General features: G+C 40.3%; 4 protein-coding genes and 1 long non-coding RNA gene across 23 annotated transcripts in view; 3 read left to right on the forward strand and 2 right to left on the reverse strand.

The window, feature by feature from the left end:
* Window positions 1-4,229: 4,229 nt before the first annotated feature.
* LOC150059622 (uncharacterized) lies at window positions 4,230-13,548 on the reverse strand. 3 transcript variants are annotated; one of them, XR_016536468.1, is made up of 4 exons: window positions 13,338-13,548; window positions 9,148-9,271; window positions 5,266-5,407; window positions 4,230-4,635 (listed from the first exon to the last, which is right to left on the reverse strand). It is a non-coding gene; the product is annotated as an uncharacterized LOC150059622 (long non-coding RNA). The 3 variants fall into 3 exon arrangements; XR_016536467.1 differs by having other exon boundaries at window positions 9,148-9,275; XR_016536466.1 differs by lacking the exons at window positions 9,148-9,271; window positions 13,338-13,548 and adding an exon at window positions 6,012-6,058.
* Window positions 5,286-143,947, forward strand: Map7 (microtubule associated protein 7). Of its 7 annotated transcripts, none has more exons than XM_090338065.1 (18): window positions 5,286-5,425; window positions 92,353-92,448; window positions 94,336-94,413; window positions 105,062-105,225; window positions 107,272-107,389; window positions 109,559-109,669; window positions 116,282-116,395; window positions 122,066-122,214; window positions 124,523-124,632; window positions 124,902-125,179; window positions 126,762-126,993; window positions 128,512-128,662; window positions 128,813-128,914; window positions 129,685-129,735; window positions 129,921-129,978; window positions 132,984-133,086; window positions 140,398-140,621; window positions 142,427-143,947. In XM_090338065.1, exons 1-18 carry the CDS (start codon window positions 5,359-5,361, stop codon window positions 142,435-142,437), a joined length of 2,217 nt encoding a protein of 738 aa, XP_090194191.1. In that variant the 5' UTR covers window positions 5,286-5,358; the 3' UTR covers window positions 142,438-143,947. The 7 variants fall into 7 exon arrangements, with proteins under 7 accessions (XP_090194191.1, XP_090194189.1, XP_090194190.1 ...); XM_090338063.1 differs by lacking the exon at window positions 5,286-5,425 and adding an exon at window positions 25,043-25,336; XM_090338064.1 differs by lacking the exon at window positions 5,286-5,425 and adding an exon at window positions 25,044-25,336 and having other exon boundaries at window positions 122,090-122,214.
* Window positions 143,948-169,762: 25,815 nt separating this feature from the next.
* Window positions 169,763-203,145, forward strand: Bclaf1 (BCL2 associated transcription factor 1). 6 transcript variants are annotated; one of them, XR_016536469.1, is made up of 14 exons: window positions 169,777-169,935; window positions 174,849-174,938; window positions 180,375-180,488; window positions 181,880-182,785; window positions 184,643-185,308; window positions 185,446-185,615; window positions 187,754-187,859; window positions 189,446-189,530; window positions 191,769-191,944; window positions 193,038-193,218; window positions 194,137-194,283; window positions 200,447-200,659; window positions 200,777-200,865; window positions 202,806-203,145. XR_016536469.1 is itself a non-coding variant. In XM_090338068.1 (13 exons), exons 3-13 carry the CDS (start codon window positions 180,385-180,387, stop codon window positions 200,780-200,782), a joined length of 2,760 nt encoding a protein of 919 aa, XP_090194194.1. In that variant the 5' UTR covers window positions 169,777-169,935; window positions 174,849-174,938; window positions 180,375-180,384; the 3' UTR covers window positions 200,783-201,114. The 6 variants fall into 6 exon arrangements, 4 of the variants coding, with proteins under 4 accessions (XP_090194197.1, XP_090194196.1, XP_090194194.1 ...); XM_090338068.1 differs by lacking the exon at window positions 202,806-203,145 and having other exon boundaries at window positions 200,777-201,114; XM_090338069.1 differs by lacking the exon at window positions 202,806-203,145 and having other exon boundaries at window positions 181,886-182,785; window positions 200,777-201,114.
* Window positions 203,146-210,029: 6,884 nt separating this feature from the next.
* Mtfr2 (mitochondrial fission regulator 2) lies at window positions 210,030-221,170 on the forward strand. 2 transcript variants are annotated; one of them, XM_090337643.1, is made up of 8 exons: window positions 210,030-210,231; window positions 210,680-210,783; window positions 211,703-211,807; window positions 213,422-213,534; window positions 215,741-215,976; window positions 217,001-217,337; window positions 218,237-218,411; window positions 220,523-221,170. In XM_090337643.1, exons 2-8 carry the CDS (start codon window positions 210,721-210,723, stop codon window positions 220,532-220,534), a joined length of 1,041 nt encoding a protein of 346 aa, XP_090193769.1. In that variant the 5' UTR covers window positions 210,030-210,231; window positions 210,680-210,720; the 3' UTR covers window positions 220,535-221,170. The 2 variants fall into 2 exon arrangements, with proteins under 2 accessions (XP_090193769.1, XP_090193770.1); XM_090337644.1 differs by lacking the exon at window positions 210,030-210,231 and adding an exon at window positions 210,336-210,503.
* Window positions 221,171-242,454: 21,284 nt separating this feature from the next.
* The window catches only part of Pde7b (phosphodiesterase 7B), a 294,549-nt gene continuing 248,645 nt past the window's right edge, over window positions 242,455-288,358 (reverse strand). For 4 of the 5 annotated variants that reach the window (XM_090338073.1, XM_090338072.1, XM_090338074.1 and 1 more), the window contains 10 exons: window positions 272,445-272,596; window positions 270,185-270,248; window positions 267,270-267,365; window positions 266,206-266,306; window positions 264,519-264,650; window positions 255,134-255,225; window positions 252,183-252,327; window positions 249,015-249,111; window positions 246,415-246,495; window positions 242,455-242,714 (listed from right to left, as the gene is read on the reverse strand). In XM_090338073.1, coding sequence (XP_090194199.1) covers window positions 242,485-242,714; window positions 246,415-246,495; window positions 249,015-249,111; window positions 252,183-252,327; window positions 255,134-255,225; window positions 264,519-264,650; window positions 266,206-266,306; window positions 267,270-267,365; window positions 270,185-270,248; window positions 272,445-272,596 — 1,190 coding nt within the window. In that variant the 3' untranslated portion in view covers window positions 242,455-242,484. The remainder of the gene's footprint in view (window positions 242,715-246,414; window positions 246,496-249,014; window positions 249,112-252,182; window positions 252,328-255,133; window positions 255,226-264,518; window positions 264,651-266,205; window positions 266,307-267,269; window positions 267,366-270,184; window positions 270,249-272,444; window positions 272,597-288,358) is intronic. The other variant, XM_090338075.1, reaches the window with a different exon arrangement.

The following is a 288,358-nucleotide window of genomic DNA, read 5'->3' on the forward strand; positions in this document are numbered from 1 at the left end:
GCCATGAGCCACCAGCACCCAGCTTCTTAAGGACTCTTCAGAAAGACTTTCAAATAATAATCCTAGCGAGAATTCTAATGTGGAGGATTCTTTTTCATCTTTAACTCTTTTACACAGATTTTTTTTTAAACCAGCAGCTATTCTATTTCAGCCAAAAGTTTATCTCACACAAAACTAATGGAACATTTCATGTGATTGTGTACGACCACTGGACCGAAACCAAAATGTGACCATACCTTCTTAGGATTATATGTGTTTGTAAGAACTTGAGTAGAAGTATATAATTCAATCATTGTATAAAGTTGATTTTTTTTTAAGCGAGCAGAACCTAAGAGCAATGTACTATCTATACTAATTGTAATAGTGACTAGATTTTGTAACCTAAGTTTTTGGTCTTTAGTGCATTTGTTTGAGTGGTTTGTGTACTAAACTGCACCAGTTGCCTCTGCCTAGATCATAAAAACGTTAGCTTGTTCTAAAGCTATCTACTGTATCATATTTACTCTATAATAAAGGAAAATAATGATAATGAAGTGTCAGTATACCATTTTAATATATTACAAAGAATTCTTACTTTGTCATAATGATATAAACGATGATTTAAATTTCTAGTCATTTCTTCAGAAGAATAACTGATACCCAAATTGTTTCTCTGGAATATTTGAGAGGTTAAAAAAAAACATGGGAAAAAATAAGGATAAAGGAAAGTCAGTATGTTTTCTCAAAGCTCCAAGTTATCTGGAAGACTATTATGTATCTTAAGAAGTCCACAGAGAACATCTTGATAGAGAAAACTGTATTTTCTGCCTCATCTAGTTCTCATTGGGGGATATTCTTTGATTTTTGAGTTATTACATTTTTTATGCGTCTACCCTTGTTAACAGGTTGAAGTCAGAAGTTCTAGATAGATAGATGAAATAAACACATTTACAGAAGGAGGATAGAAATAACCTACAACTGTTCATGTGTCTTGACTTGACTCAGGTAAAACCATCTTTGATAAAAGAGGAATCAACTTTGTTCCTTTGTGAAAAATCAAGGAGCCATATATTTGGTATTGCGCTAGAGCATCCCAGATATTATCAGGAATATTTTCACTTGACACTTGCAAACACAGCTATTTCTATTTTTAAAATAAATATCGACCTTGGGTCTGGCTTAGTAGTAAAGTGCTTACCTAGCATGCATGAAGACCTGGATTTGATTTATAGAAAAAGCTGGAAGTGGTGCTGTGTCTCAAGCTCTAGTCTTGAGAAAGCCCAAGGACAGTGCTTAAGCCCTGAGTTCAAGCCCAGGACTGGCAAAGAAAAAAGTATACACACACACACACACACACACACACACACACACACACACGCACACATCTTGGAGCATACTGGTGTCCTATAAACTATGTGGACATTTTGAAGGAAGAGAAGTGTATACCCAGTGATAAGTCATCTGACTCTGCTTCCCATTTTACCAAGACACAGCTCATCTTACCAGCTCTAATGCTTAAGGACTTCTTTTAGACTATATGTATATGTATATGTACACTACCCATTTTCAGCAAGCTTTCTGGTCCTGCCTTGGTGTCTTCCTGCTCCATTTCTGTGGGGGGATAGTCTCTATGCCTACAGAGTCATACTCTGTTCCCAAGTCACCATCCTTAGGCTTCTGTCAACATTTTGTTTCTTGAGGACATAGAAGATAGTTTCATGTAGATTAAGGTTCATGAAAGGTTTGTTCTGGGAAGGCTTTTAGCATCAACTTAGGTCAAGCACTCTTAACCTGGCTTCCTGGAAAAATGACCTGCATGCTTGTCAAAGAAGTTGGTGCCACCCAGGCCACGGATGGCATTCAAGTGGTAGAGCAAATGCCCAGTATTTAAGAGGCCTTGGTTTCGATCTCCAGCACCACAAAAAAGTAAAAGAGACTGATACCCCATTTCAGAAAAAAAAAGTTTTTATTGGTCTAGGATAGGACCTAACACAATCCAACCCCACCTCCCAATCCAATTTCATTTCCTATGAAACTCCCTTTCCACAGGGGTAATAAAGAGATTGTTATGGTCACTGGCTGTTAGAGTATGGACATTGTAAGCATAAGCATCGAATTTTCCTTTGGCCTGTCCAAATCCAAGAACCTGAGAAGAAACTGCAATGCTTTCCTTAAGAGGCTTAAGAATATTCTATGACATCCAAACCCTCAGCTTAATTTTAGTTATGTTCTAAAATCCTCTCTTGAATACTTTCTTAAACATGACATTTGAAATACGTAAAAATCAATGTTAATAAATCTAAAAAAAAGAATATTCCCCCTAAGATGGACCTATTATAACTGATACTGTTAATATGAAAAAGTACACAAATTCAAGTAGTCAATAATAGATTCAAGTTCAAAGTTCTGGCAGAAAAAAAGCATGTATTACATACGTATTGAATAGTACATACTTACTGGATAGTGGTATATGAGCAAGACACAGTTCTTGTCCCTCAAGTTCATTATCAATAAGGAAATAAAGACAAAGTGGTGTTGTAAGTGCATGCTGTGCTTTCCAACCATATGCCAGAGGGGTTTTAGAAAAATTTTCCCAGAACCAAGACGGGTAGGGGGTATGGGGGGGAGGGAAATGGGTACCAAGACATGTGAAAGGGTATCAATGTATGTGAATTAATGCACCTTCTATCTGGCAAATATCATGTAACCCTTTTACTAATTACAATAAAATAAAAAAAATAAAAATAAAAAAATTTCCCAGAGAAGGGAAGGTCCAGAATGGAGCCTGGGAAGAGAGTTTGGAATAAGAGTGAGCATGCAGAGTAGGAAGCCAGAGAGTGGTATGGATGAACCGAAAATATCTGGGGCCTCTGCCCAGTGAGGACAAGGGAGAGGAAAGTATAAATTTTGAGCCCATGTGGTAAAGAAAAGAATTCCACAGTAGGGAATTTGGGGAAGAGAGCTATTTATTGCAATCTATTGAATCCATGAAAGGGTATCATTGAATTGCACACAAACCATAGCAAATGGTCTGGAGGAAGTGAGGACTAAAGGGACTGGATTTGAGGCTCACCCACATGGAATTAGTAAATGAAGGTGAAATGAAGGCGAAATCCTAAGTATCAAGGGAGAAAAAAAGGACTGGCCAGAGAATGACAAAAACCTGGCCAGCAGTGGGTGAACCAATGGAAGATGATGGAAGATCACAACAGGGCCATCTAGAAAAATGATATATTGTAAAATAACAAGTAACTTGGAGACAATTTGTAGATAGGCAAAAGAAATGCTATGAGTCCCAACTCATAGACATACAGCAATAGATTTGAGATGATACATAGTCAAGGGAAGAATCTGTCTGAATCAGAGTCCTGAGATTTTCAGGGTCTGTGGACACAGACATTTACTGAGGTTTACGAGATGGCCAGTAAGGGAGAGGTTTCCCCACTGGGTGAGACTTGACTCTTTTGAGGTGGATGTAGGAGTCTGAGGCAGATGGCTTCTGTGTACCAAGTACAACTTGAAATGTAACGAGATGGTGTTTGACATTTAGCAGATGTCATCCATTTCTGCATCATTGTTAGCAGCCCACCCTACTGCAGACAGTGCATTAGGTTTAGAACAGATAATCTGCCCAGGGCCTAAGTGTGGAATCTTGGTGTTGTTCCTTATTGTATTTTTTGTTTAATTTGGGACAGACTGAGACGTAATGGGAATATGGATAAGCATCCCCTAACACCAGTGAAACAAAACAAATACAAACATCAATTAAGTCCTGACCTTTATTTTCTTGGAAAACAAGCAAATACACAACCCTCACTGTTCATTTCATAGCTAATCAATCAGAAGATTGAAAACAAATCACTTTCCTTTTTCCAGGAGACCCTGGCAAATACTTCAACTCCGAATTCTGCTCAGAGAATGTGACAGGCACCAAATCTTGCAGGGCACCAACGTTGGTTACTCCAGAAACTGAGATCTGAGGTTCTCAGTTCAAAGCAAGTCTAGGCACATAAATCCAAAAGATTCATCTCCAATTAGCCAACAGAAAAGCCAGAAATGGGGCTATGGCTCAAGTGATAGAACACTGGCCTTGAGCAAAAACCTTAGGACCTGATTTCAAGCCCCAGTACTGGTGCACACGTACACACACACACACACACACACACACACACACACACCCCAAAGTTTGATTTTATGTATATATGGTTTTACATATGTTTTATATATATATGATTAAATTTATGTCTGTGTGTTGGGTATTTTATTTTTATTGGTTGCAAATCTAATAAGCCTTATGGATTCGGAATATCCCACGGGTGAAGGATAGTGAGAAATCGCCCAGGGTTCTGACACTCTTGGGTGTCCAACACTTCCTGCTGCGGTGGTAGAAAGCAGGATCGCGTTGTGTTCGACAGGCCAAGGGAGGGGGGGAGGGAGAAGAGGGGAGGGAGAAGAGGGGAGGGAGGACGGGGGAGGGGCGGGGGGCGGGGAGGGGAGGGCATTCAGTGCAATCGGGCAGAACTGGTCGCTGCAGGAGTTCTGGTTCCTTATGTTTCCATTTCATGTAGGGTTACTTTTCTTTTTCTTCAGCATCTCGGTGCTTATCATTTGCAGGGCTGTGAGGACAGAGTATTCGCTGCTCCTCTGCCAATGTATCTTAAAAGAGAAAAACATTAAAACAAAAGGCTGCTTCTTTCCCCCTCTCGCTCCTGCTGGCTTAGCGAGCAAGCCAGCCACCACAAGGTAGTGGACTGGAGGGAAACCGAGAAGACGGAGGGCCACACCAGCCGGCGAGGCTCCACGCACCTGCGGCCCGGCGGCGGGCGCGGGCCGAGGCCGGAGCGGCCGGACCCCAGCGTGGAGCCGGGCTGCGGACCCGGGCTCCCCACCCGGGAGGGCCCTCGGCGGCCGTCGCCGCCAACTCCACTTCCCGAAGCCCAAACTGACCGGGTTCCAGCAGCGCGTCTCGTTGTTCAGCACCCGGGCTGCGGCTACTCCGACTTCCCCGCCGGCCAGGCAGCGCCACCAAGGCCTCGAGGACGCCCGCGGAAGACCTCCGGCCGCGGCTGGGCAGCGGCGGCGGGCAGCCTGCGGGCCGGGCAGCCGGGCTCCGGGGACGACTTCCGCAGCCCACATTCGGCCGCATCGGTTCGAGCGGCTGCGACGCCGCACCTGCCCGCCAGGGGGCGCTGCGGGCCGGAGCCGCCGCCGCCGCCGCCGCTGCCGCCGCAGCCGCGGGCCGGCACTCGCTGCCCCCGCCCTCCGCCCGCCCCTGACGGCGCTCACCTGTGTGGCCGCGGGCCGGGGAGGCGGGGGCCGGCGGGAGCGCAGACGGGAAAGAGGGCGGAGCGGCTTCTCCGGGCGCGTCATCGGAGCACCATGGCGGAGCTGGGAGCTGGCGGCCACGGCCACTGGGGCGGCGACGGTGCTGCGCAAAGCGAAACAGGTGACTGCGCGGCCGAGCCGGAGAGGGGGGGCTCGGGGGTCGGGGCGGGGGGACGGGGGTCGGTCGGGAGGACGGCGCCGGCGACCCACGCCCCGGCTGCGGCCCGCCGGGAACGGCCGGCCCGCCGCGCGCGCGGTCCCCGCCCTCGGGCGCCGGGCTGCGGCCCGGGCTCCCGGCACCGGGTCACCCGACTTCCCGCAACAGGTGGACGCGCGCCCGAGGCGCGCGGGGAGGACGGGGTCTCGCGGCCGCCCGCCGGGCTCCAACTTCGTTGCGAGCAGACCTCGGATCCCTCCCTACCCCCGGAGCAAGTACCGCCGCGGGGAAGCCCTCTGTCCGAGCGGCCGACGGGCCCGGGGCGCCGCTTGTGGGCGGCTCAGGTGCCTCGGCCCTCGGCGGCCCCGCGCCCGGGTGAGCGCCGGCCCGGCCCTCCGGGGAGAAAAGCAGCGCCGGGGCGCGAGCTCCGCGGCCGGCACCTGGGAGCGCCCCATCCCCGCTGTGCCGGGTTCGCAGCCTGGGTTTGGGCCCCGGGGTCCAGGCGCTCCCTCCCCCACCGGCTCGGCGCTCGGTCGGCCCCCGCCCGTACCCAGCTCTCCGTGGTATCCACCTCTTCCTGGTGACCATCTTGCAGATGCCTCCCCCCCCCCCGCTATATATTTATTATTTATTTCTTCTATTCCCGGCTGGTTGGCAGTTTCTGTCCCTTCCCACACTCAGGACGGGGGCGGTGAAAGCAGTTTCTTCTTGCGAAGAAAATGTAAATCGCACACTCTCGGGGTGCAAGCTGTGCATGCATCTTTCTATAGGCTCACAGCTAAAGACAGTTGTTTTCTAGACGGGCCATCCCCCCTCCCCCTCCCTTGATGTGTTTATTTTTTTAACAGTACAGTATTTGTCAATTTTGCACTTGCATTTTTTAATAACAAAAGGAAACCCCTTTGATTTACTACTAAGCAAAATTTCTAGTAGAATTTAAAACAAACCTATTTAAATGCATCAGGTGCAAACTTACAGTTGAATTTATTTTTGCAGTTACACTGCTATGCGAACATAAAACAATAACATGCTGAGAAACGATTTTACAAATTAGCTTTCCTCCAGAAAAGCAGAAAACAAAATCAAAATAGTTGCATAATCTTAAACACCACGTAATTTCCAAAGGTGGATTTGGATTATTCGTTACAGAATAAAAGTTATACCTGATTTATTGTCTCACTTGCACTTGCAATTTTTTTTTTTAAAAGAAGTCTTCATGGTTTACAGCCTTCAGCCAAAATACCCAAGGTAAAGACTGACAAGGTATTTTTCCAGTCATGCTACTTCCTGTAAGGTGGCTGGTTGATTTTGTCTTAAGGTGCCTGAAAGTTCAGTGGATGATTATTTTGGTTTGGGTGGAGAATAGGTGATGCCTGAGTAATTAATTGCCTTGGTGAACTTGATGGGCTAGGTGCTAGAATCAGGCTCCCAAGAGAGGGCAGCAGGAAGGCCTCCTGCTCTCGTCAGGTCAGTGCTTCTGGAACAAAATTGTTGTAGTGACTTAATCAGCATCAGTTCCTGCTTCATCAAAAGTCAAGTTTTAGAATTTGCATTGGATCAACTTGTTTAGATGTAAGCCAACTTGTGTAGTATTGTATTACATACCATAGTAGAGCCTGAATACAGTAGCAGAGATAATCTGTTCAGTGCCTCAGAATATACTGAGACTGTCGAATATACTGAGTTAAGGAATGAACTGGCTTTGTTTATACAATTCATATACACATCAACCATGTGCCCATGATTTTTTCTTTTTCTTTTTTCTTTTTTTTTTTGCCAGTTCTACAATTCTACTCAAGGTCCAGGTCCTGTCTCTGATCTTATTTTGCTCAAGGATAATGCTCTACCACTTGAGCCAAAGTCCCACTTCTGAGTTTTTGGTGATTATTTGGAGATAAAATATGTCAAGGACTTTCCTGCCTGGGTTGGCTTTGAACCACAGTACTCAGATCTCTGCTTCCTGAGTATCTAGGATTACTGGCATGAGCCATAGGCTTTTGGCTAGCTGCCATCTCTTTATAGAGCAGTTCTTCCACAGTTCTGACTAGAAATTTCAAGTATCAAAGGATACATTTTTGTATGTGGTCTGAGACATAAATGGTCTTTTGAGTGCTTGCATTTGATAATGTAAGAACCTAATTCTGGTTCTACGTTTTTGTTTTTGGCCAGTCCTGGAGTTTGTACTCAGGGCCTAGGCATTGTCCTTGGATATTTTTTGCTCAAGACTAGCGCTCTGCCACTTGAGCCACAGTGCCACTTCTGGCTTTTTCTGTATTTGTGGTACTGAGGAACCGAACCCAGGGCTTCATACCTTCTAGGCAGGCACTGTACCATTAGGCCACACTCTTAACCCCTGGTTCTATATTTTTTGCTGTTTTTTTCAGACCTGGGTTACCATTTGTGTTTTTATTGCTCAGAAGCACCAGTATCACTGACTGTCCAAGAAAAAAATGTAAACTTTTTTTTTCTTTCTAAAATCTAGGCAGTGGAATGACTTTAAAATATAGCCTATATCAGAATACATTAAGTTTAGGTTTGTTCTTGTATAATTTCAATTGTGTACATCCACATATGCCAATCATTATGTTTTTTTAATGATTACTAGCTCAATTTGTATTGAAGGGGATTGGCTCAGAGACCTCTGTTGTTTATTACTGCCAAGAAGTGAGTTGCCATCTTATTTTATTTTACTTTATTTCTTTAGGATTTCATTGTTATGAACTGTTGTTGTCCCCACCCTGTTTGTGTGAGTCCTGGGACTTGAACTCAAGTCCTTGTACATTTACTTGATATTTTTGTTCAGAGACCTTGAGCTATACCTCCAGTTCTGGCTTTTGATGATTAATTAGAGATAAGAGTCTCACAGAGGCTCAGACTAGATTTGAACCACCTTCCTTAGAGGTTAGCCTCCTGAGTTGCTAGGATTATAGGCACGGGCCATCAAAACCTGACTGCTGTTGTCTATTTTATGACTTAAGTTTTTATATCCATGTTGAAAGACTAATTTTAAGATCTGGGATCTCAGGTTATATAGAAGTAATACCTATAATGTGTCCAGAAACTACATTCCTATGTGTACATATGTCAGAGGTAGATTGAAATTTGGTGACATACTGCCTCTATGTCTAACATTTGAAACACATGTTTTCTATGGATTTATTTTTATTGTCTTACTGTGATACTTCTTGTGATGAGTACTTTTTTTGAGGATGAACAATTTTGTCAATATGCTCGCATTTTTTGTTTTTTGTTAATAATTTAAAGGTAAATGTACAAAAAAAATGAAATAAAAAACCCAACAAAATATAACAAAAACAACAACAACAACAAAAAACCATTGCTTTGGAAGCAAATTTTTTATTTGACCACTAGAGGATGTCAAGTTCTTTTGCAGCATTTTTTGTTGTTGTTGTTGTTTTTATAAATTTTCCTCTTGTTTTGTTTTTTTGAATAGTCAGATAGATGGATGATCATAAAATCATCTTGGGCCAAACATTAATAATGAAATTATTTAATTTCATGTTTATATTCAAGAACTGTGGAGTGTGACTGTACAGCACTAATTTCTCAAATTAATAGCCTCTTAAGAAAACTATCACAAGAAAATGCAAAGCTGCTTTTGATTCATTCACGATAATCGCAAACCTGTAAGACAAGGCCCCATCTCCAGTTTGTGTTAAGCTCACCCCTTTTGAAATGCAGATCAAGGATGTTGGAGTTGTTTCATTCTAGTGGCTGGATGGCTTTCCCGCTGTCTTACTTTTACATCCTGTTCAACAGTGGGGAAGCATGGTCTTTAGGCTGGGCAGCCTTGCTGGAAGAAAGCATGCATTTCTGTGTTAACATTAGTTAGGTCTGTGTGTGAAACGCTAATTTACATGGGCAAGGTGGCTACAGGAGCTGAGATCATTGAAAACTGTTCAAAGGAGTTATCTTCAAGGACTCTGGTCTCACTGTGCTGGTGTGTACACTGAAGTTTGGAGAGCATACTTGTTCAGGTAGCTCTGATGGATGGGATGTGGGCAAGGGAGGGGCCCTGTGAGCACTGGCTCCAGGATGAGGGCAGGGGCAGCGCACATCCTCAGGTGGTTTCCACAACCTGTGCAGTGGACCTAGAGTTCAGCCTTGGGAACTAGAGGCCAAGGAAGGCTGTGGGAAAACGTCCTAGTTTTAGGATTGAACTGAGAGCCTCTTGCATACTAGGCAAATGCTCTACCATTGGTCGTACCTCTAGCTCACTACTATGAATTTCAATTAAAGAGTAATATACTCTAGACAATAAGAATTAGGTACATTAGAAACTCTAAAAAAAAGAAATTAAAAATATTTAAAAATGCTTCCTTCTTATTAATGTTCCTACAGAAATAAGTGTGAGAGAAAAAATATTGAGAAAAGCCAAGGATGCTTAGCACATCTAACCAAAGAGCACAATGGGCAAGCATAGCAGGGAAGATTCTGGGAGTGCATTTGCCATATGTCAACTGTACTTTGTCAGCAAGAAGCTAGTAAAGTCCATAGAAATTAGAGGATTGAGATCTGAAGTATCTTAAAATTTCTTCTTCTGTGACCTTTTCTTTTTAATCTACCAAACCCTTTTGGGGTTGGCTTTCTGATAAATAAAGCCATTGTACTATATGGTAACTTTCTGATCACACAAACTGTAGTCCTGAAGGTAGAAAAGAAGCCATTGTTTTCAGTAAATTTAAATTTTAAGATGAAATTCTAGAAAGAATCTTTTTCGTTACTATCTTCCACTCCCAACCCAAGGCCTGCAGGATGATAATAGTTAGGCATAACATGGATTCCAAGCAGTATGGCAATTCCTCAAAAGACTAAACACAGAGCTCCCCTATGACTCAGCAGTCCACTCCTTGGCATTTACCCACATGTTCAGAGACAGGGGCATACTAGAGCTACTAGCACAACCATGTTTATTGCAGCATTATTTACCATAGCTAAGATATGGAACCAACCCAGATGCCCCTTAGTAGACGAATGGATCAAGAAGATGTGGTATTTATACACAGTGGAATTCCACACTGCCATCAGAAAGAATATCACCCCATTTGTAAGGAAATGGAAAGACTTGGAAAAAATCATATGAAGTAAAGTAAATCAGACCCAAAGGAACATAGGCTCCATAGTCTCCCTCATTTAGTACACATCTAGTTCTCTCCTAATAGAGGATTACAGTAGCTCAGAAGCTATGTACATATGGTCATATAGTATAAGACTAAACAAAATGAACTCTAGGATATGGAAACAAGAGGTGATTGTTGTTCTCAATGTACTATGTGAAGTTATTTCTTTTCTCTTTTTTTCCCCTTATGGTTAATCTCATGTGGTTATTGTATTTGACTTTGTTACCTGCTATATTGTTTATAAGTTTATTTACTTATTTGAAATAGGGAAAGAAAGGGAGGAAAACAAGATGATTGGGAGGGGGTTGGGGAAGGTAAAGAGGGACAAAAACCATGAGAAGAGGTATCAATGTTCAAGAAGTAATGCACCCACTACCTGACGAATGTAATTGTAACGCCTCTATACATTACAACAATTTAAAAAAATAAAAAATAAGGGCCGGGAGTTTGGCCTAGTGGTAGAGTGCTTGCCTAGCATGCACGAAGACCTGGGTTCGATTCCTTGGTACCACATACTTAGAAAAAGCCGGAAGTGGTGCTGAGGCTCAAGTGGTAGAGCTCTAGCCTTGAGAAAAATCCAAGTACAGTGCTCAGGCCCTGAGCTTAAGCCCAGGACTGGCAAAAAATAAAAAAAAAATAAATAAAAAATAAAAAAGATGGATTCCAGTGGCAGGAAGCTTGGCTGCTTCTCAAGATTTTAATCAAAGCCTCTGGTTCTCAAAAACTCCTGACCTGAGCCTTTCCTGTGAAAGGCAACAGTCAAGACCTGGTTGCTTGCTTCCTACCTTTCAGATGGATTGACTTCTGTTTATGGTAGGTACACAGTTAAACTCAGCCCTTGTGGGTTTATTTAAATATAACGCAACTCCTCAGGTATAAGGTTATGTTGTTGAAATCATTATTGAGTTCATGTGCTAGAGTGTCATTAGTTCGGGTCATTGGTTCTCAATCTTGGCAAGAAGTTAAAATCACTTGGGACTCTTTTCAAATCTTGCCATGCCTGGGTGTGCCCTAGACAATTATTGGAGAATCTGGAAGATGAGAGCCAGATGGCAGTGGATTTTGAACTCCCCAAGTGGTATCTATGTGCAGTGAGGGTTGAGAACAAGTTTCCATCTGTTTCTTGTGTTGTGCTCTTCCATTTGATCATCTTGGTAGGTTTAATTTGGAGCTGTCAAATGTAACTTGTTCAAAGAAACTGTGTAGAGCATCATAACTGCTCTAGTCTTATATGGTAGACTTGAAGTTAGCTTTTTCTTTGCCCTAAGTCTTCTTTGGAGGGAATACTAGTATGATACCTGTAGGAGCGCATTTTCATTACCAAATATAAGCACCCTTCAAAGAGCATTTTTGTGCACTTCTGTCTGGCGTGACATTTATATGTAAATGGTAGATCAAGAGCTTTCCATTTTTCTATTTTGCATAAGAAGCACATTGTTGTTCTCTTCTTCCTCCCCTCCCTCCTCCCACCTCAACCTCTCACAAGTATTTTGTAGAAAATTACATACTCTTTCCAGAGAACTTCCTGGTGACCCATGAGCTCTAATCATCACTCCTTGTTTCTTCTGGGCCTATAAATAGTTGACAGTCTGACCTCCTGGATACTGGGTCCCTCCTTCCAGTGAGTGATAGGATGCAAATGCCAGGGAAACTGATCTCTCTTCTCCTCTTCTCTTCTCCCTCATCCTTCCCCTCTCCAGCTGTGTTGGCTGTGTTGCAGAGTGGTATCAGTGGAAGTGAGGAGGATAAATGAACATGAATATGATTGCAATACGTTATACATGTATAAAAATAGAACAAGGAAGCCAATTGAACTTTTTTGGCTTTTGTGCTCAGACTGGGGCTTGAACTTGGACTTACTCTTGCTTAGATTTTTTGGTTTCGTCCTGCCACTTTTACTTCTTGTTGGAGATAGTTTGTCTGAAATTGTTTTGAGAAGAGAGGAAAAGGAGATAAGGGAGATAGATAAAGGGGGTAAAATTGATATATGAAAATGTCACAATGGGCCCCTCCCCCTTTTTAGAACTAATGTGTGCTAATAAAAAAATCTTAGAGAAAAGATATACTTCAGCCGAGAGTGTGGCCCAGTGGTAGTTTGCTTGCCAGCATGCACGGAAGCCCTGGGTTCGATTCCTTGGTACCACGTATACAGAAAAGGCAAGAAGTGGTACCATGGCTCAAGTGGTAGAGTGTTAGCCTTGAGAAAGCTCACGGACAGTGCCCAGGCCCTGAGTTCAAGCCCCAGGATGGCACAAAACAACAACAATAAAAACCTAGATAACTAGCATGGCTCTTTGTTAAGATTTTTTTTAAATAAAAGGATATACTGCACTGGCCCAGTGTCTCACTCCTGTGATCCTAAGGACTTAGAAGGCTAAGAACTGAGGATCTCAGTTTGAAGTCAGCTGATGCAGGGAAGTCCATGAGACTCTTACCTTCAACTAACGACAAAGAACTGGAAATGGACCTGTGGTTGAAGTGGTAGAGCTCTAGCTTTGAGCACAAAAGCTTGGGGTCAATGTCCAGGCCCTAAGCTCTACCCAAAAGATAGGTACCAAAAAAAAAAAGATTATCCCAAAACAGAGCATGTGTGAAGCCATAAGGTCGTGCATCAAAATTAAGTGATGAAAAATACTTATTTTACTACCCAGTGAGAAACACTGGGACCTGGCTGCTTAGGTCCCAGTTGCACCTTCACTACTTAACTATGTGTGCAATCTTGGCTATTCTCTTACCTTAATAAAGACAATATGGCACTGTTCTCTCAGGGTGGATAGGACGTAGAACAATCTCGGGACAACAGAAGTAGAATGCTTGTTCTAATGCCCAGGGATTGATACTGCATCAGTGTGCAAAATGCTGGCAAGCTGAGTTTCTTCCTTTAAACATTTTATTCAGGATGATGAGACACTCGTAATGACAGCGTCAGAACGTACTGTTGAGTCAGACCTAATTGTAGCTCTGTGACCTCACTGTCCTATGCCAGGCCAGGTATGAAAGGTATCATCAAAGCACACTGATGGAATTCCTCACCATCTGTTGCACAAAATGTTCCAGTAGAAGATTGCTCCATGCTGGCTTATGAGAGGCCTCGGTGATGTAGTCATTGCAGTAGCATCCTTTCTAACCTTTCTTGGCTTGTTTTCCTTTTATCATTATGACATGTAAACTTTTATTATTGTATTATAGCTCTTCATTCTAAGTTCTTCCTTAAAAAGTTACTACTAGTGAATAACTCTGGTTCACACCATGGAGACCGATTTCCATTCCTTTTAAACTGTGAGGATGAGCTCTCTGACTGTTTTGACTGTCAGCCACCACGGTGGTATGACTGTCCATGAGGAGGACAGAGCAGCTTGCCTGCCACTCAGCTCTTCTGAGAAGCAAGAGGCAGGCAGGGTTTCTGTAAACAAAGTGCATACATGAAATGTTAAATTATCAGTAGGCTAGCTTATTTAAATTGTCAGTTGTAAAAGAAACTTTATGTGTGTGTGTGTGTGTGTGTGTGTGTGTGTGTGTGTGTGTACACGTACTGATCATGAGGCTTAAAGTCTGGTCCTGAGCACTTTCCCTGAACTTTATTAAACAAAGTTAACACTATCACTTGAGCCACAGTTCCACTTCAGGCTTTTTGGTGATGACTTGGAGATCAGAGTCTTAAAGATTTTCCTGAGACTGTGATCTCTGATGGGCTGCTTTCAAACCACGATCCTCAGAATCTACCTCCTGTATCTCTAAGGTGACAGGAGTGAGCTACAACAGTCCAGCTAAAAGAAACTTTCTTAATTTGCAAAAGCCTATCCTGGGTGTGATAAATGGGCTTGTGTGCAAATGACACATTTCTCCCTAAGAAGAGTTTCCTCAACAAATTCAGATTTTAAACCTTTAAAAGAATTAATAACTTAGCAAATCTCAAAAGATGTCACTTCCTGAAATGGATTTAATTCTCTGAGTGATATCCTCGGGTTGTCCTTTCTCAGTATGTGTGTGTGTATGCGCGTATGCGCATGTTTGTGCATGCATGCGTGTGCACTCATGTGCATGTACTGGTGCTTGAACTCAGGGCCTTGTGCTTTTGCTTGGCTTTTGCTGCTGAAAGCTCGTGCTCTACCACCTGAGCCACACCTCCACTTCTGGCTTTTTGCTGGCTAGTTGGAGATGAGTCTCTTAGATTTGTTTGCTTATAGTGGTTTTGAACTAAGATCCTTAGATCTCAGCCTCCTCAGTGACTCAGGTGTGAGTCACTAGTGTCCAGTAATTACTGTGGCAATTGACTATGTTATGTGCTACTTTTAAAATATTAAATCATTTATCATTCCAACAACCACGTTATTGATACTTTATTATGTGCTACTATATTTATGTAATGCTAAGAATAAATTCAGAAATTTCTAATAGTGGCTTGTTACTTCCCAGCCTTCTTGTGAAGATACTTTCTTTGTGTGTGTACATATATATGTGTGTGTGTGTGTGCTGTGTGTATATGTGTATATCCATACATACAGATGTATGATATACATGTACATACATAATAAATATGTACATGTACATATGTGTATACATGTATATGTATATGGGTATATATGTTATCCATATGCTCTGTAATGATATAAGCCAAACATTATAAGAAACCAAAATAAGTGTAGAAGATATAGCTAGACCATTGAAAGAAAGTATTCATGGAATAGGTAGGTTTTGGAGCTATTTTTAGTCCAGTTAGGAGATCTAGGAGATTGAGCTGACTTTGGACAGCAAAACCACATAATCTTATAATCCAGTGAAGCCTCACAAGAGAGAAACACTGGTTTGGCATTTCAGATTCAATCTTTGGCAGATTTGAGATGTCATTTTAGTTTATTTACAAATTGACCAGACCCATCATTTATCTGTTGTTCACTGCAAAGAGCTTAGAGGGAGAGAATGTGGTCTCAGCCATCCACCATGGGCAACACAGAAGGTAAACCTTTTATGTAATCAGAATCCCCCCCCCCCCCTGTCTGTCTGTAAAGGTCTCCCAGGATTCATTAATGGCAGTAACAATAGAAAGTAAGTCTTCAAAAAAAAGGTTCTGAAAAAAAGAAAGGATATGTGTGAAATATCAAAAGAGGCAAAAGGCTTGTTCCTGCAAATGGCTCTGAAACAGGAGGGACTGTGGAGTTCAGACAGCTGCATACGGGGCATTCCAAGCCTATTGTTAAGTAGGCATTGAGGGGTTTTTGCTTTCCAGAGTACTTTCATATTTTCTATTCCAGACATCCTGTCAGGAAGCATGCTCATAGAACAGGTTTTAGTGTTGTAATTATTTTGAAAGCAAACAGTGTTTGATTATATAAACCTCTGTCTTCTTGTTTAGAAATAAGGCCACTTTCCAGTCAGTTAGGTGAAGTCTATGAGTGCTAGAGGAACTTGGAAGCATCTTTTTCAGGCTTATGGAACAAGTGTCTTCCAGACCACTGTGGAAACAGGAACCAGAAGAAAAAAAAATGTCAGTCAAAAGGTTTGACTCACACACTGTGACACAGAGTGTGTTTGGAATATTAGAATGCACATAGAGGACAAAGAATTTATTTCATTTAGCAACCAGAGCACGGCCATGTTGCTTCATGATTAAAGGCTGTAATGGTTCATTTAGGATGTTTTAGTCAGATTGCTCAAAGTTTAGCATCACAGGCATGAAAATGAAAGGGTTTAGAGGTAAAGGGGGGATACACTAAGTGCTGACCAACCAGTTTCTTCTTCTTTTGAGATATTATTTCTTCCTACATAGAATCCTTATGGCGATAGGTCAGCAAAGTCTAGGAGAAGATGGGTTTATGGAAGAAGAAAACAACAAATCCAGAAAACCTCCCTGGGTTACTGATCCTGTCTGTTTCTTAAAAATCATTGCTTTATATTTCTCTTTTTATAAGACAAAGCAATTACTGATATATTAAGGGATCTTTCTTCACTTTATGGATGCAAAAATTCTAGGCTTACTGTTCACTCTTAAATATGCTTGTAACTTGTCTATATAATTTAGCTCGAGGCTTTTGGTGTTCTGATTAGTTGCTGACAATTATAGTTACTGACAATTCTCAGTGTGTTTTTCACTACATGAAAATGGACCAACTCAAACTCAGTAGTTGTGATTATATAATTTGGCCTCTGTAGGGGGCATGTCTGGATGGATAAATTGATTTTAGAAGGTAGAAAATCATGTGTGTTTTTCCTTTTGTCAGGGTTGATTCTAGATAGCAAATAAACCACTGCCTCAAACCTTCATATACTCTTTATTTTTTTGGTAAAATCATATTATCTCCAGCCTTGCCTGTACCCATCCACAAAATTATATACCTTGGTTTCTTCTCATTGAGACAGTAGGATTGCTTCATGACAATATGGAAGGATTTTTAAATTTTAATTTCCTATCAGTACTCTCTGTACCATTTATTGTTGAGATTAACAGACTGCTTAGCTCTCATAATGATGAAAAGGATTCGTTTGTTTGATAGTCCTTTTATGCTTACTAGTATTAAACTCTGTAAGAGATCATTACTAAAAATGAAGGAGGGTAATTTAATATAGTATATGTCCTAACCTCAATTACATGCATATTATTTTTAAAGCATTATAAGGTTGGAAAATCATGTAAGTAAATAGTATCCATCCTACGCAATAAAGATTATAATATATTGACACGCGAACTTTTGGCTTTCAATCTTTACATCTTGATGGGACTATGGGATAGGATGTTCTCTAACATGAAGGCTCTGGGGCAGAAAGTGAGGTTTCCAGGGAAAGGAACTCTGCCTCAGGACTACAACAGTGAAATCCTGCTTAAGAAGCTGGATATGGTGAAAGCAAAAAAGAAGGAATAAAAGAATAAAAAATAAACTCCTGAAATGTTCAGCCTATTGACTTGCCCTACAGATTTTAGACTTGTCAGTCTTTACAAAGAAATGTGTTATCACATAAAACCTCTTGCTGGGTGCTGGTGGCTTATGCCTGTAATTCTAGATACTCAGGAAGCTAAGGTCTGAGGGTTCAAAGCCAGCCAGGGCAGGAAAGTCCATGAGACTCTCACCACCACTACTCCCACCCCCACAAAAAAAAAAAAGCCAGAATTGGAGCTGTAGCTCAAGTGGTAGAGCACTAGCCTTGAGCAGATAAAGCTTAGGGAGAGTGCCTAGGCACTGACCAGGGGGACCTGACTAGACCACCCCCCCCAAAAAAAAATGAAGAAAATCTATGTGTCCCTTTCTGTTTCTCTGTGCACTCCTCTTTCCTTGTAGTCTGAGCCCTAATTGACACACTCGCCCTCAGAAAAATCAAGTTCCTTACGTTCATGCACATCACTTAAATTATTTCCTAGGGAAGAATTTTTTATTTAAATTTTACCCGAGTTTTATGATGAAGAGTGAACATATTAAACTTTCTTCAACAAAAATCTCTTCACAGTAATGAGTTTTGTTTTAAGAATTTTGGTAGGAAGAATCAGGAAGAGTGCAGAACAACAAAACCCAGAATGAAAGCGGATCTTGGTCCATTCTGAAATGAATGTTGAGTACATGGCTATTGGCTCATCTGATTCTTGGCTCTGTCTAAAGACAGGATGATCTTGGCCTTCAGGATGTTCACAAAGTAATTAACTGAAACCGCTTTGATGTTAATTTCTTTTTTATGTGTAAACTTTTTACAACTAATCTCTCAAATCACATCGCGGCAGTCATCTACTCATAGTAAGTTGTCCCATTGAAGGAAATCCATAAATAATCTTGTGTTTTCTCAGTAGGTTCATTAAAATATTGGTAGTTGAAGGAGGGAAATCTCCCAAGCTTCAGGGGCAGAGATCAAGAGGACTGTCACTTCCTTCTAGCCAGAAGATATTGGAAAGTTCCATTGCTCCTATTACATGCCAAAGCCTCGGGAACCTTCAGTGAATGGAGTAAAACAATACAACTGTGGGAGGTTCATTTTTACATGTAGGTTATGCAGAGCATCAGTGAGAGAAGAGGAAGAACTTATCTTTGTTTTGAATTTCTTTTCCCCTTGGATTTGTTTCCTCTGCAGATAGAACTCAATTACCATTTCCATCAAATCATGGGATCACAGGGTCAGAAGAGGCTGAAGCGATCTTAAAATCCAGCCTGTGAATAGTGCACTAATCTAAGATCATCATTTTGGACCTCATACTGTCTGTTCATCAGTGTGTTTGTGTGTGTGTCTGTGTGTGTGTGTGTGTATGTATGTGTATGCAAACACACGTGCACACACGCATGGAATTTGAACTCTGGGGCCTGGATGCTGTCCCTTAGTTTTTTCCCTACAGGTTAACACTCTACAACTCAAGCCACCACTCTACTTCTGGCTTTTTGATGGTTACTTGAAACTTGAGTCTCAGACTTTCTTGCAAGCGCTGGCTTCAGAACTGTAATCCTCAAATGCTACTGCCCTGCTGGTGGGAATGTAAACTAGTACAACCACCCTGGAAGGCAGTGTGGAGTTTCCTCTAAAAGCTAAAAATAGACCAGCCATACTACTCTTAGACATCTTAACCCAGGATATAGTAAGGACACCTGCACAAACATGTTCATCGCTGTACTATTCACAATAGCCAAGTGATGGAAAAATCTGGATGCCCCATTACAGATGAATGGATACAAAAAATGGAGTTCTACATATCCACCAGACAAGATAAAATAATGGCATTCACTGGGAAGTGAATGGTTCTAGAGCAAATCATGTTGAGTGAGATAAGCCAAGATCAAAGGAACAAAAGGCACATGGTCTCCTTGATATGTGGATACTAGATCCAAACAGTACAAGAGGGATGACTCAGTACTCAGGTATTCAAGGTCATTGACATGAGCTTGGAGATATAACTATATAGACATATAAATCTACAGTGGGATATATATTCTATAGACATATTAATATATAGATCAATATATCTGACATACAAACTCAACTTTAATTTTGTTCTTAAATTTATGTGCAGGTAATTGCATATACAGATTCTATTCTTGAATAATTGTTTGTTAAACTTGACAGTTGAAATATGATGTAAAAAATCAGTGATAATAAACGTTTTAATTAAAAAAAAACGGTAATCCTCAAATCTCAGCCTCCTGAATAGCTAGGATTACAGACACGAGCCATCTGTACCTGTCTCCACTTTGTTTTATTACATATGTAAAGACCATGTATAAATTTTTAATAAGAACGTTAGCCACCTTCCATTTCCAGTGCCCCATTCACCTTCCAGCCCATTGCAGGACATTTGTGTCCAGGCTCAACCTCCTGAAATACATCTATACATTGCTTGTTAGAAAACAAACATGACTGATTCTCTTAAGTTTCTGCCATTTGTCCCCATGATCACCATCTGAGATCGCTTTTCCTGCCTAGGACTAAGTCGTTATGTAACTAGCTTCTCTGTCTCAAGTATCTCCTCCTCCTTTCCAATCTGTTCTGGCCTGTCTGGATTGCACCCTTCAGTGGCTCCCATTGCCTTGGTTTGATGGAAGACCATCAGTTTCCCTGCTACCCTGCTACCCCTTCTCTGATGTCATCTCCCAAAGACCTTATCTGGCATCCTTTGGCAGGATTTTACCACTTTTAAAGCAAGGCAAGAACACACGCATGCTTGCTTGCTTGCTTGCTTGCTTTCTTTCTTTCTTTCTTTCTTTCTTTCTTTCATTCTTTCTCTCTTTCTCTCTTTCTCTCTTTCTTTCTTCTATTTGCTAGTCCTGGGGCTTGAACTCAGGGTCTGGGTACTGTCTTTGGGCTTTCTCAAGGGTAGTGCTCTCTCTACCTCTTGAGCCACAGCACCACTTCTGGCTTTTTCTGTGTATGTAGTACTGAGGAATCAGGCTTTGTGCATGCTAGGTGAGCACTCTTACCACTAGGCCACACTCCTGGCCCTTAATTTATTTTTATTATGGTGTATCTCAACAATAAAACTAAGCCCTTAACTGCTCATAAACCCTTGATGAGTTAGATAACTTATAGAAGCACAGTTTAGGCTGCTGTGTGACTCCTCTTGAGCCCAACAACTGATTTGTCTCAGTTGGAGTCTGTAAAATGAATTTCTAGCCCCCCCAAAAAAATCATCGCTCCAAGAAAATCTTTTAGACACATTTTGATTTCATATGAAGGAATAAAGAAGTCGTCATGCATATTAATAAGGCATTGTCAATGGGAATCATCAACAAGAGGGCTGAAAAGCATTCTAACATGTGCTACCAGGTTAAAGTGCAATGTGACTGTCCTTCCTTCCTTCCCTCCCTTTTTTGTGCTGATACTGGGGTTAAACTCAGGGCTTGGGCACTATCCCTTTTTCCACAAGACTGGCATTCTGCCACTTGAACCATACCTCCACTTTCAGCTTTTTGCTGGTTTATTAGAGATAAGAGTCTCATGTACTTTTCTGCTCAGGCTGGCTTTGAACCACAGTCCTCAGATCTCCACACCTTGAATAGCTAGGATTACAGGCATTTGGATGCCACCTCCCAGCTTCAGTGTGGCATTTCATAAAGCCCACAACTTACATACCTAGTGAAACTTAACATTTAGGAAAAGGTTTTTTGAATGCGTGTGTCCACACCTGACTGGCATATAAGCAAACCCCTGGAGTTCATCACTGGTTCATGGCAGAGCAGACATGGGAAAATGTACTCTGTTGGCCCTGTGAAATGCTTGATGTGCAGTGAAGATTTATAGGACAGTTATAAAAGGCTCTGCAGGGACCTGGTACTTCTTGGCTGTTGGGCTTGGCCCCTACTCAAGTTTTGCTTATATGCCTGTTAATAAAAGGTGGTCACATAAAGAAGATGAAAGCACACCTGCCTTTTCATTTTCCTTTCAAAGGGTCAGTGAAGTTTTCTTTGTGCTTCTTGGGTGCTGTGCTTAATGCTGTAAGATGGCAATCAGTTGTGTGCTGATTGCCACAGCAGCCATCAGTAAGTGGCTTCCTTCTAGGAAACTGAGGGAGTCCTTTAACTTCAAGAATGGAAATGGCTAAAAACCAGCTGGGACCCTTTGTTCCTCAGGAGTAGTGTGATTCCACATCAGCCTGTGCTGGCTTTGTCATTTTTCAGATCATAGGAGGTTTTTAAGTTGTAATAGCATATGAATTTCCTTTTCTTATTGTTGTTTTGCTTCCTTGGAACAGGGTCTTGCAATACAACCCCATATAGACCCAAACTCAAGATTCTGCCTCAGCGTCCCATGTGCTAAGACTATAAGCATGCACTGCCATACTGGCTTAAAATGTGATTTTCTAAATCTTCTGCTAATAAGTAAACTGCAGCTTATGTAGAGGAGACAAGTCAAATGTTTAAAAGATTAAAGTGCAGTAGTTTTAAAGAATTAATCACCTTCTCTAATGTGGAAATGAATTGACTGCTTCTGGATACTTCCGAGAAAAAAAGAAAAAGAAAAAAAGAAAAAGAAAGTAACTTACACATGTATAGAACTTGTAATTTACCAATGAGAGTCATTCAGTTCAGCAGTAATAATTTCTGTTTTCAACTACAGTCCTTGAACAGTGCACATCAAGCCCTCTCCCTTCTCAGTGTGCTTTTTGCAAAGCTCACAGGCTGTTAGAGAGGAAAATTGTAGGTGTGTATCTCACTGGCTAGGCAGATTTCTTAGACTCAGTCATGGGCTTTGCGATTTTGCAGTTTCATGGCCACAAAATGAAAGAAAGCATAAATGTAAACAGAAGTCTAAATGAGCATGGGTGTGTACCTATATGTGTTTATACCTATTTTGTATATGGCATTGTGAAAACCAGGCCCAAGTTGTCAGCTTACTTCTGAATGTAGCAAGTCTGACTACTTTGTGTTGCCTCCCTCAAGGTTGGAGCTAGACAGGGCCAGCCAGCCAGTGTGGGAGGACAAAAAGACATATAAATTCTTTGTGGAGTAAGGAGCTGAGGACAGCACTTGGCTCAAGGCCTGTTAAACTATTATTCACACTAGGTAACTGGTACCATTTTTACATTTGACCCTGAATACAGTTTACTATTACATTATAAACGTTTTTCTTCAGCATAAAACCAGTCTAGTACTAAGATCAGCCCTTTTGTACCAGTATCTTGGTTTGCTCCAGGTTTATATATCATTTATTAGTTTAAAAACTTGAAACAATTACAAAATTGTACTGCCTGTTGGAGGTCTACATGCCCATTTCACATGGGGACTGAGTTAAGATTTTCTGGCTTCAGGTGACATGCAAGGACAGTTATGCTACATCTGAGTGACGGTAGTTGTTAGTGCTAGGGGAGAGTTCAGGAACTCAGAGTGGTATTTGGGGGATATTAGGACTCAAGGTCTATTCCTGTATTTGCCTTTGTGTTGAATCAAAGTTTTAAAGGAGAAAGAGCTGGAGGAAGACAGTGAGTTCCACCAGAGATCACGCCACAATATTTTTGAAATTGTGTAAGAGTAAATTTCTATGTCCATGAAAGATTGAGCATTTAAAACAAGTCTCAAATGTACTTAGATCTTAACTGAGGAGAAAAATGTATACTTTGTGCGTAGGGAAAGAAGCCATTATTGACACTGTTCGATGTTGGGTTGTTTGCTTCACTGTGACTGGCCACAGCTGTGACTGTGACACAGCGAGCTGATGTCAGAGTCAGGATTCATAAGACAACAAAAGCATCTTCAGAGCAAGTCACTGAGCTGAGTCTTGACTCCATGACCTAGCCAGTGGCTGTTTGAGTTTAACCTCTGCACCTGCTCTCTGTTGTCAGGTGATGTCAGCTTTTGAGCTGCAGTGGCTAACAGTGGGAAGATTTACAGTGAGACTGGCCTGGGTTTGACAAAGGAGAGCATGTTTGGGGCAAGGAGTAATTAATTAGTCTGGTTACTCTGGCCTGGGCCTCAGGCTCATGCTGCCTCTTGGGTTGTTGTCCAGTGGAAGTAATTTTTGGTCTCCTTTGGTTAGGTCCTCATTTCTGCCAGTAAAAAAAATGGCTTGTTGTCTTAAAAAGAATATGAACAACAGCAACAAAAATCCATCTTGATGATTTTTGTACATTAATACAAATCAAAGATCCTCTAGGGTAGGGAGAAGAATGCCATCCTTGTTGTTGGAATACATTTTACTGACATGATTAGGAAAGGAAAACTATGAATAAGTAATGAAAACTACTCCTGGTATGGAAGGACTTAGCTCTGGTCGTCTGTGAGGTCTTCGGTTCTGTGGTCTCCCTTTCCTCGAACCTGGATTCCCCTAGACACCTATACAACACAAGGTCTGCAATGAGACCATTTCCTTTGACTTTTGGAGGAGATGTAATTTTGATTAAAAGACAAAAGAACCTATCCTTTTCCTTAGTTTGACACTTGGTATTTTTTAATGCCATTTATGATATGCACAAATTATAAACAGCAGACTTTTAAAGGAAGAAATATTTCAGAAAAAAAAAACAGTGATTACATGATTATATCTTTTGGAGAAAACAGACCAATGAAGAACTGAAACTGGGTCAAGTGTTGAGAATTGCTCTCCACCACTGGAGTCGAGGCACTGTGGAGTTGGGAGAGTGTGTGGATGTAATCAAGGAGACTTCCTCCTTTAAGGGATTTTCATCTCTCATTTCTGACCTTCATCTGGATTTGCAGAGAGTGCTCTGCATAGCCATCTCCAGTGAGAACGGTGTGTCTCTCTCTCCTTGTTTGTCTGTGTTCATTCACTGTCAGGACTGGGTTGTTTTCAGGAGAGGTGCTGCCAGAGCTGTACATATACTGGTTCTAGGTGTAAGAATGTTAGGAGAGTGAGCAGGTTGTGGAAGGATGGGAAGGTACCAGCCTTGCCTCCATCCATCCAGTGGCTTGTAAACCTTGTTAGGATAAACTGGTTATCCTTAAAGAAGGAACAGCCTCTCGCCTTGCCTTGCACCCCTCTGCCCTCCCTAAGGAGTCTCTTCTGCTTCTGATAGCCAAACTCTTCTCTCCTCCCTTCCTGCCACTCTGCTGCTGAGAGGAAGAGGGAGCTGCCCAGTGGCCTTCACTGTAACCAACCCTCTGCTGGAGTGAGTTCCTAGGACAGAGCATCCTGTGGGCAGCGGGCAGCGGGCAGCAGGAGGTGGAGCCACTCCCAGCCCTCCTTGATTAGGGTATGTGAGGGTTGTCAGGGTAACTGTTCACAGCAGACAGCAGTGGGTCGACTTCCCCCCTTTTCTTCTGTGTCCTGAATATTTACTGAGCAGTAGCAGAAGATTGGGGAAAGTGTGCTGCTGCAGGAAGGAGAAGCTGGGCTCTGAACAGGTCAGGCAGTGGCGGAAGGCATTGCAATCTGCATGCATTTAATAAGGCTCTTCTGGAGTGTGTGTGTGCATGTGGGTGCAGGCACTCACCAGCGCATGTGCCTGCGGGGGAGGAGTAAGTGGGAGGGGGCTGCTGCTAGGTGAGGGGGAGCCGCAGGGCCGGACTTCAGTTGCCAAGTGGCTCTGGTAGTATCTGTCAGCTGTTCGCACACTGTTTACCCATAGGAGATCTATTACAAGTGCTCCAATGAGCCAGCAGCTTAAGAACTAGCAGCTTCCTGGGAGCTGCAATTACATAAGCATATATTTTTAATATAATAACTACAAAAACAAGTAGCAGCGGTATGCCTGGATCAGCTACAGCTATCCGACAAGAGAGACTGAAGAAGACCAATGCAAGGCCAATTCCCCTTGGGTTATTCACCATTAATGAGGAAGATGAACAGCAAAAGAATGGAAATTCCAGAAGACCAAAAGGTATGCATTTAGTCTTACCCTTTGGTCAGAGCCAGCTCTAGCCTTGTTTTCCCACACTGCCTAGAGCACCACACTGTGTGGCAATGGTAGTGCCTGCCCTCTGGATTGAGTGTGACCGCCTAGCACAACCTGCTGCTGGTGGTGTCACACCCTCTGGGGCTGGGGATGCGTGAATGGAGATTCGCATTTGCTGATCTGATAGGTTTCAGGTCAGCTACCTTTTTGAGCCAAATTGCTTTCTTGACCTTAGAGGTTATACACTTTTTACACATTCACTGGGCCTGATTCCAGGGACCGTGTCTTCATCAAATGGAGGAAATTTGAGTTTTAAGGTTTTATGGGAATGTCACCTGCCCACCTTCTCATCCTTAGCTGTGTCAGATAATTTGAATTAACTTTAAGAAAATGAGTTTGTCCTGGACAGGAGTGGGTTAGAGAAGGGGACAGGAACACAATCTTTTGATGGGCAGAGGGAGAGGATGCCTCTAGACTTTGTATATTGGAATACTGAGAGGGAGGGGGAGGAAGAGGAGTCTTGAAGGCCACATCTAGGGCAGAGCTGGGAGCTGGGAGGGTTGCTGTTGTTGGTTTTGTTTTGTTTTTGTTTTTGTTTAACTCTGGCAATAACTCCACTACTGAGTACTTGTCTAAGCTGATGAATTGCACCCGGTACAGAAAACAGAAGTCTGAGTCTTGCGTTGTTCTCTGCTAACAGTGAAATGTAGCAGCAGCTGGCCGGGCACCGCTCCGTCCCTAGCATCTTCTCATACTCATTCTCCCAGGGCGGTTGTTATCAGTCAGCAGTGGCAATCGCGTGCATTTTTGAAGAAGGGCTTTCAAGCTTCCATGCTAAGTTTTCCAGCATCCTTGTTCTTCCAGCCCTCTCCCCAAAAATATATATGAGCAGATGGTTTTGGCAGTTTTTAATGTGCTGATTAAATTTTAGCTTGTATTTAAATGATCAGTTATTTGATAGGGACATATCAAATTTTCTTTAACATGGCACCCAGCCCTGGCATGAGGAAGTAGCAGCTTAATGATAGAATGGATGTTTATTTTTAAATACAGCTTTTCTTTGACCTGGATCTTGACTGCATCTTGGTTTGCTTTGATTATATGTAATTGAAATGGTTTACTTTAAATCTAAAAATACATTTTTAACTTCATTTTTAAAACACAAGGAGCTTCTTGCAAGTGAGACTCTTACTACTGTAGCTGACCTTTATTTACTGTCAGAGACGGCTTCTGAGGACCATTGATTCTACCAAAGGAAGATGTATTTACCCATGAATTAGATAATTCCACCCGACTGTTGCTCCTGATGAAGACTCTGTACATTAAATTGTTAGTAGCAAATCACTCAGCCTCTGAGGAGCTGGTAACTTTAAAAAAATCTGATTTGTTGAGGTGGCCCCATAGGGTGTTTTAGAAACCGCCTTGATTTGTGGCTCTCTTTCCTGGGTGTTCTTAGTGATCATTTATGATAGCCATGTAATTTCTTCTTAGAGTTTGTTGAATCCTGTTTCCCCTTTTTTACTTGGTTTTGTTTCCTGTGGCCTGGTTAGTATTTTATTGGAAAGAAAGGAGGAAAAAAGGGAAACAAGGTGCCTCTAAAATTCTGTGTTTGGCTCCTCATCAATGAAGAGACTTTAGTCAAGGAGTCTTTGACCCCCTATCATTGTCCTTTTTTTCCTAGCCTACATCAAAACAAACAAAACAAATCTAAGAAACAAAAAAGATGGGGGAGAGGGAATCTGTGCTACTAAGGATATCTACAGTTCCTGAATGTCCCCATGTCTCTAATTTATCATATGTTCAACTAAGTCAGCAGATAGACAACCCTGGGTATCTCTAATTACGCTGTAATAAAGCTACTTTGGCTTTGATTCTGAATTTTTCATCAAGACTCTCTGAGCAATGGAAATAGCCTATTTCTAGTCCAGCTCTGTTGATTAGGAAGAAGACAGTAATGTAGATCTACACTGTCCATTATAATTATCCTTCAGCCACGTGTGGCCACCCAGCCCTTGAGATGTAACAAGTATAACTGAAGGTGTGATTTTAAAAAATTTAGCTGATTTCAACTTAAACTGTCATATGGCAACCTTCTTAGAAAATAGTTCTAGTTTGTAGGACTGATCTGAATTTGTGTCCTCGCTGCTGCCTGGTGAGTGTGGTTACTAAGGAAAGCATCCTGAAAAACATAGCCTGCCTTTATGGACTTTTTTCTGTTTTCCTCTGCTCTGAATATTACCCCTTACCAGTCATTGTTTGCCTCTATGGTCTTTTGCAACATTTAATGGGCTCCCATTTCCAAAGCATCCTAGCTCGATGACATACTCTTTTTCATATGATTATTAAGTTTGTTTTCTTTTCTACCCACTCCATGGCCTGATCAACTAACCATGTCAAAGCCTGGTGTCTAAACCATGGTTGCCTTTTTAGTATCTTTTCTGTCATTACCCTCTAAAGTCTTTTGTTACTGTCCAAAACGAATAAGCTGAGTGCTTCAGCGAAGGAGTGACTGTCACCATAAACTCAATAGGAATGGGCATGCTAGTTGCCATTTGGAATCCAGATAGTCTTCAGAGTTAATGTGAGACAGGAATTTGGCAAGCTAGCAAACCAGATCCATTCTTTAAGGAATGTTTCCCTATCCCCCTCCCCAAAGTGGTCAATCCAGCAAATGCTTTACACACCTTACAGTTATTAACATGTAGCCTTTAAATAATAATAGAGAGGGAGCTAGTCTTGTGCTGTCTCTGACAATTGCCCCTCTGCAGTGCTGACCTTGGGCCTGCCTGGATACAACTGTTAAGGACTGTTAAGCTAAATGCCCTACGATAGTTTTCAAGACAAACCTGGCTTAGGATTTTGCTGAGCATAATGTGCATATAGCAAAGTAGCGTAGCAAGATTTCAGTGGCAGATTCGTTTGTTAGGGCATTGTGAGAGATGCAAAGATGATTGACAGGTTTTTTGTTCTCAGAAGTATTAACTAGTGGGGGAAGACCAGTATGTACAAATAATACACTGAAGTGAAGGGAAAGAGGGAGAGAGGATGGAAGTGGCAACAATGTCAACTATGTGCCAGTGAGTTAGCTGTTAGCTTCTAGTTATCACGATAGAAAAGGATTAAAGAATATAGGCTCACATCCCGCCCCATCAAACATCTGGCTAGGTTGGAAGTTCACACAGGACCCAAGGTAGAAACCTAGAATGATGGATGGGGAAGCTGCTTTAAACAGATCTAGAAGCTAGACATCCATATTGCTTTTGTACACACGTTCACTTCTGGCGGCTCCATGTTTATGAGAGACTGTGTTCATAACAGAGTACATTTTATAACTTCTTCTTACAGTGGCCTCTACATCCATTAGTGAACCATCTGGAGTAATTGTCTTCATTGATTTTCTTCTCCTGCTTTATATGAATGCATCTATGTATTTGCCTGTTTATATGTACGTGCATGTATATATAAATATATATACACATATACATGCATGCACATATTGCAGTGTGTATGGATGTATAAAGCCTGCCTGATAACCAGTACTAAGTTTACTTAGTAAACTTTACTTGACAGTAAATGACTTGATTTTGTAAAAATGCATTGCCCTCAGAAGATGATAGAAGATCCCTTACAGGATGGATCATGGCCTTCCTGCTTTCAGTCTTCTACTTTCCATCATCCAGATGGCATGCCACCAGACCCCTTCTCATAGGAAGATCTATACCTCACCAGTCTTTAGGCAGTTGTAAAGATTGCCTTGCTTTGGAAGAAGTCTCAGCTGACCATCGTCAAGCCATATTTGGTCTAAAGGTATGTTTATTTGCCTTTTGCAGGTTTCTCTTTTTAATAAACCAACATTTAGAAAAACATTTTTTTGTCATGTCACAGATTTTAGCTGTCCTTGCAAAACAGGAGGACATGCCCAACCCTGTCATTTGCTTCTTAGCATCTGCAGTTAGCTGTGCAGGAGCTGAGCCACAGCTGTCACTGCAGTGGGGTCACACAGACATTGGCCTGTGTCAACAGCTGTCCACATTACTGTGGTCATTTGCTGCTATAACCCTTGACCCAAAAAGTAAGTTCCGGCTCCTTGGGACTGGTCCTGGTCCCTTCTCTCTCCTTCCTTCCTTCCTTCTTTCTTTTTTCTTTCCTTTTCTTTTTTTTCTTTTTTTCTTTTTCTTTTTTTTTCTTTTTTTTGTTGGTTGTGGGGCTGACTGCTGTCCCTGAACTCTTCAGCTCAAGGCTAGCACTCTACCACTTGAGCCACAGCACCACTTCCAGTTTTCTGGTAGTTAATTGGAAATAAGAGTCTCACAGGCTGGCTTTGAACCATATCCTCAGATCTCGGCTTCCTGAATAGCTAGGTTTACAGGTGTGAGCCACCGGCACCCAGCCTCCTCTCTCTTCATTCTTGTTTGTGCTATTTTTTGACTTCTGTATAACCCCAGCACTAAAATGTTTACTTTTCCCTGATACTACTCTCCCTTAACATTCTTCCTTGACCTTCCACCCTCCTCATGTTTTCCTTGCCTGGATAACTGACTCGTTGTTTACAGTCACCTTCGGTGTCTTCCACACTCCTGGAGTCTCACCTCTAGGGAACCTACTTCTGTGCCCAGTCTCCCTTTCCTGGCAATCCCTCATGGCACTCCTTAGTGCCCCGAGTCCTATTCGGTACCAGCCTTAAAAGTAATATTGTCTGTACAGAGCTAGCCCTTTTCTAGACTAGAATTCCAAGGGCCTTACCCGCTGTTCCTTGAGCCAAATGTCTGTCTGTCTTCCTGTTCTGACCTGTCCTGTCTTGTCTTTTCCTTATTTTTTTTTTTCTGCTGGTATAGGGGCTTGAACTCAGAGCCTGGGCCCTGTCCCTGAGCTGTTTTGCTCAACCTAGTACTCTGCCATTACTATTTTTATTTACCATGCACTCAGACTTGCCCACTATAACTTGCCCTCGACAATACATCAATAAAAAATTCCAGTTTGAATGCTCAAATACTCCTTGAACCATTAAGAAAAAGTACAAAAAGTTGAGCTAGGAGCTGGTAGCCCACACCAATAATCCTGGTTACTCAAGAGAATGAGATATTAGGAACTTTGGTTTAAAACTTTTTTTAATCTTTACTTGTAGAAGAGGCTTTTACTTCAGCACGTCCGTTCATAATAATCAATGTCACCCCTTCCATCCTTCTTCCCTTACTCTCCGAACCCTTCCCATACCCTGAAGTCTCCTGGTTCCATTTTCTCATAGGTACATTGAGAAGTATGACTATTCTCAGCCACCCTTCCTCTCTCCATTCATCTGTGTTCACTGTCCTTGACTCTCCCTCTCCCCCAGCAAAACATGCTTCACCATCCTGATACTCATTTTGTCTAGCATAGACAAGATAATTGCTTAGAAGTGTGAGCGGTAGAGGGTCGGGGGGGAAGTATCTGGTATGTTAATCATATTCCTTTCTGTCCACTCTACTTTATTTATTGACTAGTATCTCCGGGATTCTAGTCCATTGTGTTGATTTGTGTCATACTATCAATCATTTTGCTTTGGTTGGTAGAAAAATGAAAGGGGGGCTGGGAGTTTGGCGTAGTGGCAGAGTGCTTGCCTACCATGCACGAAGACCTAGGTTCAATTTCTTAGTACTACATACATAGAAAAACGCTGGAAGTGGTGCTGTGGCTCAAGTGGTAGAACACTGGCCTTGAGGAAAAACCCAAGAACAGTGCTCAGGCCCTGAGTTCAGTCACCAGGACTGGCCAAAAAAAAAAAAAAAAAAAAAATGTATTTATAAGGCGATAACTGTTGAGTTACTTTGTACTTATCTAAGTCAGTATTGCTTTCTGTTCCTTTTAACCATTCATAAATGAAATTGTAATGCAATACAGGTTCTTTGAATCAGGGCACCAGAATCAGGGCAGACTCTCTCCCACCTTGTGCTGTCAAGATATGTTTATGGAGGCTATAGTGACTATTCTTCTTTTGGCCTATAAAGTCAGCATTTTCTGCCAGTTAAGATTTCCAAGTGAAATACAATTTACCCATGTGTATTGCTATTGGAGAGGTGATGATCTAGCCACTGTGACACGGCTTTATAAGTCATGAGTCTTTGTTTTTGAAGAGGAGTCTTATGACCAGAAGCGAGACTGTCACTGTGGAGTCATTAGCATACATTTCCCTGCCTCTTTCTCCCTTTGTCTTCTGAATCTGCGCCATTGTCTGTGCCCACTGTCCTTAAAAGAGTGTTACTTCAGGACTAGGCAGAAGGAATTAGCAGGAAAACTTAACAGCTAATGAGGCAAAAGTATATTCTAAATAATAATAACATTAATGGTAATGTCAAGGACCCCATTATACTAGGTGTGATTATGCACACCTGTAATCCCAGATAGAACTTGAGAGGTGGACGTAAGACAGTGTAATCCCAGATAGAATTTGAGAGGTGGACATAACACAGTGTAATCCCAGATAGAATTTGAGAGGTGGGGGCCTGGAATTTAGCCTAGTAGTAGAGTGCTTGCCTAGCATGCATGAAGACCCGGGTTCAATTCCTCAGTACCACATACATAGCAAAATGCCAGAAATGGTGCTGTGGCTCAAGTGGTAGAACTCCAGCCTTGAGAAAGCACAAGGACAGTGCCCAGGCACTGAGTTCAAGGCCCAGGACTGGCAAAAAAAAAAAAAAGAATTTGAGAGGTGTACATGAGGCGATCAAGGGTAAAGGCTAACCTGGGCAAAAAAAAAAAAAAAAAAATTGCAAGATTTTCTGTCCAAAAAAAAAAAAGAGAAAAGATTATGCAAGGTGGGGAACAGGCATAATCAGAATAAGAAAAAGCTGGGACAGAGGTGGTTCACACCTGTATTCCTAGCTACTCAGGAGGCTGAGATCTGAGGATTAAGGTTCAAAGCCAGCCCAGGCACAAAAGGACCTGAGACTCTTATCTCCAGTTAACCGCTAGAAAACGAGAAGTAGGGCTTTGCTCAAAGGTAGGGTCCTTGAACTGAAGAGCTCAGGGACAATGCCCAGGCCAAGGGGTAAGGTGGTAACCTTGAGATCAAGAGCTCAGAGATAGCCCCCAGGCCTAGTTCAAGCCCATGACCCCCCCACCCCCCAAAAAAAGAATAAGAATATTAAAAATCGGGTTGAGTGTGTTCCTGTCAACTTTTCCTCTGAGTTAGGGTGGCTGTTTCATGTAGCTAACGTTTAGGTTCCTCAACTATATACCAACCTCTGTCTCTGGTGGGGTAAAGGTGAAATCAACAGATCCACTCAGTACCACTTCAGTGCCCTTCCCAGCCCCTTTCTTACCCTGTGAAACTAGCAAGGACAAGCCCGCAAGTATTGGTGAGGACTAGTACTTAGCACACTCTGGGAAATAGATGGCATTCACTGAATGATAGTTGTAATAGCGGTTCTTTGTATTCACAGGGATCGTATTTTCTGTGCACTCTGACATGTTCTGTGAGTGGCCAGGCTGTCTGTCCCAGCATCGTCTCCAGTCTTATTTGAGAGGTGATTCCACGAACCCAGTTTGCTGTCTAGACCTTAACTTACTTGTGAATGGAAAATCCTAGAAGGGCTAACCTCTTTTCTGAAGCCTTTGTAGGCATTTCCCTCAGAAAGACCTTGTGTGACTGGATCCTTGTTCTGTATTTATTCACGTGGATCAAAAATACTAGATGTCAGGCAGGTTACTCATGCAGTAGTCTGTAATTTTGTTGGTTTTAATGAAGGAAATAAAGTACCATTATGTTACATCACCTCATTTGTTATTTCAAGTATGATTAAGGGAGTGTACCTTTTGTTCCTTGGGATTAATGGAAAATTTCTGGTCTGCCTTGATCAGGGAACAATAGTAATAATCCTTTGCCATCTTGGAATATAATTCAAGATTTTTTTTTCTTGATTTGCAGCCCCACCACTGTGGATGAAGCGTGTGCGTGTCCATGTGTCTCCCCACATTGAATATCATGAAGATATTCTAGGCTCATGGCCGTATTCTCCCAGTGAGTTCAGTTATGGGTGCTTGAGCTGAGTTAGTATCTTTGTTTCAGTATTGATTTCTCTGTAGCAGTCCTTTTTTTTTTTTAAACTGATCAGGTCAATAAGTGCTGGGAGCACAGGAAGGTAGAAGTACCAAATTTGATGTCATGCACTTCTGTCCTCAATCCTGTGCCTCCACATTTGTGTTTGAAGCAATAGATACTGTCTGGCTCTCAGATTCAACTGTTGCTTCTCCTTCCATTGGCTGTACCTTATCCATTCCTGCTTGTCCTTCTGTTTAAATATCCTTTCCTTAAGGATGTTCCCAGGCCAGGTATCAGGTTCTAGGCTCTCAGAGAGTTGTGAACTTGTCTTCACTTGCTCCAGCTGAATTGTAAGTTTTAATATGCTTGTATGCAGAGTGTTTAATGTCCAGTGAGACCACACTTGGAGAGGGCACTGAAATGGGTCTGTTAGGTTCACGCTGAGCCACACCTAATACAGAAGCTGGTGTATAGTTGCTGGTCCCTAAATGTCTGCAAGAAGTATCTCAACTTAGAAGGAAAGTTGACAGGAACACATTCAACTGTTTTCTGTGCTGGTATTCAGGTTTGAATTCAGGGCCTGGAGGCTGCCCCTTAGCTTTTCTGATTAAGTCTAGTGTTCTACCACTTGAGCCATAGTACCACTTCTGGTTTTCTAGTGGTTCATTGGAAATAAGTGTCTCATGGACCTTTGTGCCAGGCTGGCTTTGAACTGTGATCCTCAGATCTCAGCCTCCTGCATAGTTAGGATTACAGGCATGAGCCACCAGCAATAGTGAGATGTTTTACTAAAAAAATGGAGGTCAAAACTTGATGATTGACATGCATACTTGTTTTGTTTCATTTGGCTTGGTGGATGTTTATTCATGTTCCAATCATGTGGAAACGGAAGATAAAGCTCTCTAGGAGCTGTTGCTGACATTTGGTGAACAGGCAATTCTCAGCTTCAGAAACACAAGTCTGCTTTCTCCTCCAGATGTAAGTGAGAAATAACATACTAGCCTCATTGGCTAGACAGGAGGTGGTAGTACAGCCAGGAGATATTCTAGGGCTGAGGACTTTGTTCTGAATCTAACAAAGGCCTGGGGATATCAGAATGACCATGGATTGCCCTGCACAGTGATTGGATGATGACTTTCGTATTAAAGACTTTGTCCACCAGCTTTCATGCAGGGATGATTTGTTTTTAGCTACTGCATTATAACCTGGAAAATCTACAGTGACTTATTTGGATCAAATTCCAGTGCTAGATCATTCCAGAAGCACCTTCTATTCTCCTCTTTCCTCAGACTTCTGGAGTTCAGTATAAAATGCTGATTTGGAGTCTGTGGTGTGTACTCATTACTGCTACGTTGGAAGTATATAGACCATCTTGTTGTTGTTATTGTTGTTTTGGTCCATCATGGGGCTTGAACTCAGTGGGCCTGGGTGTTATCCCTGAGCTCTTCTGTTGAAGGCTAGCACTCTATCACTTTGAGCCACAGCGCCTCTTCCAGTTTTTCAATAATTAATTGGCTATGAGTCTCACAGATTTTCCTGCTCAGGCTGGTTTTGAACTGCAATCCTCAGATCTCAGCCTCCTGAGTAGTTAGGATTACAGGTGTGAGCCACTGACACCCGGCTCTGTTGTTTTTTAAAACGTTGAAATTCTGATTGTATTTGGATTTTATTTTCTTGTTTTTGTTTTGTCTTGTTCTTTGATGGGGATTTAATTGTGGTTGTTGGCAATACTGGGCTTTGAACTCTGAGAAGTAAATACTCTACCATTTCAGCTACAACATGCCCTAGCATTTCATGATTATAAAAACATATGGTTCAGGAAGTGGTGCTGTGGCTCAAGTGATAGAGCTCTAGCCTCGAGCTGAAGAGCTCAGGGACTGAGCTCAGGCCCAGAGTTCAAATCCCATAACCGACCAACCAACCAAAAACAGGGATGCATTATGTAAGAAATCCTCAGTGATTTAAACTCCCCTGATCTCTGAGACTGGTAGCACCTCTCCCATTCTCAGATGTCCCTCTGTGAAACAGGAAACATCTTGGAAAGAAACCTGGAGCTTCTGCTTTAGCATTCCCTCTGCCTCCCCACCCAGGGCAGTGCATCTCATTAAGCCTCCCTCAGAAGTTTCTTTTTATACTTCTCTTTTATAATAACCATCAGGTTTTTTTTTCTTTTTTTAAGACCCAGAAAAACAGGTTCTTTGTGGGTAGACCTTTCAGTCAACATTGTAAATATATAAAGTGGCAATCGAGACCTTAGGATTCAAAACCTCAGCACTATGAGTTTATCCTGAGCTTGCTTCAGGAGTTGTAGTAGTTTCTTTTTATGGCTTGCTTTACTACTCTTGATCCTTCCATGACTCTGCAACAATAGTTTTTTTTTTTTTCTCCAGTTTGTATGTGTTGTCATTCATGATCCTATAGCCTCCTCCTACCTATGAAGGAGTTTTGATATTATGTCATTAACAGTATGAATTATGACTAGTTAGTGTCCAAATTGGACGCTAACACTTCTAATTATCAGCCATTGTTACACATTTTTCTCATAATCCAAGTAATTGCAAAATCATCTTGACATTCATAAGTTTCAGTGAATGCACATCTACTTTGAAGCTATATGGCTTTCATGTCAACTTCCTTTAGCCTGCCAGCACTATAGGTCCATGTTGGGACGTGTTTCCACCCCACCTATAACATGGCAAACTCAGCAATTCCCTAAGACACCCACCTGCACTCTCAGCAAGTTTGGACTTGCTGCCTGCTGCCTCCCCTGTGAAGCATGAACTAGACATGCCATGTATGGGAGCTCCTGCTCTTTCCACCACTAAAGCTTCAGGCCATCAGAACCTTTCATCTTCCACACAACCCCCTAGGCTTCCAGTCCCTGAGGTCTCAGAGTCCAGCATGTTCTTCTAGCTCACTGGTCTTTTCTCAGCCAGGATTCTTTGACCTTCCATCCCAGCTCTGAGGATATCCACCTAACTCCATGAAGCTTTTTAGAGTGCTTGGTTTGTCTCTTCCATTTTACGTCTCTCCTCAGCAGCTGGCTCCTTGCTGCTTTTGGCCAGTTGTTTTAGTGAAATCCCATGGCAGACGTGCCCATCCTGTTTCATCTACTCTGCCTTCCTCTCACTTTCCTACATTATCTGCCAGGCTGCTGTACAGATGTATTAAATTAGCTTCCAGTCCATTATTCCTCTCTTGAGTAGGAAAGAATAGGGAGGGACATAGCTTTATTATTCTAATTAAAATTCTATTACTGAGAAAAGGTGGAAAAGAATGATGAAGATCTAAAGTCTAAGCACTAAAAGATAATTACAGTTAGTTATATGGCCAGCAACATACGTGTGTGTGTGTGTGTGTGTGTGCGCGCGTGCGCACGCGCGCACGTGCACACATGCGTGCAAATGTATCTGCATGTTCCATACCTAGTCTGAAGATTTCCTGTAGATTACTGCAACTATAAATGCAAGTTCATTCAACCACTAATGCTCATCTTTTTACTTCAGAGAACAGCATTATAGACCCTGCTATTTCAGGTGATGCATTCAGAGAGCATAGCTTTAGCTAGGGAAGTTGTGTTTTCTAGAATTCCTTTCTTCTACCAGCATGTCTTAAATAATCATGGCAGAGAAGGTCCATGAAATCATTCCCAGAAATCTAGATTTGATTTCTGCCCACTTAGGCATACTTTTATAGTTCTAGATAGTAGGAAATTTCTTGGCTGATTACTGTGGCCATTGGATTCTATTTTTGTTGTTCTTGTTGTCGTTGTTGATGGCCTGTTTTATTTTCAAAATTTACTGTGTTTTTTTTTTGTTGTTGTTTCTGTGTAAATGATAAAGCAAAAAAATAAGAGAACTGCCCTTCCTTGGTGTTGCTAGTTCATCCTGAATGTATCAGTGGTGTTGAACACCTCCATTTTTGCCCTCAGGGTCCTGAGAGGTCCAGTCCACCAGTCTCAAGAAATTGACTGAAAAAAGAACTGGTGTCCTCCTATGATGCAGGATGATTAGGGTGGCAGACCAATTGGTGTCAGATCCAGGGCACTTGATTTCATAAGTGAGCAGGTAGAGACAATTAACTCTCCCTGAAACAATGACTCAGAACTTCTGTGATGTCATTGTCACCCTTGAGAACCAAACTTTCTGACTGGTAAAATAGACAAATCATGTTCTAGTGCCCTACAGGTATCTCTGGAATTTAAAATTGGGATGTGTGCCATGGTGAATTGGGGCTACATACATCTAGGAGATGTGTCATGGTCTCTATAAGGTGGCTCAATTTAGGAATTAAAGTTTGAACTTCTGAGTCAGTTTTGCCACCCAAATACATGCTTTAGGTTATGTCCTTTAATTCTTTCTCTCCTTCCTTTCTTCCTTCCTTTCTTTTTCTTTCTTTCTTTCTTTTCTTTCTCTTGCCAGTCTTGGGACTTGACCTCAGGGTCTGGGCACTGTCCCTGGGCTTTTTAGTGCTCTACCTCTTGGCTTTTTCTGTGTGTATGTGGTATCAAGGAATCAAATCCAGGGGTTTGTGCTTGCTACACAAGCACTCTACCACTAGGTCAGGCTCCTGGCTCTTGTCTTTAATATTTCTGTGTCTTGCTCGCTTTATCATAACAGTAAGACAAAGACTGTTTTCAGTGCTGCTTCTGCTTCCTCCTCCTCCTCCCCCTCCTCCTTCTCCCCTTCCCCTCCCCCTCCCCCTCCCCTCCCCCTCCCCCCTCCCCTCCCCCTCCCTCTTCCCCTCCCCCTCCCCTCCCCCTCCTCCTCCTTCTCCTCTTCTTCTTCGTCTTCGTAGTCTTCTTCTCCTTCTTCTCCTGCTCCTTCTCCTTTTTTTGTGGGTCATGGGGCTTGAACTCTGCCTGGGCACTGTCCCTGAGCTCTTCAGCACAAGGCTACCACCCTACCCTTGAGCCAAGTCCCACTTCCCATTTTCTAGATGTTAATTGGAGATAAAGGTCTCAGGTCCTTTTGTGCCTGGGCTGGCTTTGAACTTTGATCCTCAGATCTCAACCTCCTGAGTAGCTAGTATTTACAGGTGCGAGCCACCGTGCCCGGCTTCTTCTTTTGGGTCAGTGCTGGGGTTTGAACTCTGATCCTTGGGCTTGCTAAGCAGGAATTCCTACTGTTGAGCTGTGCCTACAGCCCTGATTTTTTGCTTGCAGTTTTTGAGGTAGGCTCTCTCCTCCTGTCTAGGCATGTACTAGTGTCTAGCTCATTTTGGAGGAGTAGCTCAGACTTTGTTTTTTCTACTCAAGCTAGACTTGAACTCTGATCCCAACAATCTCAGCCAGCCTGGACTATAGGCATGAGCCACTGATGCCTGGATTTATTAATTTTTATTAAACAATTACTTTGGTTTTGTTTTATCTGCGTAATTTATAAAAAGTTTTCTGAGGGCCGGAAGTTTGGCCTAGTGGTAGAGTGCTTGCCTAGCATGCACGAAGATCCAAGTTCGATTCCTTGGTACCAGATACATAGAAAAAAGCTGGAAGTGGTGATAAGGCTCAAGTGGTAGAGCTCTAGCCTTGAGAAAGTCCAAGGACAGTGCTCCGGCCCTGAGTTCAAGCCCAGGACTGGCCAAACAAAAGTTATCTGAGGGGGAAAAGGTGTTAAATCTATACTTAATAGGCAATAGCCTAATGATAGTTTTTCACAATGGACCACATTTTAAATAGCTTTCGTTTTCTGGCTTACTAATTATAAAACTAGTATATAAAAATATTAGATTTTATTTTCTGAAGTTAAGTTTATTTTCTTCTTTATACTTCTGATGACTTGAAATAATGCCCAGTGATTGTATGACTATATTTTCACTGGAACTCAGTCTCCTTGACAGTTATTTTTATAACAGCACTACAAGCCAAACAGTCTGTTTAATGTCAGACACAAAAGACAAGGACACTAAAGTATGTTTGAAATTGTAAAGTAAAACTGAGTTCTTAAGACTATGAAATCCACTGCTTTATGGGTTTGATGATCCCTCATTTTTACCATACACACTGGTTTAAGCTTATATAACTGTGGTCCCTTCTTTGAAATACTTAGGAAACAGAAGTGTTTTAGGTTTTGGAGTTTTTCAGACCTGGGAATCTTTATATAGACCATTGATTATCATCCCATATTTGAAAATCAAAAATCAGAAATACTCTGAAATGTAAAACCTTTTGAATGCTGTGCATTTCAGATTTCTGGGGAAGGGGTGTTCAAACTCCTTTTTCCAGAGAGTTCATAATGTACTAAAAATCATTAGTTTGAGATAAACCATAAATACCTATATTGATAAATACCTATATTGTTCATGATCTAAACAATTTAAACATAGCTACTTTATATCAGAAAATATTATAATGATGGGAAATGCAAATGATACCTAATTGCTATTGTCACCCTTCCTAATTGTCCTTCTATGGTCTTTTCTTTCTGTTCATCCTTTTCCCCACTTATTGTCCCAGGTAGATAATTTCTTTCCCTTCAATATATGCATATAACTATAAATAATAATATACTATTTGTGGTTAAATGGATATAAATTATGTCACATTAACATATCAGTGTATAACATACTTCATTCCACATACTTGGCTTAACTGCTGCCAGGATTCTGCAGTGTAACTTCCTGCACATTTCTTGTGCCTCCCCAGCTGTTGAAGGGAGAGGCTGAATCCAGTTTATTTTGGCTTTTGCTTTATTGTTGCTAAAAGTCTTAATGAAGTGATCTTCCATCGACTTAACATTAGGCATATGTGTAAATTTGTCGGTGTGTGTTTCTGGAATATGTCTGTTGGTCAGGTAACAAATTACTTTCAAGAATAGTTTTATCAGTGGACATCTCAAATGAAAGGTATCGTTTCCTCATGTCCTCGTTTAGACTCAGTTTAGTAAGGTATTTTGACTTTTGTGACTTGGATGGAATTTGATTTTTGTTTTTGTTTTGTTGTTTTCTAGAGCTGAGGACAGAGCTTTCCAGGCAAGTGCCCTTCCACTTGTGGAATTTGGTTTAAATGGACAAAATCAGACATGGGCAACTGAACACTTTTAATTAACAGAAATGAAAGCATGGAGGAGATACTTTCCCCTTACAGGAAGGCATCAGTAATCCAGATTTCAAGTTAATTGTGTTTGTTAGGTACATTTTTTTAAAAAAGAGGATAAGAGACACAGGATACCACAACTGTGCAGACCTGTAGTGAGGGCAGTTTTCATTCCATAGCCTTCTATGGTTACTTCATTTAGAGGCAGGTCTCATCTTAAACAGCTCCTCTTGTTCATGAACCTGGGCCATTTCATTTTTCTTACCTTTCCAAGTGCTTTTCTCCTTGTATTCACTCAGTATTATGACCACCAGGTGAACCAAGAAGTAAAAAGCTTCTGTAAAAAAGCTTAACAAATGATTGTTGTCCTTAATGTACTATGTTGTCTCTCATCTCCTTTGCTGTCCCTTGGTTATCTCATATTGTTATAGTATCTCACTTTGTTTATCTGATATATTGAATTTATTTGTATTTGGTTATTTGAAATTTGATAGGGAAGGGGGGAAAACCAAGACGGGTGGGGGGTGTGGGGGGGAGGGTAATGGGTACCAAGACATGTGAAAGGGTATCAATGTATGTGAATTAATGCACCTTCTATCTGGCAAATATCATGTAACCCTTTTACTAATTACAATAAAAAAAATCAAAAAAAAAAAAAAAGCTTAGGACATGGAGCTGGTAGTTTGTCCTAGTGGTAGAGTGCTTGCCTAGCATGCATGAAGACTGGGTTCAATTCCTCAGTACCACATACATAGAAAGAAAAAAAAAAGCTGGAAGTGATGCTAAGGCTCAAGTGGCTCAAGTGGTAGAGCTCTAGCTTTGAGAAAGCCCAAAGGCAGTGCTCAGGCCCTGAATTCAAGCCCCAGGACTGTCAAAAAAAAAATACCTTAGGACAGCGTGTTAGTTGTTTTGTCTTGTTTTAGATAAAAGAAGGGTGGAGCTAGGCAGCGTTTGGAGATTTCTGAGGAGTACACGTGTTGAAAATAGTGCTTAAACTCAGATTTTGAAATCATTTCTAGATTTCCAGTATTCATATAATCCTTGGGCCTGATTAGCATTTGTGAAGTATAAACTCTACAAATGAAAGACATTTATTATGAATAGTTGCAAGGTTCAGCCAGGCTGAGAGTTGTCCCACTATAGAGGCTATTCTGATTAGCAAGAGGAAGCATGGATGGGGATGTAGAGACCACTAGTTTGCAACCCTTTCAGCACAGTCACATGCCACATGTTGGATGGAAGATGCTCTGCTTTTCTTGGAAAAAGTTGCTTTGCTGGCGGAAAAGTTATTCTCTGTTTTCTGCACCAATCATAAAAATCAACCTGAATTTCTTAGGGGAATGCTCTATGTAGCATAATCAAAACTAAGAATAATAGTATGGTGCTTAAAATTTAGAATTTCCTTCGGTGTACTAACTCCTTGATTGTGGACCTCTCTAGCTCCTCCTCAATTTGGATCAAAACTGTCTACCCATGGTGCTCTCCACACACCATCCCTCGATATGCTGTAAAGCCACCGTGTTTCCCAAATGGGATTCCACAGATTATTCCTTCTGTAGAATGTTACGGGTCTACCAATAAAACAGCTTTTCTGGATCAGTTCCATTCTTTACTATATGATTTGTAGGGGCAAGCATGTGATTATGAATCACCAATAATGGAATCCAAACTCAATTTATTCAATTTTTTGGACCAGTGAATCTTTTGTGTGGAGTATCTATGTGTGTAAACCTCTGTGGGAAATTCTGCTGGGAATGTAGTTCTCTGGTTCAAAGCCAGCTCAGGCAGGAAAGTCCATGGGACTTGTATTTGCTGAAAGTGGCACTGTGGCTCAAAGTGAAAGAGCCAATAGAACATAAGCCTTGAACAAAAGAGCTCAGAGACAATGCCCAGACGTGGAATTTAAGCCTAGAAGCATGTGTGCATGCATAAATACAAATAAATAAGTAGAAGATATTCAGTGTTTTGATTCCACTTTGGAAATAATCTCCTTATTTTTTTTCACCAATGTAGACACAGAAGCTGATTCTTTTGGGGGGAGGGTTATAAAATACAAAATATGGCCAAGTGCTTGTGGCTCATGCCTATAATCCTAGCTACTCAGAAGGCTGGATCTGAGGATGGTGATTTGAAGCTAGCCTAGGCAGGAAAGCTCATGAGAGGCTTATTGCCTATTAAACACCAAAAAGACAGAAGTGGAGCTGTGGTTCAAGTAGTGGAGCACTTTCCTTGAGCAAAGATAGTCAGGGATAAGTTCTTAAGTGCTGAGTTCAAGCCCCAGGACTAGCACAAAACAAAAGTATTTTTTTTGGGGGGGGGAGTGGGTCATGGGGCTTGAACTCTGGGCCTGGGCTCTGTCTCTGAGCTCTTCAGCTCAAGGCTACCTCCCTACCCCTTGAGCCACAGAGTCACTTCCAGTTTTCTGGTGGTTAATTGGAGATAAAAGTCTCAGGTCCTTTAGTGCCTGGGCTGGCTTTGAACCTTGATAATCAGATCTCAGTCTCCTGAGTAGCTAGGATTACAAGCGTGAGCCACTGTGCTCATCTTAGAAATATTTTTGTTTAATCTTTAGAAAGAATAAGTTCTTTTTAGTTATAGAAAACATTAAAAAGAACGCACACACAGAGGAATGCTATGGAAGCCTGGTGATGCTCTGGTGGTTGGTTACATTACTAAGTGTGATCACTAGCTAGCTCCTAAAGGATTTGAAGGGGGAGAAGCAGACTTGTGATTCGTAGGTTTACGAAAAGCAGATGCTTTCAAATCTGCTTTAAGAATCAATCACACACTGTAGTCTTTTTAACTTTGCCTTTAAGAAAGTGAACTCATCTACAGGATAGCACAATCAGAATATTTCCTGGCATTGCTAGATAACAGGAAATAAAGAATCTTTGGGGAGCACTGAGTATGTAGCTGAGTAGAAGGGTTAATTCTGGGCATGTGTGAGGCTTTGGGTTTAAGTCCCAGTACCACTACCACCACCATCACAATAACAAAATATAATGAAACATGAAAACATGTTAGGTAAAGATTTCAAAATAGAGCATTGACTTTCCAACTTACTGGGAAGAAAAAAAATCACTGCAAGAAAATATGAGCTGAGCTGAACATCTTTTCTCTGACTGTCCAACATGCTTCAGACCAGAAGCATTTCAGATTTGTATAGATTTTGGAATGTTCACAGAAATATCATCTAGTAAGAAGTCTTGAAGATGAGAAGAAACACAAAATATATATATATATATATATTTCTAGACACATCTTTACATTTCAGTCTACCCTTTATAACATCAAGGGCAAGATGGTAGCTAAGTTCTCAATATGCAAAACCATGAAAAGCTCTTTTAATCTGCATCATCTTCCAGAAATCCTCTTGTGATTTTGTGTGTGTGTGTGTGTGTGTGTGTGTGTGTGTGTGTGTGTGTGTGTGTGTTTGCTAATCCTGGGCCTTAAATTCAGGCTCTCATCCTCTTTCCCAGCTATTTTGCACAAGGCTTAGAAGTTTGGTTACCTGAAGATAAAAATTTTGTGAACTTTTTACCTGGGCTGGACTCAAACAGTGATCCTCAGGTCTCAGCCTCCTGAGTAGCTAGGACTATAGGCGTGAGCCACCAGGGCCCAGCTCATCTTGTACTCTGTGTGTGTGTGTGTGTGTGTGTGTGTGTGTGTGTGTGTGTGTGTGTGTGTGTGTGTGTGTGTGTGTGTGTGTGTGTGTGTGCATGCATGCGCATGCGCACTGATTTGTTTGTTGAGGTGGGTTTCCCTATGTAGCTCAGGCTGGATCCTTCTGCCTCAGTCTCTAACTGCTGAGATTCCAGATGTATACTATCGCACTAGGTTTTGTTTTGTTTTGGACCATTCCTCCTTTGAAAGGAAAATACTATCCCTAACATTACTAAAGATTTAGTTGTGTTGATTGATTTAGTTTTAACATCAGTGAAAAGATTTTTACTAACCTCAAGGTGACTCTTAGGCAGAAGCGAGACAAAGCTTTCTTAAGTATACAGATGCCCTTAAATCTTAGAGACTGAAAAATGCCAATATCAGCAGAGTTCCTTAAAGAAGGAAGTGCTCAGGAAAAGTCCATTTGAGCAAACAATGCAGAATGAGCCACTGCTTTCCTGCCTGCCAGGGCAAGCCATGGCATGTGGAATTTTATCAGAATCATTGTTTAATATGTACTGCCTATGTCGATTGGGCTATATGCCACATACTTTTAATCTTTGTAATATACTAACATGACAGTGGAGAAAAACATATTAGCATTTCTATGAAATATAGCTTAATTGAGACTCACAAAGGTTGAGTAACTTGCTTAGTCTCAGGAAGTGTTGGAATCTGAAAATGAATTCAAGCTTGTATCATTTTGGAGCCAGAACTCTTAAATCTACTGTTGGCATGTTGCAGTGTTGTCCTGTGTTGCAGGTTTCTTTGTTGGCTTATTAGTTTTCTTTCCTTTGGATCTTTGTGTTACGGTCACATCTCTTGCACTTCTGTTAAACTCTTAACAATATCCTGTTAGAGTTTTTGAAGCAGTGCTCCTTTACAAAGACAGCCTGCTATGAATTGGACACTGTTTATTCACCAGAGGTGTATGAACTAGAAGTGCTGGTCTTGAGTGGGTTCACTTTATTGAACGCAGGTGGCTAACTAGCTGCCTGGGTCACCTGCCTTCTTGCTTATACATATTTGCTTCTTCTGCATTAGCTCAGATTCCTTTCTGGTTTTCTGTCATTTTGCAAATATGCCTGGGAGGTGTTAACCAGAATGCCAACCCTGTGCTGTTTAGATCATCCAGCTATCTGGATAATGAGCCAGACAACCACTTTGCTTTAGGAAGGACCCAGCCTCAGGTAATTTGTTAAAGCAACACAAAACAGACTGATGCATACTCTGTGCCTCCAGATTGGCAATTTGGCTTTAGGTTACCATGTAAAATATAGCTTATCTTTGGAGCATTTTTTTCATTTTTCATTTTATTTTGAACTCCAGCCCATTTTTACCTTGCTAGACTTGTAGACCCTGAGAACTAAATTCAGCTTGAGTACAACACACTTTGCTGCTGCTGACATCTCTCTTCATAGGAAAGAAAACCAAAGCCCAGAGTAGACCCATTATTTTCCATGTATAACAGAAATTATCCTACCTACAACAAGTCCTTGGAGGAAAAAAATCCCCAAAGAAAGAGAGCAGGTTCTTCCTCTAGACCAGAAGAGCCATGCCCCGCATAGGCTGCCGTATTCTGGCTGGCAGCTCTTTGATATTTATCCATTTCCGAGTCAAGGCAACTTGTGGCTGTTCTGACATCCTCAAAGAAGGAAATGTCAGTGGTGCATTAGAGGTACAGTGACCTGGCAGCCACATATGACTTCTCTGTTTTTGTGTTCCAGAGCTGGAAATGTACAATTCGGCCTCATTTGGTACACACACCACTTTTACATTTTAAAGGGGGTTGTAGAAAAGAAAAGAAAAATGTATGACATGTGGCCCAAAGCGTAAGACCCTTACTTTTTGGTCCTTACAGACAAGACATGTTGCCCCAGGGTGTAGGTCTTCTTCTCTGTGTTTATATATGGCTGGTTGTGTGAATGAGGGCTGTGGAATTGTAGAGCACCAGGCTGTGTCTGGCTCTGTGTAATCTAAGGCAAGGTATATAACTTCTGAGCTTACATCCCTCAAACCCTGTAAGATCATGATAATAATGGTATTTATCTCACTTAGCACATGATTGAGTCCTCTCACAGAGGACACATGCAAAGCCATATATTAATTAGGACAAGTAAACAATGGCCAAGATTGCACAGAGCATGTTGAAGGGACTTCTTTTTCCTTGAAGAAAGGAGGTAAAGAACTCATGGAGCCATTCCCAGAGAGGAGGCTGAGCTAAGAAAATCTCAGAGAAATGTAGCCACTATTCTGACTGATGACTTCATGTAGTTTTCCATCACACAGGGGTCTTTTCTATTTTGGAGCTACCAGCCATGAATACCTGCAAATGTCCTGTTACTTAAGTCAGCTTAGTGGGGTGTGCTGGTGCTGCAAACTATAGGTGTTGCGCATTTGCTCCTCCTGGCAGCCTGTAATACAGTGCTGCTCTGCTCTGCTCTGCATCACATCCTTTTATTTCCTCTCCATCCTATATCCAAAGTCCTTTATCCTATCGTTGGCAGGATTGGCTTCTCCTGGAGCGTCTAGCCTTGGCTTATCTGTGTCTCCCCTTGTCTTCCTGTGGTCTTCTCTCTGCATGCTTAGGTCACAGTGTGAGATTTGCATCTGTGTTACCTTAGTTTTACCTCGGTTCCTTCATTGGAGCCCTGTTTCCAAATAGAGGCAACTTCTGAGATATTAAGAGATAGAACCTTAACTTGGGAATGTAGGGGCACACAATTCAGCCTATATAATGTGCTGATGTGTATTCTGTGTGGATTAAAAACTCCTTCAAAGAGTTTGTTTAGGACTGTCAGAACCAAGGCCACTCTGCTCGGTGTCCACTAATAAAACTCTGCCGCATGTCCTCACAGCAGGTAGGTGCTCTGTCTGGTTGCTGCTATTACCTGGATGGAGCGGTTATTCAAAGGGGCTAAATTTGGAACTTTATCTGAATTGTAAGTTCCCTGGGTAATTAGCAGTATATGTTAAAGGTTCATTTTTTTCTTGTTAAACTCTTTATTTATTACATCTTTTATTCTATATTTTTTTTGTCCGTCTTAGGGCTGGGCACTGTTCCTAAGCTTGATTGCTCAAGGCTAGCGCTCTACCACTTTCAGTTTTCTAGTGGTTAATTGGAGATGAGTATCATGGATTTCCCTGCCCAGGTGAGTAGCTAGGATTATAGGCCTGAGCCTCCAGGAGGTGTGATATGTGAGCCAGGCCAGAGGATTGCTTCCCACATCTGGGAGCCCCTACCTCCCTAGTGGTGACTGGTCACAGCTGCCTGGGCTACTGTGTACTGGCAGTATTGTCAAGGTGATGTGTCATGTCCAAGGGAATGGACAGAAGTGTGGGGAGAAATTCAGACATGAAATCCAGCTTGTCAGCCTACCACTGTTTTTGGATTCTAAGTACAACCACATCAGCTAACTATTGCTGCATAAATCACTACAAAACGAAAAGTTACAACATAGCAGTGTCTCATTCTTAATGGCCCTTACCTAGTTTCTCCTGGGCTCTCTTGTACAACATTTGGGTGTTGGTCAGGGATGTCTGTGATTCAGCAGACAGTTCATAGTAGCTGTCAACACAAGTGTGCCCCCACTAGAGACCTCAGGGGCGTTCCAGGAGAAGTGAAGTGAAGCAGACCCTTTATACCCAGCCTGAGAGTTGTACTAGGTTACTTAGGGCTGGTAGAACACAGGGTCAGAGCATGTCATCAGGCCAGTCCTGATTAAAGGAACCAGTGAAATAAGAGACCCCACTCCTGGAATGGCAAAGTCTGCTTGCCCTAGGGAGGCTGAGGTTCACCTGGGGCTGGGACTCTAACCCTAAAGTTCCCTAACTCCAGTGCATCATTCTTCTGACGATTTGCATGCAATACTGCTGGGGAGGCATTTTTGGTTGGTAAGCCAAGGTGTGTTCTGTTTTCCTCACAATATATGTTAGTGAGTTTATTTGTATGTAGTATTGTGCACCATGTACTAAATGCATATTTATCTTTTTACACTTTGCAAAGTGTATATGAAAATAGCATAATGAACTGCATTAACATTGTAAAAAGAAAAATGGGAGGGAGACTGAGAAAGTGTTAGAAGGCATGATCATGAATATATATATATGTGTGTGTATATATGTGTGTGTGTATAATACACATTTATGGAAATAGTACAGTGAAGCCATTTTGGACAAATGATATATGATAATAAAAATCAAAACACTGAAAAGATAAAACAGAAATCAAGGGATTTATGATCCTTAAAACTATAATGTAATCTGAAAATGTTATTTTCCAGCCAAATCTATAAAGGCCTATTGATTCCTCCATATACTTCTCCTTTTTCTTACTAGAGATATAGGGACTTCTTAAAATCCCAGTGGAAAAAAATCTCCAAAAAAGATTGATGTGTCTCTTCAGAGATAAATTTTTTCTACTGAGACTACATGCTGTTGGCTCATGCCTATCATCCTAGCTACTCAGGAGGCTGATATCTGAGGATCACGGTTCAAAGCCATTCCTGGCAAGAAAGCCCATGAGATTCTTTTTTTTTCATATTTTTATTGTAATTAATAGAAGGGTTACATTATATTCACCAGATAGAAGGTGCATTACTTCACTAACATTGACATCCTTTCTCATGTTTTGGCCCCCATTTCCCTTCCCCCACCCCCACTCCTCATTTTGTTTTCCCCCTTCTCTATCCTCTTTCAAATTAACAAATAAGCATATATACAATCTAGCAGCTAACAAGGTAAAATACTGTAACAATATGAGATAACCAAGGGAAAGCAAAAAAGATGAGATAATATAGTACATTAAGGACAACAGTCTCTCATTATATGGCTTTTGTTTCTATATCCTGGAGGTCCTTTCATTTAGCATCATACTGTACGGCCTTATGCATCTAGGTTTTGTTCTATTGTAAATCTCTGCTAGGAGAGCCCACGGTTTCTACTAATTATGACAAATAAGGGAAACCATTGAGCCTATGTTCCTTTGAGTCTGGCTTACTTCACTTAATATGATTTTTTCTAAGTCTTTCCATTTTCTTACGAATGGGGCGATGTCCTTTCTGACAGCAGCATAGAATTCCATTGTGTATAAATACCACATTTTGTTGATCCACTCATCAACTGAGGGGCATCTGGGTTGGTTCCATATCATCGCTATGGTAAACAGTGCTGCGATGAATATTGTTGTGCTAGTGGATTTAGTATATCCTTGTTTCTGGATGAGTAGCCCAAGAGATTCTTATCTCCAGTTAACTACCAAAAAAAAAATGCAAAAATGGGGCTTGGCTCAAGTGGTAGTGCACTAGACTTAAGCAAAAAAAGCTCAGGGACAGGGCCGAATCCCTGAGTGTGTACACACACACACACACACACACACACACACACACACACCTAATTTTTATGTATATTCTCATTTGTCATAAAAATAAACCTATCTACTTAAATGTAGGCTCTGGAGGTTCAAGTGCAAGAGGGAGCTTGGGTAGCTGCAGCCAAACTGGTCACACATAGTTGCTAGTTTATGCATTTTTCTGAGACTGTTGAGAGCTCTTGGATTTTATGGAGAATCTAGAATTTAGAAACTGCTTTCCTGGAGTGAGTTAGGCACTGGTACCATTATTCTCTCCTAGGAAGAAATTGAAGTTATTTTTTTTTTTTTGGCGTGTTACTGTTCTGCCATCTTTCAGAGGATAGACCTAGGAAATAAATATCTATATGGAATCTTGAATTTATATTAGTTGCTCCTATTATATTCCAATCTTACAGTTTTTCTTTACCTTTCCCCATTCTGTTTTTGTTCTTTTTCCTAGAGGAATCTTAGCTTCCAACAATATGTGTATATTTGTTCTTTTTTATTTTACTTTCTTAAAATTTTACTTTATTTTATTGTAAAAGTTAATTTTTGATAGGGTAAGACCTTCACAGCCTGAGAGTTTCAAGGAGGGTCCGAGGGGCTGGATAGGTATAGAGGATGAGCAGCAGTAGTGAATATAAAGAAGAGGGTTGATGTCTGCATACCAGGCAGGGAATTTGGTAGGCACTGGCTTTGGGTTTTAAGTAGATAGATGCTGCTGAATGTGAAGTTTTCGGCAATATAGCTGTGTAAGATGAGATCCTTTCTGTCCTTGGTCTCTGCTCTGGCAGATGTAAGATGATGGCCTTCTATCTGTGGTTGGCAGTCTGTGTATGTGTTCCCAAGTAGATGTTCGGTCCATTGATCAGCTCCACGGGACCTGAGGCTGTGTGAAGTTGCTATCTCAAGTTTTGATGCCCTGGACAATGTACCAGAACAACAACCTTTGGTTGCCAGATTGCCTCTAGAAGGGCCAGAACTGTTTTTGTTTTTGATAGTTTTTCCTGCTGAGGTGAGTAAGCCTCTTTCCTCGTTGATGGCTGCATGAACGTGAGCTGCGTGGCAAAGGTGTATCTACTGTCTTACCTCCTCCTGTGCAAAGCTGCACCATTGGTGAAAAGTACTGCCTCTGGTCCATCCAGGGGAACATCAGTCAAATCAGGGTGCATCGGCTGAGTCAAATCCACCACATCTAAACACTTATGTAAAGGCATGCTGGGATCATCATCTGGCAGGTGGCTCGCCGAATTTATTGCCTGGATACCTGGGAATGGCCAGTGTTCTTGTGTGCTGTGGACTAGAGCCTTGACTTCATGGGTTGCAGTGATTGAAAGCTCCTGTCCCATAGTCAGTTTATCTGCCTTCTTTCCCAGCCTGGCTTGAAGACGTTCTAGCACCAGTGGGCCATTCTGAGACCACAGTGTCAAGCCTTTTTGACATATAGGCCACTGGCCTGCTCCAAGACCCAAAGTCTCCTTTGCCACCCCTGAAAGGCTTAGTAATATCAGGCAAAGCCAAGGCAGGGGCAGAAATGAGCACCTGTTTTACTTTCTCTTGCTACTGGTATTCATTTTGAGCACTTTTAAGATCTTTGTCTCAAGTGTGAATGTATGTGAATATATGTGTGTGAACATATTTGAGATTAAAAAAAACTGTCAGCATGATGTGACAGTAGGTGAAGTCTCAGGATTGTTGCATTGTTTTAAAGAAGAACTAATTAACTGGCTTTGATGAAGGATTCTGTAATTTGCGTTTGCTTGTTGAAGGGTTATTAGATTTTTGCATTTTTCTGTGTGACTTTCCTTGTACACATAGAAAAGTTCTTACTTTCTACTACCTCATGAAATTATCTGTGCCAGATGATGAGGAAACATGTAACTGGTAATGGAATTCGATGTTTCCTCTTCACTGGCTGTCTGCAAGTCAGAAATGTTTGTGAATCTCTAAGTGTAATTGATCATTCTCCAAGTTTGGTGCCATGAGCTTCCTGTTCTCCTTCTTAATAAAGGTCTTGCTTGTTGCCTGGGCAACTGTCACTGGATTTTCACAACTATTTTATGAGACATAGATGTGAAGTCTTCAAATTAGAAAACATTATTTCTTTTAGTTTAATAGGTGACATTTTGCCCAAAGGTATCATTTATTGAATTATAAATCATGTTATTCTGAAACAGATGTGGAACTCATAGTTTGGGGTAAATATGACCATTTCTTTTATCAGTTTCTCTTGTTATCTATAGCTCTCTTGAGAGTCTTTAAAATTATCTACTGTCTTCTGTTTCATGATTTCAATTTTTACCTCTCCAGATGAATTCATCCTTCCTACTGTGAATTTACCCATTGTGAATTACTGTGTGTACACACGTGCACATGTGCTGGTTGGTAATGGGTGCTGTCCCTTAGATTTTTTTCTCAAGACTTGCACACTACCACTTGAGCCACAGCTCTATTTGCAGCTTCTTGATGATTAATTGGAGATAAGTGTCCTCACTGGCTTTTCTGCTTGCTCTGGCTTTGAACCTCAGTCCTCAGATCTCAGCCTTCTGAGTAACAGGCATGGGCTACAGGCATACAGCATTGTGAAGTCTTACAGTATTCACAGCGGAAGATGCTCAAGGTCTGCTGAGATGCCTTCACACACATGATCTGTAAGCATTTGGTGACATAAGAATTCCCCAGACTATTGAGTTGCCAAATGGGTTAAATAGAGTGGTAATGGTAGGTAAGATTGGACAAGAAAAAGAAGTTATCATTAGGACAGGATCGTCAGGATTTGCTGGTTAATAGAAAGTTAAGGAAGAATAGAATAGGTTTCTTTTCTGCTTGAAAATGAATGAGTTGATTTTCAGAGTGTAATTCCTTTTTTTTTTTTTTTGACCTCTTCAGCTCAAGGCTACCACTCTACCCTTGAGCCAAGCCCCACTTCCCATTTTCTAGAGGTTAATTGGAGATAAAGAGTCTCAGGTTCTTTTGGGTCTGGGCTGGCTTTGAACCTTGATCCTCAGATCTCAGCCTCCTTAGTGGCTAGGATTACAGGCGTGAGCCACCGTGTCATCTATGAAACTCTTTATCCCTTAGAAGTGGGGCTGTGGCTTAAGTGGAAGAGCCTTGAGCAGAAAGCTCAAATTCCTACTTATATCCTCTGTTTCCTAAAATACATTATTATGTCTTGAGCATGTGCAGATTTAATTCCGAATTTCCTAGATGGGCTCGGAGTGTGGCTCAAGTGGTGGAGCATCTGTCTGGCAAGCACCAGGTCCCAAGTTCAAACTCCAGTAAAAAGAACTTAGAATGGCAAAGAGTACAAGCCAAAAATGTGTTGCTTGCCTACAAGAGATCATTTTTTCTCTTCATAAGATAATTCGCGGGGCCAGGAGTTTGGCCTAGTGGTAAAAGTGCTTGCCTAGCATGCATGAAGACCCGGGTTCGATTCCTCGGTACCACATATAGAAAAAAAGCCGGAAGTGGTGCTGAGGCTCAAGTGGTAGAGCTCTAGCCTTGAGAAAGTCCAAGGACAGTGCTCAGGCCCTGAGCTCAAGCCCCGGACTGGCAAAAAAAAAGATAATTCGCATGTAGAACTACATTATTTTCCTCTGCTTATGTTTAATGTTTGTTTTTTAGAAAAAAGAGAGAGAGAGAAATCTCTCTCAATAGACTGCCAAAATGGTGTCAGCACTACCTCCAAACTTCAAAAAATGAACAGGAATGTGAGAGAAGTTAATACTTAGCATATGGTTCCCCCCACCTCAAAAAAAATGGAGAAAGCTTACACAGAAATTATCCAGAAGCTGCTTAAACTTTTACAAGTGATAGTGAAGATGAAAATATAGAAATTTGCTTTTTTGTGTGAAGTGCTATAGTTAACTGAATATGAATTCATATTGTGAAAACAAAGTAATAGTGCCCTTTACACACAGAGGCTTGGGTTTTACTTTTATTTTTTTTTTTTTAGAGGGAAGTGAGGGTGACTTTTCCCAGAGCACATCTGTCTCTTAATAGATTCTAAGCCATGTCTATTAGCATTATGCAGTGAATACCACCTCCCTAGTCTAGCTCATTGTATTCTTTCTGTGGTCACTAACAACTAGAGCACAAAACATTATGAACAGAAATACTCCAGGAGTCTCTTCCTGGTTACTTCCTAAATATTTTAAAATATCTGCTCTTGTTTGTTCTTTTTTCATGCTCATATGTGGCACTCTACTATTTGAGCCATGTCTCTAATCCAGTATTGCTGGTCAGTCAGAGATGGAGTCTTGTGGACTTTGCTGCCAGGATGGTTTCAGACCGCACTCCTCCAGATCTCAATCTTCTAAGCAGCTAGGTTAAGTCAGCTATTATCCTACCATCTGTATATAACTACGTTAACATTTTTATATATTACTCTGGTTTTTATAAACTGTCTGTGTGTTTACAAAGTCAGCATGTCATTACGTATATGGTTTATTTGTTGTTAATATTTAGCGTCAGAAGCATTTTTGAGACATTCTTCTGAAATAGAATGCTACACCCTTTTATTTGAAATTTCTGTGTTTCCCAGAAACACAGCAATGGCAATTTATTGCTCCAATTTGCATTCCTTTGATTACTGGTTTAACATTTTTATATGCTAGCAATCATATAAACAAGCATTTTTTTGTTTTGCACAAATCACATTTTTTTCCTGACATTTTCTGGTATGTTTTCTTTTTATTCTCCAGTGCTGAGGGCCAGGAGCATGGGAGTCAGTTGCTACACCCCCAAGTCCTTCTCCCACTTTCTAGATGAGGAATACTTACCTTTTCCTGACCACATGTGGTAGTATTGAGCATTTGTCATTTTAACATGCTTATGGGGTTGTTTGTGTGTTTGATTTGGTTATTTTTTCTTGAATTTAGGTCAAATCTACAGTGTGGTCAGATCCACAGTACAATGGTTCCAAATACCCAGTTGACCTACCTATAATCCGGAGACCTTTAGGTGAACCCTAAAGCCTGATCTCTGGGCACTATCACCGTCTGCAGGCTGGGGCAGGATTAAGGCAGCTCACATTCATGCACCTAACTAGGTCAGGCTGCAGTGGCTCTCCCAGGCAGTGGGGCTGTTTTTGTCAGTGTTTTGGGTTTGTTTGTTTGTTTTTGCCTATGGAAATTAGAATTGAGAAAAGCTACAGATACTGTCCATATGCTGGCTATTAGTAAAATTATGTATAGAAGATTTCGCCCCCCCCCCAAAAAAAAGCAGAGTAGATTCACTCACATTAGTTAGGGGTATAAAGAGCTGTGCAGGAACTTCCAGCCATCAGAGCCAACAGTCTGCAGGTAGTCTTGGGCTCCTACATGTCAGCCTTCTGTCCTGCTCCAGGGCTTGCCAAGACAGGAGCCATCTTTCTCATGCACAAGGCAGCTACACGTGCCTCCATGTGTAGCTCCTCTCTCTTTCCCCTGTGCACACCTCTTTATTCTGATTAACATCTGATTTTACATTCTTGCTTTCTTCCGTTGATTTTTTTTTTCTGTTAAGATTAGTAAATTGAGCAGATAGTTGCTTCAGTTTTGCAAAACATCCAAGATTTAGTGTGGATATTTCAATAGTTCGTTTGGGTATAGTAGGACAGGCTGTGGGTGGTCTGTCAAGCCCTAATTAGACCATTAGATGTACTTGGTGTTTATTGAGGTTTAGGATGGCGTGGGGAGGGAGGGGGCGGATGTCCACCTGCACCAGACATGTGGAGCCTTTCTAATGGTGTTTGCTATCTATTTTTGCCATGTTTGAAGATGCATTATGGATTTATATTCAAAGCATAAAAAAACTTAAGTGAAATTGATTATTAAGCCTTCAAATTTAGTTACCTTCTTCCAAGGCAATCTGGTGACCTTCTAAATTTGATTTCCCCTACGGTCTCAGTCAGGATGTTTATGTCAGTACATTTGCTGCATAAAGGGGATTTACTAATACATTTGCTTATTTTATGGACGATGTCATGTGGAAAGTGTATCATTAAGAGGGTGTTTTACAGAGTCCTGGAACAATATAACTTATGAACATGTAGTCATGACATTTGCAAAGTGTACACCCCTACTGATTCCAGGTTGGTAAATGCTAAAGAAAATGAGTTGAATCATGTAAATTTGGGAGACTTCATTAAGTAGTTTGCTTTAAGGATTTCTCAGAATAGTGCCTATGGTTCTATGTATTGTCACTCTCTAAAAAAGGAAACACAATTCATGCAATTTTCAAAACACCCTTCTCAGAGAACACTTGGTAACTGATAAGCCATAGCATCAAAAGATACTGTGATAGTAGTTCAAGAGTGGCTTATCTTCTAGTGTAAGCATTTCTAGCACTATTGGGGTGTTTGCTTCAGACGTTTATAAATTAGAAAAGTAATAATAGTGGATCATACAAAATAGGAAACATCAAATTATGAATTTTTTAAGTCAGTGATGTAAGATGTTCAAGAGTTTCTTCTACATATAGTTCCTCGCAATAATCTAGTTATTTTATTCTCTAGTTCTGAGGAGACTACCAAAATGATTGCCAGTTTGATTTAAAGAACTTAACAAATATCCCTTTTGAAGCTAGGTCAAGTTTCTCATCTTAATTTCTGATCTAACACTGGACTCCTGCTGTTGGGCTTTCCCATTAATCCTCCCTATCAGTGAAATTTCACTGTAATTAACTTGTAAGAATTGACAGCAAAGGCAGTGAGTGTCCATAATATTTGGTCTGCTTTCTAAAATGCCTTATAGAATTCACAACAAAGTACTTGGAGGTACAGTATTTGGGCAGAGGTTCTTTGCATTTAAAGAAGCAATTGACTTTTTATTTGTGTTTAGTTTTTTCTTGAAGTGGACATGGAACCCATGCTGGGCTTGTGTCCTACAACTGACCTTCCTCCCCAGCCTTAATAAGCAATTGATTCTTCCAATGGTTTCAGCCTCAATAATCCAATCTAGGCAACTTGATTTTGCTGAAATATTTAGTAATAACTTCTGTTTCCAGCATAAACTTTTGAAAAGATGTCAGTACAGTTATTCCTGAGTTAGCATGAGTCTCACACGTGACACAAGAAGGCTGGTGTGAGCTGATCACCCACCCATGTAAATAACAATAGAAAAGATTGGGAAGCCTTGATGGTAAGCTCACAGTAAAGCTGTCAATTTAGAAAACAAAGGTACATTTTGATAATTTTACAAAACAGCATAGTTTTGACCACTATGGTGAATGAAGTTCAAATGTGACAGAAGTTAATTTCTGCAACTTGAAAGATTCTAGCTCAATGCACATGTGGACTCTTCCACTAGTATATTATTCCTCCTTCCATTAAGAAAGGAAGCTAGCTGGGTATAGTGTAACTTTACAGATCAGCCTGGACTATCTAGTGATACTATGTCAAAATAAAAACAACAACAACACAACAGTTTACACAGCTTGCTTTTAATTATTTTGTTCCAGGTTTTTTGTCCCATTATCTTCTAATAGCTCTACATAGGGGTTTCAATTTAACATACCCATAGATATGTAGATCCTCCTTTTAGCTGAAGGTTCTCTTAAATACACAGCACTTACAGCTATTGCCGCTGTCCAAGGTACTACAAGGTTGAACAGGCAACAAAATCTTTTCCCAGCATCTTCAAGATTGTTTCCTCTGGAGACTGTCTAAAGGAAATAAAAAGCAAGTAAGATAACTATTCAGTAATACTAACATGGAAAACAATTAGTAGCAGTTACTAGCTGAATGAACAGGGTGTTTTGAGTTGCGCATACTAGATCTGTGTATTTTCATATGAATCTGTTTTACCTTTGTATAAGTAAATTGTAAGTGAAATCTGTTTCTCAGCATTTGCCTGGTAAAATAGCAACAGCCACATTGATAGTATTTTATTAGATAAACACTAAATTCTATCAAACACAAAGTATTTAATCTGCATAATTTTATTTATAGTCATAAAATCTGGTTTATAAGATTTTTATGTGAAATATTTGAAATCCTGCAATAAAATAATTTAAATTTATAATAAGGATTATTATAAATAAGAATTATAATAAAAATTCCTTTTTCAAACTTACGGCTTGGATAATCCATGTGCATTTGGTTTTCTAATAGAGGAACTAGGTCTTCATCCTTTGTTATTACATACATTGTTTCCCCATACTTTATCTTTCCCAAGGAATACAAAAGAGTGAAGAATTATGCAATTCTCTATGGAGTAAAGCTTCGTTGCAAACAAGAGGAGGATTGAGAGGGGTAGAGGCATTTCTCAAAGGCTACAAATTTGAATTAGAGGATGAATGAGTAGAGTATGGTACTGCATACCTGCAGTCCCAGATGCTCTGAAGGTGGAGACAGAAAGGCTGAGGGGTTCCAGGCCAGCATAGGCAAAGGTATTGGTGAGATCCTATTTCCAGAACCAAAGGGCTAGGGGCACACGTCAAGAGTCAGCCCTGGGTCCAGTCCTGGGTCCTATTAAAAATAAAAAGTTTGGTGTGCTGGGCACTGGTGGTGGCTCATATCTGTAATTCTAGCTACTTGGGAGGCTGAGCTCTGAGGATCGCAGTTCAAAGCCAGCATCATGGAAGTCCATGAAACTCTTACCTCCAACTAACCACCAGAAAACCAGAAGTGGTGCTGTGGCTCAATGTGGTAGAGCAATAACCTTGAGCTGAAGAGCTCAGGGACAGTGCCTGGGCCCAGAGTTCAAGTCCCACAGTCAACCCCCCCCCCAAAAAAAAAAAAGTTTGGAGCGATCTAATGTACAGAAAGAATCCATGGGTAATACTGTACTGTATATTTTATAATTGAAATTTGCTTATAGAGTAGACTTTTAAGTGAGCTTTACACACAGAATAATAGCAAAATGAGGGTATGAAAAGGGTAATTAACATGATTGTGGTGATCATTTCGCAGTTTATACACAGAGCACATCATTATGTTGTATATCTTAAATTTGGCCCAGGAGTTTGGCCTGGTGGTAGAGTGCTTGCCTAGCATACACCAAGACCCAGGTTCGATTCCTTGGTACTACATACATAGAAAATAAGCTAGAAGTGGTGCTGTGGCTCAAGTGGTAGGGGTATAGCCTTGAGAAAGCCCAAGGACAGTGCTCAGGCCCTGAATTCAAGGCCTAGGACTGGCAAAAAAAAAAGTTAAATATATGTAATTATATTTGTCAATTATATGTTAGTAAAGTTAGGGATGAAGATAAACAAGTACTACCACCTATATGATAATCCCATAGAAACTTTTGCTGTTTAGTGACAGGGAAATTCAGAAAAGGGAAATGAATTGCAAGGTGACATTGTGTACTCGGTGAAACATTTCCATGTTTCCATATACTTTGACTGCAGAGCAGTTGAGGGCCAACTCTGGGGACAGTACATAGGCAGTGGGTAAGAAGTGAATGGACATGGGAAAGAGAAGTATGTAGATTTCTCAGTTCTCCCCAAACTACAGAGTAATCAAGTCACAACTCCCAGTATAAAACGTTTACTACATTTATGATTTTTAGCAATTATCCTGTCATGTTGACCTCATTTTCATTTCCTCTTAGTTTATAAGGCATATCTGTATTTTTATTGTTATTATAAAGGTGATGTGCAGAGAGGTTACAGTTACATAAGTCAGGTAATGAGTACATTTCTTGTGGGACAATGTCACCCCTTCCCTTGCTCTCTCCCAGTGTTTCCTTACTATCCCTACCCACAGGTTATATAGCTAATTCTCAACATAGGTTGATGTATTTTTTAAATCTCTGTTTAGAAGATAGTTGTCAGCCTGGTACTGGAGGTCAAAATCTGAGGATTACAATTTGAAACCGGCCCAGGCAGGAAAGTTTATGAGACTCTTGTCTCCAATTACCCACTGAAAAGCCGGAAGTGCAACACTGGCTGTAATAGTAAAGTTCAAACTCCAGGACCAGAACTAACTAAATACATACATAAATAATTTTAAAATAAGATATTTGCCATTTCCTTAAATTGTATCAATTTGACCTTTTATCAGTCAGTATCTGGCATCGATGCAATTTTGCTGTATCTTAAAAAAATAAAACAAGACTCTGCCTCAAAATTTTTTTTCCTCTCATGTATATTATAGTTCTGTTTGAGGTTAGAAGATTCGTGTTAAAACTAATTGTGAAGGCCATTATCTCTGCTGTTAGATAACATTTCACATTAAAATTCTTTTGTGAAAAATAGTTTGTTTCATGAATCTAATGTTTAATTTATTGAATAGCGTTCAGGGAATAGGAAAATGGATGGGGAAAATTTCATCTTTATTTGCACTAACTTCAAATTGTAATTTAATATTTCCTTCACTTAAAACTGAGGTAACAAATCACACTGTCTTAGTGTAGTGCCTTTCAAATCTGTCAGTAGAAATCACAACTATTTTCACAACAAATTGTAGATAATACAGATTTCTTGAAGATCTTTTGCTTGCTTTTGATGTCATCACTGTGTTGAAGTTTATATAGTGATTTTGCCTATGGGTAGATCGTATTTAATGATTCAATTATAAGTATATTAAGTTAAGAAAATTGAAAAAAAATAAAACAGATAATGGAGTGATAAGCCAAGGACTTAGAATATAAGAATGATGTGTGTAGTCAAGATTGTACTTCCTTCCAAGGTAGTTTCTGAGCAGTGCATGTTCAGGATGAGTCACAGTTGATCACAGCCATGCTCCTTGCTTGGGGCACAGTCATGTTTTGGAGTCACTTTGGAGTCAGATATAAAACCCTTCATTCTCTCTCTTCTCTTGTTAGCATTCAGCTGTTAGCTGTTAGGATTTTTTTTTTTCCCCTAGATGAATGCACCACCATTTAGTTTTGAATCTGTTGTTTCCCGGGAAGAGTGGTGCTCTGTCTCCATACAATGTCCTTGCCTATTTTCCCTTTCTTCTCTCTTTGTGGCACCAGTCCTTTCCCATCAGCAGGCTGATGGCCTGAAAGCTTCCAGGGTGCTCAGAAGTGAGAGGTCACCTCCTTCCTTAGAGGACACATGCTATAAGAGAACATAGTGAGGATTAAGGTACACTGCTGTCAGTCATCCTGGACCCCTGGGGATACCTAAGTCTTCAAGTCCCTATACAAGTTGTCTGTTTGCAATAACCTACTCACAGCCTCCCTGAATCTATAGCATATCTAGAATTCTCATAATATATAATATAATGTAAATATTGTATTAATAGTGTTGACTAGGGAATGAATGATGGCAAGAAAAAACGTCTTTAAGTGCTCAATACAGACACAATTTTTCCCCATATATTTCCAGTCAGGGAGTTGGCTAAGTCTGGGCTATGAAACCAGCAGATGCATAGATTGATAGGACCAATGTCAACTAGTTTTTGCACTTATGTCTCTTGAGTCATCTCTTCTGTAGAGTTGGCATAGAACAGGGTTATCGTGAGATTAGATCAGTCATATGTGCAAAGGTCCTTAGAATAATACTTGACACACAAAAATAGTATCAAAGTTTGAGCAACTAGCCACGACAAAGAATTAGATCCAGTCTAATAGGTCAGCAGGATCAAGGTTGAGAATTCCCCACCAGAGAGATGACCTGTATCTGTTCAGGCTACTTTTGTCGATGTGAGTAAGGGGAATGGTGACAATAACATCTGGGAAGTCCGTCCTTAGTGGTGATGGGTTAAGATAGACTGAAACTAGCACTTCACTCTCTGCTTCTGAGTTAGCTGGACTAGCTACGTGGGAGGCAGAGATAGCAGATCACAGTTCATTGTCAGCCTGCACAAAACATTAGTGAGACTCACAAACACAGGCCTAGGATTGTGGCTCATGCTTATAATCTCAGCTACCTGAGAGCTGGAGGTAAGAAGATCTCACAAGCATAATTATCTGAAAAGCAAATTGAAAACAAAAGGAGTAGGTATACGGGTTAAGTGGATTCATGGCTTAAGAACACTTGTCTGGAAAGTCAGAGGTTCTGAATTGAATCTTTAGTTCTGTCACAAATAGCAATAAAATAAAATAAATAAGATTAGTTTCCAGTCTAGTGTGCCTTTAAGCTTTATCCATTTTAGAAATCCAAATTGCCCATTTAATCTTTACCAGGACATTCAAGCTAATCAGAGAGACTTGGAAAATGTTATCTGTTTTGTTTTTTTTTCCCCCAAGAACAATTGTTTATTTTATGTTTCAAGTTGGGCTTATCCAACTTATTAGCTTATCCAAACTCATTAGGTAAATTGGTTTCAATCAACATTTTCTAGCTCCTATGCCAGAAAGGTCAGGCAAGCCCCTTTACAGATAAAACTAGGGGAAAATTGTGATATAAACATTGAATTCAAAGGTCACTATGAAGTTTATCATTGACTGAAAGCAGGTAATTTCTGAGACTTCGTATGTAATGAATGCAGAAGTAATTTCTAAGTCTTCTCTATTTATATTCTTTGGTTCTTTCTACCCTGTTAAAAGACCTGTAGAATTTTCCAGAGTAGCTAAAGCAAGTCTGGCCCAGGCTTCTGAACAAAGCACATAACTTCACTTTGTGTGGCCTCAGTGACCCCGCGTCAGTCTTCAGCCGCACAGGGAAAGAACAGAGGTCTCTGCCTGACTGATTCTCAATGGCTGCCTTTTCCTTTCGCAGATTCCTCCTCTGCTGGGGGAACAGAATCAGCCACAACCTTGGAGGCTTTACGCTGTCATTGTTAATGAATCAGAGAACCAAAGGCAGCAGAGTCTGGAGAGATAGTAAATGCTGCTCAGTTGATTTTGGGAAACCAGGTTTATGTTTAGTGTGTTTCATGCACATCCTTTTGGGGGCTTGTTGGAGTGAATCCCTGAGATTAGGGTGTTTGGTATGCATTTCTTCACCAGGCGAGGCCTCCCTGCTGCTGCCCATACCCCTTTGAGCTTCATTGGCTCTATTGAACAGAGCCATTCTCAGCTTTTACTTTGGTTCAGTGAGCAGGGTTACTGTTTAAACACAGTGACTGCAGAGTTGTAGGTCTGGTTGCCCTTTTGCTTTCCTTGCTTTCCTCCCAAGTGTTCCTCAGTTGTGAGATAATCGTAGTCTGATTAACTGGGCTTCTCAGATCCTTTGGTCTTTCCTGGCTGAGGGACTCAAAGCAAGTAGAGAGAGACATGCAGATATGTGGCAGCGTATTCAAGAAAGAAGGGTTTATGGATGGGAGACTCTAAGATGAACCGTAAGTTCCCTGGCTCAAAATGTACTTTGAAAACCTTAGTAAGGCTGTCTAGGAACCATGTGATCTTTCAACCTGTTTCAACAAATTAACTCAATCGGTGTAAGAACAAAGAAGGAAATCTTTCAATTTTCTTGTTTAAAAATATTTAAAGAATAAAGTTATTGGCTTTTAATATTCTTACCCAAAAAAAGGAGTGGAAATTTTCATTAAAGAACTTTTTTTAAGTTAGGGAATTATTTTTCAGTCTTTGTGGCCAGAAGCCAAGTAATAGCTTTTGTGAAAATGAAAAGCAAAGATGATCAATCTCCATTTTTCCAAGTTCCTAATTTTTTGAGTGGCAGAAACAAAATGGAAATTATAACTCCTAAAGTCTCTTTAAGAAACTGCTAGGTCTACATAGAGAAAACTGCACATATACATGTGCTGCTGTTTAGAGAAAAATTGAATGTAATTTATTGATGATTTCTTACTATTTCTGTCTTGATCACAGCAAGAGGGCTTTTGTAAAATGGTTGGCTTTTCTTTTTTTTATGTTTTTTTATGGTTGGCTTTTCTATTTATACATATAAATTTGCAAATTAAGAAGCATTCATATTTCTCTTGCTTGACTTTATTTTAGCTTTTTTATGAGAACTGAGTATGTTTCCCATTTGTCTTTCCTCATCAAAAAGTGCCTTCATATACCTACCACATAAACAGTGAAATCACAGACAGGCTTTTCTGCGAAAACTGCAAACACTGGAATCTTGCATTCAGGAGAGTTTGTTTTTTTTTTTTAATCACTATATTGTCTTCTGTACAAGTTTCTTTGTATACACAATTTTTATACAGCTTAAGGTATTAGAACATAACTCTACTACATTACTTGCTTTTTAAAATACACATTTCTTTATTTTATAGGTTTTTTATTATAAAACATCTGCTGTAGGAAAGAAATGAGAATTTTCTATAGCTATTATTATGCAATAACTATTAAGACATAGGTAACTGGTGTGATTAAATGGTTTTAAAAAAGTTTTGTGGGTCAGGAACTGATAGCTCACACCTGTAATCCTAGCTACTCAGGAGGCTAAGATCTGAGGATCACAATTCAGAGCCAGCCCGGGTACAAAAGTCTGTAAGACTCTTCAGTTAACACCAAAACAGAAGTGGCACTGTGGTAGAGCTCTAGCCTTGAACTTAAGGGCTCAGGAACAGCACCCAGGCTCAGAGTTCAACCCCATGTCTGACAGAAGAAAAAAAAAAAAGTTTTGTGGCTATGAAATAATAAGAATCTGAGCAACATCATTAATAACACCTTTGGGAGCTAGGAGCCAGTAGCTCATATCTGTAATTCTAACTATTCAGGAAGCTGAGATCAGAGGGTTGAAATTTAGACTCAAAAACATTTGGGGATTGAGCTCAGTTTGTCTGTTGGATTCAACATTTACTAATTTTGTGATATCAGAAAAATTATATTCTTTGTCAATATTGTTATACAATGAGATACTCTCAATTCATCAGAGTTGTATATATATTAAAGTTGCTTATGATTTGTTCAGTTAGCTGACTTTAAAATTCTTTTTGTCCTTAAGTAATCAATTTTATGGAGACATCATTTTTTCCTTTCTGAAAGGCAGCTGTCCTCTGTCCATCTGGGAGCTCTGTGTGTCCTCTGTCCACAGAGGACGAGTGTGACACATAGGCATGGGGCTGAGCCAGTGTTCACCATGAGCTTCTCTGCACCTGAGCACATCTGTTCCCACACTGGAATAGAAGCACTAGAAGAGTCAGGAATTCTGTAGGCTTCATTCACTGCTGTCTCCTGGGCACCTAAGTGATGCATGACTGCCAGTGGGAATCTGATCTACCCATCCACTCTGCCAATTAACAACTCTGTTTCTAGTGTTCAAAAGGACAGAGAAGTAGAACAGGCCATACTTAAAGTTTTTTCTATAAAACCCCAAAAATGAATAAGAAAAAAAAAATTTGATCCTAGGCGTTTCTTCCCATCCCCAAAGTCTCACTGACATTACACTGACTAATTTGTTTTTCGGTAGCTGGCAACCATGACTGGTGCATTTCAAGTTTTCGAAGAATACAAAGTCAGCAGGAAATTTTCATGTCTTGTTATGATAAATGATAAACCATGCTCCAAAGAGAAGAAAAAACCCAAAAACTTTCTTCAGGAAAAGCAATTACATTATGTAGTATAGAAAGACAATGTCACGATACAATACTGGATTGAATAGTTTTAACTATTCCATAGCAAAGCAAGTAGTAACCCACGTGAGCAGGAACTGGCAAGGGTGGGTCAAGACCAGAAATTAAGCCGGTCATGGTGGCTCATACCTGTAATCCTAGCTACTCTGGAGGCTGAGATCTGAGGATCAAAGTTCAAAGCCAGCCTTGGCACAAAAGAACCTGAAACTCTAGGTTCTAGGTAACCTCTAGAAAATGGGAAGTGGGGCTTGGCTCAAGGGTAGGGCAGTAGCCTTGAGCTGAAGAGCTCAGGGAAAGCTCCTAGGTTGAGTTCAAGCCCCAAGAGCCAAACACACACAAAAAAGAACAAGTTAAATTTTGCTTTCTAGGAAATTCATGTTGCCCAGAAATCTTCTAATCCAGCCAGAGCTGTGTAAGCTTAAATATAAAAATCTGTGTATACGTTGTAAGAGTTTAGAAGCAGGGTGGGTAGGAAACTGGAGTCAAATGGGATAACTGAGCTAGGTGGTATATGGTGACTCACGCCTGTAATCCTAGCTATTCAGCTATTAGGAGGCTGAGAGCTGAGGATCAAGGTTCAAAGCCAGCCCAGACACAAAAGGACCTGAGACTCTTATCTCCAATTAACCTCTAGAAAACAGAAGTGGGGCTTGGATCAAGGGTAGGATGGTAGCCTTGAGCTGAAGAGCTCAGGAACAACGCCCAAGCAGAGTTCAAGCCCCATGACCCACAAAAAAAAAAAAAAAAAAGGTAACTGTTAAAAGTAACTAACTTCTGAGACTCAACACTTTCTAAGATGCAAATAAGATAGTAAAAAGTTGGGGCTGAGAGTTTGGCCTAGTGGTAGCATGCTTAGCGTGCATGAAGACCCAGGTTCAATTTCTCAGTACCACATACAGAGAAAAAGCCGGAAATGGTGCTGCAGCTCAAGTGGTATAGCTGTAGCCTTGAGGAAGCCCAAGGATAGCGCTCAGGCCCTGAGTTCAAGTCCCAGAACCAGAAAAAAAAAAGGATAGTAAAAAGTCATCTGTTGTTTCTTGGAGTGTTTTTATTGAAAAACTGTTCTTTGCATATTCTCTGAAAGTTTAACACTTTCTCTGAATTCTCTGAAAGTTTAGTCCTGAATTGCAAGCATTTGTACAGCATTCATTTTTCTTACCAGAACTTCAATATGAGTACATAAATTTTAATTGACCTATAAACCAAAAATTTTTTTTTTTAATCTGGGCATCAGTGGCTTATGCCTGTTGTAATCCTGCTAGGTACAAAGACTGAGGTTCTCATAGTCAGCCAACGCAGAAAAGTCCTGCATACTCCCATTTCCTCTTAAGGAGCAAAAGGTCAGGCTGGAGTGGTAGAACACCAGCAAGAACATGAAGACTTGAGTTCAAGCCCTAGTACTGAGGAGTGGAGGGGTTAATACATAGTAAAGAATACAGGCATGGGCCAGGTCCTGATAGATAATTCTATCCTATAATCCTAGCTATTCAGGAGTCTGAGATCTGAATTTAAATTCTAGTAACAGCACATATATGCGTGGACATGCAAGCATGTGCACATGCACACATACGCACGCACACATAAATTGAAAAAAAAATACACACCTGAGCAATTAGTTTGTGACTACTTGGCATGTATAGGAACTTCTATTCTTTTCAAGACTAAGATAGGTAATTTGTTCAAAATATATTAACTTGTTCACTGAAGTCCCAAATTCCTCTTAATGGTAATGAGGATAACCTAAAACTATTTAAATAAAGTTCGTGTTTCTAGTTAAATGACTTGATCTATAGTATACGTCAAAATATCCACAGTAATTCTTAAAAGATACTATCGCTCTTTGTTAGAAATTGCTTTCCTTCAAAGCCTATTCTATTAAAAAATAGTAATAATGCCAGAAACCTTTTCTGTATTATATAAGACAGGGTATTTGTTTTTGTGGTTTGTTACAAGATCTTGTTAATGTCTTCAGCCTACTGTACATTCAAATTCTCGGTTCTCTTCCAACCTCAACCTCCTAAGTACTGGAATTACAGGCGTGAACCACCACACCCAGCTTCGTAAATGTTGGTAATATCTTATCACAGCCAGAATAAAATGATGTGGCCTAAAGAGCAAGTAACAAGTGACGAATGGCCAAGAAGTTAAAAGTTAATATTTAAGCTTTCTACTTAACTGGGTCTAATATCAACAATGCAAAGGTTTCATGTTTTCCTGAAACAACACTTACAAAGTCAAAGATTAACATTTTTATATAACAGCTGAAGACTTCGTAGGGCTGCGGGGATATGTTTAGCATGTTGGAAGTTCTGTGCTAGATACCTAGTACCAAAAAGAAAAAAACTTCTAATTTTGAGCATTTGAATTTTATAGTTTGTTTTTCTGATAATCAAAATATACAAATATGTGGGTATTGAAGTATGATGTTTCAGTCATGGTCCAAATAAAAATAAAGCTGGGGATATGATTCAAGTAGGAAAGTGCCAGACAAACTCAAAAGTGAAGCAACAGTGCAAGCCCCGCAGTTTAAGTTCCAGTACTAGCACAAAAACAAATGAAATCAAATCAATAAAACTAATGTATCTTTCAGGAACTTCAGTTGGATTTAACTTAGGTGATATTACCAGTAGCTAAGAAAAGTGTTCATATACATATATTTTATTTATCTGTAAAATCATTCTTAATTATGAAACATGATTTTGGGGGATTTTGGTTAGGTTCATAAACTTCTATATAGATTGTTCTTAAGTTAGGTTTTGTTGTTTTATTCTGGTTTGTTTTTCTTGTCCTGGGGCTTGAAATGTGGACCTGGGCACTGTTCCTGAGCTTTTGCTTTTGTGCTCAAGATAACGCTTTACTTGAGCCATAGCTCAACTTCCAGCCTTTTGTGGTTAATTGGAAACAAGGGTGGCGTAGATTTTTTTTTCCAGTCATGGGGCTTGAACTCTGGGCCTGGGTGCTGCCTCTGAGCTCTTCAGCTCAGGGCTGTGGCTCTACCCCTTGAGCCACAGTGCCATTTCTGGGGTTAATTGGAGATAAGAGTCTCATGGACTTTTGGGCCTGGGCTAGCTTTGAACTGCAATCCACTACTCATCCTCCTGAGTAGCTAGGATTATAGGTGTGAGCCACTGGCACCTGGCCATTAGCTATTTAAAAGTAGACAAATAGGAATTAATTTTAAGCCAGGCACTTGTGCTAAAGTAGCGCTCAATGATATCAATTCTATACAATGTTTTAGGCATTCCATGTAAGTTATCCTATATGTAACATCAGAGACCCATAGACTTATTGAGAACAAAAGTTCAAGCACAGTCTGAGCAAAGGTCCTGCTGCTCCAAGGGCAACATTCTTTCTTCCTTTACTGGGTGGTCTGGAAAAATGGGTGGGTGATTACATGGAGGTAGGGCAATCTTTTGGTTCACAGTCATTCCAGTGGACATATTTATTAGATGAGGCTCATGTAACAGGTAGGTGTTCACACATATCCACATTCACATTATTAGAGGGCTTCAAAGGATTTCAGTCAAGAACTGAAATCCTGGTACCATGGGGCCAATATGTCAAGTTCGTTATCCCTGGCGCCGTGAATACCCGCTGGGTAAGGGCTCTGCTCTGCTGGAAATCATCCGGCTATCAGGATGTGGTACCAGTTCAGATGACTGAATGAATTTTATCAGCAGTTTTATCAGGCATTTTATTGGACGGTTCTCGAGGGTAGCCCTGACAACCTTAACAGCCATGGATCCTGGACTGTCTTCCTGTATGGAACCTTTGGTAAAAACTACACCCATAATTTCTCTACCCTAAGGCAGCCTTCATGGTTTTCTCATGTATTCCCTTTCAGGATCAATGTACATAATTGTAATCTACTCATTTTAACTAAGGATTATATTAAGAGCAGTTGTGCATAATGCTGTCTTTAAGTACTTTTTATTTTTTTTTCTGGTAGGAAATGATCCATGAACAGACTGTTCCCACTGACCGTTGTTACTTTTGAGTTATTTAAATATAGCCCTTTTTTCTGGGTTTTGGGTTATTTTCTCAACACAGCATCTCAGAAATGGGATCTTGTGTGTGTTTCAGCAGCACATACACCAAAAATCAGAAGTGGGGCTGTAGGCTCAGTAATTCTGAGCTTTTCAATGGCAATAAATAAATATTGCTAAATTCCTAAGGACATTTACATCAGGCCACCCCTCTTAGGTCTTACATGTCCAGTGCAGCCTTGCTAACTCCACGCGCAGTGCAGCAGATGTGTAGAGCCTGTTCATGTGGTACAATTGAAAGTTGGTACCTGTGAACTGCAGCTGCTCACCCTCTCACTCAGCCTTGGCAACCACCATTCTACTCTGCGTTTTATGAATTTGGAAGTGGAATTTGGAATGATTTTGTTAGTGAATTTTATAAATTTGGAAATGGAATTGAGTATGTGTGCTTCTATGACTCATATCTTTCCCATAGTATATTGTAACCCAGTTAGCCATGTTGCCATGTATGACAGAATTCCTTTTCTTCAACCACTCACTGTGTCAACATCTTGGATGTTGGAAATAATATTGTTGATATTCTCTCTGGTGACTTGATTTCAGTTGTTTTGTGGTTTTGTTTTGCTTTGTTCTTTTTCTGAGCTAATTCTAGGACTTGAACTCAGGGACTAGTCACTGTCCTTGAGCTTTTGCTCAAGGCTAACTTCTACCCCCTACCACTTGAGACATATTCTCACTTCAGGCTTTTTGGTAGTTTACTGGAGATAAGAGTCTTTCCTGTCCAGGATGACTTTGAACCTCAATCCTCAGATCTCAGCCTCCTGAGTAATTAGGTTTATAGGCCACCAGTGTGGACAAGCACATAGAAGTAGGAATTCTGTATAACATTTTTTTTTACTGAACATATGGCTTTGGGGTGATACATTTTGCCCATGAAAATCTATCTCTGAGTCAGATATAACCACACTATAAAATTTAAAATAATTTATATATATATATATATATATATATATATATATATATTACTACTACTACTACTACTGTAGATCAGGGGATTGAGCCAAGGCCCATGCACTTGAGCTATGTCCTCACCCTGTACAGGAAATGCTATCCTCTGAAACACTTTAGTTTTTATACTTTGATAGAAAATCTGCCTCATACATAGAATTGATCCATTATGTGCTGATACAACGGAATAGTAACAGCTATAAGAGTTTCTTTGGCCGGGAGTTTGGCCTAGTGGTTAAAGTGCTTGCCTAGCATGCATGAAGACCAGGGTTCAATTCCTCGGTACCACATACATAGAAAAAAGCCGGAAGTGGTGCTGAGGCTCAAGTGGTAGAGCTCTAGCCTTGAGAAAGTCCAAGGACAGTGCTCAGGCCCTGAGCTCAAGCCCAGGACTGGCAAAAAAAAAAAAAAGAGTTTCTATATATGCTTCATCTAATGTGAACCAGGCACTGTGCTGCTTTATGTATAGTATCATACTTAATTCTAATTGTATGAATGAAGATAAGCTCAGTTCAGAGAAAATAACTTGCCTAGTCATAGTTGTTACCTGAGAGAAACATGTGGTAATATGCCTTGACCAGTTCTTCAAATCCACATGCCTAATCCCTACTTATTGTATCACCAGGTTCCAGCCAGAAGGCATATGATTTCTGATCCACATAAAAAGTCAAATCTAGGGGCCGGGAGTTTGGCCTAGTGGTTAAAGTGCTTGCCTAGCATGCATGAAGACCCGGGTTCGATTCCTCGGTACCACATACATAGAAAAAAGCTGGAAGTGGTGCTGAGGCTCAAGTGGTAGAGCTGTAGCCTTGAGAAAGTCCAAGGACAGTGCTCAGGCCCTGAGCTCAAGCCCAGGACTGGCAAAAAAAAAAAAAAAAAAAAAAGTCAAATCTACTATAAATGTTTCAGATTGCCTCCATGTTATTTTATGAGTCATTGTGTTACCATATGTTATAAAAATAATGCAAATTAATAAACCATCCCAAGTCAAAAAAAAAAAAAGAAGTAGGAATTCTGGTTCATAGTTCTTTTCTAGTGCTTGTGTGTGTGTGTGTGTGTGTGTGTGTGTGTGTATGTTTATTTTTGAGGAAGCCTTTTGTAACTAGGAAGCCTATTTTTTGTAACTGCTACACCAATGGCATTTACATTCTCTTCAACAGTGTATAAGGGCTCCAGTTTCTCCTTGTCTTTGTCAACATTTGTTATCTTATTTTGTTATTGGTAAAAGCATTCCAATAGGTGACGTTTCACTGTGGTTTTTTAAAATTTATATTTCTCTGATAAATAGTAATACTGAGTTTTGTTTCATATGCAATAAGATCTTCTTATTTGTGGGTTCCACATCTAAGGATCAAAAAAAATGTTCTGTTTCTGTTATATCTCTATTCAATGTGTACAGACATTGTCATTTTCCCCTGAAGTGTATAGTATTATTTGTGTGGCATTACGCTATGTTAAGTATTGTAATTCTCTGGAAAATGACTTAGTTGTCATTCAGAGATGACTTAAAGTAAGGATTGTGCAGCTTATTATGGACTTCAGCATCCCTAGATTTAGGCATTCTTTTTTTAAATTCTTTTTTTATTGTCACAATGATATATATGAGTTATGGTAACGTTGTCAGATAATGAACATTGATACTCCTTCCCATGCTTTTCTTCCACTTTCCCTCCTCCCACTGTCTCCTAGATTTAGGCATTCTATAGGGTGCTAGAACGTAATTCCCTATAAATACTGAGAGACCACTGTGTCTATTATGTCTCTGACAAATAAAGGTAGTATTTGTCTGCTATAGTGAGGGCTGTCTGCAGTGGTTCAGTCCTGTGACAAGTTTCTACTGGGCCCCAGGCCATATGCAATATCCTTGGAAACCCACATGGAGAAGCCATGTCCCCACAGAGCTTAGGTTCAATGTGCCTGCAGAATATATCCTGTGGACACACCAAGGTGTATAGCTTTCATCCTCTGGGGTGATGGGCTGACTAGTTCTAGGCCAGACTGGGCTACACTGGGAAGATGAAATCCCAGGAATGTAACCTAAGGCAGCTCTGGGCAGCGAGTCTTCTCTACCCTCTAGACCATATGTATACATGTATTCATTTATTCATTCTGAGGGTGTAACCAAAATGTCTTATCTGCAACCTTTTCCATTTTCTTCTATTTTTCTTATGAATATAGTACTTGCTACCCTTTGGCTCTGTAAATCTCTCTAGCTTGGCCATATCCCTAGTATTCTGTCCCTAATTGGCTTTTCTACCTTTGTGTGGTCAGAGTAAGAGGTTTCAAAATCATTTTGCTTTGCTTCTCCTTTAATGGTAAGGTTGCGCCTTAAGGGTTTGTTCTTACAATCCACTATATTAGTTAAAAATAGCCACACTAGGCTGAGAACTGAGGATCACAGTTCCAAACCAGCCCTACCAGAAATGCCTGAGAGACTCATCTCTAATAACTCACCTAAAAAAAAAAAATGCTAGTGCGGTGGCTCACACCTGGACCAGCCTGGGCACTAAAGTCCCTGCAACTCTTATCTCCAATTAACCACAGAAAACCAGAAGTGGCACTGTGATTCAAGGCGTAGGGTAGTAGCCTTGAGCTGAAGGGCTAAGGGACAATGCCCAGGCCCAGAGTTCAACTCCATGACCAACCAAAAAAAAAAAAAAAAAAAGCCAGAGGTGAAGCTGTGGCTCAAGTGAAAGAGCACTAACCTTGAGTACAATAGCTCAGGGACAGTTCCTAAGCCCTGAGTTGAAAGCCTAGGAATGGCACCCCCCCCCAAAAAAATAGCCACATGGTCTGAGCTTGGTGGTATAGCCTGTTTTCCTGTATTCCAAGCCATGCAGTAGGCAAAGATGGGAGAATTATGGTTAGAAACCAGCTTTAAAAAAGTTAACAGAAAATGGATGAATCTAGAGCGAATCATGTTGAGTGAGACAAGTCAAGACCTAAGGAACAAAAGGCGCATGGTATCCTTAATATGTGGCTATTAAATCCAAAGAGTACAAGAGCGAGGACTTAATAACTGCATATCCAAAGCTATGGACATGGTAATGGAAATATAAACATAACTATACAGACATAAAAACCTATGACTCTATAGACATAATGTTTTATTTCTTAAATTAATATGTTTCTTTGACATACAAACCCTTAGTCTAATTTTGATTAAGTTCTAAATACTAAGTACCAGTGATTGTAAATAGAGAGTCCCTTCTTGAACACTTGTTTGTTAAACTTGTCATTTAAAATATGATGTAAAAATCAACATTAATGAATTCTTAAAAAAAATTAACAGAGATCTACTAGCATGGCTCTCAACAAAAACTAATAGCATGGTTCAATGATATCAAACCAGCTGAAGTCCCTGAGTTCAGACTCCGGGTACTGCAAGGAAACAAACAGATCAAATGATCTGGGCGTGTTGCCATAATACCTTTATCTCAGCACATGGGAAGGGAGGCAGGAAGACTGCCATTTAAGAACAGCCTAGACAAAAGTGTAAGACCCTAACTACAAGATAAATTTTAAAAGTAGACATTGCAAGCACAAGGTCCAAAAATCAAACCTCAGTGAAGAGAAGACAGAGAGAGACAGAGAAATTAGTCACACAGCAGCCTGAATGCTTTGCTGTTTGATATTTCTTCCATCTGACAGATGTCCCAATTCCTTACTTAGCTTCTGCCTTCCAGAAAGCCCGAGAGCATGGGAAGAGTCTGCCTAGTTCTTTGAGGTTGCTTAACAAGGGTGGCCAAGAACTGTAGTCCCAGATACCTTGTTCTCTGGCCTGGCTGTTCCAGGCCAGTATTCTGATCACAACTGTCACCAGTCATATACCCTCTCACATCTGATAACAGTGTTGTTTCAGACAAGATTTCTGCCTAGCCAGCTTTGCAGACATCCCGCCCCATGCCTACTACTATGAAACAGGACATAGGATGGGGCTAATCCAAGCTGGATCCGTTACAACGCATGTCATATTCCCTTCCATATTCCTCCTCATAGGCATGTTATCCATTATTCCTGGATTCCAAAGCAGCTCCAAAGTTAATGGCTTGGAGCAAAGAAAAATATAAAATGAGAGCCATTATGCCAAGCTTTTTTCCCCACTTTTAGTTAACCTGTGAGCCCAAGTAAGGACTGGGTGCTTTTCAACAAGCAGTTTTAGGGCCAAGTATGAAGCCTAACGGTAGAGTGCTCATCTTGCACACACGAAACCCTGAGTTCAATTCCTTGGTACCACCCACAAAGAAAAATCCAGAAGTGGCACTGTGGCTCAAGTGGTACAGCGCTAGCCTTGAGCAAAAAGTGTCCTAGGACAGTGCCCAGGCCCTGAGTTCAAGCCCCAAGACTGGCAATAAATAAATAAATAATAAAAAGTTTTACGCTCACCTATTTTATTTTGTGCATGGTGTGATTGGTAAACACTGATTCCTTTAAATTCCAATTTTAGACACAGCCTGATCTCCACAGCCAGTCACCCCTCACTAGGTTCTGCCACGTCTCACATTCCCCCTCCCTGCACCTTCCTCCAATGCTTGAAGGACAGACCTTGTCCTAACCAAACATGTTTGCCTCCAGATATCTCTCCTAGGGGCAGATTTAATATCTAAAATAGTTACATGCAGTCCTTTGAATGAAAAGTAAATGAAGAAAGGTCTTTTGAGTTGCAAATAGATTTTGTGGATGGCCTCACATTTTCATGATTGTTTAAATCAAAATTAATATTTACAGGCTGGGCTTAATGGATCAAATCATAGTTGGATCTGCTTAGGAGGCAGTGGCTAAGTGGTTGTTTATTAGACTTGAAGCTGGGGAAACTCATGGGACGTTTTGAAACAGGTGATTTGGGAATCTCAGGACTACAGAGTCTCAGCATAGAGTCTCAGGACTCTGTATGCCTGTGAAGACCAGGGAGTGACCAGGATTTCAGTGTCAACATATTAAAGGGCAGAGGCTGACTCTTAAATGTGAAGATGAGAGGCTGGGAATTTGGCCTAGTGGTAGCATGCTTGTTTACTATGCACAAAGACCCAGGCTCAATTCCTTGGTACCACATACCTAGAAAAGCCAGAGTGGTGCCTGTGGCTCAAGTGGTGGAACACTAGCCTTGAGGAAACCCCAAGAACAGTGCTCAGGCCCTGAATTCAAGTCCCAGGACTGGCAAAAAGAGTAATCATAACACAAATAACAACACAGCAACACACATCAGCAAAGAAAGACTGATTTCTTTTAATAAACATTGTTTTAAAAACTGATAATTCCAGGTGTCTAAATTAATTGTAATTACAATTTTTTTTCTCTTTTTGGTGGCTGATGGGAGAGTTTCATTATTCCAACACATATTCTAATAGCAAGAAAAGCTCTTCACAGATTGTGGAAGGTAATTAAATAGCCTAACATCTCCTAGAGTCCTTAAACCTACACACTGAATGTTCCCTGGATTTTTCAGAAGGATAGGATGACAAGTTTAATTCAAAGAATTTAAAGGCTTTCTCCTCCAGCTAATTACTTGGTAGAATCTTAAGCTGTGCATTTGAAAACTCTGCAATAGCTTGGATTTATTATAAATTAATGACATAGGATGTTCATTAATTATTAAGTATTGTTGAAATATGCTGAATGTTTTACACAGGTTCAATCAATAGCTGTCATCAGAAAGCTTTGAAATTGTACCTCTGAGAAAAATATGAAAGTTTTTTGTTTGTTTGTTTTTAATCTCTGCATTTCTAGTTTCTTGTTAGTTTTGCAGTAAATGGGGAAGAAAAATTTCCCTCTGTCCTTCCTGGGTTTTTAGTTAGATGGACCACCTTAGCAAGAGACATATTACAAGTGAAAACAAATGGTTTAAATGGCTTTATTAATACATGTATCTCATATATACAGAGGAATTTCCTGGAAAAAAAATGAGTGAATCTCTTGGGCTAGGAACATAACCTAGTGGTACTCACCCAGCATGCATGAAGCTCTGGGTTCAATTCCTTGGTACCACATACACAGAAAAAGCTGGAAATAGCACTGTGGCTCAAGTGGCAGAGCACTAGCCTTGAGCAAAAGAAAAAAAAAAGTGTCTAAGGGAAGTGCCCAGGCCCTGCGTTCAAGCCCCAGGACTGGCAAAAAAAAAAAAAAAAAAAGTTAATCTCAATAGTAAACTCAATAATGGCTTAGATACCTTACTGAAACAAAGAAAAAAAGGGTAGGAAGATATAGTCAGCAAAGATGAATAAATAAATAGATGTGAGGTCAGAAAGGCCATGCTCCATCACCAAGAACTTACAGAGATCTTAGCCATGTTGTTCTTTCTTCCTGGCACAGAGGAGTCACCCTTATAAGAGGGAAATTTCCTTGACAGCTTCAAGTTTCTCTCACTTAAGATGAACTTTCCCTATTTCTAGACCTTCTCCAGTGCTTCCTGATTCTAAAAATAATCAGTGCAGTGGAATCTTTATGCCAAAGAGGCAAATCTAGATGGTATATTTGGTCTCCCACGATTGTATATTGGGGTAACATGTTCTCAACTTTAGCATTACTAACCTTCAAAAAAGAAAACTAAAAGGGAATTATTATACTACTCAGTGATTTGTCTTCCCAGAAAACAAAAGGCAACAACCACCACCAGCAGGCCTCTGGCCTGCTGTCATCTCAGTTACTTGGAAGGAAGAAGTAGGAGTGTCATACTCAGGGAAAAACATATAAACAAAATTTAAAAAGTAAAATGAGGGCTGGGAGTTTGGCCTAGTGGTAGAGTGCTTGCCTAGCATGCACAAAGACCTGGGTTCCATTCTTCGGTACCACATACATAGAAAAGGCCAGAAATGGTTCTGTGGCTCAAGTGCTAGAATGCTAGCCTTGAGAAAGCCCAGGGGCAATGTTCAGGCCCTGAATTCAAGGCCCAAGACTGGCAAAAAAATAATAATAAAGGCAAAATGAAGAGCTGGGAATTTGGCTAAGTGGTAGAGTGCTTACCTAGCATGTATGAGGCCCTGGGTTTGATTCCTTAACACCACATAAACAGACAAAGCTGGAGGTGATGCTGTGGCTCAAGCAGTACAGAGCTAGCCTTGAGCACAGGGGGGCTCAGGGACAGTACCCCAGGCCCTGAGTTCAAGCACCCCTGGACTGGGAAAGAGAGGGAGAGAGAGAGAGAGAGAGAGAGAGAGAGAGAGAGAGAGAGAGAGAGAGAGAGAGAGAGAGAGAGAGAGAGAGAGAGAGAGAGACAGAGAGAGACAGAGAGAGAGAGAGAGACAGAGAGAGACAGAGAGAGAGAGAGAGAGAGAGAGAGAGAGAGAGGAGAACGATTGGTAGGTTGGATGACTCATGTGATAGAATACCTCCTAGCAAGTGGAAGGCCCTGAGTTCAAACCCCTGGAATGGCATAAAAGAATAAAACAAAACTCCAATATTACAGTTTCAGATATATAAGCATAAATTACATATCATAATTTAAATATCACAACATATTTTATTCCACTGAATAAAAGGAAATCCTCTGAACAAAGAATCTGAAGTCTTTCATGTTAAGTTTTAAAAACAAAAACAAATGTATGATATTGTGCCTGGTTCTAAAAGTGTTAACATGCATGAGAAGCATTTGAAGAAGAAAAAAGATGAATAGTACAGGGAAGAAAGTTCATCCTGTGAGGGAATCACAGTGGCTCCAAGCTGTTCACACTGTTACCACCAGTGGGAAGCAGTGCCAGATGCCCCACTGGTTTCTCAGAAAAGGAGAAAAGGCAGTTACTCGGAAGAAATACATTACTCCCAGTACTAACAGGAAAAGTGATTTCTGTGTTCAAGTGATGATCTCAGCAACATCCAGACAAACACAGCAGCCCATTTTGTGGGAACGAGTCATACTTTTTGTTGTTTTTGATTGTAGGGCTTGAACTCAGGTCTGGGTGCAGTTACTGAGTTTCTCTAATCAAGTCTAGTGCTCTACCACTCTGAACCACAGCTCTACTTCCAGTTTTAGAGATGAATTTCATGGCCTTTCCTGTCCAGGCTAGCTTCAAACTGTGATCTTCAGATCTCAAATGCCTGAGAGCTAGGATACAAGTGTGAGCCACCAGCACCTGGCAGGTTCATACTTCTTAAAGCAAAGCCAGGGGCTGGGAGTTTGGCCTAGTGGTAAAGTGCTTGATGACCAGGGTTCGATTACTTGGTACCACATATATAGAAAAAGCTGGAAGTGCTGCTGTGGCTCAAGTAGTACAACTCTGCCTTGAGAAAGCCCAAGGACAGTGTTAGGCCCTGAGTTCAAGCCCCAGGACTGGCAAAAAAAAAAAAAGCAAAGCCAACAGAGATTCTTAGTGTTACCATTAAACACAGGTTGATCAGGCTAGACCTTCTTTTCAAACATAATTCAATTACTGGCTGTTCATGAATGTCCAGCATTCAGCTTAACAGATAGCTTCATGTAAGGGAAGAGCTGTTTTATACCTAGAAAGACTCTGTGTGTGTGTGTTTCTATTGTGATAGTATAAATGCTGAAAATATTCTTATATCTTGATGATTATGTATGCAGTGTAGAAATGAACATTAAAACATTATAGCCAGATATAGTGGCTCCAACCTGTAATCCTAGCTTCTTTGGAGTTAGAGATCCCAAATTGAGGCCAGTCCAGGCACAAAAGAAGTTTTCTATCCTCTGTCAGAACCAATGGCTAGGCCTGGTCTTACACTCTTTTTATCCTAGCCATTGGGGCACACTGACTGGGTGCAATGGCATGTGCCTGTCATCCCTAATAACATGGGGAAGCTTAAGTGTGAGGACCACAGCCCAGACCACCTGCTAATAAACGGAGACCACCCTGAAAATAGCCTACAGATAATAGGGCTTGAGACATGACTCAAATAGGAGAGCACCTGCCTAGCAATCACAAGGCTTTGAGTTCATCCTAAATAGCAACAGTAAAAACCATTGCTAATCACGAGTGGACCAAGTGTTACATACCTTGTGGGAGGTTGAGGTTGGCTTGAGCCCAAGTTAAAAACCAGCCACAACAATATAGTAAGACTTTGGTAGGGAGCAGAGGAAGGAGAGAGATGGGTGGATTGTACATTCAAATATATACTCCACAAACTTAACTTTCTAGACTGGGTTTCTAATATGCTGAAAACAGTTGATACCTTAAAAGCAGGTCTTACTCAAAGACAATCTACTTCATTGTCCATGTCTTTAATAGAGGAATCAATTATAGAATAAATAGAAGAATTGGCTTCTGTCTATCTTCTCTGATACATCTTCTGAAAACTGAGCTTTTACTAGCTATGCGTAGTGGTGAATTCAAGATTGTGGACTCCTGGGCAAGTGTCTGATTTACATGCTGTCCACGAAAGGCAGAACCACAGACATCGACCAACATGGGGAAGACTTGATGCGTTCACATGAAAACTGAGAGACCTAACAGAAATGTTGTCTACACATTTCACCTCCTAACTGTGGAGTGCCACATGGTAGATTTTGTTGCTGTTTGGTGTTGTTTTATGCCAGTGCCGGGGCCTGAACTCAGGTCCTGAGCTCTGTATCTTAGCTTTTTTTGCTCAAAGCTAGTGCTCTATCATTTGAATCACAGCTCCACTTCCAGCTTTTTAGGGTAGTTCATTGGAGATAAGAGTCTCTTTTGGGGGGCTGTGAGTGTGACTTAGTGGCACAGTGCTTGCCTGGCTTGCAAGAAGCCCTGTGTTCAAGTCCACTGTACCACATATACAGAAAAAGCCAGAAGTGATGCTGTGGCTCAAGTGGTAGAGTACTAGCCTTGAGAAAGCTCAAGGACAGTGCCTGGGCCCTGAACTAGGCTTTGAACTAGGATCCTCAGATCTCAGCTTTCAGAGTAGCTAGGATTACAAGACTAACTACCAGAGCCTAACTCTGTGCCTTTTTTATTGGTTGAAACAGAGTTTTGTTAACATTTTGCCTTGGTTAACCTCCTGATCTCCAGCTTCCAAGTAGTTAGGTTTGTGGGCATGAATCACTGGAGCCAACTCAGTACACTTCTAAAGCTTAGATGTTATGACGAGTTGTAGTGTATGGTTACCCTGCTTTATGGTGTCACTTGAGAATGCTTTCCGTGATATTTGGAGTTGTGGGGTTCTTTGGTTAACTTTTCCTTGGGCAACTTTTCTTATCGAGCCTTGGGCAACTTTTCTTATCGAGCTCAGCTGTCATATATTAGAATTATCTGTCTCTAGTAGATCTTGTTAGGCAAAGGCTGGGTGAGCATTTGGAAACAGCATTATACTAAACTGGACATCCTGATTAGAATCTGGAACATTTAAAAAATATATTTATAAGAGCTGGGTGCCAGTGTTCACACCTGTAACCCTAGCTTCTCAGGATGCTGAAATCTGAGGATTGTGATTTGAAGCCAACCCAGGCAAGAAAATTCATGAGATTCTTATCTCCAATTGACCACCAAAAAGCCAGAAGTAGAGCTGTGGCTCAATGATGGAGTGCTAGTTTTGAACAAAGAAGCATAGAGACAGCATCCAGGCCCTGAGTTCAAGCCCCAAAAAATCAGTACCCCCCCACACAATCTAAATCAAAGTATCAAATTTTATGATCAACATTTTGAACATTGGAGTAACTGTTCTTGCTCCTAGGTCTTATAATCAGCTTGACCTTTTTGGCAAAGACAGGTTTTATAAAATGAGCTGGGTTTGGGTTTTTTTTTCCCCTAATGAAGTGAGAAGTGATAAACATTTAAAGTCGGTTTATACAATATGGGGAGTGGGTGGTGGGTGGGGGGAGGATAATGGGTACCAAGACATGTGAAAGGGTATCAATGTATGTGAATTAATGCACCTTCTATCTGGCAAATATCATGTAACCCTTTTATTAACTACAATAAAAATATATTTAAAAAAATAAAGTCGGTGGGGCTGGGAGTTTGGCCTAGTGGTTAAAGTGCTTGCCTAGCATGCATGAAGAACCGGGTTCGATTCCTCGGTACCACATACATAGAAAAAAGTCAGAAGTGGTGCTGAGGCTCAAGTGGTAGAGCTCTAGCCTTGAGAAAGTCCAAGGACAGTGCTCAGGCCCTGAGCTCAAGCCCAGGACTGGCAAAAAAAAAAAATAAATAAAGTCGGTTTATAATAATTTCCAAACCAATAGAAATTTCAATGTATGGCCAGCTGATTTTAATTGTGGGCACCTATGAAATGACTGTGAATTCTTTGTCCCTAAATTTTAGATGAAATAGCATTCTTATATGTATGCTCCTAGCTCAGAGGCCCTAAATTGCTGTAAGTCAAGATCAGTATTGGTATTTTTATAACCTTGCCATAGATAGTGTCTATATTGATTCTTTTAAATGGCAGTGGGTCTGAGGGACCTGCTAATGATGTTGGCTCTGCTCCAGAGGAGGAATTATGCAACACAGTAATTTTTCAGCTGGCTAAATCTGTAGGGACAAAGCTGTTCATTTCTGGGCATCTCTGCAGACTGATCCAAGGGCTTAGGGACAGAGGCAGGGAGCCCTGCCCTCTGCGTGCCGAGACTGTCTCTCTAATGCAGACCTCACCTGATTGGGTTCTAGACCCTCACCAGTCCAATGTCCAAGGCAGTCAAAGGGAGCTAATGTGGTGCCCATGCTGAGGAGCCTCAGTGTGGTGGGAAATAGGAACCCCTTCATCACTGACCACACAGCTGGGTCAGCAGAGGAAAGAAACTGAACATGAGTAACATGCCTGCTTTGATAATGCTTTGTACAATTGAACAAATCACTGTGAAACATTTTGCTTCGTAATAGAGCTGTCGGTTAATAGAGCTATTATACAAGCAAAATTTTGGGTACCCAAAGCAATGCTAAAAGTTCACCTGTGTACAGTATAGCACAGGTTGGGTTGTTGATAAGAAATTTGCCTCGAAAGTGGAGGTGATGCATAAAATGCCATTGTATTTATTCCTAACCCCCCATGCCATGGAGGCTTGCCTTCATGTCACTGATGCACAGTAGCTAACGCTGATTTGTTATTTTAGAGGGTAGACTCTAGTCTCTAGTTCACAGCCCTAAATAATCTCTTTCCATTTGGTCACCCTAATTTGACCACTCTGAAGGTCATGCATTACTTTAATGTAATCTTTTCTTCTTTAAGATTGTTTAAGGGACCAGGAGTGTGGCCCAGTGGTAGAGTGCTTGCCTAGCATGTATGCAGCCTTGGATTCAATTCCTCAGTACCACATATACAGAAAAAGCCAGAAGTACTGCTGTGGCTCAAGTGGTAGAGCTCTAGCTTTGAGAAAAGAAGTTCAGGACAGGGCCCAGGCCCTGTGTTCAAGCCCTAAGACTGGCAAAAAAAAAAAGATATTTCAAGACTGTCTAGTAACTTACAGAAAGAGAAAGTAAATTTTCTGTGTGTGTGAAAAATAACAAGCCTGGCATTCACTGTTCCTCAGCTCTCATGATCTTCAGACAAGGCTTTGGGAGCAGTCACCACTTCATCCACTGTGTTTTCAGGTGATTTTTAAGTCATCTTTGGACACATGAAGTAGTGCTTGATGTTTGTTGATGTATTTGTGGGACTGGGCCAAACCAAGGGCAAGCACTGTACCACTGACTACATCCTTCCCTGTGCTTCTTTTTTCTTTGAACGGGTAGTGATGGTAAGGGCCTCACACTTGCTAAGCAGGCACTCTACTGCTGAGCCATGGCTTCTGCCCTTTCTTGCATTGGTTATTTTGAAGTGGGGGTCTCCATTTTTCCCTGAGCCTTCCCTTAGGACCACAGTCTGCCTGTTTATGCTTCTGGTCATATCTGGAATGACAGACATATACCAAAGCTCTTGCCTTGTCCTAGCTCTTTGTACTTCAGAATGGTAATCTTGATTATTTAATAGGGTCCATTTCTTTTTTCAGAACACAAATCATATACTCTTGAAAGTCACTAGTTTGAGTTCCATGAAGTCACCTATACAGAGCACACCAGATGGGAGTCAGCGCTGTGTCATTGAAGGTATCAAAGGTCACCTTCACCGCGTGACTGCTACTCCCCAGTATGAGAGGAAGGAGCACTGACCGGCACCTCCTGGCAGAGCAACCTCATGATTCTGGTTTGGAATGAGCACAAAAGTGGCCCACACGTGTTCTTCCACTCTTATGCTTCTCCATTTTGTTTTCTAGGCGGAGAAGGGGCCAGGGAAGCATCCAGTTCCAGGCACCCAGATGCTTTCCCATTTTGCCCTACAAAACTGGGCTGGAAAGAAATAGTAAATAAATTTCCAGAAAACACACCTAGCTTTACAGTATCTAAGAGCAGGTTCTTGGGTAAAGTCCTTAATGGTGTGACCATTCATTCAGAAAAGGTTGATGGGCTGCAGAGAAAAATGTGTGAGCTAGAAAGCAAAACTACACAAGAAATGACATGTCTTAGATAATGTCCTTTATTCAAGGCCTTCACAAGTAAGCTCAACACATATAAAGGGCCAGAGCTGTAGGTCAGTGCATCAGAAGCAGCAGCAGAGAATGGAGACTCACTTGGTAACTAGAGAGGAGTAACAGCCTTGCTATGATGCAGGCAAAGGAATGGATTCCATGAGTTTCTAGGAGTGAAATGTTGCATCAGGCATGTTTTTTTTTTCCCCATTTTTGTCTTGTCTCTCACAGTACTATTAGAATTTAGAACTTTTGGAAATGAAGTTTGAAAACTACATAAGATGGAATGAAATGGAATGCTGAGCAGTATCAGGCAGACTAGAGTTATAGTGATGTAAAGAAAGCCATGTTGGTAAAAATAGCTAGAAAAGACATCATGAGGAGCTTTGAGCTGAACTGTATAAGTGGATGGGATTTTGTATGTTATTATAATAGTGAATATTTATCATTACATAGTTATGAAAGTCAAGAGAATAATATTCACCAACTGTGAACAATGTGAGCTATGGGCCTCAGGGTTGAGGATGTGTCAGTACAGGTGCATTAAGTTCAAAGGAATGGACCACTCAGGCTGGGATTTTAACGGTGGGAAAGAATGGAGCTTTCTGTGCTTCCTGGCCAGTTGTGCTATGAACCTAAAACTGCTCTAAGGCAGGTGTGAAATAAAATTATAGGTGCATAACTGGAGGTTTTGAAGGCTGGTGTTTCAGTGGTGGGAAGATGATTGAAGATGTTGAAGTGACTGCAGTGTGGCAAGAATGGGTTAGCCCATCATTTTGGAATTTCAAGTTTAGAAGTTTCCTGGAGTGAATTGGGGTACACTTTGCCTTACAGGACTTAGCACTCATTCGTATGTAAGAAATTTAAACACTTTTTTTTACACAAAAGGAATGACTGACTACTGATATTTTGCAGCAAGTTCTGCTGATTAAGCTCAATCAACTAATATTCATAGGATTCATCCACATATTTTTGAAAAACTGATATTTAAAACAGAGCCCACTGTTTACTTGGAATTATTTCTTACTACCAGTTTGTTTTCCATTTTGATCACTTCATTTTACATTTAATTATAAATACTTGTCTATATTGTGGCCTACAGTAATGGATTTATGAAATCCTGGCATTAGCCATTTTGGTTTTTCTGCAAGTAAATCATTATTCCAGTGAAATAAAAACTACCTCTTTCACTTGCTCAGCTTTAATTAAGCAGCATGTAATAGACCTGAGTTCTAATTATTTTTTTCTTTTCGAAGTTACTTGAATAGTTTCTTCTAATTACACAGTGAGTTGAATGTGGTCTAACTTTATAAACTCTAGCAAGCCATTGAAACACAGATGGGTGGAAACTAGGGTCTGACTTACCATTTCTCAGGATAACTGGGGAAATTTAACATGGTTAGACTTTCCTCCTCTCTTCTGTACTTTGTCCTGTAATTTGCTTGGTCATAAATGTGTTTCCTGTTACAGGGCAGGGATATTCATATCACAGTTAAGCATTGTGATGGATTTAAGTTGCTAAGAGAAATCCACCAGCAGACCTGAAAAAGCTTACTTTTTGTGATCTGGTTTATATTAATACAAGTGGAAGATAACCACATTTTCTGTTTCATTTATTGGATTGGCATCTGGCTGGAGGAGTGCTTTTGTTTTATTTGATGAAAGCCTTTTCAGTTGATGTACTGCATATTCCCCATCCCTAAATGTGCCCAAAGGAGTTTGTTAGCACGACACAAAGAGATGTGTTGAATAGGAAACAAAATACCCAGATAGATAACTGCCCATAGCTCTTATGAAATACATAGAACATGTGCTTTTCTGAAATCTGCATTTTTTTCACATTCAGCTAAGGAAGATGATTCCTGAACTTTTTTTCTGTTGTTTTATTTTAAACATATAATCAAAACATTTAACAAATTGCTTCAGTGGAGTTTGGGCATTGTGAGTTTGTCCAGTTGAAAGGTTGTCATATAACCCTTCTGATGCTGCCACTATACTGCCCTGTCCACATGCTTTCCACACACAGTACAGGCCACTATCTTGTTTGGATGATGCCACTGCGCTTCTGAAGTGACATCTGTCAGACTTTCTATATGTGCGTGTAAATGCCCTCACTAGATTTTCCATCTTCTCTGACACAGTGTCCTAGGAAACCTTTTCTCATACAAAGTGGATGTGACCTTGGTCTGAGAACCTGTGGTCACTTTTTCTTTCCAGCCTTAGCAGATACAATAAAAGCTGCAGCTGGGGATCCAGCCCAGGGGAGAAGATACTTGTCTGGCATGTGCATATCTGGGGCTGGTCTTATTCTCAATCTCTGGCTTGGATTTTTACTTTTTCCATTATGAACAGAATGCACGTTTAGGAACTATTTGCCATTTCTGAATGTTCTAAAACCCACACTCAGTCTTTTATGACATCTACCATAATCACCAAGTCATAACATCTTTTTCTCTATGGATGCATGAAGTGCAAAGAAGTCAATCTTAATTGTATCAGCAGTGTTGGAAAATCTGTGTATCACTTGATTGTGCATGATTACTAAGTGCTGTGTAATCACTTGTGACTTTGTGACAGAAATATGTAATAGAGAGTTGCTGTTACACCTATACTAGTATATACTCAAGAGGCTGAGATCTAAAGATTGAGCTTCAAAGTCATCCTGGGCAGGAAAGCCTGTGAGATTCTTATGTCCAATTAACTACTAAAAAACTAGACATAATGATGTGGTTCAACTGGTAGAACACCATCCAGTTTTTCCAGTGAAAAACCTAAAGAATAGTGCCCAGGCCCTGAGTAGTTGTCCGTCTGTCTCTCTGTCTCTGTCTCTGTCTCTGCCTCTGCCTCTGCCTCTCTCTCTGTCTTTATGTCTCTGTCTCTCTGTCTCTCCCTCTCTCTCTCTCTGCCCCTCTCTGCCCCTCTCTGCCCCTCTCTGCCTCTCTCTCTCTCTCTCTCTCTCTCTCTCTCTCTCTCTCTCTCTCTCTCTCTCTCTCTCTTACACACACACACACACACACACACACACACACACACACACACACACACACACACACACACACACACACAATCAGAACCAGAGAGAGAAAAAGAGAGGGAGAAAGATGAAATGTAAAATGTAGGTAGGTGTTCCATCACTCCACATAGTGGCCTTTTTTCTGGTGTGAAGGGCAAGTGAGAGTCACAACATACTACCTGTAAGATTGCCAAGTAGACAGGCAGCTTCCCTGTCCTGTGATAGTCCATAGAGAATCAGTTATACCACTCAACTTCTGTCTTTCTTCTTCTAACCTTCCTGAAGAATGACCCAAACCACACCAACCTGTTTCCTGCCTGGACACATTTCCTTCTCTGAACTACTGCCCCTCCTTCCTGCTGTTTGTGGTGGAGTTTGATTTCCTTAGACTGGCTTACAGGATCTGCATTAGAAGAGACCCTGCAGATCAACAGGGTTCTTGCCAGGCTGTGCCAGGTTGACCTTGGGAACTCCAGGGGTGACCATGTGACTCTCCCCTTTCATGCTGCTCATTTACTCAACTCTGCAGTTTCACCATATTCACATTCCTCTGCGTTCCTTTTTTCCCCTTAATGATCACAGTTTTGGGTGAATGAGTAAGTGAACCAATCTGATCATCATTCAGAGAGCAGAGTTCCTAGAGGCATGTTGGGCTCTCGTTTTCTTTTGTCATTTTCTCAGTGATATCTTTTCAAGTTCCTTTCTAGCAGGGCAGTTAGCTTCATTGTTCATGCATGCAGAACCTATTGAAGAGTTCACAGAGAGAAGTTTTTGTCAGTGGCTTTCTAGCACTTCTGCTTTTCTTTCTAACCCTTTTCTGCCTACCCAGACCTCTGCTTACCCCTCCTGTTTTTTGTGTTGGTACTTTTGTTCATATGTGCCCCAGCAAAGAATGTTGACCTCAGCCTTCACTTTCCTAGATCTTTCTGATTTTGCAAACTCTCTGCGCAGTCACCTTGTCCCTCTCTGCGCCCTTCTCCCTTCCTGAGACCCTGTCGCAATCGTTCATTTGTGGTAATTTGTTTTTCAAAAGTGGAGGGACATGATGTTGCTATTTCTGGTGTTTACACATTGTCTTCTAGGCATCTTGAATGTAAATTTTGTGCCTCTAGTCTCAGTTCTGGCCTGGGGTGAGGAAATATTTGCTGGAAAAATGCCTTAACATGTCTGAGCCTGGGAATATGGTAGTTCCATTCAACATGACAAATAGACTGACATCAGGGGTCAGTTGATATTCTGTGGACATTGAATTTCAGATGTTGACAGAGTTCCAATGATCACAAAGATACATCGGCATGCAGGCCCTAGAGTTGGAAGACTGGAGCACAGCTAGGCTCCAGTTTCAATCTAGCTTGAACGTAGGTGTCTGACACAGAAATAGGACTTCAGGCCCTAAGAGCAGGTTAACCTTCCAAAGACAAGGGGTAACTGAGGTAGTCATAAGCTTGGAAACAAGATGTACCTAGAATTATCTGGCAAAGGAAAAAGTAAAGAGGAGATACAATATAAATGGGGCATTCCATGCTCACATTCCTAAACTTTTTGAGCATGGGCATAATGTCACAGGTAGGGAAGTTCTTATCTGACCTCCTGTGATAGCATGCACACTGAAAATAACATATAAAATTACCTTTAGTGTATGTGTATGTGAAATTTGAGTGAATTTCATCTTTAGACTTAAGGTTCATCCCCAAGAAACTTAATTACGTATATGCAAATATTCCAAAGTATTGAGTTACCTCAGATCTGAAACACTTATGGTCCTGAGCATTTTGGATAAGGAAATTGTGACCTGTGGTTTTATTTCCAGTTGTGAGCACAAGGACATGTGCTGAGCAGGGTGCTGTCTTAAACGCAAATAGGAAACAGATTGAGGTAATGTGGGAAATTTAATCCAGGTTTATTAGATGCTAAATAACTTGATAAGCTTTGATTATTACTACATAAGGTTATAGTTAAGAGGAAATTAAAGGAGAAATTTTTCATTATGTGGAATAACCAGAAAAAAGGCATTAGGAATTATGAAACTTTTATTTCCTATTTGAATGCAAATTTTACTAATAAAATTGGATAAAATGGTGCTCATAATCTAAGTGTTATAATACTCTGGTCAGGTATATTTGAATAAACAAATGTAATAAATAGTTGACTATATAAAAGAAATACAAAGGACCACAGTGTCTGGCCTGCTATATAAATTTTCTTAGATAAGCTTAGATAAATTGAAACTATAGAATGCAACATATAAATATCTGTTACTATAAAAAAGTGACTGCACATGATACAACCTTTGGGTTTGTTCTAGGTGACTTTCCTAAAGCCGTATACGTATGTATATATATCCAACAGAACAATCATCAGAGAGCTCTTGCTTACATAGAGCAGGAAATTGAGTTTGCACCATTTGCTGCTTCCCAGTCCACATTCCATATCTTGTCAAAAACCATAACTGAATGTATCGCCTCCACATATCTGTTAGTGAGAGTTAGTGAGCAGGTCATCTGCTGGACCTGTTGTTTTAACCAGATGAAAGAAATCTCTCCCATACACCCCTGTGCTCCAAGGTAGAAAGGAAAAGTCCTTCATGGAAACCTTGCACCCAGCACCACAGACAGTGGAGCATGCAGAGTGCCATTACTGGAACTGCACACTTTTTTTTTTTTAATAAAGGCTCCCAGTGCCCACTGTCTCTCATTAGTGTTTCCAAATGCATCTAAGAGAGACAGTCTCAGCCCACAAACCAGTTTGGCTCTTCCTTCCTCTCCTCTTTACTCGCTCTCATGTGACACTAATGGAATCAAGCTTTTAAGCCAGCAGGAAGATCAATAAAGATTTCATAAGGTTAGCAAAGACTTATTGAACATCATGGTCAGACATATGTGGTACTCAGTTTTCTTTTTTACAGAAAATGAAAAAGAGATTCAAATAAGTCAAAAAGTCACTGAGTCATTTAAAATAGTAGCTTAGTGATAAATTTTAAAATGGTAAATGCAGTTCCATCTGCTGGAAATCTAAGGATGAGGGGCTGGGAGTTGGGCCTACTGGTAAGGTGCTTGCCTAACATGCACAAAGACCTGAGTTCAATTCCTCAGTACCACACATAGTAAAAACTGGAAGTGGTGTTGTGGCTCAATTGGCAGAGCTTTAGCCTTGAGAAAGCACAAGGACAGTGCTCAGGCCCTGAATTCAAGCCTCAGGACTAGCAAAAAAAATCTAAGGATGAATAAATTCTTGTTTTCATTGTGTCTCTTTGTTGTTCAATGTTTGGGGTGTTTGGTTTTTTTTTTAATTTTTTATTTTGTGTGCTGCTGACCACAACCCAGTAGACAAACACTGTATCCTTGAGCCAAATCTCTAGTCCCACTGAGGTCTTTTTGTGGGGTGAGCATCGCTGTGGAGTTTGGCAAATGTGGGATGGAACTACCATACCTTTCCCTTCCCTCCTGGGTCAGTTCAAGGCCTGTTCTGGTCTACAAGTATTCATCTTTTTTAAAAAAAATTTAATTTTTTCAAGGTGATGTACAGGGTTACGTTTACATATATGTATGGTAGTAAGAGTATTTCTTGTCAAATATTGTCACCCCCTCCCATACTTTTCTCCCATTTTTTCTCCCCTCTAACCCCTCCGCAAATTGTAATGTTAATTTCCAACATATTGTCTCATGAGTGTCACTATTGCATTGGTTCACCCTTTGTCCTTTGTCTCACCATTTTGTTGTTCCCCTTCCCTTCCCTAATTCAAATAAAGATATACATAATACACCCGTACCAAAATCAAATACAGTAACAGAGGATAAACCATTGGGGAATCATATTCATCTTGATCTCTCCCCTTCCTTCTGCACAAGTATGTGCACATGTGTGACCCTGTTCCAATGGAAAATTGCTGGATAAAATTTCCAAAACTGGCTAAATCCTCCTAGAAACCACAGATTGGCACCTTTGCTGTAATTCCCTGACTATATTTAGCCTTCACACATGCTAGGCTGGCACTCTACCACTAAAACATATCCTCAGCCTTCTCTGCTGGGTCTCTACATATGAATTTATTTCTGGCAGTACTAGGGATTGGACTTGAGGCCTCATACTTGCTAGACAGGTACTTTACCACTGGAGTCACTCCATTAGCTTTTTTTTTTTTGGCCAGTCCTGGAGCTTGAACTCAGAGCCTGAGCGCTGACCTTGGGTTTTCTCAAGGCTAGAGCTCTATCACTTGAGCCAAGGTACCACTTCTGGCTTTTTTCTATGTATGGGGTACCAAGGAATCAAACCTGGGTCTTTGTGCATGCTAGGCAAGCACTCTACCACTAGGCTAAACTCCTGGTCCCCCATAAGCCTTTATGTATTTGTTATTTTCAAAGCAGGTCTCATTCTATTCCTGAGCCAATCTGGACTACAGACCTCCTAGCTGTCTTTCCGTGTATCACTGAGATGACAGGCACCTGATACTGTGTTCAACCATTGCGCTTCACCCATAGCTAGGGTGACAGGTACAAACCACTGTATGTAGCCATCTTGGTCAAAGTGGAATCTCACAAACTTGTTTCTTCCTCTTGTATGGCCTCAAGCCACAATCACAGTCTTTGTCTTCAAAATAGCTAGGATTCAGCTTTGAGTCACTGTGCCCGTTTATAAATTCAGTTTTAAGCTACATCTTCTTTTTGAGGGAGGGGCGGTTCATGGGGCTTGAACTAGGCCTGAGCATTGTCCCTGAGATCTTCAGCTCAAGGCTACAACCCTACCCTTGAGCCAAGCCCCACTTCCCATTTTCTAGAGGTTAATTGGAGATAAGTATCTCACTGTCTTTAGTGCCCAGGCTGGCTTTGAACCTTGATCCTCAGATCTCATCCTCAGTAGCTAAGATTACAGGCATGAGCCACTGCGCCCGACTAAGCTACATCTATTTTTAAATAGTGTGTCTGAAGCATAATTACTGTTGTACTGTTTCAAGTTAAAAGCTTTGAACATATGTATCCCTGTTAGTAAGGGACAGAGGAAGAAATCATTAGCCTATAAGATGTCGGTGGGTGAGGAGGAGAGGATAGTGATGGACAAAGCTGTTAAATAGGTCAGGGGAACTCTGATGTCACAGTTAAACAGAAATTGAAAGGACATGAGGAAGAGGGCATGTTGGCATCTGGAAGAAGAGTACACTCAGTATAACTACAGAATAGTCATTAACAGGCCAAGTAATACAAACCACAGACCAGACCACCACTCCTTTCTAGTCCATGGTAAAGGCCTTGGGTTTTCCTTGAGCTAGGTGAGGTTCTGGGAAGTTTTGAGCAGAGGGAGGGCATGACATGTCATAATGGGACCATTGCTGATGTGAGAGTAGAACCAGTAGCCCAGGACCAGGTAGACTAGTTGAGATGCTGTTACAGATACACGTAAATGAGATGATCAGAAAACAAGCAGTCAGATGATGGAGCTAAACAAATTTATTGATGAACTGAGTATAGGAATGAAGAAAGAAAAAGCAAGTTTGGAGACTGATTGGCTGACAGAGCAGAGGAGCCAAACTAAAGGGACACTGCAGATGGGGCAGCAGGAAGATAGGAAAAACATCAAGGACTCAGGTTTTGACATGATTGCTTAAGACATCCTTTAAAAAAAATCCTTTGAAAAATATGCTAAATCAGATCACATATGTAAAAAAAATTTCTGGACATGGATAGCTTTGATCTTTCTTATAACTGAAGAAATACCTGTAATATCTGTCTTGCATTGCTTTCCTAAAAGACATTTCCCTTCATCTCTAATGATCTTTAGGGTGCTGGAGTGTGACCAGGTCATAGAACCTTGTAAGGCCCTGGGTCCAATTCCAAGCATCACAAAAAGCAAATGATAATACTCCATTCAACTTTGGCCAGAGATTTTTTTCAAAATCCTAGTGTATTATATCTCCTGGTTTCCTGCTTGGTTATATATATTCTTTGGGCCTTGCAATTTTTATTGCATGAGCTTGTGAGAACTAAGAACCTTGTGTGTGAACTTAGACAAGACACTTCAACGCGCCATGCCTGCAGGCTTGGTGGCTAATGGGTCCTACTTACCCTGTCCATAGGACAGGACAGGGTTGTGTTTGCATTTCCTGAATCTGGCCTTACATCACCGGATACAGAAGCTTATAATAAATATTGAGTGAGTGAACGTTTCTGAAGAAATTTGGAGAAACTAAATATGTCTTTTCTCTTTTTCTCATAGCATCTGACAGCTATAAAGCACAAGAGAAGAAATCCCTCAGCCGCCCATCCTCTACAGTTTCAGGACCAAATAACAACCACTCCGGAAATAAACAAGGTATGATGCATTGCATGGGCGTTGGGCATAAGAAGAGTATTTCAAAAGTTTAAGAGGCATAAAGTAGATTTTAGGGGAATTTGGTTCCAGTCCTACCATCAAAATACACACTGACTGATATGATCTTTAAGTCACAACCACAGGACAGGGCCTTAGTTTTCTCCCTTTAAAATAGAGAGCAGACACTTGGTCTGCTTCTTTCAGAATTGTACTGATGGTGAGTAACAGCAAGTTTGTGGATACTTGGTTTCCAGCAAGCAGCTTAGGCAATCATTTTACTCTTCTGTGTGAAACATTCATATTATACAAATTTTGTACCTGGATGACCAGTATTACTATATATTGCTTTTGTAACTTAAAAAAGACTTAAATCTTTACACATAACAAAGCTCATATAGCACTGGTTTTGTTCTCTGTTCTTTGCAATGATTGCATACCTACCTCCACAGTAATTCATTTAATAGCTCTGATTCATCATTGGTTCCAGTCAGCAATACAAAGAAATAGTCTGTGCACATAATACAGTTAAATAGACAGTGCAGTATCTTATGTGCAGTTCATGGCAGGAATCTGCATAAAATACCATGATGGGGGACCATCAAAGGAAAGAAAAGCAAAGTGGAAGAAAAGGCTAGAAGGAAAGACCTTGTGAGGTTCTGCATGACAGCATGAGAACAGTGGCACTGAAGAACAATTTGGTGGGGCCGGGAGTTCAGCCTAGTGGTAGAGTGCTTGCCTAGCATGCATGAAGACCCAGGTTCAATTCCTCAGTACCACATAAATAGAAAAAGCCAGAAGTGGTGCTGTAGCTCGAGTGGTAGAGTTCTAGCCTTGAAAAATCCCAAAGACAGTACCCAGGCTCTGAGTTCAAGCCCCAGAACTGGCAAAAAAAAAAAAAAAGCACAGTTTGGTGGCCACACCTGCTACATTCTAGCCCTGGGGAGGCTGAATGAGGAGGACTGAAAAACACGGCCAGTCTAGGCTACAGAGGAAGGCCTGTTACAAAAACAACCCAAAACAGTGGAAATAACTGAGTTTGTTCTCATAGAACACGTTCTCTGTTCTACTTAGTTTTATACTTTGTTTTCCACTTGGACAAATCTATTGAGTAGATAAATCTGGCTTGCTATTTAGAAGAAAGGGACGGTAATAAATGTTGAAAGTTCAAAGCCAACATTGGCAGAAAAGTCCATAAGATTCTAAACTACTCAGAAAAGGCTGGAAGTGGTGCTGTGGCTCAAGTGGTAAAGCACTAGCCTTGAGCACAAATAGGCTCAGGGACAGCTCCCAGGCCCAGAGTTCAAGCCCCAGAACCAACAACAACTACAACAGAAGAGTCTCATGGCCTTTCCTGCCTGAGCAGGCTTCAAATGGTGATCTTCAGATCTCAGCCTCTTGAATAGCAAAGATTATAGGCATGAGTCACCAGCACCCAGCTACCTTACAAACTTTATACAAATGTGCCTTGTGGTTTTTATTAATACAAATGATTTTCAGTTTTTATAACTAAGGTTTTCAGAAGTGGAATTTGTTATTTAAGGAATTCACCTTGGTAGGATTACATACATTGTTAAAGATGGGGCGGGGGACTCTGTCACATCTTGAGATAGGGTCCTGTGAACTTTTTTCCTGGGATGACTTCATATCACTATTGTCCCAATCTCTGCCTCCCAAGGATTATAGGCCTGAGCCACTGCTACATATTGTAGCTATATATTATATCTGTATTGTGGGAAAAAAAACCAATCTTGTGAATTGTCATATAATCAAGTATACCACTATAATTATAAGGCATAGTAGTAGTAATAAAGTCATCGTTTTATTAGATTAAAAGATGTTTATCAAAGTATTTTTAATCACTTTTCCTCTCATATTCTCTTATTTCAGAACCTCCACCTGTGCTACGTGTCGATGACCGCCAGCGGCTGGCCCGAGAGCGGCGCGAGGAACGGGAGAAACAGCTAGGTACCCAGGCCCTGCCCAGCAGGCTTGTTTGATTGTGGAGGAACCCTCTTGTTGAAATGTTATTTTTTTCTCCTATAGAATGAAGGCCATCTGCCATTGACAGACATTTCTGTCACATCCGTGTTCTCCCAAGGACATGGTGGACTTTAGGAGAGCTGTGAAGGAGAGCCCTCACACAGGGCTAAGATGCACAGCAGCAAGCATGGCCCCAGGATTAGATCTTTTTTTCATATATTTTTTATTGTAGTTAATAGAAAGATTACATTATATTCACCAGATAGAAGGCGCATTACTTCACATACATTGAAAAACCCTTTCTCATGTCTTGGTCCCCATTTTCTTCCCCCCCACCCCGGCCCCTCTAGATCATTATTTTTACATGTTAGTTCGTGGCATTAGTGTTCCATGTGGCAGTGGAGAGAATGTGTATTTCAGTGGAATGATGCTGGAACTTGCATTTTTGTGTGTGTGTGTGTTCCAGTTCATGGTCTTGAACTCAGGTCCACTTACTCAGCTGGTGCTCTACCACTTGAACTATACCTCAGGTCCAATATTTTGCTGGTTTAAGTGGAGATGGAGTTTTGTTGACTTTTTTTTTCTGCCCAGACTGGCTTCCTTTTCTCCATATCTCAGCCTCCTGAATAGCTAGGATTAAAGGTGTGAGCCGCTGGCTGCTATATGCTTTGAAAATCAGAGAAAAATGAAAGAACAGTAACATGGTTCTTTTTTTATATGAGAAGTTCTGAGTACCGTCTAGCTGTGTACTGGTACCTATGTTGAAAGGATGCTGTGGTTGAACTAATAGGCAGGTTTTCCTGTGTGTGCTGTCAGGAAAAGCAGAGACTCACTGCTGTGGTATCTGACTTCTGGCTTGCTTATGGAGGTCCTTGTGAAAGGTCACTAGCTCTGACGTTTATTAACCTATGGACTCGTACAAAACTGAGCCACAGATGTGGTTCACTGGGAAGCAGAGACCAGGTACAGAGGTAGAGTGCTCGGTATCTTCTAGAACACAGGCATTCAGGCCAACTCTTCCTGGATGCTTATTTGGGATTTTGTTTTTGATGTTTGCTTTTGTGCAGGTACTGGGACTTGAACTCAGGTCCTCACAGTCTTACTTGGCTTTTTTGTCCAAGGCTGGCACTCTCCCAGTTGAGCCACACTTCCACTTCTGCCTTTTTTTCTGATTAGTTGAAGATGAGAATCTTTTGGCTGAGAATTCTTGACTGGTCTTGAACCATGATCTTCACTTCTTCATCTGCTGAGTATCTAGGCGTAAGCTACCAGTACCTAGCTTAATGTCTGTTTATGCAAAGTTGCTGAAACCTGATCTTTCCTTTGTGTATCCAGAAAAGAATATGCTTGGTCAGTGTGACCAGAGATTGTGAATATTTTCAAACTCACCCTTAATTAGGTTGCCAAAACACTATAGCAAATGGTTGATAGTTTTCTAGAGTTGTGAGCTATAAGAGCGACTGTTTCCATTTGAGGTCCCAGCCCCTTTAGCCTGTCCCTTTCGTATTCCTGCTAGAGACTTCATTGTCATCCTTTTCAGCAAACTATTTTTTTCCCTTTACAACAACCACATGAAGTCATTTGTTTTGCTGCCAGGTACTTCTTAGACACATATTTCAGTAACTTGCTGGAAATTCACAGCCTCTGCTGCTTTCCTAAGCTGGTGTATCTGCATATCCACAAGGGGCCTCATGTTCCCTGTCCCTGGAGGCTAGCAGGTATCTAGAGAACAGGCTGGCTCTGCTATCAGGGCCATTTTTCCTCCTATAACCTGTGCCCAATGTCTCTAGTAAGGAATGGGAGGGGGAAGGCCAGGTTGAGCAAGCCTGAAACAAGGGAGGGAAAGCAGACCTGTGGACACCAGAAGAGACTTAACTGGAACAAAAATAAGAAAGGGATGCTGTTCTGGGGTGGCTGTTGCAGTCTGTCTTCAGATTCCCTCCCACCACCTATCCCGCCATTCTGATTGGATTGTCACACCAGTAGGCACCTCCCTAGAGCTGCAAGGTGAATTTCAGGGTTTGTGTAGATTTATGTTTGCTGGAAAAGAAGACCTTCAGGAGTCCCAGCGACATGATCTAAATCTCTCTGAACTCTTGGATATTTATATTTAACTCCTACCTTTCCATTTGAATTTCTTCATGTTTATCAAATCAAGCATCAATAGAATTTTTTTTTTTTTTGCCAGTCCTGGGCTTAGGCTCAGGGCCTGAGCACTGTCCTTGGACTTTCTCAAGGCTAGAGCTCTACCATTTGAGCCTCAGCACCACTTCCAGCTGTTTTTCTATGTATGTGGTACCGAGGAATCGAACCCGGGTCTTCGTGCATGCTAGGCAAGCACTCTACCACTAGGCCAAACTCCCGGCCCCTCAATAGAATTTTTTATGGATGGTGAAAATCTTCTGGTTAGACAAAAATGACTATATTTCATATGATTGAAAGTTCCTAAGACTTATAGCTAATTCTCCGCTAAAAGGGTTTTTTTTGTTGTAGTTTTTTCATTTTTTTTGCCAGTTCTGGGCTTGAGCTCAGGGCCTGAGCACTGTTCTTGGACTTTCTCAAGGCTAGAGCTCTACCACTTGAGCCTCAGCACCACTCCTGGCTTTTTTCTATGTCTGTGGTACCAAGGAATTGAACCCAGGTCTTTGTGCGTGCTAGACAAGCATTCTACCACTAGGCCAAACTCATGGCCCTCTCCGGTAAAAGTTTTACAAGCATTTTTGTTGGTGGTGGTGGTGGTGGTGGTTGGTGAGTGTGTGTCTGGGCACTGTCCCTTGTATTTTTGTTGGTGGTGGTGTTGTTTTGCCTCAGGATGACTTGCTTGATCCACAGCTCCACTTTGAGTTTTTTTGATGGTTAATTGGAGAGACTCAACATACTTTTCTGCCCAGGCTGGCTGTGAACTGTGATACTCAGATATCAGTTGCCTGAATGGGAAGGATTACAGGCATGAGCCACCAACGTCCAGCTTTTTTCTTATGGTGGTATGTCATATTTTGATCCATATTGATGATATTGAACATGTGCTCATTAACATATATTCCAAAACTTGATTTGCCAGATACTGATTTAAAAAAAAAAATGAATGAACTTCAGGCCCTACCCTTCCCAGGAAAAGCAGAGACGCCAACCTCAGTTACCATACCGTGCTGTTTGCCTCCAACAGGAGGGCCTGAGGAATGACCAGAGCCAGCCTGGCCTATGGCTAGTGCCTTTGACCTTGAGGAATCATCTAGAAGATACGTGAGGTCAGGGCTTAGAGCAATGGTAAAAGGACAGAAGGAAACAACACTTACTAGAAGACCTAACTTGTTCTTCAGATTGTTTTCACAGCTTCTTTTTTTTTAATGGAGAGCTGATATATAATGGGTACAGTACTTTTCTTCATTCTTACCTTGCCATATTAAAGGTCTTAATTCTGCTCTTATATCTTGTTTTGATATCTGAATCCTAAGTTTTGTTTGCTTGTTTTGAGCCAGGGTCTTGCTATGTCTCAGGTTAACCTTATATTCACTGTAGCCCAGGCTGGCTTTGAATTTGCCATCATTCTACCTCTGCCTCCAGAGTGCTGGGATCTTAGGCATGTACTACCATGCACAGTCTCAAAGATTTTTCTTTGAATTTCATTTTCTTTTCAAATTTTTGCACAGTATCCTTTGGTACTACTTTTATGCATTGAAGCCACGATAATAGAAACTAATTCTTATGTGAGGCAGCCTTCATAAATACATAAACATGCCTCCAGAATGCATACATGTACATACATTTGTAAGCACGTCCTGAGAAATTTACCATCTGATTGAAGTTATACCTGGGAATGCATGAGGGTACTTTCTAAAGTCTCTTGGGTAAAGGTGGGCATCACAGGATCCAGCTGACAACTAACTACACATATACTGCTTGCTTCAGAAGCTGTGATCAGTCAGGGGTTGTTAGCTCACACCTGTAATCCTAGCTACTCAAGAGACTGAGAATTGAAGTCAAGGTTTGAAGGTAGCCCAGGCAGGAAAGTCCTTGAGACTATTTCTTTAACCACCAAAATACTGAAGCAGTGAATTAAATTGTTAATCTTGAGTGAACAAGGTACGGCACAGCACCTAAGCCCTGGGTTCAAGCCCTAGTACAGACACACACACACGCACACGCTGTGTTACAAACAAGTAGTTGAGTGCCCTTACTAAATAGAAAATATTTTGAATATGTATAGATGGAAAACAAAGAAAAAGATTATGTCAGCAGTTACTAACCTTTCAATCTTTAAAGCTTTCCAGATATAAAACACTAGAAATTAGTCCTCAAATTCTTGGAAGGCAAGTTTACTGGGGCTGAAAATTTGGTCTAGTGGTAGAGTGCTTGACTAGCATGCATGAAGACCAGGGTTCAATTCCTTGGTACCACATACATAGAAAAGTTGGAAATGGTGCTGTGTCTCTAGTAGTAAAGCACTAGCCTTGGGGAAAGCCCAAGGACAGTGCTTAGGCCCTGAGTTCAAGCCCCAGGACTGACAAAAAAAGTGAATGGCTACTGACACTAATTATGTACTGTTAGATATGGGTTGAAATTAATGTGGAGAGCATTAAGGTTTGGAGTGGGTTGTTTTTCTTTACTTTCTCAAGGTTTAAAAGCAAACTGGAAGAGACAGGGTAAAAGTCTGATTGTCTTGTTTTGAGCTTGGTGTGTGGGCACTATTTTGCAAGTGAACAGAATCTATTAATAACTTTCTGTATGCTAACCTCTGCATTGTGCTCTAATGCCTTGATGGTAGGATTATGTCCGTGGCCTGCCTTTCTATATTATCCTCCAGTTTTTCACATAAAATGAGTCATAATAAATCTTTTGCTTATGAGACTGCTTTGCTCTGATGGTTGGCTGGATAGATGTTCAGATGTTCTTAGAAAACTGTATCTTTCTGCCTTAAAATCTTTATAAGTGTTTCTTCACCCCATTCTGTTCCATCTGATTCTACTCAGGCCATTTCTCCAAACTCCCCTCTCTGGACTTCAACATATCCATCCATCCATCTGTCATTCTCCCCCTCCCTTCCTCTCCCTTACCTTCTCCTCCTTTTCCTTTTTTCTTTCTCTATCTCTCCTTTCTCCTTTCTGCTTTAATTTTATTTATCCCTATTTAGGAAAGGCTCATATACTCCAATAAGTTTGATTCCTTCCTTCCTTCCTTCCTTCCTTCCTTCCTTCCTTCCTTCCTTCCTTCCTTTCTTTCTTCCTCTCTCTCCCTCTCTCCCTCTCTCCCTCTCTCCCTCTCTCCCTCTCCCTCTCTCCCTCTCTCCCTCTCTCCCTCTCTCCCTCTCTCCCTCTCTCCCTCTCTCTCTCTCTCTCTCTCTCTCTCTCTCTCTCTCTCTCTCTCTCTCTCTCTCTCTCCTCTCTCCTCTCTCCTCTCTCCTCTCTCCTCTCTCCTCTCTCCTCTCTCCTCTCTCCTCTCTCCTCTCTCCTCTCTCTCTTCTTGCCAGTCCTAGGCTTGAGCTCAGAGCCTGAGGAATGTCCTTGGGCATTCACGAAGACCCAGATTTGATTCCTGTGTATCACATACATAGAAAAAAGCTAGAAGTGGTGTTGAGGCTCATATGGTAGCGCTCTAGCCTTGAGAAAGTCCAAGGACAGTGCTCAGGCTCTTAGCTCACGCCCAGGACTAGCACAAAAAAAATTATTTAATAAAGTAAATAAAGACTATGGCTGTGCCAGTTACCAGTGGCTCACTCTTGTTTTCTTAGCTATACAAGAGGTTAAGATCTGTGGATTGCAGTTCAGAACCATCCTGGGCAGAAAAGGCTGTGAGACACTTATCTCTAACTAACCACCAAAAAGCTGGAAGTGGAGAACATAGCACAAGTGGTAGAGTATGAAAGAAAATGGTCTTACTCTCTAACCCAGAGTGGCTTTGAACTTGCGATTCTCCTACTTCAATATCCCAAGTGCTAGAATTATAAGCATTCACTCCACCATCTGCCCTTAAATTCTTTTTTTTTGCCCTTAAATTCTTATTCTTAACCATCTTCTCACATAAGCAAGACAGAGATATTTGTAGAAGAGTTGTACCTTAAATCTTCTTACCGTTCATGTTTTATAAAGCAAATACTCTTGAACTATTTTGACAAGAAAGAATAAAAGAGTACTTAAGAAATGTTTAGTAAGACAGTCTTTTGTAGGGAGATCAAAGATACATCCTCTTGGAAATGACATGGAGTAAGTTTAAAGTCTTGCATCTAATTTTTGCTTGTGTGTTGGCACACTGCTGACACCAAGGAAACATTGAATTAAATTATTTAGTCTCTTTCAGAGACCAGTATCCTCCCTGCCCTGCCCGGTAGATAAAATCCAGGGCCTCAAACTTGCTAGGCAAGTGCTCTCCCACTGAGCTACACTCCTTATCCTTGAAACCAAAATCTTCCTTTTTTCTTTATATTTCCTTAGATCCCAATTTATTTTTTTAATTTTATTTTTTATTACTAAGGTAATGTATAGAGTGGTTACAGTTACATTCACCAGATGGGTGCATTATTTCTCACACATTGATACTCCTTATGTTTCTGTCCCCATTTCCCTCCCCTTCCTCCAATCATCTTGTTTTCCCCCTTTCCCTTTCCTATTTCAAATAAACAAACGTATATATAATGTACCAGGTAACAAAGTCAGTTACAGTAACAATATGAGATTAACCAAAGGGCAACAAAAGAGAAGAGAAACAACATAGTACATTAAGAACAACAATCATTCAAGATAAAGCTCTTGGGGCTGGGAGTTTGGCCTAGTGGTAGAGTGCTTGCCTAGCATGCACGAAGGCCCAGGTTCGATTCCTCGGTACCATATACATAGAAACAAAAAGCCAGAAGTAGTGCTAAGGCTCAAGTGGTAGAGCTCTAGCCTTGAGAAAAGTCCAAGGACAGTGCTCAGGCCCTGAGCTCAAGCCCAGGACTGGCAAAAAAAAAAAAAGATAAAGCTCTTGTTTCCATATCCTGGAGGTCCTTTCATTTAGTCTCATCTTATATGACCTTATGTATCTTGGTTTTGCACTATTGTAATCCTCTGCTAGGAGAGTCCTAGATGTGTACTAATTATTACGACTGAGGGAAACCATAGAACCTATGTTCCTTTGGGTCTGGCTTACTTCACTTTTTTTCCAAGTCTTTCCATTCTTGAGACTGAAATCTTACTTGACAAGATTTGCATTTCTAACAGGGACTTTCTGGGCTTTTCTGTATTCTGTTTAATCATTAAAGATTGTCACCGAATATAGGATTGATAAGTTCTCAAAGAAAAATTCAAATTTATAAATCTTTAATTCATTTGTATTGGCTTTTATAGTTAAGTTCAAAGTTGTAAAAGACATCTATTACAGTGTAGTATTTTTGAAAGAGTAAGTTAATATATTGCCAGTTGCTGGTGGTTCACACCTGTAATCAATTATAGCTACTCAGGAGGCTGAGATCTGAGGATCACAGTTCAAAACCAGCCTGGGAAGGAGAGTTATGAGACTTTTATCTTCAATTAATCACCAGAAGAGTAAGATAATATAGAAAGGATCTTAACCTTTGAACAAACTTGTTAACTTGTACTTGAAGGGTTGATAGTTATTTTTATTTTTTGCTAGATATCTTCATTTTGTTATAGCTTTTTTCTTTTGTTTATTTGTTTGTTTTTTCTGTCTTTGATTCTTCCCTCCCTTCCTTCCTTTTTTTCCTTCCTTCCTTCCTTCATCATAGGGATCAAACCCAAGCCTGGCTTGCTAAACAAGTACTCTACCACTCAAGCTTTGCCCTCAGCCTTTTTGTTTTTCTTTTTTTCTTTTGAGATAAGGTCTTGCTACCTTTTGTTCATGCTGGCCTCCAACTCACAATCTTCCTGCTTCTGTCTCCCAAATGGCTGGAATCAGGGGCATGAGTCACCCTACCCTGCTTGTTTTCTTACTCTACTTCTTCCCCCTCTCTTCCTGACCTCAATATGTTGTTGACTCAGGGACAACAGTATTACTATGGTGATCAAGAGATAAATTATCATTTCAGCTTGGTTTAGAAAGTCTGTCTCAAAATTACTGACAGACAAGTTAGTATTAATGAATAAACAACAATGATAGAACACTGGTTAGAGATGATCCCTGATCTCATATTTCACATTGTAGTCATTTATTTAGACAAAGGATTATCCATCAGAAGGAATGGAGAAAGGGAGAGAGGGAGGGAGGGAGTGCTGTGTGCTCACCCATGTGTACACCCATAGGAAATAGTCTTTCTCATCCAAATGTCAAGTAAAGGAACTTTGACAACTCTGTCATCAGTCCTGATTGGCATCCAGGTCTGCTGAAATTGGTACTTAATGAAGATATATATGAAAGCTTCCAACACTTCTAAGTAGACAAGTCCAGGATCCAAATGGCCTTTGTGAGAGGAACATGACATTAGCACATACCAGAGTACTGTATCATAAGACAGGCCTGCTACAGAAAGGATAGGTGCTTGTTGCCCAATGGATTAGGTAAGGAGAACATTAAATGGATCAAAAGACCAAAGAGACATTCTTATGCCCCATACCCTCCTAAATTGGCCTTGCCTTTAAGGGTGAAAATGTAAAGATCTTAAGACCTAAAAAGTAAAGGGTCTTGTGGACAAATAGAAATGCACCTAAGAGTGACACTGGCAGCTAGTACCTTCACCTTTTCCCTCATCTTGGGGAGAGACTCCAGTCTCTGCCTTTTAGCAGAATGGTGCATTGTTCACCTCCAGAGTCAGACAGCCAAGCCTGAAGTCTAGCTCACCCAGTCTAGTTCATCCACTTGTGAGATGCCAGGCAGGTTGCTTCATTTCTGTGTCTCAGACTTCTCATAATAAGTTTAATGGCAGTGTCTGCCCTGCAGCATGGCTGTGAAGATAAAGCCTGTAAATCACTCAGTGTCAGCAATACAATATAAAGGAAGAGCCAGAATGATGATGATGATGATGATGATGATGATGATGACGACAAAGATGAGGATGGCCAGTCATGTGACTGAAACTAGAGAGACCTGAGAATGAATGACAGGCAGAAGGCTATGCATGCTTCCTGGGAGGGGCTCAGAGATACAGCCATGTGAGGAGAAAGGCAAATTCTCTAAGAAGTGTAGGGGATTAGGGTTGAGGTGGTCGCCAAAAGAGTCCAAGGGTGGCCATTAATCTATGTAGCAAAACTGCCTTGCTTGAGCAGGAGCTAAACACAGGTGAGAATTCCAGAATTGATCTGATTTGCTTCCTTTTCTCAAAAGTCATTCCCACAAAGGAAATTCTTGGTCTACCCCTGTACTAAGGAGGGATTTGGTTTTCCCAATTTATCAGCTGCTGTCTCAGCACCTCTGTCCCATTATCCATCCTTTCTGTACTGGGAAGCAGGCAAAGCAGGGGGGCCCCTCCCCTCAGGAGACAGTGTTTTGGTTATCCTGAAGTGCCACCTTTGCCAGACATTTGTCCATTGTGTAATTTCCTTCACCACCAGCTGACAAGGCTTTGGATTATCACCAATGTTCAGTGTAAGTCACCTTGCTTAAAAATCATTCAGCCCTAGACTTTTTTTTGTGTGTGATACTAGAATGGAACTCAGGGCCTGATGTGCACAAGACAAGTGCTGTACCACTGAGCTATATCCCCAGTTCCCTCCAACAAACATTCCCAGTTCCTGTATTCAAACTTGCATTAGCCATCTACCAAAGCAGACATGAGCGCAGGGCAGCTACCATCTGCTGAGTGGATCCAGTGACACAGGTCATGCTGCTCAGAGGAAGTGACACTTGATGGATGACTTAGAGGGTGAAAGTTCACCAGTGGGAGGAGCTGTTTTGGACAAAGGTGGCAGGTATAAAGCTCAGGATCATAAGGCCTATCTAAGGAGTTCAACAGGGAACATGGGGGAACTAATAAGTCTTTCCAGATTTGTTGTTTGAGGAAGCTATGTCTGAGAACAGTAAGTGGGATGGATTTGAAGAGGCAAAAGGCCGGACATCAGAGGCCGGAAGAGTATGAGCCCTTAAAGTAACAGCAGCAACATCAGAGAGGCCCCTGCTGGGTCTGAGAGATCCTAAAAGGACCCCACTTGGATGTGTAAAGTCAGTTAGAGTATCAGTGAGAAGAAAATATGGGAGACCTTGAGTTTCCAATTCCATACTATTTGCTCTCCTGGAGCTAGTATGAGAAGACCAAAGACAGCAGGTTCTGTGCTGGGCAGCAGGATATGTGAGGGCTCTCGGTGAATATTCAGGTACAAATTGGAGATAGGCGCAAGTGAACCTACGTGCAGTAAGGTGTCCTCTCTGGCAGTGTAAGCTTTGCAGTCCAAGCTGAGGTAAAATCTCAACTCTACAAATAGATGGCACTATTGATTGTTAGGATGTCCTTATCAGTATTGGATTTGAGACCCAGAGTGTGGTATTATGCCAAACTAGAAAATCATATGAATTCCCAAAGGATGGTAGGATTCAGTGTACCTTCTTCTACCTTATTGTTGACCTATGAAGTTGTCCTAAAAATTAACAGTACTATAATTGCTTTCCTCCTGTTTTAGAACCTGTGTTTGTTAAATGGGGACCACTGGCCCAGGCCTGGCAATTAAGGTTTTAAACCCCAATGTGTTGCCTTCTTTTTTACTTTTCTATAAAGCTGCACGAGAAATCCTCTGGCTAGAGAAGGAAGAGCGGGCCAGGCAGTACTATGAAAAGCACCTGGAGGAGCGGAAGAGGAGGCTGGAGGAACAGCGGCTGAAGGAGGAGCGGAGGAGGGCGGCAGTAGAGGAAAAGCGAAGGCAGAGGCTAGAGGAGGACAAGGTAAGAAGGAGGCCCCTCTGTTCCCCTGCACCAAGGGGAATGCTGTGATTGCCACCTCCTGGTAACCTTGGTCTCAGCCAACCCAGATGCTGGGGGAGCTGGTGTGAGGTGGAGGGACGATGGGCTGTTCAGTATTGCCTCGGAGCTTCACACTCTGCTGCAAGCCTGTAACTGATGAGTGTTCAGTTCAACTGGGCTGAGCATTAAGCCTGCTCTAAGTACAGGGCCCTTCCATTCATAAATGTTTTCACAAACATGCCTTGTTTAACACTTCCTCAGGAATTATTTTCTTTTTACAGTTCTCCTTATTAATCTTGAAGTTCTATTGTACTGTTCTTGTGCGTTCTGTTAGTTATTAGCACTTTATTCTCATGTCTTGGCCAGTAAATGAAACAAACTAGCATTCGTACTTCCTCAAGAAATGTTACTTTCTTAAGGCAGCTGGGCACTGGTGGCTCATGCCTGTAATCCTAGCTACTCAATAGGCTGAGATGTAAGGGTTGTGGTTTGAAGCCATCTGGAGCTGGAAAGTTCATGAGACTTACCTCAAATTAACCACCAGAAAACCAGAAATAGAGCTGTGGCTCGGAGTGGTAGAGCGCTAGCCTTGAGCAGAAAAGCACAGCATCCAGGCCCTGTTCAAGCTCTCTCACCAACAAAAAATAAATAAATACATAAAAACTTCCTTAAGGAAGTATTATGTATCAATTTTGCATATGGAAATTAGACCAAAGTCGTACAGATCTTTATTGCAAGGATCAAGAACTATAGGTCCTCAGGTTGTGAATTCCTTTTTTTTTTTTTTTCTTAAGTGGGTCATGGGCTTAATCTTGGCCTGGGTGCTGTCCCTGAGCTCTTCAGCTCGAGACTACCGCCCTACTCTTGAGCCAAGCCCCACTTCCCATTTTATAGAAGTTAATTGGAGATAAGAGTCTCAGGTCCTTTTGTGCCTAGGCTGGCTGAACCTTGATCCTCAGATCTCAGCCTCCTGAGTAGCTAGGATTACAGGTGTGAGCCACCACATCCAGCTGTGAATTCCATTTTTAAAGAACAATACTACAAGGACTGCAAATTGTGGTTCAATGGTAGACTCCTTGCTTAGTATGCATGGGCCCTAAATTCAATCCCTGATATCTCAAGAAAAGGGAAAATGAGCTAAGTACATATTCCTGTCTTACCACCACTTGGGAGATTGAGACAGAAAGATCATTAATTAGTTGCCTGAGCTACCTCATATATCTGTCTCAAAAATAAAGAAGTAAATGAATTAAATTAGATCATAGAGCATGCACTGAGTATCCGATTCGGAGTAGAGCTGCACTACCACACTTGTCTGTGCTGACTGAGTCATAGCACCTAAGATTGGGTCATTTACTTGAGTGTCTGAGGTACACCAAGTGCTTTATGAACCAGGAGCTGTGGTTTCAGTTTCCTTTAGGAAGGATATTATTCCCACCTTAAGATAAAGCATACCAGGTTTAGAAGTTTGGCCTAGTGGTAGAGTGCTTGCCTAGCAGGCAGGTTCAATTCCTCAGTACATTTATAGAAAAGCTAGAAGTGGTGCCGTGGCTCAAGTTGGTAGAGTTCTAGCCTTGAGGAAAACGCAAGGACAGTGGTCAGGCCCTGAGTTCAAGCCCCAGGACTAGCAAAAAAAAAAAAAAAGGCATAACAGTATAGCCATGTGCCAGTGGCTCATACCTGTAATCCTAGAAACTCAGGAAGGTGAGATCTGGGGAGCACAGGTGGAAGCCGGCACAGGTGGAAGCCGGCCCAGGCAGGAAAGTCCATGAACTCCAAAAACCAGAAGTGGAGATGTGGCCCAAAAAGTAGACCTCCAGTCTTGGGCAGAAAGGCTAAGGGACATCATTCAGGCCTTAAGTTCAAGCTTTAGTACTGCCCTCTTCTTCTCTCACCCCTCTAAAAAATAAAGCACACCAGTTAGGAAATAACAGAACGGTGCTTGAGTAGAGTGGGCTCTGCCTTAACTTGTAGGAGGTTCAAACACCCAGACTGAATGTAACCACTGACTCCGTGGTTTCATTCCAGGAGCGCCATGAAGCTGTGGTACGACGTACGATGGAAAGGAGCCAGAAACCAAGGCAGAAGTATAACCGGTGGTCATGGGGGGGCCCTCTGCACGGGAGCCCCAGCATCCGCAGCACAGGTAACCATTCAGGCACCCCTTCCAGGTGTCTAATTTTTGTAAGAGTACATTTGCTTCCCCCTCCCCCAAATCTGTGTTGGCAAAATGAACGTCCTGCTAAACTCTGAACTCCAATAATTAACTGGTGTTCCCATTGGAAGAGGGGTTGGGATAAGTTAAGGCCCTCTCCTTTCCCTTAGCTCATTTTATGTTGCAAAACTCCTTAGAAAAACCTATGCAGTATTTCTATACTATGCAGTATTTCGGGGCTGTGAAAGAGTTAACCAATTTTTTTTATTTTTATTATTCCTCCCCAGGAGAGTCATAGTATAGGACCAAAATCAATGCCACAAGTATGTATATTCTGTTGCTAAAGCAAACACTAATAGTCTTATTAAAGTGTGCAGGCAGCTTAGGCTAGAGGTGGTCACAGCTGTCAAAGCTTGCTCTTCCTTCCTGAATGGATATAAAAATCATACTGAAATTTGAATTCAGTAAAAGTCTTTATTTTTGTACTGTAAATTCAATTAGAATTTTACATAGCATGCCAGTTCTTTTTCATTTGTATGAATCTTAACTTTTATTATTTCCTTTGAAAAAAATCATGTCTTACATTCTGTCCTCAGGTGGTTTTGTTGAGTCATCATTCACCTTTCTCGATTTAGCAGGCTTGGACCACCATTTGACAACTCTGGGTGGTACTAAAAAATATGGAACAAACATTCCTGTGATTGCTGACTGTCTGCCTTGTAGTTAGCACCTCAGACCGAGGGCCAGTTCATCCATAGTGGGACCATCACACCTTAGCCATAATGCATGTTTACTGTCTTCATACTGCATAGATCTAGATCTGAGATTCGCACAGTCTAATAATAAGTCTGATAATGCACACAGATGACTTAAAGGTGTCGAAATAATTAATTAAATATGGTATGTTTGCTTCCCCTTTAAATGATAACTTTGAATAAAATCTTCAAAAATACCTTTTAGGCCAGGCCCTGTGGAACACACATGTGATCCTAGCTACTCAAGAGGCTGAGATCTGGCGGATTACAGTTCAAAATCAGCCCAGGCAAAAGAGTTTGTGAAACTTAATCTCCAAAATAAGCAGCAAACTATATATGGAATTAATGTACATCTAATTTAGTTCCTCCCATTTTCATCAATACTATGTAGATATTCTTAACTTTTAGGTAACAATGTTTGTTTGTTCATTTGTGATATCCTTCCATTCCTAACATTCTATATGTCCTAACAATCTGTACATTTCCTATCATTCTTTTCTTTTAGAAGTTTAATGAGTCTCACCATAACTTACTTTTCTATCACAATGAACCAAATCTAAAAGCACATTTCTACCCTAAGCTCTTCATCCCCACTCTCAAGATATCTCATGACACACATCATCAAGCCTGAGATCATAAAGATCGCTTGTTTGTGATGGTTCATTTTTGCAGTAGTTTTGCATGCACACACACACACACACACACACACACACACACACACACACACACACACACATGCAACAAAGAAAAGAAAATGTGAGGATGGCTTTTGTTGACCTTCACTGAGACCTGTGCCTCACATCACATCATTACATTCCTTTCTCTCTAAATCTTTTTGTTAGGAATGCCCCCCAGAATCCCCCAGTTATGTGTAACGTAAGTCATAGACAGGTGTTTGGTGTTTCGTTTTGTTTTTTTAGTTGAAGTGTTTTAAACTAATTTTAAAAGCTCAATTGAAATTAGAAATGTTTCTTTTTGTAATGAGCATGGTAAGAATTTGGTCCCACTGTACAAAAATGGGTATATTTACCAACAATTTTACCATCCATTGTTTTTGCCTAAAAAAGTTTAGAAGGCATTCATCATTATAAGGTCTTCTCTCTGCTTCTAGTTGTCATTTCAGTAACCCTTCCCTGACCTTCCTTTTTTCTTCATCTAATTCAATTGTAGTAATATCCTGTATGTCAAGCTAGGGATATGAGTGAATATTTATTCAATAAGAAAAATGAATTGCATTTCTCACCTTTAAGTTATCTTTAATGTGTCCATTTAGAAAACTGTGCTGTAACAAAAGATCTAGACATAGAGCTGAAAATGTTCAATCCTAGTCTCCCTCCATCTCCGACCTAGGAAATTGCAATCCTGCATGCTGGCTGTCAATTAGCATTATCTCCATTTATCGTAGATCCAGACAGGCGGTCAGTTTCCACCATGAATCTTTCGAAACATGTTGATCCAGTCATTAGCAAGCGGCTCTCATCCTCCTCTGCGACTTTGCTAAATTCACCAGATAGAGGTACAGTGAAAAAGGAAATCCAAAAAAAAAGTGTTCTGTTATTTTCAATGTTCTTTTTAAAAAAAACTTTTCTGGATGTTTACAGATGAAAATAAGCCTCTGAAGTTGCTTTCCCTGCATTTCTTAAATAGGAAGAAAAAACTTGCAAGTAAAAAAGCACTAAACATCTGAGCGACATTTGCCTTGTGACAAGACTGTTCCCCATTTTAGACTGTGGCTGAATGTTGTGTTTAGCCGTGATGAAAGCGTGCTTCTGTGGACTCGGTAGTAACCGTGTACAGCTCCCGAAACTACCCACTATCCACAAAATGAACATTGCTTCCTCCAACCACATTGCCTCTGACTTTTCACCTGTACCCAAGAAATTCCAGGCTCTGATTTTCTGAAGAAAACTTTCAGTGATGCATGATGCTAGATTTCATTTTGCCAATTTATTTCTCATTTAACCCAACAGTTCTTAGTGCATCTTCTCCTATGTGTGATTGGATTTTCACTCCTGAAGGATCCAACTGACCTTCAAGAATTCCATTATCATTTTAGCCTCCTGAAAAGTTTCATAATCATAGTCTGCAATTAAACCTCTTTTCTGAGTTTTAAGTTTTATGCACCCTATGGATTTACAGTACATGAATGTTGAAGTATTTATAAAGCAAAGGTTTTATTTTACACAGACCACAGAAGAAGCAATCAAGCTTTTAAGATAAACTACTTATTTTACATTACTCAGAGGAGTTTAAAACCAAAGAATTATTTAATGAAAAAGCACATATGCTTTTAAAATAACAGATTGTGCTTATTTTAAGGATTTCATCTTAAAAGTAGACTATTTCAGTGTTTATAATCTTTATAAGGAATATAATGTGTGCATGTTCTGTGTGTGTCTTTATAAATTTTGTATTGTATAAAAGTTATTATGAGGGGCCGGGAGTTTGGCCTAGTGGTTAAAGTGCTTGCCTAGCATGCATGAAGACCCGGGTTCAATTCCTCGGTACCACATACATAGAAAAAAAAAGCCAGAAGTGGTGCTGAGGCTCAAGTGGTAGAGCTCTAGCCTTGAGAAAGTCCAAGAACAGTGCTCAGGCCCTGAGCTCAAGCCCGGGAGGGAAAAAGAAAAGTTTTCATAAATTTTGTTTCAGGCTATGTGCTGGTGACTCATGCCTATAATCCTCAGAAAGTTGAGATTTGAGGATTATATTTAAAAGCCAGTCCTGGCAGGAAAGGCCATGAAACTCTTATCTCCAGTTCAGTAAGAGAAAACTGGAAGTGAGGCTGTGAATCAAAGTAGTAGAATGCTATCCCTGAGCAGAAGAGCTCAAGGACAGCACCCAGGCCCTGAGTTCAAGCCCCACAACTGATAAAAAAAACTGTTTCATTAATACGTTATACTTTTAATTCTCTTCCTTTGTTATAAAATAAATGCTATATTTCCAGTTATTATGGACTTGGTCACAGTATTTTAATTTCATACCTTTGTGACCTGAAGCAAACCACAATTCGGATTTTGCAGGTCTCTTTTTGCTATGTATGTTGTACTGTGAGCTGAACCTGAGACCTCACCCTCATGCCTAGCTTTTTTGCTTTTCCGGCACTCCAGCACTTGAGTCACACCTCCACTTCCACCTTTTTGCTGACTACTTGGAGATAAAAGTCATGGACTTTTTTACCCAGCTAACTTTGAACCGCGACCCTCAGATCTTAACCTCCTGAATAACCAGGATTATAGGCATGAACCATCACCACCCAGCCAGATTCTTTTAAACTTTTAAGTTAAAACTGTCTTGCTGCAGTGGCTCACACCTGCAATTCTAGCTACTCAGGAGGCTGAGATCTGAGGATCACAGTGCAAAGCCAGCCTGGGCACTAAATAATGTGAGACCCTTTAACTAACCATTAGAAAATGGGAAGTGGCTCAAGGGATATGATGGTAGCCTTGAGCTGACGAGCTCAGGAACAACACCGAGGCCCAGTATTCAAGCCCCATGACCACCACCAACAACAAAAAACAAGTCTTGCTTACCACCTCTTAAAATTCCATAGCTAAAACGAGGATGAAAGTAGGGAGATAGATAATGAATTGACAGTGTCAATTTATGCTCCCATGCCTCCCTGTGTATATGTATGTATATATATATTGGGGATGCTGCATGATAACATCTAAGTGGGTATCTTGAGGTGCTTTGATCTGTTGGATGGATAATCCATTCCAGCTAACAAGGACCCTCTGAGTCTTCGGAGTGGAACCAAAACTACGCTCACCACCTCCTCAGCACTTAGTTGCTAGTCTGAACCTGAAGTTCTTACCTGCAAGGTTGACTTCTTTAGTCTGACTCACTGGAAGAATGCAGTGAGCATTGGAGAGGGCACAAGTAGAGGTAGATAAGCAATTAGTGGACACCCAGTAAACAATCCATAACTGAGCTGGGAAACTTCCCTGTCCTCATGAATTACACCTGGTAAATGGAACACCTACCTAGACAAACAGCACAAGAAAGCATACACACACATGAGAAGCTCTATTTTCCAAAAGATACTGTGAGTGTTCCCGCTCTCATAGACTACATCAGACTAGAAGGAACTCCCATTAGGCACATTATGAATGCAATTGCATCCTAATCAATGTCACCCTGATTATTTATTTGTCTTTTTTTTTAACTCTCAGGGTAGTAAGATGCTTTAGGCCGTTGGAAACAGTAGAAATTGTTCTGAATTTGAATGTCTCCAATTTAAAAATGCTTATGCTAATTGTTTATAAAGCCTAATTGTGCCTATTGTATAAAACCTAATTGTGCACTTGTATTTTACCAAACTAATGAGTTAGAAGTCTTTGTAGAGAAGTGGGTTTGTACCTCATTACTAAATAGTTGGAGTTTTCCCAATCTTGTGGCAGTGGTCTTAAATTTTAGCTGATAGTAAACTGAGGCTGGGATGCCATCAGGGCTGACAAGCAGCAAGAGTGCAGTTACCAAATGCACTAAAATAGTGGCATGGAAGAAAGCAGGACCTGACGTTTCTAGGTGATTTTATTTTCTAGAATGGCCCTAGAGAGATAAGACAGACAAAAACCATGATAATGAACCCTGGCTAACATGAAGCATAGGATTGTTAGTTTGTCTTTTATATGTTCCTATTTTCTAAATGTTCTGGAATAAGTGTGTTTATCATGCAATAATAAAATATACTCATAGGCATAAACAAAAAAAGCACTAAAACAGCCTCCTCCCTCTCATGTGCTTGCCTCAGTCTTTCAGAGTTGATGGAAGCCAGTTGTAGGTCTGTGTCTATTTCCTTTTAATATTTAATATTTTGATGATTGTACTTGAATATAGTGTTACATGAACTGATGAAATTATTTGATTAAAGGAAAGCTCTGATTGTTAAGTATTTTTTTTTTGCCAGTCCTGGGCTTGAGCTCAGGGCCTGATCATTGTCCTTGGACTTTCTCAAGGCTAGAGCTCTACCGCTTGAGCCACGGCACCACTTCCAGCTTTTTTTTTTCTATGTATGTGGTACCGAGGAATTGAACCCGGATCTTCGTGCACGCTAGGCAAGCACTCTACCACTAGGCCAAACTCCAGCCCCCTATTAAGTATTTTTAATTGCTACAACTAAGATTGTTGCCTTCGCAAATTTTATATTGAAAATTGGGCCGGGTGCGTGGTCTAGTTGTACAGTGCTGCCTAAATGCATTAAACCCTAGGTTCAATTCCTCGCTTTTACATACCCAGAAAAAGCCACCAGTAGTGCTCTGGCTCAAGGGGTAGAGCTCTAGCCCTGAGAAAGCCCAAGCACAGTGCCTAGGCCCTGACTTCAAGCCCCATAACTGGCACAAAAAAGTGTATACATATATATTTTTTTAATTTTATGTCTCAAACTCAAGATCTTCCTGCCTCAGCCTCCCACATGCTGGACTTTATAAGCATATGCCCAGCTATCTCATTGTCATATTTTTAATCAGTTGTAGGGCTTGAACTCAGGGCCTAGGTGCTGTCCCTGAGCCTCTTTGTGTTCAAGGCTAGTGTCCTGCCACTTGAGCCACAGCGCCACATCTGGTTTTTGAGTGATTAATTGGAGATGTGTCTCATGGGGACTTTTCTGTATATCATTATCTTTAGACTTCCTAATTAGCTTTTTCCTAACACAGGACAGTCTTCATTTTAAAGTGAAGTTATCTTCTCTTCACTTAATTTTGGTTAACATATTTCCCCCTAAAATCTCAGATATCAGAGGACAAAGTAGCAGACTTTGAGATACATTCTCTGTTTAACCTGAGTAGTGCTTCAAGTCTTATTTGAATTAGTTGCCAACTTAAAAACTATGGAAGCTTTCTTATACTATGTTTCTTCTAATGAAACAAATTAGGCTCTGGCACTCCTTCCATGAAACTGAATAGTGACTTCATTTTTTCTGTAGGAATGTGATAATGAAGATGCTTGTTTCTTTAGCTAGGTGCACTTACTTATATTTAGCTGCATGGCCTGCAACCTTTGATTTGTCTCTTCTGACCTGGTGGTCTGTCTTTCACAGAAGTGAAAACAATTCCACACAGTCCCACTGTAGTTAGTATCTCCTGTTTAAGTTTTATATCTCTTCAAGTCAAGATCCTCTAAGTTAAAAGAAATTTTTTTGAGCTAACTCTCCTTTAATAACCTGTTCTAAATAGTTTTCTAGTGAAAGATAGTGCAGACATGTTTCTCTTAGCAGTATATTTCATTCACAGTCTTAGGATTTGCTTTTTGTGCAAGTTGAGTTTGTAATAATCTTCATTTGAAACAGAATTCTGTGGTTGGTGCTTATGAACTCAGAAATAGAGTAATTGAAATTACTAGAGAAAAGCAAAAAGACTGATCTTTTTGATTCTCTGTCATCTCTATGGTTCTAAGCCACAGTCTAAGCCTACAGAAACGGAAGCATCTTTCTTTCCTTTTTTGCCTATTGAGCATGCAGTTCTGTTGATTTCCACTTACTCTTTGTCACATTTCCGATTGATTTTATTCTGTGACTTTAGGTTGTTGCTATAGTCTGCTGTTTATACTTATATTGTCCTACTAGTATATAATCATACCTTCCATGGTACATTATACTGACTTTACCTGTCACAGTAGTTTTTTCAACAGATCTTTTTTACCATGTCTTAATGCCAGTTAATATTTAGTTTAAACCAAGAGACTTTCTCTTAATAAACAAAAAAAATCTAATAATTTGTTAACTCTTAAATTCACCAAAGCTTTGAGTAAGATAACCATTTGTAAAATAAAATCAAATAATCTATTAACTAAAACTAACTTTCTAGAATTTAAGTGTTATTCTTTTAGAAGGTAACTATGATATTGGTACAAGAACACTTGCTATGGAGGCAATAAGACAGAAGTGACTTTTAACTACTTCAAAGGCTTTCTTAAGTGACTTGGGAGTATTCCAAGGAAGAGATATGTGATTGCTTTCCTGTAGTGATAATAGGTGTAGTATAAGCTTCTTGGCTGGCATTTTTTTAAATACCTTCTCTGTATACAGTATCATTGAAAATTATTGATGTATGCAAAGTAACTAATTTATAATTGGCATACATTTTCTAACTATGGCCCTGCGAAGCCCCGATACAATTTGGAGCTATATATAATTGCCTTATTTATTTATTTATTTTTACCAGTTCTGGAGCTTGAACTCAGGGCCTGTACACTGTCCTTGGACACTTTTTTTTTTTTTTTGGCTCAAGGATAGCACCACTTTAGCTACAGCATCACTTGAGACTTTTTTTCTGTGTATGTGGTACCGAGGAATTGGACCCGGGGCTTCGTGCATGCTAGGCGAGCACTATCACTAGACTATGCTCTCGGCCCTATAATTGCCTTATTTTAAATAAGTTTTCTAGAGTCTTTATGTATCTACTAGCAATCGTCATGATTATGTTGTACATTGGATTTTTGTATTTCTATTTCCTTTTTTTTTTTCTTGCTTCCACTTTAGCTTTGATCCTTAGCCAAAATTTTTTATTTTGTTGCCTAATAGGGACCTACCTGAAAGAACCTGCTTTGCTGTATGGAAAGGTCAAAAAAAAAATCTCATAAACAACTTTGCATGAATCTTATTTTATTATAACAAACAAGTTGACCAAAGAGCAATTGGTGAAAATCTAACATAGCTTAGTAGGGACCTTTTCTATCTCTTCTGTAAATGTAGCTTATCATTACCTGCCAGCACGTCCATTGAGATTCATAATTCAAGGTACTTAGGAAACCATTTGGCTGCCATACATGCCAGGAATCCATTACCTATCCCAGTGCCCATCCAATAGGTACATCTTTGGGTTTTCTGTACATGACAAGTCTATAGATGAAACAATAGTTCTGCTTTAAGACCTGTTGACTGTGAAAGAAGAGTGACTGGAAAAATCCATGACTAAAAACTCAACATCTTGAGGAAAAGCAGTGTCTGTGGGGTAGCTGCTTTCCTTGGGCAGGGATCTTATTTCCCTGACTCACAGCCAGCTTCTCTCCTTGGAAAGCCTGATCTCTCTTGAAGGCCCAGCATATGGAAGCAGTAGCTATGATGTTCTGTGCTCTCTGGACCCTGGCAAGAATACTCCTAACATATTGCTTATGTGGTGACATTTAGCTCGCCGCCTGCAGCTCAGCCCCTGGGAAAGCAGCGTTGTTAACAGACTCCTGACGCCTACACATTCATACCTGGCCAGAAGTAAAAGCACAGCTGCCTTGTCTGGAGATGCAGGTAAAGCCATCCAGGTGCCACTTTCCTGAGGGAAAGTTCTCCTTCTGAAGCCCATCTGTGCTGTCCATGTTCATCAGACTTTCCTGACGTGTGCTTTCCTCTGCTCAGGTGGAAATGTCTGCTGGTGTGGGTTTCATGTGCCTGGCATTGTTTACTCTTTACATCCGCTGTGCATTTTATCTGGACACCAGACGCCAGGCAGATAGGTTGTAGCCCCTCCCTGTGACCAGTTGACGTCAGGTGCCGCTGGTCTGTTTATGAACTTACCAGAAAAAAACAAACAGTATTCATTTACCTACTTTTCTGTCTACTCCTAATATCTCAGATAATCAAAACTAGATATAATTTAATATTTAATTTATATCTATGAGATATATAAGATCAACACGTTAAGAATTTCTTAATGTGGCTGGGTTTAACAGCCCCAGCCTTTCATGTGTACCTTAGGAGTCATGGGAAAACTAATTAAAATAAAAGCTAATTACTTACTTGCTATAATCATTGAAAATATCTAGGCTGAATGTGGTGGCACACTACATACCTTCGAATCCTAACTATTTGGGAGCCAGAAGTCAGAGGATGTTAGTCCAAGGCTGATCTAAGCAAAAGCACAAGATTCTAGCTTAAAAAACAACAACAAAAAACTCCAGAAGACTTAGGATAATAACACTCAAGTAATAGAAAGTTTGCTTAGCAAGCACAAAACTTACCACCAAAACAAAAAAGCCAGGCGCTGTGGCTCATGCCTATAATCCTAGCTACTCAGGAGATCTGAGGATCAAGGTTCAAAGCCAGCCTGGGCACAAAAGCTCTTGAAACTCTTGTCTCCAGTTAACGTCTAGAAAATAGGAAGTAAGGCTTGGCTTAAGGGTGGGGTGGTAGCCTTGAACTGAGGAGCTCTGGGACAACATCCAGAACCAGGGGTAGGGGGGTAGAGCTCAGGGCCAGGGCCCAGGTCGAGCTTAAGCCCTGTGAGAAAAATAAGAAAAACCTTACCTAGTCCTGCCTATTGCATTATTGTTAAAACCTCTTAAAAATGTAAAACATGCCTGCATAAGTAAAATAGTTTAGTGAAAAGTTAATGTAGCATTTATATGTAGTTGGTCAAAGATAGATTGATATGGTTTTTTAATAACACACCTCTCCTGGTGAAGTCACTTACATTTTCCCATATCTCTTTGGGCACAGTCAGCGTTGCATAGCCTCTTTAAAAAGTTCCCTTTAAAAATGTTTTGCCTCCGCAAGTCTCTTCATGTTGATTAGTCTGCTTAAAGAGTAACCCTTGGTGCCTTAAAGTGTCTTTCATCTATAGTGCCCAGTAAGCCAGTGAGTATCCACTGTACTTCTTACAGGCCTTGGTGAATCAGTGAGGGCTACAAGTGTGGGCATTCTCACCACCTTCTGGACATTAAAAGTAAGGGCAATAAGTGACTCAGCAGAGCCTCTTAGAAAGTTAGTGAACTAGGTCTTAACCATGGTTCCCCCCGACCCCTCCACTAGCATTAACACCTCAGCTGAGATTTTTTTTTTCTGGAGGAAAAAGCATCACATTTCAAAGGAATTATTGCTTATGCCTATGGATTTCATACTTTGATGCAAGTCACAAAAGATTTTCATCACCATTGAAAAGCCTTGTGGGCTTCCCTTCCACCATTTCATAGACTTTCCACAGTTGTCAGCTGCCATGCGTCTGACACTCCATATCGGATGTTGTGTTGTGCTGAAATATGACCTCAGAGCTAGAAAATTGTCTTTCTTTACTGTTTCTGTCATCACTAACTGTCAATTCTTTCACTCTTCTCTAGTTTCCCAATACCATTTCCTCATTTCCCACCCATTTTACTTGTCTGTTTCCCTCCTGCCTTCTTGGTGGCTTTGCTTAGTCAAAATGCTTCTTATTTGCAATTTGGTTCTTCTTTACTTTGCAACTATTCCATTCTCATTTGCACAAACTGGTACATTTCTGCGATTTATTTCAGTGCTAAACAGGACAGAGCCCTTATATGTTTGAGTTGTGTCAATCCATTCCTAAGTTCATTGTTACGGTTGCATTAACATCACTCCTATTTAATAAAACAAAACTTGTGGTTTTCCAAACTTTTAATTTAGGATTGTATATATAAAATGTCTCCCACTTGCCTTTTCAAGGACACTTTTTATGGATTTTTTTAATGTACTCTCTTTGATTGTTCTTTTCTTTCCATTTTCTTTCTATCTTTTGACTTCATCTAATTCCCAGTTACCAATGGCAAAATGAGGGCCTGTGTCCCTAGCCATGGTCACAGTAGTAGATTTAAGGTCACTGCCCTAAGGTCTACACTATTCAATGATTGCAGATCCCTTGAGCAAACAGTAAAGTCCTTAAGAATTAGAAATCCTAGCCCCACATCTCTCATTCTCATCCATTGCTGTGGGTTACTTTTCCAGGCCCACTTTTTCTAGTACATATGATTTTTATTTTTCTTTTTCTTTTTTTTTTTTGCCTGTCCTGGGGCTGAAACTCAGGTCCTTGGGCTTTCTCTTTGGTTGTGTTGTGTGTGTTTTTTTTAATATCTTGATTGATTGATTGATTGATTGATTGATTGCCAGTCCTGGGGCTTGAGCTCAGGGCCTGAGCACTTTCCTTGGTCTTCCTCAAGGCTAGCACTCTACCACTTGAGCCACAGCACCACTTCAAGCTTTTTCTATGTATGTGGTACTGAGGAATCGAATCCCGCTCTTTATGCATCCTAGGCAAGCACTCTACCACTGGGCCAAATTCCCGGCCCTCGTCCTTAGGCTTTTTCAAGGCTAGGGCTCTACCACTTGAGCCACAGCACCAATTCCGGCTTTTTTTTTAATCAAATCCAGTTTCTTCGTGCATGCTAGGCAAGCACTCTATCATTAAGCCAAACTTCTGGCCAGGACATAGGATTTTTCAAAGTACATATGATTCTTACAGATAGGGAATAAGAAAATTAGCACTTTTAAAAAACTTAGTAATGGTAGTCTTATATTCATGATCTATTAGGTAGTGTTTCTGTCTAACCACTTGAGCTTGAGCCCCTTCTTAGATTAGCTAAATCAATATACACTGACTACAAAAAGTAGTGGAAGACTTTCTCAAAGACATTTGTATGTTTACATGTAATTAACATATTTAAATTAGAAAAGATACTTTGGATAAGAAATAAGTATATAGCTCTCACTTGTTTCTTCAGAAAGGCAAGATTATGCAAATAATTGATTTGAAGATCTCTGGTATTGCGGCTATTGTGCAGGACAATAGTGAATTCTATGGAATTCAAAGTGTTTATTTTAGCCAGTAGGTATTCCTTGAACAATTAAATCTCAGTGTTTTTTGTATAAAGTACAGTAAGTAGTTTAGGATATCTGAACTTGTGTTTATGTCTCCTCAACACTACAGTGAAGAATAAACCGGAAGGCATACTGAATCTCATCATCACATTTCTGATGGGCTCAGCAAATATTTCATAGAATTATTTCCTAAAAAAAATATTTCTTACTGGTATGGATAGTGCATACCTATATCTCAGAACATGGAAGGCCATGCAAAGTCAAGTTCATCTAGTGCTATATAGCAAGATTCTGTGTCAAAAAGTCCAAAGGAATGAAAGGGAGGGAGAAATTGTTACAAGGATGAAAGAAAGAAAAAGAAGAAAGAAGGAAAAAAATACTTTTATCATAATTCCAGCCTTCATTACTTTTTCACTGTTAGCTCTCAGGCAGAGCTATTTTCTAGGCTTTTTTGGTCCTTTAGCAAGGTTAATAGCTTCTGGCTGAGCCTGGGGCATTGTAGGTCTCCCTTTCTGCTCATGAATCTTAGGCAGGATGTCATTTCTAGATTGCATTTGATTGACGTGGAAGAGTTTTGCATTAATGTGTTCTTCCCTTGTCTGGTCACTTAAAGTTTATTTCAGATAGTTTCTTCTGTGATCACAAGAAGCATAATGGCAAAAGGTTCTTCTTCTTAGGCAATACAAGTCATCCTTCCCAGTAAGGTCAAAAAGAAAGCTTTCTATCAGTTCACAAGTAATGCACACATGTTCTTTTTAAACAGGAATGAGGAAATTGTACTTTTAGTTTATCCTAAAAAAAAATAGAATTCTGTTCTCACATGTATGATGAGGAAATATCTCTTTGTTGCCTTAACCATTCAGGGCTAACCAGAAAACACTTAAGTATTTGAAGAGAGATATTAATAAAGATGCAATCTAGAGCTGGGATGTAACTCAGGGGTAAGGTGCTTGCCTAGCATAAAAGAGGCTCCAAATTCTATCCCCAGCACAGCAAGAATTAAAAACAACAACAAAAATCTGACAGATTTTCTATTGGTTAAACCAATATAGCAAGTATTTTGTAAATGTCTAATCTCAAGTTAGGATTACCCAAAACGTGTCTTAGGAATTTTGAGGTTTTAATATGTCTTTTAAATAGTTTGCCAGTTCTGGGATTTAAACTCAGGGCTTCATGCTTGTTCAGCCTGCTTGTTCAGCTGGCTCTTCGCCTTTGAGCCATGTCTCCAGCTCAGTTTTTGTTTAGTTTTTTGATTTGTTTAGTTATTTTGGAGATGTAATCTTACAAACTTTCCTGCCTGACCAACTTGGAGCCACAGTCTCCCATATATCTCTGGTTTGAGTAGCTAGAATTTAACTGAGCCACAGTGCCTGGCTGAGTTTTTAATTTATTAATACAATTATATTCACTTGACATATAGTCTCTTTAAAGAGTTACTACAATGGGTAGAGTATAATAAAGTCATTTATAACCTGGTCTGAACATACACTGTTGTCCTCAGAAGTCATGTATAATTATCTCTTTTACTGGAAAATAAGGTTGCTATATGAGATCTGAAAATGTCCATTGGAGCCTTAACACAAATAGTCATAAATCCATTGTTGCTTAGAATGATTAAGGTCAGGAACTATGTAGCTTTTCAAAAAACTATTCTATCTTGAATAAAACTGTAAAAGCTATTAATTATCCAACCTGATTGGGTTTTTCCTTTTATTTTTAGCAATTCTAACATTATTTCTGTTCTTTTCACCATTTTATAAAATGACATCCCATCTCTCTATCTGTTCTACTGCTGCTTCTTACTCTCAAATGCTGTGGCTCTTGGAAAACTGATACACTGTCTATGCCTTTAAATAGATCAAACGTTTATAGAATTCTTTTCTGGAAATGATTACTTATCCACATAACAAGTCTTAACACCATTTTTTAAACCTCAGTTGCTTTCTTTGTGCCTTACTGACTGTTGAACTTGGCTCTTTGAAGTGTAATGGTACATTGCTTGCATGCTCCCCGTCTTTCCACTTTTTAGTTCATCTAAAAGTTTGATTTTTTTTCCCCTAGTATAAGAAGTGTCTCTGTGCTCTAACGCTTCACCAGAACCATCTGTGTTCAGGAGTAAGCAGCCCACCTGCTCCTGCAGTTTTGGGATTACTTCTGTAATAGGAAGCAGTGCTTCCCACTTTTTGACATATCCTAAATTCACAGGATGTGAGGAGAGTTGATTTTGATGGTTCTGGGCACCTTTAGATAATAACATCTTCTCCCTACTTTTCTCTCTATCTCTGCTTCGCTCCTTCTCCTGAACCTGCTTCTGGCTTTCTTCACCTACTCCTCTGGCACTTTTGTGTGTAAAACCAATCACCTGCATCCTAGTTATCCCCATTTGTCCTCGTTCAGCATCCTCCAGCCCCATCATCACGCCCTACAAAGCTGCACAATCTAGAACCCCAGTGGAACGACCAAAACTCTTTGTGACTCCACCTGAGGGGTCTGCGCGCAGGAGGACCATCCACGGCACTGTGGTGAGTAGTGGGAACAGAGAGCCACGGGCTCTGCTCTGTTGTTTCCATCCAGAGCAGACTCTGCCTCCAGGTGTGCTGTGGGTTTTATGCAGGGCGGCCATGACACACACACCCAGCTGTTGCTTGTGGGTAGTGAATGTGGGCATCAAGATCTAAACTCTTGGCATCTCCAACAAAGAAGTGAATGAAGACTCGCACACAAAGGTGACAAAGCAAAGAGTTTGACAGAGAGAAAGGGCGGGCTCTAGGTATATAGCTCAAGAGCTAGATTAGAGTAACTCCTCCTGCTCCCTATGGAGAAAATGGGAGTTAAAGACAGAAAATGGCAGTGGATACAGGCTGCCTTTATTCTTTCTGAGCTGGATGAACACTTGGGGTCATGTCTAGCAACCCACAACCTTTAGGCAATGGTTCTAGGGAGCCAGGGTAGATGTTGTATTCCAAAATACAGGGAAGTCTCTGGGTCTAGCCAGAACACAAGGACAAGAGATGAGCTTCCTTTTCTCAAATAAGCTTCTCTTCTTACTGACTTCTATCCCCCCCCCCACCTTTTTTTGCAAGTGTTGGGGCTTGAACTCAGGGCACTGTCCTTGGACATTTTTTGCTAGCGCTCTGCCACTTGAACCACAGCACCGCTTCCAGCTTTTTCTGAGTATATGGTACTAATGACTTGAACCCAGGGCTTCAGGCATGCTAGCTGAGCACTCTACCACTAGGTTGTGCTCCCAGCCCTGACTATTACCCTTTGCAGAAGGTTACCAGATTTTTACTTTCAAAGGAGAGGTCAGTTTTAGATAGCTAGTCCCTTTTAGATATCCTAGACATTGTAACTTAACATTTAAATGGAGGAAAGCTTAACTGCTTTGTTATTTACTTCTTAGTTCCAACTTGATTCTGGTCCTTGTAAATGTATTAAAAATAGGGGTCGGGAGTTTGGCCTAGTGGTAGAATGCTTGCCTAGCATGCACGAAGTCCCAGGGTCAATTCCATGGTACCACATACATAGAAAAAAGCCAGAAGTGGTGCTGAGGCTCAAGTGATAGAGCTCTAGCCTTGAGAAAGTCCAAGGACAGGGCTCAGGCCCTGAGCTCAAACCCAGGACTGGCACAGAAATAAAATAAAATAAAATAAAGCCAGGTGCGGTGGCTCACACCTGTAATCCTAGCTACTCAGGAGGCTGAGATCTGAGGATCAAGGTTCAAAGCCAGCCTGGGCACAAAAGGACTTGAGACTCTTATGTCCAATTAACTTCTAGAAAATGGGAAGTGGGGCTTGGCTCAAGGGTAGTGCGGTAGCCTTGAGCTGAAGAGCTCAGGGACAGTGCCCAGGTCGAGTTCAAGCCCCATGACCCTCAAAAATAATAATAATAATAACAACAACAACAACAATAATAATAGAACTTCCCTATCTCCTCACTTATCTCTCCTGCTGTACATCCATCACAAACCTGGCTAGTTGGCCAGCTGAGTGGTCCTGTCCTCCTACTTCTTCTCCACTTGAGAGGTTTTGCTTTCTCTATAAATATGAACTTGGAAACAGAAACTGCTCTTTGCCTTTCTTAAGTGACTGTCCTGAACTGGCCTGTTGGGAATGCCAGACAAATAAGTGCAATGCCAGAATACTTTCCTTTTTGCAAATAAGAAACCAAATGGCCTTTGCAGGGGAAATGGGCATGGGCTGCTGCTCGGATCCTTTATCCCGGCCTGATGAGAGACTGAAATATCTCCAGGGTCCCTCACTGAAAATCAAGATAAGGGACTTCTGACTTGCTAACTAGCTAATCTTTGCAAAACCTAGATCCTAAGATATAATGGAAATGGTATTTTCAAAACATTCATTGTTTGCTAAGAAACCAACTCTTACAAGAGCATCAGACCTTATTATAAACAGAAGCTTTACAAGTGAGGATGTAATTTGCGCTTGTTATTACTGGCAAGGTAAGTGAGCTACTATGAGGTAATTTGTATGTCTCCAGTAGTCTTTGCACCCTTGTCCTGAACCGTGAATTCGGTATGGTTGAAGGATATAGACATTGTTCTGTGGTCTTAAAGGACTCATCAATCCAGTAGATCTTCTTGTTTCTCTCTATATATTTACATCCAGGAGCCAGATCACTGGCAGAATTCCTGGGTGGCCTTCAGGAGAGAGTTGATGCTTGTTTAGCCTCACATTTCATACCTGGTAAAGAACTGTGAAAAGAAACTATAATTCTTCACATTCAATCTGACTTTCCTTGAAAAGCAGGAAGAAGTTACATTGTGGTTGTGTCACACACAGAGAAATCTAACTGCTGAGTTTCTCTAAATAGGGCCACAAAAGAGAAAGAGAAAACATGCCCTTCCACCTGACCCCTGGCATCCGAAGGACTATCTCTCCATCTAATCCCAAAGTGAGGTCACCAGCACCCTCTCGCCTCTGGTAAGTGAGATTCACATGCTCACTAAGCTGCAGCTTAACCTGTCATCAAAGCCAACTCTTCTCTCCATAGTTGCCTTTGCCCTGGGAAGAACAGCCTTACTTAACAAAGAAAAAGAGAACATTGGAATGGGATCCATTTTAAAAGTGGCATCCATTTCCTAGCTCACTGTCTGCACTGCTTTTCTAGACTATCTAGAAATCTAGTATCTGAGGTTCCGAGAAATTCATTCTCACATACCCAGTCTCCCTATTGTTCCTTTGCTACGCAGGCTGCCATCCAAGTCCTTGCCTCACTTGCCTGGTACACCCCGACCCATGTCCTCCCTGCCTCCTGGCTCAGTGAAAGCTGCTGCTGCCCGGCCCCCATCCCCTGGAAACATTCGCCCTGTCAAGAGAGAAGCCAGAGCAGAACCTGAGAAGAAAGACCCAGAGAAGGAGCCACAGAAAGTTGCCAACGAGCCCTCACTAAAGGGCAGAACATCCTTACAGAAGGTGGAGGAGGCCCCCATTGAAGAAGGGACACCTGTGGAAGCAGAAGCTGGCCCTGGTAAGAGTGGCCCAGTGTATGCCGGGGCACTGGCTGATGCTGCACGCTCTGCCTTTCTTTCCCTCATACACTGCTTTAGTTAGCTTTGCTTTTTTTGACTTAGATTTGACTGAGGCTTGTTTTAGGTCCATTTCTCTTTCTTTTTTTTTTCTTTTTTTTTTTGCCAGTTCTGGGCTTGAACTCAGGGCCTGAGCCCTGTCCTTGTGGCCACAGCACCACTTCTGACTTTTTCTGTGCATGTGGTACCAAGGAATCAAACCCAGGTCTCTGTGCTTGCTAGGTGAGCACTCCACCAGAAGGCCAAACTCCAAGCCCAGGTCTTTCTTTTTCTTAAGTACAATTTTCTTATATATAATAAGAGCCACTAGGTGCAGGTGGCTCCTGCCTATAATTCTAGCTACTCAGGAGGCTGAGATCTGAGGACCAAAGTTCAAAGCCAGCTTGACCAGAGTCTCTAAAATTCTTTATCTCCAATTAATCAGCAGAACAATGGAAGTGGAGGTATGGCTCAAGTGGTAAAGCACGAGACTTGAGGGAAAAGAAACAAGTGAAAACTCTGGGCCCTGAGTCGAGGCCATAGTAATAGCACAGAAAGAGAAAGAAGGAAGAGAGGGAAGGGGGGGCGGGAGAGGGAGAGAGGGGGGAGAGCTAAATTGGTGAAAGAAAGCAAGGAAGGAAAGAAAAAGGAAAGAAAGAAGGAAAACAAGAGCACCTATACCCATCTCAACATCTGTTGTTGGAAGTGACACAGATCTACGTCATTTGAGTTGGTTGAGTCCAGTGTTCACAAAATGACTAGTGTTTAGCACATACAAGCAAATCTTGTGTTACCTTAGTTGCCTGTCCAGTAACAAGCAGCCCAAGATGAAGCAGCTTATAACAAAACATTGACTGTATCACACAAATTCTTAGTTTGGGGTTGGGAGCTTTCTGACCAGATGATTGTGGCTTGGGCCATGGAAAGGCTTGCCTGCTCTAGTAACCAATAGTCACTAAAGCACAGAAAATCTGTTTCACTCCTGGGGCTTGAACTCAGAGCCTGGCCACTGTCTCTTAACTCTATCACTCAAGGCTGGTGTTTTACCAGCCTCCAGTTCTGGCTTTTTGCAGTTAATTGGCAATAAGAGTCTCCTGGACTTTCCAGCCAGTGCTAGCTGCATATTATAATCTTCAGCTGCCAGCCTCCTAAGTAACTAAGATTACAAACATGAGCTACTGGTGCTGGAAGTTTTTAAACTATAGTAAAAGACATATGGAAGATCTTATTTTCCTTTTGCTCATGGTATAACTTCCCACAGAATCTTACACATTTGACAGACATTGTTAACTGATTTCAGTCACTATAAAACCCAGGCGTAATGACAGAGTGAGCTTTGTTGGATGTCTCACTTGTCTTTTTTTTTGTTGTTATCTGTTGCTTGGTTACAGATAGAATACAGTAAAACCGTGAGAACACATAGTGATACCCGTCTCCTTTCCTTTGATAATGATGGATTCCAGGCCCAGGCCCTGGGGAGTGATAAATGTTTTATTCTTTGTCTTTTGTGTCCAGTTGATTTTCTCCTTCTACCTGTTTGTACAGCAGCTCCATCCGTGGCCCCAGCTCCAGCCCCAGAGCCAGCTCCAATCCCTGCTCCAGCTGCAGCCCCAGCACCATCCTCCACTGTGACTACTGCCCCTGCTACTCCTAAAACCTCCGCAGGCACCACAGACCCAGAAGAGGCCACCAGACTGCTGGCTGAGAAGAGGCGGCTGGCCCGAGAACAAAGAGACAAGGAGGAGAGGGAGAAAAGGGAGAAGGAAGAACTGGAAAGGTAAAGGACTGGAACCAGAGTGTTATACAAAGTCTTCTGGGTGAGAGAGGGGGAGATGGAGTTGACACAAGCAGATGCTTCAGAATGAGCTGGCATTCCACTGACCCCAAAACATCTTTAAGAATATGTTTCCTTATTGGCAATATAACATGAATGAACGATTTGAAGAAGTTTGCAGTAGCTTTGGAAAATTATGTTCTTTTGGCTGGTTCTTTCTAATCTATGGAAGTTGGAAGGTGCACATATGTATTCAATCCATACCTAGTTTTACAAGTAGAGGTGCAGTTGTGTGATTCTCCAAGCATATCTCCAATTCCAGCCTTCCTCAATGACCTTGTCATTAAAGTTATTTTTTGTTTGTTTAGCTGGGCTCCAAGGGCTCACGCCTGTAGTCCTAGCTATTTAGGAGGCTGAGATCTGAAGGTCACAGTGGAAAGAAAGCCTGGGCAGGAAAATCTGTGGAACTCTTAATTAAACCACCAGAAAGCCAGAAGTGGCATTGTGGCTCAAGGTGGTAGAGTGCTAGCCTTGTTCAGAGAAAAGCTCAGTGCCAGCTCCCAGGCCTCCTCTTCTGGGGTTGGCTATGTGAGCAGTTTACATGATCCAGGTTTGCCTTCCAACTGGTATAGTATGACTGGGACAGTTTGCTTCACTGGTTACTCTCTGGGGCTAATAAGACTAAGTCAATATACTGCTCTGGAAACAAACAGGACTACCCTGAGGGGAAGGAGCCCAGGCCTAGTCTGGGTATGCCCTGTCCGTAGTCCCATGAGGGAGCTTACATGGCCCATCCTTTCCTGATAGGGGACAGAACATTAGGATTTGTTGTTTGTTTGTTTGTTTTTAAGATAAGACCTCAAACCAACTTTGCCCCAGTCAGCCCAAAACTGAATCTTCCTGTCTCTGCCTCCTGAGTAACTGAGACTACATGCAGATACCACTCCACCTGTCTATGGCCTTATTATTTATTAACAAGGATTCCCCTTGTTGGTGTAGAGGCTTTAAACGATTGTTACTAAAATGTCATAGAAGGTGAGCACCGGTGGCGCAGGCCTGCAATAAGAAGTGACATAATTTTAATTCTACAAGTCTCAGCCTTAATTCATAGCAGGTGATGTGGGGCTGTCATCCTAGCCGATCAGGAAGCTGACTGTCAATATCAGGATATTGACTTGGAGCCAGCCCAGGCAAACTTTTATCTTTGATTAACCAGCAAAACGCTGAAAGCATACGTGTGTTTCACGTAGTAGAATACCTGCCTACAAGTCTCACCCTTTCTAGACAGTTCAATTGCATAGCCCTTGAAAGAGCATGCTTTTTCCAAAACCTATTAGTGTTTACACCTAGCTTCTGTTTAGCGTTGGTACCAGGGAGGTTGGAGAAGGAGGAGGAAGAGTGCAGGTGCATTCACATCTTGTTCCTCAGCCCTGGACAGCGGATCTGAGAAGACTTTTCTTTGCACAACCTATCCAAAGACTCAAGCCTAGATTTACCTCCCCCATCTCTGTGTCTTCCCAGACAAAAGAGAGAGGAACTGGCTCAAAGGTTGGCAGAAGAACGGAGTCGCCGTGAGGAGGAATCCCGCAGGCTGGAGGCTGAGCAGGCGAAGGAGCAGGAGGAGCAGGCGCGAAGGCAGGCAGAGGAGGAGCGAGAGCGTGTCCAGAGACAGGTATGGTTCCCTTGCTGCAGGTGGGGTCTCCTCCCAGAGAACCCCCAGTGTCACAGTTAGAAGCATCTTGAGTGCACCCCAAGTGTCCCCAGAGAGGTAGGGCCAGCCCATGGATAAGAAGCAGACCCAAATGTGACTTGGTGGTTGCAGAAGGAAGAAGAAGCTCGCCTGCGTGAGGAAGCGGAGAGAGTCCGGCAAGAACGAGAGAAGCATTTCCAGAGAGAAGAACAGGAACGCCTGGAGAGAAAGAAGGTAGCTGTCTTCTGTAGACTCAGGGACTGCATGCCGTCTGTGTGTATGTGAGCTTGGGCCTGGCCACTATCCCTGAGGGCTTCTTCTTGCTCAAGGCTAGTGCTCTACCACTTGAGCCACAGCTCCAATTCCAGCTTTTTAGTAATTTATTGGAGATAAGAGAGTCTCATAGACTTTCCTGCCTGGGCTGGCTTCGAATTGTGCTCTTCAGATTTCAGCCCCCTAAGTAGCTAGGACTATAGGCATGAGCCACTGGCACCTGTCATGGGACTAGCATCTTGCTGGCTGGCGTGAACAACTTTGCTCTGTTTGGGTTTTTTGCTCATTTATTTTGATTTTTGAACTCAAGGTCTTGTACTTGCTCTATGGGGAACTCTACCAATTAACTATAGTTATTGTGATAACTATAATTATTAGCATAGTTATTATTATTATAATTATTATTATTACAATTTGCCAGTCCTGGGGCTTGTACTCAGGGCCTGAGCACGGTCTTTGGGCTTTCTCAAGGCTAGAGCTCTACTACTTGAGCCACAACACCACTTTTGGCTTTTTGCTGTATATGTGGTACAAATAATCAAACCCGGATCTTCGCGCATGCTGGGCAAGCACTCCACCACTAGGCCAAACTTCCAGCACTAGCTCACCCTTATTTAATAAGAGCAGGGGGAATTATAGTTTCCTCCAAGAAATAGATATGCGTTCATAATCTGTCACTTATTTAATTGCTGCAATGTACAGTCTGGATTTCTTTCTCCTTTTCCTTGCAGCGGCTTGAAGAGATTATGAAAAGAACCAGAAAGACAGAAGCTACAGACAAGGTATTGACATGAGCCATTTCCTAACTAGTTTTAATGGCTCTCAGGCTTTTCCTTTGATTTGATATGTCCTGTTATATGTTGCTTTGTGGTGCCAGGGATCATACCCACGACCTTTCACATGCTAAACAAGCCTTCTGCTGCTGGTAACTTTATGCTGTAAACCTTTTTCTTCTTCTTTTTGGTAGAAAACCATCAATCAGCAAAATGGTGACATAGCCAAGGGAGTGCTCGCTGGAGGAACAGGTATTTGAATTCAGTTTAGTTATATGTAGCACTTTTTAGATTTGACCCTGGAATTCATGGGCTGATGGGAAGGAATGCACTCAGAGACTCGTGGAGCCTGGTGTCTGTCATCTAGCCCCCACTATTCCTCTCACGTGAGGGCTTCGTTTTAACTCAGGGCCAGGGTACTGTCGGAGCTTTTTTTGCTCAAGGCTAGCAGCCTACTGCTTTGAGCCACCTGAATAGCTCCAGTTTTCTGGTAGTTCATTGGAGATAAGAGTCTTGTGGACTTTCTACCCGGGCTGGCTTCTTCTTGCCTGTGATCCTTAGATCTCAACCTCTTGAGCAGCTAGGATGACAGGCATGAGCCACCACCGTCTAACTTGAGGGCTTTATGTTTACACTTCGGGGATAATATTGGAGATAGAACTCAGAGACTCATACCTTCTAGGCTGATACTCTACATCTTGAATGTACTCCACAGTCGCTTTTTGTGCTTCGGTCCTGAATTAATGCTGGTCAACCTGGACTGCAGCTTGACTATGCTTCCCTATGCTGCTGGCATGGCAGCATTTGGCAACACTACATCCAGCAGAGATGGAGTCTCATGCTGGGATCTTCTATGCCTGGCTAAGTTTGTACATTTTGACAGCTTGTATTTGTGGTATTTCTCAGAAAAAAGGCGGGGGGATGTGTATACATTCCTTCTAACTTCAGAATAGAGGTAAAAATGTAAATTAATTGCAATTTCACAGTTAATCGTCTACTATAAACTGAGTTTACAGGAGATAGATACTGTATATATGCAGTTTATAACATTTGAACAGCATTGTAGACTGACGTGGGTGGTTTATGATGATTTTTAGTGAAATGTGGTTTAAACAAAAATGAAATCAAGGGCCAGGAGTTAGGCCTAGTGGTAGAGTGCTTGCCTAGCATGCATGGAGACCTGGGTTCCATTTCTCACTACCACACACATAGAAAAAAAAAAATGCTAGAAGTGGTACTGTGGCTCAACTGGTAGAGGTCTAGCCTTGGGAAAGCCCAAGGACAGTGCTCAGGCCCTGAGTTCATGCCCCAAGACTGGCGAAAGGAAGAAAGGAAGAAAGGAAGGAAGAAAGAAAGAAAGAAAGAAAGAAAGAAAGAAAGAAAGAAAGAAAGAAAGAAAGAAAGAAAAAAAACCAACCTTCTCTTTAGGCTCCCACACAGTCATTAATGATTAAATGCCCCTTTTGGGTGAAGTCTATCTCTCATACATTTTCTTGTTTAGTTTCTACTACAGCCTTTTGGGACAGAGACTGCTTTTTCAAGTCAGCAAGTGTTTTTCAAGTTTTTCTGAGCACAGAGGATTCTATGTGAACAAGACTGCTGGGTCTTCCTCCAGGGCTGCTCTGGGTCAATGACAGGCCAGGCCATCTACTTCTAATCCTCCTTCATGACCCCACAGGGTTTGATGGTTGGGATCAGAGGTGGACGCTAAATAGCTCCTCAGTCTCCTCTTTTCCTCATCTACAATATCAATAGGAAAAAGAAAGTTCCAGGGCTGGAAATGTGGCTTAATGTAGCATGCATGAGGCCCTGGATTCAATTCCTCAGTACCACATAAACAGAAAAAGCTGGACGTGGCACTGTGGCTCAAGTGGTAGAGTGCTAGCCTTGAGCAAAAGAAGCTCAGGGACAGTGCCAAGCCCTGAATTCAAGCCCCAGGACTGGCAGATGGGGGGGTGGGGGGAGTAAGGGGAAAAGGGAGGAAGGGCAGGGCTCCCGGGATACCACGATCTCCTGTAATTCTAATTACACTAGAGGCTAAGATCTAGAGGATCACAAGTTGATGCAAACCTGGGCAAAAAAGTCAGATTTTCTTACCTTCAAGATAACCAACAAGCTGGGTGTGGTGGCTCATATCTGTAATCCTAGCTACTTAGGAGGCTGAGATCTGAGGATCAAGGTTCAAAGCCAGCCTGGGCACCAAAGGACCTGAGACTCTTCTCCAATTAACCACTAGAAAATGGGAAGTGGTGCTGTGGCTCCAGGGGTAGGATGGTAGCCTTGAGCTGAAGAACTCAGGGACAACGTCCAGGCCCAGAGTTCAAGTCCCACTATCGACAATCAATCAATCAGTAAGAAAGGGTCTAAGGGGTCTAAGGATTAATTATTCCTTTCTCCTTGCCCCACGTCTGCTTCAGTGCTGAATGGCTCCACTTGCTATAGAAGAGAATCATTAGGCCAGTGAGCAAGGTCACAGGCCATTAGCAGTTAGTTTTCTAGGATATTACATGGTTGTCAGCTTTGCATATGTTGAATTTGAAAAATACCCATTGCTTCTTTGTTCCAGTTATTGAACTGCTTATACATCTGGCATTTTTACCAAAATCATGCCAGATTGTAAATTTGCTCTCTTGAAGTTATTTTGATCATTGTCTCATCAAGCCAAAACCATCAGTTACCACTGATCTCTCTAATTTGGATCCCATCCAGATTTTAGAGTCAGGCATCCATCAATAGTGTTGTCTTATGCTAGACTCTAGCATTGAACATTGAGTAACAGGTTAGTGCTTTCGGGCACCATGCATTGTGAGCCTCCGTTTATAAAATCCTCATCTTTCTAAGTGTCACCAAAGCAGAGCAGACTTTGTGAAGACACTTTTTGTCATTTGTGATATTAAATGGCTTGTTCTGAAAATCTCTCAGTAAAGGCATTCATTCTCAGTTAGCCCAGTCAGCTTCTGCTACCTGCCTCCAAGGTATTGACTGCAATATGAACTTTTTGTCTGGAGTCAATGAAAGTGAAATTCTTATTCACATTTATTCCATCCCTTACAAACGTGCTCAGCACTAAGACTTTACACATAACAACAGATTTGCTTCTCACCATAGCCTGTGAACTAGGTGCCTTTACTTATGAGGAAACTGAGGCACAGAGAATAAGTCCCACACTGCTGCGTTACAGAGGATTCTGGCCCATAGGGGTACAGATTTGATGTAGCATTGGTAACTGTTTGCCTTCTCTTCTTTACTATGCACAGAGGTATCTGCACTATCGTGTCCAACAAACTCTCCGGGAAATGGAGACTCAGCAGGCAGCCCACATGTAGGCACTTCACGTCAATCAAAAGTGGCCCTGGAGGGGTGAGTTGGAAGAAAAGGACCTTTTGCATTGTTGCCTGTTAGCGAAGCACCACAAGTTCCTCTGCCAGATGAATTTCAAGTTTTTTACATTGATTTATTTTAATTCAGTCTCAATAACTTTTGTTAGAACTATTTCTAGACTCTTGGAGAAGAGAAAGAAATAACTTTTTTCTTGAGTCTCACTGGGGAGATTTTTAGTGGCTATAAAAACTACAGGAAGTAATTTTGTTGTTTTTTTTTTTAAGTTTACTGGGTGTCACCTAAATAAATCTTCACCCATTAATTCATCCTTTAATGGCGTATAACATGTGCATTTTAGATGTGCATACTGGTAAAGTGAAGCACAGATTTGTTCCACAATAAAAATAATTTAGACTAGTAGTGCTTATGATACATTATTGTTACAACAGCGTTTCTTTTTTGAAGAATTAAATGGCACAGGGCACACCTCTAATCCTAGTTACTAAAAAGGTTGAGACCTGGAGGATGGAAGTACAGAACCAGCTCAGGAAGAAAAGTCTGCAAAACACTTTCTCCAGAATAATCAGCAAAAAGCAGAGGTGTGACTCAAATGGTAGAGTACTAGCCTCGCAAACATGAGGCCAACACCAAGAGTTCAAACCCCAGGGCCACAAAAGAAAATTCTAACAGACTTCCTGAGTCACTTGTGTTATTTTTTACAAATATAAAGTTAAGCTTAAAATTTTGTATAGTTCGGGCTGGGAGTTTGGCCTAGTGGTAGAGTGCCTGCCTAGCATGCACAAAGACCCAGGTTCGATTCCTTGGTACCACATACATAGAAAAAGGCTGGAAGTGGTGCTGTGGCTCAAGTGGCAGAGTGCTAGCCTTGAGAAAAGCCCAAGAACAGTGCTCAGGCCCTGAGCTCAAGCCCAGGACTGGCAAAAAAAAAAAAAAAATTGTCTAGTTCTTACTCATCAATAAAGCCTAGGCAATAAATCACAAACTTAAGTAAAAAATAAAACTACCAGCTGAGCACCATGCAACCATGCCAGAAGGAGTTCCCTCACTCCTTTTTGTCTGTGTTTGACCTATTGTAAAACCCTGTTCATTCACATGTCTCTATCCCTGGCTTTTCCTTGCACCAGTACACTATTCGTTCACCCAGGTCAGTCTAGTTCATGTTGTCATTAGTTCTTACCAAAAAGAAGTTAAGTCAGGCACCTGTAATCCTCACGCCAATAATTCTAGCTTAGCTACTCAAGAGGCTGAGATCTGAGGATCACTGTTCAAAGCCAGTCTGGGCAGGAAGTCCATGAGACTCATCTACAGTAAATTACTCAGAAAAAGCTGTGGCTCAAGTGGTAGAGCACTAGCCTTGAGCACAGAGAGGTTCAGGGACAGAATCCAGGCCATAAATTCAGTCCCAGGACTGACCAGGAAGAAAAATACTATCTGACAGCAGTAAGATCTGAGATACAAATTCAAAATCATCTAATTTTTACTTGGTAATCAAATATAAAATTACTCTTGACTAGTAATATATATATATGTACATATATGTGTGTATGTATATATACTTAAGCTTTAGTTATAGAGGGAGATTTCACTGTTACATCTGTACCTATGATTAATAAAATTTTTATCTGAAGGAAAACATAATTTCCTACACTCATATAGAGACTCAGACTCCAGTTTGAGGAACATTCCAATTCCACATGACAAATGTGTATGGGGAATGTGTAATGAATGACCACCTGGCTGCAGATGGGAGGCCTGAGAGTGCTACCACCCTTACTTATTTTAAAACTGGCCTTGATTTTATCCAGGTCTGTCTTAAAGAAATCTGTATTTCCAGTTTCCAATAGTAAGGAGTACAGCAAAGAAGGATGCAGAGAAGTCCTTTTGTATCCTTGTAGTGTAATTCTTCCTCTGCACTTTCAAAGTAAGACCCACAGTTACTTATTACTAGGTATTTCTTACCCCTCATCCCTGTCAGTACTTTTTTTTTTTGTTTTTGGTGGGTTATGGGCCTTGAACTCGGCCTGGGCGCTATCTGATGTCCCCGAGCTCTTGATCTCAAGGTTACCACCTTACTCCTCGGCCTGGGCATTGTTCCTGAGCTCTTCAGCTCAAGGCTAACGCCCTACCCTTGAGCCAAGCCCCACTTCCTGTTTTCTATAGGTTAATTGGAGATAAGAGTCTCAGGTCCTTTTGTGCCCAGGCTGGCTTTGAACCTTGATCCTCAGATCTCAGCCTTCTGAGTAGCTAGGATCACAGGCATGAGCCACGGTGCCTGGCTCCCCTTCAGCATTTGTTGATTTTATTTTTATTCACTATCTACTTATAAACTGAATCTTCCTATTATACTCACTATATATTACTCAGATCCATTCAGGAAGAGGGAAAAAAATGGATTTGACCTTAGAACATTTAGAGAATAACTATGATTTGGAATTAGAATAGTAAGGGATTGTAGTAAAAAGGACTCTATAAAGAGTACAGGACTAGCAGATATAAGAGATAGTCACAGGGGGAGGGTAATGGGTACCAAGACATGTGAAAGGGTATCAATGTATGTGAATTAATGCACCTTCTATCTGGCAAATATCATGTAACCCTTTTACTAATTACAATAAAAAAAAAAAAAGAGATAGTCACAGCCCCTAAGCTGCGGTCTAAACCTTGTTGGAAAGAGTTGCTATGACCTCTTGCCAGTAGAACTTGCCGTACATCTACCCCTCTGGAGTTCCTGAGAAAGCTGTTAAGTAGGAGGGGTCTTTGGGCTGGGAGTTTGGCCTAGTGGTACAGTGCCTGCCTAGCACGCATGAAGACCGGGGTTCGATTCCTCGGTACCACATATACATAGAAAAAGCCAGAAATGGTGCTGTGGCTCAAGTGGTAGAGCTCTAATCTTGAGAAAGCCCAAGGACAGTGCTCAGGCCCTGATTTCAAGGCCCAGGACTCGCAAAAAAAAAAAAAAAAAAGTAGTAGGGGTCTTATCAGTGGGGCTCTGCAGTCCAGGTGCCCCTAGCAGGGGGAGTTACTTGACACTGTGCCACTGGAATCATCAGCTAGAACTAAGACATCTTGTTACAGGGAGACCCTGCACCAAAAACATCCAACCCTCCTCCTGAGTGAGGCCACCAGGCCCGCAAGGTTTCCCTGCCCCTAAGCCTTAGCAGTGCAGTTCTTCCTCGATCCTTAAGGCCACTCTCCTTGCCCATCCCTCTCACCCACTAACAGAATTGAAGGGGGTATGAGGTGTCAGATTTTTAACATGTAAAGTAGTTTCAGTGCCTAACTATGGAACATATCAATATATTGTGAATACAGTTTCAGTTTAATAAGAACCACTTTATGAAATGAATATATTTTCATCTGTACACTGAAAGTCATATTTGAACTAAGTGTACTGATGAACTGCGTGAACACTTCACTTGAGTAAGGTCAGTTCTTCCTTGCCAGCTGTGTTTGGGTTTTGAGAGGGTATTTGTGGAAGGAAGCTCCCTTGGGACTTGGGGAGGATTTCCTAATGGACAGGAAACCTGCTACAGAACAGGGAACAAAGGAGACTGAGAGAGACAGAGAGAGGCGTGCAAGTACAAAGGAAGGAGACAGAGGCAAATAGCAAACTAGGAACAGGAAATTAGGTTTCTCAGATCTTTCTGAGGGATCTTGAACCCCAGCTGGGAAGCTCTGTTCTAGAAGCTCGGATGGGGATTGAAATTTCTGTTCTACCCTCCTAGCAGTCCAGAACATTCCATGTTTGCTTGGAACCCCCAGGGGACTTTTTCTTCAATGCCCAATCTGTCTTTAGTTTTTAATACAGTTAAAGTTTGACCCAGTCTTGTTTTTTTCCAAATAAGAATTTATCCTTGCTCTTCAATTTGACCTGTAGATAAAGGAATTTTTCCAAGTCGCCATCAGGAAGGGATGCATCCCTTTAAGTTTCTTGTTATAATATGGTTAATACGGTTTTCCTGTACTAGAAAAAGAACACATTCATTGAACTATATATCCCCAATTCAATGACTAAAAACCTCCTGGCTCTAATAAGCTATGTGGTCATGTCACATTCCAGTGTGACCCAACCCCTTTTCAGGTGAAATGTGCGGTCAACAGTTTTATATCTACCTTCAGGTAAAATATATGGTCAACAGTCTTACATCTCCCTTCAGCTCCACTTACATCTACCTTCATCCACCAAAGAACAGCAACACACTATCCAACTCTCAGCTAGGAAGATATGCAAGATCTAAAAGCCCCAACCCAATGACTTCAGTTTTAGAGACCACAGTGTCCCCAGAACATTTCTTGATAGATCCCCCAAGGCTCTTCATGCAGTTATTCCTCTGCTTGCTAGCAAGAAAGAATGGGTGAGCCAGGAGGGGACGATGAAGTCATCTAATGACTCCAATCTGGGGCAGGGCGGCGGAGGGTGTTAGGCCTCTGCTATTTTGACCTAACACACCAGGGCCTGCAAGGTAGCAGAACCTTAAGATCACCCAATGAAGAGGGCTTTGCCTTTTCCTGGACCTTCTCTAATGCTGTTCTCTTTAAATTGAGAACCATAGCTTTCTCTGGCTACCAAAAGCCCACAAGTGAGCTTTGGGAAAGAACAAGAGGATGGGTGTGGTCACCCCAGCATCCAGACTGGTGTGTGTTAGACACACGTGTGCACATTGTGTAGGCTGGGATGATGCCAGGAATTAGCAGGGCAGCACTGTCACACTCTCAGCCTAAAAAAAGATTTGGGGTGGGTCTGGCCATGTACACTTGTCCCAGCACTCAGAAGGCTAAGGAGGATCATAGTCTAACATCAATTGGGGCTATCTTGTCAGATTTCCTTTTTTCAAAAAGGTTTAATAGTTTGAAATTATCCAAATAAAAAAGTTATTTAAAACATAATCCAGGCTGGGAGTTTGGCCTAGTGGTAGAGTGCTTGTCTAGCATGCAAAAAGACTAGGGTTTGATTTCTCAGTACCACATACATAGAAAAAGCTGGAAGGAGTGCTGTGGCTGCAGTGGAAGAGTACTAGCCTTGAGAAAGCCCAAGGACAGACAGTGCTCAGGCCCTGAGTTCAAGTTTCAAGACTAGGGAAAAAAATATAATCCAAATGGTCTCTATGTCTCATTGAATAGTAAACTATTTCTTCAACAGCGGGAAGAAAAAGCAACAGGAAATTGGGATATAACTGAGTACCAGTGGCTCATGTCTGTGATCCTAGTTACTCAGGATGCTGAAATCTGAGGGTCATAGTTCAAAGTCAACCTGAGCAGAAAAGTTCATAAAACTCTTATCTCCAGTTAACAAGAAGTAGAGCTGTGACTCAAGTGATAGAGCACTAGCCTTGAGGAAAAAAAAGATCAGGGACAGCACCCAGGCTTTTGACTTCAAACCTCAGGACCAGCACCAAAAAAGAAAAGAAAATTGGGATATATATTAGCATGACTGGTTAGGCATGGATGGCTCATACCTGTAATCCTAGCTACTCAGAAGGCTGAGATCTGAGAATTATGGTTCAAAGCCAGCCTGGGCTGGAAAGGCCATGAGACTCTTATCTCTAATCAACCATCTGAAAAGTGAAATGGTACTGTGGTTCAAAGTGGTAGAGTGTTAACTTTAAGGAACAGAACTCATGGACAGTACCCAGGCCCTAAATTCTAGCCCCACAATTCAAAAAAAAGAGAAAGAAGAAAAAAACAGGGTCTGACCAATTTGCAACAAGTTGGCATTACTGAAACTACAGACTCTAGATAACTTGTGAGAGAATTGATCAAATTGTAAAGCTTGAGCTAATGTGCATTGCTGCAGTCCAGTCAGTGGTCAGATGAGTGGTCCAGTGAGTGGTCAGATCAGTCTTAAAACTTGTTCAATGGGTGTCCACTGTTTTATTGTGATGTAAAGCTTAGTAGCATACAGGCAACACAAAGCCCTTTGGGTATGGCAGGATAGAGGAACAATCCAAAAGAAGCTGCAGGTAGCTATTAAAGTTTTAATAACCAGATAGACATATTCCAAAAAAGCTAAGTCTGATATAATCACTAAGGCTTAAGATAGAGCCAAAATAGGGCTTATACCTTTAATCCTATTTATTCTGGAGGCTAAACTCTAAAAATCACAGTTCAAAGCCAGCCTGAGCAGGAAAGTCCATGAGACCCTTATCTCCAATTAACTACAAGCCAGGATCTGGCCGGGAGTTTGGCCTAGTGGTAGAGTGCTTGCCTAGCATGCACGAAGACCCGGGTTCGATTCCTTGGTACCACATACCTAGAAAAAGCCGGAAGTGATGTTGAGGCTCAAGTGGTAGAGCTCTAGCCTTGAGAATGTACAAGGACAGTGCTCAGGACTGGCAAAAAAAAAAAAAAAAAAAAAAAAGCCAGGATCTATGGCTCCAGTAGGAGGTAGTCAGTCTTAAGCAAAAACATTAAGGGAGAGTCCCTGAGTTCAAGCCCTAGTACTAGCACGTGTGGGGTGTGTGTGTGTGTGTCTGTGCACGTGTATTCACCTACACACGGGATCAAAGGCAGAAAATAAATGTGGTCTTAAGGTTTGTATGAACTATAGTGTTTTAAAAGGCTGAGACATTTGGAGAGATCTACAATTCTAATAACGATAACCAGAAACAAGAAATCATACATTTACAGTAGGGTGTTGTGTGTGCCTGTAGTCACAGCTATTCAGAAGGCTGAGGCAAAAGAATTACTTGAACCCAGAAATTAGACATCATGACAAAACCATCTCTTTGTGTCTCAAAAAAAATTACTTTATCCTTGACCATCTCTGTGCAGTTGCGCGATTTTGTATAAATTATTTTACTTTTCCACTTTTAATTAGGACAGTCTTGTCTTTGAAGCTCCTGGTAAGTGCTACTACACTATTTTGAATCAAACCCAAGGTTTTACAAATGTTAAGCAAGTGTTCTATCACCAAGGTACATCGTTTGTTTTGATTTTTTTTATTGTAATTAATAGAAGGGTTACAGTTATATTCGCCAGATAGAAGGTGCATTACTTCATACACATTGATACCCCTTCTCATGTTTTTGTCCCCATTTCCCTCCCCCCACCCCTTCCCCTTGTTTTGATATTTTTGAGACAGCATTGCCATGTAGGTAGGCCAGGGTCACTATCTTCGTGCCTCAGTGTGTTTCGTTTTATAACCAAATGAACGGTTCACAATGACTTAAAATACAAATATATCACATTTTGCTAGTAATTTTGCTAGTAAAATCAGACATAAAGTTGGGAAACTATTATAACATTTCTTGGTTTTTCTAATAATGTACTTTCCAGTTTCAATATTGACTTCTAATTTTCTTTTTTTTTCTTTTTTTTCAAATTTCACAGTACTCCCAATTTGGAAAACCAACCAAATGAAAATGGAGTATCTGTTAAGAATGAAACTTTTGAAGAAATTATAAATTTGCCCCTTGGATCCAAACCATCCAGGTTAGATGTCACCAACAGTGAGAACCCAGAAATTCCTCTGAATCCAATTTTGGCCTTTGATGATGGAGGGACACTTGGGACCCTACCTCAGGTAGATGGTGTGCAAACACAACAGACCACAGGTAAGCTTGCCTGGAATTTCCTTCTGGAATCATCAGAAGTACGTGATAAGAGGAAAAGCATGGTCATTGTGTTCCTCAAAGATCAAGAAAGCCACACCATGGAAAAGATGGCACATGATAAAAGTTGACTTCTGAGTTACTTTTAGAGCCCCTCCTGTTGTTTACGCAGTCAGTACCCAGTCACACACTGTCAGGATGGGTTTCATGCTCAGACAAGGCGCCTCCCCTTCACGTGTAGGGCCTTGGATTGTGCAGCCACGTTTCTCTTATGTGGGTTTGGCAGCATGGATTATGTATTATTATCTTTTTAAAATATAATGGGATAGAAAGTTATGATTTAGGCAACAAGAAAAGTACTCCAAATGGAAATCACCCATGATCCTTGTCAAATGACTGTAGCTGGCCAGGCACTGGTGGCTCATGCCTAATCTTAGCTACTCAGGAGGCTGAGATCTGAGGATCAAGGTTCAAAACTAGCTCGGGCACAAAAAGACCTGAGACTCTGATCTCCAGTTAACCACCAGAAAACTGTAAGTGGCACTTTGGCTCAAGGTAAGGTGGTAGCCTTGAGCTGAAGAGCTCAAGGACAATGCCCAGGCCCAGAGTTCAAGCCCTATAACAGACAAAAAAAAAAAAAGACTGTTGCTATTGAAACTGCCTGGGACTCCCACTTGGCCTGAAATCTTTGTGCTGAAAGAACAGTAGCTTTATACTCTTGAAAAAGAATGACCTCAAATATTATCAACTTTTAGGGATCACTTGAGCTCTGCAACACAGTCCCACCAGTTTCAAGAAAAGGTGGGGTAATTCCAGTTTGAATTGTTCACATTGACCACCGTCACTATCATAAAGAGAAGCAGCCCAAGCAGGGCATAGAAGTGGAATCTGCGCCCTTTTTTTTTTTTTTTTTTTTTTTTGCCAGTCCTGAGCTTGAACTCAGGAAACTCAGCGCCTGAGCACTGTCCTTGGGCTTTCTCAAGGCTAGAACTCTACCACTTGAGCCACAGCACCACTTCTGGTTTTCCTATGTATGTGGTACCGAGGAATTGAACCCAGGTCTTCATGCATGCTAGGCAAGCACTCTACCACTAGGCCAAACTCTCACCCAGAACACCATTATTTATGAACAGTTGTTTTGCCTTTTGGATTCCATCTGTGAGCCTATAACAAATACAGCTTTAAGGAGGCAGAAGAGCCAATGTTGAACAACTCTTCAAATGAAGCTGACCTTTTCTGATCTGGTACAATAACTTTCAGAGTAGAATAACCCTTTAGTGACCTCCACCTTGAAGGCTGGGAAAGGAGATCAGAAAGTTCTTCCCTGGTCTAACTTTCTAATAAACTGTGCAGAACAATCTGATTATAATGGTAGAAAGAAGCACAATGCAACTTCCTGTTTTGTCATGTTTCAGATTCACATTTTTTTCTTCATTTGTCTAAACTCAGCTTTTACATTATCTCTCATTCTATTCTCACTCTTCCCACCTGTCCACAGCTGGCCTAGAATTATAATCCAATGCCTGTGACCTTCAGTGGTAGAAAGACTCTGTGGGGTAAACATTTATTTTTTCTCTAATGTAAACTTTGGATCCCTGAGCATTTGGCACTGAAAATATAAGGCAAATGAATGTACTTTCCTTGGAGGTAAAGGGAGTGTGTGCAGTTTATAAAAGTAACTGACAGTGCCTAAGTTGAAGTGTTTACCTATTGGTATTGCAGCTGAATCCCAATTAAATTGCAACCTATGGTTTCAAGATTTTAGATGAATGTCACATTAATCTCTTCTTTTTTGTCTCCTCATATAGAAGTTGTATGAGCATTTCTTCTGAAGAACCAAAGCAAAAATTTAATAAGTTTGTATGATTAATGGAATTCCTTTCATGCTACAAAGGCGCATCCCCTGTCTCCAGTTTTTCTAAAGATTTCTTGACCATCATTTTGAAAAGACTTATAAAACCAGCTGAAGACGAACAGACTGGATAGCTTTTCTAATAATTTTCGCCAACCGAAAGAAAGAAATGCTCCTTTGTTCTTCAATACTTTTTCCAGTGTGCTCCTTCTTAGAAAATCAATATTTTTCTGCATTCTTTAAAAGACAAGAACATTTGACTATAAAAAGAAATGTGCTCACTAGGTGTGATTTTTCACATAGATATTTTGGTCTTAAAACCTTAACATATAAAACTGGCCAAAAAATAAAATCAAATTGCCCTTTTACAATATAATACTTGAAAAATGAGTACCTCCTTGCTCTACAGGTAGAGTAAATATGGGTGGTGTTTAAGTTAAACTGGTTTGTTTAAATACTATTGCAAAGAGCTTTATTTGTAGTGGCAAGCTAGGCAGATCAGCAGTTTCTTATAACACAAGAACTTGTACATGGACATTCTGCAACCCAGCTGTCATAGCCTTCTCGCAACTCCTTTTACAAAAATGTACTACCAGGTTTGAAAATGTAAGGAAACAAAACGCATTATTTTTTTCAGGGCAAGAAAATAAGGTACTGTCCTAACTAATGTATTTATAACATTTTCCCAAAGGAATTTAATAAATTTGAACAATATGACAACATTAAAATTTTGCTTTCTTAGATGCACTCCTGCTGACGTTCCCATGAGAGAATGTTGCTGAAGATTCAGGGCTGTTTTTGATGTTTGTATGTTGCTGCTGTCCCCCACATTTGTGGGGGGGGGTGTGACTTATCTTTGCCTTACCTGATCACCAATTATGTGGGGGAGGGGAAAATAAAGCTTTCGTATTTCTGTAAATTAAAAAAAGAATTTGGTGTTGCTCGTTTCAGAGCAATGAACAATATACAATGGAGTGGTGACTGTGTGGCACACAGGCCGGGCACCAACCTGTGGGCATCACTCAGTATTTTTCACTTTGCATTGTTCTTCATTTTTGCTGTTGAGCCTAGCTAAACTTACTACCTTGCACTTTCATTTACTAATATAAATTCTATGTTATTTTCCTACCAAGAGACAACTAATGGCTAAATGTAGCAGCAGAGAGAATGCCGAGGGAACACATTTTTATGGGGACTCTTAAAGATAAATTTATGCCACTTGTAATGTGTTAGTTTTATACAGAGAACTGTTGGTTAACCTACCAGATTGAATGAGAGACTATCCATCTGGTGGATTATTTCTCTTAAATCCAAACCTTATGATCTTTAGCAGGAGCTTGTCATTTGTGGATTATTCTTCCCTATTTTTGGTTGTCCGTGTATGCATAGTCACTAAAAAATTGTCTTACAACATTGTTTTGTTTAAACCAACCTACTACAAAACACCAATAAAATGTTTGACATAGTTTTACTTTTAGGATTCTTGTATGTTGTGACTTCACTCAAATAGATATTTTCTTTTTTTTCTTTCTTCCTTTTTTTTTTTTTTTGGTGCATGTACTGGGGCTTGAACTAAAGGCCTCACATTCCTCCTTAGCTCTTCTCACTCAGTGCTGTGTTCTACCTTTTGAGCTGGATCTCTACTACCTGCTTTTTGCTTATTAGAGATAATCTCTCAGATTAATGTGCCCAAGCTTGCTTTGACCTATACTCCTCAGATTTTAGCCTCCTGAATAGTCTTTTTTTTTTTTTAACTCCTAGGCATTGAATCCAAGACCTTCTCATTGCTCCCATCAACATGGATGATTCATGAGCTTTTAAATTGCCTTTCATTTAACCTCAGTGACATTTTCCCAGCTTCCTGATAAGTAGGCATAAAGAATTGATTTATTTAATAATTATTTTGGACTAAGTTTTCCTTTTTACATTTATGTCTTTTTTTAAGCCTTCTAAGTGATCAGGTTTTAGTTACAGGCGCTATGAAAATGTTTGACTGCATTTTGTTAACAGCAGTATTGCCAGAAGATGACTTTAACCTGTAGAATGGCTGGGTTGCTTTCTGTCTAGCACTTGAAGACCTGTATCCACTTGCTTATCTCTATTCAGACCCTACCCTTGGGGAAGGCTCAAGGATCAAGTGTGACCCTCACCATGAATAAGGGCTGAATAGCTGTCAGCATCCCTCTACACTCTTGCAAATAAGCGGGTTCAGTCATTCCCTAGTCATAGATTCCTCTCTAAGGTAGCCTGCAGTTGTTATAGAAAGGCCTGTCTATATGTTGGCCTGTCTATATGTCTGTTCCCGCATAAACTCACTACCACAAATGAAAGAACATCTAAAACAATCTCTCCCATGAATACTTTCTTTTAGCAACCAAATGTCTGGAAGATCAGAGAGTTTGCAAGTAAATCCCCTCAATACCTTGACTAAAAGATTTGTAGTAAAGCAGAAGCAGTGACATTCTGAAAGCAGGGTGAGATGTCAGGTTGGATCAGGTAACCGTCTTAACCATGCATGGAGGTCGGAGAGACAAAAGCAAAGAGAAATTCGACCTGAGCTTCTATATAGGACTCGTTAGCTTGTAGGATGCCTCATTACATGCCTTTGCCTCAAAAAATTCAGGCAACCATTTACCTTCCAAGCAGTCTTCATCAGGTTGGGAATTTGGCCTAGTAGTATAGAGTGCTTGCCTGCCTGGACAAAGTCCTGGGTTCAATTCCTTGTTACCACATACACAGAAAAGGTCAGAAGTGGTACTGTAGCCCAAGTGGTAGAGCACAGTCTTCATCAGGTTGGGAATTTGGCCTAGTAGTATAGAGTGCTTGCCTGCCTGGACAAAGTCCTGGGTTCAATTCCTTGTTACCACATACACAGAAAAGGTCAGAAGTGGTACTGTAGCCCAAGTGGTAGAGCACTAGCCTTGAGAACAAAAAGGCTCAAGAACAGTGCCCAGGCCCACAGTTCAAGCCCCACGACTGGCAAAAAAGAGAAAAGAAAAGGATAAAAAGAATGCCCAAGCAGCCTTCACCACTGAAGAACTCCTAAGGTCCTCTGTGCTGCTTAACACTGGTCAACTTAGATGACACTGTGAAAGCATCTGTCTAGCTACTCAGTTGGATTATTTCAAACAATATTTAAAAAAAATAGATGTGGAAAGCAGGCTTCAGTGGCTCACATGTAATACTCAGGAAGCTTAAAATCTGAGAATCAAAATTTGAAGCTGCCTAGGCAGATAAACTCATATCCAGTTCATCAGAAAAAAAAAAAAAGCCAGAGTTGGAAGCATGGCTCAAATGGTAGAGCATCAACCATTTGATTGAAAAAGTAGACGGGGAGGCCTTGGATTCAAGCCCCAGTGCCAGCACAAAATAAGTGCTTTCCCCCTTTTTTTTTTCATATGCTACTGTTTCTCTCTGAAGCAGTTTTGAACTCTTGTACTAAGAGGCCTCCTCCAGTCTTTTGTGCTAATTTATGGTCTTGATTTGTTTGTTCCAGGCAAAATAAGAAAGCCCTTTGTGAATGAGCTAGAATTTCTGACCTGTGAGCTCTTTTTTAGAGACTTTGAGTTCCTTCACACTCACCTGTTACAGCATTGGGAAATATGCTCAGCTATGGGGTACTCTCATTAAAAGTTTCCTCAAACATGATAAATATCAAGGGTCGTACTTCTAAATCAGTTAAAAGAAAGTTTAAATTCACCTTTGTTCACAAAGAATAAGAATCCAGGACTATTGGGAAGGAAAAAATGTCATCTGAAATGGTGAATTTGGGAACCCATCCAAGAGTCAACTGAGAGCAATTTTTTCCTTATTGGACTATCAATTTCTTTCCTGTTCATCACTGAATGAGAAAACCCGAAGTAATAAAATTAGAGATGAGATATTACAACAGATATCACTGAAATTCACAAGATCATTAGACAGTATTTTGAAAAGTTACATTCATAATAAATGGGAAATCTAGAAGAATAGGTAAGTTTCTAGAAATATGTGACACTTCCAATTTTGAACTAATCCCAAGAAGACATAATACCTTGAACACATTTGTAATGGGCAATTTAATTGAAGCAGGAATAATGTCTCCCAAGAAAGAAAAACTTAGGATTGGATAGACTCAGAGCCGAATTCTACCAGAATGTCCAAGAACTAACCATTGTTAACCAAAACTATTCAATAAAATAGGAAGAATATTGCCAAAAATCAGTCAATAAAGCCCATATTACCTTGATACCAAAGCTGAATGTGACAACCAAAAAAAATTACAAACCAATTTTCTTGATGAGCATAAGTACAAAAATTCTCAGTAAAGTAAATGAAAAACAAAATTCAACAACATGTTAAAAAAATACACCAGGATCACATTGATTTCATTCAAAGGGGGCAAGATTTGATTCAAGGTGGGAAAGTCAATGACATTGTATATAACTGAGCAAAATTGTGATCATTTCAGGCATAAAATGCACAAAAACGAAAATCATTTTAGTAGATGCAGGAAATTCTGACAAAAATTCAGCATACTTTCATGATAAAATTCGCTGGAAAAGGGGCGAGGAGTTCAGCCTAGTGGTAGAGTGCTTGCCTAGCTATGGCTTAAGTGGTAGAGATCTAGCCTTGAGAAGACCCACAGAGCTTAGGCCCTGAGTTCAAGCCTCAGGACTGGCAAAAAACAAAAAAACCAACCTGGAAAAGGACTATAGAAGGAACATAGTTAAATATAATGGCCTATGGCTAACATTGTACTATTCAAGAAATCTGAAAGTAGGGGCCGGGAGTTTGGCCTAGTGGTTAAAGTGCTTGCCTAGCATGCATGAAGACCCGGGTTCGATTCCTCGGTACCACATACATAGAAAAAAGCCGGAAGTGGTGCTGAGGCTCAAGTGGTAGAGCTCTAGCCTTGAGAAAGTCCAAGGACAGTGCTCAGGCCCTGAGCTCAAGCCCAGGACTGGCAAAAAAAAAAGAAATCTGAAAGTAGTTTAAAGTCAAGAATGAGGCAAGTGCCTATTCCATTCTCATTCAATATAAGGTTTGAAGTTTTAGCCAGATCAGTAAGGCAATACATAGAAGCAAAAAAATAAAAACTGTAAATTGAGACTGTAGAAGATAAAGAGACTTCCCATGTTTCTGTATCAACGGAATTACTACTGTGAAAATAGTAATTACTGAAAGTGATCTACAAATTCAGTACAATTCCCATTAAAATTCCAGTGACATTCTTCACAGAAATAGAAAAAACCTAAAATTTGTATTGAAGCACAAAAGACTCTGAACAACCAACACAATTCTGAACAAAAAGAATGACATTGGTGCTGCTTGACTTCAAGTTACACTGCAGAGCCATAGTAACAAAAACAGTATGGTACCAGCACAAAAACAGACATGAAGACCCATAGTCTAGAATAAGGGCCCCAAAATAAGCCTCCACAGCTACAACCATATGATTCATGACAAAGGTATCAAAAGTATACATTAGAGAAAAGCCTCTTCCACAAATAGTATTTGGGAAACTGCATTTGCAGTCTCACAGAGAATATTGAACCTGGACCACTACTCTCATCCTACACAAAACTATTCACAATGGTCAAAGACCTTAATGTAAACTAACTTTAAAATTACTACAGAGAAGCATTTCTGTGCACAGGTACTGATCTAAGTAATATTCCACTAGCTTAAGATACAATAGAAATGAAGCTAGGCGCAGTGGCTCACGCCTGTAATCCTAGCTACTGAGGAGGCTGAGATCTGAGGATCAAGGTTCAGAGCCAGCCTGGGCACAAAAGGACCTGAGACTCTTAACTCCAGTTAGCCTCTAAAAAACAGGAAGTGGGGCTTGGCTCAAGGATAGGACGGTAGTCTTGAGCTGAAGAGCTCAGAGTTCAAGCCCCATGACCACACACACAAAAAAATATATATATATATATAATAAAAATGATAACTGGAACTGCATCAAATTAACAACAACAGCTAATGCACAGCAATGGAAGTAATTGTCAAAATGAAGAGATAGCCCACAGAATGGGGTGGGGGGCGGGGGGAAGCTCCCAGCTATTCATTGGACAAAAAAAAAAAAAACCTTGCTGAAGATCAGAGCAGACAGCTTATACTATACAGATGCGCAGAATCACTGCAGGTGATTAAGTAGGCACTCTCAGGCACTGTACAGCATTACCCCCCATAGTGGAGTGAAGAAGCAGTCTAGGCACCCCAAATAGACAAGAAAATATGCTATATAGACATGGCAGAGTATTTCTCAGCCATGAAGAAGATGAAATCGTGTTAGTGGTTGGAAAATGGCTAAAACAAGATTGTTTTGTTAAGAGATATAAGCCAATCCTATAGGATATTAACATAATGAACACAGTGACAGTTGTTGTTGGGGCATGATGGTCTCAGAATGCACAGGTGACCTGGGCATGGTAGCACAACCTTGTCATTTCAGCTACTCATGAAGATACTTTTATCTAACTAAAATATGTTCATTGGGGGTATTAAAGACACAGAAGACAGAACAATTGTCTCATACATATTTAATATACCCCAAATTTAAATATTTGAATTTGTGAGATTTTGATGTTAATGTATTAGGAATAGAGATGAAAAGACTGCAAGGCCAGAAATGGGACCACTAAGCCACATTCTGAGCCCTAAACATATAACTTTGTGGCAAGGAAATAACCCCTTGCTCATCCTCTTAACCAGAAAAAAAACATGAATGGAACTGTAGCCAAGTTTAAAGTGTAGAAGTAAACTAGAGATGAGGATAGCCTGTACCCAAACATGTCACCCTGCCTCAGCTAGCCTCTGGGTTTCTTCTCCATAACGTCAGTGGATCAGGAGAGGTCCCCGGTCCTTCAGATCTCTTGGCTACAACAGGAGCATACCCAGACACATTTGTGCTTCACTCAGTCTAGAGAGCAGCTTCTCGTAGCCTAGCCGGTGCTTCTTGACTCCTGGTCACCATCCTGAAAGCCCCAGCTTCCAGCTGCCTATCTGTGCACCTGCCACATAATTCCTACTGTGACAGCATCCAAGGCTAGCCTCCCAGAATGGATTCTTTAACACTTGACTAGCCTCTCAACCAAGTCCATACGCTTAATGCAACTACAAATCACTCAGGAACAGAATGGCCTCTGTGCCCAGAGGCCAGGCCATGGGAGTCCTGGGGAAAGTGAGACATTGCCACTATAGTTCTAAGCTTCTATGGAGCCCTATAGCTTCATTTGTGTATTGTGTCTATAAACAGAAATCCTTACAAATGAATTTGGAGTTGTCCCTTCCCTCAGGCCCCTTTTTCTCGCCCTCTCTCTCCTCTCTTTCCTTCTCTCCTCTTTTTTCCTTCCTTTTCCCTTTTCCTTTTCCTGTGCCAGTACTGAGGCTTAAACTCAGAGCCTGGCCACTGTTCCATAGCTGTTTCATTCATACCTGTTCCTCTAGCACTTGAGCCACACCTACACTCACAACTTTTTGATGATGAATTGGAGATATGAGTATCATGCTCTTCACTATATACCATAGCAAAGATATGGAACCAACCCAGATGCCCCTCAGTTGATGAGTGGATCAACAAGATGTGGTATTTATACACAATGGAAATCTATGCTGCTGTCAGAAAGAACATCACCCCATTTGTAAGCCAGACTCAAAGGAACATAGGCTCAATGCTTTCCCTCATCTATCATAGTCAGTAGGAACCTTGGGCTCTCCTAGCAGAGATTTACAGTAGAATAAAACCTAGATACATAAGGCCATATAGAATGATGCTAAATGAAAGGACCACCAGGATGTAGAAACAAAAGCCATATAATAAGTAATTGTTGTCCTTAATGTACTATGTAATCTCTCATCTCTTTCATTGTCCCTTGGCTATCTCATATCGTTGCAGTATTTCACCTTGTTGTCTGATATATTGTATATATGTGATTTGGTTATTTGAAATTGGATAGGGAAGAGGGGAAAACAAGATGAGGGGCAGGGGTAGGGGGAGGGAAATGGGGACCAAGACATGAGAAAAGGTATCAATGTATGTGAAGTAATGCATCTTCTATCTGGTGAATATAATGTAACCCTTCTATTAATTACAATAAAAAATATATGGAAAAAATAGAGTATCATGCTCTTTCCTGCCCAGATTGGCTTTGAAACTTGATCCTCAGATCCCAGCCCCCTGTGTAGCCAGGACCAAGATATCAGCCACTGGTTTTTTGCTGTTCTTTTGGGCATAAGGAAGAAAAACAAAGAGTGACATTAAGACTGAGGGTTTAATCACTAGAAATTGCCCAAGACTGTGGTGTGCTGTCCCCGCACCTCTCGGGTTTTAAATCATGCCTTTATTGGTTCTAAACAATTCCCTCCCAATCTTTCTATTCTTCTCAATCTTTCTGCCATGGTTCTCTCCCATGTGCCTTCATCTTCAGCATGTTTTATTATGCCTTGTATTGTGTTTCTTGGAAGTCTTACCATGATATCTATGACTGTGACTTCACATGGAAATAAGGTCTCTACAAAGCCTGTGTGTCTCTGATCATATAAAATAATATTTATTGACATGAACTCCAGGAAGTGTAAACAAGTTTTTTTCTGTTTTTGTTTTCTTTCTGTCTTAGTAATTTATCTGTCTCTGAAAGGATGGGGGGGCATTAAAAATGGAAGAGCAAAGGTTGAGCAAATGCAGCAGTAGCACTCACTAGACACCGTGGAAAATGAGCTGCACAACTTGTGATTGTGGAGGGGAAGAAAGGGGTGGCATTGTCCAAAAAGTAATGTATCATTGCCTGTCTTATGTAACTGAACACCTTCTGTGCATTGCCTTTATAATTACAATTTTTAAAAAATAAAGAAATAAGGTCTCTGCTGTTGGGACCAAACCAGGATGAAGCCATGACTGTTCTGTTTAGAAGAGTGAAAACGGGGCAGACTTAAGGAAGGTCCTGGGAAAGCAATCGGGTTGGAATAGGGCAGCTGCAAACCAAGTAATGCCAAGCATCAAGAGCATCATCTAAAACTAGGGAGAGACAAAGAATTGAGCTAGGTCGAGAGGTAGCAGGGATCTGCCAACACCAGGATTTAGGACATCTAGACTCCTCTAGAACCCAGCCAGTGTCCAGTCCTGGACAGTTGTTACAATAACCCTAGGAAAGCAAATCAATAGTTTGAAGCTAGTATTTCTGCTTCTATCTGCTGCCATTGCCATATAGCTTTCTAACAAGAAAAGTTTTATATCATTTTCAAAATCACTCCCTGCTCAGAAGGCTGAGGCATAGGAGCTTGTATTCAAGGCAAGCCTGAGCTACATAGTGAGACCCTGTTTCAAAAAAAAGTGGGGAGAGGAGTAGTAATTTGGCCTAGTGGTAGAGGACTTGCCTAGCAGACCCAGGTTTGATTCATTGGTATGACATATACAGAAAAAGCCAGAAGTGGTGCTGTGGCTCAAGTGGTAAAATGCTAGCCTTGAGAAAGCCCAAGGAACAGTGCTCAAGTCCTGAGTTCAAGCCCCAGGACTGGCAAAAAATGAAAAAAAAACAGACAATAAGAACCAAAATGTGCACATTTGAGATGATCTCTGTTCCTTCTACCTGGCACTGACTAAGAATATAATGGCAGCTGGACAGTGGTTCATGATACAGCTACTCAGGAGGATGGCATCTGAGGATCATGGTTAAAAGCCAGACTGAGCAGAATAATAATCCATGAAACTCTTTTTATTTATTTATTTATTTATTTATTTATTTATTTTGGCCATCATGGGGCTTGAACTTTAGGCCTAGGTGCTGTCCCTGAGCACTTAAGCCACAGTGACACTTGCAGTTTTCTGGTGTTTAACTGAAGATGAGTCTCACAGACTTTAGTGCCCAGGGTGGCTTTGAATCAAGATCCTCAGATCTCAGGCTTCTGAGTAGCCAGGATTACAGGCGTGAGCCACCAGTGCCTGGCTCGTGAAACTCTTAACTCCAATTAACCTCCAAAAAACCAGAAGTGGAGCCCTGGCATGTGGAGTACAGCACTATCTGTGATCAGACAAGCCCAGTGATAGCACCCACTGATGCACTCGCACATGTGCATGCACACATACACACACACACACACCCCTCTCTCTCTCCCTCTCTCTACATAGTGCACATATATATGCGTGTATATATACATATATAGATATATATGAACATAGTTGAAGGATTCCATTGACAGCTATGGCACAACCATCAGTACGTCAAATAGTAAGAATGACATCTACCTGTTCAAGTCCTTATATGGAGCATGTCCAGATAGATCACTTCTATGCATTAACTAACAATCCAGGGAGCGAAGCATCTCACTCAGGGCCACACAGCTATGAAGGAGAAAGACAGGCTGTGAAGTCAGGCCTCAGGCTTGACTAGGGCTGTATGCCACTGAGCTACCTTAGTTTATAGAAAGGCCTAATGGCTCTGGATGGATGGCCTATCTCCCTGTCTCACCGAGGTGCTATAGGATTGTTGCTGAGCTGCTTTTCTGGATCATGGCTCCTTTGGAGTGGTGGAGAAGGTGGGCCTATGTTATATTTTAACAAGTGTCCTGGTTGGTTCTTAGAATTCTTACTTGCTATGATCATGTGTATGTGAAGCCTCCACCAGCGCTGATGTTGGAGGGCCATATTGATCTCCGGTATTTTCTCCTCACTGGTGTGGCAGCTTTGGCCTGTAACAACACTCCAGGAGCTAAAACATCAGAGCTGTTGTCTTATGAAGGAGGCAGGAAATGGTCATTTCCATGGCTTAGCAGCAAGGACCAGGCATCCCAGCCACTTCCTGAGATGTTCTCAGTCATGCCGGTCCTCTGGGGGCAGGCATTAACAGTACTCGCTTTCACTTCTCAAAGGGCCTCTGTTGGCACACAGATTGTATCTTTAGGCTGCTGGAGCCCTTTCCTCGTTCCCATAGGCAGCCTGTCTCCCGTACGCTCTCAGCTTTATCCCCATCCCTAGTTAGCAGGTCTGTGGCCAGACCATGACACACTTTGTCCCGAGACTTAAAAGAACCAACAGACCGTGAGAGCCATTTGTAGTCTCACTTAAACTCCAGCAGAAAACTGCCTGCATGGTGAAGTAGCTCCATGTATTCTCTCTTAGTGTGTATATGTGTGTGAGAGAGACAGAGACTGTCCTTGATAGCACAATCTCACACCCAGCACTTTCCTTGCCAATGTATTGTGTGTGCTTCTGTAAAGCAACTTTCTGCTGAGCACTCCCTTCCCCCTCCCCTTTATGATCACTAGACTCTGAAATATAATTCTCTGTAATCCTGTGCTCAGGTGGGGTTCTCAGTCTGCTCCCTAGACTGCTCTTAACAATGACATCATCATTTACTCTCCACATGGAAGCGACAAGGTTGCCATAGTAAAACAAACAGGCTTTGCAGGCCTGAGGTTTTCTATGCAAGTGGATATGTTCCCCGAGTGTTTGTTTTTCAGGGATGAGACAATCAGATTGTCTGACAGTCTAGAAATAACAATGGAATTATAAAGTGCAGACAATATGACAAGATGATTAAAACCATACATCAATAAGATAAGGCCATGAAAACTGGGCACAAAATCTTACTATGGCTTCTTTTTGTTGTTATTGTTGTTTGGTGTTGATACTGGGGCTTTGAACTAAGGGCCTCTTACTCTTGCTTAGCTTTTTTTCTGCTCAAGGTTGGTGCCCCACACCACTTTAGCCACACTTCCACTTCCAGCCTTTTGCTAGTTAATGAGAGATAAGAGTCTGTCTAAGCTGACTTTGAACCAGGATCTTCAGATTTCATTCTACTGAGTAGTTAGGATTATAGCTGTGAGTACCTGACATTAAATACTGTACTTCCTAAGGCCTAAGAAGGTGGATGTATATATATATATATATATATATATATATATATATATATATATATATATATATATATCAGTAGTTTGGGACACAAACTCTACTGATAACTTTGATCTCTGGTAAAGAACATGAGTTTTCTGCTGGTTCGTATCCCCATTTTAATTTTCTGTTAATCCAAATGTGACAAGAACTATTTAAACTACTACAACATCTACAATCATATGAATAATGACTGTCATTTATTAAGGACCTGCTGTGCATGAGGCTCATTACTTCATAAACATCCTACTTTTGAATCCTCCTAACAGCTGATAGAGATAATTACATTTTTCCTAGTTTAGAGATGCAGGAATGGAGAATTTGAGGCAACCAAACAAGATTAGTGATGGTGCTGAGATTTGATCCCCTATAACCTGTCCTAAACAAATCAACTCTGTAACTAATGTTCACTATTTGTGCTTGACAATTTTGATTTGAGGATTCAGGCACCCATGAGACTTCCACACCTGTGCCCATCTCAGCCCTGAAATAATGTGACAAATAAAGCCAGCACATAAAATCAAGTCATGGGCTATAAATATTAACTTGATTCTCCATTTTGTTCCCTCATGCGGTTCCCATGGAGACATAGCTCCTCAATTTCTCTGGAATTTAAACTGCCCAGGGGATATGGCTGTGAGATCTTGGAGACTGGCCCAGTAGAGAGACGGGAGCAGAGCAAAGGCCCCAGCCCTCATCTGTCTCATTCCCCTCACCCTTCACCCCTCCTCTTACTTCTTTTCCATTTTCCTTAGGAACTGACAACAAGATGGATTTTAAAATGAGATACAGACTCCGTGAAATGCTCCCCATTTGCAAGGATGTAAGGAAAAGAGGAACCTCTGTGGTGAAGGGCATTTAAAGCTGTTCAGCAGCCACTGCTTTTCTCTGGGGGATGGGAGCCTTTGAGACACAGCAGACATCAGGATGCCCATGGGAATTAATTAGCTGTGTCACACCCATTCCCAGCACTTCCTTAATTAAAGCATACATGCTGAGAGTAGACATTGAGACATATTCTATTTCCTGTAAGCACTAAGGATGCTTCAAAACAGGAAGTGGAAATCATCTTAGGATAAAATATGATCTAATGTACCCCCAAAGTGTTTCCAAGCAAGGTTTTCTAATTTGGCCAGTCTGGCATTGTTTGTTTCCATGTTTCTCAAGACCAATTTTTGTTGTTATTGTTGTTGGTTGTGGGGCTTGAACTCAGGGCTGGGGCACTGAGTTCTTTTGCTCCAGGCTCTATCATTTTGAGCCACAGCTCTACTTCCAGTGTTAATTGGAAATAATAGTTTCACAGGGTCTTTTCTGCCTAGATTAGCTTCAAACCACAATCCTCAGATCTTAGCTTCCTGAATAGCTAGGATTATTGGCTTGAGCCACCACTGCCTGCAAGAGCAATATTTTAAAATAAGTAGACAACAAGAACACACACACACACACACACACACACACACACACACACACACACACACCGTAAGATAAAAACTAAGCTCAGAGCTGGAGGCATGACTCAAATGCTACAGCATTTGTCTAGCAAGTGTGAAGTCCTGGGTTCCAGCTCCAGTAAAGCCAAAACTAAAATAAAACCCATAGAAAAGCATCTCCACTGCCAGGAGTAGTAGCTCATGCCTGTAATCCTAGCTACTCAGGAGGCTGAGATCTGAGGATAGAGGTTCAAATCCAGCCTGAGCACTAAAGAATATGGGACTCTTATCTCCAATTAACTACTAGAAAACCAGAAGTGGCGCTGTGGTTCAATGAGTAGGGCAGTAGCCTTGAGTTGAAGTGCTCAGGGACAGCGCCCAGGTCCAGAGTTCAAGCCCCATGACTGACAAAATAAATAAATAAGTAAAGGACAAAGAAGGCATCTCTGTAGGAAAAAGAAGAAGAAGAAGAAGAAGAAGAAGAAGAAGAAGAAGAAGAAGAAGAAGAAGAAGAAGAAGAGGAGGAGGAGGAGGAGGAGGAAGAAGAAGAATGGCTACTGGGTGGCTAGTGACTCAAGCCTGTAATCCTAGCTACTCAAGAGGCTGAGATCAGAGGACTGCAGTTAGAAGCCAGCTTGGGTGGGAAGGTGTATGAGACTGTTATCTTCAATTAATTGCTAAAATTGTTGGAAATGAAGCTATGGTTCAAGTGGTGGAATGCTAGCCTTAAACAAAAGAAGCTTAATGACAGTGCCCAGGCCCTGAGTTCAAGCCCCAGAACAAGCAAAAAAGTAAAGAAATAGTAATGGCTAAGGATATTGACATTGACAGAGTCTAAAGATACAGCCTGTTGATAATGATAAGCAAGACAACTGAATTCTCTTGAGAGGAAAAAAAGAAATAGCACAAGAACAAAACTAAAGACTCATTCCTCATTCTTATCTTGATTTTTACTTTTTTCCCCTACTTGTCTTTTTAAGTCTGCAAAGAAGACTTTTGTTGTTGTTGTTGTGTTAATTTTGGTTTGCTTTGCCTGTGGTTTTGAGTCAGAGTCTTGCTGTGTAGCCCCAGTTGGCCTTGAACTCACAACACTGCTGCCTTAATCTGAGTACTACTAGGCTTATAAGCATGCAAAACAATAACTAGCTTTGATTTTTTTCGTTAGTGCATATTAATACAAAACAGTGAGTTTCGTTGTGATATTTTCTTCTTTTCTCTTTTTTGGAAAGGGTTCACCTGGTATCCCAGACTGCACTCAAACCTGAAGTTGTCCTGCCTCAGACTCCAAAACACTGCACCATCACTAGACAAGATTTTAAATGAATCTTCCATGTTTTGCCTTGCCAATTGAACAAACTATCATAACTATCATTGGAAGGAAACTCAAAATGAACATTTAGTCCTCATCTCATTGATAAATATCTCATTAACTAGGAAAGTAAAAGTAATAACTTATACATGTTGAATGTGTATCTACACATTGACGTTTCACCATTTTGAAGCAGATGAATTTTAGTGACAGTATTGGGCACTTTTAAGATGAAGAAACGAAGGCTTAGAAGGAAATGAGAACCCTACCTAAGTCTCGCTTTTGGTAACAACCAGAGCCAAAATTGGAACATGGGCGGGTTACACTCTAAAATATTCTTTCTCCTGACTCCAGATTGTTACTCAACTGTCCTGCTTATTGCCCAAGATTAAAGACTGAAGATGTTCTTAATCTGAAAAAAAAAAAAAACATTGTGCTTAAAGGTGTTGGTGGCTCAGGCTTATCCCGGCTACCCAGGAGGCTAAGGTCTGAGGAGTAACATTGGAAGAAATACAGGACAGGAAAGTCCATGAGACTCTTATTTCCAATTAAGTAGCAAAAAGTTGGAAAGTGTAAAGCACCAGCAAAAAAGCCTAAGGAGACTAAGAAGCCTTGATTTTGAGTTCAAGCCTCAGTACTGGCACAGACAGATAGACGGAGTTTTTTCTCGAACATAATCAAGTACTCAGTACCAAATAGTAATGAAATATCCAATCCTTCATCCAGGGAAGATAACTTAGATTGTACAAGAGAGTTCTACTAACTTCACAGGCTTTATCCTTGCAGTTCTGTGGGCTGACAGGCTCCTTACCACAGGCCCATAGGGAAGTTCTGTGGAAACTGTGGATGACTACTTCCTGCTTTGTCCTCTTTGAGAACATCTTCTATCCCTTGTCTGAGTCCTAATCCTATTCAAGAACACGCGCACACACAGAGGGAGAGAGAGCGAGAGCGAGAGAGAGAGCGAGAGAAAGAGAGAGAGAGAGAGGATTAAATAAAATATATCCAACAAAGAAATGCTTTCTCTTCATTTGAACACTGAGAGCTTTCTCTGTGTTCAATGTATGGCCTTTGTTACAAGCTGGGTGCCTTCCTTATGGCTGCTTCTACCCTGGGATTTATTCATTTTCAACATAATGTCCAGGTAGCAATTTTTTACATTCCAAAAAGACCTCTGGAGGTAGCCGAGTACGGTGGTACAGGCCTGTAATCCCAGCACCCAGGAGGCAGAGGCGGAGGATTTTTGAGTGCAAGACCAGCTTGTGCTGCATAGCATGACTGTCTCAAACAACCACTAGAAATCCAAAGAGAAACTCGCATTATTGAGCAGTTAAAATATAACAATGTTTGGGCATTCATCTTTTTGGTTTCCGCTTTGTAGTACGAGATACTGAACTCAGAGCTTCCTCTTGCTAGACAAGCACTGTATCACTCGAGCTACACTCCCGGTTCATTCTTGCCTTATCTGTTTTTCCAAATAGGATCTTGTGGCTTGTGCCAGCTAGTGTTGGATCACAATCTTCCTCCCGACCCCCCTCACATAGTCAAGGTTACAGACCTGTGCCCTCGCATGCAGCTTGATGAAAAGGGATCTTTTCATCTTTCCGTGGGCTCACTCTGAACTGAGACTTTCCAGATCTCTGCCTCTGAGTGGCTGGATTATTGGCACAGGCCACCATGCCTGTCCCTCAACTTTCTTTCTTTCTAAGTGCTGAGAACCAAACTCAGAGCTTTACACTTGCCAGCCAAGTGCTCTTCTGCTGAACTAACTGCCAAACACCAAGATTTTGTTTTTAATAATTAGTTTCTGGTAAATAGAAATAAAATTATTTTAACATATGCCTTGACCTGGGAATGTGGCTTAGTGGTAGAGTGCTTGCCTAGCGTACAAGAAACCCTGGGTTTAATTCCTCAGTACCACATGAATAGAAAATCCCGAAAATGGCACTGTGGCTCAAGTGGTAGAGCATTAGCTTTGAGCAAAGGAACCACTGGGACAGAGCAAAGGCCTTGAATTCAAGCCCCAGGGCTGGCAATAAATAAAAGATTCCTTGTATCAACAATCTTGCTAAACTACACAAGCTGAGGGACTAGAAACTTTAGGTAATTAGTCATCGGTTTTCCTAGATCAGAAAATGACATCAGCTAGCTGCTGGTGCCTCATGCCTGTAACCCTATCTTCTCAGGAGGCTGAGATCTAAGGACTGTGGCTCAAAGTCAGCCTGGACAGGAAGTCTGTGAGACTCTTCAAAAAACTACACAGAAAATGCTGGGAGTGACACTGTGACTCACGAAGTAGGGCGCTTAACCTTGAACAAAAGCAGCTTAGGGATAGTGTAAAGGACAGTTCAGCCCCAGGACTGTCAAAAATAAATAAAAAATAAAATCATGTGCCTGTGCATGCACATGTGTGTATGTGTGTACCTGTGTGTATATGTGTATCTGAGTGTGTGTGTGTGTGTGTGTGTGTGTGTGCGCGTGTGTTCCAGTCCTAGCACTTGAACCCGGGGCCTGTGTGTTGTCCCTGAGCTTTTCTGCTCAAGGCTAGAGCTCTACCACTTGAGTGACAGCTCTATTTACAACTTTTTTTGGAAGTTCATTGGAGATCCTTGCCTGGGCTGGTTTTAAACCATGATCCTCAGATCTCAGCCTCCTGAATAACTAGGATTACAAGTGTGAGCCACTAGTGCCTTGCTGTGGTCTTCTTTTTTTTCTTTTTCTTTTGGTGGGTCATGGGGCTTGAACTTGGCCTGGGCATTGTCCCTCAGCTCTTCAGCTCAAGGCTACCACCCTACCCTTGAGCCAACGCCCACTTCGTATTTTCTAGTGGTTAATTTGAGAGTCTCAGCTCCTTTGGTGCTCGGGCTGGCTTTGAACCTTGATCCTCAGATCTCAGCCTCTTGAGTAGCTAGGATTACAGGTGTGACGCACCACACCTGGCTGCTGTGTTCTTCTTTTAGGCTTCAAATCCACCTCATTTTGACCTCAGAAGGATTTTGGTTGTTTTAAGTTTTTGATTTTTAATTTATCTATCTCAATACTAATTTCCATAATGATGATAAGGATTTACAAAACAGAAAAGTTAAAAACAAAAAGAACAAAAAAGGGGCCAGGAGCGTAGCACCTGGTAGAGTGTTCACCTAGCATGCACAAAGTTCTGGGTTCGATTCCTAGGTACCACATACACAGAAAAAGTGGCGCTGTAGTTCAAGTGGCAGAGTGTAAGTTTTGAGCAAAAAGTGTTTGAGGACAGTGCTCAGGCCTGAGTTCAAGCTCCAGGACTGGCAAAAACAAAACAAAACAAACAAACTAAAAAACTGTTTAGGGGGTGGAGGAAGGGAAATTGGGACAAAAGCATGAGAAGGGGTACCAATGAGTGAGAAGTAATGCACCTCCTATCTGGTGAATGTAACTGTAACACCTCTATCTATACATTACCCCGAAAATAAAAAATAAAAGAACAAAAGAAACAAAACAACCCTAACCAACAGTATTGCTATATCTCTAAATATCCAGAAGGTGGAGGCAATGAGCCACTAAGATTTCCAAGCCTATTTCTGCCTATGGCCCCTTATCAGCTAGTTGCACAAAAAAGCTGATCTACTTGACTTTTTTTTTTTTTTTTTTTCTGATCCATCTCCTCCACATGTAGCACTCCTAAACAGAAATCATTCTCATTAGAACAACTTGACATAGGGTCTGTGCTACCTTCCTGTTTTTTTAATCTCACTATGCTACAATTTTTAGACAGCATCTACGCTGTCTACATATTTTACAAATATGTAAAAATAGCTGGTGGCACACTGTTGAGAGCCAGTATGGAGTCAGACTGTCCCATGAATCTGCATCACTGAGTAAGATAACCATACAAAGAAATGAGCAGTCATGTATGACACCATGCCAATGAACTTTGAGCTATACAGTCAGTATTGTGAACTTCCTGGCTTTATTGATTTATTGCTTTATCTTTCTGCTGAGACTTCATTACCATTTGGTACAAATGTATTATTGCTTTATCACCTTCTGCTTAACTGATCTGAGACTTGATTACCATTTGGTGCTAATGTAACCCCTGACAGTTTCTTGGTGTTAAGACAGTATATAAGATTGGAACTAGAAATAAACAGCGCTGCAGTCTTAGGCTGCGGTCTTGGGCTGTAGTCCTCCTGACCCCATCTGTTTCTTGTCTCTTTCCTAAATCAGGAATCCCGATTCGCTGCTGGCTGGCTCCAGCAGGACACGCCAGATTTAAATTGATGACAGCCGAATTCATGGAAAATGGCTCCACTTGGGATGGATGCAGGCACATTGAAGCATTTCTTTGTTCACTGTCTCAGTCTGTTCTAGCCACTATTATACAGTGCCACAGGAGGGCTGGCATAAATAAATTTATTTTTTTAAAGGTTAGTGTTTGGGATGCCAAGGCTATGATGCTAGCTGATTCACTTCCTCTTCCTGGTTTCCTGATGACCACCTTCTAACAGTGTCTTCACGTGTCCATCTGAGCTGCAGAGATAGCTGCTCTGAGGGGCATGGGGCTTTGTCTTACCCTTTTATTTTTTATTTTATTTTAATGTTTTTAACCAGTCCTGGAGCTTGAACTCAGGGCCTGAAATCTGTTTTGGGCTTTGTTTTCCCTCAGGGCTAGCTCTGCCACTTGAGCCACAGCACCACTTCTGGCTTTTTTTTTTCTTCTATGTATGTGGTACCGAGGAATTGAACCCAGGTCTTTGTGCATGCTAGGCAAGCACTCTATTACTAGGCCAAACTCCTGGCCCCGGTATTATTTTTTTTAACTGCTAATATTTTGGTCAAGAATTTAATCACTTGAACAACAAAACTAATGTAAAGCCTATTTGTGCTGCTGAATTATGCATTTGTAATAGAAGAAAACAAATGAATCTATTGGGCTATTTTGAGAATAGACCAGGGATCCAGTGCTTTCAGTATTTTCTACTTAGGAATAACTCAATCCCTAAAAAATGTGGAGTTGTACCCAGCGTGATCTATGAATGTAACGTCAAATCTTTTTTAATTTAAGATGCTACTGGAAAAATTATCTTAAGCAAGTTGTTTTCCCATTTTAAAGTATCTGTGAGTATTGCTACATTGTTTGCATGTGTAAGATCAGAACTAGTAAAATGTAGAAACTTAGGGATTTCTATTTTTTTCTTTTACTAAGTGTAGTACATTTTTTTTGGTTATACAAATGGACCAAAATGTCTAGATTACTTATGAAATTCATTTGCGGTTGCATGTCTGTTTTTAAAAGAAGGCCTTCTGCTTTTGCTTTTAGGGATAAACCAGAATATTCTAATCTTCAGTGTATCTTCTTTGTTTTTTCAAAGTATAATTTGAAATACTGCTGTCCAGTACCTTGTTATTTATTATTAGAGATGAGAAAGGGAATTCCTAATAAACTGCTATTATTTTTAGGTAAAAAAAATGTGGAGTTGTGCAAAAGCCATATAATGAGTGATTGCTGTCCTTAATGTACTATGTTATCTCTCATCTCTTTTGCTGTCCCTTGGTTATCTCATATTGTTACAGTATTTCACCTTGTTATCTGATATATTGGATAAATGCGTATTTGGTTATTTGTGGAAAACAAGATGAGGGGCGGAGGTGGGGGAAGGGAAATGGGGACCATGACATGAGAAAGGGTATTTATGTTTGTGAAGTAATGCACCTTCTATCTGGTGAATATACTGTAACCCTTCTATTACAATAAAAATATATGAAAAACAATTTAGAAATTATAAAGCAAATTATAAAACAAATAGATGAAGATCTTCATTCACATCTAATGTTTTATCAGCTTTATTTTAAAATTTGTTTTCTCCTTCCTTCTCAAGTATTTTAAGTTTTCTTTTCAATTATACCTGCCTGAGTGAAGGGCCTTTTGAATCATCAATGTAAAGAGACAACAACTTTTATGTATTAGCTTTATGTTTAAGCTATGTTCATAATTGCCAGAATATGGAAGCAATCCAAAATATCCTTCAATAGGTGAATAAATGAAATATAATATACCCAGAAAAAAATGTGGAGTTGTGGTTTCTCTCATGGGGCAACAGGGAGAGCCCCTTGCCACTTGGGGAACCTCATAATTCTCTTTCATGGTTTTCCTTTCACCTTCAAATACCATGAATCTGTGTTTACCTTTAAAAAAATGTGAAGTCAGGGGCCGGGAGTTTGGCCTAGTGGTACAGTGCCTGTCTAGCATGCACAAAGATGAGAGTTTGATTCCTTGGTACCACATTCACAGAAAAAGCCAAAAATGGAGGCTGAGATCTGAGATCTTGGTTCTCTTATTTCCAATTAACTACTAGAACATGGGAAGTGGGGCTTGGCTCAAGGGGGTAAGGCAGAAGCCTTGAGCTGAAGAGCTCAGGGTCAGCACCTAGGCACAGCATTCAAGCCCCATGACCTACAAAAAAAAAAAAAAAAGTGTGGCCTAGTGGTAGAGTGATTGCCTCACATGCACAAAGACTCAGGTTCAATTCCTTGGTACTACATACATAGAAAAAACTGGAAGTATCGCTGTGGCTCAAGTGGTAGAGCTCTAGCCTGGAGAAAGCTCAAAGATAGTGCTCAGACCCTGAGTTCAAATCCTAGGACTGGCAAAAAGAAATGTGGAGTCACCACATCTGTGACAGATATAGATTATCTAATTGAGATTATGGTTTCCTTATATTAATTTTGGAGGGACACAATCCTTCAGTCCATTGCAGGTATCCTACCTTTTTGACTGTCTCATATTTCTATGCTTCTTATAGTCCCAGCTATATAATAAAACCTTAGCAAATGTTTATTGAAGTAGTTAATAGATACCAATAATCAAATTCCTCTCAGTAACCCAAGGAAAATTCAATTTATATGTCAATAACCTCACAAACTTTAAAGACTCAAGGGAGAAACTGATTTCTGATTTTCTAAATCTAGATTTTGTGCCCAATTCTCCATATCACCAATTTTCAGATGTCTGATTACTTGGAATGAAAATTACTTCACAGTTTTTTGTTATTATGATCTGATTCTTCTTTTATGTGGTTCTGGGGTTTTGAACTTAGGGCCTAGAGCATAGTAAGCACGTACATTGCCATTTGAGTATTTAGACTGTGATATTTGCTGGGAATGTGGCTTAGTGATAGAGTGCTTACCTAGCATGCACAAAGCCCTGGCTTCTATTCCTCAGTACCACATAAACAGAAAAAGCAAGAAATGGTGTGGCTCAAGTGAAGAGCACTAGCCTTGATCACAGAGAGGCTCAAGGACAAAGCCCAGGCCTTTAGTTCAAAGCCCCAGGACAGAAAAAAAAATTAAGATAGTGATATGATAATATATGTGTACAATTGGGAGTTTGACCTAGTGAGAGTGCTTGCCTACCAAGTACAAAGCCCTGCGTTGGATTACTTGGTACCAAATACGTAGAAAAAGATAGAAGTGGAGCTGTGGCTCAAGTGGTAGAGCATTAGTCTTGAGAAAGCTCAAGGACAGTGCCCAGGTCCTGAGATCAAGCCCTAGGACTGGGGAAAAGATAATATATGTGTTTTTATTAGTTCTCTATGATAAATACTCCCAAAACATCTTGGATCAGGAGCCTAGGAAGAGTTTATATCCCTGTGGTTTGTCTAAATCAGGGCCTCTAGAATATAATCAAGGAGCTGATTATATCTTCAGGTTTAAAAGTTCTACTTTCAGACTCACTTGAATCGCTGTTGGTAGGTTTCAGGTCTTTGCCATATTGACCTATCTTGCCTCAAGCCATAGCAAGTGACTTTCTCCAGAGACGGTGCTCAAAGACAGGGAATGGAATCAATAAATTTTATACAAAGTGCAGAAATAGCCAGAGGCAGTGGCTTACACCTGTGATCCTAGCTATTCAGGAGGCTGAGATCTGAGGATCATGGTTCAAAGCCAGCCCAGGTACCAAAGGACCTGAGACTCTTATCTCCAATTAGTCTCTAGAAAATGGGAAGTGGGGTGTGTGGGGACAGAAATGGGGACAAAAACATGAGAAGGGGTATTAACGCTTGTGAAGTAATGCACCTTCTATTTGGAGAATATAATATAACCTTTCTATTATTTACAGTAATAAGAAGAAAATGGGAAGAGGGGCTTGGCTCAAGGGTAGGGCAGTAGCCTTGCTCAGGGACAACACCCAGGCCAGTTTAAGCCGCATGACCTACAAAAGAAAAAGTGCAGAAATTTCATCATTTCCTCCATATTTTATTCATTATGATGGGAGTACACAAGGACATAAATTACAGGAAGACAAAGTGACAGGAATCTAGCCTAAAGATTTGTTACAACAGAATTCTTTGACACAGGATCAAAAGTAGATCTCGAGTACTTTGATTTGAATACTAAGATTATCGAGAGATCTTGAAATGGATTTGTTGCAAGTCACAAGTATTGTTAAAATTCTGTGGGCTTTGTCTACAATCACAATTAAGGTACATGATAAATTCCAGTTCACAGTTAACAAGGACATATGAGGATATATGATGATGATAGCACTTAACCTATCCAGAGGCCCTTTGGGAGTTAGTGGACCTTTGAATTCCATCCATGGGACCTACGTTATGGGGGAGACACAAGAGGGCATTGACCCTACACAGAGAAAATATTTACCAATCTAATACAAGTGCTTTGCACTGTGGCCATTCTAGAGTCTTGTATCTTAGCCTAGCTTATACTACCATGGCTAATATTGTAGCTGTGTGCAAATTAATTGCTATGGTATTATCTTGACTATTTTGTCTATCTATATAGTATAGTATAATGTATTGTGTGTGTGTTTGTGTGTGGGTGTATTTAAGACAAGGTCTTGATATGTTCTCCAAGCTGACCTCAACACTCTTGCTTCTCTCACCTCAGCCTGGTAAGTGCTGGCATTAAAAGTGTGACCCCCATACCTGGCTTTAGCATACCATTTGTTATTTGTGGTACTAGTGATCAAACTCAGGGCATTGTACATTTTAAGCACTGTACCATACTGAGCTACCTCCCTAGCCCCAACATACACTTTGGAGGAAGATTTCAACTTAGTGTTAAAATTCATATATGTATGTGGTATCAAAGAACATCTCAAGTAATCAACTGGACTTATAATGTACCAATAATATGTAAAGAATATATCATGTTTTCTTTTTTCTACCCATTTTTTATTTTATGCACAGGTGGTCACCAGCTAGATCCTTGTGAATGAATTATAAAAGAATAATGAAAAAACATTTGTATAGCTCTTGTTCATAAACAGTTTTTAGATATGTGTATGGATTTTTCAAAGAGTAGCATCTCATCATCAGGACAGAGAATGCCTCACATCTATTGAGAAAAAGAGTGCTGGATATGTGTTGGGCAAAGCTACTGGATGGGCTATAGTGGTATAAACCAATTTAGTTATAATACAAAGTCAAACTTTTTTTTTTTTGGCAGTCCTTGAACTCAAGGCCTGAGCACTATCCCTGGGCTTCCTCAAGGCTAGAGCTCTACCACTTGAGCCACAGCACCACTTCTGGCTTTTTCTATGTATGTGGTACCAAGGAGTTGAACCCTGGTCTTCGTGCATGCTAGGTAAGCACTCTATCACTAGGCCAAACTTCTGGCCAAGTCAAACTTTTTATATCAATAAAAATAACACAGGGCTTTCCTAGAATGCACAAAGCCCACACCCACAGAAAAAGCTGAAAGTGGTGGTGTGGCTCAAGTGGTAGAACACTAACCATGAGAAAGTTCAAGGATGGTGCCCAGGTCCTGAGTTCAAGGACTGGAAAAAAGTGACACAAACACTTGAAAAGCAAAGTCAAGTCTATGATTTTCCAGTTTTTCCTAAAATATAATTAAAAAGTGAGTCAGTGATGCGGCAATGCTGCAGGTTTATAAAAGGTTAAAGTAGGCTAGTTATTTGAAAGCAATCATTCTGATTGTTTCCCAAGCAGAAACTAGAACAATAGCCAGAAAACACAGCCAGAGTATTGAATTTAAGATCTCCTCTAATGTTTTAAATTCTCAATTAAAAAGAAGTAAAATTTCTAAAACTGTAGTGCTGGAATTAAACGTTAGTTGAATTTAACTTTGAGACACATTTGGTGGCACGTCTCAGCACTTAGATGGCTGAGACATGAAGATTGGGAGTTCAAGACCACATAGTCTAGGCTATAAAGCAAGACATTATCTCAAAATGACAACTTTTCAGTTAAAATATAAGTTGGAGTAAAATGTCTAGATTTATCATTTAGTTATTGTTTAATGATACTTTCATCCTTATAAAAGTTTACATTTCTTGGGAGATTGGAGGTGAATATTGAATAAAATGTGTTGTGAAATTATAGACTAATATTTAATAATGTCCTTTTTATCTTTTTTCACCAACCCTCAGTCTTTCAAGCGGAGAATGATTCCATTTTCCACTTGAATTGTTTTTCCTTCTCTAGAGAAAGCAAAAAACTAATCATTTAAATTCTCTAAATATTTTAATTCAACTGTTTCTTTGGTTGAAAGTGTCTGTTAGGGACTGGGAATTTGGCCTAGTGGCAGAGTGCTTGCATAGCATGCAGGAAGACCTGGGTTCATTAAAATTCCACTACTTCTTTTGGGGGAATTTTCCTTTTTTTTTGATAGTCACAGTGAACAGCAATTGAACATAATCACCAGGTAAAGATTTCTTATAAAAACCTTCAAAGAATTACATGTTTTCATTATGTCTCATTCGTTGTAATAATCTTTCTGAGAGAGATGTATACTAATTCTGGTGGGATTTGGGGAAAATGTCTAAGTTACATTTGTTCTTGATTTTGTGTGTGTATGTGTACTGGGAACTGAACCTACGGCCTCATGCATGCTAAGTCAAGTGCTCTATCACTGTTCAACACCCCTAGCCTTAAGTGGGGGCTGAGAGTATGGCCTAGTGGTGTTTGCCGAGGACCAGGGTTTGATTCCTGGAAGTGGTGCTGTGGCTCAAGTGGTAGAGCTCTAACCTTGAGAAAGCCCAAGGAGAGTGCTCAGGCTCTGAGTTCAAGTGCAGGGACTGGCAAAAACAAAACAAAAAACCCCCCAAGAACAACAAAAAAAGAAAATGAGCAGGGCATTGTGGGGGGTCAGGTCTTCAGTTCTAGCTGCTCATGAGGCTGAGATCTGAGTATTATGATTTGAAGCCAGACAGGGCCAGAAAAATTGTTAAAACTCTTATCTCCAATTAACTACCAAAAAAGCCAGAGGTGGAGCTGTCAAACACTCCAACTTTCCCCTTCTTGGTTGGTAGTTAAGATGAGAGACAAACAGAACAACACCCAACTAAATCCGCAATTAATTCCATGAAAACAGGTACTTACAGCTGAGCTGGATTGGATTAAATTGAACTGTGTGAAATGTCTTAAGCGCAGTGTTAAATTCATGCTCAGGGACGCATAATAGATTTATTTATTTCGTTGGTTTTAGGGCTTGAACTCTAGGACTGAGTGCTGTCCTTGACCGCCCTACCCCTGAAGCCACAGCCCCACTTCTCCTTGGTTAATTGGAGGTAAGTGTGTGGATCTTAGCCAGCGTGTGGTGGCTCACGCCTGTAATCCTAGCTACTCAGGAGGTTGAGATCTGAGGATCGAAGTTCAATGCCAGCCCGGGCACAAAAGGACCTGAGACTCTTACCTCCAATTTATCTCTAGAAAAAGAGAAGTGGGGCTTGGTTCTAAGGTAGAGTGGTAGCCTTGAGCTGTAGAGCTCAGGGACAGCGCCCAGGCCGAGTTCAAGCTCCATGACCCACAAATAAATAAATATAAAATAAAGGAGTGTCAGGGTCTTTGGTGCCCGGGCAGGCTTTGAACCGCGATCTCAGCCTGAGTAACTAGGATTACCGGCGTGAGCCGTCACGCCCGGCTCCCACAATGGGCTTGAATGCCACAAGACTGAGAGCTAAATACAACTGTGAAAACCGTCAAGGCCGTTAGTGCCCGAAAACATCCAAGTACGAACGGTTTGCGGCCCCAAGAAGTTCGAGTAGCTAGTGTGCTGTCTTTTCTTGGCTTGTTCTTGAAAATCGGACTCAAACGTGGACTGCCTACTCAGGTCTGGGAGAAGTGGGGACGCTCCGGAGGCCCGGGAGGACGAACCGCTCGCAGCGCGGGGCCGCGCTCTCCGGCCGCGCCGACCTCGCCGGTGCCGGGCGGGAAGGCTTTGGTCCCGCCGCCCCCTCGGCTTCCCTCCGCGGCCCTGAGACTTCCGAGACCGCCGGCCATTCAAGGACGGGGCCATTTAAAAGCCGTGGCCATCTCCAGCTACCTGAGCGCGTTTGGCGTCCAGGGCAAAGCCTGGAGTGGCGGGCAGCCCAGGCGTCCGGGAGGAAGCGCGGGGCACTCAGGCGTGCTCAGAGCCAGCTCTCACAGGAAGCGCGCGGACGACCCGACCGCAGGGCCGGTAAGCCGGCCGTGTCTCCCACACACCCAGACGAGGAGCCCGAGGGACCGCCCGCCGGAGCGCAGAGCCCCCCCTCACCACGCACAGCGTCCCCGCCCCTTTTCTTCGTCTTCCGCCATGAAGGCGGAGGTTGCTGCTCTGGCCCGGGGGGCGGAGCCACCACATCTTCTCGCGAGACTAACCACGGGACTTCCCAGAAAGCCTCGGGGCAATGTCGAGCTCTCGCCTGAGAGCCGGTTTAGGGCGGGAGAGAGGGGCGGGGCTTTGCCCTGCTATTTAGCGGCGCCCGAGGCCACGCCCCAAGTCGGAAGTGACGGCGAGGAGCTAGCGCGTCGAAGCTGCCGCTATGGTTTTTCCCTCTCGTTCTTGAGTCGGGAAATGGCCGCTGTGTAGTTACAACGGACACAAGTCCCGGGAACCGTTCTCTGACGTGTCAGGTAGGCCTTGCTCTGAGTTCAGGCTACTTAGTTGGCGGTGGGTACGGAGGACGGAAGGATATCGTGAACTCTTTTTGTGTGTGTGTGTGTGTGGGTAGTGACGGGCCGGCGGTGGTGAGAGCACCCGCGAGACGTGGCGCGTTAGTGGCGCGTTTTGCCCTCGGCTTTCCTCGGGGTTTGAGGGAGTACGGGCCGGCTGGCGGTGGGGGAGGGGCGAGTGCCGAGCGGACGGCGCGCGTGCGCGTGGCGGCAAACCTTGGCTCGCTTTCCTACCGCCGCGCGGCCTGCCTTCGCGCGTGCGCAAACCTCCCTCTTCAGCCCTTTCCCCCCCGCCCCCACCCCCACGTCCTGGGCCTGGACCCCGTCGCGCGCCCAGCTGCGCGCTCTGCGCACGCGCGCTCCTTCCTTTCTCTCTCCGCCCGCGTTAGGCGGCGCGGCGGCGTGAGGTGACTTTTTGGCGTCGACCTCTTTCTTGTGGGCTGGAAGCGCAACCGTTCTTTTCAAGTCTTCGAAAACACCAGAGGCCGGCCGCGAAGTGCAGTAGGTGGGTCGCCCCGACTTCACGTCGTCCTGAAGCCACTTTTCCCGGCTGTAGGCTACTTGTCCGGTTTAGGCCTCATTGTTCTCTGAACTCCGGTTTGGGCTCTGGGTCGCCTGCCCCGTGTCTTCGCGGGCCGTTGGTGGCGCGGGGAAGTTTTCTCAGGTGTTAATTTCTCCTGGTTCCCGTGGCAACCCGCTCTGTTGTGAGACGGGCTTGCTGTCTGCTCTCGTAGTTGGTGATTAAGTTGCTTTGCGTGGGGATTCGGGTCTTAGCATGGATCCAAGAGGGGTCCGGGAAGAATTGCCCATCACCCGTTTTCAGAGAAGTTGAAGCCAAGATTAGTGAGGCTTTTGTTTTTGTTTTTCATTTTTTTTCTTCACCCCTCTGTTTTATTATTTGAGACAAGCTACCCATATAGTTGGCCTTGCACTGCCTGGGACCATACTGCCTCGGAGGGTTTCAGGCATGCCACACCAGGCCCAGGGTTTTCGCCCATATTTTAAGTCCACAAGTTGGCTCCATTCACCTTTCACGTTGTTCTATTTTAAGAGTCAAGCAGCAGTACGGACAAATAATTATTTTCCACCTTTTATTTTTTGGGTGCTTTAGAATTGAAAAAGTTAGCACAGAAGTTGAGAGCAAATGTAGCTAAAACTAGTGAAAAATGATTAGCTACTTTTGGTTTGTATTTTATTTGTACCACGTCTTTTAAAACTATATTTAAAGGGGCCCGGAGTTTGGCCTAGTGGTAGAGTGCTTGCCTAGCATGCATGAAGATCCGGGTTCGATTCCTCGGTACCACATACATAGCAAAAAGCCGGAAATGGTGCTGAGGCTCAAGTGGTAGAGTGCTAGCCTTGAGATAGTCCAAGGACAGGACTGGCAAAAGAAAAAAAAAAGATTAAAACTATATTTAAAATACACGAATTAAAACCCTTCCTAGAGTTAAATTTTCATTCGAGTTGTGGCAATCAGTATTATATAGGAAAACTTGCTATCCGCTTGTGTGTGTGTGTGTGTTTCCTTGCCAGTCCTGGGCTTGGGCTCAGGGGATGAGCACACTGTCCTTGGGCTTTCTCAAGGCTAGCGCTCTACCACTTGCGTCACAACACCACTTCTGGTTTCTTTTCTATGTATGTGGAACCAACGAATTGAGCCCGAGTCTGCAACACTAGGCCAAACTTCTGGCCCTTATTTGTGTCACCCTAACCAATTCAGGATAAATTGCTGGGAAGGATTGTGTAAAGTAGCTCATGGCAAACGACCAGAATGGTTTGCAGTATCTTGTTTTATCATGGAGTTGCCCTAAGTAAGGTAACTCAAGACTGTTTAACCTTGAGGAACTCCTTTTTTTAGGACTTGGGAATTGACATCAAAAGAATCACTCCCGTTTGAATTTATTGAACAATTCACAGATAGCAAGCCGTACTGGGTAACTGATGAGATTTGTGGATCTAGAGACTTTTCAGTTTTACATAGATTTTTAGATATTACAACAGTTAGTAGCTTTAAGAATAAACAACAAGCAGACTATTGATGTGAAGGTAGTAACAAATAACTGGCCTTTGTGTAATACTTTGGAGATTTCAGATATGTTTATTTTACTGAATTGAGTGTTTTTCCATTTTCTACACGGAGGCCAAAAAGGTTAAAAAAAAAAAAAAAGCCAAACCCAAAACACCCTAAGTTCACGTAAGCCAGAGCATGGCATGACCTGCTCTAGAGTGCAGGTATTGATTCATATAGTTCCATGTTCACTCTTTTACAATTTGAAGTTCAAAAGTAAAATAGTTTCTCATCAGGTAGATTTAATAATCACCAGAATTTACCAGTCTTGGTTAAAATTTTCTTACTATTTCCATGGAGTATTTAAAATTGCAGTTTTTTTTGGGGGGGGTCAGTTGTAGGGCTTGAACTCAGGGCTTGGGTGCTCCACTCTCTGACTTTTTGGAAGTTCATTGGAGATAAGAGTCTCCTTGACTTTCCTGGCTTCCAAATCAGACCTCAGCCTTCTAGGTTGCTAGGATTACAAGCATGAATCATCAGCACTTGGCCCTAAGAGCATTTCTTAATAAATGCATGATAACTCTCAGTAGATCTTTGCAGTGTTCTTCCTTATCCATTAAAGAAGGCCCATAGACTGAATTGTAATACAGGGCCTGAGCACTGTCCTTGGGTTTTCTCAAGGCTAGAGCTCTACCACTTGAACAACAGCATCACTTCTGTTTTTTTTTCTATGTATATGGGACCGAGGAATCGAACCTGGGTCTCGGAGTGTGCTAGGCAAGCGCTCTACCACTAGGCCAAACTCCTGACCACACAGTGTATTTTTATTCTGCTAGTGTGTTACTTGCTGCTTGCTGGTGTTTCCTTCCTTCCCCTCTCTGAGGGTCCAAAAACAGAAAATTTAAGTTTCATTCAAAGTGCTGAATTCTCAACAGTGGGATAATAGTGCTTGGTATGTAATAGGCCTGCAGTAGGTTCAGATGTCTTTTGAAAGTTGAGAAATACTAGTCTCTTAAAAAATGGGATTGAGGGCCGGGAGTTTGGCCTAGTGGTTAAAGTGCTTGCCTAGCATGCATGAAGACCTGGGTTCAATTCCTCGGTACCACATATAGAAAAAAGCTGGAAGTGGTGCTGAGGCTCAAGTGGTAGAGCTCTAGCCTTGAGAAAGTCCAAGGACAGTGCTCAGGCCCTGAGCTCAAGCCCAGGACTGGAAAAAAAAGGGGGGGGGAGGGGATTGAGGGGTCTGGGACTGTGCTCAGGTCCTGAGTTCAAGCTCCAGGACTGGCAAAAAATAAAGGGGGGGGGGTGGATTTGAGCATAAGATTATCAGGATTCAATAAAATGTTTTAATTTGAAGTGATCTAGCAGTTTTTGGTATGTTTAGGTGTGTACTATGATTTTTTTTCTTTTTTTTGCTGATATCTGGCCCTTTGTTCTTGGTTTTTTTCTCATGCGTTTTCTTGCTCTGGCTGGCTTCAAACCGTGATACTCAGATCTAAGCCTTCTGAGTAGTTAGGATTACAGGTGTTAGCCAACAGCTTTTAAGTATAAGTTACTGTGGTGGCTATCATGAATTTAAAATAGTTTTAGATGAATCTGTACTGTGTGTAGGGCTATGTTCAGAATAAATGAAACATTCAGCTGTCAAATGTTAGATACTGCAAAGTCTGGGGCATATAAATATTAACTGCAGGCTGCATGTTATGTTTTCATATGCCGTGGTGGCATTGTTAAATACTTTGGGAATTCTTTTTTTTTTTTTTTTTTTTTTTTTTTTTTGCCAGTCCTGGGCTTGAGCTCAGGGCCTGAGCACTGTCCTTGGACTTTCTCAAGGCTAGAGCTCTACCACTTGAGCCTCAGCACCACTTCCAGCTTTTTTGTATATATGTGGTACCAAGGAATCGAACCCGGGTCTTCGCTCATGCTAGGCAAGCACTTTAACCACTAGGCCAAACTCCCAGCCCTACTTTGGGAATTCTTTTGATTAAAAGCATATTTTCTGTTTTCTAAAGCCCAAATAAAATTGGAATCCTGGTTTTTAAGTGTTTTTTAACATGTCATCACATGATACTTACATGTTATTACGTGATGCATTGCTGCACTGTGATTAAAAGTTCAGAACCTTTATTTAAGAAATTGCTTTTGGTAGTGTTCTACTACTCAGTATTTAGACTGGTCTTGAATTCTTTTGTCCTCTAGCTTCAGTTTTGGTACTGCTGGAGTTGTAGGAATGTACCACCATACAAAACTTACTTAAAAGTTTTTATCAGGCCTGTAATCCTAGTTACTTGAGGGTGAGATCTGAGGATTGAGGTTCAAAGCCAGCCCAGGCACTAAAGTCTGTGAAACTCCTATCGCCAGTTAACCACCAGAAAACCGGAAGTGGGAAGTGGTGCTGTGGCTCAAAGGGTAGAATAGAATAGCCCTGTGCTGAAGAGCTCAGGGACGGTACCCAGACCCAGAGTTCAAGCCCCACAACCTACAAAAAAAAAAGTTTTATGGCTAAAAACTCAGCTGTGGCTCATGCCTGTAATCCTAGCTACTCTGGAAGCTGAGATCTGAGGATCAAGATTCAAAGCTAGCCCAGGCACAAAAGGACTTGAGACTCTTATCTCCAATTAACCTCTAGAAAATGGGAAGTGGGGCTTGGTTCTAGCATAGGATGGTAGCCTTGAGCTGAAGAGCTCAGAGACAGTACCCAGGCCGAGTTCAAGCCCCATGACTCACACAAAAACAAAACAATAACAAAAAAATCCTCACTGTTTATCCAAAAAAAAAAAAATTCATTTTCCTTCTCTTGAAATCCTAACTGGTTCATACTCAATTTATCACATCATAAACCAAATTTATTTTTTGTCTTTACCAGAAATTGAACTTACAATTTCAGAGAACATTTATAATAACTGAATATTGCAGTATCGGAGATTACACTTTTGGATCCTGCATAAAGTTCAAGGTAACTACTACTATTATTTAATTTCCTTCTTTGTATTTTTGACTTGTTGGAGAAAAACTGAACTGATGATTGAGATGGTGTGGTCTGGGTAGACAAAGATCAGAGGATCAAAGTCTAAGGCTGGCCTCAGGCAAAGTTGAGATTCTCTGTCTCAAAAATAAAGCAAAAATGCCTGGGAGAGTGGCTTAGGTGGTAGAACATTTGCCTAGCAAGCATAGGCCCTGAGTTCAAACCCAATATTGTCCCCAAAAAGAAATTAAGGAAAGATTTATACATGCGTAAAATATGAAATCAAATTTTAAGATTTAGAGAAAAAGGCATATATATCCTTTTCACTTCTAAATAGCACACAAAGCCATATCAAAGCAAGACCAAAAAAGGCAGGCCTTGCTACTTATTTTTATTTTTATTTATTTATTTATTTTTGCCAGTCCTGGGCTTGAGCTCAGGGCCTGAGCACTGTCCTTGGACTTTCTCAAGGCTAGAGCTCTACCACTTGAGCCTCAGCACCACTTCTGGCTTTTTTCTATGTATGTGGTACCGAGGAATCGAACCCGGGTCTTCATGCATGCTAGGCAAGCACTTTAACCACTAGGCCAAACTCCCGGCCCCTTATTTTTATTTTTTGACTTATTTTGACAGCCTAAGCTACTGTTTACTGACCATTTTCTTATTTCAGTCTTAAGAGTGATAGAATTACAGTTTGTGCTGTCATTCCTGGTTCAAGATCTTGCTGCTTAACTTATACAAGTAAATGAGGCATTTTATAATGACTTCCTCTGTTTTGGTGTTAATCTCATTAGTGTTAATTGTTTATGTGAAAAGCATCTTAACATGAATTAAAAGTATATGCTCATTTAGTCAATTGTAATTATGAAACAAGGTGGTAAAATTTTCTTAATGTTATAAATTGAGGACACAGATTTAGAAATTAGGTATGTTCCAAAGGTTACCTAAGAAAGTGTCCTAGCTTAGATTTGAATGCTGGTGTGGTCTAAATGAGAGCTTAGCTTGCTTTAGCCATGGATATTTTTGTAGGAGCACAGAAATTTATTTCACATTTCTCTTAAGACTAATGACTTTGGTAAGTATGCTTTCTGCTTACTTTGACTTTTAGGGGCGTGTGTGTGTGTGTGTGTGTGTGTGTGTGTGTGTGTGTGTGTGTATTTAAATATATGCTGAGCGCAGAAAATCACATGTGTTTTTCAGACTGGGCTGTCCTAGAAGTTTGATCCTTAGTTTGCAAAAAAGTAGCTAGGATTTGCAGGTGTAAGCTACAGGTGCCTAGCCATTTTTTTTTTTTTTTTTTGATCTTGAGGCTTGAACTCTGGGCTGGGCATTCTCCTTGGACTTTCTCAAGGCTAGAGCTCTACCACTTGAGCGACTGCACCACTTCCACCTTTTTTTCTATGTATGTGGTACCAAAAATCGAACCCAGGTCTTCATACATACTAGGCAATCACCCTACATTAGGCCCCATATGTATATTCTTTAAAGTTTGAGAAGGACAATATTTTGAAATTAACTAGCCATCAAGTCACAGCGCATGATAGTGTAGAGTCCTTATTTTAGAAACAGTAAATGTGATCTCTCTTAAGACAGCACTTGAACATATGATCTTCCTGTTTCCCAATTGCTAGGATAAAAGTGGATACTTATCACATCTGGCTTAAATGTGATCTTTTTCTTTTTTGGTTGGTTTTGGGGCTTGAACTCTGGACACTATATTGTCCCTGAGCTCTTCAGCTCAAGCCTATCTTTTCTACTTGAGTCACAGCTCCATTTCCGTTTTTCTGGTGGTTAGTTCAAGAACTTAAGTGCCCAGGCTGGCTTTGAATGTTGACTCTCATATCTCAGCCTCCTGAGTAGCTCAGATTACAGGTGTGAGTCACCAGCACCCTGCTCCTAAATGTGATTTTTTTAAAGAAAACTTCCATTTTAGTATGTTAAAATCACATAATTTGCCAAACCAAATTTGCCTGGTATTCTGTTGGTAAAGTATTTCTCTGTAAATGTTGAATTAACTTCGTATGTTTTGTAGAATTTTTTTTTTCTTTTTTTTCCAGTCCTAGGGCTTGAACTCAGGGCCTGGTCACTGTCCTTGGAATACTTTTTGCTCCAGGCTAGTACAATGCTGCTTGAGTCACAGAGCCACTTCTGGCTTATTATGTGTATGTGTTATCAGGGACTTGAACCCATGGCTTTATGCATGCTAGGCGAGCATGCTACCACTATGACACACTCCCGTTCCATTTTGTAGAATTTTTATTCTACCCTTTTGTGCCCTGAAGCTACATATATTTTCCTTTGTCTTTTTCTTGTATTGGACTAACCTGAGAGCATGTCACAAGTGTAGTTCCTTATTAAAAGAACATAATCCATCTTGAAATATTTCTCTTACATCTTGAATTTTTTGTTTTTTGAGGAAATACAAATCTTACCTCTAAAATTTTTTTTTAATGCTGAGCAAAAATTAGGGTAGTAAAATAAATACATTCAGAAATGTTTAGTTACGGCGGGGAGCATGGCCAAAACCTTGGAAGCATAGTGAAGAGTGAAGACTTACTGTAAGTAAGTATATGAGAGTGTAGGCTGTTATTGAGTTTTAAGGAAATGGTGAATTATTTAAATAATAAATTAGTAGAAATTTGGAAATAGTTATATAATTAACCTGTGAATAATACAAGTTTGCATTTTGGTGAGTCTTATTTACCTGGATTGTTTGGAGATTTGTGAGTTTGAAAAAAACATGGAGACAAATCATGTAGTCTAGAAGTAATGGAAGGTTGCAAAGAGTTATATAATGAATACATAAAATATATTCCTTTTCTAATATAAAACTGTCTGATAAAACACAACTTGTCCACATACATATACTCAGGTGTCATGGCTACATTTGCAGGTGAGAGAAATGTAAACAAATATAAAAATGCAGCATCATATCCGAAGTAGAAAAGGTAGTTCTATGCTGTAATAATATCATAATCACCTGTTGATATTGTGGTCATCTTAAATGTATCCACTTAAAATTGCTGGCCCTGTGATTGCTGGCTATCTCTGAGCATTTTGTTTCTCCAGTAAATTTGATGTTGCATTATTTTTCAGAGTATATAATACTCTTTTTTTTTTTTTTCCTGGTTCGGGGGCGGGGGGGGGGGGGGTCGGTTGTGGAGCTTGGACTCTGGGCCTGGGCACTGTCTCTGAACTCTTCAGCTCTACCTCAGGGCCTAGGTGTTGTCCCTGAGCTCTTCAGCTCAAGGCTTCTGCCCTACCGCTTGAGCCTCAGTGCCATGTCCAGTTTTCTAGTGGTTAATTGGGACCTTGAGATGAATGTCAAGGTCTTTAATGCCTGGGCTGGCTTTGAGCCATGATCCTCAGATCTGAGCCTCCTGAGTAGCTAGGATTACAGGCCTGAGCTATCATGTTTGGCCAGTCCTTCAACCTTCAACTCTTGTTACTTTTCTCTCTTTCTCCCTCCCCTTCTCATCCTTCTCTCCTCCCTCCCCTACCTTCCCTCCTCCCTCCCCTACCTTCCCTCCTCCCTCCCCTACCTTCCCTTCTTCCACCCTCCCCCTCCCCCTTTTCTGCTTGAATCAGTACTGGGACTTGAATTCAGGGCCTGGGTGGTATATTTGAGCTTCTGCTTAAGGTGAGCACTTGACCATTTTTGTCACATCTCCACTTTTGGCTTTTTGATAGTTTAGTGGAAATAACTCTCTGTGGACTTCTTTCTGACTTGTCTGGCCTTGAACTGTGATCCTCAGATCTGAGCCTCCTGAATAGCTAAGATTACAGTCAGCAGTGCCTGTTCTTTGTTTTATTGCTTGCTTGCTTGCTTGATTGCCAGTCCTGGGCCTTGAACTCAGGGCCTGAGCACTGTCCTTGGGCTTTCTCAAGGCTAGCACTCTACCACTTTGAGCCACAGCACCACTTCTGAGTTGTTTTTTTTTTTAATGCATGTGGAATGGAACCTGGGTCTTGGTGCATGCACTCTACCATTAGGCCAAACTCCTGGCTACTCTGCCCTGTCTGTCTGTCTTACCTACCTACCTACCTACCTACCTACCTACCTACCTACCTACCTACCTACTGATGGTCGTGGGGCTTTAAACTCTGGGCTTGGGCTCTGTCCTTGAGCTCTTCAGCTTAAGGCTACCACCCTGCCCCTAATCCTGGGTGTTGTCCTTGAGCTTTTCAGAGTCACAGCCCCACTTCAAGTTTTTCTATTGATTAATTGGAGATCAGAGTTTCACATCTTTAGTGCCTGGGCTGGCTTTGAACAGTTGATCCTCTGATCTCAGCTCCCTGAGTAGCTAGGATTAGAAGTGTGAGCCACAGTGCCAGGTTTCTTTGCTTTATTTTTGAGGTAAGATTTTCTGTTTATGTCTAGGCTTGCCTGAACTGATCCTATTTAGGCTTCCTGTAAAGCTAGCACATTCACCATCCCTGGCTTTTTATTGGTTGAGAACTTTTTGCTAGTGTGGTCTCTTAACTATAATCCTCTTGATCTTCTCCAAGTTACTAGACATTTGTAAGCTACTTCACCCATCATTTATCTATTTTTTTTTTTTTTTTGCCAGTCCTAGGGGCTTGAACTCAGGGCCTAGATACTGTCCTTTCTCTACCACTTGAGTGACTTCTGGCTTTTTTCTGTTTATGTGGTGCTGAGTTATCAAATCCAGGACTTAGTGCATGCTAGGTGAGCACTGTACCCTGGGCCACCATCTTGGCACCTACCATATGTTTTAAAGTTATGTTTTGAAGAGACATTTATGTCAGTGTTTACTTAATGGTATTTGTAATCAGTGGTGTCAAATCACAAAATTTAGATGTTTTTTATAAAGTGATATGTTAAAATTCAGTTTTTCCTTTTTCTTTGATAGTTCTAGTATGTTTTTATTTAATCCCTTTTGAATTTATTGCAAATTATAGGACTAGACATTGTCATATAAGTTGTAGCTGTTCAGAGATTGATATTTGTTCTACTTAGGAGACTATTCTAATGCGTACCACAAAGCAATATTTTATATATAATGCATATTATGTACAATATATAAATTACACAATATATAATATATATAAAAATGAGTGGTTAGTTACATTTCAAAAGTAAATTACTATGATGACTGTTGTTTATTTTTGTGTTTTGTTTAAGTTTCCTATCTATGATAATGTCATACAGTTTCCTTTGATTATGGAGGAGGTACTCATTTGTTTTGGCATTATGCTGTTGCAGTTATACTGCTTTTTCTGGCTTCTGTAACTCTCTCCCCCCATACGTGTTTAATCCATAGAAATCTTTTGTTCTATAATCAATATACAATAGCGGTCATGGGGGTGAAAACAAAATTTTGATCAAAATGTACTAAATCATCTCATTGTTATCTGTACATGAATATTGATTGTTCATAAATCTTAACTCTTTCATTTGATTAGGAAAAACGAAATGGGTCGCTCCAATTCTAGATCACATTCTTCAAGATCAAAATCTAGATCACAGTCTAGTTCTCGATCAAGATCAAGATCGCACTCTAGAAAGAAGAGATACAGGTGAATTTGGTGAATTTAATGTGTCGAATTTTTAAATTGGTGATAACTGTTAATATTGAGTGCTACATACATACATCTACAAGGCCAGTAAACCAGTTAAAAGCTACTTAATTTGAGTCAGAAGTGTGGCCTAGTGGAAGAATGCTTGTCTAGCATGTACAAAGACCCAAATTCGATTCCTCAGTGCCACGTACATAGAAAAAGCTTGAAGTGGTGCTGTGGTTCAAGTGGTAGAGTTGTAGTCTTGAGAGAGCCCAAAGACAGTACTCAGGCCGACTTCAAGCCTTAGGATTGGGAACAAAGAAATCATTCTGTGACATGAATCTGTTGTCTTCATTTTAGAATTTAAAAGATTGGTAATTTCCTCATTTACAACTTAGTAACAGTGTTTGGATTTAAATCTAGTGAGCTTACTCCAGATCCAAAATCGTTATTTTTGTACTATGCTAATATAGAATGGATTTCTTTGTTAGCCTTATACCAATAATTACAGATAGTGGGCCAGGAGTATGTTCTAGTGTGGTACAGTTCCTATCTAGCATGCATGAAGCCCTTGGTTTGATTCCTTGGTACCACATACACAGAAAAAGGCAGAAGTGGTGCTGTAGCTCAAATGGTAGAGTGCTAGCCTTTAGAAAGCCCAATAACAGTGCTCAGGCCTCAAGTTCAAGCCTCAGGACTGGCAAAAAAAGAAAAAGAAAAGAAAAAAAGGAAAAAAAATCCAAGAGATAGCAAAATGTAAGAATTATTTGGCAGCATATTTTATAGTTGATACTTGATTTTTTTTTCTTTTATTGTTGTTAGTCCTGAGGCTTAAACTAAAGGCCTGGATGCTGTCATTGCACTTCTTTATGCTCAAGGCAAGCAAGCGCTCTACCACTTGAGCCACAACACCACTGTGGCTTGTTCTGTGTATGTGGTGCTGAATTGAACCCAGAGCTTCATGTATGCTAGGCAAGCACTCTACCACTAAGCTACATTCCCAGCCCTTGACTCTTGATTTTAATTGTTTGTTTCATTTATTTATTTTTGGTGGGTTATGAGGGTTGAACTTGCCTGGGCGCTGACCCTGAGCTCTTCTTCAGCTCAAGGATACTGCTTTATAAATGGTTGTTTTTCTTCAAATATTATTGCATAAAATAGTGCAGAAAATAGAAGTCACTTGTTGAAAATGAAGGATAATTGGCCAGTTTATCTCTTTAAGGGCCAGCCTAAATATAATTTACTAATACATGCTACTTGATACATTGATTTTTATCTAGTTTTCTGTGCATTCATTTCTTAGGCCTTAGTTTTCAGTATATCTGTTTTTTAAAAATTAGACACAATTAACGAATGAGGCTTTAGAAAATGTTTTATTTTTCTCACATTGATATTTATTTTATTTTTAGTTCTAGGTCTCGTTCCAGAACATATTCAAGATCTCGTAGTAGAGATCGTATATATTCTAGAGATTATCGTCGAGATTACAGAAATAATAGAGGAATGAGACGACCTTACGGGTACAGAGGAAGGGGTAGAGGGTATTATCAAGGAGGAGGAGGTAGATATCATCGAGGTGGTTATAGACCTGTTTGGAATAGAAGGCACTCAAGAAGTCCTCGACGAGGTCGTTCACGTTCCAGGAGTCCAAAAAGAAGATCTGTATCTTCTCAAAGATCTCGAAGCAGATCTCGTCGGTCATATAGATCCTCTAGGTCTCCAAGATCATCATCATCTCGTTCCTCATCCCCATATAGCAAATCTCCTGTTTCTAAAAGACGAGGATCTCAGGAAAAACAAACCAAAAAACCTGAAGGGGAACCTCAAGAAGAGAGTCCGATGAAAAGTAAATCACAGGAGGAACCGAAGGATACATTTGAACATGATCCATCTGAATCTATCGATGAGTTTAACAAATCAGCCACATCTGGTGATATCTGGCCTGGCCTTTCAGCTTATGATAATAGTCCTAGGTCACCTCATAGTCCTTCACCTATTCCTACACCACCTAGTCAAAGTTCATCTTGCTCAGATGCCCCTATGCTTAGTACAGTCCACTCTGCAAAAAATACCCCCTCTCAGCATTCACATTCCATTCAGCATAGTCCTGAAAGATCTGGATCTGGTTCTGTTGGAAATGGATCCAGTCGGTACAGTCCTTCCCAGAATAGTCCAATTCATCATATCCCTTCACGAAGAAGCCCTGCAAAGACAATCACACCACAGAATGCTCCAAGAGATGAGTCTAGGGGACGTTCTTCATTTTATCCTGATGGAGATCAGGAAACTGCAAAGACTGGAAAGTTCTTAAAAAGGTAATAATTACAGGAGTTGAGATAATTATAGTAGTAAAATTTCATTAATATATTTAGCCATTTTTATTCCTGCTTATGGCAGCATTCCACAACTATTTTTACTCAGAAAATTTTGAAAGGTTAAGTGCTTTGATAGCTAGTGTCCATTTAAATTTTATTCATTTTTTATCAGTCCAGAATTAACAATTACAAACAAGAAGAAATTGAGTAACAGAGTACAATCAATGATACATGTTAAAAACTAAATACAGAATTTGTGTTAGATTATTGAAAGCTTTTCCTTCACTTGCATATGATCTACCTGTTACAATTTATGTGTTCTTGTTGGGTACTATATATATATAAATTGCCAAGTTCTGCCTGATACTAGAAAAGATGATGTTACTAGCTACTCAGAAGGCTGAGATTAAGGATCAAGGTTCAAAGCCAGCCCAGGTACAAAAGGACTTGAGAGTCTTATCTCCAAATAACCTCTAGAAAATGGGAAGTGGGGCTTGGCTCAACAGTGAGATGGTAGCCTTGAGCTAAAGAGCTCAGGGAGTTAAAGCCCCAGGATCCTCCCCCCCCCCCAAAAAAAAGATGATGTTAATTTACACTGACAATGATATTTCTAATTTACTCAGATTATCTTATCAAATATTGTAGACAGAGTTGGTAACAGCGTAATGAAAATTGGTTAAAAAATGAGGAACTTGGAACCTCGATTTTTTTTTGAGCTTATATTGGGCTTTTATTAAATATTGCCAGAAATCATTTTCTGTAAGATTTTATATGAATTATTTTGTGATTCAGAGCAACAGTGTTACTATTATAAGCTCTTATTTATAGTGACAAGTGAAAGTGTGACATTTTGAGTATAATTACAAGTAGAAATATGGGGCTTGGAGTTTGGCCTAGTGGTAGAGTACTTGCCTAGCATGCACGAAGACCCAGGTTCGATTCCTTGGTACCACATACTTAGAAAAAGCCAGAAGTGGTGCTGAGGCTCAAGTGGTAGAGTTCTAGCCTTGAGCAAAAGAAGCTCAAGGATAGTGCACAGGCCCTGAGCTTAAGCACAGGACTGGCAAAAAACCAAACAAACATCCAAGTAGAAATAGATTAAATGTATGGCCTCAGAAGTTAAATGTGTGTTTTAGAAGTTTATCTGGTTTATATTCTCTATATTCTATATTCTGGTTCATATTCTTTTGTAGCATTAGGAATTATGACTAAATCGAGATTTTTTTGGGGGAGGGGCAGTTCTGGGCTTGAGCTCAGGGCCTGAGCAGTGTCCTTGGATTTTTTTTCTCAAGGCTAGAACTCTACTACTTGAGCCGCAGCACCACTTCTGACTTTCTCTAAGTATGTGGTTCCAAGGAATCGAACCTGAGTCTATGTGCATGCTAGGCAAGCACTCTACCACTAGGCCAAACTCCTGGCCTAAATAGAGATTTTTGAGGGTAGCATTTGAGGGTAGCATTGGCTCATGCCTGTAATCTTAGCTACTCAGGAGGCTGAGAGCTGAGGATAGCAGTTCAAAACCAACCTGGGCACTAAAGAACCTGAGACTCTTTATTTCCAGTTAATCACTAGAAAACAGGAAGTGGGGTTATGGCTCAGGGGTAGGGCTGAAGACCTCATGGACAGCGCCCAGGCCCAGAGTTCAAGCCTACAACCCACCCAAAAAAAAAAAACAAAACCTTCAGGGAGAAGACAAGTTTTATGTGAATTTTTTAATGACTTAAGTGGAAACTTCAGCAATTTTCAATACTATTTTCTCTCATTACTGATTGATTTTTAGGACAATGAATTGAAATATATGCAAGTGATCCGCAATAAGTGCAATCCAGAGTTACTATCCTCTTTGTTTATTCACAGGTTCACAGATGAAGAGTCTCGAGTATTCCTGCTTGATAGGGGTAATACCAGGGATAAAGAAGCTCCCAAGGAGAAAGGATCTGAGAAAGGGAGGACAGAGGGAGAATGGGAAGATCAGGAAGTCCTAGATTATTTCAGTGATAAAGAATCTGGAAAACAGAAGTTTAATGATTCAGAAGGGGAAGACACAGAGGAAACAGAGGATTATAGGCAGTTTAGGAAATCAGTACTTGCAGATCAGGGTAAAAGTTTTGCGACTGCATCTCACCGCAATACTGAGGAGGAAGGACCCAAGTACAAGTCCAAAGTTTCCATGAAAGGCAATAGAGAAACTGATGGATTTAGAGAAGAAAAAAGTTATAAACTTAAAGAGACTGGATATGTAGTGGAAAGGCCTAGCACTGCAAAAGACAAACACAAGGAAGAAGACAAAAGTTCTGAAAGAATAACAGTAAAGAAAGAAACTCAGTCACCTGAGCAGGTAAAGTCTGAAAAGCTCAAAGACCTCTTTGATTACAGTCCCCCTCTACATAAGAATCTGGATGCAAGAGAAAAATCTACCTTCAGGGAGGAGAGTCCACTTAGAATCAAAATGATAGCCAGTGATTCTCATCGTCCTGAAGTCAAACTCAAAATGGCACCTGTTCCTCTTGATGATTCTAACAGGTAAATTCCACATTGATGCCCTGTAAGTAATTTATGGGTAGTTTGTATTGCAGTTTTATTTTCTGAACAGGAAGTTTTTGCATTAAAACCAATGGTGTATTTTGTTTGTGTGTGTGTGTGTTATTGATATGTTCCAGACCTGCCTCCTTGACTAAAGACAGGCTACTTGCTAGTACACTTGTCCATTCTGTCAAGAAGGAACAAGAATTCCGGTCCATCTTTGACCACATTAAGTTGCCTCAGGCCAGCAAAAGCACGTCAGAGTCTTTCATACAGCACATTGTGTCCTTGGTTCATCATGTTAAAGGTATGGAAAGTACATTTAGTATCATAAGTATCTCTGTCATGCAGATAAAAAAGTTTTAATAATGTGTCTCAAGGCTAGTGGGTATGCATTATTACTATTAAAATTTTGAAAAAAATTTTGTGGCACAGGTATTGAAACTCCTGAGGATACTTAAGACAAACTGACCAAAATGGTAGAAAATTTATCATTTAAAAATACACTGTGTACTGCTGAAAATCTTTTTTATTTTTATTTTTAATTTTTTATTGTAATTAATAAAAGGGTTATATGATATTTGCCAGATAGAAGGTGCATTAATTCACATACATTGATACCCTTTCACATGTCTTGGTACCCATTACCCTGAAAATCTTTTTTAAATGAACTGCAGAAAAAAGAATTGTCTTTACTTGTTCTGTTGGCATAAGTTTATGACGTTAATTTTTGTAAACTCAGATTTTTCTGTTTAATTAAAGGAATCTGAAACTACAGGAAGCATATTACTTCCTCTCTTTTTGCTACTTAATTCGTTTATAATTCTATATTTTTAAGAGTGATAAGCCAGAGAAAGTTTACTAGGACTTTCAAAGAACTCTGAGCATGTTAGTGATTAATCAAGCAGTGACTAATAATAGAGTATTTCTTAAAGTCTTGAGATAAGTGTGTGCACTTCAACTGAAATAATGAGTTTTGTTCATCAGTTACGTTCTAGTATAAAAAATTTTTTTTGAGTATGGCTTTTTGGACCTCTTAGTTGTGTTGTTTGGTTTCTACGTTTAATAGGTTCTCAGGACAATGTCCTATGGGCTATTAGTATTTTAAAGCCTTTTTAAAAGTGTCACAGTAACTCATAGTTGAAACTTGTCACTAGGAATTCCTTATGTCCTTAATGTTTCACCAGTAAATAGTTACTGAGTTTCTTTTTTGGCTGTAATTACTTAAAACATGGTTTCAAAAGAATTTGCTATTTTGCTATTTATAAGTTTGTGAACCAGTTTATTACTGTGGTACATTTTCCCTTTTTTTTGCCGTCCTTACAATTTATTGAATTTTGAGATCAGATTTTGATAAATTTTTCCCCTTTTTCTTTTCTTTTTTTAACTTTAAAAAAACTGTAGTTATATTTCATAATTGGTGTTGTGCAACCGATCTGAACAGCTCTTTCTTTATATAGAGCTGAAAATGCCCAGTGATGTTTTCTTTTTCATTGTAACTAGGTCCTGGAATATGTTTTGAAATGGCAAAAATCCATGTTTCAAAGTAAAATAGCTGTTGAAAGATACAGGCAAAGTTGAATCTTCTGTCTTCCTGGCAAAAATGGCATAAAAACTGAGTTGCTAGCTCAAATTCCTGGGTTTCATGGAATTATTGAGGCACTACCCTTGTAGTGGCCATTTCAAGTTTTAATGATTGGTTATGAGACATGTGCTGGATATTGGGCGGTAAGTTGACACAGATGTACATTGACCTGTAAAGCAGATAGCTTGCTTCATAATAAAACATTTCATGTATACGTCTTACTATTTTACATTTTCAGCATATCTTGAACTGGTTTAAAACTAATCATCATTGATACATTACTAATTTAAAACTTGTTTAAAGAAAGACAAAGGAAGGATATCATGAGATGTCAGGTTTGCCAAGATGCCAGATTTTTAGAGAAGTTTGTGAATGTAAATTGATTTAAGTTTTTCCAATTGAATGCCAGTGTTCAGTTTTTGTTTTTTGTGAAGCCATTTCTGTTGATATTAGCATAATTCTTAAAATAATTTTATTAGTTTACTCAAACTATCTGTGCTTTTTCATATTTTCTGTAAATGATGAAGTAGGTTCATTAATTCATGAATTAGTAAGGTCTGAGGGCATCACATATTTCTGTAACTTTTAATTTTGCTTGAAGTAGTGCATCGAAGTGGAGCTGTATTCTTGATTTTATTTACTGCTTACTCTTGGATTATGAATAGTATTGACAGATAACTGTAAGGATCTTTACTAATGAAGTTAAAAAGGAAAGTGAGAGGGTTTTTGGAACATTTTATTTTCTTCTGCTAGGTTTCTTGAGAATATTTTTCTTTTCACCTGCTACATGCCCTTCTGTCACAAATGACATGTTGTTTTAAAAGATGCCTAATTCATCAGTATTTTTCCTAAATCAACAGAGCAATACTTCAAATCACCTGCCATGACCCTGAACGAGCGGTTCACTTCATATCAGAAATCCACTGAAGAGCATAGTGCGCGGCAAAAGAGCCCTGAGATACACAGGTACGTGTCGTATTGAATTTACATTTAGAAATGACGGGAAGAAGTATACTATTATGATACATTCCAGCTTTAGTTGGAATGTATATGTTGGATAAATGTATTTCAGAGTCTTCACATTTTCATTTTTCTTGCCAATTTTTAGGGCTTAAAATACTAAATCATTATGTACTACATAGAACTTAAATATTACCAGGTTTTTGGGAGAGGAGGGCAAAGGTGTTTTGAGGTGGATGATTAAAAAGTAATTGGTGAGAGGTAGAACAGCTTTTCATGAAAACTTCATGAAATTGAAGTGAGATGATTATGTTCTAAAGTGAGAACAAGTTATTTAGTGTCTGAACATTAGTTTTTTAATTTACAGAATAAGAAGAATGTCCACTTAGTTGGGTGGTTGTCATAATTAGTGATGCTGGTTTGAAGTAACGCAGTGTTTACTACTTAATTGATAAGATTTTGGTGGTGACTTCAAAGTTAGTACTTGGAAATTTCAGTTGATACTGAAAATGAAAAGTACAGACTAAAACTAAAGGTCCATGGGTTGGGAACATGGCCTAGTAATGAGTGCTTGCATAGCATACACAAAGCTTTGGGTTTGATTCTTTGGTACCACATACACAGAAAATGCTGGAAGTGATCCTGTGGCTCAAGTAGTAGTGTTAGCCTTTAGAAAGCCCAAGTTCCTGGGTCCTGAGTTCGGACCCCAAGCCTGGTCCCCCCCAAAAAGTGAAAATACAGGACTCTTACAAGCCACCAATCATGTATGGTCATTGGGGTAAATTTTCATGATTACTACTTAAATATTAATACTTACTAAAAAATACATTTCAACTTTTTGTGATTGAAATGTTTGCTTTGAAAGTATGTTGGGATGTATTCATGGGGGTGGTATCTAAGATGGCTATTGAAGATGACTGGTCTGTGTGTGAAAGTAAGACAGTGAAGTCTTTTCAGTAGAGGTATGAGATGAGGAAGAATATTGGAGAAAAAGGGTCAGGATTGATCCAGATACATTGTTTATATGTTTGACAATTTGACAACTCCCCTTGTACAAGTTTATGTGCTAATAAAAACATAAAATTTGATGTTTTGAAATGTAACCTGTGTTTATATAAAATCTAGCTGAAGCATTTTAATATTCATGTTCTCTCTCTCTCCTCTTTTGTGAAACGAATTTGAACTTGGTGTTGGCTTTTTAGGCCTATGCTGTACCACTTGAGCCATAACTCCACCCCATCTTTATCTGAGTAACCAGGCACTAGTGGCCTGTAATCCTAGCTACTCAGGAGACTGAAATCTAAGGATTGTAGTTGGAAGCTAACCTGGGCATGTGTTTCCTATCTCCAATAGAACACCAAAAAGCTGGAAGTGGACTTGTAGCTTAAATGATAGAATGCCATCCTTGAACAAAAAATTTCAAGGACAGCACACAGGCCCTAATTTCAAGCCCTAGGACTAGCACAAAAGTGAAGAAATTAAGACTTACCATAATAAATTAGAAGAATAGTTTTCTCATGACAGTGGAAAGTGCTGTGTTATTTTGAAGCAGAAAATTGTTATAACTTACAAACACTTTATTTTACATTAAGGAGAATTGACATCTCTCCAAGTGCCCTGAGGAAGCATACTCGTTTAGCAGGGGAAGAGAGAGTTTTTAAAGAAGAAAATCAGAAGGTATGTTTTTTTTTAAATGCCCCTCCCCCTTTTTATAAAGTTGAAATTAATTTTTAAGACTTTTAAAGTGCTTGTTTTAACCTATAGTTTTATTGTATTTATGTTGTTAGGAAAAATTAAGCTGACATTAAAGTATCTTAAACCAGGAATAATTTTTTAAAATGTTAATGAAAGGAAAATACCAGATCTAAGAAAAGATATAGAATCAGTGGGTAGGCAGAGTGTATAAAAGCAATTTATATGGAAAATTATGGTTTCTACAATGTTTTTAAGTAAGTGGAAGATCTAAAATTTGCATAAAACAATATTGGTATTAAGAAGTTATCCTCTTGTTTTTAGGATTTTTAATAAGGATTAAGAAGTATGCATTATGAGAACTGCTTGATGAGTGAACCTTTGGAACAAAAATTCAGTATTTGAGTATTTATTTGAGAAAGGGCTTTATACTTGAGAAAGGGATCTCTACAAGATTAAGCACTGGGATGAGCTTGGTGGGATACATAAAGGCCTTGGTGAGAATGGCATTCAATGGTTAAGAATACTCTGATAATTCATTTGACATTAGTAGACTAGCTAATGGAAGAGGCCATAAAATATATAGTAGTAAAAATGTACAGAGAAGCAAGGAAGGGATCACACACCTGTTTTGAAAAGACCAGTGATGTTTGCAAGTACTGCTTATTTCTTGTTATGGCCAACAGTATTTGTTTTATTTGGAATATCTATTTTATGAACCTGGATTCTTTCAAATAAAAGAGGAAATATATTTGCTGCAGAGTTAGGGTAATTTAGCTATTCTTTAATATTGCCACTTTTATAGAAGCTATTCTTGATAGTGATATTGTACAAATTTTTCAGTGGTAGTGTATCATTAACTTACTGGATGTGGAATCTAGAACTGACAGTAATTTCTTTGTATATAGGACATTGATTTTGGAAAAAGCAGACTTGTATAAAATGTGAATATTTTTTTTTTCCTTTGTAACTTCAGTACCTTGGATTCAGTATTGCTTAATTACATTTTCCCAACAATCTGTTCGATACTCCTGCTCTTTTCTGTGCTCATTACTCAGACCTAATTTCATTGTAGAAGAGAGAGTAGCGCTAACTGGTAGATGGACATGTGGATATGACATTGGTTTTCACTTTTCATCTTTTTAACCTGTATTTTATATATATATATATATACATATATATATATATATATGGCAGTTTTCAAAGTAGTTTTACTTACCTTATCTTGTTCTATGGACTTGGTCACACGTAGGTGATTAGGAAGTTGGTTTGCTTGTGCTTAGGTTTTTTTTCCCCCATTTCCCTAGGAGCAAGTAGGTGAGTAGTTCTTACAACTTGATTATATCTTCAAGTTGTATATATATGTGTATCTGTATATACACTTGGAGTATTATGAATACTTACGAAAGTTAAACTTCCCTGGGTAAATACTTTTTAATTGTTGAATACTAGCAAGGATATCCACATTGCTTAGCATCTTACTGATGTATAATTTCTCTTCATTCCTAGATGCTTCTTTTCATCTTCCTAAATTATATAGTATTTGAAAAAGCAATGGAACAAGAAGGAGGTGAACTGTGACCCAGTTAAACTAATGTCCGTTGCAATACCTGAATTGAGAAAGGGCAGTATATGGCCCAAGATACTGAGTACAGGATTGCGAATAATATCTTTTCAATTTGTTTTGAACCTTGTTCAACCTCAGTTAGTTTAATTATATTCTTGCATGTTATGAAAATTAGACATTTTTGAAGTGTTTTTTAATTGGGTTTGTCAACTGCTCTGGGAAAAACTTGATAATTGATATAGTTAATGAGAACTATTATTTTAGGATACTTTTACCTTTATAAACAAGGCTTTATCATAACAAACTATCATTGTTAAACTATTAAGAAGCCATTTGGAAGGATGAGGATATATACTAAGTGGAAAAATGTTTACTTTGCATTTACCAAAGTTTATTATGAATTGCTTTATTGAGTAAATCCTATAAAGTAGAATGTAGTTTTAGTTTTCTAGACCCATTACTTTTTACACAAATGTTTAGTAAAAGCAGTAGGTACATTTTAAGAAAAGCTTGAAATGATGGTAGTATATTATGCTCCATTCTTTTTTAGAACCATAATCTAGCTACATATGTACATAAATATATATATACACACACACACACACATGTATTTCTATTTCTTACTGAAATCTATGTATTACATCTGTCTTTTGTAGGGAGATAAAAAATTAAGGTGTGATTCTGCTGATCTTCGGCATGACATTGATCGTCGTAGAAAAGAAAGAAGTAAAGAACGGGGGGATTCCAAGGGCTCCAGGGAATCCAGTGGATCAAGAAAGCAGGAAAAATCTTCAAAAGATTACAAGGAATACAAATCTTACAAAGATGACAGGTAATTGTTAAAATTGTCTGAGTTAGGTTTTAGCTTCTAATTAGCCTTTAATAATTGTCAGCTTAATTGCTTTCAATTTTGACTGTGTAATCGAATGTTTAAATTTAAACAATTAAAATTATTTGTTTTACAGCAAAAATGTATTTGTCTTTTACACGGCTTATGGTGGATGAGGACAAAAACTTTGGAATAGCAAGCTAACACTGAAAAAAAAAATGACAAATTAATGTGTCCTATTATCCAGGCTACATCAGGAGGTTGGACTTCAATGCAGTGCATTTCTAGAAACAGTTTGTGTAAGAACTTTGGTTCGTTATGCTTGATTCCGCACTTTTTCAACTCATAACACCCAGAGTACAAGAATTTTAAACTGATTTCTAGTGGTTTAACATGGGAAAAATTGGGGGGGAGGAAGGACTAGAACTAGTGATGTGTATTAGTTTTTCAAATAATGTTTCCATGGATACTGTTAGCAGTGGTAAGAGTTACCCCAGGTATGACCTTTTCGGGTGTTGCATTATTAGACTCATGTAAATTTGATCATCTTAGAGTTGAATAATATGAATACAAAGTATTATAGATAATTGTTTATTTTGTTGTTCATTAGGTACATGGTGAATTTTACTCGTGTTTTTAAACATATGGCTGGTACTTGTAATATCTATTTTATTTCTATACTGGTGTTATGGCCCAAATCATACAAACTGTTCTCATTCAGGGTGTACAAACTGCAGTTAATTTTGAAACTTGGCCTTTAGAACATTCTTTTTCCCACTCTTTTTTTCCTTTCCTTAAAATAAAAAGATTTTATAAATTAATTTAAAATATTGAGGAACTGAAGCTTATTCTTGAAGTTTACAAACCATTTACTAGTTTCTAACTGGCAGGCTATACTATGCTTGTTAGTGACAAAACAAACATTACAGGAGAATGGAAGTAGACTGTGTCAAAGGTTTAACACCCATGTATTTTACTTATGTAATACTTTTAATAGGGGATAGTTTTTTGACTTAAAAATATTCCTCTTATTATAATACCAACAGGGTTCTTAATTGTTTTTAAAAATAGTCCCATATTTCCCTTTGTTTTACAGTAAACATAAAAGTAGAGAACAAGATCATTCTCGATCATCATCTTCTTCAGCATCACCTTCATCTCCCAGCTCTAGAGAAGAAAAGGAGAGTAAGAAGGAAAGAGAAGAAGACTTTAAAACTCACCATGAACTGAAGGAATACTCAGGCTTCGCAGGAATAAGCAGACCACGTGGAACCTTTGTAAGTAATGAAAGTTACCTTTGATCATTTGTTTTTACCTTAGAATAGTATATACAAATACTATCAAATAGATGATTTAGCGATTGTTTTATGAGGCATTATTTTTAATCTTATAATTAGTCTTGGAAAATGAATGACATTTCAAGTATCCTATTTAATAAGAAATGCCATTTTGAGAATTTGAAGTCTGTATAATACAAACTTACTTTGGAAGTGTAAACAGTCCTTAAAGACCCAAGATTCAACGAGTGTTATGTTTGAGCTTTATTTTACAGGTCAAAAGGCTGCTTAAAAAAAGCTAAAAATTTTGTGCTCATCGCTGTATCGCAATTACTTCATTTTTACCTATTCAAATCCTTCCTTATTTGTGTATTATAGAAAAATAATGTAACTTTCTCTTTTATTCTACATATATTATCTCCATGTAAAATTGCCTATAATGAATATTCTCAAAAAGTAGTGTATCTTTTTCACATCTAGATTAAGTTTTCTACCTTGGGCTATATCTAGTTGGGTTTTAATAGTGTTCATTAATTAGGTCATTTGGGAAAGAGAACATTTACTTGGTGACAGAAGTGGCTAGACACTAAGGGCTCCTACTTTTGGGTAATTCAGAAAAACTAGATAATTGTTTTGGCTAGAAAATGGGGAATATTTTTTATTTAAAAATATTGGTTTGGGCAGCCTTCTAACTTTTTTTTTTTTTTTAAACCTCAGTTTTGAGTACCAAAAGTTTTTTTTTTTTTTTTTTTTTGCCTAATTGCCACTTTTCAATCCTCAGTGGCTGAGATTGAGATATTTAGATATTTAGGTAGAAACTCAGGACATGTTTTTGTTGTTACTGCAGTAAATTTAGAGTTTGCATGTAACTAAATACCTTTGATTGCATTACTAAATGATTTTGTTAATGTTAATCAGTTTCGAATTAGAGGCAGAGGAAGAGCCAGAGGAGTTTTTGCTGGGACAAATACTGGTCCAAACAACTCAAATACTACTTTTCAAAAGAGACCGAAGGAAGAGGAATGGGATCCAGAATATACCCCAAAGAGCAAGAAGTACTTCTTGGTGGGTGTTAGAAATCTACGTTTATTTGGTTTGCATTAATTGTTAGAACATACTAGGTGAATACATTTGAGTACAGATATTCACAAGGAGAATTCACCATAACTTGCGAAACCATTAAAACAATAACTTTTCAAAATTGAAAATGTGGGTCCCTTAATTTTGTTTATATTTTCCTTGAAATTAGAAGTAGGCTACACTGATAAGGGTAAAGTAATAGTATACCTCATTTGAAAGTAACATTCAGAGAATTACATAATCTGTAGTTGAGTTTTAACATATTTTTCACATCTGTCTATAAGATGGAGATAGTTATAGAAACTTGTTTAATTGTAACTTCTCATCACAGCTATTTCTATAAATGAAACTCAGGAAAAGATTTAGGATCTTAGGAATGCTATCATATTTATTAGAATAAAGGAAAATAAAAAAATTCTGGAAAATGCAGTCGCAGGATACACTGATTTTTATCTTCCTTTGATGGGGATTCTTTTGCCTCAAGTAGATTTTGAAAGTTAGAGCATGAGGTTGTGGTTTGGGATCTTTAGATTATGCTTTTCTGTAGTTTGTCAAGGGGAAAAACTGACCTGCATTATAAGGAAGAGAAGAGTTGAAAGTATCAGAGAATTTTATCTTTGTCCTACCTCTTCAGTGAAATCATGTTTCTGAGGCTAGTTTTGAAATATAAGTGGTTTGGTGGAAGCAAGAAAGAAAATGGTAAGTGTTTTAAAGGATGCTTTCTTAATTTTTTGTTTTTTAGTTTTTGCCAGTCCTGGGGCTTGAACTCAGGGCCTGAGCACTGTCCTTGGACTTTCTCAAGGCTATTGGTCTGCCACTTGAGCCATAACACCACTTCTGTTTTTTGTTGTTGTTGTTGTTGTTGTTGTTGTTTTTAATGTATGTGGTACCAAGGAATCAAAACCAGGTCTTCGTGCATGCTAGGCAAGCACTCTACCACTAGGCCAAACACCTAACCAGAGATGCTTTCTTAATTTGACTTTTTATTAAAGCTGAATTATGATGGACTTGGTCTATTGGAGTGTAAAACTATTCTGAAGTGAATCTCTAGAAGATTGACAATACTTGAAATTAATTTTCATTTGCCTCTTTTGGTATAGATTGAAAGTGTTCTTTTTTTTTTTTTTTTTTTGCCAGTCCTGGGCTTGAGCTCAGGGCCTGAGCACTGTCCTTGGACTTTCTCAAGGCTAGAGCTCTACCACTTGAGCCTCAGCACCACTTCCGGCTTTTTTCTATGTATGTGGTACCGAGGAATCGAACCCGGGTCTTCATGCATGCTAGGCAAGCACTTTAACCACTAGGCCAAACTCCCAGCCCAGATTGAAAGTGTTCTTGTGAATGATGTACAGTACTTGCTTTTTCTGCTTAGGAACTCAGGGTATATATATTAGAGTTTGACATTGCAGAAATAAAAGAGCTAAGTTCAAAAGGTTGGTCTATTTTTTGTTTTCAGAATTTGAACTTAGTGCCAAGGCGCTCTCCTTTAGATTTTTGCTCCTCTACATCTGGATTTTTATTAGAGAAGAAGTTAGAAATATAGTCTCATAGACTTTTTAGACTAAATTGGATTTGGACATTGATCCTCATATTTCAGCCTCTTAATTAGCCAGGAATAGTCGATTACTGGTACCTTGTGAGACATCACTTAAAAAATTTATTTTATACCAGTCCTAGGTTTGGCCAGTGTGCTGACCCTGAGCTTGTTTGCTCAAGACTAGTATTCTTGCCACTTTTGTGCTTAGATCCATTCACTTCAGCTTTTTGGTAGTTAATTGGAGGTAAGTGTCTCACTAACTTTCCTGCCAGGGCTGGCTGTGAACTGTGATCCTCAGATTTCAGTCTCCTGAATAGCTAGGATTACAGGTGGGAAAGACCTGTACCCTAAGGTATTTTTAAGAAATTTTATTTAATACAGTTTGAACTCAGGGCCTTGTTCTTGTTAGGCAAGTATTCTTCCACTAGAGTACTTTTCTGGCCCCTTCCCTTTTCTGTTTATCTTTAAAGAGTTGTACAAAGGCCTTTTGAGCATGTCAGTTTCCATGTATGATGAATGTATCTTGATTAATGTTACCTCTTAAGTCATTCTCCTATTGGTTATTTCCAAGCTAGGGGCTCACTTTATGCCCAATTGGGCCTGGACTGTGATCCTTCATTTGTGCTTTATTATATTGTCCATATGACAGGCATATACCATTGTACCCAGTTATTGTGCTTCCCTGTCTGTAAATTTATGTTTTAAGTACTTTTAGAAAACGCATGATGATTAGGGTACTTCCAAGATTTTAGAGTTACTGACTTGAAGTAAGGTACTACATTTTAGAAAATACGAGAAAGCATTTATGGGAACTGTGTGACTGTCTTTGTTGGATGTTGATAGTGAGAAGAATGAATTTAAGATGAAAGACAGGAGAAAATTTTATTCCTAATTTGAAGTGACTGAGGGAAATCAAGTGAAGATTCATCCAATAATGTTAGATCAGAAGCATTTTATGTCACCATTACAGGTGTGATAAGATCTTATAGTTTGATGTGGCACTGTGGCTCTAGTGGTAGAGCCTTGAGCTGAAGAGCTCAGGGACAAAGCCCAGGCCCAGAGTTCAAGCCCTATGACCAACAAGAAAAGGGAGAATATCAGAATTGCCAGGCCCTGTGGCTTACACCCATAACGCTAGCTACTCAGGAGGATGAGATGAGAATTGCCAAAGTGCCTCTGTTGCACTACTAGGGGTAGGGTGATAGCCTTGATCTCTTTAACGAGTTCAGGGATAACACCCTGGTCCAGAGTTCAAGTCCCACAACTGATCCCCCTGATACAAAAGCCAGACAAGTGGGCCAAGTGAAAAGTCAAATAGTTAAGGGAAAGTGAATAGTGAGTCAGGAGATTGTAATTATTATGAAAACTTACCTATTAATCAGATTTTGCTGTAATAGGTTTTTTTTTTCCTTAAATGGAGACATAATCATTTTAAATTGGCTTGTAAGTAGGGGGTAGTTTTACTGATAATACCAGTGTGTTAAAGAATCCCAATTTATCTCAATAGTGTATATATATCGCTATTCTGAGCTATACTTTAATATTTGGTCTGGGTGTAAAGTTTAGCTGTGCATATATCACATATTGATACTGAGTAAAATATCAAGTAAAAGACACTTTGTACATAACTACCATAGTTATTTTTATTCTTAGGATCTAATGAAATGGCAGTTTTGGGTTTTACATAGATGTTTGAATTTTTGCATATTAGATAAAGGTACTGTGACTTGTTTAGCAAGTGTTGAGAATGGAACTAAACAGTTTGCAAGTTAGAAAACATTGAGATTTAAATCTATATATTCATATTTTCCTGAGGTTCTTTAACATAACTGGCCAACATAAAAATTTTGCTCCCGTTCATGAAATGTTAATATTAAACAATATAGTAGGAGTTTAAGTGATTTGCATATTCTTACTCATCATATAATATTCATAAAGTAATCTGTTTTTACAGAAAAAGAAACGGACATTAAGTAGCTTGACAATTATATGGCTTGTAAGATTAGAGTTAGACCTTGAACGGATGAGTTGAACTCCAGAGCCAGGTTTGTGAAACTACTGTACAACTTAAGTAGCATTTGGTTGTATTGTATTTCAAATTTCCCATGTCACAATTTGAATTTATGAAAGAAGATGGTAATATTTTCAATAATAGGAATTCTGGGAAAGATACTAGTATTAAGTAGAACAGCCTTGATGGGTTGAGTATGAAGAGTTGAATGAAGCAGTATTTGATAGTACTGAAGTGCACAAGTTACTAGTTTTGAGTTGATGTCTTCAGAGGAAGAATGTCAAGTCCGTTGAAAGTTGCTAATTTTATCTAAAGGAGATAAGAGGATCCAGAAGATCTTCATTCTGACATATGCTTCTTTTATAACATACTTAACCTGTGAGTAAATATCTGAAATGATCCTTAATTTTGAGGAAGAAATCTTAGATGTAAGAATTTGAACATTAAGAATATAGTAAGCATCAGAAAATTTAAATAGCTAGCTATTAGGATTCCCTCAGATCTCCAGCTTAGTGTTTCTTTGAGGGGGGGGGGTAGGGTGGGTCATGGACCTGGGCTCTTCAGCTCAAAGCTGAGCCAAGCCCCACTTCCCTTTTCTAGAGGTTAATTGGAGATAAGAGTCTCAGGTCCTTTGTGCCCAAGCTGGCTTTGAATCTTGATCCTCAGATCTCAGCCTCCTGAGTAGCTAGGATTACAGGTGTGAGCCACCACTTCATGCAGAGTTTTTTTTAGCTGTTGCTTTGTTTTTTAAACTAAAGTTTCAAATGATAATGTATATAAAGGTAATTGCTTATTTAACTCTGGCATCTAGTTTTGCCACTGCCTTTCATTTTTCTGCTAACTCCAAGATGCCTAATAATATTAATCATTTGTTGACACCAGTATATCTGGGAATTGGTTTCTGTGCTTAATGTGCCTTTTTTTTTTTAATCAGTTAAAGAGGGATATTAAGAGTATTTTATATAAATGTTGAGAGGATTAGGTAAGTATGTAAAGAATGCAGAATAACAACATTATTCATAGAAAGAACTGTAGAAATACCATTATGACCTTTCATTGAATGCTATGCCAGGTGCCTTTCTGATTTTTGTTCTCTCATGGTGCTTTCATATTATTAATGTGAGGGGATAAATTCTCATAAAAGTTGCTATGTGTGGTTGTGGTTTCTGTAAGATTTAAAACCATTTTATTTCCAAATGTACATGCCCCTTTCCCCAAGAGGAATACTGAAGACAATACAGTTGGGTATTAGTGCCATAAGGGAGCATGAATTAATGTAATTGAGTAGGCAATGGTTTTGAGTAGCGGACTATTTATAATAGTGTATTTTGAAATAAAGGTTTTCCTAACATTTAAATTTGTACCTTTGGTAATTCCAAAAATCTTTCAAGAGTCACCAATATTCCCTTTCAGTAGCTTGGAAAAGTTAGGAAGTCCTTTCTTCTCTGTAGTGTTCTTATATTCCAATATTTGTGTCATGTAAGAATGTATTCTGTATTAACTGGCTATACAAAGACATTCTGTTTTGACAAAAAAGTTTTAATGACTTGGGTTATTGGGTATTCCACAGGATATGTAATGTTATTTACATTAAACAATAACAATTTTCTCCTTAATAACCATTTTGTTAGTGACAAAATAAGAGTTAATATGCCTAGATGTAGGTGGTAACAATTAGATTGCATATGTTAGATCTTTTTATTTGTATTTTGGAATGTGATAATTTTTTACTCAACTACAAAGTCAAGTAGTTTTCAGTTTTGTGAATAATTTGTAAGTTGGAGAATATCTATTTAAATATAGTAACAACAAACTAAAGTTCAAATGTAATAGCTACAGCACAGAAGAAAATAGCTGAGGCATATTATACTAAGAAATACAGTATAGAAGAAAGTAGTTGAGGTATATTAACTAGGAACTATGCTATTGTGATTTGATATTCACCATCTAGCCCAGAAGATTATATTTAAATTTCATGATGAGATTTAAAAATCTGGTTTGTATGTAGGACATTTTTATGACAGCTATTTTTGTGGGGACACATTGGTTATTTTATCTCATTGGAATAGTGTATAATAAGAGCTATACTGGTAGAGTATACTGAATAAACTTATGTTAATAAGCAAAATAGTCAGAATAGGGCTGGGAGTGTGGCCTAGTGGTAGAGTGCTGTCTAGTATGTCCGAAGACCAGGGTTTGATTCCTCCATACCACATACATAGAAAAAGCTGGAAGTGGTGCTGTGGCTCAAGTGATAGAGCTTCTAGCCTTGAGAAAGCCCAAGGACTGTGCTCAGGCCTTAGGTTCAAGACCCAGGACTGGCCCTCCCCCCAAAAAAATCAGAATATTGAAAACTAGTAATAATTTAGCAGGGAGATTCCCCACGTGGAACTCTTGGTAGGTTATTAAGCAGCAAGGTATGATTTTCTTTGACAATGGAACTTTGCTTTTAAAATAATCAGTTAAATTGTCTTTGTTTTACTATCTTCAGAACATCACTAATCTCTAGAGGACTAATTATATGATTTATATAATTAAAGAAGAAATCATCTTTACAAGAAAGACTGATTTTTTTTCTTCTTTTTTTTTTAACCTTTCTGTAGCATGATGACAGAGATGATGGTGTGGATTATTGGGCCAAAAGAGGACGAGGTCGTGGTACTTTTCAACGTGGCAGAGGGCGTTTTAATTTCAAAAAATCAGGTAGTAGTCCAAAATGGACACATGACAAATACCAAGGGGATGGGATTGTTGAAGATGAAGAAGAGACCATGGAAAATACTGAAGAAAAGAAGGACAGACGCAAAGAAGAAAAGGTAAAATTACATTCCTTGGTATTTGAACATTCTGTGCAGTGGGTTCACGGTGAACATATGATCGTTAGTTTACTTCTATTTTCCATATCTTTATTAATCTTTATTTTTCTCTTTTAGGAATAGTGATTCTGAAGTAAGATTGCAACAGAGAGCAGAACTTGCACCCACCATTTTTTTTAACCTGATTTTTGTTTTCATATAAGAATGTAAGCATTTTACTTAAATTTTACTGTTTGCAAGTAGTCTAGAAATTTGTTTTAAAGTCTTCAAATACCTTGAAGAAACAGTAGACTGTATGTTGAAAATCGTACTGAAATAAAGTAGAAAATTGTTACGTACCATATTTGTAACTATCAACTTTTAAAAAAGAACTTTTACTGTTTTTGTTACATGCATTGTAATTCTGCTTTGTCTATATGATATGGTCAAGTACAGCTCTGTGACAGTTCTGATTCTCTCTTCCCTGTTTGTTACTGTTTTATTCTGAAGTAAACGTTAGCTCTACACACAAATCCTTGAAGAGAAAATGTCTATAGTGACCACACTAATAATTTTAACTCCATGTCCTTAATTTGAACACTACATTCTAGGGTGACTGGTGTTTGAAACATACCACAAAGTTGTTACTTTGGTCAAACCAGCTTAACATTTCTGCAAATATATAAGGAAAAAAAAACAAGCTTTGCCAATCCCTAAAAAAGTAAAAACTATTAAGTGAGGATAAAGATTTGAGAAAATATTACTTTTAATGGAAGCAAGAAGTGGCATACAAAACAGTCCTTTTTAGAAGTCTTATTTGAGTTCAAAATTTAGTATTTTCTTTAGAATCTTTTGATAGCTCGAGTCATGGTCTTAAGTATCAGGTATTTGAGAAACTGGTTTGTGGTGACATTGAAAACCATTTTCATCCCATGGGGTGGGGAGGGGTGGGGGCAGAGGGCACCATGTTAGTATTCAAAGAACAAAACCTATACTTCTGGTGTGGTGTGAATGAATAATTTGATGCAGTACATTATCTGACAGTTTAAATATTTATTTGAGCTTTTGAACAGCCGAAGATTAGTTTGTAGTGAAATCACAGGAAGTGGCAGGCAACTTAAGTATTCACTGGTATACTATTTTAAGTAACATGTTCTAATACCACCAATAAAAGATTTTGTCAGGAAACTTGTAGCATTGATCTAACTTGATTCTCCCCTTCCCCCATTTCAGTTATAATTTGTAATGTGACCTTTATGTTTTCTATTCTTTAGGTAGCTAATCTTAAATGTTCTTTTTTTATGTAAAGGAGTAAAGTAGTAAACTTCAGTGTTGTCTATTTTCTTACTTTAATATATAAAGGAAGTCAGATTCATTGAATTCAGCTGGATTACTTGTATATTTTTGCATTAAAAATGCTCAGTCTATTAATGTAAGCTTTTAAAGCTCTTAAATATATGGCTCTTTAAATCTTCAGTTTTGATGATTTGACAATATGTTTTGGATCTTGATTACAGCCAGGGATTTTTAACTAGGAGGGATTAGAAACAAGACTAAACCACACCAAAGTTAGCATATACTTTCTTTGGCTTAAGACCCATAGTGTTGCATTTTTTTCTTGCAATTTCTGAAATTAGTAAATCAGAATGGATATCCACCAAAGCCAAGTATGTGTTGCATTATTTGAGTCATAACTAATACTGCATTCAGAATGATACTGATTAAAGCAACATGGATTTAACCCCTCACACAATTTTCATGACCACCCTATTTACAGGAGTACAGATTAGTTAATTGACTAGACATCAAATCCATTCATGTTTATGCAGGTGTTGATTTTGGTTTAAGACAGTAGGGAAGAATGGAATTTGCTGAGAAATTATTTATAGGAGGTTTTGCTATTACTTTTGGCTACTTAAGAAAAGACTATCCTTCCAGACAATATAGAGAGGGTGAAAATGAGAATTCTACAATATATTACCATTATGGTACCTTTTTCAGTGCTAAGCATATAAACAAGTAATGTGTTTTATTTTTATAAGCCACAATTTTAATTCTATTCTGTGACATGTTTTAAAGCTGAGTTGCTTCCTTTGGTAAAGTTACTAGATGACAAGTACCAGAAAATAACTCGAATAGCTGCATTAACATACTTTCTTTTGCCTAGAGCAAAGAAATAAAAATGAACCAAAGGATTTTCCCAGAAAAAATAAGAAAGATGTTTAAGAAGGCCATGACTCAATTCTTAGGTGTGTATGCTTTTCAAGATCCTAGGAATTTTAATAACACAAAGCAAAATACATTTTTCCCAATTGCAGTCTACTTTAAGGAATTGCTGTTGTTCCCTTTTGTCACAGTTGAAATCATTGTTGGGAATTAATAATTTGAGAAATTGATATTACCCAATAAGGATGAATGTGGATGGCTAAACGATTTTTACTCAGTGTGATGTATAAACAGGGACCCTTGTAAATTGTCATATGCCAATAAAATGTCATAAGTGGTAACAGCTGCTGTTTGTTTACCTAATTTTGAAATCATTATGTATTCTACCGTATTAATTTTTATTGCTTATTTCTAGACTGTAGAATGTTAACTCACCTATGTGAGTTATATAAGTAATTCAGTGGTACATCTTGATCAAAATTCCTCAGCTCTCTTTTTTACTATTTGCTCTTCCTCTGGGAAAGTGAGAAATTACAAATAAGCAAATCATTACTAACAAACAGGCATTCCAGATTTGTAGTTTATTCCTGTTCCTTTGTTAATTCAGGGCCTTCCTTTACATCCTTTAGTTATAACTAAAGGATTGTTTCCTTTAGTAAGATCTTGTGCAGTTCTTACCACACTAACTGACAAATTATTTTGAAACATAAAATGTGCCTCCCTTTCAAGTTGAAACATTTTCACAGAGTTTTGTGTGCTAAGACAAATTGATAATTTTTTTAACTTTAATCTTTTTATTTTGAGATCATAAATTGAAAGTTGAGATTGTGATTGAAAGTTACTTCAGAATGTCCCTTGTACTTCACCCAGTGGTGAATTGATACTTGGTAAAGTGAAGTACATTTTCAGTACTGTAAGTATCACATACTCTAAAACACCTCAACCTTCAGTGTTACTGATCTGCTTTCTGTCTCTAGTGTTGGTTCAAGAAAGTTCAATACATACAGAAAATGAGACATGGCATAAGCTGGGATTGGCTTTTCTCAGTCCACACGATTCTCTGGGAATTCATCTGCTTGGTGTGTGTTTCAAGAGTCCACTCCATTTTACTGCTGAATAGTGTTGAACGTTCAGACCCAAAGTGGCTTGCTCTGCCATTCACTTCTGAAGAATCGTCTTGTTTCCAGTTTTGTGATTATTGCAAATGTTACATCTATAAACACTTGTGAAGTTTTAAAAGGTTTTAATTGAAATGAAATTTACATAAAATAAATTTACCCATTTTAAAATGAACAATACATTAGCATTTAGTACATTCATAATGTGCCACTTATAGTTCTGAAATACTTCCAGCACTTCAAAGAAACCTGTTTTTATTAATCAGCTGTTTTTTCTCCTCCTACAGCTTCTGTACTATACTTCTACAGCTTTCTGGTTAGCCCATGTAAATGGAGGCATACAGTAATTTTTTTTCTTCCTGGTACCAGTCTTGGGGCTTAAACTCATGGCCTTGTATTCCTTGCTTGGCTTTTTTTTTCTTCAAGGCTGGAGTTCTGCTATGTGAGCCATGCGTCTAGTTTTGGGTTTTTGCTGGTTTATTGGAGATGAGAGTCTCTTGGACTTTTCTACCTGGGCTAGTTTTGAATTGTAATCCTCAGGTCCCAGCTTCCGGAGGAGTTAGTATTGTATAGGCCGCTAGTGAGTCACTAGTGCCTTTCTGGCTCGTACTGTTTTTCTGATCCACTTCCCTGCAAATAAAATATTTGGCTTCTGTCTTGATGGCTCCATAAATTTCTACTGTATATGTAATACTCATTTTTTTAATCCATTGTGGGATACTTGGCTTTTGTAAACTTTGCTGTGGTGAACATGGTTGTGCAGGTGCTTTCCTTGTATCTTTTTCTTTGGTGGTGGTTCTGGAGCTTGAATTCATAGCCTGGTTGATATCCCTGATCTTTTGTGCTCACCCCTAAACACCTTCCATGTCTGGCATGTGGCATGTCTCTCCCCACCCCCCTTTTTCTTTTTGTCTATCATGGGGCCTGAATTCTGGGCCTGGGTGTTGTCCCTGAGCTCTTCAGCTCAAAGCTAGCGATCTGACACTTGAGCTTGAGCCACAGCTTCATTTCTGGGGTTCTGGTGGATAATTGGAGATAAGTCTCACAGACTGTTGTGTCTGGGCTGGCTTTGAACCACTATCTTCAGCTCTTAGCCTCCTGAGTAATTGGGATTATAGGTGTGAGCCACTGGTATAACTAGATAAATGCTCAAAAGTAGTGTTGCTGGATATAAGGCAGCCATGCTTAGGGTTTTGAGAAATCTTTGTACTTTTTCATAATAGTTGTATTTAGTTTACATTCCCACCAACAGTATATTGTGATGCCTTTTTCCTTCATCTCATCAGCAATTTCTTTTTAGCTTCAGTAGTTGTCTTTGACTCATTTTATCCTTTATATTTCCATTTCTGGAAGGTTTTTCAGATGTACAGTGTTTTGTTTTTTTTTGTTTGTTTGTTTTTGTTTTTTTTTTTTTTTTTGCCAGTCCTGGGCTTGAGCTCAGGGCCTGAGCACTGTCCTTGGACTTTCTCAAGGCTAGAGCTCTTCCACTTGAGCCTCAGACCACTTCTGGCTTTTTTCTCTGTATGTGGTACCGAGGAATCGAACCTGGGTCTTCATGCATGCTAGGCAAGCACTTTAACCACTAGGCCAAACTCCTGGCCCATACAGTGTCATTTTAAAAGTTAAAAATGCTTCAATGGTTTTTGGTTGTCTGAACAGCTGTTTGCATTCTTAGCTTACCCCTATTCGCCCCCTCCCTGTCCTAGTGTAATTGAATTTTTAGCACTTTGTTTCCAGGGTGGTACTTAATTTTACTTAGTCTCATTTATTTCCATAATAAAAGTGTTCTGAGCAAGAGTGTAGATTTTGTTAACCAGAAAAAGATTGTCGTAAGTTATCTGGTATATTCGAAAGTTGGAAATCCAGAAATTTGAGGTCTAAAATGGAGTCATGTGAGTAGTTGGGATATTTTATGTGTCCAGTACTTCAAAGCTGATTTCTAGTACTTAAAGAGAGTAGAATTGTTCAAGTCATGTACAGACCGGGAGAAACATTCCCTATCACCTTTTTTTAATATGTATAACTGAAAGCAGATTAAATGAATATGAACATTAGCCAAGTAGGTGCTTAAAGGCAGTTAACCTGCTGGCTTTAGTGCCCTATAATAGGTGTCATCTAATCCTACCAACTCAGTAGGTTGAGATCTAAAAGATTCAGTCCAAAGTCAGCTCGGGCAGGAAAGTCTGTGAGACACATCTATAGTTAATCACTAGAAAACTGGAAGTGGGTCTGTGGCTTTAGAGTGGTAAAGCGCTAACTTTGAGCACAAAGGTTCAGGGACAGCACCCAGGCCTCATGACTGACAACAACAGTCAAATTAATTTGGATGCAAGTTTTCTGCAGAAATAGTGGATAGCTTGTCAAGAATGCCTTCATTACTTAATGTTGATCTTATTCCTTGAAATGTTTGGATGATATAAATCAAGATTAAGACATTGTTTCATTCCCAGGTAATTGGTTTATTGAGATTCCATCTAAAATGTGTATGTGACTTTTTTGAGACAGGAAGAAAATGTATATCTGTATCTGGGTTTTGAGCTTACTATGTAGCCTATGCTTGCCTCAGAATGGTAATCCTTTTGTCTCAGCTTCCTGAGTGCTGGGATTATAGGTGTATTGAAGTTCTTAAGGAGAATATTAGTTTTGTGTTATTTAGCCAACAGTATCACATTATTTTGGTTTATCACTAAAGGGTGAAGGATCGTCTGAAGTTGAATTGGAAAGAAAACAATTTCTGAGTTTGAGGTTTTAACCAACTCTTAACTGCATAGTTAACCAAAGCATTGCTATTTATGAACATATGTATATGAATTTCTTGTCAGAAAATAGACTAAGAATCAGTCATGTATCTAAAATTAATAGCACTGGAAAAGCAACACTTTTAACCTTCACTTTGGGGGCAGTTCTGTTATAGAATGTTTATTCAGTATTAATCTGGGTAGAGTGGCTCACTCCTGTAAATCCTGCTGTGTGAGGGGGAAGGAGAAGGCTTGCCAGCCTAGATCAACAACAACAACAAAAAACAATAGAAACAAGCCTTCTGGGTTTACCTTTTCTTTCTTTCTTTTTTTTTTTTGCCAGTCCTGGGGCTTGAACTGAGGGCCTGAGCACTGTAGTTGGGCTTTCTCAAGGCCAGAGCTCAACCACTTGAGCCACAGCACCATTTCCAGCCTTTTCTATGTATGTGGTATGGAGGAATCGAACCTGGGTCTTTGTGTGTGCTAGGCAGGTAGGCACTCCTTTTAACTCTAGGCCAAACTCCCAGCTCCCTGGGTGTGCCTTTTAAGTCCTTGTCTTGTATGTTTGAGGCCTTGGAATCAAATCCACAGGATTCAAATCTACAGGTCTTTTGGTTCAGACACTGCATCTTTGAAGGGTTCAAATCTTACTTTAGAATTATTTAACTTAGGTATTTTTGTACATCACAAGTAGAAATTTATTGTAATCACTATGTTTGGGTAATATGTCTTAACTGCTTTCTGTAACAGTCTGCTTTGCAGTCTTGAAAGAAGCAAGAGATTTCTTAAGATCATTGTAGCTTAAACATTTCAATCAAATCTTTATTTAAAATTTTACTTATGCTGGGTGCAGTGGCTCACACCTGCAATCCTAGCTACTCAGGAGGCTGAGATCTGAGGATCAATATCCAAAGCCAGCCTGGGCACAAAAAGACCTGAGACTTATCTCCAATTAACCTCTAGAAAACTGGAAGTAGGTCTTTGCTCAAGGGTAGGGTGGGTAGCCTTGAGCTAAGGAGGTCAGGGACAACCCAGGCCCAGGGGAAAGGCCATAGCCTTGAGCTGAAGAGCTCAGGTTGAGTTCAAGCCATATAACCCACACACACACACAAAAAATTACTTATTTTGCCAGTATCAGGGTTGTAACTCAGTGCTTCATGCTCAGCTCTTGCTTGCTTGCCTGGCACTTAACCACTTGAGTTCACCTCTATGTGGGTTGTTGCTGGTTCTGGAGTTGGAATCTTTGAGACTTTTTCTCTTGACTGGCCTCAAAAAGATTTTCTAGATTTCAGCTTTCTGAGTAGCTAAAGATTACAAGTGTGAGCCACCAGTGCTCAGTAGAAGCTTGGTTTGAATAATGGTATAAGTAATTGTAAGTAAAACTAGCATCTTTTTGTATTGTATCACTGTCTCCGCTGCCATGGTGTTGGCAGTACAGAGAGAAAAAGGCATACATATATATTGGAATTGTGTATTTAAATACGAGTTTTCTGGTCATGTGCATTCCAATTTATATTACACTTTTATGGCACTTGTAGTTAAGACTGGAGAGGCAATTATTTGGTTTTTGGTAGAATAGTATATTCTATCCTATTAAGATTATCACAATAGAGTAACTGAAGTTTGTTTACCCAGCACTGGCTTGGGGTCACAGGCTAATGGGTTTATACTGGACAATTGGGAAAATAAACTTTTAACTTTTATTTATTTTTTGGTCTAGTTTCATTCATTGAGAAACTTCCTGGCATGAGTGTACTAGTATGAATAATGCATATCTGCTATTGGGAAACCAGAATAAACTAATTATTAGCTGTAAGAAAATTATTAGTGACTGAAAAATGTTGGCAGCGAGGTAGCAAAGCCAAGTGCTAATGGAAGCACTTGTTATAAAACTGATTGACAAGTATTTCCATGGTTCCTCAAAAATTAACAATGGAAGATGCCAGAGTAGTGGGAAGAATTGTGGCAAAGAACATCATCCACCAGTTATTTCCTGAACAGCAGCTGATAGTCATGAGTCTGAGGCCTTCAATAATATGAACTGCCCGATGGATAGGATGGTTTTCTCTAGCAATCAGTGCTGACTTACCAAGTCCAGGTGCAGAGCCCCACACCCCTCACACCACGGAAAGAATAAAAGGTAAGGTGTACAGAAGATAAAAGAGGGCTGTGAAGTGCACACAGCCAGCTAAGTCTCAAAAACCAAATGTACCATATTTGTGGATACCATTTGAAGAATACTCTTCACAAAGATTAGCTTTTTTGAAGTTGGATTATAAAGTGATTTATTCACTTCTGAGAACCAAAGAAGACAAAGAATTGGAGAAACTTTTGTCTTAGCTTAATTACATCTAGGAATCTAGTTGTATTTTACATTGTTGATCAGTGTTTTCTGGCTACTTGACCTTCTCTACTTCAAATACCTGGGGAAGTAGTCATTAACTGTTCTGCATTTATTTACTTCCAAGTCATTTCCTAATGGATTCAACTAATGGACTGGGGGCCTATTAGACAGCAGTTACTATAGTGTATTGTACTACATAGTATATAGAATGCCCCATTGATAATTGTGCTAGATGTAAGCTGTAGGAGGACAGGGATCTGCCCAGCTTAGAATGGTGCCTGACATATGACACCCAGAATTAGTCGAGCGAATAATGTTCAGAGAAGTTAAAAATTCCCTCAGATGTAGGTCAGGATATAGGCACAAATTTGGCCACTCGAACACATTGCTGCTTTACCAAGGAGTAGTTATGCTCATCAAAAAGTCTACCTGTGATCGCTGCTTTCCTTGCTGAGGGACTGGCTTAGCCCCTTATCTGGTGTCCTGGATAAGCAGAAGCCTTTAGTGAACGAACGAATGAATCTTCAATATTGCCGAACTTAAAAGGTCATTAGGAGTAATGTTTACCTTAGTCCTGGAGGGATTCAATAGACGTTCATTAAAAGCTTTGGCTCGGTGGCCAGCGTGGGCGAGCACGCCCCGTCGCGTCCCCACGCAGCATACTGGCACAGTCTCCCTAAAAACTGCACTGAGCAGGACCTTTACGCGAGGTCCTGCGCGTACGTCACTGCCACGGAAAGCTAGTCGTGCCGCACCATCCACTTCTTGATCACTATTGGCTGCCTCGCAGGAAGACCCGACCCCCGTGAGGGGGTAGGACAAAAAAGGCCACAACTAGTCTGACGTCATTCAGGGACCAATCAGAAGCCGCCGTCTTCAGCTTGGTCCTATGGGGTCGTGCTAGGGCCGGGCCCGCGGAGTTTGACTTTAATGTTCCCGGACGCGGAAGTGACCAGGAACCGCTGCTTAGTTGCTAACCCGATAGAACCTGGCTGTCTGAGCACGGGCTTCAGCGGAGCCCCCCCGAGCCTTCCTCCCTGTCCGTCGCCCTCCACCACTCAGCCTCTCTGTCTGCTCGCAGCCTTCGCGGGGCGCATCGCTGCTGCAGGGGGTCCTGTAACCCGAGTGCCGTGGACCCGCACCAACGCTCGCGGGGGGATTCAGAGGCGCGTCGCTAACGCCCTCGGCTCCGCGGCCCCGGCGCTGCTGAGGCTCGGCCTCCGGAAGGTGAGCGGGCCACCCTGCGGGTGTGAGGAGGGGCGCCGAGAGCCCGCCGCGCGGCGGGCCTCCGGTGCTCGTTGGGACGGTCAGGTGGCCTGCCGCCGGCAGAGGGGCGCGGGCGTGAGTGGGAAGAGCCGGTGTTCACTCCGAGGCAGGCCCTGCCCGCTTTCAAGGGGTCCCTTAGTGCCCAGAGCGTCAGGACAAGACCAGCTTCACCGTCTCGAGCCAACTGGAAGCCCCCCCCGTAGAAAGACTCGAATACCCCATAAAATGTTAAGGTAATTCCGTAGAGGAGTTGAAATTTCAGTTACGATCGCCCCTTCCCCGTTTTCTCTCTGTCGCCCATCAAAATGACGATGGCCAGAGCTGGAATAATGAACGGTCTCTTGTAGGTGACTTCGTACGACTTAATTACTTGTCAAGAGTAACATTTGACTTTTTTTCCCCCCTGAAGGTACCGTCAAACTGATGATGTTGTCTTGAATTTGCTCATCAATGTCTCTCATATTGAGTATTTTAAGAGAGATTCTGGCATATTTTGGTGTTCCCATAGACCAGGTAAATGTCTTTGTTCTGGGTCTTATTTTGAGAACAGGCTGTATGTAAGTATTTTTAGGCAAAACTGTTTGTTATTGTTTTTCTACTTAGGAGGAACTAAGGTGAGTTTGCAATAGAAGTAGATAAGTGGAAAACAAGGGTGATAAGATTTTTCAGGACCTATTTGCCTCTTAGGTTAAATGTCAACAGAAGATACAAAAGGAGAAAAATATATGACACAACCTCCACAGAATTAAATAAAACTTCGAATTTAGGTCATTTATGAACAAGTTTGATGTTTGGTTATATTTGATGGCAACTTAAAACCTCCATAAATCTAGAATGAATCTGAGAGGATGACTTAGGTAGTCCTGTAATCCTAGCTATTCAGGAAGCTGAGCACTAACAGTTCAAACCTAGCCTGGGTAAGAAAGTTTCTGAGACTCTTATCTTCAGTTAATCAGCAAAAGCAAGAATTAGAGGTGGGACTCAAGTTGGATTATGACAGCCTTGAGTAAAAAAGCTTGGAATCCTCCTTCTTAACCTCCTATGTGCTGGGATTATAGACTTGTATGACCATGCTCAACAATTACCAGTTTGAAATTCCAAAGGTGGAATTTTTAGTTGCTGGGAGAGGAGATAAACTTTTCTGAAGAAAGTTATCCAAAGTATTAGCAAAGTATAGGAAATAGAGAACAAAATTTTGATGCATTCGTCCTCTCTTCTCATCTTTCCCTTGCTGTTTGCTTCCCCATTTAAAAGAAATAAGTTTTCTTCACTTCCGTATTTTTAGGATAGATTTTAGAAGATATTTTAAGAGCATGCCATGCTATATTTTCTTTCTAGAAAATAAATGTTATTACATCTTTTCTATTTCCTTTTTTTCTTGGATAGATAGACATGTTTAATCAGTCTATTTTAAAGCTTTATTTTTAAATAGGTTTTGCTGATTTGGAAGAATAAATACTATGGATCAGCTCGGAGTATTGTTCGTATTATTGGGAAAATTCTTCCTTTAGAACCTTGTCAAAGACCTAATTTTGAGGTAAGTCAGGCATTGATGGGCCCCTATAGACAAATCTAAAATACTAGTAGCTGGAAGCTAATGGTTTGTGTCTGGAAACAAGTCACTTCATGCTTAAATTTTTTTTTTTTTTATTGTTGGTCCTGGGACTTTAATTCTGGATCTGGGTGTTGACCCCGAGCTCTTCAGCTCAAGAAGACGAACAGCCTTACCCTTTGAGCCACAGTGCCACTTCCTGTTTTCTGGTGGTTAATTGAAGAGGTCTCGCGGACTTTTCAGTATCTAGGCTGGCTTTGAGCCATGATCTCAGATCTCAGCCTCGCGAGTAGCTAGGATTACAAGCATGAGCCACCGCGCCCGGCCTATTACATTTTTTGTGTGCTGATCTTGAGCTTTAAATTCAGAGCTTCTCATTTTCACTTAGCTTTTTTGCTCAAGCGTAGCACTCTATCACTTGATATATACCTCCACTTCTGAGGTTTTTTTTTTTGTTGTTGTTGTTGTTGTTATTTGAAGATAAGTGTGTCGTATATTTGCCCAGGCTAGCTTTGAACACCTGTCCTTAGATCTCAGCTTCTTGAGGAGCTAGGAATACAAACATGAGCCACAGTTTCCAACACCTACCATGAATATTTTTGTTTCCTGAAATCATTGCATTTAAACATGAATAGGTTCAAAGAACTCCTGAAATTTTATTTTATTTTTATTGACTATCTATATGTTCTGTATATACACTACTGATACATATGTATGTACTATATATATATATACACACACACACACACTATATTTCTCTTAGTGTACTTAATCGGACATCAGATCTAGGAGAGAATGATTATTAAAAAGCATTAGCTGGCACCAAGAGTGTGGTCTAGTGTTAGAATGCTTGCCTGGCATGCATGAAGAACTGGGCTTGAGTCTGGGTACCACATACATAGAAAAAGCCAAGTGGCTCAAGTGACAGAGCTGTAGCCTTGAGAAAGCCCAACGACAGTGTTCAAACCCTGAGTTCAAGCTCCGGGACTGGCAAAAAATAAAGTAAGTAAATAAATAAATATAGAAATAGATAAATAAGTGTAAATAAAAAATAAATTAAAAAAAGTATTAGAGGCCAGGAGTGTAGGCTACTGGTAGTGTGCTCACCTAGCATTTTTGAAACCCGGGGTTGGATTCTTTGGACTCACATACATAGGAAAAAGTTGGAAGTGATGCTATGGCTCAAGTGGGAGAGCGCTAGCCTTGAGCAAAAAGTGTCCAAGGACAGTGCCCAGGATCTGAGTCCCTGGGACTGGAAAAAAAACAAAAAACTATTAGAATCAAGATAGATATTCATCTCTTTCTATATTCTGCATGTGTACTATCTATGTGCTGTATACATTATATATATATATATGTATATATGTAATAGAATCTATATACTATATACACATAGTATATTTTACTATTTTATTAACTGGGGAAGACTATCATTTAAGATTCCTTTCCATTCCTTGCAATAGTTTTTCTTGTGAACAGATTGCATGTTTTTTTAATGAATATTCACCTCCCCCTTCCTGCTTCACTGGTTTTCTTTTGGATTGTTAATGCATTAATGTCTTTCAAAGCTCTTGTTTTTTCCCATTTTTTTTTTTTTAGTTGATCCCACACTTGAACTCTGTGGAATCTAATAATTGTGGATCTGTGGTTCCATCTTTTGCTGACATTTTGTGTGTGGCAAATGATGAAGAAGCTGATCGCCTCAGATATCGGTAATTTCATATGCTTTTCCTGGGAAGTAGAATATGGCTATAACCTGAATTCTTGTATGTGCTGACATTTGCTATGCTCAACTTTTTTTCCTCTGTCTTTGCTAAATCCTACTAATATCTTCCATTTTTAGACTTTTTTGAGGGGGAAGGAGAGGGATTTGGACGCAGGACTTTGTATCTGTAGTCTTGAATCACACCTCCAGTCCTTTTTCTGTGATTTTGTTTGAGCTAGGGTCTTGCTTTTTGCCTGGGCCATCCTGGATTCTAATTCTATCCTATTTATGCTTCCTGCAATAGAACAATAGGCATGAACTGTCATGCCTGAAAAATGACCTTGTGAGGTTTTTTTTTTCTTTTTTTTTTTGCATAGCCTTGTCAGGAATTACAGGATTGTAGGAAGGATTATAGGCCTGAGCTACTGGTATCCTGCCCAATTTTTCTTAATGTACTTAATCTGGCATCAGATCTAGGATAAAATGACTTAAAAAGTTTTGTAATTATGATGGATACTCATTTTTTTCTATATTAGAAACAAAATATTTTTAGTTCTATAAAAATAAATGTTAGATTTCTTTTTATGTAGATTTCTTTTATATGGGACTTACTGTTGTGTACTAGTCTGATGTTACGAAATCTTTCTACCCTCTGCATACATGGGTTCCATATAGATTATGTATCTGAGTTCCATATCCATGGAACTCATTCAAACATCTTTGTTTTTTTTTTTTTTGTTGATTGTGGGGCTTGAACTCTGGGCCTGGCCTGGATGCCCCTTGAGCCAAGGTGCCACTTCCAGTTTTCTTGTGGTTAATTAGAGGTAAGAGTCTCAAGGTCTTTAGTTTGGGGGCTGACTTTGAACTATGATCCTCAGATCTCAGCCTCCTGAGTAGCTAAGATTACAGTTGTGAACCACCGTGTCTAGCTTCAAACTTTTTTTTTTTGTCATTTATGGGGCTTGAATTCAGGACCTGGGTGCTGTCCCTGAGCTCTTCAGTTCAAGGCTACTGTCCTACCACTTGAGCCACAGCACCACTTCTGGTAGTTAATTGGAGATAAGAGTCTCATAGATGTCAGTACCCTGATTGGCTTTGAGCTGCGATCCTCAGATTTCAGCCTCCTGGAGAGCTAGGATTATAGGTATGAGCCATTGGTACTGGCTTTTTTCTTGGGCTGGACTTAGACTATGATTCTCCTACATATGCTTCTATCATAGTTGAGTTTATAGGCATAAATCAAGATGTTCTTTTGTTTTGTTTTGTTTTTTTAAATATGGGGTACAATTTAAACATAGGGCCTGGGTGCTACTCCTGAGCTTTTTTTTGTCAAGGCTGGTACCCTATCACTTGACTTCTGGCTTTTTTTTCTTTTTTGTAATTTAGTGGAGTCTCACTTTCCTGTCCAGGCTAACTTCAAACCACGATCCTCAGATTTTGGCCTCTTGAATGTAAGCAACCAGTACCTGGTTTCTCTTTATTTTTAGAAATGGAATCTTGCTAAGGTTCTGACTAGACTGGCCTTGAATTGCAATCCTGATCTCAGCAGCCTCGTACATAGTTGGGGTTATAAATATGAGCCATAGAATCCAGTCATATAAATAAATAAATATTTAATTTTGATACAGGGTCTCCCTACCTTTCTCTAGGCTGGCCTTAAATTTGTGATCCTCTTGTGTCTGCCTCTCAAATAGCTAGGATACAGGTGTGTATCACCACACTTGGCTTTGTGTGTGTGTGTATGTAACTAGAGACAAACCTTTGCACATTCTAGGTAAGTAGTGTACCACTGAGCTGTACTCCCTACCCCTACTTTGTTGTCTTTTGCTTTTTTTTTTTTTTTTTGATTCTCTCTCTCTCGCTTTCTTGCTTTTTTGCGAGTACTGGAGCTTGAACTTAACTACGCACTCTCCTTGAGCTTTCTCAGGGCTAGTGCTCTACAACTTGAGCCACAGCATTACTTCCAGTTTTTTCTGTGTATGTGGTACTAAAGAATCGAACCTAGGGCTTCATGCTTGTTAGGTAAGCACTCTATCACTAGGCCAAGCTCTACACTCCCGGCCTGCCTGCCTGCCTTCCTTCCCTCCTGCCTTCCTTTCTTCCTCTCTCTCCCCCTCTCTCTTTCCCTCCCTCCTTCTCCCTCCATTCCTTCCTTTTTATGGTTTGAAAATTTCCCTTTGAAAATCTCTTCTGTTTTTTCTTTATACTTACAGAAAAAGCATATGGAAAAATGAAGGCAGGGAAAAATTTGAATTTTTTCCTTCTTTGCAACCGGCCTGGGCTTCCCTGTCGCCTGCTGCAGGGCAGAACATGCAAGTGGAAAATGATGGACCTGTAAGCAAGGCTGCAGTTGAAAAACTGGCTGCCCTCGAACATGAGCTAACTTTTCTTCGCTCTCAGATTGCTGCAATTGTGGCCATGAAGGAACTGAATAGTGCTAGAAATTCTGGTAATTAACACTGGATTTGTGTCTCAGCTATATAATATTTCTTTGGAATTTGAGTGTAGTTCAGAATAGCAACTCTAGCTGGAAATTAAATGTATGGCAGAAAGAAGTTAGGCATATAGCACCATATCTGAGATTTATTTGGAATAAATTCAGAGGGGAAAGCTTTAGTGTAACATGTCTTCAAAGTAAGCCTTTCTATTTCTTCAGAAAAGAAGTGAAAAGTAAGGAAAAGAATTTGAACTTAAAGACTAGAAGACCAGAACAAGTTGGGGGTTTGTTGCTATATTTTTGTGGAGTTGAAGTGGATAATACTTTCTAGATGATCCTTTTCTGAAAGTTCAGAGCCATCACTTGGTTTACACATGAACTTTAAGGCAGCATGGATATCAAGAACTCTCCCCAAGGGAATGGGTTCTAAAAGTTCTGTGTGTAAATATGATTGTTTAAAACATATGGGCATATATGTATACATTGATGTATATGTATTTATGCACATACATAATATATACACAGATACTTTGTATGGTATGTGTATATAGTACATGTTTGTAACATGATTTTTATAGAAACAAGTAATTTAGATACAAAAAAGAACTGTAATGATATGTAAGTACACAGTTTTCAGCAAGTATGCTTACACTCTTGTTAGGAGTAAATCTGTTGGTGAAACAAGTTAAATGTTATGTGTATTTCTCTCAGGCTCATGCCTAAAGAAATAGATGCTAGTTTCTCCTGTATTGTGATGGAGAGGATGTGTCAGTTTAGTGTTCCTAACCACAAGTTATTGATCATGTTTTAGCTTTTTAAAATGGAAAATGGAGCTCAGTTTATGTACGAACTCTTGTGAAACCACTTTGCTTTCTCTTTAAAATGCATGCTGATAATCCCTAATTAGATTAAAAATGAATGTACTGTTTTGCTGGACTCTTACAAAGGGTTCCTGTTTTGATTCCTATAAGTTATTTGTGTATTTTGTGTGGGAATGTTGGCATGGTTCTTGAGTACACTGCTGCCTTGGTTTTAGGTTCCTATGACTTGAATGACAGTGGCGTAGGAAGGACGCCATCATCAGCTCAGCTGAAAGCAGAACTAGGCCTCTTTCCAAGACCAGTGATCCCTCCTTCTCCACCACCACTTCCTCCTCACTGCCCTTCCCTCCAGCCTCCATGGATCCCCCCAACCCCACCCACATCCACCAGTGTTGGCGATTCAGATATTCCAGTAACTGAAATGAAAAGACAGCACTCAAGTGTGAGGAAGAGCATTTATAATCAACCCCCAAGCCAGAGAAACGCTGATGTTCCAAACATGCTGGATGTTCTAAAGGACATGGATAAAGTGAAGCTTCGTGCTGTTGAACGGTATGTTGTTATAATTAGGGAAATGTACTGAAATGCTGTCAACAGTGCTTTTAAGCAAATCATGTTGGTGGAAACTCATATGCATGTCCCAGTTCTTATTCCTCATCACTTCTTGACTATTTCTTCTGTGGCCTTATACTTCTGCTGTGTGCAGATTAGGAATATAGTAGGTCTCTCTTATCTACTGCTTCCTTTCCATAGTTTCAGTCACCAATGGTCAATCATGATCTGAAAATATTAAATGGAAAATTCCAGAAATAAATCATCAGTTTTAAATTGCATGCTCTTTTGAGTAGCATGCTGAAATGGTAGATATTTGGTGAAGACTGCATGAATAACCACGAGTGGTTAGCCCAGACATTTTCAATTGGAAAAACTTCTTGAATGTTTAAACTTTCCCTCCTTCTGGAAAATTACAATAAAGTTAAGCTTTTTGGGGCCAGAAGCATAGCCTAGTGGTAGAGTGCTCAGCTCGCATGCACAAAGCCCTGGGTTTGATTCCTTGGTACTACATATACAGAAAAAGTCAGAAGTGGCACTGTGGCTCAAAGTGCCAGAGCAGTAGCCTTGAGCAAAACGTGTCCAAGAACAGTGCCCAGTCCCCGAGTTCGATCCCTAGGACTAGAAAATAAATAAATAAATAAAATAAAGTTAGGCTTTTCAGGACAGTGATAGTAAAGAATGTCAGACTGCAGGAAGGTTGTGGTACAGTCCTAACACATGGATTCTTAGTTTTTCTGATTCTTACTTTACTTTCCTCCAGAGTTCTTATTTTATGACACCAATCTCTTGAAAACTAATTAAGTTATAATTATGATGCCTATCTTCCTACTGTGATTGTCAACATGAAGCTAAAATTGTATCAAAGTTTTAAATTAGTCAATGTTTTTAAAAACCAGGTCACCAGGTGGTAGGCCCATTCATAAGAAGCAAAGACGGTGTTCCCAGTGGGATCCAGTATCTTTAATATCACATGCTCTGAAACAGAAGTTTGCGTTTCAGCAAGATGATTCCTTTGAGAAAGGAGATAGATCTTGGGAACCTTCTCCATTTTCTAGTCCAGAAACTTCAAGGGTAAGCTCCAACAACCCAGCATTAACTTTAATGTTTTTCTCAAGCTGTGATCTTTATGGTAGAATGTTTACATGCTAGCTTTTTGGCTGTTAATAATCCCATTCTTGTTACGTTTACATGCTTGTTTTCCCAGTTAGCTTATAAAGTACTGGATTTGAAAAATACAACTACCCATTTATAGTAGCTTGTCATTGACCAGCTTGGAGTGGCTTCTGCTGTCAATCGTATGCACCAGGGTTTAAACTATGCGAGCACCAAGGAAGAGATGTGCAGTAGATTGCATGAAAATATATATGCCCAGTACTTTTTACTGTTTGATTGAAAGACTTTGTATTATTTAGTTGAAAAGAATGTTAACTTTGCCTTAAAAATAGAGCAAAAAGAGTCAGCACTTACTGAGTATTTAAAAGGAAATATATCTCAGGGGATAGAGTGCTCACATGTGGGGTTTGGATGAGGTTATTATGTATATGAGGTATATTATGTATTATGTATTGACATTATTGTGTATTCATACCTAAAAATAGCCTTGAGAAAACAAGGTATATGGAGAAGGGAATTTGTGTAGTCAAGTGAAGAGCACTGAGTGATGTGGGGAGGGAGAAATGGGGAATTGTCTAACTCACGGTTTAGCCAGTACAGTCTCCGGTTACATGTGTGTGTATGTGTAGACTGTAGTTGATGTTTAACATGTTCAGGCAGAAAATGCTATTCTTTTAACGAAAGAATGTACAAAGTATGTAGTTCATTATGCAATGAATACCAATGAAAATATAAATGTGTCCAAAATAGATATTTAATTTGAACAGTTATAAAGTGCTTCATAGTTTGCAAGGTAAAGATTGGTCCTCTATTGGTTTGAGCCAACCCTGGGTAAAAATACTGGGAGAAAAAAGGCTGGGCATTTCTTGTCATTGTTCTTTAAACTGTACAGTTTGACAACTCTATAGAGACAGCTATTTACCAAACATTGTATTTGGTAGAATAAGTAGTTAAGTATTCTAAAGATGATTTACAATGTACATAAGGATGTGGTAAGTTGTATGTGACCAATATGCTATCAGCATAGATCTCAGTTATCTAAGGTGTTAATTTGGGTGGAGCACACTGTTTCTTAGTAGTGGATCTGTGAAATGTTCTCAGGTATCAGGTGCTGTCATTTGTTTGTTAATTATCTCTTGCTGCTTCCTTTCCAGTCTTGAGTATTTTAAAAGGAGAATCTCCTCTTCCCCCTTCCCCCTCCTCCTCCCCCCTCCTCTTCCCCCTCCTCTTCTTCCTCCTCCCCACTTCCCCTCTTCTTCCTCCTCCTCCTTTTCCTTCTTCTTTTTTTTGCAAGTCCTGAGGCTTGAATTCAGTACCTGAGCACTGTCCCTGAGCCCTTTTTGCTCAAGACTAGCACTCTACCACTTGGGCCACAGCAACACTTCAGCTTTTTTTCTGAATTGATTTTTGGAGATAAGAATCATGGATTTTTCTTCCCTGGCTCCTAACCATGGTTCTCAGATCTCAACCTTGTAAGTAGCTAGGATTACAGACTTAAGCCACTACGTCTCTGGGGGCGAATCATATATTCTTACATATTTCTAGCACCTAGTTTAGGTTGGAACCAGGGACTGAAAGTGTAGTCCCCTGGCATCTCACCTTGCTGTAACTGGGTAGTGGCCCCCAGAGGTCCACAGAGTGGTCAGGTATTGTGGGAGGGCCTTGGAGGGAATTGTGGTATCCTCATGTCTTTGTTTCCTGAGTTTTGCTTTCTCATGCCTTCCTGCTATCACATGTTCTTCTTAGCAGAGACTCATATCCATGAGGCTGTTAATGTTGGATGGGAGCCCTCAGAACCATGATCCAAAATAAGCCTTTTCTCCTTATAAGTTAATTGCCTTAGGTATTTAACTACAGTATCACAAAGCTCACTAGTACATAGACTATGTGATTCTGGGCTTTTATTCACTTCTGTATCCTCAGTTCTGAGTACAGTTCTGACTGCCCATGGCTGATTCTCAAATTATTTCATGCTGTTGAGTGAATGAAACCTCAAAATTTATCTGCATGTTTATCTGAACATTTTCTTTCACATTTGAATACTTTCTTTGTTTGCTTTTTTTTTTCAGTTTGGACAGTGATCTAAAGGAAGAGTAGAAGAACACAAGAGCTGGAGCCAAGCTATCAACCCTTGGAGGAGAGGTGGAGAAATGTGCCACTTGTCTTCTGCTGCCTTTCATGTCCTCTGATGGTGAGAGTTCTGAGGCCTGAGGAAACTCTTTGGTAATATGTGTTTCTGGAGTTGGGAAGGAAGATCCAGAGTTAACTGGCTGCTGAGGAGAGCGAGATCTATGGATTTTTTTTTTTGCATACTAGTATTATTGATAGTATATATACCTCAGTGTTTTAAACCAACTGTGACTTCGTAATTTAAGTGCCTCTGAATCTTTTAAAAGTTGTCAGTGATTTGCTTTTCTTGACTTCCAGCAACCTGGAGTTTGTCAAAGAAGATGCAATTATAGTTTTTTTTTTTCTATTAAGATAGTATTCACTTTAATCATATAGGTTTGAACTTCCTGATATAATTCTTAGAAATACATTTTGACCATTAAGTGCTACAAAATAGAAGTAGAATCTTCCTGGTTAAGTTTTGCCCACACTTGCTATATAAGTATGTATTGCTGACCTTTGTTTCCTGCGATCCTTACTATGTTTATACTCTGTTCCTTTGTAACTAAAGCTTACAATAAATGTGTCATTTGAGTGCTTTGTAGCAATTCAAAGGCTTGCTTTCTGACTGTTGCATAAAGTCTGAGCTTTCTCTATTAGGACATTCTGTAAGTAGTTTTTCAGGTAGTACAGATGAAATACATAGTTTACAATAGTAATTTTGTTCTTGTTCACCCACATCTACACCTGTCCCAGAAATCTACATACATAGAAACCACTGGCACTCACTGAGAAAGTATTTTCAATAGTCTTTGCTAAGTATTAAGATTAAGTACATACTCTCATAGTGGAGATAAATACACTAAACTTACCAGACCAGTCAGGGAAGTGAAGGGTGAGATTTTCTTTCGTATCAGATGTGGTTGGGTCAGGGGAGCAGAATAAGTTGAGAGGAGCATGCAGTTGTCTGTGGGTGTGTTCTCAGAATAAGCATAAGGAGTGGGAAGGAAATAGGTTTAGGTGACCTAGCAGTTGGGCCATGGTGTTGTTTTAACAAGGCTGTCAGTAGATTCTACAGTGCCCTCTAGTGTCTTTTGTTTTCTATTGCTTGGGTGATGCTGTGGGGCCTTTACAAGTTCATATGACTAGACTTTGGGGTAGGGGAATGACTTTAAGTAAAGCTGAATTGGTTCATGGTTTCCAGGCTTGAGCTGGATTATCATCACAGTCTCCCCCACAGGACACAGATCCAGACAGTGCCCACAGAATTAGACCTAAGAAGTTGCCTCATACACCAAACCTGCTTTCCCATGCACTTAGCTTGGGTAAATGCTATTACCTAACATTCCATTTTCATGGCCCTTTTACTAGGCTCGTCTTTTTTTTTTTTCTTGAAAATGATTGCATTCATGAAACTGAGACTTAGGATGGTGTAGGAAAGTATATGTCTCTAAGGATCTTACCTGTGTTTACGAAGTCTCAAAGCAGTAAGCAGTTTTAATATCCTAGAACTGTAGTTGGAGAAGTGAGTTATCACTTCTCTGGGCCTCAAACTCCTCCACTGTAAGATGAGGCCAAATGGAATGTGCTGAGGAATGATGTCCAATGTAATGTTCTATGATTTGTATAATCAGCTCCACTCCATTGCCAATTACTTATACCACCTCGATGTGGTCATGTACTAGTCGCCCACGAGGGCGGGGGAAGGATTGAATTTTGTTATACTGTCCTTGCCTATGGGCTAGTTGACCTTGTAGTATGTTCGGTGATGTGATGTACCAGCTGCTGTTCTTAGTGCTTCCCATATGTTGCTTCTTTCAGTCCACACAGAAACCTGCGTGATGTAGGCTTTCATTCACGTCAGTTGGCAGATGAAGATCCAGGCAGAGAGCCCTTCTTTACCTCAGAGCTAGGATCTGAACATTAGGCAGATGGACTTTCTAACCTCCATTTAGGCCTAACAAGGGCAAAATTTATCATTCACTCACACTTTACATGATTACAAAAAATCTTTAAAGCAGCTTATGGAAGTATTTAAAATGTGGAAAAATCATGTTGGTAAGAAACTGAAATAAGGTGCATGGGCTCATGTTTGCAATCCTAGTTATTCAGTAGGATGAGATGAGGATCATAGCTCAAAGCCAGCTCAAGCAGCAAAGTCTATGAGACTATTATCTCCAATTAAGCACCAAAAAAGCTGGAAATAGGGCTGTGGCTCAAGTGGTAGAGTATTAGCTGTGAGCACAATAGCTCAGGGACAGACAGACATACACACACACAACAAGCACCTCCTAAGGGGAAAAATAAATACTGCAGTTTTCTATATATACCACAAGAGGGAAGTATAACACCAAGCACACCTTAGGTAATAACCTGTTGCCATGTTCATAGGACAAATAATTGTAGACAATTGCAGGTATCTTATTAAATGTCATAAGTTAACTTATGAATTATAAATATCCACATACTTGATAGATTACTCATGTCAGCAGGCTTATTCAACTTGCTCCCCAGCAAAGAGATATTCTGTAAAATTCAATAATTTTGCTTATTATTAAACTTCATTTAGGATTCTCCTAAGTTCTTTGACTTGAGCTTACCTGTTTATTTTGCAACTAGAGGAAAGCACAAGGCTTATTTTGAATTATCTGAGTATGGTTTTTGGTTTTTTTTTGTCTTGTAAGAATTGGCAAGTTAAAAGTAATGGAACTTCTACTAGGTATACCATAACCCATACATGCAAATAAATGCTTCTAAAGACACTTTCATAGTTTAAAGATCTCCCTTCCATTGTAGGTTTTTCTATGGTCTCCCCACGTGGTTTCACAGCTTGGATAACTGTGTTTGAGATGCTGTCCTGAGGTGAGAGTTAGGATTGTCCCCTGAGAGGGTATCAGCACTTTGTCCCTGGTTGCACTGTTTGGTGACTCACACTGAAGACCCTTTCTATTTACTTTTCTCTGCTTAGGTTTTCAGCCCTGGCCCTAACAGCAAGTAAATAAAAGACCTGTGCTGTGCTGGCTTATGATAGTCCTTTCCTGCCACACCACACCTTCTGCCTTCCATTGCCTTGCTGCCTGTAGTCAGATGTTGATGGTTCATTGTAATAGTTGAATTCATTGAATTTACCCTAGCCATGGTGCTCGGTACTTTACTAGCACTCATTTATTAAATTTTTCTGATAACCTTATAACATTGATATCGTTATACTCTTTTTTTTTTTTGCCAGTTGTGGGGCTTGAACTCAGGGCCTGAGCATTGACCTTGGACTTTTTTTCCTCAAGGCTGGAGCTCTACAACTTGAGCCACAGCACCACTTCCAGCTTTTTTCTATGTATGCTACTGAGGAATCGAACCTGGGTCTTTGTGCATGCTAGGTAAGCACTCTACCACTATGCCACACTCCTGCCCCCCCTTTTTTGTTTGTTTTTAAATATAAAGAACAATGAGGAATGGAGAGGCATATACTTTGTCCACAATCATAATAAGCTACCAGGTTGCAATTAAAGCCCAGGTCCATTCTGTCCCCGTAGTCTGAGCTCTTCATGTTAAGCCACCTGTCCCAATGGTGGCTACCTCATTTGAAAACTGAGGTATCTCCCATGCTCAAGAGTAGCGTACAACTTACAGTTCCCAAAGCCATGTGGTAGCATAACCTTGAATATGCAAGAATGTGGTAGCTCTACCGCACTGAAATGAATTCCTACTTCTCCCTCAGGACACTGTTAAAAACGTGATTTTTCTCAGAAGCTTTCTGGCATTGTTTAATGTGGAGCCATGAGCTTTTCTCTGTAGTTATTATTTCTTTATCATCTGTTGTTCCTCAGCTTTCCAAGTGGGCTCTTTTGAGCAGTTTGGGGTAGGAACTGTGTCATATATCTCACTGTTTTCTGTTTACAACAACTTGTGGCCATTTGAACATGTTAAGGGTAATTCTAAGTGTATAGGTTATCTCCTTGAAACACAACTTTTCGAGGGAGGTATTAATTGTTATATGGGAACTTGATTGAAGAGATACAGAGAAGCCACATTCTGAGAGGTCAAATTGGGAGTCATCATTGGAGAATCCACATCTGCAGGTAAACTCTTTGTCTGCAAGACCCGCAGTCCCTCTAAAACACTTAACACTGTTAGAAAACTGAGCCATGAGAGCAGGAGAGGAAAGAAAGCAAAAAACCAAACAATACCAACTAACCAGATCAACTCCAATGGAAAGCTGAAGTGGGACACGATGGTGAGTGGAGGAGAGCCATGAGGCATGGCCTAATGGTACCTGAGCTGGTCTAGGCCTAGATAGGGCCAGGGCAGGGGCAGGGTCACAGGAAACTAAGTCTGATAAGTTGAACATACAAGACTGATAAGTCTAGTAACCTATTTTTATTCAAGTCCCTACCACAGGCTCTAGGAATTCAGGTACATCCATCATTTAGGAGTGGAACTTCCGTACTTCTGCCTTGAAGACAAGAAGGCACCAGTTAAAACCAATTATTCCCTGTCATCCACTGCATGGCCAAGATGGCTCCAGTTACACCCTGCCTCCTTATTTCAAATCAAGGCAGACAGATTAAACAGGGTCCATGGCTGTCGTAGCTACTTGTAAGACTGGCTCACCCATCTGCCTTTGCCTGGGAAATACTCCAAGACCCTCTTAACTTGTCTCGTGACTATCAGCAACGTACTGATAAAATGTGTTGTTGATTGGACACACAAGACCAGATCTTGGTGACAAGAATGCTTGTACAGCAAAATAAAATTTTCCATGACAGCACATGCCTCATACTGTACTTGGTGCTCCTTAAACTTTTGGGAGAGACTTCCTAATTGAGGACTCATGTTTATACATTTCATATAATTAATATCATTACAACCAAATTCATTGTAAAATGGGACATGCATAGTTAAAAAGCTGCCATATAACTACTACCTGCTACTTAAAACTGCCCATCTCAGAGGTTCTCTCTTGTGAAAAGGACCCTTCAAACTTAAATTTAGCTTTTTGTTATTGTTTTGGTTGGTTGTGGAGCTTGAACTCAGCCTGGTTACTGTCCCTAAGCTCTTCTGCTCAGGACTAGTGCTCTACCACTTTGAGCTGGCCGTTCCATTTTTTGGTGATTAATTGGAGACATATGGACTATCCTGCCTTTGGATGGCTTTAAGCCTGGATATTCAATCTCAGCCTCCTGATTAGCTAGGATTACAGGCATGAGCCACCAGTGCCTGACTTCAACCAATATTAAATTGTCTCAAACACCACTGCTTGGGACTTTTGAGCTATCTTACTATGCCTGCACCCATTTGTAGAGCAGAATCCACTTTTTTTTCATATATTTTTTATTGTAATTAATAGAAGGGTTACATGATATTTGCCAGATAGATGGTGCATTAATTCCCATACATTGATACCCTTTCACATGTCTTGGTCCCCATTTCCCTCCCCCCACCCCCACCCCTCATCTTGTTTTCCCCCCTTCCCTATCCAATTTCAAATAACCAAATACAAATATATCTGATATATCAGGTAACAAAGTGAGATACTGTAACAATATGAGATAACCAAGGGACAGCAAAAGAGATGAGAGAAAACATAGTACCTTAAGAACAACAATCATTCATTATATGGCTTATGTTTCTATATCCTAGAGATCCTTTCATTTAGCGTCCTACTATATGGCCTTTTGTATCAAGGTTTTGCTCTATTGCAAATCTCTGCTAGGAGAGCCCAAGGTTTCTACAGATTCTGACAAATGAGGGAAACTATTGAGCCTAAGTTTCTTTGAATCTGGCTTACTTCACTTAATATGATCTTTTCTAAGTCTTTCCATTTCCTAACAAATGGGGCAATGTCATTCTTTCTGACAGCAGCATAGAATTCCATTGTGTACAAATACCACATCTTGTTGATCCACTCATCAACTGAGGGACATCTAGGTTGGTTCCATATCTTTGCTATGGTAAATAGTGCTGCAATGAACATGGTGGATTTAGTATGTCTTTGTTTCTGGATGATTGGGTAAATGCCAAGTAGTGAATTGCTGGCTCATAGGGGAGCTCTATGTTTAGTCTTTTGCTGAACCGCCATACTGCTTTCCATAGTGGTTGAACGAGTTTGCACTCTCACCAACAATGTAGTAGTGATCCCTCCTGGCCACATCCCCTCCAGCATCTGTTGTTATTAGTTTTCTTGATCCTGGCCATTCTAACTGGAGTGAGGTGGAATCTTAGAGTTGTTTTGATTTGCATTTCTTTTATGACCAGAGATGTTGAGCATTTCTTCATGTGTCTATAGGCCATTTTTATTTCTTCTTCAGAGAAGACTCTCTTTAAGTCTTTGGCCCATCTTTTAATGGGATGGTTGATACTTTGGAGATTAGTTTTGGATTGATTCAATTTTTTGAGTTGTTGATATATTTTAGATATGAGGCCTTTGTCTGTTGTATGGTTGAAATTTCATATGGAATAATAGACCCCGTATAGCAAAAACACTTCTTAGCAGAAAGAACAGCACAGGAGGAATTTCAATACCAAACTTTAGACTCTATTACAGAGCTATAATTATCAAAACAGCTTGGTACTGGCACAAGAACAGGCCTGAAGACCAGTGGAATACAACTGAAGACCCAGATATTAAACCACAGACCTATGGCCACCTAATCTTTGACAATGGAGCCAAAAAAATAGAATAGAAGAAAGATAGCTTCTTCAACAAGTGGTGCTGGCAAAACTGGTTAAGCACATGCAGAAATCTAAAGTTGGATCCTTCTTTGTCACCCTGTACTAGAATTAACCCCAAATGGATCAAAGACCTGGAGGTAAAAGCCGACACTCTGAAAACTTTACAAGAAGGAATAGGAGATACACTAGACCTCCTTGGCACAGGTTGAAACTTTATTAATAAGGACCAAGAATCACAACAAATCAGAGAAAGGCTGGATAAGTGGGACTGCAATCAACTGCAGAGCTTTTGTATGGCAAAGGACATAGCTAGTAAACTAGGAAGCCTACAGAGTGGGAGATTTTCACCAACCATACAACAGAATCCACTTTATTCTTTTTGTTGCTTTCTCTTCAGTAAACCAGTTCTTCATTTCTCCTGTGCATTTTGCATAATTCTTTGCTCAAGAAAGCCTGGGATTATACCTAATCAAAACCATTGTCTACCCCTATTCTGCAAACACAGTGGAAATTCTAGAACCCAACTAGCTTGTCTAAGGCAATTTCTGCTAAGTGGGAGAGCTGGGACAGCCCAGGACACCCCATGGAGCCTGTGCACTCAGTAGACAATACAGCCTGTGCTGATGCACGGTGCAAAAAACAGACCTGACATAACTTGACTTCTTTAAAACTACACCCATTATTTAGTAACAGCTTTTGTCCAAGGGTATAAAACAAGTTATTTTCTCAAATTCACAGCCAGAGGTTTACAGAGCTGGGATTTAAACCAGGATTTCCTGAGACCAGGACCACTTCTCTGTGTACGTGATTTTGATTTGAAGTGAGAGTTTTTCAGACGTCTCAATCTCCTTGGCTATATTGTTCACTGTGGAACCATGCATGCTGGGTCACCCGGGGATAGATGACCCTGTTCACACAGACTAGGGCCTGACCAGAATTCCAGCCAGTCCTCAGCGGCCTGGTTAACATCTCTGACCACACTGTAGACCTCCTGAGGCAAGTCCCTGCTGGGCTCAAGTATTTTTCTCCTTTTGCTTGCTCTGTGCCCTGCCCTGTGTCATGAATCGGCCCATGAATTGCTTCAAACTCTAAGAAACTAGTTCTGTAAGAGTAGTTATTTTTCCTTGAGGATGAATTTAATTTTTAAAATAACCAACTGAGTATGAAATCTGATGAATGAGTGAATAATCAAATGGAATGATATTACAATTGGCAACAAAGTGGGTGTAACTTTTAAATGATTCAAGTGGAGAAAAATTGTCTTTAAAATTGTCTTTTTTTTTTTTTTATTTCAAGGATTGAATTCTGGCTTTTTTTTTTTGCTAGTCCTAGGGACTGAACTGAGGGTCTGGGCACCTGTCCCCTGAGCTGCTTTTGGTCAAGGCTAGCACTCTTACCACTTGAGTCACAGTGCCACTTCTTGCTTTTTCTGTTATGTGGTAACCAAGAAATTGAACCTAGGGCTTCGTGCATGCTAGGCAAGCACTCTTCCACTAGGCCAAACTTGTGGCACTCTGAGGCATCTAATAACCAATTTCAAAAATATTTTTGAGTGATGGTTACATTGCTGCTGTTACCCAGGGGTAATAGTCATTTTAAAAACAAACTGCATTGTGATGTGGAGTTGGAAGTGGTCCTTAAGATCAAAGTTTTCTGTTTAACTGAATCTTTTTAAATTGCTTTGTATTTTTATTTTGGGGGGGGGGGCAAAAACACACATCATTTTTATGATTCCAGCTAGTATCACTTCATAATGCAATTAGGAAGACTAATAATGTTGTACCTATGAGACTTATAAACACTTATAAACAAGAACCATAACCTCAATATTAAGGACCACTTCCAACTCTACACCACAATGCAGTTTGTTTTTAAAATCTGGAAATTTTTAATATCAGAGCTTCTCTATTCCTCAGGATTACCAGGCATGCAGTGTTGCCCGAGACCAGGGTATGTGTGTGGTGGGTTCAGGGACACAGGATTTTCCATTTTAAAATGGGGAGAGATCTTGCCAGATCTGGGTAAAATGATCACCCAGCCATCTCTGTCACCCCAAGGAATGTCTGATGTCTGTCAGGCTAATGCTGACCTGTCTCCTTTACAGGATGCTCCAACTCTGCAAGAGCTGCCTTCCCAGACTCTCATTTGTGCTTATTTTCTATTTGTTTAAAACCAGATGGCAATTGTCTATGTTTCTTATCACAGGGTAGAATGGAATGAGAAATCAGAAATCTGCCCGGTCCATGCTTTACACTGGTCTATGTAGTTCTGTAGTTTCCTTAGTCATAAAATGGAGACAAACATTCTTATCCCATCTACTTGATAACATTGTGTGTGTGTGTGTGTGTGTGTGTGTGTGTGTGTATGTGCCAGTTGTGGGGCTTATACTCAGGGCTTGGGTGCTGTCCCTGAGCTTTCTCAAGGGTTAGTCCTCTACCACTTAAGCCAAAGCTCTCCTTCTGCCCTTTTATGTCATTAACTGGAGAGAAGAGTCTCATGGACTGTCTTCTCTGGGCTTGTATTGAACTGTGATCCTTAGATCTCAGTTTTCTGAGTAATAAGAATTAGAGACATGAGCCACTCCGACAACCTGGCTGATAGCATCATTTTGAGATGACAATGAAATAAGGCTCTAAAATTTGAATAGGGTTTTCTCTAAAGGTTCTGTGCTGGAAGCTTGGCAGTAAGGCAGTGTTGAGGCACAATATATCCCGAGATTATAGTACTAAATAAGAAAGAACACAGAAGACTGGAACACTAGAAGACTGGTAGTAAATTTTGGAACATCTACTAAAGGGGCAGAGTACTTCTAAGTACATAGGGGCACATACTGGAATATACCCTGAAATTATTATGTACAGTGATCCTCCTTATTTGAGTTCTGAGTAAATTGGGAACAGGCCAAGAGCATGATTTTGTGGCATTAATACATATGGCATACATCTTCAAAATACCTGTTCTAAATCAGTTGATCTAATGACTCTATAAGAGGTAGAGTGATTACCACATTAAGGCACAAAGAAATTAAGAAACAATCAAGGGATGAACAAACCCTTTTCTTTCTAGAAAAGTAGATTCTACACCTTAACATTCTAAGAGAAAAAAGGGCTCTGCTTATGATGTCAGCAGAAGATGTGGTTACACATTTCTTCACTGAACTTTCTGAAATTCTACAAAATGTTCTAGGAATTCTTTCAGGCTTCTGGATAGCAAGGTCAATTTCAGGGCAAAAGAAGTATTTACTTTCTAGCAAGTTCTCATATTCTGAGAATGGTCTCTTTGAAAGCAAATGTTAATGAAAAACCACAGCACAACAGGATGCTCGCAAAGTAATTTCTTTTTCTTCTTTGTTATTTGGTACTTGATTCTGATCAAATTTAAGAGGGTTTAGTCAAATCATTTTAACAGTTTCCCAGGCCTTTTCAGACACAGGACCCAAAACTTTGATTAAAATATGGATATTGTTTGATTTATGACTTACCATGAGGTTGGCTACATTTACAATGTGTAAGTATTTATAATAAAAAAATTGCCTTCAGTACCTACTTTTGGTCTTTGCTACTATATGACATTCTTCATTATTCAAGAATGGCATATTTGGATGGTTAGGGGTCGATTTCTTTCTAATTTTCAAACTTATCATGATTCTTCATTCAGAGAAATGACAGGTCTGATGGTCTTTCTCAAGTAGCAAACTGCTTGGGTTCTTGATTGACCTCTGGGGACATGGTAGGAAAGGGAACTAAAATATTAGTCCCAGATCCTTCTTACTGCTTCCAGATTACATATAGACTCTCTAAAAGTGGTCCTGCGGGGTCTGAAGTTCCAGAGGGAGAAATGGAATGGGGTTTGTGCTGTCCTGACTCATTAGAGAGCTTGTAGTCACCATTGCCTACAGCCCAGGCTCTCTGGGGTGGAAAGGTGAGATTATTCTCTAGGTACTTGAGTATAGGTTGCCTCATAAGAGCTATCTTAGTCAATCCATACCAAAAGTCATTTCTTCCAGCAAACCAGTTTGTCTTTTGAGGCTTTAATTTTCATCTAGCGAGACTCTGACAACCCTGTTAATACTAAAATATTTCAATTAATTTTCTGGACAGTCTAATAGCTTAATATGCCCTGCATCGGAGATTAAACACTGTTTCATCCAGTATTTCTGCCCCAGACATTCCTTTGCTCTCCATGTGTTATTTGAAATCTGTCCCCTGAGTGCACTGCTTTCTGAGAGTCTCTTAGGTACAGGCTACTTATGTCTTTCTTGTCAGAGTTGGGAAATGGGATCAGACCCCCAATCAGATCTAACTGCCATTACTCTTCTATTGGGTCCCTATCCTTTTTGGAAGGATCCACCCCTTCCACCCTTTCCTTAGCATTCCTGTCATAAAACATTACCACTTTCTTGTTTCTGTCATAATCTGACATTCTGTTCCCTCTACTTCAGTTACTGGAAAAGGTCCAGGCTTCTTCTCACCCCTAGTTCTGCTAACACCCAAATGTGACATCAGCAACAAAATGGATAACTCATCTGTCATCATGTCCTTTTGACTCCTTAACTACAATACTCTCCTGAAGCCACCCAGGAAAGGTTTATGAGATTCTATCTCCAAGCGAGAAGCAAAATACTAAGCTATAAGTGTCGCTCAAGAGTACAGTGTGCAAGGAAGCCAAGCATGTGAGACTCTGGATTCAAGCCCCCCAAAAGACTAAACATACTAATTACATGCATAAAAGAAGGCAAAAAAAAGTGTGACCTAAAACCATAAGAAATGTATGTAGGAAAAATCTTCTCAGATACCCAACTATGTATAGGAAAAAAAAAAAAACGAGCAAGACCAGGAAAAAAAAAAAACTGCACCAAGGAATATTAGAGCTAAAACATTAAAATACAAAACAGGGAAAGAATGTTGAAAGCAGCATGAAGAAGAGCCATCACCTAAAAAGGCCACTTTAAATATATACAGGTTATGAAGTGATATATGTCAAGCCATAAAAGAAAATAGCAACTTAGATTGCTGTGCCTGTCAAAGCTATTTTTCATAACTGAAAAAAAGTTAAAAATTCTGTGCTGAACAAAAACTAAAGGAATTCATGCCCACTCTATAGCAATCCAATACTGCAGAAGATACATGAGTGTAAGACGATAAAGGAGTCTTAGACTTAGAAGAGGAAGATAAAACAGAACCATGACAATAAACTTCAGAGAAGTATATGAGGATTAGGAAAGAATCAAACAGCAAAATCAAATAATTAGTAAATAACTTTCAATAACTCTAAATGTCCATTTTCTCAATTTTACAATGAAAAGTCACAGGTCAGTGGACTGGATTTAGAAATGAGGCATGATCTTTGGCAAAAAAAATCACTGTCAAAGGAAATCACAGGATTAAAGTGAAGATGGTAACAGACATTGTAAGAAAATGGAACCCTAAATAAAGGAGCAGTACCTACTTAGATCCCAGGTAGCAAAGCAAACATCAGACCAAAGCTAGCCAATGGAGATAAAAAATGGTCACTTCATATTGATAAAATTAATCTGTCAAAAGGATAAAACAATTGTGAATATTTATGTAGTGAATATCTGTACCTTATTATTTTTTTTAAACAAACATTGCTGGATCAAAAAAACCTCACTCACGCAATAATGTGGTTGACTTCAACATCCTACTTTCATGAATAAATACGTCATCTAGACCAAGGAAACATAAACATCAATGTTTGCACTCAAATTTAGAGGGGTAGTGATGGCTTCACATATCCCTAATACAGTGATGAAAGCCTGTGATACGTGTGGGGTTTTCCTGCAGTTAGAACTGGCAGTCTGCTGCCAAGGCCATCTATTTTACCTGTAAGGTCTTCAGCTTCTATTCCTCTTCCCCGTCCTGGAATGGGTGTGGAATTCTTAGCTACTTTTCTTCTGCTTAGTTTGTTTTTCTGTGATTTTCTTGCTTAGGCTCTAGTTTCTTCAGTACTATTTGGTGTCTTCATATTCAGGAAAGAAAATGGTAGGAGCTTCTAATCTGTCACCTTACCCTTCCTCTTATCAGAGCTGTCTGTTGTACCTATCTCAGCAATGTCAGAACTAGATTATTTGTAATTGTATCATTACATAATGTCATAAGTGTTTTGTTTTCATTCATAAATTATGTTCTTTTACACTTGGACAGTGTCAGATGCTCTGAAAAAATGTGATGTTTGATGGGCGCGGTGGCTCATGCCTGTAATCCTAGCTACTCAGGAGGCAGAGATCTGAGGATCAAGGTTCAAAGCCAACCCGGGCACAAAAAGACCTGAGACTCTTATCTCCAATTAACCTCTAGAAAACAGGAAGTGGGGCTTGGCTCAAGGGTAGGATGGTAGTCTTGAGCCGAAGAGCTCAGGGACAGTACACTCAGGCTGAGTTCAAGCCCCATGACCTCCCACCCCAAAATGTAAATGATGTTATCGCTAACAATTTTTCAAACAAAAGTATAGCTATGGCTAGTTGTGGTGTCATACACCTGTAAACCCAACTATTTGAGGAAACAGTGTAAGAAGACTGCAATCCAAGACTGGCCCCAGGGAAAAGAATTGGGGCATAGCTCAAGGATACTTATACAGACAGATATATTAACATATCTACACACACATGCGCTATACCACTTGAGCCACAACCTCACTTCTGGCTTTTTCCAGCATATTGAACATAAGAGTCTTACAGACTTTCCTGTCCTGGCTGGCTTTGAACCACAATTCTCAGATCTCAAGCCTTTTGAGTAGGTAGGATTAAAGACATGAGCCACTGGTGGTGCCCAGCTCATAAAATATGTTTAATATAGATATTATTATAATTGTTATTATTTTACAGCAGAATCTCTCATATTCTAGGTTGTCCTTGATGGTATGATCCTCTTGCTTTAGTCTCCCATTTTATGTAATTACAAATATATACCACCATGCCTGGCTCACTCATTTTCTTTTAAAAATGTAAACCACTGACATTTACCTCTGTTTTCTAGGATTTGGCATTATAACAGAGGAATGGGAGTATGCCTCACAAAGTCAAATGCTACTTCTGTAGGCTTCTTTCCCTTTTGAATATCAAAGGTTTTGGAGTATTTATTTTTTTATCTTGTCACTTACAAAAAGGGGTATGTTCATAAGCTGTAAGAACATTATTACCTTCTTAAATTACATTTCTTAAAATACCCTATGTATTTTGAGTGATTGTGGACCTGAATTTAGGTACTAGGACATTTATTGCTACCAGTTTTATTTTGTCTGTTTGGATTGCAATGTTAATGTTATTTTGATATCATTTTCAATTCATCAACCAAGCATAACTTCTTTAGAAGTCTTTCTTTAATCCTTCCTATGCTCCAAATGGAGACTGTGCACCCTCATTAAGCTTACAAATAGGGTTTGTGAAGGTAGGGTGGGCAGGTGGGAGATATTTGTCTTTTCCATCACTTAATGAACCACATGTTTTCCAGCAGGAGGCACTGTTCCAAGTGCTTTCACTGTGAACTCTTGCAGCCTTCAAAACCTCTGTTTATAGATCATATTATTCTTTTATCATTTTACAGATGAAAAAGCATAGGACATTTGGATACTCACTCAATCCTAGTAAGTGGCAACATAATGCCATAGTGAGGTTGTCTATTTGGCAGAACACACAAATGGGCATCGATATTAATGAATGATAACCACTAGCAATACTAAATCAATAAAATGATAAAAGGGGTTATCATTCTGGGTTGTGATAGTTAAAACTGAAACTAGATACAGACAAATGGTATCAAGATTATCTTGGTGGAGATTTTCATGAATGCACTAAGGCTCTTAGAAGAATGCAGAGTAGAAACAAACCTGTCCAGCCCATTCTTTCTCAAACTTCTTTGACTCAGAATCCCTTCCTTTTCCAGGAAGCAGTTAACATAAATCTTTTGGCATATGAATTCTTGCGTAATTTGTGAAATGATAGTTTAGGAGAACTGGATCTATTTTTGAGCCATCTATTTGCAGAGACTACCCTGTAGCTTATGTGGCTACTAATAACCAGAAAAGATCTAGTAGAGAAGCTACAAGGGGAAGGCTATTAGAAGCTTTTTGACAGAGAGGATGTGTGAGATTTGAGTGGAATTCATGAATACTGGCAGAATACCACATTTTGTTTATTTTACTAAGCCTTTTCTCTATCCGGTGTTGAATTCTTGTCAGAGCTAAGAAAGTGTTAGAATAACCATCAGACTGGTTCTCTGTGGCTGAGTTGGGGAGTATTTACTTCAAAAAAATTAAAAGCACATCTCTTATTTGTCCCCAATCTTACCAACAAATCCTGACTACTCAAAAACACTGCTTTTTCTCCCTTGGTTATTTTTGACAGTATTTTGTCATTAATATTAGGCTAATCATGCTCAATAGATCCAACTTATAGAAAGATATATTGCAAACTCCCAGTTGCTGGATTTGTTTTTTCCTTTAAATGCTGTAGGAGTTTACATTTGTTACATTCCTTTAAGTGATACAGGAATTTAATGTTTGTCAAAACACCTAAAGTATTAATGAACTTCTAAGAGGAAGGTTTATTTTGGGTCAGAGTTTCCAGCCAGCTAGCTCTGTTACTTTTGAGCCTGTGATGGAGCAGAGCATCATGGTGGGAGATTGTGGGAGGCACAGGCGCTCACTTCATGGGAGCTAGGAAAAGGAAAGGACGGGTGAGGCTGGGGCCCTAACTGCCCTTAAAGAACATGCCTGCAAAGGACCTTCCTTCCTCCTGCTAGACACCATTCATAAAAGTTCCACTAATTCCCAAAGTGCTCAGTTTGAGGGCCAAGCTATAAACATATGAAACTTTGGGGAACTTTACAGGTCCAAACTACAATAACCAGATTTCTGCTAGAAATTGTGCTTTATGTGTTTTTTCTCTTGTGCCAGTCCTAGGACTTGAACTTAGTGCCTGAGCTTTATGTGCTCTAGTCTAATGCTTTACCACTTGAGCCACAGCTTCACTTCTGGTTTTTGTGGTGGTTAATTTGAGATAAGAGTCACATGGACTTTTCTGCGCAGGTTGGTTTTGAACCATGATCCTCAGATTTCAGTCTCCTAAGTAGCTAGAATTATAGGCATCATCACCCAGTTTGTGCTGTGTTTTATATGTGTTACATAATTTTTTGACCTCACAGCCATCCCAAGAGGGTATATTAGTATTATTTTATACATGAAAGGATAGGGACTCAGATATTAAATTATTTTGACTGGTATTAAGCTGCAAAAATAATAAAGAATTTAAAATCTTGGTCTTACTCCCAAACTCACACTTGATAAACTCTACTACTTTACTTCCCTAAAAAGGAACAAAGAAACAAACACCCGAAGGTTAAACCAGTTCATGCAGTATTAAGATTTGAAGAATTGTAAGCAATTGAATCACTGACATATCATTCTTAGATAACTAAAACAAAGCAATGTTCAATCTCTATCACCTTCAGTGTAAAATTTTGCTAATCATCTCTCTGGCTTAATTGAAAACTAAAAGCCTGCTGTGGTTGGAGCTAAATAAGGAGCCGAAAGCTTCTTATTTGGTAATTACTGGAAGGTTCCACTGTCCACTGCATTTTCTGAGAGTGAGAAGGAGTTTCCGCCCTTTGGTCATAGGATGCTTACAGGTGGCTCTGCTTTGTGTCTCCCCTAGAGTTCAAACAACAAACAGTAGCTGAGAACATATTTGTATTTGTGTGAATAGTGAGAACCCAGTGCATTCTGGGAGATACTTGTGTCCTATCTGTAAAAGTCCCACCAAACCTCAAGGCCTGGTATAAAGGACCACAGCCATAACCAGCAAAAATTGGGCTTAGGCAGTATAGACATTAGGGAGATAAATGACGCTCATTTTGTTTTTCAGAGGTGTTTTCTTCACAGAAACACTTGTGCAAAACTGCAAAGAAAAGATACCCAGTCTCTTACTCTATAAGACTAAACAGAGGGGCCGGGAGTTTGGCCTAGTGGTTAAAGTGCTTGCCTAGCATGCATGAAGACCCGGGTTCGATTCCTCGGTACCACATACATAGAAAAAAAGCCAGAAGTGGTGCTGAGGCTCAAGTGGTAGAGCTCTAGCCTTGAGAAAGTCCAAGGACAGTGCTCAGGCCCTGAGCTCAAGCCCAGGACTGGCAAAAAAAAAAAAAAAAAGACTAAACAGAAAAGTAGGCTGTGGCTGGTATAAAGCTTGTATCTAGCAACAAGTTGAGGGGTTCACGAATGTGCCCGCCCACCTTGCAAATTCAGAAGCACATAAATTAACCAGTCTGTCAAAAACTCGTTAATGAGTTTGACTAGAACTTATTTCTTGCTTTGCCCCTCCTCCCAGACTCTCCTCATTCTTGCTGATGTGCGAGTGATTGTTTGCCAAGACTTTTGCATTTTAAGAAGAGGGAAATTTTGGGGTCAGGAGTTTGGCCTAGTGGTAGAGTGCTTGCCTAGCATGCACAAAGGCCTGAGTTCGATTCCTCGGTACCACATACATACAAAAACGCGGGAGTGGTGCTGAGGCTCAAGTGGTAGAGCTCTAGCCTTGAGAAAATCCAAGGACAGTGCTCAGGCCCTGAGCTCAAGCCCAGGACTGGCAAAAAAAAAAAAAAAAAAAAAAAAAAAAAAAAGAGGGAAATTTTGTGTATTGAGAAGTCAATTGTGTACTAACAAGAGCGACAGCTTAGTGCTTTTTAAATTTTATGCCAAGTCTCCTTTAATCACCACAGTAATACTATGAAAGCTATTACTGTCCAGAAATATTATTACTTCCCTCAAGTCACAGAGTAAAGCAGCAACAGAAGCATAGTTTGGAGGCCACTTTTGTCTTTGAAGCTTATCTGCTTTCTAGTACTTAGGGCTTCAGGAGGAAGCTTTGGTGCCTTTAAGCCAGCTCTGGGGGCTTTGTGAAACCCTTAGAAGCATTTCCTGTCAATGGCCTAAGTCAAATTTCTCCTGGAGGGCTTGGATCTTTTGCTATCCAGCACATGGCACATCACTGGGTACATGGTAGACCTTCAAGCAGCATTTGTTTCATTGAGATTGAATGGATCATGGAGGTTTTGACTGCTTAACCGTGCTTCAGCTAGGGTTCCTTGTCCCACCGAATGTCACCTTTGCTTGGAATATCACCTACTGTTCTCTTTTGATTTAGACTTTATCATTGACAGTATTCACAAGTGCAAAGTAGCCTTGCACTCAAACCTGGGGAGGCATTCAGAAATAAATGGATTCTGAATACAAACGTTGATCAAGTGACTATGGGAGAATCAATAAAGATAGGCTGAAGAAACAGTGTAAGGATATGGAGAGAAGAAGGGCAGGAGTACAAATACTGTATGTTATTCGCCACGTATGCATAAAAATATAGTCAAGTGACTTGAGGGGATTTGTGGACTTGGTGAGATGGGGGAGGGGACAATGAGAAGAGTGCCATAGATCAAGATGCTTCGTACTCATACACTGATATGTTGAATTGAACAAAATATGTAAGGCAGTTCTTAGGAAACAAGAGTGGTAATATTAGGATGGATTGAGCAAACACAATTGTTCTGATTGACCTGTTTAGTGTCCTTATGGCCTCCAGTTCTGAAATGTGTGGCTGTATTTTTCACAAGTAATTTTTACATCGAGTTGGGTACATTTTCCTAACCTAAAACATTGTGCCTTATTTTCATATGGGTGTGCATTTCAGAAGTGTGAGTCAGAAAAATATCAGGAAGTTGGAGAGGTGTAGAACCGAGGGAGGCCAATTTCTCTGGAAAAGTGGTAATGGTTCATTGACACGGGTGCTTCTATAGCCCTGTGGGTGGGCCATGTTTGCATCTGGGATCTGCCTTTGGCTGTTTCTTCTCGTGAAAATTTTCACTTGCTTGGCTGGTAGCATGCTCCCCAGTGAGACTCAGAATATTTTCATGGTGTGATATTTTTAAGAAATTATTTTTATTTTCAGTTGTTCATTTAAACATGCCAATGGATATTTAGGCCACAAAACTTACAAGGTGTAATTTTCTTTTTCCCCTCAAACTTTACATGTGTACACAAGATGACACAATGTAAAGGATCCACTGAAAAGAACAAAGCATGAGGAATATCCAGGAATACAAGCTTATAACCAAATCCAAATCAATGAATGCATCTGATTCAATGCAAGAAAAGTTTACAAAACAAGGCTGTGTTTCATTGGAAGCACTACCTAAAAGACAAAGCTGCAGGAGGAGCTCCAAGGCCCTTTGGGAGAAGGTTTAAGCAGGGAGGAACAGGGCTAGTTTTTTACTTAGTCTAGGGAGGAGCTGTGGGTAGGTTTTGTGAATTGGATCTGACTACTCGCTGCTACTGCAAAGTCAGGCCTGGCAGTGATGTATATAGTCTCTTTCTCAATATGATCTCCACTTTCGCTTACTGAAAATAGCCCTTTGAGACCTATCTTCACAAACGATGGAAGAATTAAACTTGGTAAGTCAACAAATTGGTGATCCATGGGGTAAGCAAAATATGATTACACATAAAATCCACGGACAGTCCAGGAATCCTGTCTCAGATACTAACTTGATTCCATCTATTGGACCGGTAAAGCCACTGGTAAGCAAAATAAAATAAAAGGCATTCTTTTCACAAAGGAAGAAGAACTCAAGCACTTGCCAGATCACTGAAAGAGACTGATGCATCTAGTTTATATATCATGCCTCATTTTACTTCAGATTTGTATTGTACTATTAGACTGCTCATAGGCTTAACTGTTAAATATTTGGAAGTTTTGTCTGAGCTCTTCTTATAGACCTAACTGTAACATGAACACTTGTGTCCTATAAACTTGAAACTACTAACAATGTCCTTGATCTTATTTATTTAAATTAGGATATAGTTACAAAGTCCACTTTCTAAAGTCAAGGTAGAGGCTTCAATAGCTAAAAAAAACAAAACCAAAAAACAATAGTCTCCTTTCCTATCTCTACATTCTTATCCCCAACATTTACATTAAACACAGACTGCTCAGAAGCCCTCTGTTTTGGTAACCCAAAGTCAGAATGGTTTAGAAGCAGGCATTCATTCAACATATTTCCTTTTAGGGTCTTACCAAGCTCCGGAGCTTCAGAATATTATAGTGATAAAGCAACACATGTTGGTACAGAGTTACTCCGGAAAATAAAAGTTAGTATTGAGTTTCTAGAACTTCCCTTCTGACCCCCATCAGTAATTTCAACTTTTCATCTTCCCATTTCAAAGTACCTTCACACTTCCATTACAACTATCTGACAATCTCACTGATTTTAAGGAAAAATACAACCAACTTTCCAGTTCTCCCTGCAAAACCTTAACTCTGCACATCTCAGTCTTTCCATAGGAACATATTAAAGGCCAGCCAAGTTTCTAATGTTTCATTTGATGATCAGGAGAAAAAAAGGAAAAACCAAACCCAGTTATGCTTAGACTTGAGGGATAGCTGTCGTTCATGTGAGCTGGAGAAACATCTAGATCCTGGCATCCATGATCACCGTAAGGTAACACAAGAGGGGCATCAACAGTTTTCATCTCACTTAGTTAGAAAAGGTGCAATGCACAGAGTTTAGCAGACCAGAGAAAAAAGCTGTAACAAATTAGATCTTACAGCCAAGTGTCTACAGGGAAAAAAAAGGCAACAAAATTTCAGACTAGTTACAGCCACAGTGAACTACAATGACCTGCCAGGAAGATAAAGTCTGTCATAAAACTGAACTGGTTTCTTCACTGAAATAACATGAACTTCAGCCAAACAATTGGGTAGTTGCTCACATGAAACTAAGGGAAGAGAAATACCCAGTTTCTATCAACACTAAAAGTAACGTCTGCCAGCTGTGATGGACCAAGGTACTTTGGTACAGTAGCCGAAACAGACACAGATGTGGCATGAAAACAGGGGGTAACCCCAGAAGCTTGGGTGACAGGGTCAGAGTAGGTTTTTGAGACTAGCTATGTCTCTTCTGAGACTGAGGCACCGCACGTTCTGTCACAAGAGTTGGCTTGTTAAAACTGTGTGCAACTTTGCTGAGTTGAAAAGTGACTCCAGGCTTGTTGAAATGTCACTAAATCTGAGGAAACAGTATTTGGCGCCATAGGTGAAACACTATGGTCTCAAGTGCAATGCGTGAGAAGTTTCCAGAAATGCTTCCTCCAAGATATTATTCAGTTTTGGTGTAGGACCTTAGCCGGAAAGCATAAAGTTGGTCATGGGGCAGGCAGGTCAGAAAGATCTCTATGAGGATTTAAGTTGGGCAGCTTTCAGAAGATGAAAGATGTTTAAAGTTAAGGCCTTTATCTGCAAAACAACAGTATATTAATAATCTCTATACCATATTTACAAATGCATTCTGGTATGAAAACTAACAGTATTCTGTTCACAGTGCCATTGTTTATACAGGTAGCAATCCCATCATAATACTAATGTATTTTGGCATGGGACTCAGTAGCGCTTGGTATTTACAGGAAATGTACACGGTTGAATATAAACAGGTCATTGAATCCAGAAAAGACAAGATTGGTTAATGGTGCAAAGAAATGAACTGTACAGCACCTACCCTGGGGTGGCGTGGGAGACACGGTTGAGAGAAGATACCAGATCTCTGACCCAAAGTGGCATAAAGTCATTAACAGAGCAACGAACCCCCCTTGTTGAAGCTTGGGTACACTTGAGTAATCGTAGGCCCAAGTTTTAGATCCATGGTGTAGTGCGTAAAATAGAAAAGTTAAAAAACATTTATTATTCGTTGTCTAATCCTCACCACCATCATCACCATTATTATTATTATTATTAAAATAGAAGATGACTGTCTCCCAAGCTCTCCCGTGCGCTCTTCCACGTCCCACCCGAAGTCCGTGGAGCTAAGAGGACGCTGGCGCGGTGGTCGGAGTCCGAAGTCTGGGGCAGCTGCCTGGGCCCCAGGGCCCTCGGGGCACCGGGGGCACGGCAGAAGCACCTCATTCTCACTCCGGATCTTCTGGGGGTGGGGTGGCGGCTACCCGCCCCCTTCCCGGGGCTTCTGGTTCCCACATGACGGAATGGAGTCGCTCCATTTCGGCAGCGAATGCTGGGGTGACATGGCTTCTGTACACGTGGAGAAGGGCACGGGGATGGGGGCGGGGGAAGTGGCAGGAGCACTGGGGAGCCCAGGAACCCCCTCCCTCCACCCCCGCTCCCGGGGCTGCACCCCCGCTGCGGAGGCCTGGCTCCAGGCCTGGCTCCGGTGCTCCTGCCGCACAGCAGGGCTCTGTCCTACGGGGCGGTGTGGCCCTCGGCCGCCGTCTGCTCGGCCTTCTCGGTCCCCGGGCTGGCGTGGTCCGGGCCGCCCGCGCTGGCCCTGCGTCGGTGCTGCGTGGACTGCAGGCGGTGCCACTGCGCCTTGTTGTGGGCCAGGTGGCCCAGCATGTTCTCCGACAGCGCACTGTGCCCGGTGAAGCGGGCCCACTCCCGGAAGAGCGGCTCCACGATGTACGTCATGAACCCTGCAACAGGCAGAGCCGAGTCACCCCAGGGGCACCGACTGGACCTGGGCCCCAGCTTCCCAGGGCCCAGAGGGTTGTGATGACATGACATGAGCTAACACGCGGCCCAGGGCAGTCAGGAAACATTAGCTGTTGGTATTTGTGGAAGGAGAAAATAATCATAACGCCAGAACTGAGGGGGGGCCCGGGGGAAGGGGGCCTGTCCGGATGGAATGCGCCCTGGATTGGGACTCTACAGAAGTCTGATCGTACCATGCAGAAGTTGGTAGGAGACACTGACTTGTAGTTTTATCTTGCCTTCAATTATGTTAAGCAGTTAAGCTTAAGGTAAACATTCATTTTCAGAAGTTTTTATCTGCCAAAATAACTCATATTTTTAATATTGGACTTCCCAGTTTGTCTATCCTCTCCTCTTTGTTTGTTTGTTTGTCCTGGGCTAGCCTCAAATTCAAGCTCCTTTTGTCTCAGCCTCTCAAGTGCTGGGATTACAGACAGATATGACCTAATGATCCTGTGTTTGTTTTGTTAAATGACTGACTACTCATTGTTTTCTAGTCCTGTCTTATTGTTAATGTGCTTTCCATATTAATCATGATTTTTTTAAAGTACTTTTCAGACTAGGCTATGATTACTGAAAGTATCACAAACTAGGGCTTATTTTTAAATTTCATATTTTTTGTCAGTTGTGGGGCTTGAACTCAGGGCCTGAGCACTGTCTTGGGCCTTCTCAAGGCTAGAGCTCTACCACTTGACTCACAGCACCACTTCCAGCTTTTTTCTATGTATGTGGTACCAAGGTCTTTGTGCATGCTAAGGCAAGCACTCTATCACTAGACCAAACTCCCAGCCCTAGATTTCATTTTCTTGAAATGTAAGTATGGAGGGGAAGAAAAATCCCAAATGATTTTCAGCATAATACAATGTTTAGCTAACTCACCATTTATATAATTATGAAGACTACTTTGATGATTTTATTATTGGACAAATGACAGACATTTGATCCTTGAGAATGCTGGAGTGATGGGAAAGGAATAGAAAAGCAATAGAAAATGTTATGGTATATTTCTGCATATTTCATCATATATGAAATGGGACTTAAGGATTATGAGATCATTTTCAATAACCTGAACCTCAGAAAGAAAGAAGAGCCAGTGGCTTTAGTATAAAAGGAGTCAGAAAATAACATTTCCCATTTTGTTGGTACTTTTGAATGTTCTTCATCATTTGAATTTCTACCATCCCATATCTCTTACAGTGACGAAAGATTAGATATTAGAGACAAAACATATAGTCTCTAGTGGCTGCCAGTGGTTCATGCCTAAAATCCTAGCTACTCAGGAGGCTGAGATCTGAGGACTGCAATTTGAAGTCAGCCAGGCAGGGAAGTCAGTGAGACTCTTTCTCCAATTAACTACCAAGAAAGCAGGAGGTAGAGAGGTGGCTCAAGTGGTAGAGTGCTAGTCCTGGATGATGGTAGGGAGCTCGGAGTCAGTGTTTAAGCCTTGACTTCAAGCCCCAGTACTGGCACCAAAGCAGAGAAACAAAAAATTAAAAAAAAAATCTATAAACATATGTTCTGTAAAATGATGCTATCCTTTAATATTGTAAGTGTATCAAATGTATACAAATATGACAAAGTTACAAATATTTAAAATAATTAACTCACATTCTTGAAATTGCCCTGTGCATGTATATACGTGTACATACATATATATACTTGTATATATATATATACATACTTGTAAGATACGAAGACTTATTATGCTAGAACATTAAGGGATTTTAATGTGTCAGTAGATACCGTGAGGAATGGGGAACTGTTTCCATGGTATATAGTACCTACTCTGTTTTCTCCAGGCCTGATCTGGCTGCTAAGGTATTCTGATCCCTGAGGGACTGGAGAGGGCAAAGGGAGAACTGATACCCTCCGAATAGCCAGCGATTACAGAAAAATCTTTCTCTTCATTTTCCTCTAGATTTCACCTAGTCAAGATTCATTTGATTTACCATCTTTTTGAGATGCAAAGTTAGGTGAAAACAGGGAAGGGATATTAAGTCCCATTTCCTCCGGGGTAAATGGCTTAAATAGAAAATCAGATGTAAACCAAACTGAGCTCTGTACTCAGGAAATTCTCCCTTTGGATTGCAATGAGGAAAACGAGAGGGGGTGTTGTCAGTTAGAGGGGAGGCAGCATGGAGGCAGTAGCTGAGAAATTATGGTGTGGGTAGAGGAGGGAGCCTGTGGCATCCATTAGATTGTTTATCTATTTGGCCATTTCCAGTTCAGCTTGATCTGTAATTTTCACATCTCTGGAACCTGGGCTGGCAGATTAGAACAAAGGCAGAGAGGGATTGATGAACTGAGCATTGTTTATAATCACCTTCTCATTCTCTTTAGTACTGGTGTGCTGGTATACCATCCACAGGAATCCCAATCCACCCGAATCCTCCCCCATCCTATTTTAAAAAGCCGTATCTATGGTAACCACATTTTCCTGAGCTGAAAATCAGGACGTATGATTTGACAAAATAAGTGTGTTCTCATGACAACAACAGGACAAAATCTCTGAAATCAGGTCTGTCTTGCAAATCTAGGTTGAGTGTTTAACAATGTAAATACTTTAGTATAGGGTACATGTGGTTCAAGGCATTATTAATAGTGGCCTGCAAATTTCTTTCCCATCACAGCTGAAGTCAGCGAGGCTCACAGTTAGACATAGCTGTAGAACTGGACCCCTAAAGCACAGGACAGAAATGAGCACAAGGAGGCTGGGGCTGTATTTCTGTTGTGGTTTTCCTTGTCTCTTAGACTCCCACCCAACCTTCCAACAATTCCGAGTTATCCTCTGTTCCCAGTATTATTGTTTAGATCCCTTTTGTTATTTTTTTGGGGGGGGGTAAAAGAATGGTCTAATTGAGAAAACAACCAAGTACTATTAAAGGATATTTAGACAAAGATCTATCATCTTTAATCTCATCATTCCAATATGCCTATTTGAATATATATATATATATATATATATATATATATATATATATATATATATATTCCATTCAAATCTTTGTAGCTGGGTGCTGAATTCTTGGTTCCTGAAGATGACTTGATGATTCTTTTGTGGGTCCATTACCCTCAGTGATTAGAATAGATTAGAATGTCATTCTAATTTACTCTGACTTTCTTCATTTTCATCTAATTTTTTCTGGTATCTATATTCCTTTTAGTGTTAAGGCATTCAGTCTTAGATGTCTGTAGCCATACATATGAATGCATGAAGCTGAATGTGGACTGTAAGGACAGATAAAAATATGAACTGCTACACACCAGACCCAGGGATGTAAGGAAAAGATCTATATTCAGTTCCAACGGAGGAGAACAGCAAGGAAAAAGGCTGGCTTTCTGTGCAGATGGAATTAGTAGAAGGAAAAAAATCTATACCATTTGATTTCCTTAATGGTCTTACATATACTGCAATTAGATAAAAATAATAATTATTTGGAATGCAATAATTTACTACAATTGACATCTAGAAGAGAGAATGGCTTTGAGAGCTCAAAACTGAACATGTAGTAGCTCAGTTTTGATAGACTGCTTGTGTGGTCTCAGCCATTCAGTGCCAGTCTGGGAAAGCTTCATATGGACCTTTTGCTCATGTCTCTTCAAAAGGTGCCAGGTTGTAAACTGACATGCAGTGTAACTCACCGATTTGAATACTAGGGATGGAGTCTTTCTGTTGATTACAAAGAGGACTGATTTCCAGTTCAAATTTCTGTTCAAGGTCACCTAAGAAGAAGAAGAAAAAGAACAGATTGATTATACAATGTGTGTCAAGGGTTTTAATGACTCTGCTGTAAGAAGTTATGGTAGGGATTACAGTTCCCTGCTGTTATCATCAGGAACCAGTTAGCACCGATTTGCTCTGATAGCTTGCCTGAAATTGTAATATATCAGTGTCAATGACCATTTATAATGGGCTCATTGCACATGGATAGGCTGTTAGACTGGACTAAACTTTTGAACAAGGTCTATACAAACAAGAAAACAATGCAAGGACAATTGTCTAACATGAAATACCAGTTCTGGTTTTAAGTTACAAGCAACTTCCCCACCATCACATTTTATGACCCTACTTTGGGCTTAAGAAAAAGAATTCAGTAGGAAATGGAGATGGGAGGAATAGGGAAATCTCCATTTGTAGCAGCCGTTGGAAGCAACAAAATGAATCAGAAACAAGTGCAGATATCATTAGGTACTAAAATCAGTGGATTGATTCCCCCAGGTCAAGCAGAGCATCAGGTGCATGCTCAGTTGCTTGCTCACAGACGGGACATTTTATTCTGGACATAGCCTAAAGTACCCATCCCTAACCCTGAATAACTGCAATCTGACTTTTGCTCCTTTATTTCCTTGTTAGGACCAACATAAGCAGGACTCCCAAATCCAGTCCCTGGCACAACTTCCAATTCCTTGGGAAGGTCTGTGTCCCTTGCTGGCAATAAACTGTCCCAGCCTATTTTTCTTTTCTCCTCTGTTTTTCTAATAATAAGTTCTCTGAAAGCCAGCTTCACTTCTCACCCTCCTTTATCTAAGACTGATGATTTTTCAGTCCAGTGTGACACTCTGGAGAAGCAGCTCTGATTTCTACCTTTCCTTCATCCTTCATCTCAAGGCACTTAATTCCTTTTTTGCCTAACTTAGAATATCATATTTTTCTTCTTTCACAATCTTTGATCTTAGTGTGGTTTTATGATAAGTCATTTGTAGTTTTTGCTTCTTAGTTCTTTGTGTGTGTGTATGTGTGTGTGTGCATGTGTGTGTGTGTGTGCATGTGTGTGTTTCAGTTGTGGGCCTTGAACTGTCCCTGAGCAGTTCAGCTCAAGGCTAATGCTCTACCACTTAAGCCACAGTACCGCTTCTCGTTTTCTGGTGGTTAATTGGAAATAAGAGTCTCATGGGCTTTCTTGCCCCAGTTGGCTTTGAACCGCAATCCTCAGACCTCAGCCTCCTGAGTAGCTAGGATTGAGCCATCAGCACCTGGCCAGTATTTCTTTTATTTCAACGACATACGTATGTTTTGCTAAGTGCACATTCTAAGATGACTCTTAACTGCTGTTTCACTAGTTTGAAATTCTTACAGGAAAGAAAGATTATAATACCTAATATAAAATCTCTTTGCTCCAATCTTATCATATTTCTTTTGCACTGTCCTCAGTGGAGATTTTCACACCATAGACAACTAGAACTGGGCTTTTGATTTCTAAGCACTCACATGAAATTCAAATGAAAGTACCCAGAGTAGAGGGAGCAATGGGAGCATGTGGATTGTGAGTGAGAGAGCAAGTGTGATGGGAAGCAGAGCCTTCTGGCCCTACATGAGCTCAGCTCCTCTTTGCCTTCTGTCTTGGGGGCCATCCTGATGTCACTGACACATCCTTCAATGGAGCCTTCTTCAAAAGGCTCACTGTTGCCGTCTGACATCCCTACAGAGCTGGTATGTGGGACATTTCAAGCTTTATTTGTTCTCAGCTTTTCAAACCTGATCCTGTCACTAGCGTGAGGGGACCACTACTGCATGAACAACACCCTGAACATTGACACGGAGCCTGAAGAAACAAGACTGTGTTTTAAAGGACCGTATCCCACCCAACATCAGGATCCAGCGTGTAATCCATTTGCCTTCTTGCTAAGGGAGGGAAATCCTTGTCAAAATTATACCCTCTCAAGGCCATTTGTCTTTTCACAGCAAAAAACAACTACCTCACTGCTGAAACTGTGTTTGAAATATGGAACTGAGTTTTTGGAGAACTGTGTTCAACTTCACAAGGAGCTTTGTTGAAAAAGGCAAGGTGAAGGAATGCAAAAGGATCTAAGTATCTTTGTCAGGAAGACATTGGTGCCTAATGGCACTTGTCTTTAGGCTCTGCTCACTTCATTAAAGAGAAGGTCAGGCTAAAAATCAAACTAGTCCATCACACTATTATATCCGCATACATATCCTGAGAGACACATACACAAACAACAACTTCCTTTCCTCCTGTTTCTGCACATTTTGCTAATTTTTATTGTGCATTATCATTACTTGTTTCTGTGACAAGTTAATGTTATTTATTAAAATGTTTTTTTCTTTTTACTTTTGCACAGCAGAGTTGGATGATTTGCAAGGCAGTTAAAGAGAAAGGTTAGGATAATAAGCGTTGATGGGAGAGTAAACGTCACCCTCATGGGCTGTTTCCTGTTTTCCTAGGATAACTGCCTGCAAGGAGAAGAGACACTGCAATCTCAGCTGAGGGCTCAGCACTAACCTTGCCGGTAGAACTCTTCACAGACTCTTTCACTCCACTGTTTGCTCATCTCCCAGATTCTACAAGGATTGCAAATGTCCGCACACTTCAATGCAATCTGAGAGAGAACAGGGCAGGGAGAGATGGTCAGCCAATGACCCTTTAGAAAGCTGAAAATGTCCCCCAAGCTAAAGGAGCTGCCAGGCCCTTAAAGTACCAGGCTCATGCTTATACAGGGCCTTCCCAATGTGCCCCTCCAGAAAACATCACTAGTTCACTGGTTCACAAAATCCTTCATTCAATCTCCTGCTTTGTAGCACCAGTAGGAGAGAAGAATCACTATACAAGAGCACAGAGCTTTCTCTCCTCCTCCTCCTCCTCCTCCTCCTCCTCCTCCTCCTCCTCCTCCTCCTCCTCGTCGTCGTCCTTCTTTCTTCTTCTTCTTCTTCTTCTTCTTCTTCTTCTTCTTCTTCTTCTTCTTCTTCTTCTTCTTCTTCCTCCTCCTCCTCCTCCTCCTCCTCCTCCTCCTCCTCCTCCTTCTTCTTCTTCTTCTTCCTCTTCCTCTTCCTCTTCCTCTTCCTCTTCCTCTTTTTTTTTGCCAGTCCTGGGCCTTGAACTCAGGGCCTGGGCACTGTCCTTGGGCTTTCTCAAGGTTAGAGCTCTACCACTTGAGCCACAGACCACTTCTGGCTTTTTTCTGTGTATGTGGTACTGAGGAATCAAACTCGGGTCTTCGTGCATGCTAAGCAAGCACTCTACCACTGGGCGACACTCCTGGTCCCTTGCTTCATCTTTCTCAGGCAAAGTAAGGTGGCAGAGACCTGGCTAGGTTCATGGAAGATCATCAGGAACTGATTCTTACGTTCCCCAACTCTATACGTTATTTATATTATGTGTGTTTGCATTTATGTTCTTGTGAATGAATAAAGTAAACTCAGACTGCCAGCCAAGGTTCCAACACACCTCAGACTTAGGTGTACAAACTTCATTTGCACAGCTAACTCAGAGTCGACTTGGTTTATATTAGGCAAGTATGGGTCAGGTATTGGCTTTTGCTAGTGATGATCCTGGAAGTATTACCTTGAGTTCCCAGGCAACTCCATATTCTCCTTTAGCCATCACCTGTCAAGATATCTGCCCTTGAGCCACATTGTGATATCACAGTATACCAAAACTGGTATAGAACAGTCAAATGTGTTAGGGCCTAGGACAATATTTGATTATGTTAAGCTGCAAATTTAGTCATTCATATCCTGGCTAGTGGGGCTATAAGTGCATGTTAGGAGTAAGTAGGGGTAGAAGTCCTCTCCAGGGCTGTCCCTTAGTGATTCATTTTCATTTTCATTCATTCTTCCTTTTGAGATGCAGGTGTTCAGGCTCAATTTTGCAGTTACTTAAGTCTCTCAAACCAAATGTTGGGTTCATTTTTGAGCATCCAGGCACTAGAAGACCAGGGTGGGAAGAAAGTAGAGAGGCATGGGTCCGCGGCTGGGAATAGTGTGTTTCTTGGTAAAGATGAAACACTCTGGACAGCTACAAGGGGGTACCATGAAGCCCTAGAACAAAAACACTTGGCTGAATCAGTCTCCAGTTCCTCATTAAAGCTGGGCTATCTACATAGCTGGTAGTCTTTTGTGCCAACAGGAAAGAATGAAGACAAGAGAAAAAGGAAGATGAAAAAGAAGGGTCTGAACTGGACACAGTGGTATAGGCCTGTAATCTCAGCTACTCAGGAGGCAATGGTGGGAGAATGGTGGGTTCCAGGCCAGCTTGGTAAAATTAATAAGACCTTAACTAAGAAATAAGATTAAGGGCTGGGGTTTGGCCTAGTGGTAGAGTGCTTGCCTAGCATGCATGAAGACCTGGGTTTGATTCCTTGATACCATATACTTAGAAAAAGCCAGAAGTGGTACTGAGGCTCAAGTGATAGAGTTCTAGCCTTGAGAAAAACCCAAGGACAGTGCTCAGGCCCTGAGCCTAAGCCCAGAACTGGCAAAAAAAAAAAAAAAGAAAGAAGATTAAAAACCAAAGTGCTGGGGATGTTGCTTAAGTGCTAGAGTGCTTGACTAGCAAATGCAATGCCTCAAGCTCTAGTATTATTGACTTAAAAAAAAATCTGGCTTAGATTCCAGAATTTTATTTGAGACCCATGCTTCCCTTTTTTTTCCTGACACAAATAGTTTCTTGCCAGAAGAAACTAGAAATGGCTGGACTTGGTCCAATTCCATTTGATTCAGTTCAATTAAACTTAAAAGAACATATCTATTGATATCTAAAGCAATAGGGCTCAGATGAAAATAGGGATTTAAGTAACAAAAAGAAGCAAACAAAACCTATTTAAGTACATTTTAGGAAAAGGAAAGCTACTTGTTTCCAATTTGAGTGGTAGCCTAACACAATGTATTTATTGATAACAGAAATAGTTTTGGAGCTAGGTGTTCGTGGCTCATGCCTATATTAGCTGAGATCTGAAGATCATAGTTCCAAATTAGCCTGGGAAGGGAAGTCCGTGAGACTTTTATCTCCAAGTAAGCACAGAGAAAGTCTGAAGTGGTGCTGTGGCTCAAGAGGCAGAGTGCTAGCCTTGGGTAAAAGGAGCCCAGGGAAAGTGCTCAGGACCTGAGTTCAAGTCCCAGGACTAGCAAAAAAAAGTTTGAAAAACTGCACAGAAATCACACTGGTCAGTAAATCACAAAATGTGACAAACACTTGATCTAGGAGTGTGGCTCAGTGGTACAGCACTTGCTCAACAAATTCTGGCCTTTCTGGGTTTGACCTCCAGTCTCATCCATCTTCCTCTCATCCTTGATAAAAAGGGATAGACTTTGAGTGGTGCTGTGGGTCAAGTGGCAGAGTGCTAGCCTTGAGTTGAAGAGCTCAGGGTCCATGCCCAGGCCCAGAGTTAAAGCCCCACGACTAAAAAAATAAAATAGAAAACTGATGGACTCTTGTAAGCAAGCAACCTTTCAGTGGGGAGTGCTCTGTGGTCAGGAAAAAGTGAGATATATCAGTGTAAAACCTGGATTTTTTTGCTTGCCTGAAAACCATTTGACAATTTTTAATGAGATAGATCCTACTCTTTCTTCCGCCATGGAGAGACAACTCCTCACATGTGCCAAAGTCATCAGTCATATCCCAAAGCAGTTTTAACTCAGCAAGGCAAATGGCTTTTTTGTTGTTGTTGCTCACCTGAAGCATAAAGTGTCTGTCGTGTGCATCCTCCAGTCTTAAGTCTTTGTTGTGGAGGTGAGCTTGCAATCGGGTGAGAAATTCATTCTGCCTGTTGATGTCTGTGGCCAAGATCAGGGAGCCCAGCTGCTGTTCAATATCCTGTCTGCAGCCACAAGAACAAAAGAGGAAAAAAAACCACATACAAAGCCAATCCCTTTGAGGAGGTGATCAATTCTCTCAGCACAGGTGGCTTGTCATCTCACGGATGCCTTTGTTTCTGTTTATTACACAGGTTCTCAGTCCCTCACAGCCCAAGAGTCTGTCTCCCATCCTTAGACAAGAGGCATAGTAGTCATGTATGGAGCCATTGAAGCCTTAGGTGAACAAGACGGTGGCAGTTGACATATTCCTACAGTTTCTATGGGGGAAAATTCAATGGCAAATAGGAATGTGCTCAGGACACAGAATGGCATGCAGAATCACAGGAATTTTGGTTGTGCCTGGTGAGAGCTCTGACTTGTTCAAGGATTCTTTTCATGGAGAAAGGAAAGTAATAGTCAAAATAATGATGAGAGTAACAGCGACTCACTATGGGGGGAGGGGGGGAAGATCCAGTAATAGCACAAGATACGTAGTCCAGAAAAAGATAATGGGAAAAAGGAGAAAAAAAGGCTAATCAGAAACCATTATAAACCAGTGGGCAAGAGATATATCAGTTAATACATGGTACAGGGGAAATGTCATATTTTACAAAAAAGCATGTTAGGACTTTATTCACCTATATAAAGGAATTAGAAGAAAGGGTTTATATGTGTTTAAAATTCATGTCTAAAATTACATATATTTAAGTAGAATACGTAGAACATACATATATAGTTTAGTGAATAATATACTATAAGCCTCCTATATTCACCACCTGGGTTAAGAGCATTTCCTGCTCCTTCCCCAGAACACTCCCTATTACTTCTCCGATTATTTCCTTCTTCCTCCAGCCTGAACTAACTATCCTCTTGCTACTTATAAACATTTCATTAGCCAGGCGTCGGTAGCTTTATAGGTAACCCTAGCTATTCAGGTGGTTAAGATATGGGTAGGAAAGTTCATGAGACTCTTGTCTCTAAATTAACTACCAAAAAGATGGAAATGGAGCTGAGGCTCAAGTGGTCATGTCATCCTTGAGGAACAATACTAAGGGATAATGCCCAGGCCCTGAGTTCAAGTCCCAGAGTGGGACAACCTGTGAAAAAAACTACCTGTGAATACATGCTTAACTGGCATGTATTAACCAGGTCTTGTTTCTTTAGCTTAAAAATGTTTTTAAAATTCTTTCATGTAGCTGTGTAGGCTGCAGTTCATTCACTATTCTATTGCATTCTATTATAAGAATATTCTACAATGTCTACTTTTGATGGTCAGTTGAGTTGTTTCTAGTTTTTGCTACTATGCAGAGTACCAAATAAATATCTTTACATGACCTCAGTTATGTATGAACAGAAATTACGCTAGGATGTATGTCTAGGAACAAGATAAGTTCATCTATTCAAATTTAGTAGATATGTTAGTACAATGTTTTCAGGGGTAGTTTAGGAATTAAACATCACAGTAAATGTTAGGATACATCTAGTAAGAATATATATTGTAAGAACATTTATCCTGATAACGAGTCATTTTATGGATGTAGAAAATCACAAAAATCCACAAGCAGTTGCTACATTAAAACTGTGAAGTTGGCTGGAAGTTTGGCCTAGTGGTAGAATCCTTGTCAAGCATGCACAAAGACCTGGGTTCGATTCCTTGGTGCCTCATATATAGAAAATAAAAGCTGGAAGTGGTGCTGTGGGTCAAGTGGTAGAGCTTTAGCCTTGAGAAAGCCCAAGGACAGTGCTTAGGCTCTGATTTCAAGCCCCAGGACTGACAAAAACAAAACAAAACAAAAAACTGTAAAGCTATTGAACATGATGATGTTTGAATTTATTGATAAGAGAATGTCATTTTTTATTGTCATATTATTGGATAAAGACAGCACATGCAAAGTGTGATTCCAATAGTCACAGAAAAGAACCTGGAATGGCACAGTGGGGTTACAGGTCTGCTTGACTGCCCTGTGGGGAAACCTCATTGGGTCCTTGACCTCTAGTTCAGTTGCTTGTCCTTGGGAAGGGTGCAGTGATCTACTTTTGCCCCTCACCAGGCTCCCTTGGCCTCCGTTCACTTTCATTTAAGCAGATGGGAATCAGAGGTGGCCTTGAGAAAAAGTATAGAAATAATGGGCTCATGAGGAAATGGCCTTCAAGTTCATACAGTTTGATCTACCCACCAGCTGACTGATAAGACAGTAGGCCAGGAAAAGTAATATATTTTCTCCTATTTAAAAATGCAAGCAACATTAGGCAAGGTAAAGGTGAAAAGATTAGTGAAGGACAATTCAGTCAAGTCAACAAAAGGCATTTTAGAAAAGAACTTCAGAGACTGAAGCTGTGATTCAAGTGGTGGGGTGTCTATGTAATCTCAAGGTTCTGAGTTCAAACCCCAGGACTGCAACAAACAAACCACCCAAAAAGGAACGCTTGACTGCTACTGTTGCTGAAAGTGATAACTACAAAACACACTTTATTGAACTAGTCTTAGATATAGCTTGAGAATTCCTGTGTTCTTTCTTGACAAATATTTATTCTATGTTTTGCTAACATACATACAGGAATTTGGCAAAGCAGAGCACTGATGTTGAAGACTGTGGATGCCAAGAGCTGTTTATTATTCCTTTTCCTGACTTTAGGTCATTTACTGTCTAAGCTCACAGAAAGCCTGGTTTCTGGGTTACTAGCTGACACTGAATCTCCTGCTAGACAAACCAAACCAAGCAAGCTACGCACGTGGCTCTGGCTCACACAAGGCATCCTGGATCCTGCTGGGAAAATGCTTCTCTTTACTGGGTGCCCATCAGTTTGTTTTATCTCAGCAACACTTACGTCATTTCCTTTGGCAAGTGAGCAAGAAGCCTTGATTCTCGAAGCATGCCGATAGTAGATCGCCAGTGATGATTCTCCAGTACAGACATATTCTGGAAAGGAAGAAAAAAGCTCTCATGGAGGGAGAAGTAGATAACAATCTGCTACAGGCAACACAGCGCCAGAGTGCCCAACATCTTTCCTCCAGCGAGTTTGTAGCTGGTGACACAGAGGCAGACCTGAAAGGAAATCCAAACTGAAGCCTCCCCCTGGCTGTCCTCAGAGCTACTATGGCCAGGCTGGGAGGGTGGGGGAGCTTTGGCAGTCCTCTACTGCCCAGTGGAGTGAGTGTCTAGTCCCAGTGCCATTCCCTTCTGCCTCTGCTGGAAGCTTTTCATAGCCTGGTCAGACAACACTAAATGTACCAGTTGTAAGAGTGTTATGGGAAGCACTGAAAGCCAGGCAATGGTTACCAGACAGTGGCCATGACATCATCTGACTAAATGGAGCACAGCCAGCACGACCACCCTGGGATATTCAACTGCACTGAGCTTTGATGTCCCACCTTGATTACAGCCTTCTAGGGCAGCTGGTGACAATCCCCATTCCTAAGCTCCTGTGTCTGAGTCAATGTCCACAAACTGTTTGAGAAACACCCATCACAGAGGCAAAACCTGGCATTTATCCCATTACATCTAGGCATTAGAGTCTATAGTGGCTTTCCTTATTCAAGTATATTGGTATTTGTTTTTTTTTTCTTTTTTTTTTGCCAGTCCTGGGCTTGAGCTCAGGGCCTGAGCACTGTCCTTGGACTTTCTCAAGGCTAGAGCTCTACCACTTGAGCCTCAGCACCACTTCCAGCTTTTTTTTTTGTATGTATGTGGTACCAAGGAATCAAACCCGGGTCTTCGCGCATGCTAGGCAAGCATTCTAACCACTAGGCCAAACTCCTGGCCCAGTATATATATATTGGTATTTGTTGCCATGGGGGAACCTCTGTTATGTTCAGTTTCTCTTCAGTTATTATAACTTTGCTTGCTGGACATTTAACCAGTCATTTAAATAGTGAGTCTCTGACAACCCATATCTTATTTTAAGTGAGCAAATATTATGGTCTTACTGCTGACTTTATACCTATTTTTCTTATTTACTTGTTTGTCATATTTTTATAAGAGCAGTTTATAAATTTACCATAAGTGGGTGTTAGCAGGAAAGCCTGTGAGACTCTTCTCTCCAATTAACCAGGGAAAATCCAGGAGTAGAGCTATGATTCAAATGGTACAGCCCCCAGTACCAACACACACACACACACACACACACACACACACACACACACACACACACACACACACACAGGCACGCACACACGCATGCACGCACTGAATGGAACCAGAAGCAGCATAAACCATCCCCTTCACAATGCTTGTACTGTATTCAGATCATCCATGCAACACATCTGGGTACAGATGTGTTCAAAAAAGCTGTAGCTACTGGTGAATTTTCTCAAAGAGCAAAGTGTGCATGTGTTTACCACAAATAGATGGTAAGTCAAACATAAATTAGAAGAATAAAACTGGACAAAGATTTCTCTGTAGGACTTGGTTATAATGAATTTTCTGAGTCTGTGCCTCACACGCATCCCTCAATGGCTGTTACTTTGTTCTTTCTCTCTCTCATTGCTGAGAGTCATTATTCTGTATTCACTACTTGCCATCTTTGAACCAGTAATGAGATTTTATTACTTTCATCCATTGGTCTATTATCTCCTTTTGGGCATGAGCCACACACAGCACAAGAGAATGCTTGTTAGGAATAACATGCTAGACAATTTGTTTTGATTGTAAAGATTTATGAGTGTAGAGAGTGATAGGTTAGTGTGATGTAACAGCTGCTTAATCCTGCAATGACATTCAATTCAGTTGCTTATGAGTGTGCTTGCAAGATTAATTCAAGTAGATGTGAACAAATGAATGCTCTCATGTGAGTTTTTCAAAGGACCAGAAAACTGTAAGGAGACCTGATGATAAATGGCACTAGATCCCTGTTGAGTGGAACCCAAATGCCAGGAGGATGGCCTAAAGCATTGTTATTTATGCCAGCCTGACTTAACATCTTCATTAATCATCTTCCTGCAGACAGAATAGAAGGATACTTGGGAAATTTGCTGGTGAGACCATATTTGGAGAGAAGCAGCAGCATGGAAGCTGACCCAGAATAAAGAGCAGTAGAATTGAGGATTGCAAAAGTATCATATTATGCATGAGTCTTTATGCAAGCATGGGCATTCCAGTGGTTTCCAGGGAGGTGGAAGAAGGGGGACATCAAATCAGAACTCTTTTACCATCTCGTCTTGTTTCACCCTCATTTACGTCTTTTCTATTCATAAATGATGAGAGGCTACCCAGCTAGGAAGAACGTCATCAAGTCAGGTTGGCCAGGATGCCTTGCTGCCTCCCAAGAATTTTCTCTGTGCTACCACACACAGAGGTAAATTTATAAAATGACAATAGCCTGCCATCAGATTTAATCCCACCTCCTGCTCTTTAGAGTTGGCATCAGAATTTTAAAGTTCATTTAAATTATATTCAATTTATATTATATTAATTATAGTTACAAATACGGGTATTTTAAAACTCCGTCAATATTGATTGTATCTAAGGGAATCAAAATACAAATGGCTTATCATCTTTGAGAAACCTATGTGGATAATGTATTCTATTTTGTGTTAATTTTTAAATTAATTTTTAAAATTATCTTAAATAGCCTCTCACTATACAAGTACTGGATCGATGTCACCTCTGTCTCTCATCCCCTCGCTACCTGGCTCTACTTTTTACCTCTGCATATTACATATCCTAACTGAATTTGCCTACTCTTCTCTCCATTTGTTTGCTAAGATGGACTTATTTTGCTATGTGGTTCATGTTGGTCTTAATCTCTTGGGCTCAAGCAAATGTTCCAGCCTCAGCCTTGTGAGTAACTGGGAGTGTAGGTACGTAGCACCATAACTGGCTAAATAATTTATTCTTTAAGTCAAAAGTTAAAAAAAAATTGGATAGTCCATTATTCATTCTCAGACAACCAGGAAAATCTGATACTCTGTTCTTCATTCTCAGACAGCCAGGATCAAAGAAAATGACTATAAAAGTCATATTTCAATTAGCAAGTGTCAATTGTAAGATGCAAACACAATCATTATGAAGAATTTACAATTCATTTCCATTCACTTTCCTGGGTGTACTCTTAGTTAGAACATAATATTCAGTAGGAGTAGCTATTAGATATTCACGGAACACCAGACTGCTGAGAATACAATAGGGGATGAGTAGGTGCCGTGGAGAATTACTGCCCCTATCTTTTGGGACGTGCACAACCCATCAGGCAATAATTGCAAGGTACATTGGTACATACTGTCATAATAAAAGTGAGAGGGGTCTGTGAAATCATATAGGAAGGTAGATTTTGGAGGAAAAAAGTAAATGCACGGGGTGGTATGCAAGCATATACCAATATACTGACTGAAATACAGTAGATTCAAGGAAGAACTCGATGGGGCCGGGAGTTTGGCCTACTGGTAGAGTGTTTACCTAGCATGGACAAAGACCTGGGTTTGATTCCTTGGTACCACATACACAGAAAAAGCCAGAAGTGGTATTGTGGCTGAAGTGGTAGAGCTCTAGCCTTGAGAAAGCCCAAGGACAGTGCTCAGGCCCTGAGGTCAAGCCTCAAGACTGGCAAAAAACAACAAAACAGAACCAAAACCAAAAAAACCCCCAAAACTCAAATAATGTAATTCCTTAGAAAGGTAAACTCAAAGTTCAGCAAAACAAAGTAGGAAGCAGATACTAGACAGGTGAGGATAAAGGGAAAGGGTGGATATATGAAGAGGAGCATCAAGAAGAGTCATTCTTCAAAGAGAAGAATTCAGTCAAGAATTCAATATATGTCTTGCAAGATTAAGAAGAGTGAAGAAAGGTGAAGGGTGAGTGGGAGTATTGAAAGGGTAAGACACTGATCAAAATGCATTGTATTCATAAGCTGCTTTGTTGAATGATAGCTGCTTTGAACAACTACTTAAAGATAATTAAAAAAGCGAAGAGACAATAATAATAAAGGATGAACAAGCTACGGAGTCAGAGACTATAGGCATCTCACTATATTATAGTTTATATTTGAGCAAAATACACAGCATTTGAGTAGCCTGGGCAGAAGGAAAAGCGTGTTGAATGGTACTCAGAGGGACTCTTTACAACTTCCTTCTCTGGTTTATTGTTATTTTTCATTGTTAGAATTGATCACTTTTTTTTTTTGCCAGTCCTGGGCTTGAGCTCAGGGCCTGAGCACTGTCCTTGGACTTTCTCAAGGCTAGAGCTCTACCACTTGAGCCTCAGCACCACTTCCAGCTTTTTTCTAGGTCTTTGGTACTGAGGCATCAAACCCGTGTCTTCATGCATGCTAGGTAAGCACTCTACCACGAGGCCAAACTCCTGGCCCCAGAACTGATCACTTCCTAACAAAGATTACCAATTTTACTTTTATTATTCTGTTTTCCCTAGGAGGGGAGGCAGGGATTTTTATTTGTCTTGCTCCTTTTTAGCACTGCTAACACCTGGCATGTATTAAGTCTTTGTGCAATGATAAAGGAATGAGTGATCTATTTGGGAAACTGAAAGTATTCTTGACCTGATGGATTGGAGGCTCCGAGGAAACTGAATGGTATGAAGAAAGTTTGGGAGAGCAGGACTCAGGAGAGAACCCAGAGGACTGGGCTGCTCCCCTGAATTTGGGGTACTTGCTCAGACTGGGAAAAAGTGGGATTGTGAACAGAAATCCATGTGGCCAGCTAGGGTTTCAGCATTCTGTCTGGCTGCACTGCAGAGACAGGGTGAATCCTTTAAAAGTGGAAGGCATGGAAAGGCACTGCAGGAAAGAGGATGGGAGACATTGAGTTGGGGTGAGGCACAGGCTGGGAGCAGGCCAGTCAATTGGACCAGCTAATTTCTCTGGCTAATAGCGAGATAGTCCTACACTCACAGGATGCATCTGGTTTTCATAGCCGCTCAAGCCACTCCCAGCCAAAGGTAGATGGAGAGAGAGGAAACTCACCAGAAATAGGCACAGAGATAGGACACTAGCTTGCCAGATTCCCCTTTAAGTCCCTCTGAAGTTGCTGCAGGTGTGAGAGGATTCGCAGGTTGCCCATCCGTCTACAGGAAAGCATGGCTCAGCAATTTCACATTATCCCAGGGGCAAAATATCCTTGAGTCTCACACAGCACACTTGGGGCAATTTTAAGAATCATCTTCAAGTTAAAAGAGGACTTATCTACTTTGGTGGCTACAAGGCTTATTAGAATTTTAATTTGGGGAACAAAACCCCCAAATCCTGCCAGTACTGAAAGGCAAAACCTTTTTCCTTTCTGTTTGAATCATGACCCACCCTAAGATAGGAACAAAGCAATTCTTTTGCTGACTATAAGGAGCAAAACATCAAATCAATCACACAGGTTTTTCTACTTAAGAGGTTATCTGTTAGGAAGAATCTAGCATGGCCAGATTGCTTTCCTACAAGGAACTTTCCTACTCTTGTTGTGTCAGTCCTGGGATTTTGAACTCAGAGCCTTGCATTGTGGATGAGAAGTCTATCATATGAGCCATGCCCCCAGTTCTTTTTGCTTTTATATCTTTAGAAGATTCTTGGCCTTTTCTAGTATCTGGCTTTGGGCTGGAATCCTCCTATCTCTGCTATCTGAGTAGGTGGGGTTACAAGAGTGCTTTATCATTCCTGTAAGTACAGGAGCTTTCAACTGGTTTCCCCTTCTATTTATTGGACATCTTTTTTTGTGTGTGTGTATGGGTCATGGGGCTTGAACTTGGCCTGGGCACTATCCCTAAGCTCTTCAGCTCAAAGCTACCACCCTACCCTTGAGCCAAGCCCCACTTCCCATTTTCTAGAGGCTGGAGATAAGAGTCTCAAGTCCTTTTGTGGAACCTTTATCCTCAGATCTCAGCCTCCTGAGTAGCTAGGATTACAGGCACTGCACCCAGCTGGATATTTTCTTTGATTAGAGTGATCTTGATAAATTGAGTCTGTTGCATATGAGGAATCAGAAGTTATTACATCTTTTAAATCCCAAGGATAAGGAAAAACCACAATAAAAATATGGTGGGCATTTTCATTTCTACTGTCCCTCAGCATTCTGGGGAAATAATGGATCTTACTGAGTTCTTCCCTTACACATCATGCCATCTTCTTGATGACACTCCAGATCTCAGAGGCCGAGAAACATCTTGCATCCTGAACAGACTTGACCCTTGGAAAGCCCATGGCCCTGTTTGTAGTCTTGTTTGATGATATGTCTCTTATTTTAGCCCAAGATTTTGGCCTTAGAGCAATGTCTGTGGAATTGTTACTTGCTGCCCCCATGGAAGACCTGGGTTTAGTTCACTTGATGAACTGAGAATCTAATCTAAGGTTCCCTTCTAGGAGTTGTCCATTACTTTGGTATTACATCTTTCATCATATAGAAGAGATGAGCTTATGCAACTTGAGGACCACAGGACTATCTAGAAGAGACATTCCTCCTCCTTCTGTTCATGTTTGTGATTCAGTCATTCAGAACAGAAATGAGTTAAAAGGGTTGACTCTAAGTGGCTGAAGGTAATTTGAAAAACAAAACAAAACAAAACACGGCAATTTTTCCCCAGTACTTGGGAATGAATCTAGGACTTTGAGCATACTATGTAAGTGCAATATCACTTGAGCCATATTCTTGGCTTTTTTGTGTTTGAGAGAGGATCTTTCTAATTGTTTTCTGTGAACCTCCTGCCTCTACCTCCCAAGCAGCTGGGATTATAGGTGTACTAGCATGCCCATCTTAGAAAATGGATGTAAACTTCTATAAGACATCATAGACTGTAATACCTATAATTTTTCTTCGGAACAATTTTATTCATTATGGTATTAATGTAGTGTGACCGATCTCTAGGTCATATGTAGTTGGACTGATCAAAAGGAATTGAAATTCAAAATGAAATGAAAATGCTTCCTTTTACAATGATAATAACCAGTATCATGTATGATTGTATGCTTATTTTGTGTGTGGGGGGGGCGGTGTTGGGTAGGGAGATGTAAGGATAGTCGATACATCCTCGGAATTCACAACTGTTCCTTCTGGTTTGGTTTACCTTAAGACCTGGATGGATTCTAGTCTGACGAGCAAAGTGCCAGATGGAGGTATTTGCAGGGCTTTCCTGCTGACCTTGGTTGGCAGTTCAGCATGGGCCAGACAGCAGACAATGAGAGGGTGACCTTTCACCTGACCTTCACTGCTGCTGCCCTGGCTCCCTCTTTATCTCAGGACAGAAACACATGCTGCACATTATGTAATGATCTTATTTATCAGAAATAAAAGAGCACAGCCAACAGAAGGAGGGAGAGGAAGCCCTTTTTCATTTTATCTCATTTATAGTAAGCTGGATTGCAGCGAAGTCATGCAAAAGGTGTTCTGAAAGCCACAGAATTCCTGGAACATCCTCTCTAGGGGATTCTTGTTTCTCATGCATGTGACTATGTAAGTTTTGTGCATATATGTACACATGTTTATTTCACTTATTACTATGGTTCTTATCCTTGAATCCAAAATGCACTTTAAAATTTGGTGATAGATCCTTTTCCCTAGAAAAATATGCATATTGGTACAACCTGCAATTTTCACATGGTTTCCTGAAAGTCCATTTATGTCTCAAATAACAAGCCTTTTGATAACTCCTGTAAGCTAAAGGGCTACATTGGAAAATAGCACGTGTTATTCATGTCTTATTCAGTTGATCCTGCAACATGGGTTCCCCCTACCCTTATGCAGAAAACCTGAACGATTATTCTAGTTACCCATCTACAACTTCATGTAGAGTGATCTGTGCAGGTCATATCCTATGCAAAAATTGTGTAATTTCTACTATAAACACAGTCTATGCTTACGTATGCTATGTCCGGAATTTTAAATATCATTTAAGTCACTGGTATGGTTTCTTTGGCAACAAGAAATTAGAATTTATGTAAGTATCATCAGATGGGACTGGCTCAAGTAGGCCAATTAATGGATTGATTTCCTTTGTCTAATAATAGACAATTGAAGTCAGTGTTAACAAGAATGAAGTGCTCACAGGATATCCATTCACCCTCTCCCCACCCTGCCTCATCCCTGTCCAATGCTTACTTTTTCTCTTAAAAGATAAATTTAGCTTCTGGAATGGCTTGGAGAAATTAGCTTTTGCTTTGTTTAGCTTTTAGCTTATCACCAAAAAGCCCCTTTACTAGTATTTCTACCACCCAGGTGCCAGTGAGAGTCCAAAGTGGGCCCAACAATGAAGAATATGCAGCGTAAACGCTTACACCTAGCTGGTTCCTATCTGTGACAAAAGCCAATCATCTGAATAGAGAACTTTATTTATTGGAATACTAATCAAAAATGTATTCCAATTTGTTAATTGACTATTTATTGAAGATTTGTATTCCCATTTACTGATTGGAAATGCATGCAATTTCAGGCTGAAACAAAGTTTTGCTCAATGCAACTTTGTTATAGGGATCTATTGGAATTTTTTTCAGCACTCACCCTTTTAGAGGAGCTACTAAGTGAGATAGATGATGCCCTTGTATGAAATGAGTGTCTTACTGACAACTAAAGGAGTCTAAGGAATCACACTGAAAGTTCTGACAGCCACCAGGCAGATGGTATCTACCTATCACCTTGGCAGAGTAAGCCTGGTTGAGGCCAGGCTAGGTGACTGAATGAGACCCTGTGTATGCAAGCTAATACCAAGTAAAACAAAAGTGCAAAATTTGAGATCAATTCAGTTGTGTTATAGGATTTAATATCTGAGATGATCTTACAGGTAACACTTCTTCAGGCTAACCAATTGAATAAGGAATTATATCCTTTGTCTTTGATAACAGTATCTCTGACCTGGAGTCTAATTAAGACTAGAAATCATCACCCTAAGATACTCAAGTCTTTTTTTTTTTAACTCAAGTCTTTATTAGTAGTACACCTAAGGAAATACCTACAAAATTTGGGTAAGAGCTAAATTCAAGTGCCGATAGATATATAGAACAGTCCCCTTGGAGACAGTTATTCTAGATCATGTGAGAGTAGGATCAGGGATCCTATTAATTTAGGACAATTTCAAACCTATTTTGGAATTTTTGCATGTTTTGGATATTCTTGTACGTAAGCTTAATCTTCCTTGAGGCAAAGGCTGGATCCCTGGATTTCAAACTCATGTTTTTTTGGCTATAATTTGCACATCCGGCATGGTTATCTCCAATGGCAAAATCCAGGTTCAAACCGTGGGCCTAATGCAATTGACTCTACTGGATCTGATTTTATGTTGGGCTTCCTTACCTGATACAAGCTGGCAAGGTGATGGTTAGTTTTGATCAAAAACGGCTGATTCACCCCTGGGTGATCCACATCGTGAGCTGCTGCAGCGAGCAGCCCGAGCATGATGTCCAGAGGAGTAAGGAAGCTGGCCAGCTGTCAAGACACGAAAGTCACATTTGGGCACTGACTAGTGTGCTTCCAGAAATGGTGGCATTTGTTCTGGCTAAATCAAACACAAGGAAGTATTCTTCCTCCTCTGAGGTATTCAGATATCCTCACAGGACTGTAAGTGCAAAAGGAAAGGGCCCTGTGGAACGTAACTGTGAGAATTGAAATCAGACACAGTGTTCACATGTCTTCTTATTCCTCCTGCCACTCAATTTTGTTTTGTTACAATGGCATGGCTTATTGGCAAACTGCTACTTTGTAGGCAAGGAGAAGGCAGGAAAGGAAAATCAGCCTTCCTCCTAAAGTTGTAAATCAAGGAAAAAGTTTAAGCCAAAATGATAGACACATTTTAAGGATCACTTGTGTATTTCAACTCATGAATTTGCCCCACTTCCTTAAAAGAAGTGGGCTGAATTGTAAATTTTTTGTGCTTCTTTCATGTGCAATAAATAGAGGAAGATGACAGGACTGCTAATTTGTTGGTTAGCCAGGAAAAATAGCAGAAAAATGCGAATCATATACAACTATGTGATATATTACAACATTTGGACTAGACAGAGATTAAAAAGTAAAACCATTACTGCCTTTGGGATATTTTATAGGGATGAAGCATCTACTCCTCATTGTTCCAGAGTCTGCCTATTTGACATCTGTAATTGATATGAAACATCTGTATAGTTAGTGGATTGTTAAAATCAGGCAAAGTAAGAAGAGTCTCAGACTACATCATTTTTGAAATAATCCTAAGAACACTCAAACCGTACATTTTACCAAACACCTAATTCATTTTGCAGCGAAGAATTGCCTAGACTGTGAATAATGGGCATTACAATTTTATTTTTATTTTCTAGCTTTGGATTGGTTTACTGAATCACAGCTGGCTTGATAAGACAACTTGGAATCAGGATTTCTAGTTAGCTTGGTAAAAATGGAGCTCTAACTTTGAGGAATTCTGTTTCTATTTGTTGGTCAAAAACTATAAGGTAGGAAGTTCAGTGCCCGTGCCATATTTGTGACAAGAGGTCTGCTCTCTGGGGCCACTGCAGATGCCTCAGAAGTTGTTTGCCTATAGAGAGGGTTGATTTTGTTCTTATGCAGCCTTGAAAATAATATGGTATGAGTGGGGCGTTGGTGGTATTTGCCTATAAGGCTGGTTATTTAGGAAGCTGGGAGCTGAGGATTCCAGTTCAACCACAGCCCAGGCAGGAAAGTCTGTGAGACTCTTAGCTCCAATTAACTATCAAAAAGTAGGAAATGGAGCTGTGGCTCAAGTGGTAGAGTGCCAGTTTTGGAGTAAAAATGCTCACGGACAGCCAGCACCCAGGCCTTGAGTTTAACCCATGCAATGGGCACGAAAAGCAATGAGTAAATACATAAAAAATGAAAAACACAGTATAAAAGGGAACCTCAGAAAATCTAGATTCTTTTTCCTGTCTCTTATCTCAAAGCTGACACTGAAACTTTAATGGAAATAGTTACGTTCCTTATTGTAAAGGACTGCTGACAGGGTTGTAGTATGGATGGCTGGATCTTGCTTTACCTTTGGCTCCCTCAGGTAGCAGTGCATGGCTTGAGTGACATCAGCTGCATGAACAGCATTGTGATATGGATTTTGGCCATGGTAGTCTTCTTGAACCATGACTAGAAGGAAAACAGAGAACTCAGTTAAAATCAAGTTAGAATGGCATAGTAAGTCAGACTTTTTGAAGGTGCTTTTTGCTTAAAAATAGGATTAACCCTAACAATGTATAGCCTGTGAATCCTTGGAAGGCCATTCACATGTTTGGCTCTTCTGTTAAGTTATCTGTGTCGTGGGGAGGAGAGGGAGGAGACAAGTGGAGAAAAGTTAAAAGGAATTGGAAGGATTTAGGGATTCTCACCTTCCTCACAAATCATTCCTTTCTGGCATTCCTGGAGGCTCTCAACCTCAGGAAAGTTAAACAAGCAGAAAAAGACAACATCACTTGACACCAAAGTTTAATAATTTAAGCCACAGACAAAGCTCCCATGCAAAACCTTGGGAGGATCAAGTCCTGATCTCCAGTGAGCGGACTATCGCTTGAGTAACAAATACTGATCCAAGTGAATCGGGCTCACCTTCAGTTCTGATCAACCTGGATTTAGATTTGTCTCTACCTTATTAAGGATGCCACTTTTCATGTCCCTCTAATGTAACCCGAGACTTAGAGTACTCTTAGGATCAAATAATAAAATAGTCTTAGATTGTACTGTTAATTCCCTTATCAAGACACTTTTTTCACATGTTCTCAGGGTGCATACATGTGTCTCAAGAATCTGTCTCTCTTTGCAAATCAAAATGATTTGAACCTGTTCACTTTGTTTGCTTAATTGAAATACTATCAGTCACGAAAAAAGGCATGTTGATCCTGGATGCAACTATTTCTTTTGTGCTTCATACATTTTTTATTAACTGTGTAGGCCCAGAGTTCAAGGCCCAGGAGTGGCAAAAAATAAGTTAACATAAGATCGTTTAAGTTTTGAGGCCTTTATCTACCGTGCAGGTTCTCCTTGCTTTATATCAAAGACTATATTCAGCTATCATTATTCATAGACTGGAGTAGAAATATGGAGAAATGGACTTACCTAAAAATCTATGCAAGGTCACCATATCCAACTTGAAATGGTGAATGAGTCCATGGGTGTTGAAGAGGTGGCATAGCAGCGTCACCAAGCTGTTTCCTAGAGAGAAGCAGTCACCTGTTTTGACTTATTTTTATCACCATTAAAATATCAAGACTGACAAGAAGATCTGGTTTCTGCAATAAGGGTCCTCTGATAGGAGTTTTCTTCCTTTGCATTTGAAATGATTCACACATAGGGGTTTTGTAACTACTAGGATCTGGTTCTAGGTTTCTCTTGGTATAGAAGATGAGACTTTCTCCCTATGCCAGAGGCAATGAAAATGTTAACAGGAGCTTGCTTACTGACATCTCAGGAACACACAGTATCCTTTCCAAAACATAGTTAATGACTACTTGAAATGTGTCTGAAGTCACTTCCCGCTGACTTTGGCATTTACTAGGGTATCTAAATGAATGTATTGATTAGCAGTGATAGGCTTATTTATGCCTATGAATATTGACTGAGAGGCAATTTTGATCAGGAAGCATTTTAGAACTCAGGCAAGGAGAGGTAGAAGCTATAGATAGCAGCATATAAGCATTACAATATATTGTTAATTTAATGATGATAATTTTGAATTTGAAAAGCATAATAGAATTTAAGACTTTGAAATGGGCCAACAAGATGCTCGAGTGTCTTGAATAAAAAACTACTTGCTGACTAAGCATGTATTTCTCAGGCTCATAACTTGCCTGTTTCATTGTGTTTGAATTATTTTGTAAGTCTCAGTTTAGAGATAGTAGATGATCCCTGTCTATGGACTGCTGAAGGAACTTAGTCTGCTAGCAGTACATTTCATTTCTCCCTCCCATTTTTGTAGCTAATTACAAACTCATTTCTTTTCTTTTCCTTTAAATATTTAAAAATTGTTATTATAAAGGTAATAAACACAGTGGTTACAGTTACACAAGTCAGGTAAAGAGCACATTTCTTTCTGGACAATGTCCACTCTCACTCTCTCCCAGTTTTCCCCTTCATCCCAGCCCTCAGGTTGTATAGTTTATTTTCAACAGTGTCAGTGGGTACCATTGCTGCATCTTTTCACCTTTTGTCCCTCCATTTCTGTGCCTCTTTTACCCTCTCAAAGGCAGACAAATCAATAAACAAGACAAAAAGAAAAAACAACCAAAACAGCAACAAACAAAAAAAAAACCTCTTGTTTCCATTTCCTGGAGTTCGTTTTGATAAATATTATTTTATATAATCATATGCATGTAGATAGTGCACCTTTGTGCTCCTAAGAATATCCTCTTTTGATCTCACTGTGTGTGTATGCTTAGAGTCCTGTATAAGTTATCATGTCCCCACATATTTTATTTATTTATTTTGAACTCTGGGCCTGGGTGCTGTCCCTGAGTGCTTCAGCTCAAGGCTACCGCCCTATCCCTGGAGCCACAGCCCCACTTCTCATTTTCTAGTGATTATTTGGAGATAAGAGTCTCAATGAACTTTAGTGTCCATGCCGGCTTTAAACTGTGTTCCTCCAATCTCAGCCTCCTGAGTAGCTAGGATTACAGGCGTGAACCACTGTGCCTGGCTCCCCATGTATTTTTAATCTGCCTTTTGCACATGAGAGAAAACATGCACTGTTTGTGTTTCTGCACTTATTTCATTTAACATGCTTTGTTCTATGTGCACTCATTTCCTTGCAAATGACATAGTCTTATTCTTTCTAGAAACTCATTTCATACTGCATGTATGTGTGAGGCTCACCTAAGTCTCCTTTTGAATTGACTGTAGCATCTTATTGGACCTCACATGAACTGAGTTAAAATAAATATTTGTTGTATTCCCTTTACATGTGCTGACAGTCATGATTATGCTTTCTTTTAACTAGCACTATTTAACAAGTTGTTTTGTTCACAATATCTTTTTAAAAAGCTTAAAAATTCATTTTGTGTATTTTTTTGTGTATGTGGTACTGAGGAATTGAACCCAGGGCATCATGCATGGTAGGCAATCACTCTGCCACTAAGCTACCTTTCCAGTCCCTTGCAGTTACTTTCATTTACCAATTTCTCAGTTAATATGAGCAAAGTAAAATGCGGCTTTAGGGGATCCATCCATATCTAGCCAAGTTATATTTCTACAATGTAAATTTCCATTTCATGATTCTAGGCTATATCCCCTTAACTACATAGTCTCAAGTCATAGAATGGCAAGAAGAAAACCATCTATATTGACTTAATGTTAAAAAATTGTAGATGACAGGAGAGAGCAATACCAGCATTAAATGTGAGGTCTTTCATTGGCTTCTTAAGCTTGTCTAGGGTTATTTAGTGGCCAGGTGAAAATAGAATATTTTATCATTTTTGATAAAGAAAGTTTTTAGGAGCACAGAAACTTAAAACATAATGATGAGTAGTTTCTTTTCTCTTTGGCTCAGTGTAAGCTTTTACACTCTCTCCTTAGCAGTCTTTGCTTCTGGTTCCTGCAATATATTTGAGTAACACCTGTAATATGTAGAATCATCTCACTTAAAGAAAATTTCACAAGGACCCTGCCTTGTATGAAGGACTAGACTGAAGTGCTTTTTTACTTTTAGTTTTCCATGGGCAATGAACTTTTTCCTTTAGAATGTCACCTAAGTATTCTGCAAGGAAAGAGTATGATCTACCTACTTCTAATTTCTTTTAGATCATCACAATCAGTAGCACACTCTCCTGATTCTAAAGTCAAACTTGTGAGGTCTTATTCTTGATCAGAATGAACTATTCCTCATCCCAGTCCTTCTTAAGTGCCTGCAGGTTTACAAAAATGGGTAAAGAAGGAAAAAAAAACCGAACAGCAGTGTTTAAAAATAAACTATTTTTAAAAAGGCAATGAATTCCATTTTATGATGTGCATTTTCGTGATGATTCTTCTAGATGACTTACCATTTGTCAAGCGATCAAACAAAAAAATGTCAAAATCCCACATTCCTACTCTGGAAAGCATGTGCTGCAAAGGCAAACAGAAAATAGTATCCTATGAATCACATGGAAACTCAAAACATTTCCTTTGAGACACAATGAATTAAATAATTAAAAGGCTGGATATAGAGCATATGACTTTATCTACAACAGGTCTGGAGTAAACCAAATCTTACTTTATTCGATGCCTGTTCAGGGGACAGTCTGGTTCAATGGCATCCACATCTCTTTCTGGCTATAGGCCCTTAAACACATTCCTTAACTTTACAGTGCTTCTGTTTCCTCATCTAGAAAATAGGCTGCAGGCTGCTGTGAGGATGACACTTTACAGTATAATGAGAGTGGATATGTAAACCATTTGGAGCAGAACCTTCCTCAGTTACATTGGAGCTTGGTGAAAATCTGTATGCCATAGACTACATTTTAGGGAGGAGGTCTGCAACTCAGTCTTTGAAAAATGAAAGGAAAAACCATTGCTGAGTGCATTATTTGGCTCAGTGTGGGCTGAATGTAAAATTAACCACTGCATAGGAAACTGAAGAGTAGGTAATTGAAAACAGTGGATAATTTAAAGGCCTATTGTGAAATGCAGACTTATTCTATTTTTTCCTTTTTGAAAAACACACCATATCTAGCATTAGATGGTGACATAAAAATTGTCCTTACCAAAGTTTCTGAACTTTTACCCCTTCTCTTTGAAGGCATTCACAAGAGGAGCAGCTCACACTCCTCTGCCTGCCTCTGACCTGAATCCTCGGGGAAAATTCCAAGGTCTTGTGTGGCGCCTCAAGACCTCATAATTTATCAGAGAAACGAGTGGATGAGAAGTTTTTTTTGAGGTCTGGTTTGAGTGAGCCATTTTACCCAGACCACGCCATATCAAAGGCAGATTCAGGACCTTACTTCTGACATTCAAACCTTTGTTCTTACTGTAACATCATCTTTTCAAACTGGCTGCTTTGAGTAGAGAAAAGATCAAGAGTGCTCTCTCATGGTGTTCCAGTACTGGAGGAGTTCTGGCTTGTTCCCCTCTTAACTAGCATCTAATCACCTATCAGCCAATCACCAGCCAAGAGAATAACACACAACCACTACCCAACCACTTATCCAATCTCAGATTCTGGGTTGTTATAAATAATGATTTTTTAAAAAATTAGCGATGTTGTACCAGGAATTAGTTCTTTTGACTTTACTACTCATTTATTAACAGTATCTATTAATAATATATCTATATCAGTAGTAGATAATATAATATTCCTTAGTATGTAAGTTATAAAGTACTACTTTTAACTTATGTTCAATTGCAACAGTTTGTTCCTGAATTTTAAATTCATTCGGCAATTTAGGCTAGAGATTACTTATAAGTACTTTTTGGTCTGGCAATCATTAATTTTAGTTTCCAGTCAGATTAGTGTCTAGAAAAAAATAATTCTGGGGCGGGGGGTTTGGCCTAGTAGGAGAGTGCTTGCCTAGCATGCACAAAGACCAGGGTTTGATTCCTTGGTACTACATATTTAGAAAAAAAGCTGGAAGTGGTGCTGTGGCTCAAGTGCTTGAGTTCTAGCCTTGAGAAAGCCCAAGGACAGTGCTCAGGCCCTGAGTACAAGGCCCAGGACTGGCAAAAAATAATAATTGTAAAATTATTAGTAATATTTAAATGAATTGACAATAATAAAATAATGTATTAATAACTTTAACAGTTGGTAATTATGGGGTTATTTTCAGTGTCATTATGACAATGAGATAATTTAATGGATTCAAAAATATAGTTATTCTCTCATTAGCAATTTTTGAGTCCAGAACTTTGTTTTACTGACCACTGCACAAATACATTTTATAGAAATATATATTTCATTCATGGAACGAAAATAACATGTGCTAGGTACGAGTATATTAAGTATGTATATGTCTTACCTCTGGGCTGGGGATGAAGCCAAGTGGTGGAATGTGTGCTTAGCTTGTGTGAGACTCTAGATTCAAGACCCAGCATTCATAAAAGAACATGAATCTCTCATGAATCTCTGCATTGCCTCTATAAGGCGAGGCTTTCTCTTACTTTCATTTTATATTTGTCAAAAAAGTTCAGATGTGTTGATCCACTAATCCAGAACCACACAGCTTCTCAGAGGCAGAGTAGGCCTCAAGCCTACCAGCTGGCAACAGAGGCACTGGCTCTTGGCCAGTTGCACAATTCAGGGAGAGGAGGGGCGACTGCCTTCCTTACCCTTGCTTGCCCAAGGTAGTCTTCATCCAGCAGGTGGAGGGGGGCTTGTGGGATAATTCCACGAAGCAGCCTCGATGCATGGAAGTATCTTTGGAAACTTAACAGTCTTTTCACCTTTTTCTTGGTGCTAATTTCCCCTGAGTGTGTTGTATCTGTAAAAAGTAAGCAAATGCAGAAATTTATATATTTAAAAGATGACCTGTTAACTCCATTATGTGAAGAGCAGTATATTAAAAAGAAGCATTTTAAAGATAATCATAATAGTTTGAAGCCTAATTTGAGTATACTTGAAATTCTTCTAGATTGAGAGCATACAAGATACTTGGTTTTGTTTTAGTTTTTTTTTTTCCCAGTGCTGGGGCTTGAACTCAGGGCCGGACACTGCCCTTGGGCTTTCTCAAGGCTAGAGCTCTACCACGTGAGCCACAGCACCACTTCTGGCTTTTTCTATGTATATGATCCGGAGGAGTCAAACCCCAGTTTTCATGCATGCTAGGCAAGCACTCTATCACTAGGCCAAACTCCTGGCCCCTTGTTTCAGTTTTTTGAGACAGGATCCCACTTTGTAGCCCAGGTTGGTCTTGACTTTGCCATCCCCTAGCTTCTGAGTGCTGGGATTTACTGGAGTGCATGATCATACCCGCCTTTGTATTTTAATATATTTTAAATGTATATGCATTTCTTCTTCTTCCTCTTCTTCTTCTTCTTCTTCTTCTTCTTCTTCTTCTTCTTCTTCTTCTTCTTCTTCTTCTTCTTCTTCTTCCTCTTCTTCTTCCTCTTCTTCTTCCTCTTCTTCTTCCGCTTCTTCTTCCGCTTCTTCTTCCGCTTCTTCTTCCTCTTCTTCTTCCTCTTCTTCTTCCTCTTCTTCTTCCTCTTCTTCTTCCTCTTCTTCTTCTTCTTCTTCTTCTTCTTCTTCTTCTTCTTCTTCTCCTCCTCCTCCTCCTCCTCCTCCTCCTCCTCCTCCTCCTCCTCCTCCTCCTCTTCCTTCCTCCTCTTTCTTCTTTGTGCTAGTCCTTGGGTGATACTGTCCTTAAAGCTTTTTTGCTCAAGGCCAGAGTTTTACCATTTGAGCCACAGTTACATTTATGGGTCTTTGGTGGGTAATTAGAGATAAGAATTCTCGGGCCGGGAGTTTGGCCTAGTGGTTAAAGTGCTTGCCTAGCATGCATGAAGACCCGGGTTCGATTCCTTGGTACCACATACATAGAAAAAAGCCGGAAGTGGTGCTGAGGCTCAAGTGGTAGAGCTCTAGCCTTGAGAAAGTCCAAGGACAGTGCTCAGGCCCTGAGCTCAAGCCCAGGACTGGCAAAAAAAAAGAAAAAAAAGAATTCTCATGGACTCTTACCTGTGGCTGGCCGGCTTTGAACTGTGATCCTTAGATCTCAGTCTTCTGAGTAGTAGAATTATAAGCATGAGCCATGAGTACTTGGCACGCTCTCTCTCTCTCTCTCTCTCTCTTTCTCTCTCTCATACAATTTATGGATTAAAATGTCAGGGTATTTCTGTGTGGACTTTTGGAAGACATGAACCATTTCAAATACATAAAACAAATATAAGCAGGACATCATCAATAACAAGAACAAAATGAAGTTTTCAAATTCATATAGTTCATGCCCTCCAAAAATCTAGAGGAGTGCATGTGCCATAGTAAGATTCAATTTCTTAAACGGACGGACGGATGAAGCCATTCCTCCTATGCGTTGATTTGATCAGCTGATGGAATGAGTGAGAGCCCTCAGGCAGCATGGCGTGCAGGCACCGCTTGCGGTACTGATGTGTGCCTAGCCACACCCTTGGTTATCGCCTACTTATCTCCAGTGCATCTAAGATCTATACTAGAAAAAAAAAATTTTAGTGCACAGCACATCCAAAGGAAAGCAGGCCTGACTGCTCTGAACCTTGACTTTGTGGGCCCAGAACATCCCAAATAATTCAATCCAGACGTTTATCATCTGGGAGGGCCTCCTCTGTTTAGGGGCATTTGTTGCAGTTTTGGCTTCTAGGCAGGTAAAAGAGGAGATAGAATAAGGTATGACAGAAGCACAATTACTTAATATACGAGCTGTACATTTTCTACCAACCTACAAAATTGACTCTATGTCCAAAATTGGCATCAGGGATCACTTCTATGGCCTTAGGGTGACTCATAGTATGTCAGCTGGGAAAAAGCATTCCTTACAGACAGTCAACGAGCCATCCATGTTGGGAACAATGAAGGCTTGAATGGTGCATGTGACCTGAGGATTGAAATATCACCCCTGCCAAGACAAGATGTTGATAGCTACCAGGAAAAGATAACCCTCCATTAGAAAGGAATCATTCTCTCTCTCTCTCTCTCTCTCTCTGAATTACTAATTTTTTTTTTTTTTGCCAGTCCTGGGCTTGAGCTCAGGGGCTGAGCACTGTCCTTGGATTTTTCTCAAGGCTAGAGATCTACCACTTGAGCCTCAGCACCACTTCCGACCTTTTTTTTTCTAAGTATGTGGTATCGAGGAATCGAACCCGGGTCTTCGTGCATGCTAGGCAAGCACTCTACCACTAGGCCAAACTCCCAGCCCCTAACTAATTCTTTTGTGTGGAGATTATTGATTCTTTTTGTCAATCATGTTCTGAACTATTAAGGAACATTTATTTGTCTCACCTGGTGAAACAGTTCATTGGACTACACAAAGAGAAGGAGGGAGGGAGGGAAAGGGGGAGGGGGGAGAGAGAGAGAGAGAGAGAGAGAGAGAGAGAGAGAGAGAGAGAGAGAGAGAGAGAGAGAGAGAGAGAGAGAGAGAGGGAGAGAGTTTGAGTGTAAGATGAGAAATTAATCTAATTTCTTGAGCCTCCATTTCAGTGTAGCGGGAAATCAAGCCAAAAATGATAGGATCATTTAAAAATGACATAGAAGACAACTTTTTTTTTTTTTTTGCCAGTCCTGGGCTTGAGCTCAGGGCCTGAGCACTGTCCTTGGACTTTCTCAAGGCTAGAGCTCTACCACTTGAGCCTCAGCACCACTTCTGGCTTTTTTTCTATGTATGTGGTACCAAGAAATTGAACCTGGGTCTTCGTGCATGCTAGGCAAGCACTCTACCACGAGGCCAAACTCCTGGCCCACAGAAGACAACTTTTAAGGGATTCCCTTAAGTGAATATGGGAAAATTTGAGCTCAAAATAAATGAGGGAAGGAGAGATTGTAAATCACTGACAGAAACAAGAACCAATGAATGTACAGGAAGACAAGCAAGTAAGAGAATAAATTCATAAGAAGGGAAGGCTAGGGGCCAGGAGTGTGGCCTAGTGGTAGAGTGCTTGCCTAGCATGTATGAAGCCTTGGGCTCAATTCCTTGGTACCACATACACAGAAAAAGCCAGAAGTGGTGCTATGGCTCCAATGGTAGACCACTAGACTTGAGAACGCTCAAGGACAGTGCCCAGGCCCTGAGTTCAAGCCCCAGGACTGGCAAAAAAAAAAAAAAGAAGGGAAGGCCACCCTTTGCAGAGGGTCCACTCAATAAATACAGAAGGAATAATAGAATTGGAAAATGATCACTTTACAGCCATCATCATCATAAGTGAATCAGGCTAGTTTTAATATGCATAATGGATATTAACATGATTAAAGGAAACTTAAAAAGCAGGAAGGTAATTACACAATTTGAAAGTGTAGCTGCTTATTAGTTGGAGAATGGGCAATGGGAAGTTTTTGTGGTAGAAATAGAGCTCCAGTGAAAGGGTATCAATGTATGTGAATTAATGCACCTTCTATCTGGCAAATATCATGTAACCCTTTTACTAATTACAATAAAAAAAAAGAAATAGAGCTCCATTCTCACTAAGCATTCAGTACTTACTCATGAGATAAACTGACATTTAGCACTCAGAATATGCATGTATATATACATATGTATATATATATCACTGCAAAGTGTTTCTTTCCAAAGCACATATGTGACTCCAGTAAAGAAGATACAGAAAAACATGTGTAGAAGGACATTCTATAAAACAAGTGGCCTGTAAGCTTGCTAAAATATCAATGTCATGAAATATAATGACAGTGTCAGGTATCATTTCATAACAAAGATACTACATTAAATGTAATGGATGAACCTTGTTGGAAGCCTGAGTCAAGGACATGATTTCAGCAAATAGCACTGCTAGGATAACTTGTGAAATGATGATCTGGAAATACATATGTCATAATAATATTGCATTTGTATCTTTATTGAGTTTGATAATTGAACTACACAAAAGAATGCCCTTGATTTCTGAGAAATAGAGGTTGGAATATTTGTAGATATAGGAAAATGATGTGAATAGCAAATTCTTAAGTAGTACTTTCACAGGAAGTAATATGTGTAATGTATAAATATATAATATGTAATATAATACATTTTTTACTTATATGTGTGTGTTTTGGTAGTGGGGCTGGAATTCAGGGCCTCTGGTTCTTACTTGGGTTTTCCTTCTTTTTGTTTTTGCCAGTGCTGGGGCTTGAACTCAGGGCCTGAGCACTGTCCTTGGGCTTTCTCAAGGTTAGCACTCTACCACTGAAGCCACAGCATCACTTCTGGCTTTTTCTGTGCATGTGGTATTGAGGAATTGAACCCGGGACTTCATGCATGCTAGGCAAGCACTCCACCACTAGGCCAAACTCCTGGCCATCTCTTCTTGGGGTGGCACTCAAGACTGGCATGCTATCACTTGAACTAAAGCTCCACATCCAGATTTTTGCTGGTTAAATGTAGACAGAAGTGTCATGCGGGGGTGGGGGGGGGAGAAAGAAAGAAAAAAAAGAAAACAGTGCCATAGACTTTTCTTCCAAGGCTGGCTTTGAATCACGGTCCTTAGACCTCAGTCTCATTAATAGCTAGAATTGCAGTCTTGAAACACCAACTCTGGCTAAACACACACACACACACACACACACACACACACACACACACACATTTCATTTTTTGTGGGTCTTGGGGCTTGAACTTGGCTTGGGTGCTGTCCCTGAGCTCTCAGCTAAGCCCCACTTCCCATTTTCTAGAGGTTAATTGGAGATAAGAGTCTCAGGTCCTTCCCAGGCTGGCTTTGAACCTGGATCCTCAGATCTCAGCCTCCTGAGTAGCTAGAATTACAGGTGTGAGCCACCATGCCTGACCATATATACATATATTTATATAAATAAAATAGTAGTAAAGCAGATTTTACTGAGTATAACAATTGTTATGTATGAATTGCTTTACCTTTTGGAAATTTTCCGTAGATTTAAAGTGTTCTTCTTTTTCTTTTTTGCCAGTCCTGGGCCTTGAACTCAGGGCCTGGGCACTGTCCTTGGGCTTTCTCAAGGCTAGAGCTCTACCACTTGAACCACAGCACCACTTCTGGCTTTTTTCTATGTATGTGGTATGGAGGAATTGAACACGGGTCTTCATGCATGCTAGGCAAACACTCTACTGCTAGCCTAAAGTCCCACCCCTTAAAGTGTTCTTATAATAAAATTTTTATGGAGAGAGAACCAATGTGAACAATGTGGAGAAAGACACTTTTTTTTTTACAGTTTTACTTTGAAGGAAATAAAGAAATGTGATGACAGTTTAATATAAAAGATACAAATTCTTTCAATAAATTAAAGAAATCAATTATTCCTTCTATGCATAAAGCAAATTTAAAAGGCAATAGTCATAAAATGACATATTCTTGTTTTAATGTTCTGTGAAAAATGTCACATTCTAAAGCATTATGGGGAAATTTCCTTGTAGCTGACAATATGTCTATGTTTATATAACTGAATCAGAAGCAAACATGATACCTTGAAAGAAAGGTAAAGGTAGTTTATTGGCCCCCTTAAATTAGAATTTGAGTCTATTGCCCTATTATCCAACCCAACTCCTCGTCTGTTCTTTATCTTTGGAGCATAAATTTGGGGATTATTTTAAAAATACACTAGTAAGCAGCGTGCTGGTGGCTCCCACTTGTAACCTTGCCTTCTCAGGAGGCTGAAAATCTGATGATCACAGTTCAAAGAGTCCATGCGACTCACATTTTCAATTAACTACCAGAAAACCAGAAGTGATTTTGTGTCTCAAAGTAGTATTGTTCTAGACTTGAGCTGAAGAGCTGAGGGACAGTGCTCAGGCCCAGAGTTCAAGCCCCACATCTGCAGGTGGGGGGAGACCTAATAAAAATAATCTCAATAAATCTTTCATAATCATCTTTTTATTGAAGTCTTCCGGTTTAAACATGTACCATAGGGGTCGGGCAGAGGGGCTCCTGCTTGTGATTTTAACTGCTCAGGAGCTTGCAATCTGAGGATCAAAATTTGAAGCCAGCCTAGGCAAGGAAGCTCCTAAGACTCTAATCCCCAACTAAATAAAAAAGTTGGAAGTGAAGCTGTGGCTCAAGTGATGGAGCACTAGAGTTGAGTGAAAAAACTTAGTAACAGTACCCCACCTGGCATACAATGCCAATCACCATGGGATTGTTTGAAGTTTTCTAACGAATTTGTTATCTTGATATATGTTCTTTATTTACTTATTTCAAATGTACTCTCTGAAATGGTCCAGAAGATATTTTCTAAGCTATTGTATTATTTGTTGGCTGATATTTTCTAAAATATCAGTGACTATGCTATTTAGCAGCTCAATGCAAGTTATTCTTTAATAAGAATATCATTCAGCAGTGATGTTAGAAGTTTATGAAAAATCTTAACTTTTAATTTTCAACAAGGACATATCAAAAGCAAAATGGGGGAAAAAATCTCAAAGCAGTTTAGGGAAAATGCAATAATGCCGGAAAAACAAATTTATTTAAAATAATTTAATTAGCAATCAACTGTTGCTTAAGAAATATTTTGTGCTAGATGAGATAATGAGATTAGGTATAAGAAGCTAAAAGTTTTGTTTTAGGAGACAAAAATCCCATGTAAGAAACTATCTGTAAATAAATTATCATTCTGTATAACTGATCAGGCATTGTTTTGGAAGGTATTAAAATTAAATATACACATTCATTCTCAAGGATTTAAAATGCATAATTAGAAAATTTACTTTGGTAAATTAGGAACATGATTAGCTTTATTTCTGGATAGAAACTTAAATGACTTAGTCGAAAATCAAAGGAAGCAGGTGAGTGGCTCATGCCTGTAATCCTAGCTACTCAGGAGGCTGAGATCTGAGGATCAAGGTTCAAAGCCAGCGTGACACAAAAGGACCTGAGATTCTTATCTCCAATTAACCTTTACAAAAACTGGAAGTAGGGCTTGGCTCAAGGGTAGGGCGGTAGTCTTGGGCTGAAGAGCTCAGGGACAGTGCTCAGGTGAGTTCAAGTCCTATGACCCACAAAAAAGAAAGAAAGAAAGAAAGAAAGAAAGAAAGAAAGAAAGAAAGAAAGAAAGAAAGAAAGAAAGAAAGAGAGGGAGAGAGAGAGAAAATCAAAGGAATCTTAAAAACATACCACGTAGTTAAATGCTAAGTTTAAGACATATTTAAAGATACTCACTTATGGGGCTGGGAGTTTGGCCTAGTGGTAGAGTGCCTGCCTAGCATGCAGGATAGACCAGGGTTCGATTCCTTGGTACCATATACATAGAAAAAAGCTGGAAGTGGTGCTGAGGCTCAAGTGGTAGAGCTCTAGCCTTGAGAGAGTCCAAGGACAGTCCTCAGGCCCTGGGCTCAAGCCCAGGACTGGCAAAAAAAAAAAAAAAAAAAAGATACTCACTTATTCTAATGCATTTTTATTCCCTATTGCTCTACGATGTGTTTTTCATTCAGAATGGTTACACAGAACCTTTCCAAAGTGCCCCAGGGCCTAGTCTATGCGAGCATTGATCCGAACTGTGAGATTCATTTTCTGTTCACTTGTTCCTTTATGAATAGTGCAAATATGTAATAACACATGTTTGCACTACTTTGGGACTAATTTTAGGGTGATGAAATTTGTATTGGCACTGCCAGTCTAGTCATTTAAAAATTTTACAAGTTGGGGTTGGCCTAAATGCAAAAAAAGTTAATAAAATTATTTTCCCTTTTGAGTACCTTCTTTATGGCATAACATTTTTAGAGGAACCGATGAAATGTTCACAGTAGGAGAACGGAGTATCTGCAATGAATAGAATGTACATACACTCCTTTGATGGGGTGTCTGGATTTTGTAGGGGAGCCTGCATCAACCTCTCTCAAAGGACAGATGCTTAGTGACTGGTGCACAACCACTCCCGTGATATCAAGGACAAAGAAAAAAGAGCAAGACCTGGCTACAAGCAGATATGAATACCAAACGGCATAAACCTAATAACAGCATTTCTGGCCCTTAATTCAATGGAACCTCTTAAATAATGCATTCATAAGTGCCCTTTCTACTAATGATTGTGCCAATAATTATGATAATGAAAATCCTTGTTGAGTTAGTGGCTATTCATAGCCATTTAAAATTCTCATATTGGAGTTTGATATATCTTATACCCAAGGTCCCATTCTTCTTCTTTTTTTTTATTTTTGTGGGTCATGGGGTTTGAACTTGGCCTGGGTGCAGTCCCTGAGCTCTTCGGCTCAAGGCTACTGCCCTACCTTTGAGGAAAGCCCCACTTCCAATTTTCGAAAGGTTAATTGGCAATAAGAGTCTCAGGTTCTTTTGTGCCTGGGCTGGCTTTGAACCTTGATTCTCAGATCTCAGCCTCCTGAGTAGCTAGGATTACAGGTGTGAGCCGCTGTGCCCTGTTCCCTGGTCCCATTATTCTTTATTTTATTCTATTCTATTTTATTTTTTTATTGTTGGAGTAATGTATACAGGGGATATAGTTACATTCGCCAGATAGTAGGTGCATTACCTCTCACACATTGATACCCCTTCTCACGTTTTTTTGTCCCCATTTCCCTCCTCCGCCCCTCCCAATCATCTTGTTTTCCCTCTTCCCTTTCCTATTTCAAATAAGCAAATAAATCTATATACAATATGCCAGGTAACAAAGTCAGATACAGTAACAATATGAGATTAACCAAAGGGCAACAAAAGAGAAGAGAAATAACATAGTACATTAAGAACAACAGTCACACAAGATAAAGCTCTTGTTTCCATATCCTAGAGATCCTCTTATTTAGTCTCATCCTATATGACCTTATAAGGGCCCATTATTCTTATTCCTTTCTTTTATTCTTTGTTTCTTTTCTCTCCTAGCTTAGGATCCCTTGTGAAGTAGGTGTTCACAGAATGCATGTGTTGAAATATCACATGTACCTCATTCATGTAGAACATTTTTATAACTAAAGAAATAAGGTTAAACTAAAAATATTTAGTTGATATAATCTGAACAAATTCAGGTAGTTTACAGAAAAATCATTGTTCGATGCCCTTTTTTGGATAATAAATTCACTTGTAGAAGTCAAGATGATAAAACTTACATTTGGTTTGAAATAATTTTATCCATGCTTCCTTGCCCCCAGGCCTAGATCTTTCTGTCATTTCCTTTGCTTTAAGTAAACCTCTGCTTCAACACTAACCTCTACCCTATGTAGTGCAAGCTAACTCCTGTTCACAGGTCTGACTTTTTTATTAGGCTGCCTGCAAGGTCTTGGAGATCAGATTTTTGTTCTTTTTCTTTGAATTTGCACAATATCCTGGAGGGGTGACTGCATATTGACAGAATTACATGACTTTCCTGATGTGTATACTCCAGTCTAAGTTCAGGGATGCTAGACTCTAGAATAAACAGGGTGAAATTCTAGCTTTCAATATATGGCTTTTAGAAAAAGATGAAACAAGAAATGGAGGGAGGATGCAGTTATAATATTCAAGGCATATCTTGTGAAAGTAGGAAAGTTGAGGACTGGTGGAGTTGGGGAGGTTTGGGGTGTAGAATGATGAAAGGGATGCTATTAAGATACATTATACTTACAGACGAACATGTTGAATGACAAAACCTGTGGTACAGCTACTTAAAGATTTTATATATATATATATATATATATATATATATTGCAGGTAGTTAATGCTAGTTAATTTGATTTTAAGTACAACAGAATTTTCCTCTTGTTATAAATTCTATTAGTTCAAAGTTTAAAAAAGATGGATGGTTAGTAGAATTATCCAGAATGGCAATGTTCTGGGTGCTGTCCCTGAGCTCTTCAGCTCAAGGCTACCACCCTATCCTTGAGCCACGCCCCACTTCCCATTTTCTAGAGGTTAATTGGAGATAAGGGTCTCAAGTCCTTTTGTGCCAAGGCTGGCTTTGCACCTTGATCCTCAGATCTCAGCCTCCAGAGTCACTAGGATTCAGGTGTGAACCACCATGCCCGGCTCAGAATGGCAATCTTCTTTAAAGCAGGCATAAAGCTTTGAAATTTGAAGATACTTAAGTCTAAGATGTACTTGTCCTGTAGAAGTGATTTTTAAGTAGATTTTCAAAAATGGGAGAAAAAAGAAACAGTATGTAGAAAACAGTATTGGTGGATTTTCAAAAGGTACACTCTAGGCTTCTCCTCATCTTTTTGATGAGGTGCTAAAGATGTCAGTTTCTGAATGAGAATGGTGCTTATTTTGAATTATTAAACATTTTGGTTCATTTTCATGTACTCTGAGCAAAGTTCATAAGTTGATTTTGGCTACGGTGACTTCAGTATTCAAATCTCTCTTTTCACAGTTTAGCATCTCTAGACATTAAAGTTTCCATTTATTCATAAGAAAATCCAGCTACCAAAAACCCTTTTAAAATAAAATATAATGTCTTTTCCAGCCCTTTAGAAATCATCAGTGGCCATGAGTGGCTAGTTTGTTTATTTCTCCTTGGGCATCTTCTCAGAAAATGGGGTACAGGAACTGGTCATGACCAATAATTTTATTTGGCCTGTGAAGATTTTTCTCCTCAGGGTAGACAGAGTCTTTTTCTTTTGTTTCTTCATTTTGTTTTATTGTTCGGGTGATGTACGGAGGGGTTGCAGTTACATTCATCAGGTAGTGGATATATTACTTCTTGAATATTGTTACCCCTAGACAGAGTCTGAAGATAAAGACACGGCTGTCTTTTGGGATCTTGAGCAAATTTGATTGAAATAGAACTAAATTTCTAACCATCCAGAGCATATGCTAGCCTTAGAATTTAATACAAAAGAAAACAAGTGGTAAATATTATATAACTAATAAAAATACCGACCACAAAAGCTATGGACTATAACAAAAACACCACAAAAGTCAGAGAAAAAATAAAAAGAAAGAAAAAAATCTAAAGTGAAATAGAACACACCATCATCTTAAATTTTCTCTTGAAGTTGGGAAGTCAATTTAAATTGGGAGGATCTAAAAAGCTATTTTAAGTTTGTGAAACTCTAGTCTTGAATAGAATGTATTCAAGCTCCATGACATTAGCATGAAAGCTGTTCACGATTTCTTGGCGGCTGTCATTAGGAGGAGAATTTTGTTTTGACATCATCAGAGTGGGAAGAGGAGGAGGAGGAGGGAGAGGAGGAAGAGGAGGAACAGTCTTTTGTTCAGCAGGGGAAAACTGTTTCTCTGGCTCTAGCTTCTTAACATTTCACTTTTTTTCAGTTGCTAGTTCTTTGCTTATGTTCTTGACAGTGATGGGAAACCAACATGACATTTGTGAACAACTGGGTAGGAAAGTCTTGGTTTTCCTCAGCTGGCTATGTCCACACTTAGTGCATCCACAAAAGAAGTGTGTTCAAGAGCATCAGAGTCTTCTCCTTCTCAGCACACTAATTTTTGGCAGAATAGTTTCCTTTTTTGCCTACTGTAAAAAAAAAAGTATATTCCAGTCCACATAGTATGAATTCCCCGGTTAGTGCTGGTTCGAGAACTATTGTTTGCTTTTGGTAAGATTGGAAAAGATCTTTAAAAGTAATTTCTGGAGACTTCTTTGAGCAGTAGGAAGATTTTTTAAAAAATCTGTTTGAATGAAATTTAAATAAATTAGTATGAATCAGATCAAATTTCCTCAGCCCTCGCAGAGGAACACATGCCAGGCACAGTGTGGTTTTATTGAACCCTCCGCTTCTGAGTTTGAAATGTTTAGCAAATCCAGAGTTTTGAGGGCAATGGTTTGTGGTGAGCAAATTGAGGTGACCAAACTTTTAGTTGATTTTATGTCTCTGGAGGTTAAAAGCTGCTATATAGCTCTTCTAGTTCTCAGCATAAATTTTAAATAAGTATGGTCTTTTATCTGGAGATATGTATTGCAATTGTGAGCCATCACTACCCACATTCTAAGTATGTGCTACAATGCAGGTCCGCCTCTCTGCCTTTCCTTTCTTTGCTTCTTCAGGTCCACAAATTCCCAGTAACTGGAATAACCCTTTGCTGTAGTCTTTTCCAGTCGATCTCACCTGGCAGATTAATTCCTCCACACAACTCCAACCATGCTGTGCCAAATCCTGCCACGACTCCCTGATGTCTGCAAAATTCAGATGATTTAATTTGGCATTTGTGGTCAATACGATACCAACTTATTGTTCTGTCTTGATCTCTTTACAGGTCACTTACAGACAAGCAGGTCTCTGGCTCTCTGCTGTTGCTCCCGGTGGTTTTTCTTTCACAATACACAATTGAACTTTCTCCATCTGCTGAAGTGCCCTCTGGCCTCTATAGCACCTTGATTCTCACCTCTGGCCTCCTGGTCGGATGCATACAGGCACATCTGGGTTCGGATGTTTTGCCCTTGGTAGTGCAGTAATTTAGTTTGTCTTATTTGCTAGATGCTGGATACTGTAAGCACTTCAAGATTGGACCATATCTTATTTACTATGGTACTTGGCTTACTAAGGGTCTACCTACTAATGGGTAAGAGGAGATGGTGGAGCCCAGGGGAATGGGGTAGAAGAATGAAGGGGTGAAAGGAGTAGAATACAGGCAAGAATCCATTGTCTATACCATAGAATCAAGAACTAGAAGGGAAGGGGTGGGTTGAAGGGTGTGTGTGTGTGTGTGTGTGTGTGTGTGTGTGTGTGTGTGTGTATGAAAATGTTAAAGTGATGGCACAGACCAAGATGCATTGCATATACAAACTGCTTTGTTATATGGCAAAAAATTCAATTCATCCCCCACCAGATTAAGAAGGGATGGGTTGGGAGGGGTGAGGGTTGACACTGATCCTAATGCACTGTATTCACAAACTGCTATGTTAAATGGCAACTCCTCTGTACAAATACTTAAAAATAATAAAATATTCAGAAGGAAGTCATTATTGAAAGCATAAAAGGAACCTGATGAGTTGGTTTGGGAGGGGAAAAGGAAGGTGGGAGAATGTTGGAAGGGAGAACTTCGATTCAAATGTGTTGTAGCCATGAATGGGCATGTTTAAGTAAAAAATCCAAAGAGGAAAGGAATGAGGCCATCATTGGTTGAAGTGTAAGGTTCCTCCACTCCGTCCCCCAACTATCACAGCTCATGCTACCTCATTGCCTTGTAGTCATGGTATTGAATTACTTGTCGAGAGCAGGTAGGGTTCAGTCACATAAAAGGACAGATAATAGAGTGAAAACAATTGAACCTCAGCTTCTTTTATGAATTTACTAGATTTTCTGAATTTTCAGACTAGTCGTAGGTCAGTATTATACTAAGTAACCAGGGGCAGAGACTTGGATAGGAACTTCTATCCCTAAAACCTTGAATTTGTCCTTTATTCTTTAGAAAGTAAGTACAGGGGCAGGGAGTTTGGCCTAGTGGTTAAAGTGCTTGCCTAGCATGCATGAAGACCCGGGTTCGATTCCTCGGTACCACATACATAGAAAAAAGCCAGAAGTGGTGCTGAGGCTCAAGTGGTAGAGCGCTAGCCTTGAGAAAGTCCAAGGACAGTGCTCAGGCCCTGAGCTCAAGCCCAGGACTGGCAAAAAAAATAAAAAAGAAAGTAAGTACATTCTAAATTAATTTGTTTTTCTTCACTGATTACAAAGCTGGCTTAAAATTCACTTCATTTGTGTGACTCTTTTAACTTAGTTCAGTGGGTATTATATGTAGCTAGAGTGTAATTCTTTCTTCCTTTTTTCCCCCCTCCTACTGTCCTTCTCTTCCTTCCTTTCCTTTTCTTTCCTCCCTCTTTTCCTCTCTTCCTGTCCTCTTTACTTCTCTTCCCTTCTTTCTCTCTTTTCTCTTTCTCCTTCTCTTGTAATACCAGAGATTGATCCCAAGGCCTTGAGCATGCTAGGTATGTACTCTACCACTTGAATCATGCCCTCTAGTCAGAGTACGATTCTTTACATATAATATTCTTCCTTCATTCAGCAGAGAACTACAGATGGCAGCTGGGCATTGAGATTGGCCCCTTATAGCCATGGTCACATATGGATCATAGTAATCGTGATCATGACCAGTAGACAGAGTAATCATGTCTGTAATTCTTGGTGTAGAACATGCTTAAAGAACAGGAGCCCATCAAGATGTCAACAGGCCATGGATAGCTCTATGTTTTCACACTGAACTAGATTAGAGAGAGGAAAGACTTGTTTATGATTACTGTGGGGTCTACCTGCATGAGAGGCCTTACCTGTTACCAAACATGTGACAGCTGTACTTATTTTAGGACAAACAACTGGTTTCCAATTTCGTGCATTGCAAGAATAGTATTGGGGGTCAGATTGGTGGACCTAAGAAGCGTTGAGCTTGTTTGAGATTGTTTACAATCGCCATGTCATTTTCATAAAGGCGAGGATTGTGAAGTTAGTATTTGTAGTTACATTTTATATGAAGAAATGGATCTAGAAGGTTTAGCAAGTTATCCAGGATCATCAGGTGATAAGTAACAAAGGAGGGACTAGAACCTGAGCATTTCTGATCTTGAACATGATGCTTTGATCATTATTTCTTATACTTTATAGGAAAGACTCAAGAATAGGAGAAACATGAAAGCCAGGCACAGGGCTCTGTTTTCTATAGGGTCTAGTGTCATATCCATACTGAAGGGCTTTCTATTTTCTTTAAAAGAGTAATAGAAACAGAAAATGAATTATGGACATTACAGGGGTGGGGGTAGGATAAATAAATGGGAAATTACAATTCAATGAGTATAGAGTTGCATTTCCACAAGTTGAAAAAGTTCTAGGGATCTGTTTAGAACATTACAAACTAGTAGCAAGATTGTATTGGACACTTCAAGTTTATGCAGGGACATCTCATATGTTATTTATAATAATAAAATGATCAGCAAAACAAAAACAGTGAAAAGAAATTTCAATATAACTCATAAATACAAGCATTTAAAACTCAACAATGCTGTAAAGGCTGAAGATTAAAATTAGCATCATTGACTTGGAATATCAGAGTGAAAGATATTGTAATGTTAATCTTGATAACTCATAAAATAGAAAACAGCCAGAAAAATAATTTCATAACCAAAAACTGGAAATGATTCTGTATATGCAACTTTCCTATTTTGCCAACTGTAAAATGTAGTATTAGGAAATGAACAATAAATCACTTGTGGGTTCTAAAATTGAGAACACATGTCTTACTGACATGACTTAATGTGATTTGGTTGTTGTTACCCAAAGCAATTCACAGACATTGGGTTGTGCCTGCCGCTTTAGACAAGACAAACATTTTTGCTATGTACATACAGCAGAACCACTGCCTGAGGGAAAGGCAAAGAGTGGGAGGTATTTGGGCAAAAAAGCTGCTCAGAATAAAACTGATGGGATGTGCTGGGCCTCTGGTTTAACCATTTTGGAGCCTCAAAGTCACCTAAAATTGTACCCGGAGAGTGTGCTGATGGACATATCCCTCACAGCATAATCTTGCCCATTTCATGTGGTTGGTCCATGGTCATTCTCTGCTTTCTGTTTGTCTTCCCCTCTAGAAAACACATCTTTTATGTGTTATCTCAATATGTCTCCTACTTTTATGTTCTTTAGTAATATTCTAGTCAGGAATGGTTATTTAATGACATGTCATAGTCTTTGGTGGTTGCTAGTGAATGACATAGAAGCCTTTGAACAGTGAATGTG

This window comes from Megascapheus bottae, chromosome 8, assembly GCF_031878675.1.
Source record: "Megascapheus bottae isolate mThoBot1 chromosome 8, mThoBot2.hap1, whole genome shotgun sequence".
Classification (NCBI taxonomy): domain Eukaryota; kingdom Metazoa; phylum Chordata; class Mammalia; order Rodentia; family Geomyidae; genus Megascapheus; species Megascapheus bottae.

Bases quoted from the DNA above. Each gene is read 5' to 3' on its own strand.
- Map7 (XM_090338060.1), top strand. From the start codon at position 91,568: ATGATGGAGCTAAACAAATTTATTGATGAACTGAGTATAGGAATGAAG. The intron at 92,449-94,335 runs GTATGATGCATT...CTCTTATTTCAG, and splicing joins CCACTCCGGAAATAAACAAG to AACCTCCACCTGTGCTACGT. The intron at 105,226-107,271 runs GTAAGAAGGAGG...GTTTCATTCCAG, and splicing joins AGAGGCTAGAGGAGGACAAG to GAGCGCCATGAAGCTGTGGT.
- Bclaf1 (XM_090338068.1), top strand. From the start codon at position 180,385: ATGGGTCGCTCCAATTCTAGATCACATTCTTCAAGATCAAAATCTAGA. The intron at 185,616-187,753 runs GTATGGAAAGTA...CTAAATCAACAG, and splicing joins CTTGGTTCATCATGTTAAAG to AGCAATACTTCAAATCACCT. The intron at 187,860-189,445 runs GTACGTGTCGTA...TTTTACATTAAG, and splicing joins AAGAGCCCTGAGATACACAG to GAGAATTGACATCTCTCCAA.
- Mtfr2 (XM_090337643.1), top strand. From the start codon at position 210,721: ATGTCTCTCATATTGAGTATTTTAAGAGAGATTCTGGCATATTTTGGT. The intron at 211,808-213,421 runs GTAAGTCAGGCA...TTTTTTTTTTAG, and splicing joins GTCAAAGACCTAATTTTGAG to TTGATCCCACACTTGAACTC. The intron at 215,977-217,000 runs GTAATTAACACT...CCTTGGTTTTAG, and splicing joins GAATAGTGCTAGAAATTCTG to GTTCCTATGACTTGAATGAC.